The 288,358-nt window shown below is 46.7% G+C and overlaps 1 protein-coding gene across 2 annotated transcripts; it reads right to left on the bottom strand.

Moving 5' to 3' along the window:
* Positions 1-4,216: 4,216 nt before the first annotated feature.
* Positions 4,217-17,253, bottom strand: LOC119372233 (uncharacterized). 2 transcript variants are annotated; one of them, XM_049419615.1, is made up of 7 exons: positions 17,072-17,253; positions 16,008-16,099; positions 10,801-10,984; positions 9,809-9,916; positions 7,576-7,850; positions 4,973-5,198; positions 4,217-4,367 (listed from the first exon to the last, which is right to left on the bottom strand). In XM_049419615.1, the coding sequence occupies exons 1-7, from the start codon at positions 17,097-17,099 to the stop codon at positions 4,351-4,353; spliced, it is 930 nt and encodes a 309-aa protein (XP_049275572.1). In that variant the 5' UTR covers positions 17,100-17,253; the 3' UTR covers positions 4,217-4,350. The 2 variants fall into 2 exon arrangements, with proteins under 2 accessions (XP_049275572.1, XP_049275573.1); XM_049419616.1 differs by lacking the exon at positions 17,072-17,253 and adding an exon at positions 16,924-17,057.
* Positions 17,254-288,358: the final 271,105 nt, after the last annotated feature.

Below are 288,358 nucleotides of genomic sequence, written 5' to 3'. Positions count from 1 at the left end.
ATCCCGTGCGTATGATCGTGTGTACTATGTGTGTGCGTGGCTGTATCGCGTGTGCATGCATGTCCGTGTGTGTACGTATGTGCGTGTCTTTATCACGTGTGTATAAGCGTGTGTGTGTGCATGCATCGTGTGCGTTCGTGTCTGACAGCGGCATTGACACAAAAAGGCTTCGGGCTCACTCATTTGGCCCAATTTAAGTAAACCACCACATTCCTTCTTGGGTGCCATCTTTTAGCTCATCAAGACCACAATTATGAAAAAATTCTCGCCCATACTTTATGCTGGTTACATTATATGCGTTAATACACCGTGTTAAGGACAGCCGAGGCGGCGACGGGAAGGTAAACCGCTCAGCCGCCAGTTGATATACTCATTTTTTTTCGAAGCGCTTATTTGTATATACCGAAGCGTCTTTAAAAATATATTTGTCACTTTGTTCTATCGGAAGCCCACTTTCGTCATGACTATTGCTTAAGAAACAGGCTCTCATTTGACGCTTCAAGGGGCCGATCAAACAAGCGCGCGCAGTGTTTTTAATGCGGCTGCGGCGAGCCAGTGGAGGGTTCAGCGTGCCGTGCGCAGCGCGCCGGCCAGGGGAGGGGAGAAATCCGAGGAGAATTGAGGAGGAAAACGCGCGCGCGGAGGAGAGTGTCGCTACTTTCTAGATCAAGGGGCTTTAGGGAGCTCGGGGGTACGAGGCTGCTGCGTGCGCGCGCGCCGTTGCCACTCACCGAGTGGGCGGTGTGGACGTGTTCCTCAAACGATACCTGCCCTTCAGCGAAGATCTGCGACAGCCACGGCAGTCCTCGCTTCTCAAAGCCCCTTTGGCTGTACACTTTCGCGACCACAAGGCTGAGACTATGGCCCTCAGGTACAATGACAACACAAACATGTTCTGATGAATGTGTAAATAAGTGGTTACGGTACAAATCCTCGTCTCATCATTAATTTACGCCATTAAAGTTACTACGCCGTGTATTCTCGGCGCAAGAAATGCATTAGCACTTCCTCACGATTCCCTTCGGGGAGGTGGGGGCCTTTTTAAACCTCCTTGGAAGTAACGGCCAGGCTAGACTGAAGACGCGACGCGCGTGGCGCTCGTCTTCACATTTCACGACGCTTTGAAGGAGTGCATATCGAGCATTATTGTTTAGTATGCGCTTGTTGATGCTATCTTTGCGACGATTTCACCATATGCGGTGTCCGCGTATATGTTAACAACTTCAGCTACCACAAGGCTTGGATCATGATCATGGGTGTTTGTCATCGGTACGGAGACGTGCCACTAGGCGTCAACGTGAATGCGATGCGTCCATATACAGCGATGCCATATATCTGCCAAACAACAGAAGACATTCTACAAGCTCTCATACCAGTGCACTATAAACAATAAACTACTTCTGTGACGACACGTTTCACTTTCATGTTAAAACCGATTCCTATGCAGGAGGAATCAGCCATCTTTTTTTTTCGTACGAGCGATTGCGCGCAATTTGTCACTTTTGGTTAGATTGTCTTGTTCGAGGAAAAGAGTTAATTACCTTACCTTGGAAGAGCTTTATGCGGGTGTGTGTAAAGCTATTAGAGTACAATGGAAGCACGCATTTCAATGATTTAGAGCACCCTATCATATGAGACGCGTATGCAGCTGTACCTACACACATTTGTCAAGTAGACGCTAGCCTTTCAAACCATTTAGATATGTATGGGTGCTCTGCTATGGTAGACTGTAAATGGTTGACAATGTAACTCATATGAACTCTACTGAAAACAATCACTGCAAGGCTAGTACAGACGCTAGTATTTCAAACGATTTGGATGAGTACTCTTCTATGCTAGACAGTAAATGGTTGCCGATGTAAATTAATACGCACTTTACTGCAAACAATTCAAGGACGATCCATATCGCCGCTGGAGCCAGACTATGCATGGCATCTCCCACCTCTCAACCAACGCACCCGCAGTAATCGCTCTAACAAACCTTGCGAGTTTTACTCAAGTATTTCGTTAACGTCTGACATACAGAAATGCTGGGACAACAATATTATGTCACTATGCGTGAAACAGTTCTCTTTAAACTAATGTTTGTTAGGAATGCGTCTTGATAGAGCAACAACGTAATATTGTCGGTCGATTTTTGCTGGAAAGCGCTTTTGAACGTGTTATTTCCCTGCAGATTCCCCACCTTTTTAAGCATGCTAAGGACACAGGGTGGTATAATATTTAAAAAAAATCTAATCGCGCAGATCATGTCTGAGTACCACCAGCACTATCCGGATCCTGCACCACTGAGTTACGCCGAAGTTGTCGCAAGAACGCCCCCAGCAATCTCTACGGCTGCCACACACATTTACGCCGAAGCCGCCGCTCGACCTCCGTCCTTCGAAGCGGATGTGCCGGCAACCTACGCCCACGTCAGGCCTAGGCCAGGACTGCAGCCCACCATGCAGTCCTCAGTTGCCGCCCCGTCAATCAAGTCCTGCACCATGGGCGGGCCGTGCGCCAGCGAACCGATGGCGCACACCTTACAACCGCCCCATTGCTTCGCATGTGGTTACGCCCGCCACGTGGCGCGTTATTGGAATCGCGTGCAGCCACCTACAGTCGCGTCGCCTGCCACCAGCCAGTCGAACCGCCCTTATTACGACGCACCTACGCCTCTGTCACCGACGCATTGCCCAGCTCCCTCTACGAGCCGTTCGCCGTCACCACGGCGCCGCTCACTGTCACATATGTGGCCACGTCCGGTCCCACGCGAACAGGAAATCTAGTCCTCGCAGTCCACGAGGCAAGGGCTGCGACGCTATCGAACTGCGAAAGCCCTCAGCGAAGCCCATCGAACGTGGTAGCCGTGTTTGTGGATGGCGTTCGCGCATCTGCCCTTACCTACACTGAAGCCGCCGTATCCGTTATGGACGCAAAGCTTAGACGATTACTGCGAAAAGTGATGGCGCCACTTTTCGGGCTCTTTCTCCGTACAGCCAGCGCCCAAAGTATTCACCCTACATCGGTTTGCACAGCCCGCGTCATGATTCAGGTGCTCTGTACGCAGTCGAATTCATCATAATTCCTGCATGTTCTCACGACCTCATCCCAGGATGGGACTTTCCCGCCACGACGCCGTATTTCATTGCGCAACAGCCGATATAGAGCTCTCACCATTCTCTGATTTGACGCTGACAGACAGTCCATCGGCTGCGAGCAAGGTACCCGTCAAAGACGACACCAAAGTGCTTGCAAACTCGTCAACGGAGGTGTCAATCTACTGCGCCAGTCTCTCTGACACCGTTGCACACCTCTCGCCATCTGGCCATGTTTGCATGAGGAAAGCTTATCTGGTGCCTTTCACGACCGTGCAAGTGACTCACGGCAGCACCTCTATTGTTGTTATCAACCCATCCCCGTAGAGTACAACGTTGGTGCGAGGGGAATGAATGAGCAGCGTGGAATCCCTCGAAGACGCATAGGTATGGACGAACCCGAGTGAATGTCATCCTTTATTTTCTAAGAATGTAGTTCTTCGATAACAAAAATTCGAGCGTGCGCACCACCACGCGCATGGCTGCTGAATATTACAGTTTCAGTTGGCGATACGTACACAACCTTCATGTATTTACCGTATCCCATTAGCGACAGGCTCACAAGCTACACAGAATACATACGACACTACACAGAGAGGCAAGGCGCGTCTTCTCCGACCCCGCCCGTGTCTAGAGAGGAAATAAACGGCGGAACAGCGGCAGGTAACAACAAATCCCAGTCGAAAAATCCACGAGGCCGTGTCTGGTGTGTTTTTCCCGTTCCTACCAGAGCGGGAATTCAGACACGGTTTCTGGCGTATACGGCCGGTCTGGCGTATACGACCGGTTTGGCATATACGACCGGTCTGGCGTATATGACCGGTCTGGTGTATACGACCGGTTTTCCATTGTTACCCGCACTGGTGTGTTCCCGGTTAGTGGAAACCGGGCTGGCGTGTTTTGGCACGATGGGTATAAATGTGGTCCTAGCCGTAATTGCATGCGATTCAGCACTATAGTGCTTGAAGTTACGTCTAGACGCAACTTCTAAGTGCTACGTGATGCACGTTTAATGATGCAGAATGGAATAAAATAGGGTAGATGCTAGTAAAGGTAATGCAAGTATGTCACAATTATAGTATTAATTAAAACATGCAGTTTTAACATGGCTGGAAAAGAACAGAGGGCCGAAACAATTATTTTTGAAAGGAAAAGAATGCATTTATTTCCTAGATCCTCGCCTCAATTCGGATGTCTTTTGGGACAGCCACAGTCTGATATTTTTTTGGGCATTTTCCACCTCGTCTGGTGTCTTGCCTCTGGATATACCCTAGTGCCTGAAAAAGACTATAAGGACAATTCATTGTTATAGGGCTCTGTTTTGGCATGATGGGTACAATGTGGTCCTAGCCGTAATTTCACGAGATTCAACACTGCTGCTTGCAGTTACGTCTGTGATGACACTAATTTAATTAACTTCATTAATTAAATTCATTTACATGCCCTAAGAGCACAAGAACAGGCATGACAACAGTACTTACAACCAATGAAGGAGTTCATTAACAAATTAAATACATAAATAAGCAACGAATATAACAGTAGATGCCTCCACAAATTGGAATTGCAGCTCAGAATCATAACAATATAGTAGCAAAGCTCGAAACAGTTTAGAAAACAATAGATTACATGACGAACATAGTAAACACTGTCACTGTGTGTAAAAAAAGCAGACAGTGACAGCACTGTATACTACCAACTTCAAATTACCGCAGAAAGTGCCGCTGCAGTCGATCTTGACTGAAAGCACCATGTGGCTAAAACAAGAATAAATTGTGCCTGCACCCATTCTCTGCGTAGTGTGGGATGAGTGTCTCATGAACACACAACATTCCACATGTTTTTCTGCTAATTTGTTCCCACCCTTACAAAAATGCACAACCTCCCTCACTCACCTCTCAGTGCATCTACTTTGTGAGGCGTCAGTGGCTGTTGTGGGGCTTTCTGGCCACCTTCCGCCACAAACCGGTTCGTCAGGGTCCCGGTGAAGCTCCTTTGAGCGAGGACCTCTGACGACCAGATTGCGACGGCGGCCCTTTTAACAAAATGGGAGTCCTTCTGGACTCCCATCAGTTGGTCATAAGTGGCCCTCTGCAGCAAGACACCGTTGGCCAGATGAACCTGCAGGTGGATGTTGAAACATTTCTTTAGCACATAGCATCAATTAATCCATACCAATGAAAAAATGACCAGTAGAGTTTCGAAAACTACAAACTGTATGTGAACAGAGACATATACAGAGTACAAGCTGGAAAATAACACAAATACTACTCTATGTCACTATATAGTCATCATTGTCAGCAAAACTTAGCTACAGGACACTTCTCCCAACTACCTCTGTCCCATCTGTCATGTGCAAGTGTTATATGCAGACATTGTCAGAAACATGGGCAAAGAAGTTCAGAATTACAGTAGACTCCCTTTAAGACGAACTCGAAGGGACCACAATCATTTGTTCGTCTTATCAGGAGTTGGTCTTATCAGAAGTGCCCCTTAAAAACAAATGCTAACATGCCAAGTACGCCCAAATATGTTACTTGAAAACACTGAATGAAGTATAATTATAATGCGGAGAAAAGGAACAAGAAAAAGCATTTATTTGGCTCTGCTTGATAAAAACTATGCTTTCGAGTAGAGTATGTAGACTAATCTAACGAGTACTCGATTTCGCGAGTTCATAATAAATATGCTCATGAATAAATTGCTACCACATTTTAACAATAAAACTGTAGCACGACCCTATTTTGACGATTAGAAAAAGATAAAAAGGGAGAGACAAACACAAATTTATTCTTCTTGCTGTTCACCTTCAGAGAGGCTGTTTTACTGGTTTTGCTATCACTTTTCGACAAGCCTCCATTGCATACCGCTACCTTGACAAAACCAATATATGCCAAGTTCCCTATGAAGTCTGCAAGCTTTTCTTTGAGGTTCGGATATTTTCTTATTTTCAGCTCGCAGTAACTTTTCTTGAACGACGTGCAGCTGAACATCTTCGTTTACGCTACTCACGATCACAAGCCTCAGACACACAAAAAAAGGACACGACGCAGCTATACTTAGTGTGCAAAATGACCTTCCTTTGTCGTGCACTTTCATAATGAAAATGGCGCATCACAATTTGCTGCATTTCACTGGGAACAGATATGACATGCACAGGCCCTATGCAAAACAACGCAAACTGACCACAACATATGCTCAGGCGCCATTGTGTGACGGCGATGACGGTGCATCTGACTCCTCTGATGGGAGTGCTAGTGCCGCATATGTGGTTTCCGTTTCATGTGATTATAATGTGCAATCTTTGTTCCCGTTATCACTTTCATTTGGCTTTTTTTTGCCCCCCTTCCCTTGCATTTTCCCCTCTAGCCAAGCTCGTAATCTTCTGTTCTCTACTGTACTCCTGCTGGGGAACTGAAGAATGCAAGGAGAATATCAAAGGACGAACGCTTTTTGTTGCTTTCTTTGCTGATAAAGCTGGCCCTTTCTCCACCTAGAGGCTAGGGGTCAGGGAGGTACTAGCTTTATGCGCTGACCTTTCTTTTCCACTTATCTCGCTTTTTCCCTCTACGTCGCAATTTGCTTTCGATTTGCTTTTAGTCTTTGCACCAGGAAGTTTTTTTTTTCTTTTCATTTTGGTTTCTTTTGTTCGCCTGAATGCCCCCATCAAGACTCGTTCGTTGCACAGAATCCCAGTCTTTGTTGGTCGCTGCGAGAGTTCATCTTAACAGAAGAGGCCTGTTACGTGGTTCGTCTTAAGCAGATTTTTTTTTTCATCGAGTCTATGGGAAACCAAACAAACACTTCCGTGTTGTTCGTCTTAAGCAAGAATTCGTCTTAACAGAGTTCGTCTTCACAGGAGTTTACTGTAGATGATTCAAGGCAGTTGTGCTGCAGCTGCCATATGAAGGACAACACAATGCCCTAAAGAAATCAAGTGCTGAACAGTTAAGAGATTGAAACTACACTGTAGATTTCAAGCACACTAAAACCAAGCATCAACTATGACAAATTAGGATCACAGTGGAAGTGCAATCTAGCAGAAGTAAAAGATCACTGCACACCTGGTGAAGCCAGCACCTTACGTATGTCATAGTTGAAGGTGGAAGGTCTATGAAACGTTTAGTTGTTGAAAAGCTGGAGCACAGTTTGGCAAAGGCTGGGCACAGATTTGAGATAGTATTTTTTATAACTGTAGCAGGGTTTAAGTAATTGGCACGATTCCACATCGTTGGCAGCATGAATGTGCACTTATTTCCAGGAGCTACTTGCTCCTGAAAATAGCCCGGAAAGCCAGCTCCTACAGTACTTCCTACATACCTTACTTAATTAATTTTATTCGATGGTAGTACAACTTCCATTCTTACAACCAGAGTGCAATTCTCTTATACACAGGAATTGGCAATCAGCACTTGGACATTTATCAGGTTTGGTCATAAGCAAGCTGAAATTGTGCACAATGATAGGCTATGCAGGGGTACAACAATCCTTATCTCACCTGTCCATCGCTGATAAATGAACAGTTCGCCACAGCGGTGGCAGCAGTTTCAGCAGGCACGTCCTTGGAGGCAGTGGCTACAGAGGCAGGTGCTGCAGGAGCTGTTGGCACCGCAGGCACGTCCACGGAGTCAGTGGCCACAGAGGCCGGTGCTGCAGGAGCTGTTGGCACCGCAGGCACGTCCGCGGAGGCAGTGGCCACAGAGGCCGGTGCTGCAGGAGCTGTTGGCACTGCAGGCACTGCAGGCACTGCCACAGAATGTGATGAACCTGTTCCTGGCGCATAATCAACGGGTGCTTAACAATAGGACTAAGGTTCCACCTGTATAGTATACTACTACATTTATTATGACAGTATAAATGCAACAGAATTAGGAAAATATTAATATTTTGGAACATCTGCATCTGTTAGAAGTCAACCACAACCATTCCCATAACATGCTGATACTTCAGAGCAATAACATGCCATGGTTACTCAACGTTGTACCTATGGTCCTTTGTTCAGCTGAGCGACAGCTAAGGCAGCACTGCAGACTAAGCAGCTGTGCACGAAATGAAGTGTGCCGTCAAATGCAAGCATAGCATGTAAAAAAGTTTGTCACTGTCACAAACGTCAACAGCCCACAAAATTATGCAATATTTGTGTATTTTGCACAGAAAGGACCCAGAATAACTGTGAGCTGCCTGCATACAATGTGGGAGTGCGCCTAACTGGGCTGGCTGGTACATGATAAAGACGTGAAGAAACAGCTGGACACGGAACAGTGACAGAACGACAGACAAAGGCGCTAAACTAATGACTGGTTCACTGCGTCCACTTGACCATCCACTTGACCATTATATACTGTGTATATATTGCCTAGAGACGCTTCTCAGACCTGCTACGACAGCTACCTGGTGGTGGCACAAGCGGGTCAGAGACGCTTTTAGGCAGGAGACTGACGCTCATGCCACCACCAGGCAGCTTGGAGCACCAGCTCAACGGCTCAGCCATGCTGGCTTTCCGGCATTGCTGGTGCCTGTTTCAGAAATGCTATTGGCGAGCTTGGCAAGGGGAGGGGCAGCACGCAACAAAGAGGATGAAAGGAAAGTACCCATGCAAGTACAGCAGTTATGTTCAAGAGGCATCACACACACTTTGCTGGCAAGATTGGAGTAAGCGTTGTATTCAGTGCAAAAAAAAAAAACAAACTTGCAATGATGCGCCGCAAAGTTAACAAGGATGGCAAGAAAGATAGGTGCGAGAAAAAGCACAGAAAGAGCTAAGTCGAATGCAGAAATGCCCTGGTAAAGATTCCTTTTACGTGTGGACGTTGCTCCATTGGCCAAACCGGCCGATGATGGCCAGTTACGAGAACACGCATACTCGCTTAACTCTTTCCAGCACAGTGGTCACCCCAGGTTACCACCTTTTCTTCATTTTTTCCTCTTGAAACACGCGAGCCCCACGTGTCGAATTCTAAATGGCGCATATTTTAAAGCATTTGACACTCTGACAGAGATATGATGCTACTTCGTTTCGGCTTCAATGTGAAATGTTAAGCTTGCTTTCTTCCGGCTGCCGTCGTCCTCAAGGCACGCTAGACGGTGGGCCCGAGATAGTGTTATACAGTAGAATCTCGATGATACGGTTACGGTTTACGCGAATTTCGTGATGATACGACTTTTAAGGTTGCTTCGGATGGACTACATTATATAAAATACAGTCATTCGGTGTTATCAAATGGTTTCCCCAGCCACCGCGGATGATACGACCGCTGCACGCAAGCGGCACAACGCGGCTTGTCTGTGGGAGGAGGAAGGCCCGTTCACACTTGGCCTCGAAGGGAGCGAATGCGGCAAAACTCACCAGAATTACCCTCGCTTCGCCGCCGGAAAAGTGGCCGGAAAACCTTGCCGCGAGGCCGACATGAAAAAAATCGGTCAGAGAGCAATTTTGCCGCCACGCAATAGCGGATCGCCTTTGTGCTACGGCTTTGGCTACACTGGCTGCACTACTAGCATCAAACCACGTGATGTAAACAACCAGACATACAGTCAAGATGGCGCAGTTACTGATTTTTTTTGTTTTTGATCTTCTGTATGTATATATATATATATATATATATATATATATATATAAATTGCCTATCTAAGCAATAAACCAGTGGTTGTTAGTTCACAGTCTGATGTCCAGTGCTGTTTCTTCACATCTTATTACATACATTGTGCGCATGTAACCTGCTTCCACACACCTCCAAGATCCACTGGTGCATATGTGTCCTCCTGAAGACTTGAGCAGGGTGGGCTCCATGGATCTTGGTCGGCCACATCCGGTGGCGGGCTGCGAGTAGCCTGCATGCCTGTGAAGACGTGGCTTAGCTCATAAGCAAGTTTGCCTGACTTTTCCACATTTCTGTGTGGCACCTTCAAAACACATCATTTGTGGCATCAACTTTTTGTTTATAAATCCAGTTACAGTAACGATGCCATGTACAATAAAGTCGTCAAAAAGCAGCCTGTTTGAGGCAGCCTTTCTCAATTTTCCAAACCGAACCTTTCTATACTCGGTTACAACTTAAAAATAAGAAGAAACTCTAGCTCCACCTACAGAACTGCGACCTGCTGCCCAACATCTACAGCAAAAAATTACAGTAAAGCTTAGTGAAAAAAATACAGGCAGCAAAGCGCATTCCACAACTTAAGCATATGCAACAGGATAGAAAACAAAAAGCAGGAGGAGGAGGTCACAGATTCGGTTCCACAAGTAGCAAGTCGCGTTTTGTCAGATTCCCATTACACAAGTATGATATCATCTGTTGATAATGCAAACATTACTGAAATTTGCGCAGGGGTTGAAGCACTCCTAATACAAATATCTCAGATGGCCCCAAGCTGCAGTTTTCTCCTAAGAGCACACACCTTTCAAATGCAAACAACCAGCTCGAGTTGAAAACAGCTCTCTGCATGTCAGTGAAATTTCGATACAGATGGTGAAAAAAAAATCTTACACACGAGGGACCTATGTACAATGTCATCTGCCTTACTTTTGCTGCACTGTCACAAGGTTATTTGCACATAATTTTGCCAACTCTTTTATGACTGTACTTTTCCCAAAACATATAACTATGGCAAATACTGCATCCTCTACATGGTCGTTAAATGTGTGCCCAAGTATGCATGGTGGTTAAATGTGCGCCCAAGTGTGTATCAAAGTGTGACATTAAAAAATAAAATTTGACTCCACCTGCTTGCGAGAGCCTGTCCAGCAGCTGCTCCTGCAGCCTCATGTTAAGCGTCCGGGGCTTGCTATTTTCTGCCTGGAGCCTTTGCACATCCTCCTCCAGGTGCCGGCAGCTGTGGCACTGCTCCAGGTCTGCAGTGGCAGCCCTCTTTCCCGCCACCCTTAATTTTCTCACATTTAGCGAGACCTGAAATTGGAATAAGCATTGAATTGAAAGTATTAGTCTTCAATATAACAGAAATATCACCACAACATAACATATGCCTGCAAAAAATATTATAGAGCATGACAAGAAAACCTACACAGATGCATGAACTGCGGCACCCATTATATAACGTATACTATGTGGCTCGCCAACAGACAATGCAGTTTGACTATTTTGCATGCCGATTTCAGCATGCAGAGATCTCATTCAGTGGGTGGCCTTTCTTCAACTATTACTGAAAGCATTGTTTCACATCTTATTTAACTGTGCAGTACTAATGTGCAATTATGAACTCAGCATAGTTGGGAGCTTAGCCTAAATATGCTTATGGCCTTACACTTACATGATCCTAAGCTTTATGGTACACTGCATTTAAAGGAGTGGCATTACAATAATTTGAACATGATTTTACTGTTACGTTGCACTCATGGGAACATAGTATTGTGCAGATGGCATTGCTAAGCACAGATACAGCCTAAAACGTGTTTTAATTATCTTTGAAGTATGTGAAAGTTCCGTATCATAACTGAAAAAAGTGATGAGGTCATCGTGCACGCTCACGTCGCAAACAATGTACGAGTTCTGGTTTGGTTACAAAAGATGAGTACGAGATGGCAAACACTAGTAGCGACATGATGATGAAGCCTAACGTGATGAAGCAAAGCCTACCCGGAGGCCCACAAAAAGAGTCATACCCCGGTCACACCGGCAAATTTAGTGTCATTTTGAGCGAGTGCACTTACGCTCACAGAATGTCACTTTGGCGGCACGCTGCTACACGAGAAAGAGAAGTGTGCTTTGGAAATGATGGCACTGGCAATTGGTGGTTTAGTAGCGCAACATATATTTGTCATTTTGGCAATGCTCGCTGTTTAATAGCGTATCATAGGCAGGAACATAATTTACAATAAACTTTGCACGCAAATGAAGTAAATATTGCAACCGCATAACATCCTTGGTCATCGCGAGCCAAGACAAGACAGTGTCATATTAAAGATGAATAAAAACAAAAATGGTGGACTCCCGTGCAGAAGGGACGCGTAGTGGTGACGGGCGTTTGGAGCGTGTGTTGGCAGCACTCATTTGCTTCTCCCAAAGGCGTATGAGCGCCCGCGTCTCTGCGTCAGACCACGTTGTCTTCGTGGAAGTGGCACCCGTGGCACACGCCATCGCAAATGACTAAAGAATGACTGACCTACACATGTGCAAGGAAGTAAACAACGCGACGGACGCGGCCATTGCACGGCATGTGCTCCCGCATCCCCCTAGCGGACGTGACCGCAAACTGCCCGAGGGCGAGAGTAGCGAGGTTTTTTTGTTGTAGTATGAGTTGTTTGAATACATGGCAGTATTCCTAATAACGAGAACGATGGTTTAAAAATACCATGATCGCTGTGCTTTGCATTAGCGTATTTATTTGCAAGCCACTGCTACCGAGGCTAGACACTTCGTCGCAGCGAAGCGAGTTTGGCGAACGCACTTGCCGGCAAGTGTACTTTGCAGCGAGTGTCACTAAGCGTTCCTGTGTGACAGCGTGCAAATGACACTATCGGCGAAGTGCACTCCCTCTAAGTGCACTTAAGTTGCCCTGTGTGACAGGGGTATTACCTGCTTACCAACTGTAGAGACTTACGTGATTACTGGTTGTAGAGACTTACCTGTGTCCGTGCTTGCATGCCCTGTATCTAACATGAATCCCCACCAACAAGCTCAGTTTTCCATCATTCGAGACTGATACCCCTGTCACACGTGACAACTTAAGTGCACTTTGAGCAAGTACACTTCGCCGCGAGTGTCATTTGCGCGCTGTCACACGTGCTACGTGACGCCAACAGGCAAATAATGAGTGTACCACACTCGCCTCAATGGCAACAGGCGGCGCTGAATGACTCTTTCACGTTTAAATGCACATACATACCCCATAATGTGGACGGGGGGATAGCCGCCGTGGTAGCTCAGTTGGTAGAGCATCGGACGCGTTATTCAAAGGTCGCAGGTTCGGTCCCTGCCTACGGCAAGTTATCTTTTCGTCCACTTTTATTCTTCACAATTACATTACAATTACTTCTAATAACATCCCCTATACTTTCCTAGTCTGTCTGTCAGTTCTCATTAATATTATGTCTAACAAAGAAAACGAGCCCTTATATTTCCTTAACAAAGTTTAGTGTCACTCACTACAAAGCACACTTGCCGGCAAGTGTGTTCCCCCAACCTCATGTCGCTGCGACGGCTGCGACGAAGTGTGTAGCCTCAGTACCAGTGGCTTTTACAGAAATACGCTGTTGCCTAAAGCGGTGTTCATACTATTTTTAAACCATTGTTTTTGTTATAAGGAATACTGCTACGTATTAAAAGAAGTCCAAATACCACAAAAAACTCACTACTCTCACCCTCGGGGAGTTTGTGGCCATGTCTGCTAGGGGGATGCGGCAGCACATGCTGTGCAATGGCTGCGTCCGTCGCGTTGTTTATTTCCAGGCACACTTGCACATGTGTAGGCGAGTTGTTCTCTAGTCATTTACAACGGCGTGTGCTAGTGGTGCTTCTTGGTCCGATGATGAGACACGGGCGCAAAAATGACAAATATATGTTGCGCTACAAATCTGCCAATTGCCACTGGCATCATTTCCAAAGTACACTTTGCCTTCTCGTCTAGCAGTGAACCGCCAAAATGACACTTTGTGATCGTAAGTACACTCGCTCAAAGTGCACGTTGCCACGTGTGGCAGGGGCATTACGTGCTTGCCGATTGCAGAGACCTACCTGTTCAAGGTGCAGAGCGTGCAAACACGGACACAAGACCTAGAGATGTCAAGACACCACAAACTTTGACGAACAACTAAAGAAACACACGGCGAGAGAAGAGACAGAAGGCACGAAACCCTATCAGCGCTTGCCCATACAATAGGCGCACCCATCAATCTGGCACACATGGTGGTCTACGAGAGGGAGAGAGATATTTAGACACTTGTTTCTTCCTTATGCAAGTCAATCGATGGTTGACTCACATGTGCACTACCACTATTATTAATATGCCAGGCCTAAACCATTTAACGAGTTTCCTCATTCCTGTTACAATCTACATTGTAGAGATTGTAAGTGCACGCCCAAATTTGATGAACGCGCGATTTTGTACCATCACAGGAATGAAGGAACGAGTTTAATGGTTGAGTCCTGGCATAATGATAATAGTGGGAGCGCATGCCTGAGCCAACCATCGATTCACCTGCATAAAAAAGAAATCAAGTGTCTAAGCAGCTACCATAATGCACCACAAGTGCCAGACTGATAGGTGTGCTTACTCCATAGGCATGAAGCATGCACAGATAGGTTTCCGTGCCTCCTTTCAAGAACAGAGTGTTTATCAGTTGTTAGTCGACGTTTAGGGTTTCTTGACGTCCCTTGTGTCCGTGTTTGCATGCCCTGTATCTTTAACATGAATCCCCACCAAGCTCAGTTTTCCATCATTTGATACTTACCTCCTTGCTGATTGTGGAGACCTACCTGCCTGCCAACTGTGTACAGCACTGGCAGGAAACTATAACTCAGTGTTCTAGTTTCCTTTTTGTAAGCCAGACGCTCGTCAGGTTAAGGTTAAACCCTGAAGTTGAATTGATCTTGCAAGTGCTCGGACAGGGATGAAGAACACGGGATGCAGACAAGCATTGACGCCACCAATGCAACTGCAAACATGCACAAACTAGCCCGACAGCAAATGCTACTAAATCAACCACCCTGACTTTCCTCTTGCTTTCTCTCATTTTTTTTTTGACAAGAACAGTGATGCAGCTGACAAAACAAAAAAAATTATACACCTCAGGATTTCACTGGTACTATGATGTAAACAGACAAACTAAAAGCTCTAGTACCAAGATCGTACTGCGTAGTGGACAGATAACTGTCTCAGTGCTCCAACATGCATACATGGAATTCGTATGCCTTAAGAACATAGTGTTGACTGATCTAGACACCCATCAGTAAAGCGAACATAATGCAACTTGCATGTTGCATATACACACAGTTGCAGAGCACCAATGTTGTGATGTCACTGCTCCCTTTATTACTTCTGAGCCTGCCGCCTTACAAATTACACCAAGCAAAAATGTTTCAGCACAGCCAATACTGCAGCGCCTCCAAGCCTCACAGAGAAACAAAATCACAGCGATTGGAGAGATTCACGAAGTGAACTGAGCTTTCCCAACCACTTTTACACTCCTCCTGGCTCCATCGTGAATCGCCACACTAGATAAGTAACTTAGTTTGACAATCACGGAAACAAGCAACTCGTAGCACTCAACACAGCAGACGAAACAGCAGCACTGATATGGTAGACTGGCCAGTGATTTAGCTGGTATTCGCAGTCACTCGACAGTATTTTTTCACGAACAGGCACAGCACATTACGGCGCCCCCTTTCTTCTCCCCCCCCCTCCCAAATGCTCTTTGAAATAGAAACTGCCTCCAGTCGTAACATTCTAGCATATAATAAAACATTTAAAGGTAAACATTCAGCAGAAATATGGCTGGGCAAAATCATAAGAAAGAAAACTGTCCAGCCAAGTTTGGTTTATAGTTCTAAAACTGTCCTTACGTTTTGAGACCCATTCAGTCTCTTCTTCTGGAGGAGACTGTCCGGCCTGCTCCAAAGCTAGCACTTTTTCTTTACACATTGTCTCCCTCCCTTTGTGTTGCCTTTTTCATCGGCCTCGATTACCATGGACATACACGCTTGGCAGGGTCCCGGTGAATGGTTTACGTTTCCAGGTTTCATCTGAATATGCCAAGATTCCAAGGACTGCTTTCTGGTGCGCCTACTTTCCAATTCAATAACCCAGTGTACGACAACATACGACAAGCCGGGCCTCTAAAGTGTTCCGCAGTAAAGAATTATGCTACAAGGCAGATTAACACATTCTTAATTCATTTAAATTGCTGCAACCAGCAGCAAAACAGGAACCCGTATGTACCTAAAACACTTTCAAAACAAACAAAATTTTCCTTACCTCTTTGGTTGAACTCTGTGGGCCTTTTTTGGTTTTCTTGGTGTGACGCACACGCCGTGAACTCAAGTATATGTCCATTTCTTCCTTGGATTCTGAATATAGATTAAAGCACCTCACAATTATTAAGAAGTCACTTAACAATTAGACTTACTGCACTTGCACGAAACTACACAAACGTCTACTGAGAGGCATTGAGAATTATGCTGTTTTGGTAAGAATGGTAACAGAGACTTCAAGGAATTCAGTTTTTTTCTAGCGGCATATTTGTGCAGTTAAGGTTATTCAGACAGGCCAGACCGAAAATTTCGGTAAAGTGATTTCAGTAAAGGCAGCAACACTAGTGTTAGCCTTGTAAAAGTGCAAGACCGCACACAGTAAACAAGGTACACCAATAATACAATTGAGATATTCCAAGTGGTAAACTTACGGCTGCACATTTGTTCTATCCTTTTTATTTTATTAAGTATAATCACTACGCTCGCTTGTCAGATTCCATAGGTAGCCAATGCGTACAACGGAATGTCACAACGCACGTAGACATACCTGTACGATATCCAGTTTGAAAATTGATTAAGTACCGCTGCATAGAACACGGCTGCCCTGTAGCCGTGTTCGCCGTGAGGCTGTTTACCCGTGCATGCATTTGTTAGGCTTGCACAGAAATCTTTTTCGACGCGGGGATCCGATTTTTCTTTATGCATGTTCGTGCACCGGTTTGCATGCGCGCATACATACGCAAAATGCAACTTTTCAATAACGTTTACTAAATTCGAAATTTGAACAGTTGTATACACCAGCGTCCTCGGCATGCGGACGAGCAGCTGTCGAGGTCGGTCACGGACGCTATTCCGAGGAGCGACCGCAGCACGAGCAGCACACACGCTGTCGAAACAAATCTCTTCGCGTGATTCTTTACCTTATTGGGTCTACTCCATCGGCGACATCAGGTACTTTCCGGCCACGCACGAAGAAATATCACGTTCACTCCCTTCGTTTCTATGCTTCTTTCTTCAGGCATAACACCATACAGTAGATAGCAAGTCGTGCGTAGGTAGCTGACGCACCTGTGAAGCGGCTACAGCACAAGCGCATCGGCTCCCAAACGTCATTCTTCCTGTCCCCATTCTTACAATCTATTACCTTTGGTGTGATAAACAAGGGTGCGGCTGTGCGGCGTCCAAAAACTCAACCACAGAACTACGAAAGGTTACAACGCTAGCCACAATACGCTTACGTGCGCAGCGGCCATGTTGTTTAGTTGGTGAGTTGCAATAGAGGCGAGAGATGGCACTAGGTGCAGACTAGTTAATTTTTTTATTTACGTGTTTTTACTACTATCAGAGTTCATCAATACCTCTATTACTATGTTTTATTTTATAATGGTGCAGAAACGTTTTCTCACTAGAAATAAACAATCTCATCATCGTCATTGACGCGGAATGCAAAAGCAGACGACATCCGAGCGAACCAAGAATCGCCGTACTGCATGTTGACAGGGTAGCGCTTTAGCCAACGGCGCCGTGGCGTAAAACACACCTTGTTTAGAAGAACAGATACTTGGGCGAGTTTGTAGGGATTCATGATGGTATTGAGAAGCGTTAGTAAGCACCGTACCCTTTATCAAACTGCACGTAGCTGCAGGGTCAACCATGCCCGTCGACATTGAGCAGCCATGGGGAAAAACATAGGTGTGCGTATCCTGATCGGAGGAGCACAAATAAGCAAAGCATGCGGTTTATACAAGCATTGAAACTTACCAGTCATATGCAGGAAGTCAGCGTCGTAGTAGCCTCCTTTCGTAGAGTCGTCGCCGTCCCAGTACACTAAATAAGTGTCCCCAGGCGTGAAGTCGTTGACGTCTCTCGGTTTGAAGTTCTGTACATGATCTGACGTCGTCACTTTCTTCACGTTGTCCGTCATATATTTAACATACACGAAGTACTTCATTTTGATCGGCAATACCTCGACCTGAACACACCGATACAAGCGTGGAAAACAGTACCAAGTACAGCGGCCGTGTTATGTGTTGCGGTTTTATTTGGAGAAAAACGTCTTGAAGTGATGGAATGTTATTGAAGATCACCCATCACTATACAACTGGATGCATCACTCTATTCGGAAACATGAATCTCTTATTTGATCATTAACACAGCATTCGTACCTACAAAGTAAAAGCATTTCGTCTGTCAGCGGTATGAGCCCCTAATTGAAGTTGTTTACCCGTGTGTACATTTCTGTTAGGCTTATAGCCAGATATCTTTTTCGGCGCGGGCCGGGGGTCTGATTTTTCTTTATGCATGTTCGCATGCATGCACGGGTTTGCATGTGCGCATACATACACAAAATGTAACGATCGAGTTTCAGGCCGATGGCAAAAGTATCACCTCAAACTACCCCTAACTCTGAATGCGCTAATGGTCTGTGCACGTGGTAAATAATTTAGCTCAGAAATTCATCGAAGTCTACGAAATATCAAGAACACGTCATCGATATTCAGCGATCATGCGTCAATTTCATCATGTGTAGTATTGTCCTACAGTGTATACGCGTGCGTTATTTATTTACACAGAGAAAAAGCATCTGTAAGCGGCCGGGGCTAGTAACTTTGTTTTTGAAGTATACCTGGCAGTACAACTAGGGCATCATCAAAGCATCCACGTGTTTGCATGTGCGCGAGTACATACATACACAAAATGTAACGAGTTTCAAGCCGATGGCAAATGTATATATCACTTCAAACCACAATTCTGACTGCGCTACACGTGGCCAGAAATTCATCGAAGTCTTTACGACCTATCAAGAACACGTCATCGATATTCAGCGATCATGCGTCAATTTCATCATTTGTAGTATTGTATTTTATTAATAACCTATAGTGTATACGCCTGCATTATTGATTTACACAGAGAAAAAGCATGCATATCGTCAATCTGTATAAGCGGCCGGGGCTAGTAACTTTGTTTTTGAAGTATACCTGGCAGTACAACTAGAGCATCATCAAAGCATGCACGTGTTTGCGTGTGCGCGAGTACATGTAATGTATACATACACAAAATGTAACGAGTTTCAAGCCGATGGCAAATGTATATCACCTCAAACACCACACTTCTGACTGCGCTACACGTGGCCAGAAATTCATCGAAGCCTTTGCGAAATATCAAGAACACGTCATCGATATTCAGCGATCATGCGTCAATTTCATCATGTGTAGTATTGTATTTTATTAATAACCTATAGTGTATACGCGTGCGTTATTTATTTACACAGAGAAAAAGCATGCATATCGTCAATCTGTATAAGCGGCCGGGGCTAGTAACTTTGTTTTTGAAGTATACCTGGCAGTACAACTACAGCATCATCAAAACATGCACGTGTTTGCATGTGCGCGAGTACATGTAATGTATACATACACAAAATGTAACGAGATTCAAGCCGATGGCAAATGTATATCACCTCAAACACCACACTTCTGACTGCGCTACACGTGGCCAGAAATTCATCGAAGCCTTTACGAAATATCAAGAACACGTCATCGATATTCAGCGATCATGCGTCAATTTCATCATGTGTAGTATTGTATTTTATTAATAACCTATAGTGTATACGCGTGCGTTATTTATTTACACAGAGAAAAAGCATGCATATCGTCAATCTGTATAAGCGGCCGGGGCTAGTAACTTTGTTTTTGAAGTATACCTGGCAGTACAACTACAGCATCATCAAAACATGCACGTGTTTGCATGTGCGCGAGTACATGTAATGTATACATACACAAAATGTAACGAGATTCAAGCCGATGGCAAATGTATATCACCTCAAACACCACACTTCTGACTGCGCTACACGTGGCCAGAAATTCATCGAAGCCTTTACGAAATATCAAGAACACGTCATCGATATTCAGCGATCATGCGTCAATTTCATCATGTGTAGTATTGTATTTTATTAATAACCTATAGTGTATACGCGTGCGTTATTTATTTACACAGAGAAAAAGCATATGCATATATTGTCAATCTGTATAAGCGGCCAGGGCTAGTAACTCTGTTTTTGAGGTATACCTGGCAGTACAACTAGAGAATCATAAAGCGTGCACGTGTTTGCATGTGCGCGAGTACATACATACACAAAATGTAACGAGTTTGAAGCCGATGGCATAGGTATATCACCTCAAACCACACCTCTGACTGCGCTACACGTGGCACTTATTAGCTCAGAAATTCATCGAAGTCTTTACGAAATATCAAGAACACGTCATCGATATTCAACGATCATGCGTCAATTTTATCATGTGCAGTATCGTATTTTATTAATAACCTAGTCTATACGCGTGCATTATTTACACAGAGTGAAAGCATGTCATCTGCAGTGTAAGCATGTCATCTGCATGTAACCGCGCATGTAAAGGAATCTGCATCAAGAAAAGGCTAGAAAGTTGGTGGCGGAAAACTATAGGTATACATAGCTCATGAAAGAAACGGTGGATGTCTTCAGAATTAACTATTTATTGATATTTGTTGAAATAGCACACAAATGACACAATCACGCATATCTAAAACGACCCAAACACAAGCTCTAGACTGTATCTGCGGATATGTGTGTGTTATTGTGTCGTTTGTGCGCTACTTCATCAAATATCATGGCTCATCAACTAGTCAATTAGTACATATTAAACAATTTATTGGTTCATACATTTGTTAAAACTACAAAATGAAAAAAAAGGCAAGTTACGGCTAGGTGGCGGGCGCTGCCACCCAAACAGAGGGGTTAGTTTCACCTACATGTGTCCACTTCTGTTTACCTTCATATATCTATGTGTCAATATAAAATAAAACCAGAGTTTCTTCACACACCAGTTAGGAAACTGTGTTCTAAATCCAAAACCCATAGAGTTTCATTATTGTATGAAACTCCATGCCCAAACCCGTACCAACTTTGCGAAGGAAGTGGAGGAAGGGAACTACAAACTGTCGGGTCATTTAGAAGCAGCAATACACAACAAAATCTCTGCAGCATTACCCCTGGGTGCGTTCTTTGCAAGCTGCTCAACGCAATGCTAACATCGCTGCAAGCGTTTATTAGTTATGTTTTTCGCCGACAGATGACGCAAAAACTAGTTAACTCTAAATTTTGGCCAATAGCGAACACAAGTTCCTATACATAGGATCAACGGGGAGTTTCGCAACTAAAAACATTAATTAAAACAATGCAGAGAGGAGCCGGCATCTTGCGGTTCGTTGTACGATAAGAGTAGATTGCATGGCCGATTACGTGTACACAGCTCCGATTGTAAATGCAGTCACTAAAAAACTTGGTGGCTCAAGTTATTGCCTTATTGAAATGGGGGCTATCCTAACATGCAACCAGACATACTATAGGTTTTTTGTGGCCGTCACGTATATCGTTACGTGATTTCAGCAGCAGGCCTGTAGGATAGTATGTGAAGGCGCTTCGGATTTTCAGCTGTATACCGACGCCATGCCTCCGAAACGTCGTTATCGCTGCTACTTGGAACCGGGTTCGTCGTCGCACAAGGTACCCCGACAGACTGTGTGGAGCCAGCGAAAGCAACAACCGCCTGCTGCATCAACGGTGAGTTATGCTGCGTTTTCTAGCGTACGTAACACGGCACCACGGTGTTTCTCCGTGTAGTACCGTTATCTTCTGGGCCCGAACTACGCTGTTTTTTACCTTGTCTGTGCACGCTTTGTGTACTGTTATATTTGGCCCCTCTTCATGTCGTTATTGCTCTAACGTCTTCGCCGCTCATGAAACTTGCTGGACGGTAGCGGTTCCTCTAAACTGGCATGAAAGTTTCCTGGTTTATCACGGTAATTTGGGCGAGTTGGTAAGCTAATATATTTGGATGAACGTGCAGCGCAGACGAGACTGGACGTGGGATAAGTGTGCACCAATTTTTTAGTCCCTCGATCGCCTGTGCCGCGCTGTACGGCCAACCAGTCTCTAGGCTTGGAGGTGTGTACGCGTTTGGAGGGAGAGGGGGAGGGGGGGGTCTCCAGAAATTTCGACCATCTGGTGTTCTTTAACGTGCACTCACATCGCACAGTACACCGGCCTCTACCATTTTGCGTCCGCCGAAATGCGACCGGAATCGGACCCACGACCTTCGGGTCAGCAGCAGAGCACCGTAACCACTGATTCACCGCGGCGGGTCGTTAATCTTGTATTTGGTCATCGTTGATCACACAAAAATGTTTTTACAAAGAAAGAATAAACGAGCCACACAGGCGAACAGCACGAGCGACTCTTCTCATCTACGTGGTCTTGTTCTTCAAGTCAGGAGTGCCTATTCGTGGGCTAGTTAGAATAGCATACTGTAATTTTGGACGCGCACGAAAAAACTCTGAAAACCACAAACGAATGCGCTATTGATGAAACACTCATTTGTTAATTGTTTTCTTGACACTTTCGGTAATACGGCATTCGATTAGTTCAGACGGTTTCTCCGGTCCCATGAAATTCGAGCCAACAAGCTTTTGCTGTAGACACACGCACATACCAAGCATGTCACCACTGTTTTACATGTTTTTTATGCTGGGAGAGTTGTTGAATATTTCACGGCATTGTGATTGTAATGCTAAAAGAGACTGAATGCATGGTACGACAGAACTAGTGCTTGTCCTGTCAAATCTGTCAACATTCTTTGTATCAGATTCGCCACCTCATGGCCTGGTTATTTTGAGCATCTGCACATACCAGTTGTCATACTTGTAATTTGAGTGTCTTGTTTATAGGTCTTGACTGCTCCCATGCATGACTGAACCAAAATTCACTGTGCCAGACTATTGGCTCACTCCCGTTTTGTTTTTATCTTTTGTTTCCCTGCAGGCAACCTCCAGTGAGCCATCTGATGACAGTGTCGTGCTGGAAGATCTTGATGATGAGCTTCCCGAAGTTTCGGACGATGATATTGGTCTGGAAGACGGACTAAGTGCACAAGACAACAATCCAGAGATGGACAGGCAGTCTCCCGACAGCTCGCAGTGTGCCGAAGAAACTCCAGAAGATAGGCCAGACCCAGAAGACTGCGACGTCAACGATCCAGATGTTGATCTCTCCGAGTTCATTGCGGCAAATTCATCCGTACATCTTCCTGGCATTTCAACAACCAGGTTGCAAGCCATGCTGCTGGTACTGACTTTCGTTGTGGCAGCTGGACTACCATGGACCCAAGTAGACGGCTTGTTAAAGTTGCTCAATGCAATATTTGGCCAAGAGGTTTTTCCGCCCACTAAGTATGGCTTTCGAAAACTCTGGGAGTTGCAGAAATCTAAAATGGTTCAGGTCCACACGTATTGCTCAACGTGCAATTTTCTGACTGAAGAACATGGCCTCAATGAACAGCTCTGTCGCATTTGCTCCCAGGTGTTTCCACTTTCTGCACTGCTGAAGAAAGGGAGTTTTTTTATCCTGATGGACCTGAAGATACAGTTGCAGCAGCTTCTGAAAAGAACGGGAAACATTGTTGGCAACAACTTGCAAAAGCTCACTTCAACCTCCTCGGATGGATTCAAAGATATAACTGATGGTGCGCTGTACAAGAAGATGCGCCATGTGCTCAAGATGAGGTGGAGTGACTTGACTTTAACTCTGAATACTGATGGCTCGCCAGTCTTCAAATCCAGCAAAGGCTCAGTATGGCCGATCCAGGTCTCGCTGAATGAGTTGCCTGTGCCTCTTCGCTGGAAAAACATCCTGATTGCAGGTGTTTGGTTCAGCAAAGAACATCCACCTACGCACCTTTTCTTGAAGGCCTTTGTTGACAAGTTCCAAGGTCTGGGGAAGATAACATGGTCATTTGCGCAGCAAGTTGTCCACTCTGCCGTGAAAATTGCTTGCTGCTGTGTTGACTCGCCTGCACGAGCTGCTTTGCTGAATTCAAAACAGTTCAACGGGTACTACGGCTGTTCTTGGTGTCTGCAGAAAGGAACTCTTGCGGAAGGTAAAGAAGTTTTTACATTACTTAATATTGGCACGTAGCAGTCTTAATATTAACCTTTGCTTAGCCACTACCTTGGGAGCAAGAGGCAGAGAGTTTGCATGTAAATAGCAAAAAGAAAACTACGGCAGCTAGCATCGGGAGCTTCCGCTATCCACTGTACATGTGCACAAACTATATGTGATCAAATGATCTGTGGCATCTGCAGACGTCAGGTGTTTGGAGATAGCTATTTGTGACTCATTTAGCACAGTACGGCATGTAATCAGGGTGGTTTTCATGAATAGTGCATTCTCGGTTAACAAAAATCTATTAAACTGAACTGCTGCTTAACTGGAATTGACTGTGATATAATTGGTTTCATACTTTTATTTTGCACACTTGTTCATCTCTCAGTTAATAGAGCTCCTGTTAAATGGAAAATATAATTTCCAGGGGTTCTGTTTAATGAGTCTGCTGTATAAGCGCCAAAATGTCCACTGTCCTAATTGATGTCTCAAAGTGTCCAAGGAAGCCTTGGATACTTTGCGGCCTAAAAGCTAATATTGCGAGGTGTCTCTTATAAGCAGGGTACTAAGTTATGCATTATCTTATCAAAACCTATTTTCATGTAGCACACTGGTGTCTCGTATACCCAAGTGTTTGTTAAATCAACGTCTCTTATAAAAGGCTTCAAATGTAATTCAACTAAGTGGAACCGAACTAAGCGGTACTATTTATCCTTCAGGAGCTGTCAAGTACCCATACGAAGGAGCGGACATGGTAGAGAGGTGCCATGATGTGGTGCTGTCAACAATGTCTCTTGCTAAAAGGAGGAACTGCACAATTGATGGCATAAAGGGACCATCTCCTCTTGCCAAGCTGACATCGTTGGATTTAGTCTGGGGTTTACCTCCAGACTACATGCATTGTGTTCTTCAAGGAGTCACCCAGCAGATCACGGAACTTTGGCTGACCTCCACTGGCAAAGCCTTCTACATTGGGAACAGAATTGCGGAGCTCAATGAGCGCATCAAGAAGGTTTGCCCACCAATTTCTTTCACCAGGCTGCCAAGGCCACTTTCAGAAAGGGCCTTTTGGAAGGCAACTGAATGGAAATTCTGGCTTTTGTATTACAGTGTCCCATGTCTTGATGGCATTCTTCCACCGAGGTACATCAGGCATTTCATGTTGCTTTCTGAAAGTGTCTTCATGCTGCTGAAGGAAACTGTCGAGGAGTCCGAGACCTTTATTGCTCAGAGATTGTTGCAGGGGTTTGTTCAGGAGGTTTCCGTACTGTATGGTGCAGCCGCTCAGACTTTCAATGTCCATCAGCTTCTTCACTTGGCGAAATCTGTTAGGATGACTGGACCACTGTGGGCCACTTCGACATTTCCATTTGAAGGAGGCAATGGAGAGATCTTGAAGTTAGTGTCCGCAGCAAAAGGTGTGCCTAGGCAGATAACTGAACGTATAGTTATCCACGGGGTGATGCAGTCGCTTAAACGCCTTGTGACTCTGCCACCTTATTTGAAAAAGCAGCAGGCAATATTTTCTGGAAAGAGCACTGAGCAGAGCCAGACCTGTGTGTTAGGTGCTCCTCTGCCTCTGTGTGTTTTGGAGGAGAATGTCCAAGCACTAATAACAGAATCGGTTGGTGCAGGTGTAACCGTCGGAGAATATTTCAGGGCTCGTGTCAGAGGCATCGTATTGCACAGTGTGAAATACACGCGTGCGGAAAAAACATGTTCTAGTTATTTTGAAGACCACAGTGGGAATGTTTTTCAGGTTCAGGGTGTCTTTGCCGCAGGGACAACGATATTATTGTTATGCCAGGAAGTTATTCGTGAGCAGTATTTTTTGCCTTTCATGTACAGCATTGAGCATCCGCCAGTACATGTAGGGCAGTGTCTGTTGCGTGAAAGCAACGTGGCTTCGCCATGTGTTCTTGTCAATCGAGGGGGAAGATTTGTTTTAGCGAAAATTCCAAATGTTTTTGAAAGTGACTAAATGTTGTGTACCATTTCTTGTAATATGCAAGATGTTTTTGCCAGTTAAGATGGTGCACCTTACAACAGTGTATATGTTGAAGCCATGTACATATGCGTATCAATAGCTCCTTCTTTTTTTTCTTTTTAGTGGACAAAGTGTGTGGTCTAATCTTGGTTGCAGTAGTGGAGCACTGGTGCTGTAGTTCGTATGTTGACCACTATTGTCATACATACTATGTTAGTCCATAGTTTCGTTTGTAAATCTTCGCACGCAGAAGTGATATGCAAGAAAACTTTACATGCTAACGTGCAGTCGCGTGGATGAAATCGTTGGTCTGTGCATTTCGTAGCACTCACTGGCATTGTATCTCTCATGGCATAATAGCCATGATTGTGCAGAGTTTTCCTTTCTTTTCCTTCATGGTGAGCTTGTGGGCTGCATACACATGTCCTCTTTTACTCTGCACCTGTTTTAATCTCACTGTGTTGATGCAGTGCCGCGTACTTTGATGACGAGGGTCTTGTCATAGAGATTTCTGCAATATTTTCAGCCTTCCTTTTTTGTTTAACCTTGATGTTGCTTGCCTAACTACCATGTGCTATGGCACTATACATATTCTTCCACTAGGACACTATACGTAAAGTGAGCACAAAAACAAGGTACACTTTTAATCACTTGTAATGATCTCCTACCAAGAAACAGTGAAACGTGGTTTTGATGCGATTTGCTTGGTGCATCGTAGAAAATTATGTCCAGCTTTTTCCAGTCATGTCTGGCAGTGAATTAACTTTTCTTAGATATAACTGATGGTGAGCTGTACAAGATGCGCTGTGTGGTCAATATGAGGCGGAGTGACTTGGCTTTAACTCTGAACACTGATGACTCGCCAGTCTTCAAATCCAGCCAAGGTTCAGTATGGCCGATCCAAGTCTCACTGAATGAGTTGCCTGTGTCTCTTCGTTGAAGCAACATCCTGATTGGAGCAGTTTGGTTCAGCAATGAACGTCCACCTGTTAACATTTTCTGAAAGGTCTTTGTTGACAAATTCCAAGGTCTGGGGGAGATAACATGGTCATTTGGACAGCAAGTTGTTCACTCTGCTGTGGAAATTGTGTGGCGCTTTGTCGACTCGCGTGCACGAGTTGCTCTGCTGAATGCAAAACAGTTCAACGGATACTATGGCTGTTCTTGGCGTCTTTTCTGAAAGGAACTATTGTCGAAGGTAAAAAAGGTTTTGCAGGAGCGGCCGCCATGGTCGAGAGGTGCCACAATGTGGTGCTGTTGGCAACGTCTCTTCCCGCAAGGAGGAACTGCACAGTCGATGGCATAAAGGGGCCGTCGCCTCTTGCCAAGCTGACATCGTTTGGGTCTAGTCGGCGATATACCGCCAGACTACATGCATTGCGTTCTTGAAGGAGTCACCCAGCAGATCACGGAACTTTGGCTGACCTCCACTGGCAAAGCCTTCTACATTGGGAACAGGATGGCGGAGCTCAATGAGGGCATCAAGAAGGTTCGTCCATCAATTTCTTTCACCAGGCTGCCAAGGCCACTTTCAGAAAGGGCCTTTTGGAAGGCAACTGAATGGAAATTCTAGCTTTTGTATTACAGTGTCCCATGTCTCGATGGCATTCTTTCATCGTGGTAAATCGGGCATTTCATGATGCTTTCTAAAAGTGTCTTCGTGCTGCTGAAGGAAACTGTCGAGGAGTCCGAGACCTTTATTGCTCAGAGATTGTTGCAGGGGTTTGTTCAGGAGGTTTCCGTACTGTATGGTGCAGCTGCTCAGACTTTCAATGTCCATCAGCTTCTTCACTGGGCAAAATCTGTTAGGATGACTGGACCACTGTGGGCCACTTCGACGTTTCCATTTGAAGGAGGCAATGGAGAGATCTTGAAGTTAGTGTCCGCAGCAAAAGGTGTGCCTAGGCAGATAACTGAACGTATAGTTATGCACGGGGTGATGCAGTCGCTTAAACGCCTTGCGACTCTGCCACCTTATATGAAAAAGCAGCAGGCAATAATTTCAGGAAAGCGCACTGAGCAAAGCCAGACCTGTGTGTTAGGTGCTCCTCTGCCTCTTTGTGTTTTGTAGGAGAATGTCCAAGCACTAATAACGGAAGCTCTTGGCGCAGGTGTAACCGTCGGAGAATATTTCAGGGCTCGTGTCGGAGGCATCGTAGTGCTCGGTGCGAAATACACGCGTGCCGAAAAAACATGTTCTACTTATTTTGAAGACCACAGTGGGAATGTTTTTCAGGTTCAGGGTGTCTTTGCACCAGGGGCAACGATATTATTGTTATGCCAGGAAGTTATTCGTGAGCAGTATTTTTTACCTTTCATGTACAGCATCGAGCATCTGCCAGTACATATGTAGGGCAGTGATTACTGCCACACCTTCTTCATTAATAGAATATTCGACAGTGGAGCTCTAGTGCTGTAGTTGAGGTGTTGGCCAGTATTCTCCTGCATACTTTATCAGTAAGAAAACTTTACTCGTGAACAATCATAGGCCATCACCTTCATCCACGTTAGTGTATTTCATAGCACTCACTGGCATTGTATCTCATGGCATAATAGATTACAATGTGCAGAGTTTTCCTTTCTTTTCCTTCATGGTGAGCTTGTGGGCTGCAGACACATGTCCTCTTTTACTCTGCACCTGTTATAATCTCACTGTGTTGATGCAGTGCCGCCTACTTTGATGACGAGGGTCTTGTCATAGAGATTTCTGCAATATTTTCAGCCTTCCTTTTTTGTTTAACCTTGATTTTGCTTGCCTAACCACCATGTGCTATGGCACTATACATATTCTTTCACTATGACACTATACGTAAACTAAACAAAAAACAAGGTACAGTGTTAATCACTTGTAATGATCTCCTACCAAGAAACAGTGAAACATGGTTTTGATGCGATTTGCTTGGTGCATCGTAGAAAATTACGTGCAGCTTTTTCCATTCATGCCTGGCAGTGAATTAATTTTTCTGTGCTTGGTTGCCAAATAGAGAAGTGATATGTCTGGTGCTGGCAGCTCGTTTCTTGCGCCCTTCTTTGGTCTCTACTCTACTCAGCGGACAGAGACTGCTGAGTTCCAGTTCAAATGTGTTTTTAGTCTTCAAAGCTCCTGAGTGAGTATTGCATTATATAAAAATTTTGTAGCAGTCATAGTCAACCAGGTGTATAACACAATGTTCTGGATTGTTGAAGTTTTCCAACTTATAGCCCATATACATTAGTTCTCATTGTTGTTTCTTAATGACAACAGTTCATGTGTGTACTGTAATTAAAACAAAATCCAGCCAGCTCCTCTTCACAAACACCGCCGAAACTGCAAAGCTTATGTTGGTGTTTCCTCGGGCTATAGTATATTGTTTTGAAGTCTTCCTTTGTTAAGCGTGTAGCTTCGGCATCTCTGCATGAACGTTGCGGTTGACTCTGCGGACATGTCCATTTTAGCCGATGCTCACGTCGGGTGACTGTTTTGAGAAATGTTCACCGTTCTGAAAGTGGAAACTCCTGAACACTGACACTGGCATGGCATTTTAAACTCCACTTACCTCATCATCACCTCATCTTGGTGCTTTTTTCAAAGGTTCACCTGTGCTTGAAAGTTTACCACTAACTCTGTCTGCCCTGACATTTCGCAGCACAATGCAGTCCTCCCTTCTATACGAAGCCTCACTTTGGCCACACTGCGAGGCCCTGTGATCTGCTCTGTACTGACCCCGAAACTGAAAGCCACAGCTAAGAACAGCTTTGTTCTGTGCTGACGTGTTGAATAAGTGAAAATGTGGCAATGCGTCTTTTTTTCTTAAATGGGCCAACCTCCAGTAAGCGATCTGATGACAGCGTCGTGCAGAAAGATGAGCCAAGTTCTCAAGGTCAGGTAACAGATGACGAGATTCCCGAAATTTCGGACAATGATGATATTGGTCTGGAAGACGGGACAAATGCACAGGACAGCAATCCAGAAATGGACAGGCAGTTTCCCGACAGCTCAGTGTGCCGAAGAAATTCCAGAAGATAGGCCAGACCCAGAAGACTGTGACGTCAACGATCCAGATGTTGATCTCTCTGAGTTGATCGCGGCAAATTCATCTGTACATCTTCCTGGCATTTCCACAACTAGGTTGCAAGCCATGCTGCTGGTACTGACTTTCGTTGTGGCAGCTGGACTACCATGGACCCAAGTAGACGGCTTGTTGAAGTTGCTCAATGCAATATTTGGCCAAGAGGGTTTTCTGTCCACTAAGTATGGGTGTCGAAAACTTTGGGATTTACAAAAATCTAAAATGGTTCAGGCCCACACGTGCAATTTTTTGACTGAAACCCATGGCCTCAATGAACGGCTCTGTTGCATTTGCTCTCAGGTTTTCCCACTTTCTGCACTGCTGTAGAAAGGGAGTTTTTTTATCCTGATGGACCTGAAGATACAGTTGCAGCAGCTTCTGAAAAGAATGGGAAACATTGTTGGCAACAACTTACAAAACCTCGCTTCAACCTAAACGGATTAATTCAAGGATATAACAGATGGTGAGCTGTACAAGATGCGCCATGTGCTGAATATGAGGTGGAGTGACTTGACTTTAACTCTCAACGCTGACGGCTCGCCAGTCTTCAAATCCAGCAAAGGCTCAGTATGGCCAATCCAGGTCTCTCTGAATGAGTTGCCTGTGCCTCTTCTTTGAAGCAACATCCTGATTGGAGCAGTTTGTTTCAGCAATGAACGTCCACCTGTTAACGTTTCTTTGAATGCCTTTGTTGACAAGTTCCAAAGTCTGGGGTAGATAACATTGTTTTAGCTAGAAAAGAGCACCGAACAGAGCCAGACCGGTGTGTCTGTGTTCTTCTGCATGGGTACCCGAGATTTGTACCGTATCTTCCAGTGTACAAGGCTTGTTTTTTCCAAGGTCAAACTGTGCACTTGTCAATGCCTAGGTATGCGGCAGTATATTTCTGCTTTTTATTATTTGTATGCATCATGCACCGAGTAATTATTTATTATTTGGGAGAGAATATCTTTTGATATCTTGAATTTAGTTTTTTTTGCGTATTTTCTTGTACATATTTGTCCTGCAAAGTGCATGAATTGCAGTTGCAATCGCTTGCACCCATCTCCTAACTACAAACATTTGAAACACTCTTTTGATGCTATTTGCTTAGCACCACATAAAAAAATTGTGTTGGGCTGTTTTTGACTTGTGCCTGTCAGTGAATTTATTTTTCTGTTCTGGGTTGCCAGAAGTGATGTCTGGTACTTGCAGCTGGCTTGTTGTGCTCTTGTTGCTCTGCTCTTCAGCCTTATAACAGAGGCCATCCGAAATATCTCGTAATTTTTAATGGGTTCACTTCGGTTGGTTTTGGCTTTTCATTTGAAATGTGCTTTTCATTTCCAATGTTCCTATGTGTCGAGCACTTTTACGTTGCAGTGTTCTGGGTTTTTGAAGTTTTCAAACGCATGTCTCTGTTACTTTGATTATTTTGCATTCTATTTTATTGGATATTCATGTATGCCTACAACAGTTCACCATGTTTGTATTGCGCTTAGAAGTAAAAAAATTGTGCCATGCTGATGTGGTCAATAAATCCAAATGTGACTCTGCCTTCGTCTTTTTATTCTGATCAACTACTGTCTGCTTTCCAACGAATGTGTGTGCATGTACTAGATCTCCATATAGTTATCTCGTGCTATCTTGTGCCATGGATGGTACAGTACAAACACGTACATTTACATATATTTATTTATATTTAGATTGTATAATGGATACATCTACTACCAAAGAGATCATGGGGATCTACATCAAGGTACTCAAAACGCATCTGCCTAAGACTTACCAAATTTAATCTGTGCACCTGTTACGACATTGGAGATATCATAATTCTTTAGGTCGTCTGCATGACATACAATTAACTGCATACTTCATAGCACGAAAGTTTTTACTCCATCTAAATGCTTATTGATCAGAGGCGTAAGTTACGGAGATGGGTTGCTTTGACCTCAACCTACAATCTCTTTCGTGGGACATTACTGATGAAAATATCTTGTGTGAGTTGCCTTTCAATGTAAATGTGCTTACTGGATTGGCACTGATAACTCTTATTTGAAGGTGCGAGATCAGAAGGGACCACGGAGGGAACGGCCAGATTATGTTCAATATTGGCGTTGAAGGAGTACTACGAATTTCAGCAGTTTTTATAATGTTGCTTCTAATAAAAGGTCTGGTGTCAAGAACACTAGAATAATGTATGGTTCAGAGCGCATTTAATATACTTTAATACCGCTTCCCTAAAACATTTTTGGTTTCAATATTAATATCGTAGTGATATATGTAAACAGTGTGATGTACGTATCAAGTCGCGAGGGGATAGTAACACTTGATGTTCTTGCAGCACTCTCTAGGTTGCTGTAGGTTTTACGTGTTACATGTAAACAATGAAGGGTAAATCGACATGCAGCGAATGACTCCAACAGCAATGTTGGTTACATCCCAGACGCAGAGTTTGCAAATCTAGTGAGCTGTGCTATCTCGTCTTGATAAGATCTTTTATGGGGTTGTCTTGCAGAAGCTGGGCGACAAAAACTTTTAAACTAAAATATGTTGTACATGTTTCCTGGCTCCAGTGTGTGGAGGGTATACTAACACTAAATGCCAAAGAAGCTAAAGAGCATTGACACCGTGGTTGGAAAAGCTAATTATAAGTGAACGTACTGATGAGCTGACTCACTCAGACTGAGCCACGAGTGTGAGCGCGTCTGGCTCAGTGATATTTCGGTGAGTTTGAGTCCGAGTGAGTCTGGTTGAGGAAAATATGAGGGAGTGTGAGTCGGAGTGCATTTTATTGAAAAAGAAATTCTTAGTCGAAGTAAGCACAAAATATATTTCTTGAGCACACCAGAACACATTCCACCAGAACACATCTCACCAGAACACGTCCCACCAGAACACGTCCCACCAGAACACACCACACTGGGTCCGCGTTCCCACCAGGACACACCACACTGGGTCGATTTTCACACCAGAACACATCCCACCAGAACACGTCCCCACCAGAACACACCACGATGGGTCGGTTTTCCCACCAGAACACAGCACACCAGGCTGGTGTATCCACCAGAACACACCAGTGTGTTCTGGTGGTAACACCAGATCACACCAGAACACACCAAACACACTCTGGTGGGTTTTTCAACTGGGTACGGAAACACTCGCTTGCTTCACGTGAGCTATCGAACAAACATACCCGGACAACAAATGCAAACTAGGCAAAACAGATAGGGCTTCGTGAAAACATATGCTGTGGGGATGTCCCAACGTATCAACAAGTTCTCCTGAGGCCCTCCGGGAGCATCAGCTAAAGGAGATCGAAGACCGAAAATTGTTTAATTGTTTATCCAGCTGGCTAGGAGGGCTATGGGGAGACAATGTCTCCTGGCTGTCTGTACCTGTGCTCTCTGGCCTGGACCTCATAAAAGCGGGACCTTGAAATAAAGTTTATTTGCTCACGTTATTTATTTATTTATTTATTTATTTATTTATTTATTTATTTATTTTTGTATGCGCAGCCGTAATTCTGCGCTGTGGCATACGAATATATGCACTCAACTATGGAACCGTTTTTGTCGTTGGAGCGATTGCGCGCAATTAGTCACGAGTAACTATATAGTGTGGCTTGTGAAAAGAGTTAAATGATTTGGCTTACGTTTTACCTTACCATGGAAGAGCTGTATGCGGGTGTCAGTAAAGCTATCGTAGTTGAATGGAAGCACAACCAATTAGCACGACTATAGAATGATATTGAGCACCCTTCCATAGTACAGATGTATGCAGCCCTACGTAGACATAAATATCAGATAAACGAGTGTCTCAGAAACATGTTTACAACAAAATGTTAATGATTTTGACAACTACGTATACTGTACCACGGGAGACTGTGCATAGCAAAAATACTCCCGCGGTCGAACGTGGTGAAACCAAGTTTGTCGAGCGGTAGCTCGCTTTTTCTTGCTTATGAAAAACAACGGGACCATCGGTTTGCAGAGATTTAAGTTTATTGCATGCATTGCTGTTTAGGCAAAAATGTTTAGAGGTCTACGCAATTCGACTACATGCCGCGAGCAGGAAACCAGTTTCTTGAACCACAACAGAACACAACACACACACGCTGCTAGGCGCCGTTGGCGCTCTAGGCATGAGCGCCTAGGTAACATGGATCCAGTCACGGACTCCGGCGTTGGCGGCATGGAAGGCGCAATCTGAGCCGCTGTTCTCTTTTTGCGAATGCGCAGCAGTAGTGTTGCACTGAAGCTTTTTCGCCAGCATCGACCTTGGCTGAGCATGAAGGTCAGGTTCACGGAAAAAGGCGTTTTGTTGGTTCGTACCCGGGCAAGAGAACTGTCGGTTTCGATACGATTCTCAGTTTTGAGTAACAAATTTTTAGAAAAAGTTTGTGCTATCATAGAACGCTACGAGCACTTGGAAACAGTGTCTATACAACAACGACATTAACATACACAAATGACTAAGCACAATAAACATGAACCGTTTCAACAGAAATGTCTATGTCCACAGGGTGTTCTTAACACATGCTAGTAAGGACTAACATACACACACTTATCACAATATACACAGTGTAGATGGCACGGTATATACACAATATAAATGTATTAGTGAGCGTGCGAGCAAATATGTACAGCACATGTTATGGTACATGCAATTCACATAAATTTACAGTGTTAGCATGAAATGTCTGCATACAAGAACCCACAAGCCTGCGGGGACATCACACAGAAATATTCAATAGAAACATATGATATGCAATAATAAATTACTGACTAATAATGTTAAAGCTTGGAGCGTAACAGTACTACTCGAACAAAAGTGGGCATGTCTTGTCCTACCTCTCATCAAAAAGATCCGCGACAATCTGTCTAACAAACCTTGCGAGTTTTTCTCAAGTACTTCGTCACCGTCTGCTCAGCAAAGAAATGTCGGACAGCACTCTGACGTGTTTTTTTGTGAAAAACTTTCTTTTATTTTATTTTTACTCAACGGCGTCCTGAGAGCGCAACGGCGTACTATCATGGGTTAATTTTTGCTCTAACGTCATTTCACACATTTCATTTTCTTTACTTATTCATGCTATGCGCAGGCATTGAGTTTGCCTGCTTTATCACGACGTCAACAGAGGCCATTGTATGCGTTACGTGTTCCCTGTGTGTGTGTCCTTGGGTGCTATTCTGAATACTGTCAAATTCCGCCATCTTGCCAACTTTCGTAATTACGGCATTTTGAGCCAATCGGAGAGGCCGTAGTAGCCCTTCGGGCCAATCAGGCTTGACCAATGGCGGAATTCAACAACATGGCGGTCTCTGACCATGTCTAGATACGAAGCTTGACAATGAAAGGAAGAACATGCGTGTGAGAATGATAATGGCTGGAAAAAAATAGTTTCACCTCGCAATGAGCACATATGTTTGTCATAATTTATCGTTCTATCACCGAAGCTTGGTGGCTGAGTAGAACTGTACGGGCACTGTACGGGATACGTAACTCCTATAATTCTCACTTCTCTTTGTCACCTTCTTGCTATACTATACTATGCATGCCTATACTATGCTAGGAGCTGATTTACACATAGGTGTTTTCAGAGGCGCACATTCGCCTAGTTTTCTTTCTACGACACCGGCTTTGCTCCGAGCTTAAACACTTCAGCTGTTAAAAGAAGCACGGTAGGAGCCGAATCGAAGCCAGGCATTCTCGGTGGTCTCGAAATGTTTTCACAACAGGGACAGGCCAGTGCTTCAAACTGCTTGGGGAAAAGGCTCTATAGAGGTGGCATTTTCTCACTGAAGCTGTATACGGTTATAGTCGGTGTACAACCTAAAAGTAAACCTAAGCTCCAGAGAAATTTGCATATATGCCCCATCAAATTACAGTGTGTGATTTCCCTGACGTCAAGAAGCTTTGCGTAATTCAGGTGGGTGATCTCTCCACATGGTCTTCGTGTCCCTAGTTTTCCGTAGAAAACATTCGGCAGATCCCACCTAATTTGGGACTCGATGTCATGCGAAGCAGTAGTAGATTAGCCGGTTATGCCGATTTTTTTATCGCTTTGAGTCAAGCAGTGCGAGTTGGTCCGACTTCTTTGTGCATTTTGAATATTTATGAGTATATCGTGGGCAGGCCCGTAGGGAGGAATTATTTCGGGGCGGTGAGGGGGGGAGCACTTGCTGAAGGCCTTCACTACTTGAGGAAAACACCTATTTTGAGGAAAGTACCTATTTATTTAAGAAAACAACAACTTTTTTTTGGCGCGAAGGTGGGTTCTTCTTAGCCTAACCCCTCCCCTACGCCCCGCCTCCCTCCTTTCCGACTACGGTATTGATCATGCGCTTACCAGGCGCGCCGACTACGCTGATGCATAAAGGGTATCCTCTGGTCCGACGTGGGGTCGGTACTCACCACGGATGTCCGTTTTATCGAAATCAGCTGCATGCTACGGTGCGGTAGTGTGCACATCATAAAAACGGCTTTTGCCGTATTCCTCCAGATTCAGCGATGGTTAACCATAGTTTGGCGAGTCATGGGGGTTAATACGTAATCTTCATTACCTCGTTACAAACGCCGATAGCGAACACTGCAACGACAATTGACGTTGGTGTGATATGGCGCCCTTATATGGTATTTCTGGTAAGCAGTTTCAAGCGCTTGCGTAGCTCTGTGGACAAATACTATACTGCCACGCAGAATGCCTGGGTTCAATTTGGGCTTTAACCGTGATCTTCAATCTTTGCGCCCCTCCGATCTTTTTCTCCCCGAAAATGCTGCCGACGCCTGCCCCGCATATGCTGCGACGCAAGCTTTACAACGCGATCGCGTATAGATATTGGATGTCTCTTATCGCCATTTCTGGGTTGCTACAAACTGTGAATCACCTGTGGCTCATACCCACATTCTAGGGGCCGTGGTATACGGGTGTCTGCCACACGTGACTGGAGGAAAGGTTTTCATGACGTTCGCGATAAGTATCTCATTCTATTCATGTAAAGACCTGTTCATCGTGTTCCACATACGTTAATTCCCTTCCATGCAAATCTTGGTATGTGCAAAGCTAAGGAGACGACCATGAGAGCGCCCAGGCGTAGGTGGATAGATAGATAGATAGATAGATAGATAGATAGATAGATAGATAGATAGATAGATAGATAGATAGATAGATAGATAGATAGATAGATAGATAGATAGATGCAAAATGGAGAGTTGGGCTAGTTGGTTTGCGTTCGCAATAAAACAGCGCAAAAGACGTAGGCAAAAGCTACGTTCCAGGAAAGGTCGCATTATTGCGATTTTATTCCGTAAAAACATGATCTTGTGCGTCACCTGGGACACTGTAAATGGGGATTAAGCGTCGCTTTCGAAAAACTGGGAAGGCCTAAATCTATAAAAATTCTGCAGATCCCACGTACCGTGGGAATCGGTGTTATGCGAAGCATGCGCGGGATGGTGACTGTGGCGTAATTTTTCACATTGAGCGAAACGTTACGGAATGACGCTAGAGAAATGTTGAAGTGGTAGACGCACTCTCATATGTTGACGAGTTGCATGTTTTATATAACCAGTTGTTTACAGCTGCGTAACGATGCCAACAGCAACGTGGGTGTTAGCAACACCAGCCGCGGTAAGCTGATATGTAGTGCTTATATTCTTCAATACTGGATAACGCGAATCCGAACAAGAGCAAGAAGGAACACAGATGGACAGGCGTTACTCGCAACTAAGCTTCATTCAGGAAAGCTTCCCTAAATATACACAGCCGAGCGGTACGCGCAGGCGCAATGCACGTACGTTACAGTCACAGTTGCAGTTGTTACAGTTGTTATGCTTATACTTGTCGGTTATGACGGAGAACGCACGCACGCACGAACCCGTGTGCATGTGTGCAAGGGGTTGTTGACAGTTCTTGAACAAGGTCATCGTCACCGTGAACAGTAAGCCCCAGTACCTGGACAGCACTTGTTATTCAGATCCGTTCATGATCGCGGCTACGAGGGTTTTAAGTGCAGTGAAGTGCGAGGTATATAGTACAGCTGGTGGAAATCTTTGATGCCTAATACGATAAAATGATCAATGATGCCTCCTGTCCTGGACGTGGCAGCGAGGTCTTTTGATGCCCTGTCCACATTCAAGCCGTCTTTCACGCACTATAAGTAGCAGGCGTTGTTGGGTCTTGATAAATCAATGTTGAAGTCACCAGTAATGATGAGAGCCCTGGTTCTCTCGGCTGATTTGTTGTAGAAAGCATTGACGGTGGTTGTTGCGTAATCCATGTGGTCCACGTTGCGGACCATGTGGACGAGTGCATGGTAGTTGAGTGTATTCCAGGGCTGGTCTGTCTTCAGCATCCTCACAGCATCCTCACTTTCCTTCCGTCTGCCGCGGTGGTGCAGCGGTTACGGTGCTTGGCTGCTGATCCGAAGGTCGCGGGTTCGATCCCGGCCGCGGCAGTCAAATTTCAATGGAAGCAAAGTGCTAGATGCCCGTGTACTGTGCGATCTCGGTACACGTTAAAGAACACCAGATGGTCAAAATCTCCGGATCCCTTCGCTACGGCGTCTCTCATAGCCATATCGTGGTTTTGGGACATAAAACTCCAGTAATTATTATTATCACTTTCCTTGCGCGTCGATATGTGTGTGTTCGCGGTTACTGTGTTGGTTGCGACTCTGTATCACCTGTGGCACATACCCGCAAGACATGAACTATGCGGGTATCTGCCACACGTGACTGAGAGAAAGGGTTTCATGACGTACGCGACAGCTATTTTGCGTTATTGATGTCATGACCAGTGGATCGTGTTCGTGATACACTGATCCCCTGCTATGCCAATTTTGGTATATTACAAGTTATTGAGACGACTTGGATAGCGCCCAGACGTAGGCAGCTAGATAGATAGATAGACAGATAGATAGATAGATAGAAACGCCCAAAGTGCCTGAGGTTCGCTACGAAATGCTTCGCATTTATTACGAATAAGCCGCATGCGCCTTTCACTAGCGACGTTTTCCTAAAAGAAGGAGCATGAGTGTGTTTAGAATTATGCAACCGATTCGTAGTTCAACGAGCTCAATTAAGCGGCAGAGCGCTGCGCTGTCCCTTAAAAGCAGTAGGCGATTTAGAGAAGTTTATTTAACAAACAAAAAACTACAGCCACTTCCACGCCGCGAGAAACGCCGTACAGGCGGAACCGCATGGAGCGTTTTTCGCGAGCGAAAAACGCGACGCGCGGATAACGCCCGCGTTGCCACGGGAACGCGGGCGTTCATGGTTCATGGAAAGGAAATAGTGGCGTTTCCGTGCGGCGTTTGGCAGGCTGCTAGATTTTCGTAACACGGGAACGCCAGCATCAAAAGGTTCCGCCCTGATGCGTGGAAATCAGCGTCGTCTGGCGGCATTGGAAGGAACCAAACAAGCGGCTGCACTAGTGATGCAGACCTATCGATAGTACTATCGATACTATCGATAGTTTATAGTCAATATCGACCTATCGATCTTAAAAATACTATAGATAGCGCTATCGATAGTGAAAAATTCGATGGTACTATCGATAGTATAAAATCAACAGCACGAACTCATTGCAGAATCAACGTGGTTACCCGCTCGCGTGGTACATAGTGGAGATGGAGGACCAGGCTGAAGGGCAAAAACGTTGACATATTTGTATTGTTGTGGTGAGTAAGGGGGCACGACAGACGTGCCGAACGTGGGAATATGGCGATGGTGTCAGGGGCATGGAAAATTCCCCGATGATGTGCACGCCTGCCACGTCCGCGCACGCGATTGGCCGAGGAAGAGCTCGTGGGCGGGGTAAAAACCGTCGTAAACAACCAGAGGAAGAGAAGCGCAAAAATATTATGAACTAAGTCTGTAAATTGTAAGGTGTAAGAGGTTGCTTTTGGATGTGAATTTACTGATGAACATATTCCGCCATTTTCACTGCAGAAATAATTTATATCTCTCGTCAAAAATTCCTCATAAACTAAGTGAAGCTGACAGTAGGCTATTGCAAATATTTTGGCAATATTGCCGGCATCATTGTTCATCATTATTCACACCACTATCTAGGTTATTGTCACGTGGTTGTGAGGGTGAAGAATGCTGCAGCAAGCCTGGGAAATAAGGAGCTTTTTATTTGGGTGAACTTGCGCCCAGAAGATCAAAACTGAAAATACAAGCCTTACAGGCTGCGCACTGATAGCGGCGAGAACAGTCGTCGGCCGTTGAGTAATCTGATCGTCGGTGGAACGCGTCGTCTCTTCTACATTAGTCATCGAACCTTCCAGCATTGTCGCTGGTGCTCCCGTAAGCAATAGAATAAACTTGTCTATTCGATCGCGTCCGGAGCGTAATCTTAACAGAATGATCTTTGTTCACTGATCTCTGTTGTTAACAGAATGACCTCTGCACAGTAATCAGCATTGTTTCCTTCGTGTTCGTTCTTGTGAAACACAACTATTGGAATTGATGACTGATCTGCACGAAGCCATTCATGGCAGATTATAAATTGATAAATTGATTGATATTCCTTCATTTTCTAAAAGCATCTTTTTTAACAGCGAAGGTGTTCTCAGTCAAGGCTTTCATGTCCGTGGTCGGCGTAGAACTGATCACGTGGTTCGTGGCATTGCATTGTTGCGAGAGTCAGGCTCGCTAGGAAGGGGGGGGGGGTTGCGCCATGCTGCGAGAGGCGAGGGCATGCTGCGATACGCGAGGGCGTGCTGCGAGATGCGAGGGCAACGGCGGAGGATGTCGAGGGGTGAACCTTCGAGAAACGCGCCAAGATGGGGTGACGGTGAGGCGCAATGTAGCGTAAAATTGCGTGTCAGTGTCAGTGCTCAGGAATTTGCGCTTTCAGAATGGATAACGTTTCTCGTTCTCCCGATGAAGAAGCCACGCGACTTGAGCGTCACCGAGAGCTGACGCGAGAAAGATCATGTCGTCGCCGAGCCAACCGCGATGTTCGTGCAAGGGAGGCCGAAGCTAACTGCCATCGCAGGGGAGACTTGAAAAAGAGATAAGTACGATACAGCCTCATGAATAACGGGCACAAGCTTCGTTGTTTCGACAGTGTTCGCGAAGTGCAGCTGGCTGGATCTTTTTTTCTACTCCGAGTAGGAAGACGCAGAGGCGCGATTTTGCGACGGCATTCGTCAAATAAAGGCGCGCGTCCTCCCTCCGAACACGCGTCAATCGCGCCTGAAATCGCGCCATGCGGTTCCACCTTAGGGCGAATCTGTAGGCGCGCGAGTGTATGCGATTGAGCGAGGAAGATTATCATAATTTTTCCTATCAGTATCACCAGTTAGCTTCATCATCATTCCGATATTAATCATCACCATTTAGCATCGTCATCATTATTTCGAGCATTATCATTGTGTTTTATTTACTGATCTATTCGCCCCCCCCCCCCACTCTGGTCACGCGACCTACGGGACTCCTATTGCTGCTACTACTACGCTGACGACGACGACGGTACATGGTAGAATTAGACAGTTTAGCTCTAGAAATACATGTCAACAATACAACAAGAATGACACACACATCAAAAAGCCACATCAAAACCTACAAATAAAGCAAAAGCAGTCATAAGATGGCATGCCACCGTGGCAGGAGCTGAGGCCCATCTCCTGAAAGCCGTTGAAATAGCGAAGCTGATGCCCCTCTTCGTCAGGTTATTGTCTTTCTATGTTTTAAAGCTTTTTCTAAGCATTTATTTGTTTTGCAAGTTCTTTGAAAGCATTTCTATGTTCTGCAAGTCTTTTTCAAGTATTTGTATATTGTAATATTATTGAAACGCAGCACGCGATTCCAGCATTGAGATCCCGACATAGCTGCTCGAGGAAACGTAATACTTCAAGTAGAGATATGACGAACTTTCTATTAATAACCAGCCATAATGGCCTACTGATTATGGCGATTGACTGCTGACTAACCACCACAACAAGGATCTGACTAGTGCTGCTGGAGCCAAAGAATACATGGCATCTCCTACATCTGAAAAAAACACAGCCACAGTAATCGCTCTAGCAAACCTTGCCAGTTTTACACAAGTATATCGCTAACTTCTGATTTACAAAAACGCTGAGGTGACATTGTTAAGTAATTATCCGTGAAAAAGATCTCTTTAATCTAATGTTTGTTTCAAATGCGTCTTGAGATGGCAACAACGTAGTATTATGGGTTATATTTTGCGTTAAGGGCCTTTTGAAGATGTTATTCCAGTGCAGACTTCCGCCGTTCTTAAGCATGCTCAAACACTCATCGTAGGCGAAAATTAAAAATAAAATCGAAATATGTTTATTGTTTGCTCAAAATAACAGGACATTTCTTAACGATACTGCTTACACAACACATTCTCGCGAATTTCGATTGAGTGAACACTACCAGGCTCGCGACACCAATTGACGAGCAACGGCACGCCCTTTTCTCAGGCCGCGCACTTCCTGAGCTTTCTGCCCTAAGCGAAAGTCTTATGAATGAAATCTCCCCGCAAAAAAAATAAAAAAAAGATTGTGGAGGCGCCCCTAATCCTTGTCTAAGGTGTCTGGTAGTGGCACTCGCACTTCGGAATTCGTGCGCCTTAATTGGTGCATTAGAGTGGCCAGCTGTGTTTTCTTGGTACATGATGTTGAAAAGAATACAGCGCAAAACACACACATGCACACACAGAGACAGACAGAGACGCAGACGCAGAGACGCATATGCACCCACACGAAGACTTTTCAGAAGACATAGCTTCACACTGAAAGACTGCTCAACGCTGGGTATACCCAGCCCCTCCTCATTTCGATCGCAGAGAGTCTTCTCGAGAAAATGCGCAGTCACCCTCATTAAACGTGTGAAGCCAGCACACCGTTCAGGCAGAAGGTAGCTGTAGTAAGTTATTCTGGTTGACCTCCTTGCCTTTTTTTTCTCATTTTATTATCTATTTCACTCTCTCTCTTTCTATGTGTGTGCACAATCTTTCACGGAACCTGGAAATGGTGGGCCACCGGTATAACGCGAGTCATATGCAGGGCACTGCACAGGCTGTCTAATCTCTGCAGAATGGCTGACCTGGAGGCAAGGATGCAGCAGGTCGGCGGCATAAAGCACTGGCGGCCATTTGTTGGATGCGCAGATGGAGTGATATATCAAATTCCTTTAAGGTGCGGAAAAGTGTATGCTGGTCAAACTGAAAGATGCGTGAACGATAGTTTGACGGAGCATGCCAACAACGTGAAAAATGCTCGCAAGGCAAAAAATTTTCAGTTTCCTGGCTGGCCATTGTATATAAACTGCCAAGATTGGTCATCCCACCTAAAACACTATTGTGCTTACGAGCAAAAACCCGCATTACTCGAGGGATCGTAGAACGAGAACGTATTTCCTATCTCAGGGAGAGATGTGTAAGCCTGCCATCCATACACCTCTCAGATAAAGACACAGCGTACTTACGCCTTTGTAGTTGATGATGTCCGTTTCGGACAGCAAGTACGGATGTCTGTGTAATTTTTTACAATAAAAGTTGTTGCAAGTTCAGCCCAAGTTCTTGTCGTTTTCGTTGCGTCCGTGTGTTTCTTGCGCTGCAATGTCTCAGAACCCTGGTGTATTCCTTCGTTTTACATTCTGTTTCGCGCGCTGCCGAAACGGATCTCAGAGGCCAACTACAAAAAAGCAGCTGGTAGAGATCTCCTCTGTCAAGTGGTGCAATGATTCCGGCTGCTCACAATGTTTCAATGAACTCAATGAATTAATTCCCATTAACTATCCGGACAGTTGCTTGGCCGCAAGGAGGTTTAACCTCCTGGCTTGGCCCTCATAATGAGTTAAGTTTTGCCACCATATCAAATGTATCTAATATAACTCTTAACTATTCGGGATATTCATAAAAGAGGAAGGAAGGTGCTCGGCCGGATATGCTTGGCAGACGAACAAGAGTAGCGCTCTGTGTTGGTGCCACTGTGAAGGCCACAGGAAGCCGATTGCGCAGAGAGTACATTGTCTGGCGGAGCTTCAACCGGTTGACAGCACAGTGCTGCTAATAATATTGTTCATTTGTCTGTTTGTTTACTTAAATATTTGCATACGCCGCAGCCAGATTTGTGGACTGTTGTACATAAAAATATGTACTTAACTATGGAACTGCTTTTGTCAAGGGAGCGATTGAGATCACTGTCTAGAATGTGTGATTTGCTAGAAAAAGTGAAATGAGTTAGCTTAATTTGTGCCTTACTATGGAAGAGGTCTTTGCGGGTGTCTGTAAAGTTGTCGCAGTTTAATGCCGCTTTACCTATACACAATTATCAAAGAGGCACTTGACGTACATACGATTCAGAGAAATATGAGTACTCTACCATAGGACGCTGTAAATAATGGACGATTGAAAGTACGGTGTGCTGTAACAGCAGTAGCACTGAACACGGTATACTACTGCTGGAGCCGAAGACGTGCCATCTCTTACATCGCATCAAACGCACCCGCAGCAATCACTACAACAAACCATGCGAGTTTCACTGAAGTATTTTACGTCCGATCAACAAAAATGCGAGGACAGCATTATTAAGTCAATCTTCGTTAAAAAATCCCTTTATTTAATTTTGCCTAGAAGTGCGTCTTGAGAGGCATAGCCGTGCGCACATGGGGGTGGAGGGCAGGAGGCCGGCCGCGCCGCCCATGCCACCTAAGAGGGGGGTGCAAAATGTGCCCAATATATTGAGCCCCCAAGTTATCTAAGAGGGCGGAGGCGCAAAATCTGCCTCGTAGATTGACTTAGTAGGGGTGGGGGGCGTTGCGATGAACATTCATCCCCCCTGTAGGGGTACCCCGCGCACGCCTATATTTAAGGGCAACAACTTAATATCATGGGTCAAGTTTTGCTCTAAAGCACTTTCGAGCATTTTATTTCCGTGCCCATTTCAAACTTTTTAAAGCATGCTTATATACTCTTATGTTTTTTTTATGAAGCCTATAATATAGCGTTCATTGTTCTTTGCCATGACTTGCCTCGTTCCACCCGGATCACTTGTCGTTGTTGACTAAGTAGGCCTACATGAAAGAAAAAAAAAACCTGTAAATTTGCTCTATATTTCCGTTTTGCCAGCCCAGACACAACGATAGGTTAATATAACCGTTTAGAAAAACTTCATTTACACTATGTACAAAAACAAAACTTGATAACGCTATGGTAACCATGGGTGCACACACATCGGTACAGCTATGTGCCACGTCCAACATCACTATCTTGCAGCGAACACATCATTACTCTAATATACATGACTATGATGTGACATGGAGTACAAAAGAACTCAGCGGGATACCATGAAACAATGGATACGAAGATACAATAGATGCAATGAAACACAGTGGGTTACAGACGAAAGTGATCAATACGGATCGTGAGGGTTGGCAGACAAGAGCATCAAGAACGACTCCATGGGCGCAGTCTAGCACCACGTCGGCCGAAAAGTAAGTTGTACCCTTTCGTGTTCGACGTCGACAAAGGGGCACGACCAATGCTGCAGAAACTCGCACTCGCCTAGGAAGAAAAGCTGCTCGGAGAGGAACGCGCGGATCTCGTTTCTCATTCTGCCCAATATCGGCCACAAAGCACTTCGGCGGCAATTTCCAGCCGTGGCCTCGCATCTGTTTCGCCAAAGGCTGAACAGCCCCGCAACTATTAAAGCACTGAGAAGCGCACGCACCGAAATCGGCCGTCCGCCACGAATGGTCGCAGACCCTGTCCACGGAAACCTGCATGAACAGCGCGCATTCAGGCGTCGCATGACGGTTAGTTTCACCCGCAGTGCAGTTGCGGCACGTGGAGACGCGCACCACTTGCCAACGCTGCAACCGATGCCGAGCGGAAAATAGGCACCTGCCCAACCGCCAGACAAAGTCACGGAGGTGGCCTGGCAACGCAGCTACAGTTATTCGTTTCATGGGTGGTTCATTATAGATTGACGGTGCTGGGGAACCAAGGGCAGCAGAAGGGCCGCCATTGTGTCCACCACGTTAGCTTCGGTAGCCTCAATCTCTGGGCACGTAGACTCTAGACGTCGGTGAAATGTCAGAAGGGCTCGATCCAAAAACGGTAGTTGAGTTGACTGGGGATTGCGGTTTGTAAGGCTAGCCGGCATCAAGACACGTAGTAATGGCCCAAGGTGGTAACGCGCCAGGGTCTGTTCGGGCGTACCGTCGCTACATTGTATTCTCTATAAAGTGCGCAGACACAAGATAGAATCGGTGGAAGAAACATCGGGGAAAGCAAAGCCGCCACGGTCTCGCGGTCGAGCTAACGTCGGAGGAGATAATAATTATGTGCCACCAGACCAGAAAAACGAATTGATGCAACTTTGCACGTTCCTTGACACGTGAGATACTTTCCTTGAGATGCTTGAGAAGCGCGGTTTTACAGTATGGCAAAGCTACCAAAATTTTCCTAGATAAACTGATTGAGAAAAGTACCGGCGTTTCAAGAGGCGAAATCAGATTGTTTGGCAACTCTGACCTCAGTTTCGAGTGTTTGTAGAACGAATGACCAGGTGTTGTCATGTACACCGAATGCATTGAATGTGACGCCGAGGATCATAGCGGTAGGAGACCATTATGAAGGCGACGTCATACTGACACGACCGCTGGGATTGCCAATAATAGAAACTTGGCTGTTAAAAAAGTTGAACCTTGCACATGAGGTTATGCCGAAATGACGAAAAGTGTAAACTGCATCCTCCAGCGATTCGCAATTGTGGACATTGGGTTAATATCATCAGCATATGCAGTGACATTTACTCCGTATCACCAGGTAGCGGTAAACGTCGAATCAGTGGGTCACGTTCTGAGGCCCTTAAGAAGGGTTCTAATGCAAGGACAAAGAGAATTGACGGATAGAACACACCTGACGGATCCCTCGCGTTACTTGAAAGGGATGAATCTCACTGGAATCTAGGTAAAGGGTACTTTCTGATTTGGTATACATGGCGTGAATAAGGTGAATGAATTTGTCCGGGAAACCGAACGCATGTAAAAGATTTAGTAAATAGTAATGCTCAATGAAATCAAAAGCATTTTCCTGATCTAAGGAAACCAGCAGCCCTTGGGCACATCGGCCAGTGGTGTACTGGACGATGTCGGGCGTTAACCATGTATAGGTGTGAATTTCTCGCCCTGGAATGGAACAAAACTGGTGGGGAGCGATGATTGATGTAAGAGACGGAGTGATTGGGCACACCAGGATGTTGGCCAAGAGTTTGTAATCTACATTAGGAAGGGTAATAGAGCGCCAATTTTCCGGTCACGTGTACAATGGGTCTTTCTTGGGAACTAGTGTATTACGGCCTCTGTAGAAACAGTTCGGGAGATAAGATCATTAGAAACATTTACGAATGACGCGTGACATAAATAGGCCAGCGATAGGTCAGAACTGTACGTAAAACTAAACAGGAAGTCCGTCAGGCCCGGGGGCCGAACTCTTTTTCATTGCGTCTAACGCGTCCTTTATTTCGTCATCCAAAGGCGGCGATATGTGAACGTCGTATGCATTGCTGGAGACGTGTGGTAAATCTTTCAACAGCGGATACGCAGAAGCAGGTCCCGGATAACTGACACTAGAAAACGATTAAGCAATTGACTGACTGTATTGAGTGAGTGCCTGAAAGTCGCGTAAATCAGCAGCAGGTGGCGCGGTAAAGTTTGGTGAATGGGCAGGCGAGCCTGGCGGCTGTAGTAGAGCTCGGCGTGCATATCTGAGCACATCAGGGTGCACACATGGCCCACGCCTACAGCGCCAGTCCGAAGCCGAGAGCAAAGAAGCGCGCATGGTACGTTGATATTGTTCAACGAGGTGATCCACAGGTTGATAGCCTAGTGGAGATTGAGGGACCGTTCGGACTGTTCACAACGGAGGTTGCCGTGTCACAAAACGTGCCCAAGCATCATCCCTCACCGAATGAAACGGATGTGCTTTTGAGCAAGGGCCTTTGTTTTGGCGACCATGCGGTTGAAGCTCTGGCGCGTCCGACAGTTTGTAAGTCCGTTCCTGACATGACAGTTTGTAAGTCCGACAGTTTGTAAGTCCGTTCCTGACATGAAGAGCAGTGCGATTCAGGAAATGTAAAACGCTGCTGATCCTCAAGTTGACAGCCGCGCGGAGAGTCAAGGACCTGTCGGACTGCTCGCAAGGGACGCGGCCGTATCACAAAATCTTCCCAAGCATTACCCCCCTTATAACGACTCGGATATGCTTTTGAGAAAGAAGGGCTTTTGTTTTGGTGAGCATATGGTTGCAGCTTTGACGCGTCCGATGGCTTCAGAGTCCTCGTCTGAGATGAAGCGCTGCGCGATTCGAGAAGGGTTAAACGCGGCTGACCAGAAGTCGATAGCCGCGACGAATGCGCTGGCGACGAACTTTTCAAGTCACTCGGAAACACCCTAGCGAGGTAGCGAGGCTGAATCGAAAACGGGAGTCCAGCCTCGTGTTGCCTCCTTCAGAAAGGTTATGTGCTGTCAGCATGACGAACTGGAATGCATGTTTGCCGTCTACTCTGTTTTCCTTGCTTTCAGTGCCTTACGAGGTCGCATGGCCAGACATTGTCCTTACATTCGGCTCTAAGTACGCGTCGTTCTGCTTCCGAATTGTGGACCTTATTTTTGAGGGCAATCAAGGTTACGCACCTCCCTATCTACTAGGCACTGCTGTCTTTTCCTTTAGCTGGAAGGAGTGTTTGAGCTATCTCAGGGATGTTCCGGGGCAATTACGTGCCGCCGGCGAAATTCTGATGGGCAAAATTTGCCATGTCGCAAAAGCTGAGCTGTGCTGTTTGGACCACGATGTTGGGCAAGATAGCGGACACGCTGCTGCTCTCAGCCGTCCCTATCCACTTTAACACCAAAGTAACTTTACATACATTTTTTCGCGTTTTCTGTTCATAACATGCATCTAGCCTATTTTATGAATCACTTCCTTTCGTTTTTGTATTGCTCGTAGCACCTGCATGCCTGAGAAGATGTGGCTTTCTCTGGAAATAATACAAAAACGTTGGGCCATTGATTTTGTTCATGTTTAGTGGGTTTTTGTTGCTTATGGCTTTTGTTATTTGATCCGTGACTTTCCCGAGTGAGCGCGCAAGTTCAATTTTCGAGGAAGTTTTGAATAGAGAATGTAGCCTGGCATTTGTGAATATCAGTAGGGTGCTCTCCGTTTGCTGTGGCTTGAGTTTGGCTGGTTCATTTCCGGTACTTGCAAGTCGTTTCTCAGTCCCAAAGTTGGGGCTCAGCCCACGTGAGAATAAAAACAAGGGAGCAGGTCTGCGGCCTCTCCGGGGTGCTTTGGTGCTGCATACACTTCGTGACCTCCTGGAGCGGCGGACGGGCTGTTGGGATCGGATTTCACGGCTTGGCGCCGCTGGATCGTGGGAATGATTTGACGGCCTCTGCCCTGCTTTCTACATCGTCAACGTTCCCCGAAGAGCACCTGATACGGCGACAACACGGCAGTCATGTCCTGAACCCTTTGAAGCTGTCAGTTAGCCACGTCAATTGCCTTGGACACACCCGGCCGAGTTTGACGGTTTTATGGCCTGGAATTGAGCTGTTTGCCATCATGGCTGCTCTGAAAAGGCAGTCACTTGTGTACTACATTGTTCAGCATTCTGCGAGATGCACCGGACAATTAGCCAACCGCCTAATATTCGTAATCGGGAACATCTGTCACACTCCGCGTTGCCTTTATGGTTTAATGACCTGGCCAGGAGCTGCAGAGCCGCGCTGCTATCGAGGCAAGGAAAGATTGCACCTGACAAAACGGCCAGTTTTCAGGAATTAGCGCCGCCGCGATCCCTTCACTGTGTGTATGGTGCCCTATTGTGTCTTCGGTTCACTTCCCGGGCGTCGTCCGTCGAGCCGGGCGCGCCGCTTCTCTCTTTCCTTGGGTGGGAAGGGCGCGGTGCTTGACCTTTCCCCTTTGGAGGTGGAGATGAAGACAACTTTTTGATTGGACTGTCCTGAACTCAATGGTTTTCTCCAAGAGCGAACCTTGGGAAGACCGAGGCTTTATAGCGCGAGCGTCGAGACGCTCCGCAAACACGCAACCAAATAGTCATGTAAATAAATGTTCTTGCAAGCAGCTCCAGCTCCTGAGCTGTACTTCTCCCTAAGGCCTGGCTGGTCCCGATCCTATGGGCAACGCCCGACCACATCAACGGTTAGTTTTCATGTTTCGGTGGTAGCTTGTTGCACTGGTGGTCGCTTGCTGCAATGTCAACATCGTCGTCGTGTGAGGTATACCTTGTCTTTGCGAGGCAGCTATGTGAGGCGCTGTGGCTTTTAATAAACGTTCCATGACAGCCAGAGGAAACGCTGTCGCAGTGCGCCTCGTGGAATAACCCTAAGATAACGCAGCTTGCATAGTGTGACGTACTAGCGTACGCTTCCGGGCGCCTCCTAGAGTGCACAGCAAATACTACTGTCGCGGTTAAACAAAAGGCTGCGAAAAAATAAGGTCACTAAACGCGTTCATGGCTTCCTTATCTCACACAAGACAATAATAAATTTCGTATGTTGCCATTCATCTACTATGCAATTCTTTTTCGCAATGTAGCTGCGCGCACGCAGTAGTTTTCAACCGAGCAACCATGACACTTTGTCCCGAACATGTGGGTGCTCCAGTCGCGACGCGACAGCGCGACGGAGCCCGTTTGTCGCTGTCGCTCGTCGCCGTCTCTCAAAATTCGCGTGCATGCGGTTGGGTCTTCATGACTGCTTTGCGGCACATGTTTTCACGGACCACGAGCTAGATCTGTTCCCGATCGCCTGCGCGTGCAACTCCATGCAAGAGTAAGACTTGTTGCTGGGCGAGTTCTTTAGAATCGACGGGCACATTTTAGCTCAAACTATGGAAGAAAGGCACGAGTAAAAAGTAGGTGAAAGCCGACCTTACTGACCCAGACCTTTCTGCTTACTCCTACTTTTTACTAGTGTGTTTCTTTCATATTTTGCGCCAAAGTGCACCCCTTCAACACCAGGAATGCTCATTTCACTAGTACGCGAATGTTTCCTGCAGTAGATGCAGTCGTAGGAATCTACAAGCCTCACTTGGAAACGTTAAAATATTCGTAAGTTTGTGAGCGCTCTCATTCTCCAACGTTGTCATAACTATCCATGTTTCGCTTGAAGGGCAAGCCTTCAAATTTTTCAGAACCCTGCATATTTGTAGACGTTTGGACGCGCTATTTCAGCAATTATTTAACTGAAGTCATCGCATAATTCATGTGTACTGCCGCATTATACGATCGCATTCGATATATTTTCAACCGATAGTTTTCGGTATATCATTTTATGCACACAACCTCCAAACCAGCTAACTATATCTTGGTCGTAGCCAGTACAGCTTTCATTTTAAAAAATCACCCTTTATATGCATGTTCATGACTGAGTCCCTTGGAGCAAGGGAATCGTATATTTCATGCAGCAGCACCGACCAGGGTACTGCGGTTACCTTAAGGAAAAAAAAAAGATGGTCCTCGGCTGCCACAAGGAGAGTCAGCTAGACATGACTCCCTTTTTTGAAGAGTGTACTCGACCCTTCCTCGTTTCATGCTCATTCAAAATTTCGATGTTGCAACCACGCTTCTACCTTGTCGCAGTTGGATAAAACATAGCAGCATACGACTACAAAAGAACTGATGATCACAAGCAACCTGTAATGCGCTAGTGAGACTTTGATTTAGACAGATCTATCAAGAGATCCTTCCGAGAAATTATTTCAAACCTCTTCCGAGTACAGTAATTTCCGAGTAAAATAAGACCTGTGATTTCCATCACACAGCTGAATTCGTTGGCTTTCGCGCTGATACTGTTTTAAATCTCATATTTACTGTAACCTCCAATTTCATTGCGTTTCTTTACTGCAGCGTTTTGTTTCGCTTTTACTGTCACAGGGTTGTGCCAGCTCCGACCCGGGAACGTATTATGAATTGCTGGCGGAGCAGCGCACGAAAGAGAGAAAAAAGAGACAGCGAGAAGGGGGCTCGCGCCGGGAGCGCTGGCACGCTATTGGTTTTTGTTTTGACGTCACATGACTGGGATCGCGCGCGTGTTTTCGAACGCACGCACGACCCCGCCACGCCGCAGCTCCGCGCATACAGGGCGCGTGCGAGCCAGTTTCGATAGCGTGATAGTTTCGATGAGCAATTTGGTTCCGACTGTCTACGTGAAGTGCCTCCGCGCCCACTAGTGCACGTACGGCGACGCGCACGACTGGTTTGCCAGGAACATGTGAGACAAATAAAACGACATGGATCGCCGACAAGGAAACCCGAAATCCAAAAGCGCATCCAAAATATTTGCCATGTCAGCTTGATCAGTGGAATCACGTAGATTTGGGCATGTTGGATTTCCATTGCTGTTTCTAGCGCAAACACGAGACAAAAAGGACTAACACCAACGAATACAGGTGCTAACTTCCAACAGATTTATTTTCAAAGCGTCGCACTCATATATATGGGACTGGTGAAAAGCCCGTGCAACCACAGTTGTCACATTTCACGTCGAAAACGATGAACACGGCAAAGTGAAAGCCGGCTAAAAAAGAAAAGATTAAGAGGAGATATTTACTGGCCTTTTCGCCATGTCCTTCATGAATTGTGATTAAGATAATTGATTTCTTTTTTTGTTAGACCTGCTGATGTTGCACTTACGCAGATGTCCCCCATTTAGCGATATTCACATCTTGTATTACCTCACGTGTCATTTGCTTGGCGCTCCTTGCCACGACGAAGCATTGGCGATACTGCGGCATTGAACCCACAGTTTTTGCAGTGGAGGCTAAGATGGCCCACATCGCGCTATTGCGCACATTATTGGCGTGCTCGCGCAAGCTGTCGTTCATACATTGACCTGTCTGGCCCGTGTTTACTTCCTCCTGCACGTTAGCGGTAGCGCATTCACCACATTGGTGGTGCACTCAACATAGCTATGCCTGTTCTTTGTCGTACACCCAGCTTCCTTGGCTTTCTGGTAGCTGGCTGTGCACAGACTGGATAGTCTGTTTGGCGCTGTGAACACGACCTTGACGTTAGGGGTGATTCCAATCTTCTTAAGCCTGTGCGGCACACCGTGTGCATATGATATTACAGCGCACTTTTCTTTCTTCCCCCCCTCATTTTGTGGCACTTTTGTCAGCGGGTTCAGGCGGCCACGTTTGAAGGCTTTAAGACCTTTGGCCATTGAAGTGATCACTGGTTGTGGGTACCCAGCATTTTTCAAGCGCTCGGCCTGAGCGCGAAACTGCTCTGACACTTGTGATAGAAAGAGCGGCGAAGCGCGTTCCTTACAGTTAGTTTCGCTATACCCCTCATTCCGAGCTAAGAATGACGCGACGAAAATGGCAGAAATGGCTTATTGTCTCTACACCACGGTGTAAGAATACGTTAGGTGATGACTCTGCGCCGGCGGCGCGTCCGGATTGTGTTCACCGCCTTGGCTGTTTCTATTTGGCTGCGACAGGTGGCGCTAACAGATGGGGGCTCATTGGGGAAAGGCGCCGATCCGCGCGTAGTAGGTTATTTCTGCGGATACTCGCTGGTTTATTACGCTCGCTATACTTGTGTACATAGATGTGAATAAGTTAGTACACTGGGATTCTGCAGTAACTAAATTGATTTTCTAATTCTATGTGAAGAATATTTCCCAACCGCGTTCTTGTCATATAAATGTTCCGACGGCAGCAAACGTTGGTCTCGAGAGCGGTCGCATCTGAGCAAAAAAGCAGCGTTGGCCGTGAGTGAAAATTCGAGGTAGTTGCAATAAGGACAGCAGCTCGAAGGATAGCAGCTCGAGGGCGTTTGCGGTTTGCCCTACCTTGCGGCATTCTCCACCGAAGAGCTAAGGCACGCTAGCGATAAGGAAGGCGATAGCGTGCGTGCGTGTGCCCGCGCGTGTGTGAGGGTGTGTATGCGTGTATGTGTGTGCGTGTGTGAGTGCGCGCATGTGTGTGCATTTGCGTGCGTATGTGTGCGCGTCTGCGTGCATGTGCGTGTGTGCATTTGCGTACGTGCCTGTGTATGCCTTTGTGTTCGAACGCGTGCATCTGTGTGCGTGTGTGTGTATTGCGTGTGTGCGTGCGCGCGCGTGTGTGTCTGCGTGTGCGTGAGTGCATGCGTGCGTGTGTGTGTGTGTATGCATCTGTGCGCGTGCGCGTGCATGTGTGTGCATGTGTATTGCGTGCGTGCTGATGTGTGTGCGCGCGTGTGTATTGCGAGTGTGTGCTCGCGTGTGTGTGCGTGCGCGCATGTGTGCATGCGTGTGAGTGCATGTGTACGTGCTCGTGAGCGTACGTGTGGAAGCATGTGTGTGCGCGTGTGTGCATTTGTGAACGTGCACGCGTGTCTGTGCATTTGCGTGCGTGCGTATGTGTGCGCGCCTGTGTGCATGTGCGTGTGTGAATTTGTGTGCGTGCGCGTGCATGTGTGTGCGAGTGTGTGTATTGCCTGTGTGCGTGCGCACGCCTGTGTGTGAGCGTGTGTGTGAGTGCATGCGTGTGTGCGTTTGTGTGAGGGCATGTGCGTGCGTGTGTGCGTATCTGTGTGCATTTGTGTGCCTGCGTGTTTCTGTATGTGTGTGTGTGTGTGTGTGTGTGTGTGTGAGTGTCTGCGTGCGGATATCGCTGTTGCACTCTAGTTGCTTAGCAAACTGAACGAAAAAAAGCTTCGTCAGACGAGTTTCAACCAATGTATCACGAAACCGCCTGTTCACTGATTATTTTACACATTTATTGTTTCTAGGTTCTTGCAGGCATAGATGAGGCAACTCAGAAACTGGGATCTGAATTTCAAACAAGAAATTACCTTTCGGCATGATGACGACGTGAGGTGCACAGGCCACTCACACTATAATTGTTGTGTTCAGAAGCCTCCCGTTCTTCACGTGGAGGAGGCGCGTCGCTGCAGAAGTAGAAGCGCGGCCTCTTGCGTTGCGTGCCCGTTGATTCAGCATCGCCATGCCCTGGAGTCGCTGTCTCTACGTGCAATAGGTTTGCGTACATTCAGCGGTCGTGTAAGGCACTTCCGAAGCAGTTGAACCTTTCGGCCCCCGTCGTATCCGAGAAGTCGGCAGTAGAGCCTGCCGTTTTCGCGGTGGTTTCCTGGTTCTTTGCTGCACGGTCGTGGAAAATGCTAGGCACAGCATCCGAAGAGAGTGTAGGTTTCTTTCGGGCGTGCAACAGGCCGTTTTCCTTGTACTCTGCATGATATGTTGCAGAGATCGCTTCTTCCGGGAAATGCTTCGCGCACACATGGTCAGTCGGCTCCAAAACTCAGTCTTCTCTCGGAATCGCCCGTCGCCACTAATCTAAGCGCTCTGCTTCACGCGGAGCCTTGAAAAGCGACACACGCTCCGCACAAGTCTTGCAATTCGGGAGAAAACATTCTTGGCCCATTTCGAGGCGCAGCCACCGACAAGGCCGCTAAAGGGTACTCGGCAACATACACAGCACCGAGGTTATACGTGTACTCAATCACAATACACGAATCGGCAAAATAAATGCACTGACAGGGCTAAGAGGCCCATGGCAACGCGTTTATAAATCACAGAATGTCATGCATACAAAGCTTTCAGGTAGACCTTTCTTTGCGCGCGAATTTCAGAATGAGCGCCGCGCGAGCCCCTGAGACCCCATTGTGTGGCGCCATCTCAACGCGCCCCGCGAAAAAGCTTCCCAATGTTCTGTTTGCGCGGGCAAGATACAGACCGTTAAGAATGGCCGCAATGCATGCACCCATGCGATTTTCTTATTTTTGAAGAAAAATATTTCCGTGACATTCAGAAAATATGGCGTGAAAATAGAAACTCACGAAACCCTTGCAACAATACGCACACGGTATTTATCAATTTCAATTCATCATGAATGTCCATGCATTCTTGAACGCACGAAAGCAGCTCATTATGGGTTAAAGGCCAACACCGGCGATTTTTTGAAATCGATGGATCTCAATGAAATTCGCTGGGTACGTTCCTCTGCACGTTTCCGTCATTTATGCCAAATTACAGGCTTGAGACATGCGCAGATTGTTTGCAAATGAATTTTAAAGATTGTCTGCAAACGCCCTCCTGGCTTCCCACAATTATTGGCAACATTGCGTCTGTGACGTCAGTATTGGGAAGGCGGCGGAAGTGACGCAGCCGAGGGCACCGCTAACTTCGGCCACTACAGCGAGCGTCTGCTGTGCTGGCCGATACACTGTCAGTATCAGACGCCGCACTGTCAGTGACATTACAGCTGATGCGCGGCGTGCTCACCTCTCCACTATGCGCCTGCTCGTCCCGGCTGTCACAGTTTTCATACTCCGCGCCGGCGTGACCGGCATGCCTTGCGCGACTTCCGGTTCGTTCGTAACAACATCTACGTCATACGTAGACAGTACACTCGGTTGGGTTTCGGTTTCGGTGTTGCGATTTTTGCTTATTTAAAATAAGCTGCAACCCGGGAGTGCAGCTCGCGCTCTTGCATCGAGTCCTGCGGGCGGCCAAGGCCAGTGGAGCCCTGGACGTAGGACCCCAGGCATAGATGATCTAAGATCCCCTTGTCCTTTCAATAAAGTTTCATTCGCTTTCTTTCTGACTTTCACATGGTCTCTGTCAACGTTACTAGAACAAACTCAGTTTCAAAGTTCCGTATTTCCTCCAGCGGAGGAGGGTGGTCCGAACGGCGGTCGCGAGAACTAGCGGCGCTGCAGTCCCGTCTTGCGCCACTATCGTCGCGTCGTATGCCGCCACGGCATAACGCTGCGGTTCATCGCGCAGTTGCTCGCGGCAACTGCGTGCAGTCGCGTAGCCAGGGGTGGAGGGGGGGGGGGCACACCGGGCCCGTGCCCGCCTCCGAAATTCGTTTTTGCTATGGCATAGAGAGCCCAAAATGACACTTGACCACATCAGCCTACCCGGCCCCCACTTCAAATCAAAGAGGTGACCCCCCCCCCCCCCGAAAAAAATTTCTGCCTACGCCCCTGACTGCGCGGCAACTTTCTTATAGTACTAGTGGCAAACTCAACATTTATCATTCTTCCATTCGACGTTCGCGCATCTCATTTGCGGGCTACTTATAGATGGATATTTGTAAGTTCGCCTGTATGCATTGGCCCACGTGCGTTGTTCATTGATTGGCTAAGAATCGATGTTCGGTCTATATTTGAGCTGTCTACATTGCGCTTAACTTCCAATCACAGGAGTTTCTAAGCGAATCAGGGTTTTCAGCGTAAGTTTTATAACTACCACCACAATTTTAGCCGCTGCCGTCTTATCTAGACTAAGAACAACCCGACACGTTTGTAAACACCTTTATAGTGTAAAAAGAAGGGTACTTACTCGAGATACAAAAACGTTCTAGAAGAAGAGTACTCATGTTGTCTACAATTCATTTTAAACAAACTTTGTCGAATAACATCACCAATGTTTTGCAATGTTTACAAGACACGTGTTCGCGACAGTTAAAGGGACAGTGACCCAAAATCGGGAAATTTTGCGAGAACTCTGTAAATGAAATCTGAGTGTGCGATTACATCGAACAGATGTCGTCTCTGAGCAATTTCTTCAGCGGCCAGTTATATTTTCGGTGTCGCATCTTTCTACGTCGCATCTTTCTGCGGTACCTTGAACAATTCGAACAGATAGGCCGTGATGTGAGCACCGAGCGGTTATTCGCGCGTACTCTGTCGCTAGAAGAGTCGTCAGCATTGACTCCTTCGCTCAATTTCAGTTTTTCAACTTCACTGAGCATATGTTCCATGCCCGCAGCACTTCTTACACTGCACGACAGCCGCTTGCGTTGCGTGCTGCATGTAGCCGTTCACTACGCAGTTAAACTGCTCGCCAACTACAATTACCCTTTGCACATGTAAGTCTCTGTTCCCGAGCCGGCGAGTGTAAAATATTCCGCACATCTTGTTCGATACCTCGTCGTAAAATCTCTCGAAAATCCACTGCTTTGAAGGCATAGCGACAGTTGACAACTGATCGAATGTCAGTGTGATGCAACTCTCAGTCTCGGTGCCGCATAGGTAATAGCCTGCCTTTCGTTTTGCTGTACTATTTTTGGCGGCTCCTTCAAACTGGGCACTGGGCTTTCGCCCGATGCCGTGCGTTTTGGGAGGGGGGGATTTGCGCCTAGGTTCCAAACATTTTGACTTTGAAATGTGGGGTGAAAGTGCTGGGAACAAGCGCGGCACGGCACCGGGCGCGAGTTCCCACTTTCCACGTGGGATCAAAACTTCTCGACCCGCAACGACACGACGATAGTGCTTCAAAATGTCTTGACTCTCAAAATGAACGTCACAGACCTTGGATTTCGCAGTAAGCTTTCTATCATTGCGATGCAAAACTTGAATGGCGTAAGGTCTTTTGGAGGTCCGAAGAAGTGTCGTGAAGCGCAGTCGTCGTTGCGGTAGCCGCTCTTGCACCCCGGCGCAAAGCAAGTCGGCATACCGCACTGTGAATCTGTTCGTCCTCGTTATGCTTCATACATCATGCACGTGTCTTCGTACAAGACGCTAAGCCAGGACAAGAACAGTTGCAACCATATCCACGGAGTAAATCATCTGGCGGAGAAACATCTGGCGTCTTTCGTTAAGCAGCTGGCGTCTTTTCGTTTTGCTTTAGAAACATCTGGCGTCTTTTCGTTTTGCTTTTAGAAAACATCTGGCGTCTTGCGTTGGTTTATTTCAGCAATCAACGGCCTTTTGAACAAAATTTTTATTGTTTAATCACGCACACGAGAAATCTCACCAGGCACTACCTTGGCGGTAAACAATGGCTGCTAATGGGAATGAGAGACAGAAGAAGTCGGCGTAGTAGTAGTAGTAGTAGTATCCTCTACTGCATGGCTCGTACCCACTCTGGGGGATTGTCCAAGAAGTCGTCTTACGAAAAAAAATGTTTTTAGGGGCGAAGCTCCTTAAGGCGGCACCCGTTCGTCCCTCGTATTCGTAGTAGTGCGTAACCAGTCATAACGCTAGTACCAGATCTTGACCTCCAAGGTGGTGCCGGTGGGAGATTTTTCCTGTGCGTTGTTGAACAATAAAAAAGTCGCAGCGTGCGCGTTAACTAAAAGCCGAATTCTTCTGTCTCTCATTCCACATTAGCAGCCATTGGCATGTTCCAGTAGGAAACATTAGTAGAAGTGTATGTGTTTGCTAAAAGCCGACTTCTTCTGTCTCTCATTCCCATTAGCAGCCATTGTTTACCTCCAAGATAGTGCCTGGTGAGATTTCTCCTATGCGTGATTAAACAATAAAAATTTTGGTCAAAACGCCGTTGATTGATGAAATAAGCCAACGAAAGACACCAGATGTTTTCTAAAAGCAAAACGAAAGAACGCCAGATGTTTCTAAAGCAAATCGAAAAACGCCAGCTGCTTAACGAAAGACGCCAGATGTTTTCTAAAGCAATGGTTTTCTAAAGAATGAAAATTCACAGCGTACATGTAAAATTAAAGTGAGCTGCAAGTCGTCATAACTCATCGAACCTTTAGTATAAACGCGCCCGATCTCACGTCGGTGATGATGTACTGGGAAGAATTCACGGAAAATTCACGGTTTACCGATGAACCTCCGCAGCTTCGCCCACTCATCATCATTCGCTCCGTGGATATGCTGTGATTTTTTTTATTATTTTTTAGCTAACACTTACACTTCTACTTCTACTAACGTTTCCTACTGGAACATGCCAATGGCTGCTAATGGGGAATGAGAGACAGAAGAATTCGGCTTTTAGTTAACGCGCACGCTGCGAATTTTTTATTGTTCAACAACGCAGAGAAGAAATCTCCCACCGGCACCACTTTGGAGGTCAAGATCTGGTACTAGCGTTCAGACTGGTTACGCACTACGATGGGGACGAACGGGTGCCTCTTTAAGGAGCTTCGCCCCTAAAATGACGAGCGAACAAAGCGCATACGTCGCTGTAACCCAGTGCGCTCGTACATCGCCGGCGCCGATCACAACAAGCGCCAGCCGCGGGAGCTAGACGTGACTGCAGCGCCAGTAGTTCTCACGACCGCCACGCGGACGGCCTCGCCAGCGGAGCCCTTAAACTGAGTTTGTTCTAATAACGTTGGTCTCTGTTGGAGCTTGCGTCTGATCTATAGTTCACTATAGTCTGATCTTACACACCGTCCGTCACGAAAAACGTCCATCATTAGCAAGTCTTCTGTCTTATTTGTAAGGCTGTTCTTAACCTTTTAGGCATCGTTATTAGGCTAAAGAGAGACTTTAATATTTAATATTCTCATTCTTATTTTATAGTTCAGTGCTTCTTTCACTAATGTCTTCTCTTGACTTTCCAAAATGGTGTTGGTGTGAACCTTAGCCTCCTAGCTTGCAAACAATATATAGGGAAACATGTGCCACTCTTGTCAGTAAAACGAGTGACCTTACTTAAGAACCTTCCTACAGTTGGCTCGATTCGCGAAGTCCTGAACCACTGTGCCGCCCTACCGCCGGCAAGGCACTTTCCTTGAGCAGCCACCAGTAGGAAGGCCGCTTCACAATTCAGTGACAGCTTAGCACACTAACCAAGTGCAGCTCGTAATACTGTGAAAAATTTGACTCATTTGCGGTCACGGCAGCCGCACTTCTGATGCGGCGAAGTGCAATGAACACATGTATGCTTAGATATTGCGTGCACGTTACAGAAGCCTACTTGGTCACATATAATCCCGAGTCTACTACGATGACGAGCCTTATAATGATGCCGTAGTTTCGATTCCTCTTGAACCTCCAGCAACTGTTATTAGTGAACCGCTTACCTTTCCTGCGAAGCACAACCCGTAACGATTCCAATAAAAGACAAGCGTTTGGATGGTTTACGCTATCCCCTAGTATAGCGAATTGTACGCTGAATTCTCAACCATTTTAAGGGCAAAGCGCCTTAGGGTATTGGCTTGTCGGCCTCTCATCTCATTGACACGGCAAATCATGTTGTCAAACTATGGTCAAAAACCAGTGTATAATTAGTCAAAACCGGTTCAAAATAAACTAAAACGATTTAAACGAATTCAAAATAGTGGAATAATCAGGATTTATTTGCACTAATTAACAGGATTTTTTTTTTAATTCCGTCTCAAAATTGGTTTCATATGCGAAGTGTTCTGCTGTAAAGCATACTTCGTCGCATATTGCGGTGTCTAACACGAAGAAAACTAGCGGCAAGTGTGCCTCTCATCTAAAATATTAAAACCAGTTCAACGCAAGAGAGTGCCCCACCGCCTCAGCAAGAGCGCGATTGCTCCTCCCAACGGCACTTAACTGACGCCAAATCAGCACGCGCAAGTGGCGCGAGAGAGCGAACGGCGCGCGGTGGCTGCAGAAACGCCCTCTCTGCGATGGACGCTGAACTGTAAGCTCGGAAGGTGCGAGAGCGGGCGCTCGCCCGAGAAAGACTGCGCCGACGCCTGGGCAATCAAGCTGAAACACTGGCGCACACTGCATGCTTCGCCCGTCCCCAGGTTTCACGTAAGTGGAGCTCAAACATATACCAAGCTTCATCGCTTCAAAAGTTTTTCGACACTCCTAGCGGCGTATTCAAGAACTAACCTACGCTTAATTTAATAACCGTATTTATCATTTGGTTTTCTTGCTTGCATCGGCGTTTCCATTCTTGGATCGACAGTTTGAATTGTGTTTCCGTCCATTTATAGAATTGCAATTGCTTGTGCTTCCCATGCATGCAATGCCACCTATTACTTGAATTCGTTGGTGGTTTTCTGTCCACTGTAATGGCGTTGCAGTCGAAGAAATACGGGAACATTACACATATAAAGAAAGACTGCGTCGTTGTGAAACTGCAACATTCCTTCGCTCATTCTAAATCCGGCGATGTTTATGTAGACGCAGTGTCGATGCCACGCGCCCCTCAATACATTACTCCGCGTGTGTTAGAACATATCATGGCATTAGGTGTCTCCAGGGCAGGGTGTCGGAACGAAATGTTTTTCGTTTCGGTTTTAGTTTCCTTCCACCGCGAAAACTTCTGTTCCATTTCTGTTCCGGAACAAAGAAAATAATGTTCCGTAACGGTTCGTAACGGTTATTTTTTATGCAAATATTTGAAGGTAAGATCATCATAAAAAACATTAGATTTATGGGTAGTTCGTTGTCATCCTCTTTAAAAAGTGGTACAGGGTTAAAACACATTCTTGTCACGTTCTCTAGAGGAGCGGAAGTGACTGTACCACGAATCCCTACCAACTAGCACAAACCAGTACACCCTTTAATGTCATAATAATTATTTTCTCACATGTCAAATACGTTTTTTAGCGGGCTCAATGCTTTCTGTCAAGGTAGTGAGCACGATCTCAGAAGCAGAACGTCATTGAGTGTACTCTCCGATGTGCGAGACTGCTGATCTGATACGAAAAAATCGCGAGGCCTGGGCGGAACACGCAGCACAGTCACAGCGAAAGCTGGAAGAGCGGCCTGTCAGGATCCCGTTGTAGACTCTCTTGGGCAACTAATACAATCTCGTAAACTGTTGCGCGTGAAAGACGCAGACAGGGAACACAAAAAGACACACACGGTGCGCCCCGTGTGTGTCTTTTTGTGTTCCCTGTCTACGTCTTTCACGCGCAACAGTTTACGAGAATGACGAACCAACAAGCCCAAGTCGACACCAAACTAATACAAGTACACAAGCAAAGTACCCACCGGGCTATAACTTATCGTAATTTTTCGGATGTAGCGAAGCACCCACTATGCCATTTTTCGTAATTCTTCGGAGAATCGTGGCGTCCGCTACACATCTGTAAGGCATTACGTGCACTTTCTGCAGTGGCTGATGACGATGAAGAATTATAGCTGAGCCCTTTGTAACGGGTTGGAAGAATTCAACGATCGACTCGTTGCGCTATTCGCACTGTGTGACGCCAGGTTGTTATTTTACTCTTCTGCCATGCTATATTACGTATGTTAACACGATTCCTTGCCCGGCAGGCCGCCTTTATAGAGTATTTTTGCGAAGTAGTTAAAAGCAACAGCGTGGCATTGTGGTGAAATACTCGACTGCCATGATGAGAATGCGGGTTAAATTCCCATGCGATCCTAGAAATTTGTTTCTCATTTCATTTTTAACACTAACGTCTTTTATGCCGGTGTCCACCACGGCTCCACTGACGTATTTCCGTCATGTATATGACGTTGTTAAATGGTGGCAAAGAAAAAAAAATGGCAGATGGCAAAGAAAAAAAAACCTAGGAGGTAAATTTCCGTTGCCGGGAGTCGAACCTTCGACCCTTTGCTCCGCAGCGCGCGGCGCGAAACCACACGGCCACAGAGCGCACGTTCTTATACTTACTAACGGCAGCCAATTTATATACACCATTTACCCTCCGTAATATTCAGAGCTCGGTGGCGTCAGCGTGTTCTTGTTATCACTAGCCAGATGGCGCGAAGAGCCTGCAGGGCGCGCTTTAAAGGTCGACGTCACGCGCGTCGCGATGCGAGCGCGCTTCTACAGTGGGTGTCTCTTGTGTGCACGCGCTTACATCATGATGAGGGCGGCTCGTAACGTCTTGTCCTTTCACCGCAAGTTTCCTTTGACGATTCAGAGGGAACGAAGGTCACTTCGCTCGCTGCAGCGGCCGCGTTTCCGAAGAGAGTGCGCTGCTCACACGCAAAGAAGTCACAATTATGACAGTTGATAGTTCAGGCTCGTCCTGTATATGTTGTTTTCGTGCGTCCGTTCTGCTTTAGGGCGCGCTGCAAGTTTCGAGCTGTATGCCGTTATTCGCGTGACATTACAATTTGTTGCTATAGCATTCGTTCCTTCGCCCTTGTGGCGAAACAATGCACAATAGACGCTCAACTACCCCTGTGAAGACATGTTTCACTTTCGTGTTATAACGAGTCCTATGTGTTATACCGATACCGAAAGGGGGATCAGCCATGTTTTTTTCTTATCTCACGCGATAGCATTTACGCAAACCGGCGGCGGCAGAGAACTATGACCCCAAAATCGGCTGTTGTGATCTGAAACAGCTTTCGCTGTAACAAACTTCAGCGTCGACAATGTCCTCTCCACGTTGGCCAGCCCGAAAAGCACGCAACAGTCCACTTGCGTTAATATAAAAATCTCTTGTTGCCACTGTTTTCGATTTTCGCACAATTTCAGCATATCTTTGCTTTGGAATACCTGCCTGAGGTACGCGCTAATACTGTACCCTGTGAGATGCATAAGTGCTCACGTTGCATGACCTCAGTTGTTCCGGATTGCCAAATTTTCTCGTGAAACGAAAAACAATTTTAAAATTTCGGTTTCACTCCGAAACGAAATAATAGTTAAAGTTTCGGTTACGTTTTTGTTCCGGTCAAAAATATCGTTTTTCTTATCTATTTTTGGTTTTCGTTCCGTTCCGACACACTGCTCGAGGTGTTGACCGTTTGAGCGTAAACAATACGAAAGCCATACTTTTCTGTAATTTCGTAAACTTCGTCTCAGAAAAAAAGCGTTCGACGAGCTTCTCGAGTATTGTCAAAGACACGTTTTGTGCCAGCTTGCATCATCGCGCCATTTAGTCTTGGTACTTTTCGTGAACATTCAATTTATTCAAGGAAACGCTTATGCCACGGCGTTATGAAGTGCTTTCCTTCTGTAATTCAACTAAACAATTTTTTTTCTAGCAAAGTCCCCGAATCGTGCAGCAAATCCAACCTGAAAATGAAAGCGCGGTAAAGGCGTTTGAGGTCGGTTCTCTCCCCTATGAGGACCGCAAGGCTGTGCAGTACACCTCACATTCAGATTTTTCATACGATAGAAGCATGCCTCCTCCTTTTTGTGAATGTTTACTGCAGTGTGTTTTTATCTGCATTCACTCAGCTCTGGCTTCAGATTGTAAAGTGGTGTCCTTTCTGTTATTGGCCGCGAGATCGAGCAGAGTCGCCGCTTGGCGGCTACTGGCTGAAGCGCGCCTAGTGTGGATTGCTGCCTGCGTCGTCTGCTAGCCACGTCGTGTTTGCATGTGCGCGTACGTCCTGCACGTTCCCAAAGGGCGGTTTGTTCAGTTATGTTAGCGCGAGTTTAACTGCTCATGCGTATACCTAACATGGTGTACAGAAGCAAATGGGCTTGCTCGGCTGCATGCGCATTGTAATAAGATCAGTGAGTGCGACTTCCGAGAGGGCTGTGTATTGGTGTCGTACCCTTCGTTCGCCAGAATCATTTCAGTGTTGGTGCCGCTGTCTGGTTCAAGCACGTCGTAAAGTGCGCTTGGCATAGTCCCAAACATAAGGAGCATTAAATAGTGTGTGCATGCCGGGTTTTAGCGACTCGGTGGTAAACAAAAGCGAGGCTCATGCACTTTCGCGTTGTTGTTAGGTGTATAACTGCGGCACTCTAGTTCATGATGAGCTTTAGTTGTGCTTAAGATGTCCTTTTATTCTACGGTCGTGGTCCCACTACAGCGAAATATTTCTATCAAGTGAAGTCTGACACTTCGGTACTCATACTGTCCCTTAAAAAAAGACAATGGAGTGACACGGCAGTGATAAAACGGAGTTCCTGCGCGCAATTTTAACTTTGGGCGAAATTTATGCAGAAACACCCGTGTGCTTAGGTTTAGGTACGCTTTGAAGAATCCAGATGTTTAAAATTAATTCCGACGGCGCGCGTTACACTTTTATCGTATTATGTCACGCAAAACCTCACCCTTTTTTCACATTATCTTGAGCGTTTGTGTGCAGTTGTTATAAAAAGGTGGAAGGCAGCGGACATTAGTTTGAAAAAAAAAGAAAGGACACTTATTCCATAAAATAACCGGACCTTTGTCGCATCATTGTCGTGTACGTAATCAGTCGATGAAAGCTCTGTGCTAAACTGTTACCAGTGTATATATGCGTACTCGCGTGAACAGTGCTATTGAACTCATTGCACAGGAATATGGACTGGTATACAAATCAACAAGAAGTAAACACCTAAGTAGTTCAGTCGTATTAATGCAGTGCGTAGTGCACAAAACACAAGCTAAACACGTACAGAGAAAACAACAAAACACGTCGTGTAGTGCATAAGCGCAGACTGTTACCCAGGGCGAGCATCCCTTTCATCGGCAAATTGCGCTTCTCTCACTTGTAATAGAACGTTGGATGATCTTCGTGCATCGATTCAACAATGAAGAGCGTATATATTACCAGTAAGCTGCAATCAGCGCATTTTATTCGCCGACAGTCGGCTCAAACAGCTCACAACGAAGCGCCGCTGTGTGCATTTGTATACGCGCCGCCGACCGCCTATCCACACTAACGCAGCGACGGTACTGCCTCCTATAGGTCGATCTCGCGGCGAATAGCACCCAATATTCCTTGTGATTTCTTTTTTGCTCACCATAGCGAATATTCACGGCCATCTTTCTTTTCATTTTTCATATGCGATTCACCCTCTCTGTTTTTTTTTTTATTTTATGAAAACTACTCCGAACTTTCCATGACGCAGTAGTTAATCGTCAGTTTCCTTCATATTTTTCTCCATTCAGCAGTTATACTTTTTAAAATATATATTCCTAGCCACGTGTCTATTTTCGTCTACATTGCTAATATCCTTTCTTCAAGCCAGCGATCGCAGAACGATATACATTACCCAAACGCATAAATAGTAGTAACGAGTTGAATAAATTCGTAACTTTAATTTAGGACAACATGCCTACCACCCAGTTAAATCTGGCGTACTTGTCGTGTGCACTGATAAATTATTGTGTATACTTAGTAAACGTGGCGATCTTATGAAGTACATATGTGTTACCGCACTTAATATTGGCGCATTTCTGATGTATCAGTATAATTCTTGTGTATGTTGCTGCGCATGATCATTATGTACCGTTTATATTTGCCAAATGTTTTCATCATATTAATTATGCTCCATAAAACTCCAACAAATATCATATATGATCTGTGGTGACGTACTGACAATATGTTTGTGTATATAAATGAACTAAATAAAATAAGCAGAAAAAGACTACAACGTGCAGGAAGCCGCAAACAGTCCAAGTGTGGTCCAAGTGTGGGAAGCACACTCCTGCGACGCAGGACGTCGTCGAAAACAAAGAGCGTGCTATTGGGCTGTTCTTCGTTTCGTCCGTATTAACTAGCATGCCGCTCTCGCGACAGGGCTTTTGCGTTTCAAGATAGTTTTGATAGTGTCTCTTGCAATTATCGCAAAAGACATTATCACAATTCTTGTAAAACAGCAGCGTACGACGGCAAAAGAGCAAGTGATAGCGCCGAACGCTTGCTGATAATTTAGACAAGTTGCAGTGGAGATTCTCCGTGGACTTTTAGGAGCTGGCTCGGCAGGTTCTTAAGCTGGGGCAAAGTCCTGCGCCGTACGCGTAACCTTATGTCCAGAGGCGACCGCTACAGGCGTAGCTCGGGCGAACAAGAAGTCTTCTTTCTCTTGTTCTTCGTGCGCCTCGATGATGATATTAACGCAGGCAAAACCACATATAGGATAGCAAACTGTAGCATGCGCACGCTCGCGCGAAAGGGAAGTCTTCTTCATCTTGTTCTTCGTGAGCCTTGATGATAACGCAGGCAGGGCCATATATAACATAGCCAACTGTAGCTTGCGGCGCTCGCTCCACTCCGGCAGAGCGCTTGGATACTACTAACATGAACGAAGAAGACAAGGCGGCGGAGCAGAGGGCTCGCAAGGCAGCAGCAGTGCGGGCTCGCCGACAAGATCCTGCGGTGAGACCTTGCGAGGCCGCAGAGAGGTCAGCCTCGTGGGGATCCCGAGATACAAGCCCGCGAAGCCGAGCCAGCGCGGAAACGGCGGCAAGAAAAGCTCGAAGGGTTATACGGGCACAGGATGCAGCGACCAAGCTTCGAAAGCGGTCGCTACCTGAAGTTGGTGGCGCCGACGCGCGCTTCAAGAGCGATTTTCCTCGACAACACGTTCGGGCACATCTGCGAGGTCTGCGACAGCTTGTGGTTCGACAACAACCTGGCCACAATCGCTACTATAACAATGTGTGACGTCTTTATATTACAGTAGAAGACATGTACGGAGCATTCACGTGTACTTGATTATCTCCGAGCCAGCTCCTCCAGCATCATTCACTTCGTGGATATGGCGTGAATTTTTGTTTGAACCGCCTTGCAAACTACCGGCCTCGACAAGACCTCAGATTTCCTGCGCACCACTGTATTCGCAGGCGGTTAACCTCTATTCAATAATAGTTCCCAATTGGGAATTGATCCCTTATATTAAGTGTGACATCGAAGTTCTTTCATCTCTTACCGCAAAGCTCACTGTACTTTTATTCCCATAAGATGTTGGCGTATATTTGCATTGGCCTCCGCTCTTCGGTACCAAATGTTGCGAACAACTTGCAGCGTTCATAAAGCATTCGCGTATGACAACTCCAAGGTGTAATGATTATGAAACGGCGCAACGAAAAAAACATACAACACTGACGACGAGGAAGACACGAAGACCAGCGAGGAAATCTCTTGCCTTAATAGCTTGTCTTCGTGTCTTTCTCGTTGTGAATGTTGCGTGTTTTTTCGTTGCGCTGTTTCATAACCATGAAACCTTACCAACTCGTCCAACTATCAGTGCTACTGTTCAAAGTGTAAGCCATCCGGCGAGGCTATATTGCCGTCCTCTTTAGATTACGCGAACTCCACAAGGACGCCTGCACCCACGCTTCCGAAGAGCGCGGCTTTAATATTTTAGTCACAGGAATGTCGAACAGCAGGAGTGAAAGAGAATCTTGCGCGATGACGTGTTAATTGCGCCTTTTTAAGGCGAAAGGCTTAGATTCGTCATAAAAGGGTAAAGGGGACCGTCGGCATCGGCGTGACCACGAAGTGATACATAAAAAATAAGCATCCGGCTTATCGTGACGCCAGCAATCGCTGAACATTGTGATGTCGTTATGACGTCATCAGGGCATCGTTATAATGTGACATGACGTGACTTAAGATGATCGCGTGCCAACGTTGCTTCGTCAAAAGTCGGCCGATCCCGGAAGCGGGAGTAAACTACGTTAGCTGCAGAAATCATTCGGGGTAGGGAAGGGGGTAGTTACCACAGTCTACTGAGAAGAAAATAAAACTTAGAAGATAACTTTCATCTTCATCTATATGAGGTGGCCGACTCACTGGAACGGTCAGTGCGGCATGAAGGGACTGATCGTCCATCATTCAAATAGACATGAACACACGTGAACAGCAGTCGAGGGGTAAGCAGTCGCTCCTCGACGGCGTTCAGCTTAAGTAGACCTTAGGGCATCCGAGGTACACGTAACCGTTCGCTGTGCTGAAGCTAGGTAGCTTACCACAGACCAAAGTGTCCCTGCACTTGCCGCAAACTGGTATCCCAGCTGGATTGCCGAGACCCAGTTTGTACTCGCGAATCACGCCGAAAGCCTTGCTATGCTGATCGTCCGAGCGCCTGCACGAGAGCGAGGACACCTGATTGTCGAGCCAGAGTCGATCGCAAACCTCGCCTGTTATGTGCTGCGCGTATTCGTGGTTGAAGCTCCCACTGATGTTAACGATACAACTTCGAATGTAAACTGTGATGTTCTACGATGCATATGTAGTGCGACTTTTAGATGCGAAGCTCTTACGGCGGGGGCTTTGCCCATCCCTCCCGCGGCGTCCATAGCCCCACTGCGCATGCGCGTCCCCTCCCCCTCTCTCTCCTCTCCTACGCCCCCCCCCCTCTCGGGCGCCTCATTCTTTCTTGCGCAACGTCGCGATGAGCGTATCTGCGCGCACGCAATAGTTTTCAATAGAGCAACCGTGACACTTCGTCGCGAACATGTTGGTGCTCCCGTCGCGACGCGACAGCGTGACGGAGCCCGTGTGTCGCAGTCGCTCAAAAGTCACGTGCATGCTGTTGGGCCTTCATGACAGCATTGCGGCACATGTTTTCACGGTCATCAAGCTATATCTGTTCCCGATCGCCTGCGCGTGCAACACCATGTATGAGTAAAACATGTCGCTCGGAGAGTTCATTGAAATTGGCGGGGTACATTTTAGCGCAAACTATGAAAGAAAGGCAGGAGTAAAATGTAGGAGAAAGCAGACCTTTCTGCCCCCTACCTTTCTCCTTTCTTCTACTTCTTATTCATGCATTTCTTTCATAGTTTGCACTAAGATGTAACAATTCAACACCATGCATGCTCATTTCACTAGTAAGCGTATGTTTTCTGCAGTACATGTAGTCGTAGGAATCTACGAACCTCACTTGCAAACGTTTAGGGGTTCGTAAATTTGTCAGCGCTGTCATTGTCAAACGTTGTCATAACTGTCAATGTTTCGCTTGGAGGGAAATACTTTCATTTTTTCAGAACCCTGCGTATTTGTAGACGTACCGACGAGCTATTTCAGCAATAATCTAAGTAAAGTCATCGCATAATGCGTGCGTACTTCCGCATTTCACGATCGCATTCTATATATTCTCAACCAGTAGCTATCGGTATATCATATTATGCACTCGCCAAACCAGCGAACTGTATATTCGTCGCAGTCAATAAAGCTTTCTTTTTAGGGGCGAAGCTCCTTAAGGCGGCACCCGTTCGTCCCTCGTAGTAGTAGTCGTACTAGTAGTGCGTAACAAGTCTTATGCTTTGACCTCCAAGGTGGTGCCGGTGGGAGATTTTTCCTGTGCGTTGTTGAACAATAAAAAACTTGCAGCGTGCGCGTTAACTAAAGCCGAATTCTTCTGTCTCGCATTCCCCATTAGCAGCCATTGGCATGTTCCAGTAGGAAACGTAAGTAGAAGTGTAAGTGTTAGCTAAAAGCCGACTTCTTCTGTCTCTCATTCCCATTAGCAGCCAATGTTTACCTCCAAGGTAGTGCCTGGTGAGATTTCTCCTGTGCGTGATTAAACAATAAAAATTTTGTTCAAAACGCCGTTGATTGATGAAATAAACCTACGAAAGACGTAAGGTGTTTTGTAAAAGCAAAACGAAAGAACGCCAGATGCTTCTAAAGCAAAGCGAAAAGACGCCAGCTGCTTAACGAAAGACGCCACATGTTTTCTAAAGCAATGGTTTTCTAAACAATGAAAATTCACAGCGTACATGTAAAATTAAAGTGAGCTGCAAGTCGTCATAACTCATCGAACCTTTAGTATAAACGCGCCCGATCTCACGTCGGTGATGATGTACTGGGCAGAATTCACGGAAGATTCACGGTTTACCGATGAACCTCCGCAGCTTCGCCCACTCATCATCATTCACTCCGTGGATATGCTGTGATTTAAAAAAAAAAAAATCACCATGTATATGCATGTCCATGGCTGACTCCCTTGGAGCAAGGGAGTCACCTATTTCATGCAGGGGCGGCGACCAGAGTATTGTGATTATCATTAGGAAAAAAAAGGTAATCATCGGCTGCCACACAGAGAGTCAGGTAGACATGACTTTCTTATTTTAAGAGTGTACTGGACCCTTTGTCGTTTCATGCTGACTTAAAATTTTTGATGTTGCAACCGCGTTTCTTTTAGCAGCTGGCTAAAACATGGCAGCATGCGACGACAAAACAACTGGTGATCAGCAGCGAGCTGTAACGCGCTAGTGAGACTTTGATTTAGACTGATCTATCAATTGATACTGTTATTAAATCTCATATATACTGTAACCTTAAATTTCATTGTGTTTCTTTAATGCGGCGTTTTGTTTCGCTTTTACTGTCACAGGGTTGTGCGAGCTCGGGCCTGGGAACGTATTATGAATTGCTGGCGCAGCAGCGCACGCAAGAGAGAAAAAAGAGACAGCGAGGAGGGAGCCAGCGACACTAAGGGGCTCCCGCCGGGAGCGCTTGCGCGCTATTGGTTCTTTTTTGACGTCACGTGACTGGGCACGCGCGTGCGTTTTCGAACGCGCGCTCGCCCTGCGCCACGCCGCAGATGTGCGCGCCGAGAGCGCGTGAGAATAGGCTTCGATAGGGTGATAGTTTCGAAGAGCAATGTGGTTCCGACTGTCAACGTGCAGGGCCTCCGCGTCCACCTGTGCACGGACGGAGACGCGCACGAGTGGATCGCCAGAAACATGTGAGACAAATAATACGGCATACATCGCCGACAGGGAAAACCCGAAATCCTAAAGCGTTCAAAATCTATGCCACGTCAGCTTGATTATTAGTGGAATCACGTAGATTTCGTCATGTTCGTGTTCACTTGCTGTTTCTAGCACACACACGAGACAAACACAACACTGACGGATACAGGCGCTATCTTCCAACAGATTTATATCCAAAGCGTCGCGCTCATATATATGGACTGGTGAAAAGCCCGCACGATGGCATTTTTCACATTTCACGTCGGAAACGATGAAAACTGCAAAGTGAGAGCCGACTAAACAGGAAAAGATTAAGAGAAGATATTTACTGCCCTTTCCACAATGTCGTTCAGGAATTGTTATTAAGATAATTGATTTCTTCCTTTGTTAGACCTACCTGGTCTTGACTTACGCACGTGTCCGACATTTAGCGATATTCGCAGCTTGTGTTACCTCGCGTGTCATTTGCATGGCGCTCCTTGCCACGATGTAGCATTGCGAATACTTGGGCATTGCACCCACATTTTTCCAGTTGGGGCTAAGATGGCCCTCATCGCGCCATTGCGCACATTGTTGGCATGCCCCCGCAAGCTGTCGTTCATTCATTGACCTGTCTGGCCGGTGTTTACTTCCTCCTGCACGTTAGCGGTAGCGCATGCACGACATTGGTGGCGCACTCAACAAAGCTATGTCTGTTCTTTGTCGTACACCCAGATTCGTTGGCTTCCCGGAAGCTGGCTTTGCACAGATTGGATAGTCTGTGTGGCGCTGTCAACACGAAGTTGGCGTTAGCGGCGCTTCCATTCTTCATAAGCCAGTGTGATACACCGTGTACATATGATACCACAGCCTACTTTTCTTTCTTTCCCGCCTCCTTTTGTGGCACTTTTGTCAGCGGATTCAGCCGGCCACGTTTCAAGGTTTTAAGACCTTCGGCCACTGAAGTGCTCACCGGCTGTGGGTACCCAGCCTTTTTCAAGCACTCGACCTGAGCAAGAAACTCCTGTGACACTTGTGACAGAAGGAGCGGCGAAGCGCGTTCGTTATAGTTAGCTTCTCAATACTCCTCTTTACGAGCTTAGAATGACCCCACGAAAATGGCAGAAGTGGCTTATGGTCTCTACGCTCGTACGACCAACAGTCATGGTTTCCTGTTAAACGCATGCGTATGATATCTGAGGCTGTTGATTCCCAGTGTTTCTGGGGTGATAAGAAGCGTATGAAGGCACATTGTAAAAGCATCTCGTAGCTGAGACACGTCACTATCAAATCTGGTTGTATCCAGTAAAACAAGGCAATAGTCAACATACCGGTACACTTTCTTGACATTTGAACTGATAAGTTGCCTTCCGAATTTTCTGTTAACGCTGGCAAGATACAGACCGTTAAGAATGGGCGCAATGCATGAAAATCTAGGTTCTATTCGAAGTTGGGATCCCTTCTCCACGGTGTTGCTCGGGTCTTTCACCAATCCCACATATATGAATGTGACACTTTGAAAATACATCTGTTGGAAGTTAGGGCCTTTATTCGTCGGTGTTACTAGTTTTTGTCTCGAAGTTGAGAGTATGACGGAAACCCGTCTAGCCGGTATGAAATATACTAGTATAAGGGATCCGGTCTTCGGATGTTTAAATCATTTGGTCGGTATCTGGATCCCTTTAACTAGTTTGTTTTTGTGTCGTGTGTGCGCTAGAAACGGCAATAGAACGGCAACATGCCCAAACCTACGTGATTAAACTAATCATTAAGCTAACATGGCAAAGACTGTGGACGCGCTTTCGGGTTTCCGGTTTCCCTGTCGCCGATCCATGCCGTATTAATTGTCTCACGTGTTTCTCGTGCGCGTCGCCGTCCATGCACAGGTGGACGACGAGGCACTTCACATTGAGAGTCGGAACCACTTTGCTGATCGAAACTATAACCGTATTGAAAACCACTCACACGTGCCCTCGATGCGCGGATCTGCACCATGGAGGGCGGCGAGCGTGCGTTCGAAAACGCACGTGGGCTCAGTCACGTGACCTAAAAAGAATAATCAATAGCGAGCAAGAGCTCCCGGCGGCCACCATTGGCTTCCTCCGCGTGCTCTCTTTTTTTAGATGCGATCTTATGGCGGAGTTCAATCCGGTGGTGGTGGTGGTGGTGTGCGGCGTGACCAGCCTTAGAGCGCATGCGCATACCGTCTCCCCTCACCCTCTCCACTTCCCCTCTCCCATTTCCCCCTCCCCACATCGCCTCTCCACTTCCCCTCTCTCTTCCGCCTCTCCACTCTTCCTCTAAAACGTGGGCTAGACATGCCGAAATTCTCTCCTCCGCAACGCCGCGATGAGCACCAGCGCAGGCGCGTCCCCTCCCCCTCTCTCTCCTCTCCTACGCTGCCCCCTCTCGCATGCCTGGCGACCAGGTTCCCCGCTCGCCCTGTGAGAATGAACGGTCAGGCTAAAGGGAAGACAAGACGCGCGTAGCGTTCCTCTTCGCGTTCCACGACGCGAGGTCGGTAGCATATCCAAAGAACGCCAACGGAACGCAATCGTGCAAGTGCTCCGGCTTCGCATCGCCTCATGATCCCCTTTAGCGGTAAATGGTAAACTCGCGTGCGCTGCGGCGCCAGCAATTCATATACGCGACCCGGGAGTGCAGCTCGCGCTCTTGGATCAAGTCCTGCGGGCGGCCAAGGCCGTAGAACCCTGGACGTAGGACCCCAGGCATAGAGGATCTAAGATCCCCCTTTCCTTTGAATAAAGTTTCACTCGCTCTCTTTCTCACTCTCACAGGGTCTCTGTTGGAACCTGCGTCTGATCTGCCACACTCCGTCACGAAAAACGTCCATAATTAGCAAGCGTTCCGTCTTATTTGTAAGGCAGTTGTTAACCTTTAAGGCGTCGTTATTAGGCTAAATAGAGATATTAAGATTTTATATTCTAATTCCTATTTTATAGTTCAGTGCTTCTTTCACTGGTGTCTTCTTCTGACTTTCCAAAATGGTGTTGGTATGAACCTTAGTCTCCTAGTTTACAAACAAAGATAGGGAAACTTGTGCCACTCTTGTCAGTAAAACGAGTGAGCTTACTTGAGAACCTTCCTAGAGTTGGCTCCATTCCACGGTGCAAGACCAGTCATTTTTCTTACGCCGTGCTCCATTCGCAGTCGTGCTGCGCCATACGGCGGAATCTTTCGTTGAGCGCACGCAAGTGGGAAGGCCGCAACACAATTTAGTGACTGCTTAGCACACTAACGTAATTAGAGCGGTTAGAGTGCCCTAGAATAGGGGGAGTGTCCAAAGCGCCGGCTCCCGCGTGGGCCTTTTGCGGTGAACTCCCGCACCGCGTCGCTGCTGCACCGTACACGTGGGCCTTCCGCGCGTGTAAAGCGAGGGGCGTCTGCTACGCGCTGTAGTTTCTTGCGCTGAGTTTCCACACAGGGTACTTGAAGTCTACTTAATGTTTATAATGCGGTGCGGAATGGAGCTTATCCATCTTTAAGCGTTGTGTCAGTGCTGGGGCAACAACAGAACGCAAAACAATCACGTGTGAAACGGCATCAGCGTGCCTTAGATCCGGTGATGGAGTTCGAAAACGTTGGTGCGTGCTTAAAAATGCGCAAAACGAACAGGCACAAGAAAAGAATGAAAATCTTATTCTCACAGATAATCGAAAATAGCATCACGCATGCAAGAATGAAGAGTAATAAAAAAAAAGTAAATTGCGCGCGCAGTCAGCTGAAATACTTACGCGCAGTGACCGCTTCACACTACGAGCTTTTTACTCATGGTCGCCAGTGGTTTGCTAGCCATATGCACACCACTTTATTCGGCAATTTGTTAGCCTCCCCTAGCAGTTTATTATGGACAAAGCACACCGGGAAGACGTAAGGGAAGCAAAACAAAGAGCAGAGATGGCCATACGACCGCAGCGCTCTTGGCTAATTTTTGATTTTGAGGTAGTGTACAACAAGGCTCACCGTGCGCAAACACATGAAAGAAAAGCAATGCCAGGTAAACTAACGTTATTTCAGAACACTTTGTATAAAAGGCATAATATAGCAAATGCTTTACAAATATCTAGATATCATGAACTAAAGTTTCAAATAACCCCATTCTTGTTGTACAAGTTAAATAGCTGCCTGAACGAAAATACGGTAAGAAATTTACAAATATGAAAGTAATCTCTCAATCACTTCACAAAATTGTTCAAATACCGAGATTGTGTTCCTAGCATGAAACCATGCAATAGTATATATATATATATATATATATATATATATATATATATATATATATATATATATATATATATATATAAATCAAAATAAAGTTCTGAAGGTCTGGTGCACATGTAGTTGAATTTGAAGAAATGAAGGAGCACACTTACGAAACTTGCATATTTTAGGGGCGTAGCTCCTCTTAGTCTAACCTTGTCACGTCTCCGTTGTCCGGCGTATCTCCCGGCAGCCGGCAGTAAACGGCAGTATCCGCCCGGTGGTGCTGGTGGGGGTGGTGGTGTGCGGCGTGACGACCCTTACTGCGCATGCGCATACCCTCTCCACACACCTCCTCTCCACTCCCCCTCACCACTCACCATTCCCCATGTCCTCTACCCCTCTCGCCTTTCCCTGTCCACTCATCCTCTCCCCTTCCCCTCTCCCCTCCCCTCTCCCATACCCCTCTCCCCTTCCCCTTCCCCTCTCCCATAGCCTTCTCCACTTCTCCACATGCCAAAATTCTCTCCTGCGCAACGCCGCGATGAGCTCGAGCGCATGCGCTTCCCCTCCCCTTCTCTGTCCTCTCCTACGCTGCCCCCCTCTCGCCCGCCTGTCGACCGCGTTCCCCGCTCGCCCTGTGAGAATTAACGGCCAGGCTAGGTGGAAGATACGACGCGCGTAGCGTCCCTCTTCGCGTTCCACGATGCGAGGTCGGTAGCATGCCCAACGAACGCCAACGGAACGCGATCGTGCAAGTGCTCCGGCTTCGCATCGCCTCATGATCCCCTTTAGCGGGAGATGGTGTAACTTTTCTAGATGGTGCTCTACACAATCTGTGTAGTCATCACCATTTCTCGTCTCATTTCCTAGATGGCGTTGGTCTAATAGAATTGTATGCAATATGGCGCTTTTGTGAATCGACACTAGATGGCGCTAGAAGTGCCGCTGCTCTCCGATTGGCTGCTGCGCGGGCTTCGCGGGGATGCGCGGGGAGCGAACGCCTCTCTCATTCTCCTGGATCATCGCCGTGCGTGTTGGATCGTTGGTGGAGCATGAACGACGCGCAGCGGCGGGCGCTTGCTTGGCGGCAGCCAGCTGGATACCGAGACGGTGCGCGCCAAGGACGCCGCTGCGAAACGGGCTCAACGAGAAGCCGATCGCGCGACCATGATTGCTAAGGGAGCTTCGCCCAAGCTCTTCATGATTCACCCGTGGATATGCTGTAATTTTTTTACTCATTTACGTTTCGGCCGCGGCACGGCCCTCGTCAGAACTCATTCTGACGAAGGCCATGCCACGGCCGAAACGTAAATGAGTAAAAATATGCAATTTACGTAAGTGTGCTCCTTCGTTTCTTCAACTATATATATATATACATATACATATATATATATATATATATATGTGTATTTGTGTGTGTGTGTGTGTGTGTGTGTGTGTGTGTGTGTGTGTGTGTGTGTGTGTGTGTGTGTGTGTGTGTATGGATGTATAGCGTCCACCACGCTTTCGTGTTGAAGCTCCGGGGTACTTAAACAGCGTGTGTAGTCCTCTCTTTCATAAATATAAAATGACCAGACGAGCAAAGCAAGCCTCATTTGTCCCGCAGAAGCGTGTAATCAGCTGCTCTGTGCTGAGAATCACGTTTGTTTTCGGGCGATCGCTCGTAACATGAAGTGGGGCATACACGATGTTGCACTGTTATCGTTTCATTTACTTTGGTTTGTCTTGTTTTTCTTTTAGACGCAGAAGCCTTACATGCCTCATCAAACACGAAAATTGACCGTCGGCATCCCGCGTCGCCAACACGAGTGATGCACAAAATCACCACATGAGGACTTCACAGATCGACAAACTTTGTGGCACCACTGTGACTTCTTCGTGACGTCACGTTGAGTGACGTCATATAGTGACGCCATCACATCATACGGTCGCTTTGCATTGCCCCCGTGATCTGGAGCCGATTACGGAGGCAATGTAAAAGCATAGTCCCTCAATACTTTTTTACTGGTCACGAAACTTCGGGCCAAGTTTGGTATAGGGACAGCTCCTCCCGCCAGGGGGCATTACTGCAGTCAAGGGGGCTTTCATCGCGGCCGCTTAAACGGCGTTTTTGGTGCGTCGAGAGGTTTCCGTGGCGGAAACTCGCTCTGGTGGCTTCACGGACATATTTTCGTGTGTTTTTATATACTGATCACCCATCGCGTATAGGCAGCGTGCTCGTACCTGCGCGTAGCGGTCATCAATGTCTGTTCGGTTGCGGCAATGTCTATTCCTTTCGATCGCGGTGGAATCGGCGTGCAGCCTTGCCCTGCACGCTGATTTAGCAAAGGCTGTTTGGTCATGCCTTTTTGAAGGTTTTTATTTTCCTCGAGGCTGTAGCCGACGTCGGCGGAAGAACCGCGACCAACATTGCCAGTACACAGCCGTACGTACGACAGGCGTGAATCCCGCCTCTTCACCGAAAAACATATAGCCGGAGCGACAGCGCGGCACACAGCATGTCTTTGTCATCGTTCGTGAAGCTGCCGCTAACTGTTTGTCACATACGAAAATGGTCACAGGCACACACAGCACCACACACACGCGATAAAACGACGCAAACAAAGCGAACGCAGAGCGCGTCGCCGCGCTGAGCTCGACGAGTGCCTTGTTCGCCGGAGCGACCGTGCGGAACGCAGGACGTCTTCTACATCGTTCGTCACGGTGCCGCTAACTATTCGTCACGTATGAACACGATCAGACGCACAGAAAGCACCACACACACGCGATACAGCACGATGCACAAAAACAAACACACCACGCCGTCGCCTCGCTGACTACTTCGACGAGTGCCGCGGGTGCCCCCCTAACGCTGGTGGCGCCGCCCCGCGGTCAAAATTGACGACACACAAAGCTCTCCCATAGAGTGACGGGGAAGTTTCGTGACCAGAAAAAAGTATTGAGGGACTATGGTAAAAGCGAGGGAGGTGCAGAAAGCTTGCAATGCCTCCGATCCTGTGGGCAGTCCGAAACCAGGTTATGTGCAGAAAGCTTTCGGAGAGGAGCAAGGGATTATCAATGCATCGACTGGCGAAAAAGAAGAAGATGGCGTTCGTTTTCGAGTCGTGTCAGGCGAATCGCATAAGGGACCGTGTTGTTTATTGTGTATTTGTTCGCATACATTTTTCCTATGCGGTCAGTTCTTCAAAATGTATGGGTAAGTCTTACACGTTGACATCGATATTGCTGACCACCACGTTTTTATCACTTAACGGAGACAAATCGACAGACCACACATCGCCAGAATTATTTCTGGCCGACGAAAGCGGGTTTGCGCGCCACACGCCGTACTATTATTCTTAGTCGTTACGTAAATGGCAAGCATGTCAAGTGAGTGAAGCCGTGACCTATCGCTCATATTAGGCATACATGCGTGCCCCTACATGCCAATTTTCGTGTATACCAAGTGAACGAGACGCGAGTTACGCGAGTAATTTTTTACTTTTGCTACCGCGGCCACGCCGACGGATACATTCGCCTTCGCATGAAAAGGCTTGAAACAGCAGAGCACACGAGGCAGCCTTGTAAAACAAAGCGAACGCACGAAATAAAAGAAAGGATACGAAGGGTGCAAACGTGTTAGCATGAGCTAGACGTTTACTACGCGCATATCTGCCACGTTCTCCTCGTTATCTCCACTTCATTATTTCCTGCAGCAAGTCTACATTCGTTATTCCACACGAAAATAAATTAAGCGCCTTCTCTCAAGATGAAGAGCGCGCAGAATGCGTTCCTCAAACAGCTGCGTATGTGTAGACCATTGCGGTGACAAACCAGCTGAAAGGAAATATACAAAATCCCTGTTTCACAACGCACAAACGTGTTCTCTGTGCGATGCGTCGCTGCAGTATTATGTTTCGGTGACGCGGTATGAAACATTGGCCAAATTCGCGCAATTTTGGCTAGTAGCGGCTAAAATATCAGGCGCGTAGCAGACGCTCGCCGCAATTGCGCAGCTTCTGCCGCGGAGAAACTCCACTGGTCCGGCACGGCAGCGCCGCGGCGCCGGAGTTCACCGCAAAAGGCCCGCGCGGCTGCCATGTATTTGCGTGGCGCTTTGGACACTCCCCTTATTCTAGGTCACTCTAACGTAGGGCAGCTCGTAATACTTAAAACAATTTTACTTATTTGCGGTCACGGCGGCCGCACTTCTGATGCCGCGAAGTGCAACGAACGCATGTGTGCTTAGATATTGTAGATATTGCATGCACGTTACAGAAGCCTACTTGGTCAAATCTAATCCGGAGTCTACTACGATGACGACCCTCATAATAACCCCGTGGTTTCGATTCCTCTTCAACCCACAGCAACTCTTATTAGTGAACCGCTCACTTTTGTGCGAAGCACAACCCGTAACGCTTCCAATGAGACTCCAGTGTTTGGTTGGCTTGCGATCTCCCCTAGTATAGCGCATTGTACGCTGAATTGTCAACCATTTTAGGGGCGAAGCACCTCATAGTCTCGGCTTGCTGGCGTCTCATGTCGTTGACACGGTAAGTCAAGTTGTCAGACTATGGTCAAAGAGAAGTGTACAATACGTCAAAACCGGTTCAGAATAAACTAACCTGACTGACATTATTTATTATAGAGAAATAATCAGAATGGAATCACATTATTTAACAGAAAATTGTTAAATTCCCCCTCAAAATTGGTTTAAAATGCCAAGTGTTCTGCTGTAAACAATACTTCGTAGCGCATTGTGGTGTCTAACACGAAGACAACTTACGGCAGGTCAGCCTCTCATTTAAATCAATAAAACTGGTTCAACGCAACAGAGGGCGCCACCGCCTCAGCAAGGGCGCGATTGCTCTTCCCACTGGCACTTCACCGGCGCCAAATCAGCGCGCGCCGCGAGAGAGCGTATTGCACGCGTTGGCTCCGGAAACGCTTGTTCCGCGATGGACTCTGAACTGTAAGCTCGGAATGAGCGAGAACTGCATGCTTCGCCCGTCCCCAGCTCTCACGTAAGTGGAGCTGAAACATGTGCCACGCTTCATCGCTTCAAACGTTTTTCGAAACTTTTACCGGCGTATTCCAAAACTAACCTATGCTTAATTTGATAACCTTATTTATCATTTGGTTTTCTTGTTTGTATCGGCTTTTCCATTCTTGGAGTGACAGTTTGAGTGTGTCTCCGTCCATATATAGAATTGCAATTGCCTGTGCTGCCCATGCGTTCAATGCCACGTTTTGCTTGAATTCGTTGGTGGTTTTCTGTCCATTGTAATGGCGTTGCAGTCGAAGAAATCCGAGGATATCACTCATGTAAAGCGTCGTTGTAAAACTGCAACATTCCCTTCGCTAATTCTAAATCCGGCGATGTTTATGTAGACGCAGTGTCGATGCCACACGCTCCTCAATGCATTACTCCGCGTGTGTTACAACATAATTCAAGGCATTAGGCGTCTCCAGGTCAGGGTGTCAGTACGAAATGTTTTTCGTTTCGGTTTTAGTTTCGTTTCACCGCGCAAAGTCATGTTCCGTTTCTGTTCCGGAACAAAAAAAAAGAATGTTCCGTAATGGTTCGTAACGGTTCATTTTCTATGAAAAAATTTGATAGTAAAGTAATCACGAAACATCATTGCATTTGTCATTAGTTACTTGCCATCCTCTTTAAAAATAGTGACAGGGTTAAAACACGTTCTTGCCACGTTCTTCAGAGGGGCGGAAGTAACTGTACCATGAATTCCTACTAACTCGCACAAACCAGTACACCCTTCAATGTCATCGTATTTATTTTCTCAAAAGACATTATTGTTTTTTTAGTGGGCTAAATGCTTTTTGTCAAGGGAGTGATCCCGATCTCAGAAGCAGCACGTCATTGAGTGTACTCTCCGATGTGCGAGACCGCTGTTCTGATTCAAAAATATCGCCAGGCCTGGCGGAACACGCAGCACAGCCACAGCGACATCTGGGAGAGCGGCCTCTCTAGATCCCGTTGTAGACTCTCTTGGGGCACCTAGTACAAGTACACATGCAAAGTACCCGCTGCCCTATAAATTATCGCAAGTTTTCTGATGTAGCGAAGCACCCACTATGCCATTTTTCGTCATTCTTCGGAGAATCGTGGCACCCGCTACACATTTGTGAGGCATTATGTGCACTTTGTGATTTGGCTGATGACGATCAGCAATTACAGCTGAGCCATTTGTAACGGGTTGGAAGATTTCGACGACCGACACATTCCGCTATTCGCATTGTGTGGCGCCAGGTTATTTCACTCTTCTGCCATGCTATATGGCATATGTTAACACGATTCCTTGCCCGACATGACACCTGTATAGAATATTTTTGCGAAGGAGTTACAAGTGCCAGCGTGGCATTGTCGTGAAATACTCGACTGCCACGCAGAGGGCGCGGGTTAAAGTCCCATCCGATCCTAGAAATTTGTTTCTGATTTCATTTTTAACACGAAATAGTTTTATGCCGGTGTTCACCACGGCTGCACTGACGTATTTCCGTCACGGATATGACGTTGGTAAATATACACTAACAGATGGCAAAGAAAAAAAACTTGAAGAAAAAGTTGCGTTGCCGGGAGTCTAACCTATGACCCTTCGCTCCCCAGCGCACGGCGTGAAACCACACGGACACAGAGCGCACGTTCTTAAGCTTACTAACGGCATCCTATTTGTATACACCATTTACCGTTCGCGGTATTCAGCGCTCGGTGACTTCAGCGTGTTCTTGTTATTGCTAGCGAGATGGCGCGAAGAGCGTGCAGGGCGCGCTTTAAAGGTCAACCCCCCCCCCCCCCGCGTCGCGATGCGCTTCTAAGGGGGTGTCTATCGTGAGCACGCGCTTAGATCATCATGGGGGCGGCTCGTAACGTCTTGTCCTTTCACCGTAAGTTTCCGTTGACGATTCAGAGAGAACGAAGATCACTTCGCTCGCTGCAGTGGCCGCGTTTCCGAAAAGAGTGCGCTGCTCATACGCAAAGAAGTAACAATTCTGACGGTTAGTTCGAGCTCGCCTGTATATGTTGTTTTCGTACATCCTTTCTGCTTTAGAGCGCGCTGCATGTTTCGAGCTGCATGCCGTTATTCGCATGACATTACAATTTGTTGCTATAGCATTCACTCCTTCGCCCTTGTGGCGAAACAATGCATAATAAATGCTCAACTACCCTGTGAAGACATGTTTCACTTTCGTGTTGTACCGATTCCTATGAAAGGGGGATCAGCCATGTTTTTAACACGAAAGTGTTTTATGCAAGGGTCCACCAAGACTTCAGTGACGTATTTCCGTCACGGAAATGACGTCGAAAAAATGTACGCGATCCGATGGCAAAGAAAAATGCTCCGTCAACGGGCATCGAACCCACGACGCTCGGTCCACAACAACAGATGTCGGGCGCGCTATCCACTGCGCCACGGTCACAGTCCCCTAGAGGCTTTTCAAACGCGCCTTTTATATCTACCACTCTCCCGGTTGGCGGGGTGGTGTCGCGCTCTGGTAGCGGCAAAGTAAAGTAATTCATCATTACTGTGGCATCCGCGATTACTACCTGCAACGCGTTACACGTTAGTCCCATTCGGCGCGTTTTCAATAGAAGTGCAATTTTGTCAATGTCTTAACACACCGCGAGGTGGCGGCCTTAACGCAAGCGTCGTAAAAGCGTCGGCCTCGCTCATAGCACCACGCTAATCAAACCAAAAATAGCTCTGCGACGCGCGCCTGCCCCGCCTGGCTGTAACACGGCGTTCCCCGCCTACGCGCTCGCCCTGAGAAAAACTGCGGCCGGGCTACCGTGTCGGCACGGCGCGCTTTGCGTTTCACTCTATAGTGCAGTCGTGGTGTTCAATCACATTTTCACATGCCGCAGGATGGCGACCAAGTTCTGCGTCCTATATGCGACGCTCTTCTGGCTATCACAACTCGTTCTCTGATTACACTTCCACCGTTAACTACAACAGCTACCACAAGGGTTCTTTTAATCACTGAACGTGGACGTTAGTCGTCGGCATGGAGATGTACAACCAAGCATCAAAGTGCATCCACGTTCCATTGTTACCAAGCATCCACGTTAAACAGTGCTATAGCTGCCAGACATCAATATACATTGTGTAAACTATCTTATATCAACGTACCGTAAACATTCAGTTACTTCTATAAGGGCACGTTTTACTTTCGTGTTATTCCGATTCATATGACGTAGGGATCAACCATGTTTTTTTCCTATCTCACGCGACAGCGTTTACGCACACCGACGGCGGCGGACAGCTATGGCCCAAAAATCGGCTGTTGTGATCTCAAACAGCTTTCGCGGTAACAAACTTAAGCACCGACATTGTCCACTCCATGGTGGCCTGCGTGAAAAGCGCGCAAAAGTCCACTTGCGTTAATACAAAAATCTCTTGTTGCCACTGTTTTCGATTTTCGCACAATTTCAACATATATTTGTTTTTTAATACCTGCCTGAGGTACGCGCCAATACTGTACCCAGTGAGATGAATAAGTGCTCACGTTGCATTACCTCAGTTGTTCCGGATTGGCATGTTTTCTTGTGAAACGAGAAAAAATTAAAAAAAAATTCCGTTTAACTTCGAACGAAATAATACACAAAGTTTCGGTTACGTTTTTGTTCTAGTCAAAAATATCGTTTTTTTATCTTTTTTTGTTGTTCGTTCCGTTCCGACACACTGCTCGTGGTGTTGACCGTTTGAGCGTAAACAATACGAAAGCCATATTTTTCTGTTAATTCGTGAACTTCGTCTCAGAAAAAAAGCGTTCGACGAGCTTCTCGAGTATTGTCGAAGACACGTTTTCTGCCAGCTTGCACCATCGCGCCATTTAGTCTTGGTACTTTTCTTGAACATTCACTTTATTCAAGGAAACGCTACTGGCACGGCGTTATGAAGTGCTTTCCTTCTGTAATTCAACTAAACATTTTTTTTTTCTAGGAAAGTCACCGAATCGTGCAGCAAAGCCAACCTGAAAATGAAAGCGCGGTAAACGCGTTTGAGGTCGGCTCTTTCCCCTTTAAGGACCGCAATGCAGTGCAGTACATCGCATATTCAGATTTTTCTTACGATAGAAGCGTGCCTCCTCCTTTTTGTGAATGTTTACTGCAGTGTGTTTTTATCTGCGTTCATTCAGCTCTGGCTTCAGATTGTAAAGTGGTGTCCTTTTTGTTACATCACCCAATCTTCCTTGTGATTTGTTTTTTGCTCACCATAGCGAATATTCACGGCCATCGTTGTTTTCACATTTCATATGCGATTCACCCTCTCTATTTGTTTTTAATTTTATGAAAACTACTCCGAACTTTCAATAACGCAGTACTTTATCGTGAGTTTCCTTCATATTTTTCTCCATTCAGCAGCTATACTTTTAAAATATATATTCCTAGTCACCTATCTATTTTCATCTACATTGTTATATCCTATCTTCAAGCCAGCGACTGCGGAACGACATATTTTACGCGAACACATAACTAGTAGTAACGAGTCGAATAAATTTCTAACTTTACTTTAGGACAGCATGCCTACCACCCAGTTAAATCTGGCGTATTTATCATGTGTACTGATAAATTACTGTGTATACTTAGTAAATGTGGCGATCGTATGAAGTACATATGTGTTACCCGCACTTAATATTGGCGGATTTCTTATGTATCAGTATATTCTTGTGTATGTTGCCTGCGCTTGATCATTATGTACTGTTTATATTTGACAAATGTTTTCATCATATGAATTATGCTCCATAAAACTAAAAAAAAATATTATATATGATCTGTAGTGACCTACTGACAATAAGTTTTGTGTATATAAATAAACTAAATAAAATAAGGGAAAAAACTAAAACGTGCAGAAAAAACCGCAAACAGTCCAAGTGTGGGAAGCACACTCCTGCGACGCAGAACGTCGTCGAGAACAAAGAGCGCGCTATTGGGCTGTTCTTCGTTTCGTACATATTAACTAGCGTGCTCCTCTCGCGACAGCGCTTTTGCGTTTCAAGGTATTTTTGATTGTGTCTCTTGCAATTATCGCGAAAGATACTCCCGCAAGTCTTGGAAAACAGCAGCGTACGACGGGAAAAGAGCAAGTGATAGCACCGAACGCTTGCTGATAATTTAGACGAGTTGCAGTGGAGATTCTCCGTGGACATTTAGGAGCTGGCTTGCCAGATTCTTAAGCTGGGGCAAAGTCCCGCGCCGTACGCGTAACCTTAGTTCCAGAGGCGACTCCTACAGGCGCAGCTCGGGCGAACAAGAAGTCTTCTTCCTCTTGTTCTTAGAGTACCTTGATGATAATATTAACGCCGGCAAAACCACATATAGGATAGCCAACTGTAGTATGCGCACGCTCGCGCGAAATAGAAGTCTTCTTCTTCTTGTTCTTCGAGAGCATCGATGATGATAATAACACAGGCAGAACCACATATAGCATAGTCAACTGTAGCATGCGGCGCTCGTTCCAATCCGGCAAAGCGCTTGAATAATAAAAAATCACACCATCTTCCGCTAAAGGGGACCATGAGGCGATGCGAAGCAGTGTTTCGGCATGTAGAGCCCGCGTTTCAGAGGTGGTATGGTGAGGGGGAAAGTGGAGAGGGGAAGGGAGAGGTGACGTGGAGAGGGGGAGTAGAGAGGGGGAAAGGGGAGGGGAGAGGAAGAGTGGAGAGGGGAAGTGGAGAGGGGGTGGGCAAGGGAAATGAGAGGGGGGAAGGGAAGGGGAGAGGTGATGTGGTGAGGGAAAGGGGAGAGAGGGAGCGGAGAGGGAAAGTGGGGAAGGTGTGCGCATGCGAAGTAAGGGTGGTCACGCCGCACAACACCACCACCACCACCGGATTGAACTCCGCCATAAGATGCTTCACATCTAATAACATGAACGAAGAAGACAAGGCGGCGGAGCGGAGGGCTCGCAAGGCAGTAGCAGCGCGGGCTCGCCGACAAGACCCTGCGGTGAGATCTTGCGAGGCCGCAGAAAGACGTCAGCGTCCTGCGGATCCCGAGATACAAGCCCGCGAAGCCGAGGCCGCGAGGAAGCGGAAGCAAGAGAACGTGGAAGAGGTATACGGGCACGGGATTCAGCGACCAAGCTACGAAAGTGGTCGCTACCTGAAGTTGGTGGCACCGACGCGCGCTTCAAGTGCGATTTCCTCGACCACACGTTCGGACACATCTTCGAGGTCTGCGACCGCTTGTGGTTCGAGAACAACCTGACCACAATCGCTACTATAACAACGTGTGACGTCTTTATATGACAGTAGAAAACTTGTACGGAGCATTCACGCGTGCCCGATTATCTCCGAGCCAGCTCCTCTAGCATCATTCACTTCGTGGATATTGCATGGATTTTTTTCTGAACCGCCTTGCTAACAACCGGCCTCGACAAGACCTCCGATTTCCTGCGCACCACTGTATTCGCAGGTGGTCACGTTCTAATCAATAATAGTTTCCAAATGGAAATTGACCCTTTATATTAAGGGTGACATCGAAGTTCTTTCATCTCTTACCGCAAAGCTCACCGCACTTTTATTCTCACAATATGTTGGCGTATATTTGCATTGGCCTCCGCTCTTCGGCACCAAATGTTGTGAACAACTTGCAGCGTTCATAAAGAATTCGTGTACGACAACTCCGAGGTGTAACGATTATGAAACGGCGCAACGAAAAAAAAAACACACAACACTGACGACGAAGAAGACACGAAGACAAGCGGGGAAGACTCTTGCCCTCCTCGCTTGTCTTCGTGTCTTCCTCTTCGTCAATGTTGCTTGTTTTTTCGTTGCGCTGTTTCATAACCATGAACCCTTACCAACTCGTCCAACTATCAGTGCTACTGTCCAAGGTGTAAGCCGTCCGGCGAGGCTGTATTACCGTCCTCTTTAGTAGATCACGCAAACGCCACAAAGACTAAGTGAGCGCACGCCTGCACCCACACTTCCCAGGAGCGCGGCTTTATTATTTTAGTCGCACGAATGCCGAAAACCGGAGTGAAAGAGAAGCTTGCGCGATGACGTGGTAATTGCGCCTTTTTAAGGCGAGCGGCTTAGATTGGTCATAAAAGGGGGAAGGGGACCGTCGGCGCCGGCGTCACCACGAAGCGATACAAAAAATAAGCATCCGGCTTATCGTTACGCCAGCAATCGCTGAAATTTGTGAGGCCGTTACGACGTCATTAGGGCAACGTTATGATGTGACATGACGTGACTTATAATGATCGCATGCCAACCTTGCTTCTTCAAACGTCGGCCGATCCCGGAAGCAGGAATAAACTACGTCAGCTGGAGAAATCATTCGGGGTAAGGTAGGTGGTAGTTAACACAGTCTACTGAGAAGAAAAAGAAAACTTAGAAGATGGCTTTCATCTTCATCTGTATGAGGCGCCTGACTCACTGGAACGGTCAGTACGGCATGAAGGGACATGGCATCCGAGGTACACGTAACCCTTCGCTGCGCTGAAGCTAGGTAGCTTACCCCAGACCAAAGTGTCCTTGCACTTGCCGCAAACTGGTTTCCCAGCTGGATTGCCAAGACGCGGATGGTACTCGCGAATCACTCGGAAAGCCTTGCCGCGCTGATCGTCCGAGCGCCTGCACGACAGCAAGGACACCTGATTGTCGAGCCAGAGTCGATCCCAAACCTCGCCTGGGATGTGCTGCACACATTCGTGGTTGAAGCTCCCACTGATGTTAACGATACAACTGCGAATGTAAACTGTAATGTTCTACGATGCATATGTAGTGCGACTTTTAGATGCGAAGATCTTACGGCGGGGGCTTTGTCCCTCCTTCCCGCGGCTTCCATAGCCCCACTGCGCATGTGCGTCTCCTGCCCATCTTTCTCCTCTCCTACGCGCTTCCCTCTCGCGCGCCTCATTCTTTCATGCGCAACGCCGCGATGAGCGTATCTGCGCGCACGCAATAGTTTTCAATAGAGCAACTGTGACACTTCGTCGCGAACATGTTGGTGCTCCCGTCGCAATGCGACAGCGCGACGGAGCCCGTTTGTCGCTGTCGCTCGTCGCAGTCGCTCAAAAGTCGCGTGCATGCGGTTGGGTCTTCATGACAGCATTGCGGCCCGTGTACGAGTAAAAAGCAGGAGAAAGCAGACCTTTCTGCCCCCGACCTTTCTCCTTTCTCCTACTTCTTATTCATGCATTTCTTTCATAGTTTGCGCTAAGATGTAACCCTTCAACATCATGCATGCTCATTTCACTAGTAAGCGTATGTTTTCTGCAGTACATGCAGTCGTAGGAATCTATGAACCTCACTTGCAAACGTTTAGAGATTCCTAAATTTGTCAGCGCTGTCATTGCCAAACGTTGTCATAACTGCCAATGTTTCGCTTGGAGGACAAAACTGTAAATTTTTCAGAACCCTGCATATTTGTAGACGTTTCGACGTGCTATTTCATCAATATAGCATCTGAAGTCATCGCATAAAACGTGCGTACTTCCGCATTTTACGATCGCATTCTATATATTCTCAACCGGTAGCTTTCGGTACATCATTTTATGCACCCACCAAACCAGCGAACTGTATATTGGTCGCAGTCATTAAAGCTTTCTTTTTTTTTAACCAACCCTGTATATGCATGTCCATGGCTGACTGCCTTGGAGCAAGGAATTCATCTATTTCATGCAGGAGCGCCGACCAGAGTATTGTGATTATCTTTAAGAAAAAAAAGGTGACCATCGGGTGCCACATAGAGTGTCAGGTAGACATGACTCTCTTTTAATTGCGAAGCATTTCTTAGCGAACCTCTGGCACTTTGAGCGTTTCTATCTACGTATCTATCTATCTACACTCTAAGGCAAAATTACCCCGAACGAGGAGTAACGGAGCCCAATAGGCCCGCAGATGAACGGTTAGACCGTCGTAGGAGCAAGCGGAGAGGGATGCGTGCCGTGTGCAATTCAGTTAGTCTGCAAAGGGATGAACGGCGCGGGAGATGCAGGCCGTGTGCATGGATACGTTCCGTGTGCAAACCGTTGTCAAGGGAGCTAATCGTCCTCCTCGCTCGGGTCAGTCTTCCATCTTGTGTTTGAGCTGGCGTGGTGCCGGTTAAGTCGCGCTCGGAGTTCGCCGATCTAGGACCTACGGCTCGCTGCCTTTGATACAGACGTATGCGTGGATGAGTGTGTCGTGCTGCTTTTACGTTTCGCCACACCCACGAAGTCTGGAGCTGCTCTCGACACGTCGCGACGCCGCGCTGTATATCTCCGGCGCAGTCACGGCACTGCGTCGCCACCGGCAAGGAATGGCGGCCGAGAAGACTGTAGGCCTATCGGACTTCAATCTGACTCGGGGCACAAATCGGCGCTGGATTCTTTCACAAGTAAGTGATCGCTTTTTATTCTGCCGTACCTATCGCGTGCGATGCAGTAAACTGATTGCGTGCGCGAAACTGATCGCGATTATCGGTAACGGACTCGATCGTGTTGTATATCGCGCGCACGAAATGTACCGCGAAGGCCGGCTTGGGCGTGAGCTCGCCTGTGCTTTGTGACCGCCTGGATATTGGCCGCCGTTGTCGTCGCCTGGCCGGATGTTCGCTCACCGATGATTCACCGTGGTGATGAGCTGCAAGCTCGCGATATTAGCAATATTAGGCAGAGGCCTCGCCGCTGTTTTGCGACTCGTCCGAAACGCTGTGCGGTAGCAACGAGCGCGATTGTATGCCGCGCGCTTGAAATGCACCGGCATGGGTTGGCGGGTGCTTCAGCTAGCCGACATTAGCTGCGATTCGGAACTCTGCGGAAATCGGTCGCCGTGACCTTCGGCTTCCTCGACGCTCGCTCGTAAGCAGTCCGCCGCCGTTCGAGGCGTCGACCCCGCTTTCGCTCGCTGCACATTACTAGTGCGCGCTCGAAGAATTTGGTGGAAATTGGACGCCGTTATCGTCGGCGTCCCCTTCGCTCGCTCGCTAGCAGCCTGGCGCCTTTCGTGGCGTCGGCTTCGCGTTGCGGCTGACGGGCTTGCTCGAGTTGTACGACGCCGCTCGCAAAAAACTCGCCGGCTCGTTGGGGCACGGTGGTTGGCGGCGTCTCGGCGTGATGGCTGCGGCCGCCGCACTTGAAGTGTTTGTTGCGCTGTGTGGCTTGAAATGCGTCTTTGATGACGTATGACATCACGGTGAAATTATTTACATGCCATATTTTAGACGTGTGTTTTTATTAAGCATTCGACACTATCAACCACCACATTCTTTTTATGCAGCTTCAAGCAATAGGCGTAACTGGTCCTGCACTATTATTAATAAAAAACTACCTACTCAATAGAAGCCAAGTTGTCAGTCTGTTAGGTCATAAATCTGTACCTAAAGTAACAAATATAGGAGCACCTCAAGGTTCTATTCTCGGCCCACTTCTTTTCATTATTTACATAAATGATTTGCCATCTTGCCTTACCAGTTCAGAATGCTTACTGTATGCAAACGACACAACAATTGTTAACACTGATAAATGCCTCCAATCTCTGACACAGAAGCTAAATGATGACCTTTGAGGCTTGGCTGCTTGGTGTATCCATAATAAATCACAAATAAATCCCACTAAAACGAAATTCGTTGTTTTCCACTCTCACCAACGTGAACATAATTATATCCCGCCAATATTTCTAAATAAATTCGCAATTGAAGCAGACGATGAGGCGACCTTCTTGGGAATTAAACTGGACCGTCATTTGAAATTTCATTCGTATGTTGCATACCTGCGAAAAAAAAAATGGCTTACGGCATATGTGTTCTAATTAAATCCCGCGATATATTTTCCAAACCCACATTACTTTCATTGTACTACGCTTTTATTCATTCTCATATTAATTACTGTATCACATCTTGTGGCAATACCTACAGCAGTCATCTCGTCTCCCTTCAAACTATGCAAAATCACTCTATTAGAATACTTACCCACAGTCATTATCGCAGTGATGCTAAAGCACTCCTGCATGCCAACAACATCCTAACAATCGAGAACACTTTCAAATATAATCTAGGAATACTATTTTTCAAGCAAATAATAAATCAGCTTCCTTTGTTTATAATCCCTCCATCAAGTCTAGAGAATACAAACTTGACAAGGTTTGCACAAAATCACAATTTTATCTTACCTTAGTTAATACTAACTATGGCAAACAAACAGCCCACTTCACTGGAATCTATTTCTGTAATACTATACCTTCAGGAATAAAAACCTCGGAATCAATCGGCATATTCAAAAAAGATATGAAAACTTTCCTCTCATCCATTCCATAATCTGGATAGTTTTGGTCACTTCTATTACTCCCGCTCCCTTTCGTGCCTTCTCACAACCTAGTGTTAATGCAGCATCGCATCATCATCCTACATTGCTGATATCAGATGTCTCTATTTAGTTTTCTTTTTCGTAGTTTATTTTTTAACATTTTTCACCATGGTAATTATCTGAAAACTGTTTAGGAGAGTTGAATTACCTCTATTTTTTATGTTGTCTAATTTCAGTTTTTGTTGCTAGTTTCTGCTAATGATTTTCTTCAGTAGAACTCCTTTTTTCTTTTTTACCTGCGATGTATTTTATTACCTGTTTTCTGCACCACTGTTTGCTGCACCAATTGTTTCTATATTCACTACTGTAGGAGGTCCCGATTCAGTCTCTGACTATGGGACCTGCTTCTGTATACACAAATTTTGTAATTGATTCGATAACTAAATAAAACGATTTCTGATTCTGATTTCACCTTGCACATATTTGTCATGTACGTGCGTCTTCATCCCTTCTGTGACGTGTCGCAGAATATTTGCAATATTTTTGTGCTTCGCAGGGGTGAAATTATTTGCGTGCCATGTTTTAGACGTGTTTTTGTTCACATTGCACGTATTTGCACAGTTCGTGCGGCTTCACCCTCGCTGTCACGTGACTAAATATTTGCAATATTTTTGTGCTTTGCAGGATGCAGCCGTTGCCCACGACGAGCAGAATGCTGTGTGCCCTGGCGCGTACAACGCCTGCCATCTATCGCTTCCGTTGGAGCAGCTTCACAGAAAGGACTGTACGAGATATGACAACGCGGCTGAAAATGTATTGGACATTTTGTAAGAAATTCTATGGAAGAAAGCAGAAACTTCATATGTATAGAAAAAATAAAACGTTTCATTGTCTCACTTTTGTCTTTCGTTGTCGCATTGAATGCGAAAGCAGTGACATACGCATGACTAAATATTATTTTGCGTGTTCTTTTCCGCGGCATTTGTTGGTCACCGCGGAAAGAAACACGCGAAAAAAGTATTAAGTCTTGCGGAGTAGAAAATCATCCCTGGGATAAAAAGTTCATCCGAATGGAGCGTTTGAGTGGACCGACCGTTGGTCCTTGCGAGGTGCAACTGCGAGGACTAACGGTTGCCCGGTAAGGTGTAAATGTGAGGACCAAATGTTAGTTCATTGAGGTGATCTGTGGGGACTAACAGTTGTGCGGTAAGGTGTAAATGTGAGGACTAAATGTTAGTCTATTGTGGGGACTAACTGTTAGACCCGGTGCCGTTAGTCCTTAAAGGGATTAATGGTTGTGGCAGCCCCATTAGTCCCCAAAAGGACGAACCACACACCCTTTTAACACCCTTTTGCCTTAGAGTGTATCTATCTATCTATCTATCTAGCCGCCTACGTCTGGGTGCTCTCATGATCGCCTCCTTAACTTGGTGTAGACCAAAATTTGCATGGGAGGGTAAGAGGATTTGACGAATATCATTGCCTGGTCATGACATGAATAACATTACAATCCTGTCGCGTACGTCGTCAAACCCTTTCCACTCGACATCTGCAGCACATACCCGTTTACCACGGGCCGCGGTGTACGGGTATGCGCCACAGGTGATTGACAGTTTATATCTACCCAGGAACGGCGAGAACAGACATTGGTAGCTTAAATGCGAGAGCGTTAAGAAAAACCAACATCGGCAGCGTTGACTTGCCGAATGGAGAGATTGAAAATTAGGATCCCAGCAGGAATCGAACCCAAGCATTCTGCGTGGCAATCAGGTATTCTACCACTGAGCCACGCCAGGTCTATAAACTGGTTTAATATCGTAGGCCTAATATCGGTGCCACGTCAATTGTGGTTGTGGTGCTGGCTGTCTAATTTTACAAAAAAGAAATAAACACTACATGATGCTCCTACGATGTGTACTCCTATGATACAGGCGTCATATCAGAATAACGTCTGTAGTTACAGTCTTGGCTCCGCTTTTATAGCAGTCTAATTAATATTACGTTAGTATTCCGATGATTCAGCAAGCTATATTGAAGCATTGCTCGACCCTGGAGGAATACATTAACGAAAGTTACATATGATATCGACGTCACCACAATGTAAAGTGAACTTCGTCCACCAGAACGACGCAGTGTCCTCTTCATTTCTTACGAGGCTGCGCGATGGCCTCGTGCTGACCGAGGATTATGCCAGATTGATTGACAGCCGCTTTGTAGACTAGGCTACGTAGGCCACATACGCCCAGGTAGTCTACGAATACGACAAACACCATCCACTGATGTTGGTCTACGTAGCACTATCCTGGCCTACCAGCCTCGACGGCGTACACCTCACCAACGCGAAGGGTGGCTTCAGGTTCCGACATGTCGCCGGCTCGGTCGACAGACAATTTGTCGGCGAAATGACCGAGGCATCCACGAATTCCACCAGCTCTACTATACCACATACTGCACTACACATGGACCCCTCGTCACCACGACCACGACCGGATCCTATAACAAGTCGTGACCAGCTGCTGGTGCTCACTGATCACGGTGATGATGCCCTTGTTCAAGAACTGTGAAGAACTTCTCGCCCACATGCACACGGGTTCGTGAACGTGCGTGCGTTCTCGGGACACGTATGTGCACTACATATCAGCTTACCGCTTCTGGTGTTGGCGATACGCACGTTGCCATTGGCAGCGTTACCCAACCGTAAACAACTGGTTATATAACACATATGCTGCTCTTCAACATATATATGTGTGCGTTAAAAATTTATACAAATCTTTAGCGTCATTTTGTAACGTGTCGCTTAGTAAAAAAAAAGTTACGCCACAGTCACCTACCCGCCGCATGCTTCGCATAACATCGACTGCCACGGTACGTGGGATCTGCCGGAATTTTTTTAAGAGTGTACTCGACCCTTCGTCGTTTCATGCTGACTTAAAATTTCGTTGTTGCAACCGCGTTTCGTTTAGCAGTTGGCTATAACACGGCAGCATGCAACGACAAAACAACTGGTGATCAGCAGCAAGCTGTAACGCGCTAGTGAGACTTTGATTTAGACTGATCTATCAATTTATGTTTCGGGAAAATTATTTTAAACCTATTCGCTAATTTCCGAGTAAAATAAGACCTCCGATTTCCATCACACAGCTGGATTCGTTGGATTTGTGCGGACACTGTTTTAAATCTCATATTTACTGTAACCTTAAATTTCATTGTGTACCGTTACTGCAGCGTTTTGTTTCGCTTTTGCTGTCACAGGGTTGTGCCAGCTCGGACCCGGGAGCGTATTATGAATTGCTGGCGCAGCAGCGCACGCAAGAGGGCAAAAAGAGATAGCCAGGAGGGAGCCAGCGGATTTAAGCTGCACCCGCGGGAAGCGCTGCGCGCTATTGGCTCTTTATTTGGCGTCACGTGACTGGTGACGCGCGTGCGTTTTCGAACGCGCGCTCGCCCTGCGCCACGCCGCAGATGCGCGCGCCGAGAGCGCGTGAGAATAGGTTTCCATAGGGTGACAGTTTCGATGAGCAATATGGTTCCGACTGTCAACGTGAATGGCCTCCGCGTCCACATGTGCACCGACTGCGACGCGCACGAGTGGATCGCCAGTAACATGTGAGGCAATTAATGCGGCATGGATCGCCGACAGGGAAAACCCAAAATCCTAAAGCGCGTTCAAAATCTTTGCCATGTTAGCTTGATGATTTGTGGATTCACGTGTATTTCGGCATGTTGGGGTTCCATTGCTGTTTCTAGCGCACATACAAGACAAAAACAACACCGACGACTACAGGCACTAACTTCCATCAGATTTACTTTCAAAGCGTCGCACTCATATATATGCGACTGGTGAAAAGCTCGCACGACGACATTTTTCACATTTCACGTCGGAAACGATGAAAACTGCAAAGTGAAAGCCGGCTAAAAAAAGAAAAGATTAAGCGAAGATATTCACTGCCCTTTCCGCCATGTCGTTCATGAATTGTGATTAAGATAATTGATTTCTTTCTTTGTTATACCTACTGATGTTCGAGTTACGCAAGTTGTCGCCCGTGTCTGTCTGTTCGTGTCTTCGCTTCGTCCCCGTCTTTCTTGCGTCATTGTAGTTACTCCATGCATTCTTGAACGCATGAAAGCTGCTCAGTATGCGGTAAGGAATAATATAGATATTTGACATTGAGAGAGAAAGCATGCGAGTTATTGGAAGACTCAGTTTGAAGATAACTGACCACTTGCTAAGAATTCTTCGTCAAAAACAGATAATCTATGCTAGTAACTTGAACTTGTCTTGAATGTAAAGGCCAACAGACTTTTGCCATGTACCTGATTCTGGCACGATGATACGCAAGGACCATTCTGGCTTATGGGTCTTCACTTAAAAGAACCGGTAAAAAACAATGCTCTTTTACTTTCGATATCACGAGCGAGTTTGCTGCGGTTTAGCTTTTGACATAATCTTTTGCTTTGCTCCTAACTTTCTTGAGTGAAACGTCATTTTTACTAAAAATGCACATCCAATAGCTGCATTGGCCTTCAATTTTAAATTCTTGTGCGAAAGAACCACAAGCCCGCCTTCATTGTCTGCAGGAAGGACTGCTCGGCTATTATCCCGAAAAAAAATTTTGACTTTGGGAGCTTTGCCCGCGATACCGCATCAGCGCCTGCCAAGAACACCTTCGAACATCAGTGCCTTCAGCGCACATTCAAACATCTCTGACCAATGTTAACAATTCCGGAGCACAATCTAGGTTCAGTTGTAAGTTTGGGACCCTTCTCCAGAGTGTTGCTCGTGCTTTTCACCAATCCGATATATATGAGGCAGACGCTTTGATAATAAATCTTTTGGAAGTTAGCGCCTGTATTCGTCGGTGTTACTTGTTTTTGTCCCGTGTATGCGCTAGAAACAGCAGCGGAACAACGACATGCCCAAACCTACGTGATTCCACTAATCATCAAGCCAACATGGCAAAGAATTCAGGCGCGCTTTTGGGTTTCAGTTTTCCCTGTCGGTGATCGATGCCGTATTAATTGTCTCACGCGTTACTCGTGCGCGTCGCCGTCCGTGCACAGGTGGACGCGGAGGCTCTTGACGTTGACAGTCGGAACCACATTGCTGATCTAAACTATCACCCTATTGAAACCCACTCGCAGGCGCCATCGGCGCGCGGATCTGCGGCGTCGTGGGGGGCGAGCGTGCGTTCGAAAACGCGCGGGCCCAGTCACGTGACGTGAAAAGAAGAACCAATAGCGAGCAAGAGGTCCCGGCGACCACCGTTGGCTCCCTTCTCGCTCTCTCTTTTGTCTCTCTCACGTGCGCTGCGGCGCCAGCAATTCATAATACGCGAGCCACGAGTGCACCTTGCGCTCATGGATCAAGTCCTGCGGGCAGTCAACGCCAGTGGAACCCTGGACGTAGGACCCCAGGCATAGAGGACCCAAGATCACCCCTTGCTTTGAATAAAGTTCCACTCTCCCTCTCTCACTATCACAGGGTCTGTGTTAGAGCACGGCCGCTAAATAAAAAAGATGGTTGGTTGATACCCCCGTCATAGGAGTCGGTATAACACGAAAGTGAAACGTGTCGTCAAAGAAGTAGTTTGTTGTTTATAGTGCATTGGTATATGAGAGCTTGTACAATGTCGACTGTCGTTTGGCAGATATAGCACCGCTTGATGTGGACGCATCGCACTCACGTTGACGCCTACTGGCATATCTCCGTACCGACAACAAACGCCCACAATCATGATTTTACCCTGGCGTAAGCTGATGTTCTTAACATATACGTGGACTCCGCATACCGGTGAATCCTGCGCAAAGATGGCATCAACAAGCACATAATAAACACTAATGCTCGATATGTCCTCCATCAAAGCGTCGTAAAATGCGAAGAGAGACGCTACGCGCGTCGTGTCTTCCCTCAAGCCAGGCCGTTACTTCTCACAGGGCGAGCAGCGAACGCGGTGCGACAGCCAGGCAAGCGTCGGAGAGCTATTTGTCGATGTGGATGGATGCTATGAGCGAAGCTTACGCTAAAACCGTCACCTCACGGTGTAATAAAACGTTCACGAAATGAAACTTGTATTGGAAACGCGCCGAATGGGACAGTCGTTGCAACGGCGCCTGTTTTGTTTGTTTGTTTGTTTTCGAGCCTGGTGGCACAGATGTCACCGCCCTGTTATAAAGGGGACGCTCATAGCGTCTATCCATCCAAGGTCACTGTGAGAGGCTAGTGTGAAAGATAAAAGGCGCGTTCATGTCGCCTCCGTAATGTGTTTGGCGGTAGCTCAGTGGGCTAAACGCCCGCCAACCACGGTCGCGGACCGAGAGGTCATGGGTTCAATTCCCATGAACCGAACTTTTTCTTAGTTTTTTTCTTTGCCATCTGATGGCATTTATTTTGCTGACGTACTTCCGTGACGGAAATACGTCATGAAAGTCTTGGTGGACCCCGGCATAAAACACTTTCGTGTTAAAAGAGGTACGGCCTGCGGAACGCTCTTTTGCGCCGGTGACAGCGCTAGTTCTTGCTTCCGGCGCCGCAGCGCTGCACAACGGTAAAGAAAACCCGCTCGCACAGGCGGCCAGCCGGCTGCGTGCATTCGTTTTAGTGGTCATTACAGTCGCCTCACATTGACCTGTGATTGCATTTCGGCTATTTATGTGCAAGACACGCCAGATGACGTATCAATATGGTTTCCTTTGCGGTTATTGCTACTATACGCGAGAAAGGCATGCTCCCATGAAGACACACCTGTAAGCGTGCTGTACAGCGCCGCTGCCAAAAGATAGATGGATGAATGTAAAACTTTAATGAACAATCGTTCGTTTTTTTTTCTTCTACTGGGAACAAAAGTGGTCCAATGCTGTTCGTTGATGTCCTCAGTCGTTTGAATGTTCTAGCTTTTGTTATCTGTGTGGATGACTCCCTCATTGCGGGGGCTTTTTTAGAGATGCGTGATTACTTTCTGCTCTTCAAAATAAACTAGCGTGACATGGAATATTGCCCATGTATATACTTGCTAAATCTCGTGTATATCTGCTTCGCATTGCACTAATAGGTGCCATTTTTAAGTGACACCCGATTCAAACATGAGTTGTTATCATTGAACTACATTACTGAAACACAGTAAATGCAAACGTCTTGCCTACATATTGTACCCAAATGGCAAGTTGGGCGAGTTGGCGCGTACTCACGTCCTGAAGAAACAGCGCAGATGAAAAACGAAAACAAAAAATGGCGGAAAGACACAAAGCGCTGCACATCGAACGGAGGTTCATTCGGTTTTCACTCTCGCGTTTTAACGCGGCCTTCCACGGCAGGGCTGTGTAGGCTGCCGTCCAGTCCAGAGAATCCTTCCGAGTTCGACGTCATTCCACTCACCACGCTTTCGGTTTCAGCAACTTCTGCACGCAAGGGATTAGCAACTTCTTTTCTTGAGCTTTGGTGCTCGTCTAGTTATTATTGTTTGCTGTTCGCAGGGGCGTAGCCAGGGGGGGGGGGGGGTGGGGCGTTCAACACCCCCCCCCCCCTGGAATGTTTCACTTTTGCTTGCGTATATATACACGCGCACATAAAACGCACGCACAAACATACATAAAGTTTGGTGGAACCCCCCCCCCCCCCCGAAAAAAATTTCTGGCTACGCCCCTGGCTGTTCGATATGGAAGGACTAGGCAAAACACGAACAAGTGGTCTACCTTTCAATGAGGACGCGGCTAGCTTGTAAGCTGGACAAGATGAAAATATGGTCGGCACGGCTGTCGGTCGCAGCACCTTGCGCTCTACCTTGAAGTCGTACTGCTTGAAGTGAACGAAGTGAATGTGCGACTTCTTCGCAGTTACCGATCTCCGCCATGGCGACAGGTCTTGGGCATCACAGTTATGGTGAAATATCCAATCACATTAAGCACTCACTGATAGAGCCAACGGAACGAAAAATTGGCCGCGTATCTGCGTCCTTCGCTGCAAATGTCGTCGAAAGACGATAGAGGAGCGCTGCGTCAGAGTTACTGTATATGCTACTTTTGGGTAGTGGAGTTGCGCATAGGTCTGGCTAGCAACCATCGCTATGTCGCGAAGACTCGCTCCGTTTGTGCAAGCGACGTGCCTACCGGGTCACCGGTCGACATGTTTGGCGTGTCGAAGACCGGTGATAATGTGTATGACTAGTGTCAAGCCAGTTCGCTGCAGCGGCGCCATCGAGAAATACAAAACTTGACCACAGCGTCAGCTTCTCCGCAACGCATGGTTGCTAGCGGCGTTTTAAAGACAGATGCGCAACTCTGCTACCTAAAGGCTCGTTCACACCGGCGACTAGCAACGGTCGCGCGACTAAGTTAGTCGCAATGCGACTGGTCTCAAACGGTCGCAAATGGCCGTTTTGGTCGCAAAGCGACTGCTTTGGCTCAGTCGCTCGCTGCTCAATTTTGCAGTCGCGCGACTGCAGTCGCAAACCTCTGAACCAATCAGATGCGCAGAAACAGGACGTCAGCCTATTTTACGGGGCAACGGCAATGCAAGCTGTATACGAGCAGACGTGAATTCTATATGGCGACGGTTATAAGTCGCACGCAGGTGTGAACATCGGTCGCTTTGAGTCGCTTTTTGACTTCCAGTCGCAAACGGTCGCGCGACCATTCCTAGTCGCCGGTGTGAATGAGCCTTAAAGGTAGCGTATGCAGTAACTCTACGCTCTACGTCGGGAAACGAGCTTGTGCAGAGGGCACGGAGAGGAAGGTTCTTTCCTTCCTCCGTGGCAGAGGGCTTTCGTCGGCGCGTCGCGTGTTCAGCGCATCCACATTTTCAGCGCAGCTTAAGAAACTAGGGTTTTTAGAATTACGTATCTATGTGTTTTCTAATAAAGGAACACACCATCTAATACTTACCTAGTGATGTTGCGCCTCAGATATGCGTAATATTTAAGTTTTGATCAACAACGTTAACAAATATGAACACCCGTACCAGTTCAAGCTGGGTGGGCGGTAAGCAAGTGGTTCAACTTTGGCCGGGAGGCTGAATCGAGTGACGTGCCGACAAAAAGAAACACAGACAAACCAAAATTTCTTCGTTTAAGTATCCCAAGAAAGACTATCGTCTTTAAAACCCGCACCCCTTCTACCTCGTAAGCAAGCGTACGGCTGCTCATTTCCAGCAAGAGCGTTTGCTTGCGCTCACCCGAGCCAATGCCCCGAGCGTTCGCTTACTAGCGGCAGCTGTTTACCGATGTTCAGCGCCCCCGCGGTAGCGTCTCAAAACTGTGCATGTCAGGCGTTCCCCCATTGAAAACGCACCCATTCGGCAGGCCGCACCTCTGTTTTATTCAACGGCCGTGGTTAGAGCTTGCGTCTGATCTGCCGCACCGTCTGTCACGAAAAACGTCCATCATACGCAAGTCTTCTGTCTTATTTGTAAGGCAGTTACCCTTTTAGGCGCCGTAATTTGGCTAAAGAGACAATTTAATATTGAATATTCTAATTCCCATTTTATAGTTCAGTGCTTCTTTCACTGATGTATTCTCTTGACTTTCGAAAATGGTGCTGGTGTGAACCTTAGCCTCTTAGTTTACAAACAAAAAATAGGGAAATTTGCGCCACTTTCGTTAGTAAAACGAACGACCTTAGTTGAGAACCGCCGTCCAGTCGGCTTCATTCGCAGTGCCAGCTACAGTATGCCCAGGCCCCGGAAAGTCTCAAGTTCCAGCGATCGCCGCAGAGGGCGAAAAAATCAACCGCGGCGCGTTCCGGCTTCGAACACCGGGAGTGGATCTACTAACTTCTGTGTTAGGGTCGCATGGGCGCCGCCATTCGCTCTATTGCACTTTCTTGTAGGGGCGCCCTCGTCGGAGCCAATTATGAATTCAAAATATTCTTCAAATAACCGAAGGCTACATCTTTGTATAATGCTACACTTCAATAAAACAAATTGCTATTTATACCAAGTGGCCTTGCCTTGACAGGTACCGCGGCATCAATCTTTTGTAATAGTTTTTGCTCCAGCTGACTCGTAATTGTCAGCAGCCTATCGACATCATTATCTTCATTTCAAAATATACGGCGGCAGAGGAGGCGTAACGGTAGGTAACGGTTCACGGTGCATTCGGATGGGTCTCGCGCTCTTTCGTTTCGCTGTAAAAGTTTCCAGCCACTGCCGGCCGAGACACTCGCTTTCGTTCTGTTTGTTTTGACTCGTTGAAATGCTTTCGCGAAGCGCATTTAGCAGACTTCTGGAGAACGAAGGGACCGTTGAAACGTTCACCGGATGAACACTCGTTTCAAGCCCGAGAATATACGAACCGGTGAGTACAAAAACCCACTGCTTCAGCTTTTTACCAATGACTGTGTGGGTGTCACACGGAGGCGACGCACTGCAATATTAAAATTTTCAACGTGTCAAACGCTGTCGATGAGAAAACGTGCCAACCTTGCGGCGTGGCTTCAAGTGGGAGCAAGTTGCTGAGTTTATCGTTCGGTTCACATTAACCAGGCCGCTGCAATAAAGAAAGGCAACTGCATCACCAACGCCTCGCATGTATCTTCGTAACTAGCCCGCATATCAGTGCAAAAAAGATACGAGTTATATTTTGCCGCAGTCGCATTTGAGAAGCCAGGTTTAGAGGTCTCATTTCCCCTGTTGTCAGTTTAGGTTATTTTTACTACACATTTAGTGCAACGAAAGCTTGACATAATTATGAGTGCACTTTCACTTTATTGTGATAAAGAAACCGGCACTATAATCAGAAATTTTTTTTCTGCCATAGCCTCCTGGCCTGAGTAGGAAACAGCTGTGTGCAGTGAGCAAGGCACCTGTTACATGACACGCCTGTAAAGAAGCTAGCCCGAGTGAAACAACATGCATTATAAGGTACGTTTACATATATGTATAACAAACCGCTGTTTTTTTCGCTATGTTTATATGTTTACATTTGCAAAGTTTAACATTCATTGATTATGCTTATCAATATCTGGTGATGTCATTGTTTTTCCAGGATTGTCATGCAACGACAGGATGACTACCCCCGAATGTCCACTCTGCAAGTGCAGTGAAACATGTGAATCTCTGCTACAACAGGCCATCTTGAACCTCATGCTTGCAATGCTGTATTTGTGAATGGTTTACCAGGCATCTCATTGAGGGCTGCTTACAATCGTCCACAAGCATTAGCTGTTTACTGTGTCATGTGTCATGCAATCTACACCGCAATAGCGTTGAAATTGAACCCTATCTCCGTGCATTAGTTACATTACGTAGCACTGCTGAGCTCAACGAAGCAGGTTTTATACACAGCCACGGTGGTCCCATTTCATTGAGGGCGAAATGCAAGGACCCTCATGTGCTCAGATTTGCGTATGAAGTTCAGGGACAAACGAAAGCTTGAAGAGACGAAAAATTTGTGAGCAAGAGGTGTCGCTGGAGCAAATGTTTCGACAAGAGGTCTTGTCTCCTTCAAGGCTACAACTGCGTTTGTTGTAACTCCAGGCAGTTAGAATCAATCTAGAGTTGCCCACTACTGTATGACTCATAATCATATCATGGTTTGCATGTGAATCATCAGAAATTATAAATTTAAAGGTAAACATATTCGACAGAAGTCTGTCTGGCTGGGCAAGATTATAAGAATAAAAAGACTCTCCAGCCACGTTTAGTCATTAATCTTCTTAATTTAAAAAAACTAACAGCCCGAAAGGGCCTCGAAACGTAGGGTCAGTTATTTTAAATTATAAATCACGTTACAAAACGAACATCACGGCAGTGAGGGGAATTAACAGTCTTTCCAACATCTAATAATATCTGAGGCTTAACGTCCCAAAACCACGATATGATTATGAGGGACGCCGTAGTGGAGGGCTCAGGAAATTTCGACCACCTGGGATCTAAGTACACCGGCCTCAAACATTTTCGCCTTTATCGAAAATGCAGCCACCGCACAACATAAATGCAACGTTTAGTTGTGCCTTATGAGACAGTTTACAAACTACGCTCAAAACTGTTTTGCCTTAATTAACTGTGTTTAGATCATAGAAGTTTACAAAAAGATACGACGAAGCTTTACAAGGCTGTGCTCACTTACATTAGCCTTTGCACATATGTTCAATGCGCTCCTTCAAATTATTTACAGAAATGTGACGAGCACTTCTTCCAGCACAGCTTCACCGAACACATTTACGTTGTCGTGATGAGTGAGATTGTGTTTATTGAATATGGTAGTGTTTTTTTATAGCAGAGAAACGTTTTAAATTGGTTTGAGCTCACCTACTTCTGCTGTTTGATTAAATTAACATGTCACGAATATAGCACCTACCACTATGAAGTCTGTGAACTAAAGTCACGAAAAAAAACGTAGGAAATCGAAGACGTAATTTAAAACATACATGAACTTGACTTATCCACAGCCACACTACAAGATTTTAGATATTGTCACGGGGTCGTGATGTCGACGAAGGCAGCAGTCGGTGTGTCCAAGATGAAACTTTTCATTTGGCCGAACTTGTGGCCGGGAAACGAAATGTCAAACTACAGCAATACACACTGACAGCGGCGAACAGAGCGTTGGCCGTCAATAAACTGATCCGTGGCAAGATGCGTCGGCATTTATACCTGTGGCATCGAACATTCGAGCCTTATCGCTGGTGGCTGCGTTAGTTCGAGAATAAACTGAGCTGTTCGCGATTGCATGCTCCAGCCTAACAGAAGATCCTAAAATAATCTGGAATGTTCTCAGACATCCTGGCGCGGTTTGCGCAACGTGGTAACTACCTGTGCAATGGACCAATAACATAAAACATAGAAAGAAAGGAGCGCATGTGGCAGTATTTCAAGCCGGAGCTTCTAAAAGTAGCAGGGAGAATACATACTTGAGCTTCCAAGGACAAATATATTGAAAAAGTAAATAACACAATAACAAGGATGCAATATATATATGACTTTATTTATCCAGCATTGGCACAGGTTCACATCATGCCCCACAGTTTGATTTCGTGTGTGTTTGCTTGCAATAGAGTGCTAGTTCTATCGACATGTCTATGTGATACAGAGATTGTGCTTACGGCTGAGCAGTTGTTTAGTGTTCTGTGCGAACACCAACAAAGATGTACACTGCATGCCTAAAGGTTATTTTCTTAGAATTGTGCTTCTAGAATCCGTAAGCACTCGCCTTATATCTGTTTCTTTAGCATTCATCTACGCTGCATACTCAGTAATCCGATTACTACTAGCGCCAAAAATCAGCGCTTGTGTCGTCCTTTTTTCGTGTTTTGTGTATCTGTCTTAACCCGGTGTGCGCTGCCGTTTATCGTGAATATGACCAACCAACTAGCCCACAAGTACTTTTTAATCTAGCTGTAGAAACTGTGTAACTGAACTATAACGAGGAACAAAACGAGCCTGAAATATTTTCTTCCACCTATTACCTAAATACGTAATACCTATGGTATGGCTTCACGGCCGAGAATTTAGCCGAGAAATTCGTGCCTGCCCTGTAGACACAAGGCAATATTCCTTATTTGTAACGCATTCAAGGTGACATCGCAGAGCGAGAAAGATGCAGAACTGTACGCATCCGCGATTGTTTACGTAAAAGATTAATTAAAACTACATTGCTCTCACTGCGCCAACTATCTGTCGGCGGAGCGCACGTTTGGTTTCCGACTCCACACCATGCACTCAAAGATAAACACAACCTGGCAAGCGCCGCATAACTAACGGAAGGATAAGACCCTTGTCCTAAAGCTACGCTGTTAAACTCGGACGCCGCTACACAATGAGAGCAACGTTCTTTCGGCGATCTCGGTGTTCAGTTATATGCACATATTTCTCAGCTTTCAGAGTGATTACACACGTACGGGTTGAAAGCTTTCGACGTGTGTGAGTGACTTGTTTTGCTTGGACCTGACTGTATATATTGCTTGTACCACCTTGGGGACTCACAATAAACGATGCAAACCTTACTTGATTGACGCTGTTTTTGCCAGTCGAGGCCAGTTTGGTCACCTGGCGATAACTATTACACACGCGAGCCGCGATTTAGGAACGACAAAGAACAAAATGGCACAGGGAGCAGAAACCGCAGTAGCGCGACCAGGGCGAACCAGCCGCAAAAACGCGTTTGTGTAATGATGATGATAGTACTTGCAGCGCCATCTCGCCTCGCTCTATTGCAGTTCAGTACGCCGCCGCTACCCTTATTTCCGTACTACAGTCAAAGGTACAGTTTCCGTTCTCTAATGTGTATAGATGTTCTCTGGTATGCCTTCGAGTTCCGCCGGCAAGGCAGTTTTCTTGAGCGGCCGCATGCTGGAAGGCCGCTTCAGAATTCAGGGACAGCCTAACACTCTAACGTAGTGCAGCTCGTAATACTTTGTTCATTGCACTTCTGATGTGGCGAAGTGCAATGAACACATATGTGGTTAGATTTAGCATGCACGTTACAGATGCCTACTTGGTCAAGTTTAATCGGGAATCTACTACGATGAGGTGATATCGTTGTGATATTTTTTTCACGAGATGTGTGAAGCTTTCTCCTACGTTTTGCGACATTTTTTGAAAAGATCTGTGCACTAGAACACGTTTTATTGACTTCTGCAGAAGTCAATAAACATGTTCAATAAAACCACATGTGGTTCCGCGCCTACGAGAGCTTGGTGGGTCTCCGACGCCGTAGGCCTTGCACGCCTCGTGCGTCATGAGCCAGGTTGAGGTGGTAGAAGGGGAGGACCTTTCCCCAGAGGAGATGCTCAAATGGCGACAAACGCGCATCTATGACGCCGCAAACAAGACTCACTTCGTAAGGACGCCATCGCTGCCACTGCCAAAGCTGCTGTATGGCAACAAGTGATCTGCAAGAAAAACAAAGTGAGACCTCCCAAGCTACCTGAAGGTTCCTACAAGGCTATTTTTTGCATTCGCGGAGGTTTCAACGCCTCCCGCTTCAGTCACTTCCAACTCTCTAAGCTACTCTTTACGGCGGCCAGTCTTCCAGCCTCCATGGAGCTGCAGGGGCGTAGCCAGAAATTTTTTTCGGGGGGGGGGGGGTTCAACCATACTTTATATATGTTCGTGCGTGCCTTTGTATGTGTGCGTGTATATATAAGCAAGCAAAACTGAAAAATTTCGGGGGGGGTTCAACCCCCCCTTGGCTACGCCCCTGTGGAGCTGCGTCAGGACGTCGTTACGATCAACCCCACCACCAACACAGTTACCCTCAGTACGGAGAGCTATGACCGCCTGACGAAATATCTCGCCATAAAGTCGCTCATGGTCAACGACCAAGAGCACGAAGTCACCTCCTACAGCGTTCCAAACTCCGAGACGCCACTTCCACGCTATTTACAGCCACTTCCACGCCGCGAGAAACGCCGGACAGGCGGAACCGCATGGAGCGTTTTTCGCGAGCGAAAAACGCGACGCGCGGAGAACGCCCGCGTTGCCATGGTCGCAAGTGCACTTCCATGGAAAGAAAACAGTGCCGTTTTGCGCATTGTTTGCCAGGCTGCTATTTTCGTTAAAAGGAAACGCCAGCATCAAAAGGTTCCGCCGAGATGCGTGGAGATCAGCGTCGCCTGGCGGCATTGGAAAAAAACCAAACAAGCGTCTGCACTAGTGATGCAGAACTATCGATAGTACTATCGGTAGTATCGATAGCTTATAGTAACTATCGAACTATCGATGGTAAAAATACTATCGATAGCGCTATCGATAGTGAAAAATTCGATGGTAATGAATTTCGATAGCGATAGCAATAGTATAAAATCAACAGCACGAACTCATTGCAGAATAAACGTGGTTACCCGCTCGCGTGGTACATAGTGGAGGTGGAGGAGCAGGCTCAGTCGAGGTTTTCTCAGTCGACGTTCTCAGTCGAGGTTTTCTCAGTCGAGGCTTTCTAAGTCGAGGTGTTCTCAGTCGAGGCTTTCATGTCCGGGGTCGGCGTAGAGCTGACCACGCGGTCTGTGGCCTTGCATTGTGGCGAGAGTCAGGCTCGCTAGGAAGAGGAGGGCTGCGCCGTGCTGCGAGAGGTGAGGGCATGCTGAGATACGCGAGGGCGTGCTGCGAGATGCGAGGGCAACGGCCGAGGATGTCGAGGGGTGAACCTTAGAGAAACGCGACAAGATGGGGTGGCGGTGAGGCGCAATGTAGTGTAAAATTGCGTGTCAGTGTCAGTGATCAGGAATTCGCGCTTTCAGAAAAGCGAACATTTCTCGTTCTCCCGATGAAGAAGCCACCCGACTTGAGCGTCACCGACAGATGACGCGAGAAAGGGCATGTCGTCGCCGAGCCAACCGCGATGTTCGTGCAAGGGAGGCCGAAGCTAACCGGCGGCGCAGGGAAGACTTGAAAAACAGATAAGTACGATGCAGCCACATGAATGACGGGCACAGGCTTCGCTGTATCGACAGTGTTCGAGAAGTGGAGCTGGCTGGATTTTTTTTCTACTGCGAGTAGGAAGACGCAGAGGCGGATTTTGCGATGGCATTCGTCAAATAAACGCGTGCGTTCCTCCGACCACGTGTGAATCGCGCCTGAAATTGCGCCGTGAGGTTCCACCCTAGTGCGAAACTGTAAGCGCGCGAATGTATGTGATTGAGCGAGCAAGATTATCATCATTTTTCCTATCAGTATCATCAGTTAGCTTCATCATCATTCCGATAATAAAATTCACCATTTAGCATCGTCATCATTATTTCGAGCATTATCATTGCGTTTGATTCACTGCTCTATTCGCCCCCCCCCCCCACTCTGGTCACGCGACCTGTGGGACGCCTATTACTGCTACTACTACGCTGACGACGACGACAGTACGTGGTAGACATAGACAGTTCAGCTGTAGAAATACATGGCAACAATACAACGAGAATGACACATACATCAACAAGCCACATCAAAAGATAAAAGCAGTCATTAGGACGGCATACCCCTGTGGCAGGAGCTGATGCCCATCACATGTCAATAAGTTAAACAAATACCAGCCAGCTTCTGAAAATCGTCGAAATAGCGAAGCTGATGCCCATCTTGGTCAGGTTATTGCCTTTCGATGTTTTTAAAGCTTTTTGTAAGCATTTCTTTGTTTGGCAAGTTTTTTAAAAGGATTTCTATGTTCTGCAAGTGTTTTCAAAGTATTTGTATACTGTAAAATTATTGAAACGCGGCACGCGATTCCAGCATTACTTGCTAGTACCATAGATGGGCGCGTGTTCGCCGACAGAGATCGACATAGCTGCTCGAGGAAACGTAATACTTCAAGTGGCGATGACGAACTCGTTATTAATAACCAGCCACAATGGTCTACTGGTTATGGCGATTGACTGCTGACTAACCACCAGAACCGGGATCCTGGTACTGCTGCTCGAGCCAAAGAATACATGGCATCTCCTACCTCTGAAAAAACACAGCCACAGTAATCGCTCTAACAAACCTTGCGAGTTTTACACAAGTATATCGCTAACTTCTGATCTACAAAAATGCTGAGGCGACATTGTTAAGTCATTATCCGTGAAAAAGATCTCTTTAATCTAATGTTTGTTTCAAATGCGTCTTGAGAGGGCAACAACGTAGTGTTATGGGTTATATTTTGCGTGAAGGGCCTTTTGAAGATGTTGCTCCAGTGCAGACTTCCGCATTTCTTAAACATGCTCGAGGACTCACCGTAGGCGAAAATTAAAAATAAAATCGAAATATGTTTATTCTTTGCTCGAAATGACAGGACATTTCTTAACGATACTGCTTACACAACACATTTTCGCGAATTTCGACTGAGTGAACACTACCAGGTTCGTGACACCAACTGACGAGCAACGGCACCCCCTTTTCTCTGGCTGCGCACATCCTGAGCTTTCTAACTTAAGTGAATGTCTTATAAATGAAATCTCCCCGCGAAAAACAAAGATTGTGGAGGCGACCCTAATCCTTGTCTAAAGTGTGTGGTAGTGGCAGTCGCACGCCGGAATTCGTGTGCCTTAATTGGTGCATTAAAGTGGCCAGTTGTGTTTGCTTGGTACATAATGTTGACAAAATTACAGCGCAAAACACAAACACACTTGTACACACAGAGACACACAGAGACGCAGACGCAGAGACGCACGCCACGATTTTCCAGAAGTGATAGTTTCACACTGAAAGAATGGTCAACGCTGGGTATACCCAGCCCCTCCTCATTGCGATCTCAGAGAGTCTTCTCTAGAAAATGCGCAGTCACCCTTAAACGTGTGAAGCCAGCGCACCAGGTAGGCAGAAGGTAGCTGTGGTAACTTATTCTGGTTGAACTCCTTGCCTTTTTTTCTCATTTTATTACCGCTTTCACTCTCTCTCTTTCTATGTGTATGCACAATCTTTCACGAAACCTGGGAATGGTGCTCCACCGGTATAACGCGAGTCATACTCAGGGCACTGCACTGGCTGTCTAATCTCTGCAGAATTGTTGACCCGGAGGCAAGGATGCAGCAGGTCGGCGGCATAAAGCACTGGCGGCCATTTGTTGGATGCGCAGATGGAGTGATGTATCACATTCCTTTAAAGTGCGGAAAAGTGTATGCTGGCCAAACTGAAAGAAGCATGAACGTTAGTTTGAGGGAGCATGTCAACAACGTGAAAAATGCTCGCAAGGCAAAAAAGTTTGTTTCCTGGCTGGCCATTGTATATAAACTGCCAGGATTGGTCATCCCACCTAAAACAATCCTGTGCTTACGAGCAAAAACCCGCATTACTCGAGAAATCGTAGAAGCAGAACGTATTTCCTACGTCAGGGAAGGATGTGTAAGTCTGCAATCCATACACATCTCAGATAAACACACAGCGTACTTACGCCTTTGTAGTTGATGATGTCCGTTTCGGACAGCAAGTACGAATGTCTGTGTAATTTTTTACAATAAAATTTGTTGCAAGTTAAGCCCACGTCCTTGTCGTTTTCGTTGCGTCCGTGTGTTTTTTGCGCTGCAATTTCTCAGATCCCTGGTGCATTCCTTTGTTTAACATTGTGTTTCGCGCGCTGCCGAAACGGATCTCAGAGGCCAAGTACAAAAAAGCGGCTTGCAGAGATCTCCTCTGTCAAGTGGTGCAATAATTCCAGCTGCTCACAATGTTTCAATGAACGCATTGAATTTATTCCCATTAACTCTCCGGAAAGTTACTTCGCCCCAAGGAGGTTTAACCTCCTTGCTTGGCCCTCAAAAAGGGTTAAGTTTTGCCACCATATCAAATGTATCTAATATAACTCTTAACTCAAACCAGAACCGTCATTTCTTTTCAGAAGACATATTCGGGATATTCATAAAAGAGGAAGGAAGTGCTCGACCGGATATGCTTGGCAGAGGAACTACAGTGGCACACTGTGTTGGGGCCACTGTGAAGGCTACATGAAGCCGATTGCGCATAGAGTGCATTGTCGGGCGGAGCTTCAACCTGGCGAGAGCACAGTGCTGCTAATAATATTGTTCATTTGTTTGTTTGTTTGCTTAATTATTTGCATACGCCGCAGCCCGATTTATGGACTGCAGTACATTAAATTATGTACTTAAGTATGGAACTGCTTTTGTTAAGGGAGCGATTGAGATCAGTGTCTAGAACGTGTGGTTTGCTAGAAAAAGTGAAATGAGCTAGCTTAATTTGTGCCTTACTAAGGAAGAGCTGTATGTGGGTGTCTTTAAAGTTGTCGCAGTTGAATGCAGCTGTACCTGTACACAATTATCAAAGAGGCGCTTGACTTACATACGATTCAGAGAAATATGGGTACTCTACCATAGGACACTGTAAATAATGGACGATTGAAAGTACGGTGTGCTGTAACAGCAGTAGCACTGAACTCGACATGCTACTGCTGGAGCCAAAGACGTGCCACTCCTACATCGCATCAAACGCACCCGCAGCAATCACTACAACAAACCATGCCAGTTCCACTGAAGCATTTTACGACTGATCAACAAAAATGCCAGGACAGCATTATTAAGTTAATGTTCGTTAAAAAAATCCCTTCATTTAATTTTGCCTAGAAGTGCGTCTTGAGAGGCATAGCCGTCCGCACAGTGGGTTGGGGCAGGGGGGCGACCGCCGCCCTAGTCATCTAAGAGGGGGGTGCAAAATGTGCCCCATATATTGAGCCCCCAAGTTATATAAGAGGGGGGCGGCGCAAAATCTGCCTCGTAGATTGACTTAGTAGGGATGGGGGGCGTTGCGATGAACCTTCACCCCCCCTGATGGGGAACCCCGGGCACGCCTATATTTAAAGGGCAACAACTTAATATCATGGATCAAGTTTCGCTCTAAAGCACTTTCGAGCATTTTATTTCCGTGCCCATTCCAAACTTTCTAAAGCATGCATATATACTCTTATGTTTTCTTATGAAGCCTATAATATAGCGTTCATTCTTTGCCATGACTTGCCTGGTTCCACCCGGATCACTTGTCGTTGTTGACTAAGTAGGCCTACATGAAAGAAAACAAAACGTGTGGATTTGCTCTATAATTCTGTTTTGCCAGCCCAGATACAACGATAGGTTAATATACTTGTTTAGAAAAAGTTTATTTACACTATGTACATAAACAAAAACTTGATAACGCTATGGTAATCAGGGGTCCATACACATCGGTATAGCTATGTACCACGTCAAACATCACTACCTTGTAGGGAACACATCATTACACTAATATGCATGAGTAAGATGTGACATGAATTACAAAACAACTCAGTGGAATACCATGAAACAATGGATACGATGATACAATAGATGCAATGAAACACAGTGGGTTACAGACGAAAGTGATCAACACGGAACGTGATGGTAGGCAAACAAGAGCAACAACAACGACTCCATGGGCGCCGTCTAGCACCACGTCGGTCGAAAAGTACGTTGTGCAATTTCGTGTTCGACGTCGAGAAAGGGGCACGACCAATGCCGCAGAAACTCGCACTGCCCTAGCAAGAACACCTCCTCAGAGAGGAACGCAAGGATCTCCTGTCTCATTCGCCTCAATATCGACGACAAAGCATGCCGGCGGCAATTACCAGCCGTGGCCTCGCATCTGTTTCGCCAAAAGCTGAACAGCCCCGCATCTATTAAAAGCGCTGAGAAGCGCCCGCACGGAAATCGGCCGTCCGCCACGAGTGGTCGCACACCCTTTCCACGGAAACCTGCATGAACAGCGCACATTCAAGGGTCGCATGACGGTTAGTTTCACCCGCAGTGCAGTTGCGGCACGTGGAGACGCGCACCATTTGTCAACGCTGCAACCGATGTCGAGCGGGGAGTAGGCCCCTGCCCAACCGCCAAACAAAGTCACGGAGATGGCCTGGTAGCGCAACTACAGTTATCCGTTCCATGGGCTGTTCATTGTAGATTGACGGTGCTGTGTGTGTGTGTGAAAAACTTTTATTTTTTCACACACACACACAGCACCGTCAATCTACAATGAACAGCCCATGGAACGGATAACTGTAGCTGCGCTACCAGGCCATCTCCGTGACTTTGTTTGGCGGTTGGGCAGGGGCCTACTCCCCGCTCGACATCGGTTGCAGCGTTGACAAATGGTGCGCGTCTCCACGTGCCGCAACTGCACTGCGGGTGAAACTAACCGTCATGCGACCCTTGAATGCGCGCTGTTCATGCAGGTTTCCGTGGAAAGGGTATGCGACCACTCGTGGCGGACGGCCGATTTTCGTGCGGGCGCTTCTCAGCGCTAGATCCAAGGGCAGCAGAAGGGCAGCCATTGTGTCCACCGCATGAACTTAGGTGACCTCTGTGTCTGGTCACGTAGCCTCTATACGTCGGTGAAACGCCACAAGGGCTCGATACATAAACGGTAGATGAGTTTACCGGAGATTGCGGTTTATGAGGTTAGCCGGCATCAAGACACGCAGTAATGGCCCAATGTGGTAATGAGCCAGGGTTTGTGCGAGCGTACCGTCACTACTTAGTATTCTCAATAAAGTGCGCAGGCACAAGATAGAATCGGTGGAATAAACATCGGGAAACGCAAAGCCGCCACGGTTTCGCGGTTGAGCTAACGTCGGACGAGATAATAATTATGTGCCTCCAGACCAGAAAAACAAATTGATGCAACTTTGTACGTTCTTTGAGACGCGGAGAGGGGGTTTTACAGTATGGCAAAGGTACCAAAATTTTCCTCGATAAACCGATTGAGATAAGTACCGGCGTTCAAAGAGGAGAAATCACATTGTTTGGCAACTCTGACCTCAGTTTCGAGTGTTTGTAGAACGAATGACCAGGTGTTGTCATGTACACCGAATGCATTGAATGTGACGCCGAGGATCGTAGTGGTAGGATACTATTCTGAAGGCGACGTGATACTGACATGACCGTTGGGATTACCAATTAAGAAATCATGGCTTTTAAAAAAAGTTTAACCTTGCACCTGGGATTATGCCGAAATGATGAAAAGTATAAAGGGCATCCTCCAGCGACTGTTCATTATGGCCATATAGAGTATTATCATCAGCATATGCAGTGACTTTTACTTGCGTATCACCAGGTATGCGTAAGCGTGGAATCCGTGGGTAACGTTCTAAGGCCCCTAACAAGGCTTCGAATGCAAGGACAAATAGAACTGACGGATAGAACACGCCTCATGGACTCCTCACGTGACTTGAAAAGGTTGACTCTCATGGGAATCTAGGTAAAGGGTACTTTCTGAATTGGTATACATGGCATAAATGAGGTGAAAGAATTTGTCCGGGAAACCGAACGCATGTAAAACATTTTGTAAATAGTCATCCTCAATGAAAGCAAAAACCTTTTCCTGATCTAAGGAAACCAGCAGCGATTGGGCACATCGACCAGTGGTGTACTGGACGATGTCGCGCGTTAACCATGTATGGGTGTCAATTTCTCGCCCTGGAATGGAACAAAATTGGTGGGCAGCGATTACTCATGGAAGAGACGGACTGATTCGGAGCAGCAGGATGTTGGCCAAGTGTTTGTAATGTACATTACAAAGTCTTGTTTTTAATGGGAGCTGAACCTTTTTTCATTGGGTCTAACGCGTCCTTTATTTCGTCGTCCAATGGCGGCGATAGGTGAACGTCGCAAGCATTGCTGGTGTCGTGTGGTAAAATTTCAACAGGGGATGTGCAGAAGGAGCTCCCGGATAACTGACATTAGCAAAATATTAAGCCACTGACTGAAAGTGTTAAGTGAACGCCTGAAAGTCGCGTAAACCAGCCGCAGGTGGTGCGGTAGGGTCTGCTGAATGGACAGGCGAGCCTGGCGGACGTAGTAGAGCTCGGCGTGCATATCTGAGCACCTCAGGGTGCACACACAGCCCACGCCTACAGCTCCAGGCCGCAGCCGAGATCAAAGAAGGGCGCATGGTACGTTGGTATTGTTCAACGAGCTGATCCGCAGGGTGATTGCCGTGTGGAGATTGAGGGACCGTTCGGACTGTTCGCCACGGGGGTTGCCATGTCACAAAACCTGCCCAAGCATAATCCCTCTTCGAATGACTCGAATATGCCTTTGAGCAGAAGGGCCTTTCTTTTGGTGACCATACGATTGCAGCTTTGACGCGTCCGATGGTTGAGAGTCCTCGCCTGAGATGAAGCGCTGCGCGATTCAGGAAGGGTTAAACGCTGCTGACCCGCAAGTCGATAGCCGCGACGAATGCGTTGGCGACGAAATTTTCGTCACTAGGAACCCCCCTAGCGAGGCCCAAGGAAAAACGGGATTCCGGCCTAGTGTTGCCTTATTCAGAAGGGTTATGTGCTGTGAGCCTGACAGACTGGAACGCCTGTTTGCCGGCTACTCTCTTTTCCTTGCTTTCAGTGCCTTACGGGGCCATAGGGCCGGATCTTGTCCTTACATTCGGCTCGAATTACGCATCGTTATGCTTCCGAATTATGGATCTTCTTTTTGAGGGCAATCAAGGTTACGCACCTCCCTATCTACTAGGCACTGCTGTCTTTTCCTTCAACTGGAAGGAGTGTTTGAGCTATCTCAGGGATGTTCCGGGGCAATTGCGTGCCGCCGGCTAAACTCTGATGGGCAAAATTTGCCATGTCGCAAAAGCTGAGCTGTGCTGTTTGGACCACGATGTTGGGCAAGATAGCGGACACGCTGCTGCTCTCAGCCGTGCCTATCCACTTTAACACCAAAGTAACTTTACATACCTTTTTTTGCGTTTTGTGATCATAAAATGCATTTAGCCTATTTTATAAATCACTTCCTCTCATTTTTGTATTACCCGTAGCACCTGCGTGCCTTAGAGGATGTGGCTTTCTCTGGAAATAATACAAAAATGTTAGGGTGTTGATTTCATTCATGTTTAGTGTGTCTGTGTTGCTTATAACATTTGTTAATTGATCCATGACTTTCACGAGCGAGAACGTAAGTGTAATTTTCGAACATGTTTTGATTAGGGATTGTGGCCTGGCATTTGTCAATGTCAGTTGGGTGCTCTCTGTTTGTTGTGGCTTGAGTTTGGCTGGCTCATTGCCGGCACTTGCAAGCCGTTTCTCAGTTCCAAAGCCGGGGCTCAGCCTACGTAAGAATAAAAACAAGGAAGCAGGTCTGCGGCCTCTCCGGGGTGCTTTGGCGCTTGGTTCCCTTCGAGACCTCCTGGAGCGGCGGACGGGCTGTTATGATCGGATTGCACGTTTTGGCGGCGCTAGAAAGTGGGAATGAGTTGACAGCATCTGCCCTGTTTTCTGCATCGTCAACGTTCCCCGAGGAGTACCTGATATGGCGACAACACGGCAGTCGTGTCCTGAACCCTTTGAAGCTGTCAGTTCCCCACGTTAATTGCCACGGACACACAGGGCCGTGTTTTACAGTTTTATGGCCTGAAAGTAAGCTGTTTGCCGCCATGGCTGCTCAGAAAAAGCAGTCATTTGTGTAATACTTTGTTCAGCCTACAGCGAGATGCACCGGACAATTAGCCGAGCGCCTGAGATTCCCCATCGGGAATATTTTTCGCACTCCGCGGTGCCTTTATGATTTGGTGGCCCGGGCAGGAGCTGGCTGTCGGCAGAGCCCGCGCCGCTATTGAGACAAGGAAGGACTGCACCTGGACACACGGCCAGTTATCAGGAGTTAGCGCCAACGCTATCCCTTCACTGTGTGTATGGCTCCCTATTATGTCGTCTGTTCACCTCCCGGGCACCGTTCGTCGAGCCGGGCGCGCCGTTTCTCTCTTTCCTGGGGTGGGAAGGAGGCGGTGCTTGACCTTTCCCCTTTGGGGGCGGAGATGAAGACAACTTGTTGATTGGACTGTCCTTAACGGTTTTCTCCAACAGAGAACCTCGGGTAGACCAAGGCTTTAGAAGGCGAGCATCGAGACGCTCCAAAAACGCGCTACCGAATAGTCATGTAAGTAAACGTTCTTGCAATCAGCTCCAGCTCCTGAGCTCTACTTCTCCTTAACGGTTAGTTAGCGCTTAGTTTTCATCTTTTGCTAGTAGCTTGTTGCACTGGTTGTCGCTTGCTGCAACGTCCACATCGACGTCGTGTGAGGTAGCCTTTCTTCTTCCGAGGCAGCGATGTGAGGCACTGCGGCTTTTCTTAAACGCTAAATGACAGCAAGAGGAAACGTTATCCAGAAGCGCCTCGTGGACTAACCCTCACATAACGCAGCTTGCAAAGTGCGACGTAGTAGCCTACGCCTCCGGGCTCCTCCTCTAGAGCACAGCAAATACTGCTGTCGCGGTCGAACAAAAGATTGCGAAAAAAGAAAGTCACGAAACGCTTTTATGGCTTCCTTATCTTACGCAAGATAATAATAAATTTCGCATGTTGCCATTCATCTACTATGTAATTCTTTTTCCCAATTTATCTGCGCGCACGCAATAGTTTTCAAACGAGCAACCGTGACACTTCGTCGAGAACATGTGGGTGCTCCCGTCGCGACGGGACAGCGCGACGGAGCCCGTTTGTCGCTGTAACTCGTCGCCGTCGCCCAAAGGTCGCGTGCATGCGGATGGGCCTTCACGACAGCTTTCCGGCACATGTTTTCACGGTCATCGAGCTAAATCTGTTCCCGATCGCCTGCGCGTGCAACAACATGCATGAGTAAGATTTGTTGCTGGCGAGTAGGTTGAAACCGACGGGGTACATTTTATCGCCAACTATGCAAGAAAGGCACGAGTAAAAAGTACGAGAAAGCAGACATTTCTGCGCCGTACTTTTCTGCTTTCTACTACTTTTGCACGCATGCTATTACTTTAACACCATGCATGCTCACTTCTCTAGTAAGCGTATGTTTCCTGCAGTACATGCAGTCGTATGAATCTACCAATCTCACTTGCAAACGTTTAAATATTCGTAAATTTGTCAGCGCTGTCTTTGTCAAACGCTGTCATGACTGTCAATGTTTCGCTTGAAGGGCAAGACTTTAAATTTTTCAGAACCCTGCGTTTTTATAGGCGTTTCGACGCGCTATTTCAGCAATATCGTAACTGAAGTCATCACATAATGCGCGCGTACTTCCGCATTTTACGATTGCAATCTATATATTCTCAACCGGTAGCTTCCGGTATATCATTTTATGCACGCGCAAAACCAGCGCACTGTATTTTGGTCACAGACAGTAAGGCTTTCATTTAAAAAAAAAATCACCCTGCATATGCATGTGCATGACTGACTCCCCTGTAGCAAGGGAGTCATCTATTTCATGCAGGAGCGCCTACCAGAGTATTACAATTACCTTTAGGAAAAAAAGGTGATCATCGGCTGCCACAAAGAGTCAGGTAGACGTGAGTCTCTTTTGACTCTTTTTTTAAGAGTGTACTGGACCCTTCGTCGTTTCATGCTGACTTAAAATTTCGTTATTGCAACCTCGCTTCTATCTTTCCACAGTTGCCTAAAACATAGCAGCATGCGACGAGAAAAGAACTGGTGATCAGTACCAATCTGTAACGCGCCAGTGAGACTGATTTACACGGATCTATGCAGAGATCTTTCCGGGAAATTATTTAAATCCTCTTCGCTAATTTCCGAGTACAATAAGACCTCTGATTTGAATCACACAACAGAATTCGGGGACTTTCGCGCTAATAGAATTATTAAATCTCATATTTACTTCAACCCTAAATTTTATTGTCTTTCTTTACTGCTGGGTTTGTTGCGGTTTTACTCTCGCAGGCTTGTGCCAGCTAAGACCCGGGCTCCTGGAGCAAATCCAGGAGCGCGAGCCCGGATGCAGCTCGCGCTCCTGGAGCAAATCCTGCGGGCGGCCGTGGCCAGCGGAACCCTAGACGTAGGACCCCAGCCATAATGCGTCTAAGATTCCCCTTTCCTTTGAATAAAGTTCCTCTTGCTCTCTCTCTCACAGGGTCTCTCTTGGAGCTTGCGTCTGATCTCCCGCACCGTCTGTCAAGAAAAACGTCCATCATTAGCGTGTCTTCTCTCTTATTTGTGAGGCAGTTCTTACCCTTTTAGGCGTCATCATTCGGGTATAGAGAGACTTTAAAGTGTAATATTTTAATGCTTATTTTATAGTTCAGTGCTTATGTCACTGATGCCTTCTCAGGACTTTTGAAAATGATGTTGGTATGAACCTTAGCCTCCTAGTTTACCAACAAATGATAAGGGAACCGGTGCCACTCTTGTCGGTAAAACGAATAACCTGACTTGATAACCTTGGTAGAGTTGGCTCCATTTGCGCAGTGGCGGCATGCCGTCTTCAGCTCTTAGTTTCCTTGAGCGCCCGCAAGCGGGAAGGCCGCTTCACACTTCATTGACAGCTTACCACTCTAAAGGCTCTGTTACACTCCGACTTCCGACGCGAGCGCGCGCGAGGACGTTGCGTTTCGTCACGTCGAGCGGGCGACGCTACACCAGGCGCAAATCGGTCTCAGCTACAGTCGAGCCGGCTCCAACGCGCCGGTGCGATGGCATCTAGAGGAGCGCATGCGCAGTAAAGCGAAGAACGCGCCGCGCCACCTGTCGGGAACCGACCCGCGAAGCAGGTTCCTGTACATGCGAGTCCGGCGCGAAATGCAGCAGGATCTATTCAGAGCCGAGCGACGCGCGAGCGCGCCAGCAGCCGTCGGCTGCGTCGGCGGTCAGCCGACGTTGGACTGTAGAGGGCTGTTTTTTGCTGACGTAACGTCGCCGTGACGCGGGCACGCGCGCGTCGACGTTACGCTGGAGTACATCAGAGCCTTAACGCAGTGCAGCTCGTAATACTTTGAATCATTGTCCTTATTTGCTGCGACGGCGGCCGCATTTCTGATACGGCAAAGTACAATGAACACATGTGTGCTTAGATTTTGTATACACGTTACAGAATCCCACTTGGTCGAAACTAGTCCGGAGTCCACTACGATGACGAGCCGCATAATCATGCCGTGGTTTCCCCTTGAACCCCCAGTAACTGTTATCAATGAACCGCTCACCTTTTTTGCGAAACACAACCCGCAACGCTTCCAATGAAAGACTCCAGTATTTGGATGGCTTGTGCTCTCCCCTCGTATAGCGTATTGTACGCTGAATTGTCAACCATTGTTGGGGTGGAGCACCTTAAGGTATCGGCTTGTCGGTGTCTCATGTCGTTGACATCGTACATCAAGTTCTCAAACTACGGTCTAAAACGCACGTATATTTTTTGTCAAAACCGGTTCAGAATAAACTAACACGATTTAAACGAATGGAAAATAAAGGAATAACCAGAATTTAGTCGCATTATTTACCAAAAATGTGTTAAATTCCATTCCAAAATTGGTTTCAAATGCCAGGTGTTCTGCTGTAAAGCATATTTCGTCACATATTGCGGGGTCTAAGACGAATACACCTTACGGCAAGTCTGCCTCGCATTTAAATTGTTAAAACTGGTTCAACGCAAGAGAGGGCGCCACCACCTCAGCAAGGGCGCGATTGCTCCTCCTACCGGCGCTTCACCGGCGCCAAATCAGCGCGCGTCAAGAGGCGCGAGAGAGCGAACGGCGCGCGCTGGCCCCGGAGAAGCTCTCTCTGCGATGGACACTAAACTCTAAGCAAGGAAAGAGCGAGAACGCGCGCTCACGCGCACTAGGACACGTACGGATGAGCCTAGGTGGTAACGCGCGAGTGTCTGCGCAGGCGCACCGTCATTATTTAAAACGCGCAATAAAGTGAGGAGGGACAGGATGGAAGCCGTAACGGCCACGTCGGGGAACGCGAAGCCTCCTCGGCTGCCAAAAACCACCTGACCAAAAGAACAAGGGTGTTCAAAAGCTGACCTTTCTGGGAAACGCGGAGCGGGGGTTTGACGGTGTCACATAAGTACCATAATTTGCCGAGGTAGACCAACTGCGACAAGTACCGGCGTTCTTAAGGGGAAAATCGAAGTGCTTAGCAGCGTCTATGTTTTGTCTTAAAGCTTCTATAACAGATGTCCAGATATTTTCTTGTATACCGAAAGCATTGTATTTGACACCTAGTATCTCCATGGTTGGAGCCATTGCAAAGGCAACGTGATGTTAATATGTCCGGCAGGGCTTCCATTGAAGAAATACTGACATTTTGACAAGTTCAAACGAGCTCCGGAAATCACATCAAAATGGAAAAAGGCATTCAGGACGCGCTGCTGTGAGTGTTCGTTGTCTATGTACAGAGTAGTATCATGGGCATAGGCAGTTACTTTAACTTCAGTGCGGCCAGGGAGGGGTAAGCCACTAATATGTGGATCCCGTTCGATAGCCCTTAAAAAGTCTTCTAAGGAAAGGGCGAATAAGACGGGGGAGAGAGGACAACCCTGACGGACTCCTCGTCTAACCTGGAATGGGCGGCTCTCGCGCGAATCTAGGAAAAGGGTACTCTCGGAGTTAGCGTACATAGCACGGATGAGGCGGATGAACTTGGCAGGAAAACCGAATGCTTGTAAGACGTTGAATGGATAGGTATGTTCAACGAAGTCAAACGATTTTGCCTGATCTAAGGAAACCACTAACTCCTAGGCGCATCGTCCAGTGGTGTGCTAGATTATGTCACGCGTGAGCCAGGTATGACTATCAATGTCACGGCCTTGAATGAAACACACTTGATGGGGGGCTATTAGCGATGGAAGAGACGGACTGATGCGGCGTACCAGAATATTAGTGAGAAGTTTGTAATTTACCATTGAGGAAGGTAATGGGGCGCAAATCTATGGGTCACGTGGATTGGGAGTCTTTCTTGGGTATCCGTGTGATACGGTCGCGACGGAAAGAGTGCGGGAGGGAAAGACCGTGGAAACAGCGCCTGATCACACGCGACAGAAATGGGCCAATAATGGGCCAAATTCGGATGTTGAACTTGACGGGGAGGCTATAGGGCCCAGGGGCCGAACCCTTTTTCAATGCATCTAAGGCGTCATTGATTTTAGAATCCGATGGTGGCGATAGGAGAGTGTCAGAATCTGCCTTGGAGTAACGGGGTAAATCCTGTAGGAGGGGGTGCAAACAACCCCCTGCGGTAGAACTTACGCTAGTAGCTGACAGCCATAAATTCAAAGTGGCGCATGAAAGCCTGGAAGTCGCGTGAGCCAGTAGCGGCAGGAGCTGAAGGGTGCCGCGTGTGTGCAGGCGAGCCGCACGGAGGGATGAGCGCCCGGCGTGCATACCGGACGACCTCAGAGTGTGCAATGGCCGCTGAGAGTGAAGAGGCGCGCATGATACGCTGGTACCTGTCTACAAGCTCTGCTTGCCATGCACGCAGGACGGGAGAAGGGCAAGTGTCTCGGTGGGCAATGCGGATTTTCTGCATTAAAACATTAGCGTCCTGCGCTACACGAGCGCGAGTGCCCTACTCGACGAACTACAATGATGACGCCATTGTCCTTTCAGATGATCCCAGTCAGTGAGATTTGCGCCAATAAGTCATGTGGGCCGTCTGAAAGTCTTGAAGGACGCGGCAATCCAGGCGCCAAAGCCTCTGAACCGCCGCGTCCCCGCACGCAGGTGTAGGTTCAGCGCAACCGGGCGGTGGTCACTTATATACACGGGCGTAGGTGGTAGTGACAGCACATCGACCTTGCGTACAAAGGCCATGAGGCCCGGGTATACATATGCTCGATCAAGCCGACTGCTCGACGTCGCGCAACACCAAGTATAAACATACATCCCACCATACGTACGGTCATGTACATAAGTCAGTGAGAACTGTTGTACGAGACGCTCTAGTTCTCTAGCATTCCAGTTAAACCGGCCTCGACCTGGACCTCGGACCTAAGTGTGGGAATCTAAGACACAGCTGAAATCATCTACAAGTACCCAATGTCGAGAATGTAAAAGGTAAGTATCGAGGGAGCGAAAAAAATCACAGCATATCCACGGAGTGAATGATGATGAGTGGGCGAAGCAGCGGAGGTTCATCGGTAAACCGTGAATCTTCCGTGAATTCTGCCCAGTACATCATCACCGACGTGAGATCGGGCGCGTTTATACTAAAGGTTCGATGAGTTATGACGACTTGCAACTCACTTTAATTTTACATGTACGCTGTGAATTTTCATTGTTTAGAAAACCATTGCTTTAGAAAACATCTGGCGTCTTTCGTTAAGCAGCTGGCGTCTTTTCGTTTTGCTTTAGAAACATCTGGCGTTCTTTCGTTTTGCTTTGAGAAAACATCTGGCGTCTTTCGTTGGTTTATTTCATCAATCAACGGCATTTTGAACAAAATTTTTATTGTTTAATCACGCACAGGAGAAATCTCACAAGGCACTACCTTGGAGGTAAACAATGGCTGCTAATGGGAATGAGAGACAGAAGAAGTCGGCTTTTAGCTAACACTTACACTTCTACTAACGTTGCGTACTGGAACATGCCAATGGCTTCTAATGGGGAATGAGAGACTGAAGAATTCGGCTTTTAGTTAACGCGCACGCTGCAAATTTTTTATTGTTCAACAACGCACAGGAAAAATCTCCCACCGGCACCACCTTGGAGGTCAAGATCTGGTACTAGCGTTACGACTGGTTACGCACTACTACGACTACGAGGGACGAACGGGTGCCGCCTTAAGGAGCTTCGCCCCTAAAAATGTGGCAGAGTTTGCGGACACCGTCGGCCCATAGACGCCAACAAATCGGATGCGCGGTGAAAAGAAAGTGCAGCCGAACGCTAGCACGCCTCCGAAGGTGACATTGTGGTCACGCAGAATGCTGGAGTTAAAAACCATAACTCCGACGCCTGTCGAACGGATGCTAGCAAAAGAAAAGTAACAATCAATGTTAAATGCGCGTTTGAACTTCAGAACATCTGAGAGCTTGAAAAAGTTAGTTTCCTGCAGGAAAAGTACGTCACAAGATAGTGAACGCGCAAAATTTACAACTTCAGCCTGTTTTTGAGGGTTGCGGAAACCATGAACGCTGAATGTAAGGATATTACAGCGAGAACTAGCGCACGCACGTGCCGACTGCTGCTGGAGCCAAAGCATGCATGGAATCTCCTACCTTTCAAAAAACACAGCCACAGTAATCGCTCTAACAAACCTTGCTAGGTTTACAGAAGTATATCGCTATCTTCTGATCTCAAAAAAAATGCTCACGCGACATTGTTAAGTCATAGTTCATGAAAAAGTTCTCTTTAATCTAATGTTTCTTTGAAATGCATTTTTAGAGGGCAACAACGTAGTATTATGGGTTCTATTTTGCCATAAGGGCCTTTTGAAGATGTTATTGCAGTGCAGATTTCCGAGTTTTCTAAGTATGCTGAAGGACTCACGGTAGGCGAAAGTTACAAATAAAATCAAAATACGCTTTTTTATTGTTTGCTGAGAATGACAGGACATTCCTTAACAGTACTGCCTACCCGACACATTTTCGCGCATTTCGGTTGAGTGAACACTACCAGGTTCGCGACACCAATTGACGAGCAACGGCACCCCCTTTCCTCAGGCCGTGTACAACCTGACCTTTCTGCCTTAAGTGAATGTCTTATAAATGATATCTCGTCACGAAAAAGAAAGAACGCAGAGGCGACCCTAATCCTTGCGTAAGGTGCCTGGTATGACCCTTGCACGTCGGCATTCGTGTGTCTTGGTGCATTACAGTGGCGAGTTGGGTTTCTTTGGTACACAATATTGAAAAAATTGCAGCGCAAAACACGCACACACATGCACACACAGAGACAGAGAGAGACGCAGAGACAGACACGCACACGCACGTACACGAAGACTTTTCAGCAGTCGTAGTTTCACCCTGAAACACTGCTCAACGTTGGGTATCTCAGCCCCTCCTCATTTCGGTCGCAGAGAGCCTTCTCGGGAAGATGCGCAGTCATCCGTAAACGTGTGAGGCCAGCGCACCGGGCAGGCAGAAAGTAGCTGTGGTAAGTTATTCTGGTTGGCCTCCTTGCCTTTTGTCTCATTTTATTAACACGAAATTGTTGCATGCCGGAGTCCACCACGGCTCCACTGATGTATTTCCGTCACGGATATGACGTTCTAAACTATACGCTAACAGATGGCACAGAAAACATCTATAAGAAAAAGTTTCGTTGCCGAGAGTCGAAGTTACGGCCCCTAGCTCCGCAGCGCGTGGTGCGAAACTACTCGGCCACGGAGCGTACGTTCTTCGGCATACTAATAGCGAGCTATTTATATACACCATTTACCGTTCGCGGTACTCAGAGCTCGGTGGATTCCGCGTGTTTTTGTTACCACTAACGAGATGGCGTGAGGAGCGCGGAGGGCGCGGTTTAATGGTCATCGACCCACTCGTTGCGATGAGCGCTCGTCTCAACAGGGTGTGGTCGCCCGCGCTTATCTCGTGATGGCGGTGGTTTGCACGTCTTGTGCTATCACCGCAACTTTCCGTTGACGTTAGAGAGAGCACGAAGGTCACTTCGCTCGCTGCAGCGGCCGCGTTTCCGAAAGAAGCGCGCTGCTCACACTCAAAGAAGTAACAATTGTAACAGTTGTAAGTTCGCGCTCCTCTTGATGGTGTATGTTGTTTTCGTGCGTCCTTTCTCCTCTAGAGCGCGTTGCAAGATTCGAGCTGCTTGCCGTTCTTCGCGTGACATTGCAATTTGTTGTTATAGCATTCACTCCTTCGCCCTTATGGCGAAACAATGCACAATAAACGCTCAGCGACGTCTGTGAAGCCACGTTTCACTTTTGTGTTATACCGATACCTATAAATGGGGGCTCAGCCATGTTTTATCTCTTCCTCTTTCTATGTGTGTGCGCAACCTAGAAATGGTGGCCCACCGGCATGAGGTGAATCGTATTCAGTGCACTGCACAGGCTGTCCAATCTCTGCAGAATGGCTGACCCGGAGGCAAGGATGCAGCAGGTATGCGGCATAAAGCACCGGTGCATTTGTTGGATGCGCAGAAGCGGTGGTGTGCAAAATTCCTTTAAATAGCGGAAAAGTGCATGCTGGCGAAACTGAGAGATGCGTGAACGTAGCTTGAGGGAATATGCCAACAACGTGAAAAATGCGCGCAAAGCAAAAGATTTTGAAGGTTCCTCGCTGGCCATTGAATATAACCTACAAGGATTGGTCATCCCTCCAAAACACTCCTGCCCTTAAGAAGAGCAAAAATGATCATTACTCGAGAAATCCCAACAAGCAGAACGTATTTCCTCTCTCAGGGAGGGATGTGTAAGCCTGTCATCCATACAAGTCTCAGGTAAAGCCACGGCATACTTACGCATATGTAGTTGATGGTGCCTGTGTCGTATAGCAAGTATATTGTCACGTCCGAGCTGAAACTGTTTATTTGGCCGAACTTGTCGCAGCGAAACTGAAAGTCAAACTACAGCAATACACTGATAGCGGCGAACAGAGCGTCGACCGTCGATCAATTGACAAGCGGTCAAGCGCGTCGGCTCTTATGCAGGCGCTATCGAACTTTCCAGCAATATCGCTGGTGGCGGCGTTATCTCTAGACAAAGCTGGAAAATTCGCGTGCGGGGCGCAATCTTAACATATCGATCTGCTACCATCGCGAAGCTTCTCAAACACTGGTTCGTGGACAGCGTCGAGCGTTGATAACCGTCCCTGCCGGTCAAACTCGAATACATCAAAACAAGACAAGAAGTGGGCGTGGCATTGCCTCCTTCTGAAAAAGCATCGTCCTGATGCTTGTGAAAGAACATAGAAGAGAAAAAAACAAGTGCATACACAAAACTATTACAATAACAAAGGAAGAAACTAGAGTCCCCAGGTTCGCTAACGCGCAAAAAAGGGCTTAAGGCGCACGACATGGACGACTTCAGGTCATGCGCGGCGTCGCTGGGAGTTCGTAATGCCGTACGGGATGACCTCGTGGTCAAGAGCGCCGAGGCGTCTAAGAACCTTGCACGGCCCGAAGTATCGCCGAAGGAGTTTTTCGCTGAGCCCACGTCGGCGTATCGGCGTCCAGACCCAAACACGGTCGCCGGGCTGGTATTCCACGAAGCGTCGTCGAAGATTGTAGCGACGGCTGTCGGTGTGCTGCTGGGTCTTGATGCGCAGGCGGGCGAGCTGTCGAGCTTCTTCGGCACGTTTTAAGTAAGCGGCGGCATCGAGATTTTCTTCGCCGGTGACGTTGGGTAGCATGGCGTCGAGCGTCGTCGCCGGGCTCCTTCCGTAGACCAACTTGTACGGCGTCATCTGCGTCGTTTCTTGGACGGCCGTGTTGTATACCAAGGTCACATACGGAAGGATGGCATCCCACGTCTTGTGTTCGACGTCGACATACATGGCCAACATGTCGGCGATGGTCTTGTTTAGCCGCTCGGTGAGGTCATTTGTCTGTGGGTGGTACGCTGTGGTCCGGCGGTGGCTTGTATGGCTGTATCTCAGTATTGCCTGAGTTAGGTCAGCAGTAAACGCCGTACCTCTGTCGGTGATGAGGGCCTCTGAGGCGCCATGACGCAGGACGATGTTCTCAACGAAAAACTTCGCTACCTCGGCGGCACTGCCTCTGGGCAGATGATGGCACAGATGATCGCTAGGCACTCCTATTCTGTTGTGGAATAGTTCGTTTCTGCCTTTGATAGCGACCAGCTAGCATAACTGATGACCCTTTCCTGCCCGTCAGTCTTCTGCACAAGGACGGCGCCGAGTCCTACGCTGCTTGCGTCGGTGTGGATTTCCGTATCGGCCTATTCGTCGAAATGCGCTAGTATCGGAGGCATCTGAAGGCGTCGTTTCAGTTCTTCAATTGCTTCGATTTCCGCCGTTTCCCACATTGAATGGCACGTCGGTCTTCGTGAGGTGAGTTAGCGGTTCGGCGATTCGTGAAAAGTCCTTGACGAAGCGCCTGTAGTAGGCGCACAAGCCGAGAAAACGGCGCACGGCTTTCGTTTCGGTGGGTGAAGGAAGGCAGCGATGGCAGCTGTTTTCCGCGGGTCTGGGCGAACACCACCCTTGCTGATCGCGTGACCCAAAAACAGTAGCTCCTCGTATGCAAAGCCGCACTTTCAGGCTTCAAGGGGAGGCGAGAGGTCTTGATTGCTTGTAGTACAGCGTCAAGGCGCCGGGGGTGTTCGTCGAAGCTTGATGCAAACACAATGACGTCGTCGAAGTACACAAGGCAAGTCTGCCACTTCGACCCAGCCAGCACGGTGTCCATAACGCGCTGGAACGTCGCAGGTGCCGAGCAAAGACCAAATGTCATGACCTTGAACTCCAAGAGGCCGTCTGGTGTTATAAAGGAAGTCTTCTCTCGGTCTCTCTCGTCGACATCGATTTGCCAATAGCCGGTCTTGAGGTCCATCGACGAAAAGTACCTCGCGTTGTAGAGTCGATCCAGGGTGTCGTCTATCCGTGGGAGAGGGTACACGTCCTTCTTCGTGATTTTGTTCAGGCGGCGATAATCGACGCAGAGGCGTTGGGATCCGTCCTTCGTCTTGACTAACACCACCGGTGATGCCCATGGACTTTTCGACGGCTGGATGATGTCGTCGCGCAGCATTTCGTCGACTTGTTTCTTTATGGATTCGCGTTCTCGCGTCGAAACTCTGTACAGGCTATGCCGCCGTGGCCTGGCATTTTCCCCTGTTATGATGCGATGTTTTGCGACTGGGGTCTGGTGGATTCTTGACGATGACGAAAAGCAGTCCCTGTATTTCAAGAGCAGGGTTTTGAGCTGTTGTTGTTTATGCTTCGGAAGGCTAGGGTTGACGTCGAAAGCTGGTTGAGGAGCTTGGTTCGTCGGTGTGGGCTCGGAAGAATCGGCGATGGCGAAAGCACTGGTGGCTGCCACAATTTCTTCTATGTAGGCGACTGTCGTGCCTTTGTTCATGTGCTTATACTCGTTGCTAAAATTTGTGAGCATCACTGTTGCTTTCCCTCCCCGCAACTCTGCTATTCCTCTTGCGACGCAAATCTCGCGGTTAATCAACTGGTGCTGGTCGCCTTCAACGATGCCTTCCAGGTCTGCTACTTTCTGAGCGCCGACGGAAATGATGACGCTGGCGCGAGGGGGAATGGTGACCTGGTCTTCCAGCATATTCAAGGAATATGCTTCCCTGGCGGCGTGTACCGCGGTAATGCTTTATCTGTGGATAGTGTTATCGACTTGGATCTGAGGTCGATGACTGCACCATGAAGGCCTAAGAAGTCCATACCAAGGTGGCCGCGAAACTGAAAGTCAAACTACAGCAATACACTGATAGCGGCGAACAGAGCGTCGACTGTCGATCAACTGAAAAGCGGTCAAGCGCGTCGGCTTTTATACCGGCGCTATCGAACTTTCCAGAAATATCGCTGGTGGCGGCGTTATCTCTAGACAAAGCTGGAACATCCACATGAAGGGCGCAATCTTAATAAAACGATTTACTACCATCGCGAAGCTTCTCGAACACTGCTTCGCGGACAGCGTCGAGCGTTGATAACCGTCCCTGCCGGTCAAACCCGAATACATCAAAACAAGACAAGAAGTGGGCGTGGCAATATATGTGTTTGTAATTTTTTACAATAAAAATTTTGGGCTGGAGTACATAAAAGTATGTACTCAAGTATGGCACTGCTTTTGCCTTGGGAGCGATTGAGATCAGTGTCTAGAATGTGTGATTGGTAAAAAGTGAAATGAGCTAGCATAATTTGTGCCTTACTATGGAAGAGCTGTATGCGGGTGTCTATAAAGCTATCGCAGTTGAATGCAAGCAAAATCATTTTAGCAGGAGAAGTGAATCAGTTAGAGAACCTTACCGGAGGAGAAACGTATGCAGCTGTACCTATACACAATTATAAAAGAGGCGCTTGACTTACAGATGATTCAGAGAAATATAGGTACTCTACCATTGGACACTGTAAATAATGGACGATTCAAAGTACGGTGTGCTGTACTAGCAGAAGCAGTGAACACGGCATACTACTGCTGCAGCCAAAGACGTGCCATCTCCTACATCGCATCAAACGCTCCCGCAGTAGTCACTACAACAACCCTTGCGAGTTTCACTCAAGTATTTTTACGTCTGATCAACAAAAATGCCGGGGTGAGCATTATTAAGTCATTCTACGTTAAAAAGATTTCTTTAATTTAGTTTGGTTAGAAGTGCGCCTTGAGTGGGCAACAACTTAATATCATGGGTCAAGTTGTGCTCTCAAATACTTTTGAACATTTTATTTCCGTGCCCATTTCAAACCTTTAAAAGCATGCTTATATACTTTTATGTTTTTTTATGAAGCCTATAATGTAGCGTTCAGTGTTCTTTGCCATGACTTGCATCGTTCGACCCGGATCACTTGTTGTTGACTAAGTAGGCCTACATGAAAGAAAAAAAGACATGTAGCTATGTACTTTATTTCTGTTTTGCCAGACCAGATACAACGATAAGTTCTTGTAGCTGTTTAGAAAAAGATTATTTACACAATGTACAAAGACAAAAAAATTGATAACATTTCGGCAATTAGGGGTACATACACATCGGCGCAGCTATGTGCTACGTCAAACAGTCAGTGTCTTGTGGTGAACATATCATTACTCTAATATACATGACTAAGATGTGACATGGAGTACAAAAGAACTCAGTGGGATATCATGAAACAATGGATACAGAGCTACAATAGGTGCAATGAAACACAATGGGTTACGGACGAAAGTGATAAACACAGATTGGGAGGGTAGGCAGATAACAGCATCAACAACGACTCCATGGGCGCTGTCAAGCACCACGTCGGTGGAAAAGTAAGTCGTACCCTTTCGTGTCGGACGTCGACAAAGCGGCACGACCAGTGCCGCAGAAACTCGCGCCCGCCTAAGAAGAAGAGCTCCTCAGAGAGGAACGCGAGGATCTCGTGTCTCATTCATTCGCCCCAATATCGGCCACAAAGCACGAGGGTGGAAATTTCCAGCCACGGCCTCGCATCTGATTCGCCAAAGGCTGAATAGCCTCGCAACTATTAAAAGCGCTGAAATCAGCCGTCAGCCACGAATGGTCGTACACCCTGTCCACGGAAGCCTGTATGAACAGTGCGCCAGAAGACGCGTGCTACCGCGCATTGAATGATCGCATGACGGTTAGTTTCACCCGCAGTGCAGTTGGGGCACCTGGAGACGCGCACCACTTGCCAACGCTGCAACCGATCTCGACTGGGGAGTAGGCCCCAGCCGAACCGCCAAACAATGTCACGGAGATGGCCTCGCAACGCAGCTACAGTTATTCGTTTGCATGGGCGGTTCAGTATAAAAATTACACCATCACTGCTAAAGGGAACCACGGGGCGATGCGAAGCAGCGTTTCGGCATGTCGAGCCCGCGTTTCAGAGGTGAGAGGGGCGAGTGGAGTGGAGAGGAGAAGTGGAGAGGAATATTAGAGAGGAGAGTGGAGAAGGGGAGTGGAGATGGACAGTAGAGGGAGGAAAGGGGTAGTGGAGTGCGGAAAGGGAGAGGAGGAGTGTGGATGGGGAAAGGGGAAGAGGAAGTGGAGGGGGAATTGGAGAGGGGAAGGGTGAGAGGAGGTGTGGGGAGAGGGTATGCGCATGCGCAGTAAGGGTGGTCACGCCGCACACCACCACCACCACCACCGGATTGAACTCCTGCCATAAGATGCTTCGCATCTAGAATTGACGGTGCTGGGAAACCAAGGGCAGCAGAAGGGCGGCCATTGTGTCCACCACATTACCTTCGGTGACCTTTATCTCTGGGCACGTAGCCTCTAGATGTCAGAGAAATGCCCGAAGGATTCGAACGAAAACGATAGTTGAGTTGACTGGGGATAGCGATTTATAAGGTTAGCCAGCATCCAGCAAGGTGATAACGAGCCAGTAAGGTGGTAACGCAAGGTGGCAGCCAGCAAGGTGGTAACGAGCCGTAGCGTCACTACTTAGTATTCTCAGTAAAGTGCGCAGGCACAAGATAGAAGCGGTTGAAGAAACACTGGGGAACGCAAAGCCGCCACGGTCTCGCGGTTGAGCTAACGTCGGACGAGATAATAATTCTGTGCCACCAACCAGAAAAAATGACAGCGAATCCACGTGGTGAATGATGATCAGTGGGGCGAAGCTCCGGAGAGGATCATCGGTAAACCGTGAATGTTCTGTGTAACGCCCCATCAATCATCATATGAAGAGTGAGAAACACTGTGTGTACATTACAAACATGAAACTTTTATTTTTCTTAATTAGATGATGCTTGGCTTGCGTTGTCTCTTCATTATCACGGCTTTATGGTCCATGAAGTGAAGGGACAGTGGTTCTTGCACGGGTTGCAACTGTAAATTAGAAAACACCAGGTCTATACACGTCCCTTGAATGGTCTTCTCGCCGCAGCCGTGCAGCTTCGGCCTCGGGGGCTCTCACCTCAGGATTCTGTCTGCGAGCGCGCGCTGCCGGCGCGTTCCCTGCCCTCCGTTCCGCAGCCTTGTCTTCCATCTGGCGACTCCGAGCTAAAGAGAAAGCTTGCCAAGAGGGAGCCGTATGGTGCGTTGCTTCTGAAATGTTGTCTTCGGGTGTCGTTGAAAAAACGAGACGTAGTATAGAAGAAAATCACAGCATATCCACGGAGTGAATGATGATGAGTGGGCGAAGCTGCGGAGGTTCATCAGTAAACCGTGAATCTTCCGTGAATTCTGCCCAGTACATCATCACCGACGTGAGATCGGGCGCGTTTATACTAAAGGTTCGATGAGAGTTATGACGACTTGCAGCTCAGTTTAATTTTACATGTACGCTGTGAATTTTCATTGTTTAATCACGCACTGGAGAAATCGCACACACGCACGCTGTGAATATTCATTGTTTAATCACGCACAGGAGAAAGCGCACACACGCACTGCCTTGGAGGTCAAAATCCAGTGCCTATATATACGGGGTGGTCAGTGAACGGTTGTGCAGCGCGAGCGGTCGGTTTTTTCAATCATGACGCTGCCGCGACGCTGCCTGCGTCGGCGCCGCTGCGCCGCGAGGCAAGATAGGGGGGGGGGGGACCGTAGGAGAGGTGAAAGAGGGGGAAGCGTAGGAGAGGAGCGGGCGATACATATCACGTACTGTCGCAGCGCATTGTCTTTAGGGAGCCTTCATGTGTGCACGCCCCCTCCGTTTTTAAGACTGGTTACACACTACTACGGGACTATAAGGATAAGGAGCTTGGCCCCTAAAACGACTTGATACAACTTTGTACTCTCCTTGAGACGCGGAGGGGGGGTTGTACAGTATGGCAAAGGTACCAAAATTTTCCTAGACAAGCCGATTGAGATAAGTACCGGCGTTCCAAGAGGGGAAAATGACATTGTTTGACATTTTCGAGAGCATTTTCGAGAACATTTCGAGAACATTTTCGAGAACATTTTCGAAAATGACATTTTCGAGAGCTTTTAGAACAAATGACCAGGTGTTGTAATGTACACCGAATGCATTGAAAGTTGCACCGAGGATCGTGATGGTAGGAGACCATACTGAAGGCGACGTTGGGATTGCCAATAAAGAAATATTGGCTTTTAATAAGTTTAACCTTGCGCCTGGGATCATGCCGAAATGATGAAAAGTATAAAGGTCATGCTCCAAGGACTGTTCATTATGGACATATAGGGTAATATCATCAGCATATGCAGTGACCTTTACTTGCATATCACCAGGTAGGGGTAAGCGTCGAATCAGTGGGTCACTCTCTAAGGCCATTGAGAAGGGTTCTAATGCAAGGACAAATAGAACTGATGGATAGAACACGCCTGATGGACCCCTAGCGTGACTTGAAAGGGTTAATCTCACGGCAATCTAGCCCTTTCAGTCACGGTGTGTACAATTGTACACATCAAATTCGAAGTCGCATCACGCACCGCCTGTTTCTTCAAATGACCTGAAACTTAGTGTTCACATTCGTGCAGGCTTCCTGACTAGACAACTAGCGCTTATATAACTTTATTATGCTGTATATTGCTGCAGATGATCACTTTGATAGATGCACTACCGTGTTCGACGATCTTTCGACGTGGGACGTTCTAGGACCAACGTCAAGAGTATTTTTTCTTCGCTCGAAAAGCATACAACCTAAAAACAAACTGTGTATGCATTTTGGGCCTAATAGTTAATTCTTTTTATGCAACGATTGAAGCTTACTAATTGCAGAATAATTAGATATTCAATTACACGCTTATTAGCATTAATTACTGTAACTCACACAAAACTACACATTCCTTCATTTTATTTCTTGGAATGTAATACTGAGTGCCTTGAAATCATGCCATGGAAATTTGATGCGTTTGCAGACAGTGCATCATAATTCGTGACTGAAAGGGCTAGGTAAAGGGTATTTTCTGAATATGTATACATGGCCTGAATCAGGCGAATAAATTTGTCCGGGAAACCGAATGCATGTAAAACATTTAGTAAGTAGCCATGCTCAATGAAATCGAAAGCCTTTTCCTGACCTAAGGAAACCAGCAGCCTTGGGAACGTCGGCCAGTGGTGTACTGGATGATGTCGCGCGTTGACCATGTATGGGTGTGAATTTCTCGCCCCGGAATGAAACGAACCTGTTGGGGAGCGATTAATGATGCAAGAGACGGACTGATTCGGCGCACCGGGATGTTGGCCAAGGGTTTGTAATCTACATTGAGAAGGGTAATAGGGTGCCAATCTTCCGGTCGTGGTGGACAATGGGTCTTTCTTGGGAACTAGTGTAATACGGCTTCCGTAGAAAGAGTTCGGGCGGTAAGATCTTGGAAATATTACGAATGACGCGTGACATAAATTGTGCCAACGATAGGCCAGACCTGTACGTAAAACTTAGCAGGAAGCCCGTTAGGCCCGGGAGCCGAGCCCTTTTTCACTGCGTCTAGCGCGTCCTTATTTGATCATCCAATGGCGGCGATAGGTGAACGTCGTATGCATTGCTGTAGTCTTGTGGTAAGTCTTTCAACAGGAGATGCGCAAAAGTAGGTCCCGGGTAACTGACACTAGCAAAACATTGAGCCATTGAGTGAAAGTGTTTAGTGAACGCCTGAAAGCCGTGTAAACCAGCAGCAGGTGGTGCGGTAGGGTTTGGTGAATGGGCAGGCGAGGCTGGCGGACGTAGTAGAGCTCGGCGTGCATGCCTGAGCACCTCAGGGTGCGCACACGGCGCACACCTACAGCTCCGAGCCTCAGCCGAGAGCAAAAAAGCGCACATGGTACGTTGGTATTACACAACGAGCCCCTCTTGCCATGCACGAATAACGCCGTACGGGTTCGGACGGGTTCGTTACGGGTTCGTAACGCCGTACGGTTTTTTTAAAAACTAAGACCCAAGCGTCCTTGGATACACAGGAGCGAAGCGTCCTACCTGACGCAATGCAATTGTGACGCTATTGCTCTTTGAGGCGGTTCCAATGAGTTATAACTGCGCCGACGAGTCACGCGCGTAGCGCTCGGGACAATGTTTGCGCAGAATGAAAGTCCTGGAGGACGCCGCAATCTTTTCGCCCCGATCTCTGAATTGTCGGTGTCCTTGCGGGGAGGGGCAGAGTTAGCCTAAGCGGCCGATGGTCATTAAGTACGCTGGCGTAGGCGGCAACGACATTATTCCAGTGTGGCGGCCTCACGGTCGCACAGCAGCAGCCGGACGCCATTTCTCATCTTTGACTGTGGGTAAAGTCTTATCGCGTTGTGTGCCGGAAAGGGAACAGGTGCGAGGGTGCGCAACCGAGCCGTAGAGCTGTACGATCACGGAAATAAAGTTAGTTGTTGCTTGTTATTCAGAGATGCACTACTCGCTTCTGCCTGCTGATTTCCAGCTGCGTTCGCGTCCCGCACTCACCAGCTTCGCGGACAAAGTCCATGAGGCCGGGGCAGGCGTATGCCCAATCATTTCTACTGCTCGACGCTCCTCGCTGCCAAGTATAGTCATGAATACTAGCATTGAGACTTTGAGTTGCATTCGGTTAATGGTAACATTAAAGCACCACGCCGTTTCGAATGAATATTTCACGTAGCGATTCTGCAAAGCTGTGCATTACACGCCCTCACATCCAGCACGTAGCGCACGCACGCACGCACGCACACACACACACACACACACACACACACACACACGCACGCACGCACGCACGCACGCACGCACGCACGCACACACACACACACACACACACACACACACACACACACACACACACACACACACACACACACACACACACACAATGGCACCAAATGAACGCTAGCTTGAGCTTGATGCAGGTCCAGCGTGATATCGAAGCACGTTATCCTAGCGTTACAGTACTCACTGTAGCTGAACGTTTAAAGCAGGCCATTGTGTCAAGTCCGAACGTGGTTGCAGAAAGCATTAGAGCAAGCTTGTCGTAGGCATGCCCAAGAATTGGGGACAGTGACGTAGTTGAGCAAGCTGCCACCAGATGGCACTGCAGCGAGCGGGATGCCCGCACCAGTGGCGAGGCGGACTCATTGAGGCGTTGAAGCACCCTCTTTTCCTTCCGCGCACTCTCTCGCTTTGTATCGAAAAACTTTTTCAGCACCAGGAGATGTTCCAGCACACCCCGATGCAATGTAGGAGCAGATGTGGGATTTGAAAACAACAAGAATAGGGCCGACAAAAAAGATAGAGGAAGTTAGATGGTTTGAGCTATGCAACAAAGTATCATATAAATTGAATGAGCGCTTCTCAGATAATATAAAAGCAGAAGCCGTTTTTTGAAACATTATCTCTGAGCTTTAAAATTGAAGTCGAAAGAGGGAAAGTGGGTCCAAAATGACACAGCTAGGCCGTGCGGTAAAATCTTCATATGGCCTGGGATGGTAGGTGTTTTGTGACGTTATTAGAATTGCTCCTAAAATGTTCTAGTGGTTCCCTAGTATCTGAAACCGAGAGTCGTTTTCATAATCACATTGTGCTCGTGGCACATGATTTTTTCTCTTCCTATTCAGTTACGATGGCGCGCCCGATCAGCGCCGAGAGATGGCGAGGCATGTACATGTCCCGAAATCCTGGGAATGTATACATTATATCCATTGCCTATCGCACAGACTTAGGAATATGGAAAATTGGTACGGTATTAATGTTCTTTTACGGCTGCCGATAGGCTAGGAAAGAAATGCGCTGTCATGTAGGTAAACAATGAGCGAGTAATACACGAGAGGCGCACAGACATTTTTGTCGTAATTCACGCAAAAATATTTACTCCTTGCCAGGCATATCTTGCGCCGCAATGCGCCTCCTCAGTTGATAGTGTGCGTTTGTGTTCCCTTCATCGCCTCTGTCCGTGTCTGCACGCCTACCTTATTTTACTTTCATACGTGTATATCAAGACGATATTACGTAACACGTATGGGCGCGGCTACCTTGGGTTGTTAAACGAAGGTTTTCTTATTTTTTTTATCTGGTCATGTGTATTGAGAACGTCAGGGAACGTCGAATGCACCAACCCGATTGTTTTCAAATGTATCCGTCCACCGTAGCAATCTTCGTTGAGTTGTTCAATCTAGCAAAGGAATTGCGGGAAGTTTGCACTAAGTTGCCCGAATCTTGGCGCAGCGCAGCCGATCGACCCTCAAGTCTTCTGGCTAAGGTCGGTTAATGCCTGGCCGCGTTAGTTGGGGTCCGATCGCCGTTCATGGTTACGTTCTCAGTCCGCATCACGCCGAGCTTCGAGGTAAGCGGCCCCTTCTCCTGCAGTGCGCACCTTCCTCGGCCGAACCAAGGCTTCCAGTTGCGTAGGCACAGCCGAGCATGCCTCTATTTATGTGAGCTATGAAGTACACGCAGTTGCTAAGCGAAGAAATTGCTGACGTCACACCAGCTGCGCGGACTGTCTTCGTCGGTGGGCGTTACTTGGCGGTAGCTTTACGGTGGCTGCTCCTAATGGCGGTTGCTATGGTAACGAAGCGGAGGTGGCTTTTTTGGCCATCTGTTATACCTCGAGCTTTAACATCTTCGCTGTTAAATAGTTAAAACCAGCGCCATGCCTGTGCAGTCTGTATAAACAGCGGAGCTGGCGAAAGCAGTTCTAGCTCCTTCTTCATCATCTTCTTTCTCTTGTGTTTCTTTTATTCTGTATCTCTATGTTGCCCTCTCTCCTGCTTTTCTTCCTACTAACCCTCACGCCACTCCTCCTCACACTCGCTTCTCGTTCCCGCTTTTAAAGACGATAGTCTTTCTTGGGGAACTTAAACGCAGAAATTTTGGTCTGTCTTTCTGTCTGTCCTTCTGTCTGTGTTTCTGTCTGTCTTTCTGTTTGTCGGCACGTCCCTCGATTCCGCCACTGGGCCAAAGTTGAACCACTTGCCCAAGGGCCAGCCATCGTGAACGGCTGACGAGGTTCATACTTGTGTACATTGTTGATCAAAAAGCAAACATTACGCATATCTGAGGCGCAACATCACTAGGTAAGTATTAGGCGGTGTGTTCCTTTAACAGAAAATACATAGATACGCAATTTTAAAGACCTTGATGGTATGCGTTTAACGTTGAGACAGTAACGCGTTTATTAAAAGATTGCCACAGCTGAAGCGATCAGCGGTCCAAGCCGAGCAAGCGCGAGCGCCAACAACAACCGTCTTCGTCGTCTTCTTTCGCAGGCGTTCTTGTCTCCGCCCTACCATGTTACAAATCACTCCCCCGCGGAAAAGGAGCCATCCTGGCGACTTAAGGAACAGGTACAACTGGTGGGTCATAATGCGGCTTCAGTCGATCGACGTGAACAGTCTCGCGGCCGCGACGACAGCGGTCCGTAGATGATTGAACAGGCTCAATCATATAGTTAACTGGGCATGCTTGACGTAGGACGCGGTAGGGGCCTTCGTACTTAGGCAGTAGCTTTGTGGAAAGGCCAGGAGCGGAGGAGGGAACGCGAAGCCACACCAACGTTCCAGGCGAATACGACTGAGGAGGCAGGTTTTCGTCCTGACGGTCCTTCTGGCCCTACTCGCCCTACAATGTTACAACCCTAGTTTCTTAAGGTGCGCTCAAAATGCGACTGCGCTGAAACTTGTCTTCCTCCGTGCCCTCTGCACAAGCTCATGTTGTGTTTCGGTTTCGGTTCAGTATTGCATTGTACGAATGACAGGGGGCGCCGCTCTGGCATTCCTGTTTTACCCAGGCGACGTGTAAGTAAGAGAGTTTGTGGAGAGTACTCGTTGAGTGCGGACGTTTCTTCTCCTTCGGCGCATCGCGCCAAACAGCGTGTTCAGGCTGGCCGGCGTCCCCACCGGTCGCGTTGGTCACCGCCGGTCTTCGCCTGCCGCTGCGCCGGGACTACCAGCCGGCAACACAGCACTCGTGTTTCCCGACGTATTGCCAGATGGCGTCCATATCTCACGCAGCGCCTCTTCTATCGTCTTTAGACGACATTTGCAGCGAAGCACGCAGATACGCGGCCAATTTTTTTACTACGCTATACTTCACATGGCTATGTTATGCCTTACCCGCTCACCTCCTCCTCGCCCTCACTTCCCTTTCCCATCCCCTTCGTACGCTATACTAGGTATTTCTTCCTCTCTCTTTATTTCTCTTTCTGTCTCGTTTTCGCGCTATACATTTGAAAAAATGCGTAATCAAATCCAACTTTCCAATATGCCAATTCTTTTGCTATGCTATCACAGGATATTCCATGACTTACCCTCTCCCCACCTCATTTTATTCCTTCTCATCCTCGGGTCACTGCTTCTCAACCACACTTCCGCTTCCGGCCGCTTTGCTGTAATATACAATGTATTTCTATCTATTTCTTTCTCTCTTTCTCTTTCTGTCTTGCTCTCCGCTTTTTTCCATCTTTTTTTGTTTCTTTCTTTCTCTCTTTCTCTCTCGGTCTATTCCATTCTCAAGTTTCCATCTTTTTTTTCTCTTCCCTTTCTGTCTCTCAATTTCGCGCTTTCTTTTTCCTTCTGTCTTTATTTCTCTCTCTCTCTCTGTGTGCTTGTCCTCTCGCACATCCGAGTTATTGCATGTCACGCCGGACAAATCGGCGCAGCGGCAAAACGCGCCCTGGGCGCACGTGTTCGAGGAGCGAGGCAGAAGATGAAGCGAAGGACGAAGAGAGCGCGCCTGCGGAGTTATGGCGTTGCATGCGCTAGGCGCGCAATGCGTTTGATAGCAGAGGCCATTCATCGTAACGTTACTTTCTCGTCGATGCGGCACAGAGTTTCGCCAAGCTTAAGAGCCTAGCTGTTAAAATTTGCAAGGTCGACAGCCCAATATTGCGGCACGAAAACCCCTCCGTGAAACAATCTATCCAAACACACATAAAAATATCCGCAAAAACATACGTATACGAAAGTCGGACTTCTACTCCACACCCCGAATCCAATTTCTTACCATAAATAAGACATTTCTATATTGCCACGCGCGCTCCTTTTTTATGTAAACGGCCCACTACAGTCTAAGTTGTGCCTCGCTCAAACCGCGCCCGAATGACTTGGAGCCCTTCAGCTTATTTGAGAGCCTTCCATTAAGATTAGGAGCACAACGTGAACATCACAGTTTATTCTAGAACTTATGCGGCCACCAGCGATAGCGCTGAAATCTTCGATAGGACATATAAAAGCTGACGCACTTTACCACTTGGCAGGTTCCTTGACGGCCCACGACTGTTCCCGCCGCGGTCAGTGCACAGCGTGCATCTCTTGTACTTCGAGTTTTCATTTTCAGGGCACAAGTTGAGCGAGATAAAGAGTTCCGTATTTCACAGTATGGGCGCAGCCTTCTTCACCGTCACAACCACGTGGCAATATATTTATGCCAGTGGTATGGGCTAGCCATTGCTTATATGGAAATAGCGCGCATCACCTCACGCCTATTTTAGCATTTAAGTTGTGTCCGTTTCATTGCTGCTGCGTTTCATCTTGCGTATGTTCTCGCAATATGTTTTATGATGCTTCCATTAGAGTCCACTGTCGCGCACCATCTGTTGCCAATGACTTGCAACCGCAGCAAGTCTTGCATCTTATTTGGAGGGCAGTTCATATTCTTTTGTACAATGTAAATGTTACACGCGTCAAGCTTTTAGGCATCATTCGGATTACATCAGACTTTGCCGTCATAGTCAAATTTCTATGTTATAGTTGAGTTCTCGCTTATTCAAACAGGGTCAAGGCGTCATAAAATTATGTATGTGAGAAGGTTAGAATATACTATTCCAAAACCAAGTGTTGCAGAAAACTTCTACCACCACTATTACTAAAACGAAAGAGCTTAATGTTGAAATCGTTGTGTGTTGATCCCATCCCCGCATTCCTTTTCGTTTTCACTGAAATCTTGCATCGCCATATAGTCAATAGATTCGCGGCCGCTGGATAAAAATAAAGGTGCGGCTTGTCGCATCGCGCTGAGACACATGGGTGCAAGTGGGAACGCTTTGCTGACAGCTTCGCCCGCGATGGCGCTAGTAGATACAGCCACGTGTCTTTAGAACAAAAGAGAAACAAGAAAACGAGGGTTGTGGCGTACAGGAGACGCTGTATCCCGCCATACATGAGCACGCCGTGGAGTCACTGTGTGTGTGGTGTCTTCAAACGAGAAGAATGAATGTCAGCGTCGGCGAACATTAATTATGGTATGACACTGAATCGCGTTAAAAGTCCAAATGACACAATAACAGATCTTTGTTTCCGGAGGATATAATGCACTTAGAGGAGTGTCAATGGCCCGGTCTTATAACGCTTTACAAGAGCTCTAGACTCCTCAAGAAAAACCGCAACACAAGGACACTCCTGCTTTTTTAACCAATCTGTGGCGCCACAGCGGCAACTGGCCGCAATTTTTTTTTATGGAGCGGTCGTGATAGATTACACCGGAGATGCGCACATCACTCCAGATCGCTTACACATTAGAGACACGCATCCAGCTCTTCCATTGTAGCGTAGACAGTAGTCTGAGTATCTCACCAGTTTTTTTCACACATATTAGCATCTTTTGTTGACGATATTTCAGCCTAGTACTGTAATTTCGGAAGTATTCGAGGCCTTTGTTAGTGACAGCTAGCATTTTGTCAATTAAAACATTTCAATTAATCGATTCAGAGACAACGGCAGGGTGATGCGAAAACATGTAAGTTGTATTAGAATGACCATGATGCCCCACTAAGAGCACGGTGGGCGAATCGGAGCGGTTCTCTTGTATCGACTGTTTTCTGAAATTGCAGATGACTTCCGCAGCCGTCAAAGTCAAGCGCTTATACCCCATCTTCCCCCATACTGCCCATGCATTACGTCACGCAGTAGCCTTGGCAAGCAAACTCTTCGCTGTTAGATACGAACTGCGCACCATTGCAGCATCCAGCTTTTCAGCGGATAAGTGCGGCATTCTCACGGAGGCATAGGAGTGTGAGTCATCCCCAGAGCGACGCCTTGCCGTCAGAGCCGAGGTGGTTCGTGTTCCACGTACATCGACCCTGGGACGATGGCCTCGCCGTGATGCAACATGATGCACGGATGCATTGCATCCCCAGGCGCGCGCTCTTACCCGCAAGGAGTGCAGTCCCCCGGCAACACGGCTCTGGGTCCCCCATTGGCAGAAAGTGACGCCACATGTTTGGGAATGCTGATTGGACGGACCTGACATCATCTCGCCCCAGTTCTTGATTGGCTGGAAGTGACGTGTGGGAAAGCTTTATAAGAAGCACAACCATCGAAAGCCGGGTCGTGTTCTCCTGGCCGTGGTCCGCAGCGTACGATATGCTGCCGGCCGAAACTATGTTTATCTGCAGTCTTGTCACCCTATTTTACTAATGCTCCTATTGTAAATAAATCTAAGTTCTTCATCGCACTTCCGCGTCAATCAAGGCCAACTCCCGCACCTCAGCGGCGGGATGCAATATCGCGAAGGCGTTTTCTGCGTATTTTCCATGGATGTATCGACCCCAGTATTAGTAAAAATGTTTGGCTTTGGGTAGTTTGCAATCGACGTACACTTGTTCGTCTATGATGCGGTAACTTCTCCAGAGCGGCTGCGCTAAAAGATATCGCTCGCTTTGGCGCGGAGATGCTATGTTGGGCCGACACTACGGCGTTTCCGATCTTGTAGCACAGTGCTCTCTCCATCCGAAGAATACTTGGACGTAATTGCACTGGTATACTGGTCAAGAGTTGGGAAGTCATAGGTGCCTTTGCATTTTCAGGCGCTCTACAACAACTTGGTCGTTGAATATCGCGTCCTCAACCCCAACCCACTAGAGACTATCCGAGTTCGAATAGTTTCTTTTACATAGCGACGTGGGTGTGGGCGCAGGTCCCCCAATGGACGACCGACTGCTCACTATGTTGGGACCAATAATCACTGCAGTTTCAGTGCTATTAAAACGGAAGCTGCAGCTAACGCTTCGCTTAGTCGATATCTAACGCAGCCGTACAGATAGTAAAATAATTTCTCGCAAACTGGCCTGCTTGAGGTGTGGTTCGTGCGTGTTATTTTCCTTCTGCATAATTAAGAAACAATAGAGTGTGAATTGTGTAATGTTTAGGTTTTCACGACTCAGACGCAAGGAAGAGGTGAAAGAGGAAATGTGGGAATGGTTAACCACTTTATAATAACGGGAATGCTACCATACACTGGGGAGAAAGGTGGGGGAGATGAAAGTTTCACGTGTGAGAAAAGGGAGCGTACGAGAGCGAAAGAGAGAGAGAGAGAGAGAGAAGCACTCACACAAAAAATGTCACAGTCGGTCAGTCTTGTGTGGCATACGGCATCACTATTAGTCTGTGAAAGTGTGTTACCTTAAAAATTTTCTCTTTTTTATGGTGTAGATTAGGAAAACCTGAATTCTAATGCCAAAGATTTGGGGGGTTCTCGCGAAGTGAATAATGCAAGTACGCAATGCGAAAACATTGCGTACTTGCATTCTTCATGTAGGTTCCACCTGCCAAGCAAATAAGTTGGGTCCTGCATGCACTCTAAACCATGTTTTAGCCTGTTTGATAGCGCCCGCCAAAAATATGGATTAATCTACGAAAAACCTTCATCAAAAACGATTAATCTAACAATGGTCAAACCGGTGAACGATTAATATTTATTTGATTAAAAAGATTAATCGAACATCCCTATTATCGCCCTCACACGGTAATCCAATGTACTATACAAGATAAATGAGCAGGCCTGGATGCCCCAAGCAGGCTTGCCACGTTTTGATCGGTGTGTCAAGGGTGCCATCTGATCCTTCGCGCGCTTGTTTTAAAGCGGGTGAGTAATTGACATCATGTCTTTTGGTGCCGCTGTCCGTACATGTCATCTGTAGCACAAGAAACTTAAATACAGCTAAGCGAGGCCGTTTCCTGCCTCAGAGCATCGTAGTACGAAGCTCAAAGTCACGTAGGTGAAGAGCGATCTTAGCTTTAGTTGAGCGTCCGCAGAGCTGCTGCGGACACGCGAACTAAAAGTGACTATTGCTGCGTTGTGCGGAAAAGCAACAGATATAAAAGCTTCCAATGCACATACAAGCCGAAGTATATTTGTAAGGCGGACAAGTTGGTTATTAATGAGATTCCAACCAATACGAGCCGATGCCTGGGAACCGAGAGTCTTACGCACTGGGATAATCTCCCCAGCTTCTTGAAGGCGTACACTCTAAAAACTGAAACTCCTGCAGTGAGAGTTAAAGATCTGTGTTACTCCCGCTGATCTCATTATACTCTCTGTACAGAGAGGCGGTTTACTCTCTTTTGCCACGAGGAGTGAAAATGCCTTTTACTCCTCCTGGTGAAACAGAGTAAAGTGCATTTCCACTCCTGCATCCCACGAGGGTATGAAAGGTTGTTTTATTCTCTTGCCATTATAACAGTTTCTTTTAGTCTTGTACCTCTCCAATATAAGGAGCTGTAAAGAAAAGTTCGTGTAGTCTAATATCTTTGGCAGTAGCTCAATCGATGAAGTGACGGCGATACATTCCTCGTCAACTTATCGCGACGAAAACCGGTGTCATGCACAAAGAATCCCCCATCATAAATGCACGAGATTATGCTCACACGTACGCACACTCTGAGTCAGGTACTAGTTATGAACTGACTAGAGGCGGCGCGCCGCAGCGTACGCAATAAAAAGATGTTGACAGAATGCCCGACAAAAAAAATCAAGCCATATCCACGATGTGAATGATTATGAGTGGGCGAAGCTAATCTGGTAAACCGTCAATTACCGTAAATTTTGCCCACTCGATCATCATACAAAGACCTGACACACAAACGCCGGGGTCCTCATATATGACATTTAGCTCAGGGGAACGTTTGTTGTCGGCGTTGCTGTTTTGCCTTTCGAGGGCGAGAGCGCGTTCACGATCGTTTTCATCCATGGCAGAAAGAGAATGTGTGGTCTATAGTGTACTAGAATAATTTCCTAGTGACGCGTCTGAGAAGGAGCGCGCGTGCCCGTTTGTGTAGACGCCACCAGGCGCCGCCACTGCGCCTTTTTCTAGTAGACTGGTCGCTTTCTCCCCCGCTGCGTCTAACGCTCTCCTTCTCCGCGTTTGTAGGCGTTCCTTAGGCACCGGACTCTTTGATTGCTGCGCAAAAAGACTGCATTTACTATAGTATAGTGTAAAGAAATTTTGTGAAAACCACAGCAACATACTAGCATCGACAACGTCGTCTGCTAGCGTAAATGCCGCAGACCGGCGGATTCATTGCAGTTCGGGACATCACCTGCAGCAGTATGTATTCGCATTTTTTAAGTGCGAAGCATTTCTTAGCGAACTTCTGCGACTTTGAGCGTATCTATCTATCTATCTATCTATCTATCTATCTATCTATCTATCTATCTATCTATCTATCTATCTATCTATCTATCTATCTATCTATCTATCTATCTATCTATCTATCTATCTTGCCGCCTACGACTTTGTGCTCTCCCGGCCGTTTCGTTAATCGGATGTATACCAAAATTGGTGTGTCATAACATGGCCTTATTATGAACATAAATGACAGGTCATATCATGAAAAACATGACACGCATGTCATGAACAGCATGATAGAGAGAATAAGGATGAAAGAAAGGCAGAGAGGTTAACCAGGGCTGAGCCCGGTAGGCTACCCTGCACTGGGGAAAGGGGGGAGGGGGAAAAAGTTGGAGAGAGGAGGAGAGAAAAGTCACTGTTGGCGTCGACGTAACGGCAGTTCTGCGCTTGACATCACAGGCGGTGTGTCAATCCTGTTGCTGAAACTAGAGCAGCGCATTCGTTGCTTTATGCAACTTGTATGCGCGGTCCCATGCAACCAAAATCTCGGTGACGGTGAAGCCATGGTGGTGCTGCTAGTTTTCTCATGCAACAGACTTCTGAAGGCTTGCGAGAACTGGAGTGATGGTGTCCAGCAAATGCGACACGCTTCGAGCTATCGGTGTCTGCATCTTGCTCAGCAGCACACGAATAGCACTCACTAGGGTGTTGACCATGCCGACAACTTGTCTTTCTTCGTCCGTCAGTTCATGAGGTACCGATGAAGTGTCCCTTTCTGTCGAAGTCTGATGTCGCTCATCAGGTGCATGCAGCTTTGGGAGTTCAGGCCAAGTGTCAGCTGCATTGCTGGTAGAAGCGTCATTGTCCATAGACACGGCTGCGTTTGGCCTGGGTGGTAGAAACGAAGCGCCAGCTCCATTGCTAGCAGAAGTGTCTTTGTCCTTAGACACGACAGTGCTTGGCCTGAGTGGAAGAGCTGGAGGTGGTTTTGAACGTGGTTCGTGTGGCAAGGCTTTGGAGGCTTTGGTGCACCGCCGACGACGGGACCGTCGTCGCGTAATAGATGCAGCCGCTTCTCGGTGTGACAAGTCATCCTTAACCCTTTTCTTCAGAATTGCAATCTCCCTTCGAATAACAGGGCAATCCTTCGAACATGCATCATGGGACCCGTTGCAATTTGAGCATTTGAGTATCGTGGCCTCGCATTTGTCCGTGGTGTGGTGCTCAGTGCATCGGGAACAAACGGTAGTGTTCCTGCACACACTACTCACGTGACCTAACTTCATGCACTTCCAGCACTGAAGTGGTCTCGGTACAAAAGGGCGAACTGCGTGTCGGAAGTGGCCCACTTTTACGTGTGATGGGAGTGATTCGCCCTTAAATATAATCCTTACGCATCGTGACGTCCCGATACGACATACACTTGCTATAATGGTGTCTTCTGACGCAGGCTTGATCAGGACTGGTAGGTCGGTGTTGGTAATGGCTTCGTGAACATCATAAATTACCCCAGTGTTCATTTCTTTGCCCAATGGTATATGAGAGCGGACTTCCATTTCATTAAGTTATGTGACTTCGCGCAATGTGTCTAGCGCAGTCACGTGATTGACGTCAATCGCTAGAATGTTGCTGTTCACTCTGACCTCCTTTATTTCATTTGGCGCCAGTGCCTCTAGCTGTACAGACACGGCTTGCCGGTTCAGACATGTCATGTTGTCACAGGCGAGAACTGGCGCGAAGAGGATGGTTAATACCTCGGTATTCCGCGAAGATTCCATGGACACACTCGAGTTGGCTGACGTGCTCAGGAATCGTATCTTTGCCTTGCGGCTCCTCGCCAGCTCGAAGGTGTCGTCGCCAGATTCCTCACTGCTGACATAGTAGTGCACGGTGTCATCGCTGTCAGTGTCGCTCTCGGCGCTGTTGCGCTTCCTGGAAGCAACACCCGCGGGCACTCCGGTGTCCGATGGTCGCGCGGGGGGCTCCACCTCCATCGCACGCCAGCAGGAAACCGCACTTGACTGGTGAAATGCAAATTATTCACGAAAAAGCGTGGAACTCAAACACTCGCCGTTCTGCCATATTGACACTTCGTCTTCCTCCTCCTGAACAGCAGCATGATTTACATTCCACGGCCTTTGGGCTCCCTGGCCGTTCCGTTACTCGGATGTATACCAATATTGGCGTGTGATAACATGGCCTTATCACGAACATAAATGACAGGTCATATCATGAAAATCATGACACGCATGTCATGAACAGCATGATTTGCATTCCACGGCCCTTGGGCTCCCTGGCCGTTCCGTTAATCGGATGTATACCAAAATTGGTGTGTCATAACATGGCCTTATCACGAACATAAATGACAGGTCATATCATGAAAATCATGACACGCATGTCATGAACAGCATGATTTACATTCCACGGCCTTTGGGCTCTTGCGGCCGTTCCGTTAATTGCATATATACCAAAAATGGTACGGCGTGACAAGAGTTCATGACGAACATAATGACAGGTCCTAACATGCAAATCATGACGCGCATGTCATGTGCAGCATGATTTACATGACATGGTCTCGGGGTGCTCGCGGCCGTTTAAATGAAGGGATACATACGAAAACTGGTATGACGAGACATTTCTGTATGACGAACATAACTGACACGTGGTAACATGAAAATCATGATATGCATGTCATGTATGACATGATTTACATGCCACGCTCATGGCGCACTTGCGGCCGTTTCGCTAGATTGATATACACCAAAATTGGTATTGTGTGATGTGACTTTATGAAGAACATGAATAACAGGTGGTAGCACGAAAACCATGACATCCATGACATGTATGTCATGATTTACATGCCACGCTCATGGTGCATTCGCGTCCGTTTCGCTTGCGTGATATACACCAAAATTGGTGTTACGCGACACGACTGTATGACGAACGTGAGACGTGGCAACATGAAAATCATGACACGCAAGTCATGTACGACCTGATTTACATGCCACGCTCATGATGCGCTAGCGGCAGTTTCAGTAGATTGATATACACCAAAATTGGTATTGCGCGATGTGACTGTATGAAGAATATGAATGACAGTTGTTAGGATGAAAACTATGACATGCATGTCATGTATGTCATGATTTACATGCCACGCTCATGGTGCATTCGCGTCCGTTTCGCTTGCGTGATATACACCAAAATTGGTGTTACGCGACACGACTGTATGACGAACGTAAGTGAGACGTGGTAACATAAAAATCATGACATGCAAGTCATGTGCGACCTGATTTACATGCCACGCTCATGATGCGCTAGGTGCAGTTTCAGCAGATTGATATACACCAAAATTGGTATTGCGCGATGTGACTCTATGAAGAACATGAATGACAGTTGGTCAGATGAAAACCATGACATGCATGTCATGTATGTCATGATTTAATTGCCACGCTCATGATGCATTCGCGGCCGCTTCGCTAGCTCGATGTACACCAAAATTGCTATTGTGCGAAGCGACTGTACGACGACGGTGAATGAGGCGTGGTAACATGACATGCATGACATGCACGACATGATTTACATGTCATGCTCATGACGCACTCGTGCCGTTTCGCTTGCTTGACACACCAAAAGTGGTATTGCGCGACGCGACTGCATGACGAACGTAAATGAGAGGTGGTAACATGGAAGTCATGACATGCAGGTTATGTATGTCATGATTTACATGCCGCGCTCATTGTGCATTCCCGGCCGTTTCGCTACCTTGGTATACACCAAAATTGATATTGCGCGACGCCACTGTATGACGAACGTAAATGAAAGGTGGTAACATGATAACCATGACATGCATGAAATATGAAATATACGTCATGATTTGCATGCCATGCTCATGGCGCACTCGTGGCCGTTTCGCTAGATTGATATGCACCAAAATTGGTATTGCGCGATGTGACTGTATGAAGAACATGAATAACAGGTGGTAACATGAAAACTATGACATGTATGTCATGACTTACATGCCACGCTCATGGTGCATTCGCGGCCGTTTCGATAGCTTGATATACACCAAAACTGGTATTGCGCGATGTGACTGTATGATGAACATTAGTGACAGGTGGTAACATGAAAAACCATAATATTCATGTCATGTATGGCACGATTTACATGCTCTATTCATGGTGCGCTCGCGGCCATTTTGCTCCTTTGATATACACCAAAATTGGTATTGCGCGATGTGACTGTATGACGAACATAAATGAGAGGTCTTAACATGCGAATCATGTTATGCATGTCATGTACGGTATGATTTACATGCCACTGTCATGGCGCTTCCGGCCGTTTTGTTAGCGTGATATATACCAAAATTGGTATGGCATGACACGAGTGCGTGATGAACATAAACGACAGGTCATGCATTTATATACCAGAATATGCGTTTCATTGGCATGGTGTATACTAGATTGTGCATGCACGCGTGCATGGCAACCATGCGATATATGGTGGACTAGATGCCATGGCATGAATGATTTCATTTGGCTCAAAGACAAACAAGGCGATGTATGCAGCTCCTTGCTGGCGGCTTCGCATTACATCGATTCCCACAGTGCGTGGGATCTGCCGAATTTTTTTATCATCCATTTGCACAAACCCATCATATGAGTACCTCTGCATGTTTTGCTTCTATTGCGCAATATCTAGCACAACATTTAAATCGCATGCTCATCGCAAACTACACAAAAGTGCTCAGCAACGTCTACGCTGCGTTGCTATGCCAGAAGGCGTACGATGAAATAACGGCCTCGACGGACGCATATTGATGGTGGCAAACTTTTCGTGATTTATTCTCGGTTACAGAAACGCAGCTAAACAAGATTATTCCGGCGTTTCCTCACCTCATTTTACGGCGTGCAATGAGACGTACTACATGGAAGCATCCCACATGTAAGCGTCCGGAGAAAAAAAAGTCATCCACCATTTTTTTTTCACAAGAACTACGATGTTCAACGTAGCGTCGCAGGGGACGCGCACGAGGCAAGCAGCTGCAAAACGCGTCTGAACCGGCCGAGACCGGCGCGAACTGGCTCCGCGACTAGAAAAAAGCGCAGCAACGCCACCAGTGGCGTGTACTGGCGTTTGCTTCAACCGGCCTATTGTCCCTGCCTCATGGACGCGTCACTACGAAATTCTAGTACACTATAGTGTGGTCTGGAACGCGCTTATACTTCATGGTCGTCAGCGTCATCGTCATCGTTATCACCTGTAGTGGGTACATTCCACTATACTGGAACGCGCTTATTATTCATGGTCATCAGTCGCCATCGTCATGGAACGCGCTTATACTTCATGGTCATCAACGTCATCGTCATCATTATCACGTGTAGTGCGTACATTCCATTATATTGGAACCCGCTTATTCTTCATGGTCATCAGTCGTGATCGTCATCTTTATCACATGGAGTGGACACATCCCACTATGCGTGGCTACCTACTACTACATACTACAAAGGAGGGACAGGCCCACACCCTGAGGAGCTTCGCCCCTAAAAAGGGGGGGACTCTTACGTTTCGCCATTAAAACGCGACAGTGATATTTGTACGCGCACACACACACACACACACACACACACACGCACACACACACACACACACACACACACACACACACACACACACACACACACACACACGCACACACACACACACACACACACAGAGACTATCGCCTTCTCAGTCGCTAGCTTGCCTTCGCTTCTCGATGAAGACGTATACACAGTGCCGCAAGAAAACCCAAAGTGCAAACGCGCTCTTTGCATCTACCTCGAATTTTGCTCGCGACCAACGCTGCTTTTTCGCTCAGAACCAATGACACCGGAATTTCTGCGAAACGAGGTCTTTGACGCTGTCACGTAAAGCAAAAATATAAACGCCACTTTCTTCAAGCGGCCGGCAAACGTGAGGGCTGTTACAAGAACGATAACACGATAACGCAACCTTAGGACGTATGCGCGAGCGAGGAAAGACAAAAAAAAAAGAAAAACCGACACATACACGCTCACACGCGCGCGCGCACACTAGGAGAGGAGAAGCGTGCGTGCTAAAGTCGAAGTCTCGCCGTCGCCCTTCGCGTCGCTGCCTTCGCCATTTTCTCCCGTTGCCCGGTCATCGAAGTTTCCTAATTGCTCAGCTGTGTCGGCAGTGCGTGCCCGTGTCTCGTATGTGCGCGAATGTGATCTCGACGCTGGACGTCAACGGCATTTAGCGACGGCAGCGCAACATACCGTACTGCAAGCGTGTTCGTGTTGGTTTCATGATGTTCTGGAAACTCAAGCGAGCTTGCACCTTTGTGCATGCGTGTTCTGCCAGCATCTGGTTCGGCACATACGGAAATGCGAACGGTAAGTGGTGCTTCTGTGTTCTCACTTTCGCGGCGCTTACGTGTGTAGAGCTCCACAGTGTGTCGCGCGGAAAGAATAAAAAGCATAATAGAAAAGCATTGCGCGCACGTACGTGTGATGCCTGATGCGCGTTTGTAAAGCTTTTGTCATGGCGCAGGCTTCCTACGGCCAGTCTATCGAAGAGAGATTACGCCTCAATAAAGACAGTTCGGGCTATATAATTTCTTTGAGTGCCATAAAGCATGAATGCGGCAGCGTGCTTTCAGAAAATACACGCCCAGGGGCGGCGGTTATCACTCCGTCCCGTGTGCATTAAGTCTATTTTTTTGTTTTCATTTCATTCAGTTGTAGTTGTTAGCCTCGGTGGTACCGCCTACTCGCCTACCGAAACGAAAGTCACGGCTTCGATCTCAGGCGCGGCGGTAGCATTCCGATGGAGGCGAAACGCTAAATGCCTGTGCACTTGCCATGTCAGTGCACGTTAAAGAAAAACAGATGGGCGAAACTTCCGGAGCCCTCCGCTGCGGCCTTCACGTTTTTAGAAAAACGCCTATTTTCATAATTCATTTTCGGTAAAACACCCGCCTCCATAAGAATTCTGCCCCCCTCCTCCCCCCTCCCCCTGTGGCTACGGGCCTTGTGTACGCTCTTCCAAAACTCCCTAATATAAGTAACTGGGAATATTTTCGAAAACAATTTTGCATTGCGCACTTTGTTCGTCTCCAAGACAAAAAAAAAAAAAGAACAGCATATCACAGGGTAATTACGTCATTAGGTTGGACTAGAGCGAATAAATTATGCTGCAGAAATATCATGGTCATATTATGTGACAGTAGTCTGCACATTGACAGCGTGTATGGTGAAGCACATGCATTTTACGATATTGTCACTTAACTAGTGACAATTTTGTGACATCTTGAACTTTCCTGGATTTCATGTGAATATTCTCATCCAGTTGAAGATGTGCGAGCTGTGCCAGGCTTATTCAGTCACATCAGTGCAAGTCAGCTCAATGCAATCCTGATGGCAGAGGGACAATCATTAAAAAAAAAAGAATGTGACTCGCATATGACTACTATGAAGCTTTGAAGCAAGGCTAAGCAGCCAATAAACATTATCACAGTTAATAAAATAAAAACTAATGTTCAGCGAGAACAGGACACCTTTTGTCATTTCTTATTGTTTACTTCTGTAAGTCACGTGTAAGCTTCCTACCTTCATGCTTCTTGATGAATGTAAATATTGAGTTTCGTGCAGCACCAGAAGCAGTAGACAATGGCACGTAGGTCACCATATGACTCTATTGCCAATTGTCAAAGGATGTGCTGTCGTGCACCCACTCCATGCTGTACCATGCTTTCTTTTGAGCTCTTTCATTAGCATGTACACGGCAAACAACTTCATTTATCAGAAACTGAAATGCAGTGTTTTTGAGGAAATGGTAGGTGTGGAGTGAGCTTGAAACTGCAAGTATTTGCTTTCTGGTCTCACACAGGTAGTGCAATTTTGGTTGGCTGTAGTGTGAAGGTTGTTGGCGTGCTCCCGCATGCTGCCGTTCATACATTGACCTGTCTGGCCGGTGTTTACTTCCTCCCGCACGTTAGCGGTGGCGCATGCACCACATTGGTGGTGCACTCAACAAAGCTATGTCTGTTCTTTGTCGTACACCCAGCTTCCTTGGCTTTCCGGTAGCTGGCTTTGCACAGACTGAATAGTCTCTTTGGCGCTGTGAACACGACCTTGACGTTAGGGGTGCTTCTAATCTTCTTAAGCCTGTGTGATACACCGTGTACATATTATACCACAGCGTACTTTTCTAAGATACCACAGCGTACTAATGCCAATTCTTTGTTTTTGAAGAAAAATATTTCCGTCACATTCAGAAAATATGGCGCGCAAATAGAAAGAAAGAAATTCACGAAACCCTTGTAACGATACGCAGACGGTATTTATCAATTTGAATTCCTCGTAAGCCTCCATGCATTCTTGAACGCACGAAAGCAGCTCATTATGGGGTTAGGAATAATACAGATCTTTGACGTCGATAGAGAAAGCACGCAAGTTATTGCAAGGCTCGGACTGACGGTAACTGATCACTTGCTAAGAATTCTTCGTCAAAAACAGATCATCTATGCTCAGTAACTTCAACTTGTCTTGAATGTAAAGGCCAACAGACTTTTGCCATGTACCTGATTCTGACACGATGATGCGCAAGGACCATTCTGGCTTGTGGGTCTTCACTTAAAAGAACCGTTAAAAAACAATGCTCTTTTACTTCCGATATCACGAGCGAGTTTGCTGCGGTTTAGCTTTTGACATAATCGTTTGCTTCGCTCTTTACTTTCTTCAGTGAAACATCATTTTTACTAAAGAATGCACATTCAATAGCTGCATTGACAACCCCAGGGGGCTGAAATTTTCGGAGCCCTCCTCTACGGCGTCTCTCATAATCATATCATGGTTTTGGGACGTTAAACAGCGGACATCATTATTATAACAGTCTCTTGTGAAACTAAAACTCTGGTCATGCTGTAATAATTTAAACATAAACACCAAGCTAAACAAAGGCAATACTATTTCCACCAAAAAATAAGCCTGTGAACGAAAACCCTGCATTTTAGGTATGGCGATACTCATATTGAGCTAGTAAACCGTATAAAAATTCTTGGAGTTACATTTTCTAGCAGTATGCTTTGGAACGAACATATTGACAATGTGGTGGGTCAGTTATCGCGGGTAGTGGGTATGGGGTACAGTGGCAAAACGGTGCTACCATACAGGGTAACGCTCTTACTTTATAAATCACATTTCTATTCGCATCTTACCTATTGTTTTTTGGCATGGGGAACTGCAATTAACACGAACTTGCAAAAACTGACCCTGATGCAAAAGACATATATTAGAATCATTTTTAACTTACCGTATCATGCTCACACTAGCGAATTGTTTCGACAGGCTCGGATACTACCCGACCATCACCTCTACGATTTTAAGTTAGCATTGGCAATCAGGCGTGAAGCGAAAGAATGTGGACATTTTTAAAGACGATAGTCTTTCTTGGGGAACTTAAACGCAGAAATTTTGGTCTGTCTTTCTGTCTGTCCTTCTGTCTGTGTTTCTGTCTGTCTTTCTGTTTGTCGGCACGTCCCTCGATTCCGCCACTGGGCCAAAGTTGAACCACTTGCCCAAGGGCCAGCCATCGTGAACGGCTGACGAGGTTCATACTTGTGTACATTGTTGATCAAAAAGCAAACATTACGCATATCTGAGGCGCAACATCACTAGGTAAGTATTAGGCGGTGTGTTCCTTTAACAGAAAATACATAGATACGCAATTTTAAAGACCTTGATGGTATGCGTTTAACGTTGAGACAGTAACGCGTTTATTAAAAGATTGCCACAGCTGAAGCGATCAGCGGTCCAAGCCGAGCAAGCGCGAGCGCCAACAACAACCGTCTTCGTCGTCTTCTTTCGCAGGCGTTCTTGTCTCCGCCCTACCATGTTACAAATCACTCCCCCGCGGAAAAGGAGCCATCCTGGCGACTTAAGGAACAGGTACAACTGGTGGGTCATAATGCGGCTTCAGTCGATCGACGTGAACAGTCTCGCGGCCGCGACGACAGCGGTCCGTAGATGATTGAACAGGCTCAATCATATAGTTAACTGGGCATGCTTGACGTAGGACGCGGTAGGGGCCTTCGTACTTAGGCAGTAGCTTTGTGGAAAGGCCAGGAGCGGAGGAGGGGAACGCGAAGCCACACCAACGTTCCAGGCGAATACGACTGAGGAGGCAGGTTTTCGTCCTGACGGTCCTTCTGGCCCTACTCGCCCTACAATGTTACAACCCTAGTTTCTTAAGGTGCGCTGAAAATGCGACTGCGCTGAAACTTGTCTTCCTCCGTGCCCTCTGCACAAGCTCATGTTGTGTTTCGGTTTCGGTTCAGTATTGCATTGTACGAATGACAGGGGGCGCCGCTCTGGCATTCCTGTTTTACCCAGGCGACGTGTAAGTAAGAGAGTTTGTGGAGAGTACTCGTTGAGTGCGGACGTTTCTTCTCCTTCGGCGCATCGCGCCAAACAGCGTGTTCAGGCTGGCCGGCGTCCCCACCGGTCGCGTTGGTCACCGCCGGTCTTCGCCTGCCGCTGCGCCGGGACTACCAGCCGGCAACACAGCACTCGTGTTTCCCGACGTATTGCCAGATGGCGTCCATATCTCACGCAGCGCCTCTTCTATCGTCTTTAGACGACATTTGCAGCGAAGCACGCAGATACGCGGCCAATTTTTTGCATGACCTCTCAAAACTACAGCCAAATTCTACATTGTTTGATACACGAAATAAGGAAACATGGAAAATAAAAGCTTCCTAAACAAACTACTCCAAAGATAAGTTATCCTTCATAGTTCCTACGTTAGTTAATAAATATTTGAAAGCTGGCATAGATTTCCTACACTGCACACAGACTAAATTGCGAGAAATACACATATTCAGTTTTTGATCATTCTATGCTGTTGCTATATTGTTATTAGGGTTGTTATCTTTCTTTCTTGGAATTTGGGCTTTGTTTGTTTTGTTGCATGTTATTTGAGTTTGTACTGCTGACTGATGCAACTGCTGTCGAGTTCAAAGGTGGCTGTGGGCCCTTGTCAAGCTGCCTCTTTCCGAGAGCAGCTTTTACCTGCAGCTGTCCTTCATAAAATGTATTGATGAGAAATAAACATTATTATTATTATTATTATTATTATTATTATTATTATTATTATTATTATTATTATTATTATTATTATTATTATTATTATTATTATTATTATTATTATTATCAATAGCTGCATTGGCATTCACATATAAATTCTCATGCGGAACCACAAACCCGCCCTCATTGTCTGCAGGAAGGACTGCTTGGCTATTATGCCGAAGAAAATATTTGACTTCGGGAGCTTTGCCCGCGATAGCGCATCAACGTCTGCCGAAAACACCTTCAAACATCACTGCCTTCAGCACACATTGAAGCATCTCTGACTAATCTTGAGAATTCTGGCGCGGAAAATTTGGTTCTATTGCAAGTCTGGGTCCCTTCTCCAGGGTGTTCCTCGTGCCTTTCTCCAATCCCACATATATGAGTGAGGCGCTTTGAAAATAAATCTGTTGGAAGTTGGCACATCTATTCTTCGCTATTACTTGTTTTTGTCTTGTGTTTGCGCTAGAAACAGGAATGTAACACTAACATGCCCAACCCTACGTGATTGCACCAATCATCAAGATAACATGGCAAAGATTTTGGACGCGCTTTTGGCTTTCGGGTTTCCCTGTCGGCGATCCATCCCGTATTATTTGTCTCACGTGTTACTCGTGCGCGTCGCCATCCGTGCACAGGTGGACGCGGAGTCACTTGGCGTTGACAATCGGAACCACATTGCTGATCAAAACTATCACCCTATGGAAACGTACTCACACGCGCCCTCGCCGTGCGGATCGGCGACGTGGCGGGGGGCGAGAAGAAGCAATAGCGAGCAAGAGCTCCCGGCGGCCGCCGTTGGCTCCCTTCTCGCTCTCTCTTTTTTCTCTCTCGCGTGTGCTGCGGCGCCAGCAATTCATAATACGCGACCCAGGAGTGCAGCTCGCGCTCTCGGATCATGTCCTGCGGGCGGCCAAGGCCAGTGCAAGCCTGGACGTAGGATCCCAGGCATTGAGGACCTAAGATCCCCCTTTGCTCTGAATAAAGTTCCACGCGCTCTCTCTCTCACTATCACACGGTCTCTGTTGGAGCTTGCGTCTGATCTCCCGGACCGTCTGTCACGAAAATGTCTATCATTAGCAAGTCTTGTCTCTTATTTGTAAGGCAATTGATAACCTTTTAGGCGTCGTCATTAGGCTAAAGAGAGACCTTAAGATTTAATATTCTAATTCCTATTTTATAGTTCTGCGCTTCTTTCACTGATGTCTCCTCTTGTCTTTCGAAAATGGTTTTGATTGAAGTTTAGCCTCCTAGTTTACAAACAAAAATAAGAAAACTTGTGCCACTCTTGTCAGTAAAACGAACGACCTTCCTTGAGAACCGCCGTAGAGTTGGCTCCGTTGGCAGTGCTGGTCGGGTGGTATACCTCAGCAGCTGCAGGTTGGAAGCCCGCTTCGCAATTCAGTGGCAGCCTAACACTGACGTAGTGGAGCTCGTAATACTTCAAATAATTTTCCTTATTTGCGGTCACGGCGGCTGCACTTCTGATGCGGCGAAGTGCAATGAACACATGTCTGCTTAGATTTTGCATGCACTTACAGAAGCCTACTTGGTCGAATCTATTCCGGAGTCTACTACGATGACATAATGATGCCGTGGTTTCGATTCCTCTTGAACCCCCAGCAACTGTTTATAGTGAACGGCTCACCTTTCCTGCGAAGCAGAACCCGTAACGATTCCAATGAAGGACTCCAGCGTTTGGATGGTTATCCGAAAAAATCCCATAAGCATTCGCCGGTAAAATTTTTGACATTTCGGATTTATCCGATAAACTCCGATTTCAAGGGCCAATATGACGTGGTTCCGCTCTTTATCGAAATGCAAATTCTATCTATCTTCTGGTTCGCCCGGTTAAAATTTACCGCGCGTAGCTGTATTGTGCTCCTACTCAGCTTCCTACATTGGTGTTGTGCTATGTGACTGTATGAAGAACATGAATAACAGGTGCTGGCATGAAAACCATGACATATATGACATGTATGTCATGATTTACATGCCTCGCTCATGGTGCACTTGCGGCCGTTTCACTGGCATAATATGCACCAAAATTGGTATTGCGTGACACGGCCGTATGACGAACGTAAGTGAGAGGTGGTAACATGAAAATCATGACATGTGTCACAAACGATCGCGTTATAAAGCGCGCGCGAGGCCGCTTTCAAACTGCTACGAGACAGAACGGCGCGAATCGCGCGCCCAAGAAGCGCGAAAGACGAAAAAACAAGCATCAAAAGACGCCGGCGCGCCGCATCCTCCTCACCCACTCGAGCCAGACGCCGTAAACACGATCGAACGCCTGGCAAGGCCTGGATCTTTCTAGAAGGAGAGGGTGACGCGTCCGCGAGCGATGCCGTCGCGATTCGAACATACGAGAAAGCTCTCGCCCTTTCCCCAGGCTTAGCTGTACTGCACGCAAAAGAAACATCCCGACGCTTCTAGAAACCGGGGAAGAAGGGATAAAAGCGTGCAAACGACGAGGCCAGTCAGTCAGTGCAGGCAGTGCAGTGAGTGAAGGGAGTCGGCAAGTCAGTGAGCGAGTCAGTCGGCCCGGTGATGGTGAAGTTACGCTAAGTGTGGCTCCGTTAGCCAAAGAAGACGTGTTTATGATGGTGTGCGGTCAATCGCTCGTGGATCGGGAAGAATCCGATGACGACGCCGTGTGAGTCGTGACAAGTCACGACGACGGTTGAGCTACGACGATCAACGCTGGAGCTGGCGTGAGTGTTTCCTTGAAGAGAAGCATTCGTTTACCGTCCAAGTATTGTGGACTGGATACGCCACTATCTATTCAGGACTTTAACGGTCATCGAATAGTTTAATGCATGTGATTGCATTGGTTGCGTGTGATCTGTTTGTTTAGCTCCCGTTGTGTAAACACCATCTGAGTTATATTGTGAAGTTGGAACTGGTACCAGCCGAGTGTGCACGTGTTTGTGTTATTTGTATTGCCTTAACGGAGAATATATTTCGTTTTCGTTTGTGTTATCGACTCTCGGCTCTGACTCGGTCTTTGGACCACAACCGGCGTTCGCTGGCGCGCCAAAGGACCAACTCTAAATTGTCCGCGCTTTCGTGGTGCGTTTTCGGAGGGCCTTGACGCCAGCCCTTAGAATCCGCCCGGCGATTGCCGTCCCGGTTAACGGGACAAGTGACAATTATTCTGGCGTCCGCGACACAGGACCTTTTTGGTGCAAAAGTGTGTCCAAAGTAGGGAGAAAGAGCCTTGAGACGTTGATAGTGCTTGCGAACGATTTTTGAGTGTTGCACCGCGTTCTCGCTAACCTGTGTGCAGAGAGTCTTTTGGTATTCGAAGTTAGGCAGAGGTTTTGTGCACGCGGCTAGGTTATCGTTGACGGGCATCATGGATCTTGAGAAGTTAGTTGCCCTTGGTGAGAAGATGGGTTTGTCTGGGGCCGAACTACGGAAGTGGGTCAGCCAAAAGGAAAAAGAAGAAAAAGAAAGAATTAAGGAAGAAAAAGCAGCAGAGCTTGAAAGAGAGAAGTTGGCGGTTGAGAGGGCCAACAAGGAGAGAGAAGCAGAACTTGAAAAAGAGAGGTTGGCAGCTGAGAGGGTCAAGGAAGAGAGAGCAGCAGAGCTGGAGAGAGTGAGGCTAGCAGCTGAGAGGGAGAAAGACGAGCGAGAGGCGAAGGAGCGACAGTTGAAGGAAGAAAGAGAGGCGCAAGAGAGACAGATGCAAGCTGAGATGGCTGAGAGAGAAAGACAACGGCAGCACGAATTGGAAATCGAACGGCTCCGTTTGCAGCAGCGCACAGAGACTCCCGTGCAAGCTAGAGTGGAGAGCAGCGAAAGGGAAGATCATAGCTTCCGTTTGAACCCAAGCAAACTGCTTGTGGCGTTTGACGAGAGGAAAGATGACCTTGATGCATACCTGCACAGGTTTGAGACGATAGCTAGAAGCCAAAATTGGCCGGAGCAGCAATGGGCAACAGCTTTGAGCACTTGCTTGAGTGGCGAAGCGCTCAGTGTGTACGGTAGGCTGACACCTTCCGATGCAGCTAATTACGGAAGAGTAAAAGCTGCTTTGCTGAAGCGATTTCGATTCACCGTGGAAGGCTTCCGAGATCGGTTCCGTACGGGAAAGCCAGCTGATGGCGAGACGGCAACGCAGTATGCAGCGCGGCTCAGCCATTATTTTGACAGGTGGATCGAACTTTCAGAGACGGCACAGGAGTACGGTGAGCTTCGAGAGCTTCTAATCAGAGAGCAATTTCTCACCAGTTGCCACCCGAGCCTGTCGCTGTATCTGAAAGAGAGGAAAGCTAAATCGCTTGACGACATGCTTGAGTTGGCCGACCAATTCTTGGAAGCGCAAGGTGGCACGAATCTAGCCAAAGAAAAAAAAAGAAGTTCACGAGGAGTCAAAGAGATCGGCACCTGAAGAAACCAAGCGTGCACCAGAGAGTGTTCCGCGATGCTTTCTGTGTAACCGCGTGGGTCATCGCGCTAACAGTTGTCGGACCAACTTCTCACGCCCCAGTGTGATGAAGTGTTTTAAATGTGGACAGACTGGCCACAAAGCAGACGCATGTCGAATCGATGTGAGCAAAGCCCACCAAGCAGCTTGTGCGTATGCCCCGCCAAACGAGGAAACAGAAGCGATCAAAGATGGATTGGCCGATGTGAAAAGCGGGAAGAAGATGGATTTCATTGGTGCTGCGGTGACAACAGACACAAAGAAAGAAATGCCGACAGTTAAGGGGAAAGTTGGTGGAAAGGAAGTCACGGTATTAAGAGATAGTGGGTGCACCACTATTATCGTACGAAAGAAATTGGTTCGAGAAAGTGACTTCACAGGCAATAACCAACCGGTTTGCCTGCTTGATAGTTCCATTCAAATGCTTCCCGAAGCCAAGATTGAGGTTGAGACCCCTTACTTCAGCGGGAGAGTTACTGCCCTGTGCATGGATAACCCCCTGTTTGACCTAATCGTGGGAAACATCGAAGGAGCTCGAGGGCCATACGATCCTGAACGTTTGGGAGAAGCCCCGAAGATGGAGCCCTCGTCAGTTCGGGAACCGCGACGTAAAGAAACCGCGGAAGAGAATCTCAGGAAAGATGTCACCCGAGCTCATACTGAAGCCGAGGCGTCAGAGAATGGCAACAATGGAGCTCCAACGGTCACTGTACCGCCGGTGACGACACGCAGAGCAGGTGACATTACAACTAAGCGGCCACCATCATCTGCGGCTCAAAAGATGACGAAGGTGGTCGTTCAAGCAAAACACCACGACGCGCAGAAGTTGGCGAAGCACCGCGAACGTTCTAACGAACGCGACCACGCCTTGCTAGCGTCAAATGTGTCGACGGCAGCAGAGACGCCCCCTCCGGCACCGTCAAATGGAACGGCTCGCAAGAAAAGGAAGAGGAACAAAAAGAGAGCGAGCGAGCACCGAAAGAAGGGGCGCAAGCGCGAGTCTGTTTGAACAGGACAGGGTGTTGGAATTGAATTTGTTTGAAGTGTTTTGAGTTTGAAAGTGTTTGAAGTGTTATTATTCCCTGTGTCATGTGTGTATGGCTAGTGAGCCCGAGTGTCGTTTACTTAACATTATGTGTACAATGCTATCGATATAATTGTATATGCATTATAATTGAAGAGCTTTGTTTTGAGCGTTCGCACTGTTTATATGAAATGTATGATGGCGTTTTGTACTTATGTACTTGTGTTTATATTTCGACATTGAAATGCCCTGTGAATTGTATTCAGAGTTCTATTATGAATGTGACGCGCATTGTGTGTGGACTGAGTTATGGACTCTGTATGTGGGACATTTTTGGATGTGTATGTGCGCGCTCGTTTGTGTTGTTTGAATATTATGTGATAATATTCTTGAAGTGGGGGGCAGTGTCACAAACGATCGCGTTATAAAGCGCGCGCGAGGCCGCTTTCAAACTGCTACGAGACAGAACGGCGCGAATCGCGCGCCCAAGAAGCGCGAAAGACGAAAAAACAAGCATCAAAAGACGCCGGCGCGCCGCATCCTCCTCACCCACTCGAGCCAGACGCCGTAAACACGATCGAACGCCTGGCAAGGCCTGGATCTTTCTAGAAGGAGAGGGTGACGCGTCCGCGAGCGATGCCGTCGCGATTCGAACATACGAGAAAGCTCTCGCCCTTTCCCCAGGCTTAGCTGTACTGCACGCAAAAGAAACATCCCGACGCTTCTAGAAACCGGGGAAGAAGGGATAAAAGCGTGCAAACGACGAGGCCAGTCAGTCAGTGCAGGCAGTGCAGTGAGTGAAGGGAGTCGGCAAGTCAGTGAGCGAGTCAGTCGGCCCGGTGATGGTGAAGTTACGCTAAGTGTGGCTCCGTTAGCCAAAGAAGACGTGTTTATGATGGTGTGCGGTCAATCGCTCGTGGATCTGGAAGAATCCGATGACGACGCCGTGTGAGTCGTGACAAGTCACGACGACGGTTGAGCTACGACGATCAACGCTGGAGCTGGCGTGAGTGTTTCCTTGAAGAGAAGCATTCGTTTACCGTCCAAGTATTGTGGACTGGATACGCCACTATCTATTCAGGACTTTAACGGTCATCGAATAGTTTAATGCATGTGATTGCATTGGTTGCGTGTGATCTGTTTGTTTAGCTCCCGTTGTGTAAACACCATCTGAGTTATATTGTGAAGTTGTAACTGGTACCAGCCGAGTGTGCACGTGTTTGTGTTATTTGTATTGCCTTAACGGAGAATATATTTCGTTTTCGTTTGTGTTATCGACTCTCGGCTCTGACTCGGTCTTTGGACCACAACCGGCGTTCGCTGGCGCGCCAAAGGACCAACTCTAAATTGTCCGCGCTTTCGTGGTGCGTTTTCGGAGGGCCTTGACGCCAGCCCTTAGAATCCGCCCGGCGATTGCCGTCCCGGTTAACGGGACAAGTGACAACATGCAAGCAATGTACAACCTGATTTACATGCCACGCTCCTGGTGCGCTAGCGGCCGTTTCAGTAGATTGATATACACCAAAATTGGTATTGCGCGAAGTGACTGTATGAAGAACATGAATAACAGTTGGTAAGTTGAAAACCATGACATGCATGTCATGTATGTCATGATTTACATGCCACGCTCATGATGCATTCGCGGCCGCTTCGCTAGCTTGATGTACACCAAAATTGATATTGCGCGCAGCGACTGTATGACGAACGTAAATGAGACGTGGTAACATGAAAATCATGACATGCATGTCATGTGTGGCATGATTTACATGCTATACTCATGGTGCACTCGCGGCCATTTCGATCGCTTGATATACACCAAAATTGATATTGCGCGATGTGACTGTATGACGAACACAAATGAGAGGTCTTAACATGCGAATCATGTTATGCATGTCATGTACGGTACGATTTACATGCCACTGTCATGGTGTGCTTCCGGCCGTTTTGTTAACTGGATATATATCGAAATTGGTATGGCACGACTCGAGTGCGTGATGAACATAAGCGACAGGTCATGCATTGTATGTACCAGAATATGCGTTTCATTGGCATGGTGTATACTAGATTGTGCATGCACGCGTGCATGGCAACCATGCGATATATGGTGGACTACATGCCATGGCATGAATGATTTCATTTGGCTCAAAGACAAAGAAGGCGATGTATGAAGCTCTTTGCTGGCTGCTTCGCATTACATCGATTCCCACAGTGCGTGGGATCTGCCGAATTTTTTTAAATAGACGTTTTCTCTCACCGTTCCTGAGACCATGCTGCTGTACAGCAACAACGTTGTGCGACCGTGACACCGTACTTTCGAAGCTCCTAGACAAATGCGCAGAAGCCAGTTTTCTTACCCCATGAGCTTAACACCGACGGTTTCCGAACGTGTGAACCTCATGAACATGTTGTACCGGTGCAACTAAAACATGGAGTTGGTCAGAGCAAAGCATTGCAGGAAGACGCTGACGAGCCCAAAATGTAGGGGAAAGATGACGTAACTGTACAACCAGGCAACGACGCTCCCGGGAACGCAGCAACGCATTGCAAGCGTGGGGAGTACAAACATATGGCATAGGACGTCGTCGGGAACAAGCAGCGCACCGCCTATCCGTCGTTCTACGCTAATCCAATATGCTGCTGTCGCGACAGCATTCCTGAGTTTGACGGCTGATTTTTCAGTGCCTCTAGCATCATACCAAATGACCACAAAACAGCGGGAGTTTAGTTAAAAACGCCTAAGCATCATTTAGAGGAATTTCGCAGGATATTTTGCGCAGCGTTTCATCAAAGCTCTTTGCTGACATCCGAGCGAGAGAAGACCCGCGATTTTCTGCACAAAACTGCAATCGCGAGCGCTTACGCTGATACATTTAGGAATTTCCAAATCCAACGCACAACCTCATATTTATTGCAACTCGTTGTTCTTTGTGTTTAATTACTGTCGCGATGATTGATCTTTTAGTGTCACATTATTTTTGTTGATGCTTGAATTGGCGTCCACTCTGCTGCACCATCTGAGGCAACAAACATCCAACCGCCAAGTTATTCAGTGTTATTTCGAGAGAAGTTCATAAGCTTTCTTGAAGAGGTAAAGTTACATGTTGTAAGCTTCATGGCGTCACCATTAGACTTATGGAGACCTAAAGCGTTATATTTATTTTCTCATTATGCAGTCCAGTGTTTGTATTACGGAGATCATATAGTCATTTCGTAAAATAGCGTCTATGTGAGGTTTAGACAGTTATTTATTAAAAATTAGCAGTCGAGAAACCTGTTACACATATGCTGGTGGAACGAAAGGCCTTGCCCTGAGAATGCTCATATAACTGGCTCCAAACGCGCCACATTCTTCACTCGAATGCGGCTTTCGGAATAGAGGGATACATTTGTATTTCCAGGGAGCGCTATCCGCGCTCCCATAGAGTAACATAGTAGGCATAAAGAGTGGTCAACGGCCGCTTTCCGCGGCCCAGACACGTAGGGTTCATGTCGACTCTTAGGTGGTGCTACCACATAAACCGCACTAGAAGCAATCGATCACCATGCTGCTATTAAATACCTTCTGCACGAAAAGTAATACTTTAAAATGCTTAGTGAGTGGAATATTTCTTCGTACTTTCAAGCGGCGGTTGCCATAGCTACAGCGCATCCGAACGCATCATTGTTAGGCCTGGCCATAGCTGGATCACCTGCATTACAGTGAAGCCATTGTTGTTACTCTCGGGCTTCAGCGGTACCCACGTTTACGCACTTTCCAAGAAAAGGTAGGCAAATCGGATTAATTTACATTGCAATAAGCTTTTACAACCTGTCCCTAGGCCACAGATACGTAATGAAACGCGTATTTTCAAACGCTATACCATGCGGTTGAGGCAGTTGAGCACAAGCGTTCTAGCGCGTATGAAAGCGTCCCTGTCACACATCGGCCAATCCAAACAATCGACATACTTCAAACCAAGGAAGCAGGTTTTATTGTGCAATAACACATAAAGCATACCGAAAACAAATTTTTCGGAAATAAATACTGGTTAAAACCGTCATGTGCTAACGGCAAATAATATTGTCACATTAACTTGAACGCGTTTCCAATGAAGTCATGCCTAATGACTAGCCCAGCATGATATTGTGCTAGTAATTAAACAGTGCCTTTTCGTACAGGAGATAAGCTTACCTTCAATTAATCAATGTTGCCCGACCTCCTCTCATGAGCCTGTTGTGCACAATGGCTACGCATAACTTACCAAGTCGTATGTGTAAACACGGAAGAGAGCATGAATGGCATTCCACTTACGGAAAACTATGTCAGCATTGGCTAGCACGCTTGAGTTCTCCATTGTGAAATCCACCGGGATTAGACATAGGATTCTATCTCTAGATCACAATGTAATCGTTTGTGAAGTTGAAGTGTGCTTTCGTTTAGGTGGACACGACTCCCGCTTTCGCAACTGCAACTCATTGAAAACTAGTAGTGCACGACGGGTACAGTTCCGTGCAGTGGCCTCAAGCCAGCGAATAAAATTAGTGCACAGAAATGCAATCAGAGCGATTATTACATTCGCAACAGCTTGCTCATCACGGTGAATACCGAATAGCTTCGTGCGCCTCGAATAATCCCAAGGAAAGTCGGAATGGTCCTACCGATATCTTTACGCGCATAACCTCATACACCACGATGTTAAGAAAGCTTACTAGCGGGATTGTAATGTCGTAATAAAGAACCCTTAATCAGACCACCATTCACAACCATTCCAGCACAGAATTCCCGACGCGACGACTTCTTTAGACTGTGCAAGAGAGCACGAAGCTGGGAAAACTAACACAAGCAGATTGAAAGCAAGCCTAGTGAAGAATGAAAGTCGCCACGAGAATAAACGAGCAGTTTTGAGATGTTGCACGAATAAGAGTAGAGCTAACAATGCGATGACAAATCCCCCCCCCCCTATTACCCAACTTACACAATGTCTTGCACAATGTAAAATGGCACCCTTCTTCTCTTCCTCAATTTTGCGTAGACGAAAGTAACGGCGGCGTGGGTAGCCCGGTTGTTCCTCGACACCATCTCCCCTCCCTTCCCCCGCCGCCGTGAAGTTCCACAAAGTAGCGGAAAGCATCCGCAAGCCTTTCGGACAGCAAATATTAGACAACCACAGCGCCAGGTCTAATTTTTACCAAGACATGCATTATATACTACTTGGGCGAACGGGGCAAATTTAGAAAACTTAGGAAATTTTGATCCCTAAATCAACCAGACCTTATCTACCTCACCCTCTTAAAGCACAGTTCGCCTTTCACAAACACCCCGTCCCAACCTCTTCTTTAAAAAAATGGGGAACAGTACGCTTCTAGCACGGGATATGATGTGCCCCGAACATTTCCCCGGCCTAACGCCCGCAACAGTAGGAGCGAAAAGAAAAAGAAAACACGCACCGTGATCGAAAAGCCCATCGAATTTCGCGGCACCTCCCTCTTTGTTTTTTTTTTCACCACAACGCTAGTCTCAATAATCCCCTGTTGGTGCGTTCAAATTGGAATACTCACAAGTTGCCCTCCGCGCTTGAATAATCCGCGGCACAGCACACGCATTCAAAAACCAGAAGGCACGTAATATCCCGATTTCCGCGCCCGTCTTGTTTGATTCATTTCACTGATAGACGATATAAATTCAAAGGAGGGCCCATAATTCCCTGTAATATAACCACTGCAGGCACCTCAATCTGTAGCCAATACAAACATACGAAGGCCGGAACATTCAGCATGAACATCACTGCAGCTTCTGCACCATAACCTACATACAGTTGCAAAAACGCCTTGCACATGGGAAAAGCGGACGCGGGCATTTCAAGAAGCCACAGTGCATTCCACGTGGTTCTCTCGCGAAAGCAGCACAGGGAAGAAGGCGATACACGGTTCAGAAGTAGCCACTGTGTCAGTCATTTTCTTTTCGCAGGCCCGCGACTACATGAGACGCAAAGGACAATGGCGCGCACCACGCATACTAAACGCTCACAGAACAAAGGCGGGCTTGCCATCATTTGAACGAGTTCAAGCCCAGCAGCTCCCAACGGTCCCGGCGTATCTTGTCATCGGCTGCAGCAGCGTGCGACGGCATGGCGTGATGCGTAATAGCAAACAGGGTGACATCAAGACCTGCTTCTCTTAATTACTCATCTGTGCTGTGTAGGCAAACAAACAGGGTGATGGGGAAGGGGGACCGACCTCACAGGCCTTTTAAAATACGTCTAAATATTGTGGGAATCTTGCCCAAAGCCAGGCTGGCTTGACACGTGCTGCGCACCAGTGATGCGCGTGGCCCACTCTAGGGCTTTAAAAGCGGCAGCCGTGGCGCGGGCCGGAGAGTCGGTGACAGAACGCTGTGCACGCGGGAGGGGTGTGCCCACGTTATTGTATCCTGTAACTTTCGATAAGTTTTCCTAAAGCTATTAAACGTTTATTTTTGAGTTCGACCGGCCAGCGGCACTTCCTTGGCAGCACGACGGCGCGAACCCTTCATCTGGCGCCCAACGGGGATTTAGCCGTCGGCTACCAGCAAGATGGAGACTGCGATGCAACAGTTTCGCGAGGCGTTCCAACGGCTGGACAAGATGACCGCGGCCTACTTCGAGGCAAAAGGAGTTCGGGTCCCGACAGTGGCCGAGGGACGATGGGCGGCGCTTGTGGCTCGACAGACGGTCACGCCGGCACAGGTTCAAGGAGAGGCCGAGGTTTTCGGCGAACGCAAAGATGAAGACGGCGGTGGTCAGACCGGTGAGGCCTTGGTCGTGGAGCCCGCAAAGAACGAGAGCGCCTCGGACCTTTTGGCCGTCCCCAGCGCAGAATGCGGGCTGACGCTGGGTCCCGACGATGAAACAGATCCGTCCCCTTCGGTGGTGTTTGTTTCCGGGGCCACGCCGGAATGCGTTAGCGGAAAGCCAAGCGACCGGGACGACAGGGATCAAGATTCTGCGCCGCGGGAACGCAAGAGGCTGCAGCTCAAGCTTCGCCCGGTGCCCGTGGAAGCCAACACAGAGGCCGCTGCCATGTCCAAGGTTCCCGAGCTTGCACCTAAAGGCTCATCGTCCATTTTCAACGGAGCGCGACCCGTTGACACGGCTGCCCGAGAGCGTGAGATCTGAGCACGGTTGGGTCGGCAGCGTAAAGAAAAGCGCCGACAGATCAGGCACCGGGAACCTTTTCAGGACAGCCGCAAGGAAGACCAGGTGAGGCGCTCTTGTGTCGCCTCGGCGTCAGGGCGATCACGGCGTTCCTTCGTGCATGTGTGCAATGCGAACCGGGAGACTCGGCAAAGCGACCGCCGGCTGACCACATCCAACGACCGGACTCCGGTGGCAGCGGGCCAACAGAGAGCCCGAAGAGCACGACCTTTGCACAACTACCACAAACCCTTTCGTCACAGGGGGGAATGTGTGGGAATCTTGCCCAAAGCCAGGCTGGCTTGACACGTGCTGCGCACCAGTGATGCGCGTGGCCCACTCTCGGGCTTTAAAAGCGGCAGCCGTGGCGCGGGCCGGACAGTCGGTGACGGAACGCTGTGCACGCGGGAGGGGTGTGACCCGCCGGGGCCAAGGTTAGGGGCGAGTGCGTGTGCCCACGTTATTGTATCCTGTAACTTTCGATAAGTTTTCCTAAAGCTATTAAACGTTTATTTTTGAGTTCGACCGGCCAGCGGCACTTCCTTGGCAGCACGATGGCGCGAACCCTTCAATATTTACAAGTAGCGACGGTGGCGATACTCCGGCTCCCCTTCTAATCCTGGGGAATACAAACCGAACGTGTAATCAGCGTGTATTATCTCTCTGCTCGATTCTCCTTCCGCAGCGGCTGCGCGTGCTGAGCATGGTAGGCTCTTTCTCTTTGGCTTCCGCAGACTGGCGATAGCCGCCTTTGGTGACGCGTTATTAAAGACGATAGTCTTTCTTGGGGAACTTAAACGCAGAAATTTTGGTCTGTCTTTCTGTCTGTCTGTCTTTCTGTTTGTCGGCACGTCCCTCGATTCAGCCACTCGGCCAAAGTTGAACCACTTGCCCAAGGGCCAGCCGTCTTGAACTGGTAGGGCTGTTCATACTTGTGAACGTTGTCGATCAAAAAGTAAATATCATGCATATCTGAGGTGCAACATCACTAGGTAAGTATTAGATGGCGTGTTCCTTTAATAGAAAATGCATACATACGTAATTTTAAGGACCCTAGTTTCTTAAGCTGCGCTGAAAATGCATAAGAATGGAAGCTTGAGCGAGTTGGTATGCGTTCATCTTTGTTGAAACAGCGCTCACTAGACGACGACGAAGTAAAAGAAGGCACAGGACATGCAGCGCCTGTCCTGTGCCTTCTTTTACTTCGTCGTCGTCTAGTGAGCGCTCTTTCAACAAAGCTGAAAATGCGACTGCGCTGAAATTTGCCTTCCTCTGTGCCCTTGGCACGAGCTCATTGTTGTGTTTCGGTTTCGGTTCTGTATTGCACTGTACGAATGCCATGGGTTGGTGTCGAAAAACTTTAGTTTTGAGAAGGCCAAGAAGGTGAAAAAAATATTTAAAAAATGAAAAAACCGCGTTGTGGGCGGCCTTCAAGCTGCCGGTTGTGGGCGCTGCTCTGGCGTTCCTGTTTTACCCAGGCGACGTGTAAATAAAAGAGTGAGTGGAGAGTACTCGTTGAGTGCGGACGTTTCTCTGCTTCAGCGCTTCGCGCCAAACCGCGTTTTCGGGCTGGCTGGCGTCCCCGCCGGTCGCGTTGGTCACCGCCGGTCTTCGCCTGCTGCTGCGCCGGGACTACCAGCACGCAACACAGCACTCATGTTTCCCGACGTATTGCCAGATGGCGTCCATATCTCACACAGCGCCTCTTCTATCGTCTTTACACGACATTTGCAGCGAAGCACGCAGATACGCGGCCAATTTTTTTTCTAGCTCTTCTTGGTCAGCTGTGCTCCCTAGTGGTGTTGAAAACATTGAACAATGCTAATAATAGCACCCAGAATGCTGAAGGTAATCTTCCTAGGCAGTCTGATTCCGTCTTAAAGCCGTACGAATGCAGAATACTTATGTAAATTAACTGAGGCGCATTTACCATCAAATTACCGCAGGGTCGCCACCACTGAAGCTCGCCGTCGCATCATGGGACAACTCCACTACGCTCCAGCGTTCAACGAGAACAAGCAACGTCAACTTCCTAGGAATGTGCATCATCCAACCCCGACCGAAAAAAATGCAGCCTCATTTTCACGTAAAACGCCGGAAACATCGAGTGTAGGAGATGCAGCGCAGCTACGGCCAAATAGCAGGAGTGCATTATGTGGAGGCCCACCGCCTACACCATTAAACATTGCTACCCGCTAGCTGTTGTGGACAATCAGGGCAACATTGTTCTTGAGAAAAATACTCATGGAGTTTCTGTTGTTGGTGTCGATTTCTTTCCGACTTGTTTCATTGTTCACGTTCATAGTTACGTCAAGAGTATTTTTGTTGCGATAAATTTTGTTTATTGTACATTGATGTTTACTCATGGGTTGAAATTTTCGTGTTGACAATGACTCCGACATCTCACTATTGTGGTACATGATACTTGCTTCTGTTTTCTGTCACCTGGTTAATTTATGTGCTTGCGGATATTGCGTACCTTTTTACACCATGCACAATGCGAGGGTGTTATTATTGTTTTGTATATAGCAATGATATTTTCCAAGAAAATCATTAACTTTCAATTTGTATGTATATGTACCGTTATGTTTGAATCCTGAAATTGCCTATATGAGGTCATGGTTTAGACGAAGACATCTGTTTAAATGTACTCTGGCATTTTTTAGGCAGTATAATGTGAATAAGCGCGATACACTTATAAAATGTGCGTGTTTTTTTTTTAAGCAAGAACATTCAAAGCCTGTCAACTGACGCCTATTTGCGATAGGCATGTCTGCGGCCTATATCGCCTCTAAAAAACGGCTAACGAATGCAATCGCGCGGATCAAAAAGAAGAAAACACCCGAAATTTACGCAAACAGCGTTGAAACCGAAACTGAAACCGCCATTGCACGATCGCACGGGCGGAAAATGAAGTTCATGGACGATTAATGTCGGCCCTACGATCCCTGGCAGTCGTGTGGGTTGCATGGTTCATTGAGAGTGCCCGCACTTTACGCTTACTATGTTACCCCATGTGCGGGCTACCAACAGTGTCGCGTCACTGCGACGCTACTCTATGCGCTGGCTTTGAGATGTGCCACACGAGCGCTGTGACGCGGCTTCAGCATTACTGCGAGTAACAAAGGAAGAAGTTCGAAGGAACAAATGTGACAGACGTATGATATAGGATATTCCTACTGTTTAGATGGCGTCGCACCACGACCACTCCCTGAAATAAGATGGAACCAAGGCTCCTATTGAGGAGCGAGCGTTTGCACTGGCATTGGAAAAAATAGAGAAGGCGTTGGCTGGTAGAGGGGACGCTTTGTGTGGAACGCTCCAGAGGAATCTGATACCTTCCATCTAACTTTCCCCTACACAAGTTCGTCCACGATAAACAATTTTTACAGTGCAGCTCTTACGTAGCCGTTGCTGCTTTGGGTGGCGTCGGCGTCTTCGTAACCGGCAGAATGTACGAGGATGAAAGAGAGCTAACGTGGAGTGCAGCGGAGGATGTAAGACGGCGATACCGAGGACAGCGCGAGGAGGAGGGAACGACAGTGGCGAGATGACAAAATCTGCGGCGGTCACCCGTGGCGCCACAGTAGTGCACACCATCGCGCGGTCGCCGATAACGTCATCACTAAGGTATTTATTTATTTATTTATTTATTATTTATTTATTTATTTATTTATTTACAGGTTCTGCATGCCTATACTTAGGCCCAAGCAGGAGGGGCAACAACAATAAAAAAGTACAATGTCACAGCACTTAATTAGACAACTCATAGTGCACTTGCACAACAGTGTTACGGCACATAAACAGTGATCAGAACACTCATGCGCAGCAGAAGTCAACTAACTACATTACTCGGGCACTGCGAATACACACCATATGGATACATCATTAAGAACTAAACAAAAAAAGTTTCAAGCTGTTTTTCAATATCTTCGGACTGAAAAGCACTTATTGGCAAAGAGTTCCAGTCAGCAATAGTCCTAGGGAAAAAACTATTCTTAAAAGCAGTGGTACTGGCAAAAACTGGCGCCAATGAATATTTATGCTTATGTCTTGTTTTTCTAGAAGATAGAGGTTTCACACAGTTGGGCAGACTTGTTGTAACTTTACCGGAAAGAAATTTGTGTAGGAACGTTAACCGATTAATTTTCCTGCGAGTTTCCAGTGTTTGGATGTCGTTCAGTTGCATAAGTTGTGTTGGCGAATCATATCTTTTATATTTGCTAAATATAAATCTGACAGCCTTCCGTGGAACTTTTTCAATCAAGGCAATATCTTTTTTACATTGAGGGTCCCAAACAACCGAGGCATATTCAAGTTTTGATCGAATGCAGGTGTTATATGCCAATAATCTGGTCTCCTTCGTGGAGGATTTAAGTTTCCTCTTAAGAAACCACAGTTTCCTAAGTGCAGCCGTGCATGTGCTTGTAATGTGGTCTGACCACGTAAGTGACTTTGTCAAAGTGACTCCTAGATATTTGTATTTTTCTACGTCTTTGAGTGGGTTATTGCGGAGAAAATAAGTATAAAGGCTGGGAGTTCGTTTTCTTGTTATTCTCAAGAGAACTGTTTTGTCACTATTACGTTCCATGCCCCAGTTTTGACACCACTCGTCCATACTTGTAAGAGACTGTTGAAGTAATATGTGGTCATTTACACAACATATTTCTTTAAAAACAACACAATCATCCGCGAATAATCGAACGGATATGTCCTTATGTACGACATCAACTAAATCATTAACAAAAATTAAGAATAACAAGGGGCCTAACACACTACCTTGTGGCACACCGGAAGAAACATTTAGCGAAGAAGAAGAACAACCCCTGACCTCAACAAATTGAGTTCTGTTGTTTAAGTACATATGAATCCATTTAACGATACCCGAAGGTAGCCCAATATTTTCCAGTTTAAACAAAAGTTTTCCATGAGGCACCTTATCAAAGGCTTTGCTAAAATCTAAAAAGAACACATCAGTCTGCCCAGATATATCTAGAACCCGTGCGAATTCATGCACTGTAGACACAAGCTGTGTTACCGTAGACATATTTTTTCGGAAACCATGTTTATTAGGCGACAAAATATTATTTTCTGATAAAAATGTGTTAATGTAATTTGCAACAACATGCTCTAACATTTTACAGCAGCTACTAGTGATAGAAACAGGACGGTAGTTTGTCAAGGAATAGCGGTCACCCTTTTTAAAGATCGGCACAACACGAGCTTTACGCCAATCGGCTGGTATCTGACCATATTTGAGTGATACATTGAAAAGGGCAGTAAGGAAGTCAGTGATTTGTTCAGCATAGCGTCGTAGGAATGAATTACCAATGCCGTCAGGGCCTGACGATTTCTTAGGATTAACCTTAAGTAACATTTGTAAAACACCTTCACGAGTTATCAGAACATCATCCGTGATTATGGGCATCGGGTCTCGCAGTTCCTAACCCAGGCAGCACACAGCGTCGGGCCGATATTGGTTTTAGGGCGGCTGTGCGCGGCCCCACCTCGGGCCAGCATTGCCAGCCTGGCGCCGATATCGGCGGAGCCGCTGACTTTCGCCGGCAAAATTGGACCGATTTCGCCGCCTTTCAGCCGATTTTGGGCTTTCACCGGCAACATTGGGCCGAGTTATCCGGCCTTCTGCTGTCCTCCCGCCGATATCGGCTTAACCGATTTCTTTCACCGGCAACATTGGGCCGAGTTTGCCGGCGTTTTGCTGTTCTTCCGCCAATATCGGCTTAGCCGATGGCCTTCACCGGCAACATTGGGCCGAGTTAGCCGCCGTTTTGCCGTACCTTCGCCGACATCGGCCGAGCCGATGGTTTTCACCGGCAACATTGGGCCGAGCATGCCGTCATTCTGCCGTGCTTCAGCTGACATCGGCGGAGCCGATGGCTTATCGATTATGTTGGAACTTTCTTGTCTCCCTTCAGACAGTTATACATGCCCTGTTGAGAACGTCCTCCTGCGTCGCGGCGCTCCAAAATTCCTCGTCACCGACAGAGGTACGGCTTTTACGGCAGAGCTAACGCAAACTATCTTGAAATAGAGCCACACAAGTCACCGACGGACATCACCCGCAGGCGAATGGCCTCACCGAGCGGCTAAATGAAACCCTCGCCGACATGCTGGCAATGTACTGTACGTCGAACACATGACATCGGACGCCATAATATCTTCCGCACATAACCTGAAGTTAACACGGTGTAAGAAACGGCGCACTATGACACCGTTCAAACTAGTTCACGGAAGACCCTCAACGACGCTGGACGCCGTGTTGCCGGCCGTCAGTGACGAGAATAACCTGGACGTTGCGCTCTACCTTTAGCGCGCCGAAGAAGCCCGGCAGCTCGCCCGCCTAGGATACAATCGTAATGCAATAGAGCATTAGGCGCTTGAATATTTGTAGCTTAAGCTGTAGAATACTGCCACATTGATTGCTGTACTAGCACAAATAACAAAGTTCAAATATTGTACCGTGCTAATGCCGCACGTACGAGTCGGGGCGCGAAGTATCGCCGACTGAATAGCTTGCATTCTCTTATTCGTTTCTGCTATGACAATGACTAATAACTATCACTAGCACAGTCACTTTTCTACCAAAAAAAGGTGGTCTTTAGAAGAATAACTGACTGAAATTAGATGGCCACTTCGTTGACCAGTTGTTCAACGCTATCAAAAATGTTGAAACGTTACAACGCATACCATTAACTTCATGGGCCAAATTCGAAGTACTTCCTTTTCGTAAATGTTTTTGCCACTGGTCGGCCGACTTCGCTAATGTATCCAGCATCAAAATTCACCCAAACATTCCCGCACGAATGCTTTTAGCGGAAGAAGTTTTATGTGAATACTAATTCTGTGCATAAATCGAGCCTGTCATCATATTTATAGCGCTATATCCTTTCAGCCGCTGAATGTGTGGCGCCAGCGCTCATATACTACACGGACAGTTTCCGATCTCTGTGTACACACATTTGCTCACGCGCGTCTTTGGGTGAAGTGTAACAAGCGCATTTGCTTCAGTGATGTCACATAATTTTACTTTATGAAAATAGTAAAAGCTCAGCAAGGCGTGTTGCTGAGCTAGTTGGTTCATTACTTGAGAAAAATAGGTATGATGCAAAAAAGACCAGGCGAAGTGAAGACACGTTTTCTCGTTTGAATGTATACAAATCAACTAGCCCGCTGACCATCTTTAACGAACTGACAAACACGTGTTTGCCACGTGTTTGTCAGTTCGCATTTGCATTTCGTTGCCGTCCATTTTGCGACATACATATCTTTTTCAAGTAAAAATCTCGCTCAACGATTGCTTCCCACGTGCTTTCAGAAACAGTCGCATAAAATTATTATTATGGCACGTGAAATACGATGAAAAATACGGCTCCAACGTGGTGTACGCAAAGTTTTCATGCAGCGACATGTGGCAACAAGTGATGCATTGAAAATTCGACGAACGCCTTTCTCAAACGGCATGCCCATAGACATGCTGGGGGGATCGCACACCATTGTGGTAGGCTGAGCCGTGCTTTCAAGAAGGGAGAATTCGCATTTTTTTCGTCTTCTTCAACCTCTACCCCCCCCCCCCCTCTCTCCCTTCCCCTCGTTCAGCGTCATTGTCGCGAAACTCGCTTGACCAGGCAGGGTAGGGTAGCCGTCCAGACGGAGGGACAATCGTAGCTGCGGGGGCAGGTTTTTTTCACTCCGACCAGCAGAATTCTTCAAGAAGTGCGGTGTGTGGACATGTGTGGTGGAAAGTCAAAATCGTGCACGAGACGGATACGCGGCAGGATTCCGGCATTGTTTTCAGCAGAGATCAGCGCAGCGAGAAACCAGTGGCCCCCTGCTTCCATGTTGAACTCGCTCACCTCATATAAGGCCGCGTGTTCACTGCTGTTACGTGTCATCAGATTTTTGTTCTCTTCTTATCGCGTAGTCTCTATTGACCATCGTGTGTTGTGTATTGTGATATGGTGCGCTTGTATTTTTTATTCACTCGTGTTTTTAGCGATCCAACGGGCACACGTGAGTGGTTTTATGCACGATTCCTTTCTGTTACAATCTTACCTTTAGATTAGGAATGTGTGCGTGTCTATCTTGTTTAGATGTAGAGTTCATGGGATCTTGTGGTACCGCTCGCAATCTTACTCGCGTCTCGTGCAGCAGTTTATCCATCTTTTTGGCCCTTAAGATATCACTGAAAAAATTGCAATTCCCGCTTAAAGGATAACGCTAATTTAATTGCCAGTCATGTGTTGCGAATGCCTACCGTTCCTTGGTGAACTTAAACGTGGGGGGGGGGGGGGTGCTCCTGTGCTCGTAATTAGCTTACGCGTATACACAATCTACTAGTCTAGTTGCCACTCTTAATCTCGCTTTTTCGGGCAAGCCGCCTAACATTATCATTTCTTCGGGTCTGTCTTTAATCCTACTTTAATGCTGCCTTCGTTTACATCTCCAGAATTTTTTTCGTGATTCGGCACCATTGTTACTGAAAAGCGCGATATCGTCCGCAAAACGCAAGTAGCTAAGATATTCTTCGTTATTCCTTATTCCTATTTTTGCCCGTTCTAGTTCTTTCAATATTTATAGTGAATGTGCCGCGCATAACGTTGAAGAGATTGTAACTCTTCGCATAGGCGTGCGCACAGTGGGGCAGGGGGGCGGCCGGCCCCCGTAGTCACCTAAGAAGAGGTGGGCGCAAGGTCTGCCAAACACATTGACTTCATAGGGAAAGGGGGGCGCCGCGATGAACCTTCGCCCCCCCCCCCACATCCTCTGAAGGGGAACCCTGCTCACGCCTATGATTTTGCGCCTGATCCCATTCTCGATTAGGATTGTCCTGCTTTTTTTGAGGAATACGGTTGCTGTGGGGTTGTTTTAGATTTTGGCTACGGTATCTATAGATGTTTAGATATTTCTTGATGGCATAATTATTCCGGAACTGCTGGCGTGTGCTCATACCTGTGAATAAATTTGTGTTTATCACCTTGCAACTGTGTTGCTCCTTAATTTCTCAGCCGCATGCGTAGTTGGTGCAGCAGGCCTTTCATCAATTTAGTTGTGTTAGAGACAATATTGACTTTCGTTCTCGGCCTTGCGCGGTTCGACAGAATTGTGGGTCTTAATCGCACACTAAGACATCAGTGGAGCAGTTGTTCTGATTAGGAAGCAGTTGTCGAATATGGCACAAATGGCAGTCGATGAATGTCGTTGGGCCGCGAATAGTCTATTTTAGCGCTGCTGACTTACACTACAATAACCACAGTAATACCGAACTGCCGTGGTCGGCACGCAGCCATTTTACTTTATAACACATGTATCAGCCTGCATGATCAGGTTACTTTACGCATCGAGCAACTACCGCTGGTGTCTCCATATAAACTAGCTACGTGCCGACCACGACGGTACAGTACTACCGTACTTAACGCACGGTAAGCCACCACTGCTAAAACATATTAACGGATGTAAACGGTCACGCCGGCGGCTACCCGACGTCGGCGGGGCCGACACCGCGCCAGCATCGGCTAGCATACATAGGCCCAATGACGGCTTGCCATCATCGGCTGAATAACGGCAGGCCCGTCTCGGACCGATGCTGGCTAGCCCACGTCGGCCCGAAGCCGGCAAGCCCGCATCGGCCCAAAGGCGGTTAGCCGACGTCGGGCCGATGCGGGTGAAAGTAGCGCGAGTGTGATTTGCCGAAGTGGGGCCAATATTGCTGCCGTCATTTGCCGACGTTGGGCCGAGATCGGTCCAATGGCGGCGTGCTGCCTGGGAATACTGTGGTTCGGAAAAGACGCTCTGAAAGTATTTATTAAAATGATCAGCAATTAGTGCCGGATCTGTTATGGTGACCTCATCAACTTGTATTTCAGAAACGCCTTCTTTAGTTTGCTTTAGATAGCGCCAAAATTTATCAGGATCTGTCTTGATGCATTCAGGTAGTGTGTCGTTAAAAAATTGATGCCTAGCCTTACTAACACTCTCTAATAATTTTTCTTTGAGATCGGAAAAATGTTGCGTACTAGTCTTGTGTTTTTTTCGTAACCTTTTTATCTTTCTCTTGATCTGTATAATCTCACGGTTTATCCATGGGTTATGTGAACGCCTGCGTATTCTCCTAAGCGCTACACAGTTCTCTGTACAGAAGTCCACAATACCACGGAAGCGTTGCCAGGCTCTATCAACATCACTTACAGATGTGGGGAGATGTGTTTCTAAATAATCAATTACTGCAACATCATCCGCTCGATTGAAATCTCTTACAACACTTTCCACTGGCGTTTTCACTGATTTACAACGTCCATGCCTGTCCCAAACAAATTATATTAATCTATGGTCAGAAATACCGGTTTCAACTGTGACAGTCGCTTCGGTAAAGAGTTCCGTTGTAAATAGCAGATCAAGTATCGAACTCCCCCTTGTGGGGTGTCCTACCATTTGCTCAAGGCCTAGAGAAAACATTATGTCTAAGAGTGTGTCAGCTTCAAGGGCGTCCATCGATACCATATATAGAAATAAAGCGCCCGATGGACGAAGGCCTCTTTGCGGCGGCTGTTGTGGAAAGCACCCACACGCTGATTTCCGCGGTCTCCCGGTTAGCGACGTAGTCGTGCCTCAACACATTGTAAAATCAAAACACTTAAACATCTGCGCTCAGAATTCGCATTAGGCAGTATCGTAATCATCGGTGAATTTTTTTACAGCGAAGCTGTATGTGACTAGGTTTTGGCCATAACTGCTTGCGTCGACAGGGTGCGTAAGAAAGTAGCGTCGAGAAAATTAAATCCGGGTACGCCGGTGGGAGTGCTATGCGAGCACTCTACTGGTCACGTGTTTAGGACGTAACTCCAATTTCCCAGCGGACCACGCGCATCTGCGGAGATAATTCTCGCTCCAACGTTGTCCGGTCATTTAGCGACCGTAGTTTGCATCCGAAGCCCAATAGACGTCTCTATGAATTATGAGCCCAGTGAACCTGTGGCTCCTGCTGGGATCAGGTTAGTTGTCCGTTTATTGATATACCGTAAGAAGCCAATGCCTCCTTAGTGAATGCCACGACAGGCACGCTTTCCTCGGGAGATATCAAGTCCTTGTTTACGAAGATAGCGTGATCTCATTGCGGCTGCCTTCTGAAGCCTAAGCTTGAAGCCATGACACATCTGACGTTCTATATGAAGATGTCATCAGAACTTAGAAACTCGTGTGCTGCTTCTCCGGTTATAGACTACACCACGTGGGTCAGGTTGAAAGGGCTCGGGCTTAGCAAAATAAATTTTTTAAACTAAGAAAGAAGCTAAGCTCTAAGCGAAATTCCGCGGCAGTACTTTGTGCAACAATGAAGGTTTCCATGTGCAGTCGTCCAGCGCGTTACATCTTCAACTACAGAATATGGGCTAGCTTTGGTACAAGTTTAAGAGCAATTGTAAATCATACTATACAACTTGATTTGTACATGCTTAGTTTGCATACACCAAATTCTATTTTTGAACGCCTCAGCATTGATATGAAGGTTCAACGAGTAAAGTGTGTGTCTGTCCATATGCATCGCTACACAGATTGTTTAAGAAAACAAATTTATAAAGCGAAATATAATTTCTTGAAGGGGCTGGTATCGGGGCCTTGGGCCCCACTCACAGAATGCTGATTTATTACCCACTGGCGTAAACACCTGCGCTTGCAGAAAGGGAATGCAGCTGGTCCATTTTATGCTTTACTCTGACGACGCTTGAAGTGTATCAGAAGAGCGCTTTCTGTGAATTATTTGCTGGGATGTTTGGTTATAGGTGGAGCAAATGCCATTTCTAGGTTAAAACTGAGCACCTACATGGAGGATTGTACACACCAGGGATATTTTGACTGAGGAAATAGAGTGCCAAGCACGAGCTTCGATATTCACGGTAATAGCCTTTCGTTGGGCCTTTCCAAACAGCGATAGTTTCTGGGCACAAGAAAAGAGACGCCGTGTCGACGCCACGAGGAAGCAACGTTCCAGGGAAGGTCGCAATCATAGACTTTCATCAGGTAAAACCGTGGGCTCATGCATCACCTACGCAGCTGCAAATTGAGACTTCGCGTCAATTTCGAAACACTGGGAATACTTAATACTATATTACAGGTAAGACTTATGCACCTGTTCCGTCGCTAACCGATTACTGGCTACGTTTTAGATGCGAAGCAGCTTTTGCTCGGGGCTGTGTCCGTAGTTCCATTGGCGACCCTCCGTTTGTACCACCTAGCATAGCCATCTGAGCGCGCGCTCGCGCCAAAGAGAAGTCTTCATCCTCTTGTTCTTCGACAGCCTTGATGATGATACGTGTAGAGCACTTGAGGGGCTCTCCTAGCGTATGCTGTCCTAGCGTGGCGTAACGCAGACGAAACAATGTGTGCTGACACGCGCTAGCGCGCTCGGGCCTGTGTAAGGGGCTGGGTAAGACGCTGTGGCCTCTCCCCCTTACAGTCTCTCAGCAATCATGTGATGGCGTCGGGTAACGAGATTCTGCTCGATGAAAACCTCTCGAGAACGCTGGCCACGATCCTCTGCCGCATTCAAACTAACTCATTTGCTAATTTTCATCGGCTGGCGCTAATTACATGCGGATCGGTTAACCCTATCTGCCAAAATGGCAGCGCGCAAGAATCGGCCACACAAAATCACATAATATGGGGGGCCTTGACGGCTTTCCTCCCCCCAGAACGCTCCTGCCAGCTCGCTCACGGTCAAAGTGGGATGAGCTTATTAAAACTCCAATTAAAGAAATGCAGCCATAGTCGGTGACAGCCTAAGAATAAATACTAGCTCCGCTCAGGAGGCCGCATTGCTCATATTTTGCATGCCTCCGCGCTACAAAGGAAGAAGTGCCTAAACAATAGCAATAATTACCACGCATACAAACATTATCTTGCAATACTGCATCGATATTGAAATAAAGAAAACAAAGCTAGATAAAACAATGTGAAGGCACGGACTTCAGCGTCAGCTTACCAATATATCTGTTCTTTAAACCGCACCTCCCGCCGCGGTTACCTCGGAGTCTACGAAGATGTAATGTACATCTCGAAGGCGATATTTCTGCGAATTAGCTATTTAGGTATTAAAACAAAGAATGCCAGATTTAGCGTCAAATTTAAAATAAAGGAATCTTTTTTAACCATTTCATAAAACAAAACAGCGACATTAATGACATTTAATGAGGTCGTTTGTAAATTTTGTTACGAACCTTTCGCCGCCAGTTTCCTTACCGTCTGCTGTAACTATGGCAACTGTGACTCAAAGCGAAGCATGGCGAGGTGGTCTGAGATTGCCTCCGTGAATTTCGACTCTCGCGTTGCCGTAAATACCGCATTTGCGTCTCTAGTCGCCACGCTTGTTCTCGTGTTTGAGGTAAACGGCTTCATTTCACGTCTTGTTTCAACGAAATAAAAGAGTGAAGCGCACATGCTGTTTAACTGTAGGGGTCATTGCGTGTGTTGCCGTTACGTTCACGCCAAGGAGATGTACCCGTATAAAGTGGCGTTGACTAAAGGCGTTACGTGGGATTGTTTCTCGCTTCGACCACTTGCACTAGCGCTCCCACGATCCCTTAAAGGGACACGAACCGGCTGCAATTTCTTTGTCGCTAAATAGAGCTCTATATATGACCCACATCTTTTATTGACAGCGCAGCGCTCTCATGCCTAGTGTTGTCCATTGAACTACGAATCGTCCGCTATTTCTAAAGCCGCGCATGCTCCTTCTTTAAGAAAAAAGTAGGTAGCGACTGGTCAACGTTTGGATAGGTGTATACAGCTTACGCACGTTATAGTATTAAGTCTTCGCAGTTTTTCAAGTCGACGCGTAATCTCCATTAAAAGGTGCCTAGGTGACGCAAAGCGCATGGTTTTGCCGAATGAAAGTCTATGATAGTGACCTTCTCAGAAACGCTGTTTTCTCGTGGCGTCGACAAGGCGTCTCTTTTCTAATTTCAAAAACCGTCGCCGTTCGGAACGGCCCGAGGAAAGGCCACAGAATCATACGAGGGGCGTTAAATAAAGATTTCCCCTGACCCACTTCCAAGGGCCGGAGAGCAACGAAACTTTGCATATTTCTTAGTGCTTCTCTACATAGGTGCCACCCAGGGAGACACACTTCTACCATCTTTTTATGCAACTGTAAACGCCTCGCTTGTAGAAGTCGATAGGTTGCTGCAAGAGCCATGTTGTAACCTCAGAAATCAGAGCCTCATCATCTGGAAAATGCTTGCCCTTCAAATATGACTTCATTGTTGGAAAGAGGTGCAAGTCCGATGGTGCGAGGTCGAGTGAATAAGGGGAATTCGGTACAATTTCAAAGCCGCAGGAGCGTGCTTCCGTCTGGGCAACATGTGACTTGTGAACTAGGGCGCTGTCTTGCAGAAGGCGGACACCTTTGGTGAACATGCCACGTCTCCTGTTTTTGATGGCCTCCCGCAATTTCCGCAGCAGTGAAGCATAGTATGCCCCAGTAATCGTCGCACCCTTTGCTAGGAAATACATCACGACTACTCCGTGCTGGTCCCGAATGAGTGTGAGCTTGACCTTGCCCGCTGAGGGCTAGGTGCGTGCCTTCTTTGGAGGCGGTGAGTCCAAGTGCTTCCATTGCATCGACTGGACTTTAGTCTATGGATCATAGTGATGGACCCAGCATTCATCCTGCGTAATCAGTCTGTTGAAAAAGTCCTGCTGGTTTCCATGGCACATGGTCAAAAGGTTCTGAGAGCATTCGACTCGTTCCTCCTTTTGGAAAAGTGTGAGCAGTCGGGGAACCCAGCAAGCGGATACCTTACGCATATGAAGATCGTCCTGAATGATTTTTTTCTTGGACCCCTCACTAATCTTGACATGTTGGGCTAGGTCTTGAACGATAACGCGGCGATTTTTCAAAATGGCAGCCTCCACTTGCTGGATGGTGTGTTCATCGGCAGCGGAGTGGGGTCGCCCTGCAATCGGAGCCGCTTCCACCGAAATCAGACCGTATTTGAATTGACGATGCCAGTTCTTCACTACATCATATGATGGGGAATCTTCCCCATAAACCTCTTTTATCTCATCGAACGTCTCCCTTGGAGTGTGGCCTTTCAAGTACAGGAACTTGACTGCTGCTCTGTATTCCACTGCATCCATTATCACACCTCACAACACTTCAGGACGTATAAAAGAAAGACCGTTATTAGTTTAGAGTTGCACATTGGCACGTGACCTACAGTTACTTATGTCATTACACATGCGCAGTTTCAGCATCCTGCAATAAATAGAAGTTAGTCAGAGGAAATCTTTATTGAACGCCCCTCGTAGAAGCGCGTGCTTCGCGTTACGTTTCTGCAGTGTCGGAATTGCCTTGGGTTGTACAGTCCTAAATGTCGGCATAATGTTTTCTCCTAGAGATGGCATATATTCCACCAATCACGAGACATCGCTACAAAACCTTCACAGAAAGCTTTCTCCTGTTAATTTCTTTCCTTCTTGTTTTTCGTGTAAGCAGAACCAGGCATAAAAGCTCGCAGGGTTCCCTATGCATTCGCCTAAGAGGACCTGAAGGCGAACGCTATGTTGATTTCCTTCTTAGTCGATGTGTTGATCCCCCTCTCATCTCCCCTTCTCTCAAAGCTTGTTGCACGTCACCTGGTTTTGCAGTGCCGGAGGATCGGAGGCATTGCAAGAATTCTGCACATGACCTGGTCTTTCATTGCCTCCTTGATGGGCCTGTCCGTGACCAAGCAACGGCTCCTAGCGTCTCCTAAACACTGGCTTCTATCGCCAATATCGATAACGGCCAGCGTGAAGAGCATGCTAGCAACGAGTTCGCCAACATTTCTCGCAAAATGGTCAGTTTGTTCTTAGCCAAAAAGGGACTTCAATTGCATCTTTAATTTCGGTATTATGTTCTATACCTTCCTCGTCTTTAAGTTTTATTTAAATTTATGAAACCACTCAACTCGTGGTCAACCTCAAACAGTGAGTTTGCGTCCAAATGAGTAAGCGGGCAAGAACAAGAACTTCGTCAATACGTCTTGGAGCGCGCACTGCACATTGCATTGGATCACCTCAGTGACCCCCACACTGCTGGCCGGGGGACGACACCTGCATGCATCTTCTGACAAGTCAGAAAAGCTTAGAAACAAAGGGTAGTCGGTAGTCTTGCTTGGTATTTTATCTGAAAATTACAAGAAAAATGGCTACTAAATGCGCAAAATAGAAGTTCAATGTAGCCAGACAGTACCAATGGCTCCAACCTGAAATTGTCGTCGCCAGACGGGGTCGTATATAGCCAATTAGGCGTAAAGTAGCCGCAAATGGTCACCCTAACCGATGTTATGTTCGATGGTTTTGTCGCTCCCGCAGTTGTCACAGGCAGCAGTGTGTGCTATTGCTATGTGGCATGCAAATAGTTATATTGAATATCTACGATATGGTCACATGAGTTAAGGTCAGGGTGAATTAAATGTTAGGATAGCTAATGAAACTCAAATGATTATGTTCATTGAAAGATTGTGAGAACCTGAGATTGCTGTGACACCTAGCGGAGGACATCTCTACCACGCGCTTCTTTCTACGTGGCCTCTGAGATTCGTTTCGGCGCGCACAAAACACGAAGGTAGCCCAAAGAATACACAAGGGCACAGGAACTGGACGTGCGAGCGCCAGTACTCTGCACAAAAATTTAGGTTTAGGGTCACCGCCAGATTTTTGCCTCAATGCCTCAATGCGCTCGCTTTTGTGATCGGTGAATGCATGGCGTTTGCTTGCTGATGAAAACACAGTCCAAAGCGACTGAACCACTAAGCTTCGATCGAGGTATCGTAAAATATTGAAAAGACGTGTACGTACCTCTAACTAAAACTGTAATTTTTACCGCCCATGCGCGAGGTGGTGCGCACGCTCGAATTTTCCTTCTCGAAGAACTACGCTGTGAATATGTGCAGCATACTATAGTCGGTTACATCCTAAGAATGAATACATGCTGCGCCCCAACAACTGCGTGCGCCCGCCATTCATTTGTGCAAGATGGTCGTGCTATATTTCCTTTGAAACCATAAATACTTTTCCTCTGCATATGGAAATATTACACATAATAAACACGGACTTCGTCCATGTTTAGAGTATTACGTTTCCCCGAGCAGCGAGGTTGGAATCCTTGCTGAAATTAGTGAGGACGTTGAAGTTTTTCTACCGAGAACCAGGGGCATGAGCATGTATCTGTAATGAAAAATCTCCTACAGAAAATACTCTAAAGATGCTTGACGTGATGAAAATAACCTAATGCAATTGGATAGGGCGTATACAGAAACAGGCAACTAAATTTTTGAAATTACATTACTGCAGAACGTGACACGTCATACTGCGTTATCACTACCCGAAGGTGCCATTCTGGTAAATAAAAAAATGAGCATTTGGTTCATGGCGGAAAGACACGAATGAACTGTTGTGGTAGTTTCTGTTGACGCAAACGTAACAAAGATCACGAGAATAACTGGTCAGTTTTGCTACAGCCATTCCTGTGCGTGTGGCAAATGTCAAGGAGTCTTTGGTAATTTGGCTCCAGCAAGGCCATTGCGCCACCGTCATTACAATTACAGCCAATTTGTCCGCATACTGCTTTTCAGGACAGCGGAGCGTTCTCCCGCATGCAGTGTAATCCATTGATAACAATACTGTGGAAACCGGAAAATTTGGTCGTTGTAGCTGCCAATCGTTACATGTGAAGCGGCAAAACAGCAATAAATAACAAACCCACATGTTTTGTAGTGCATGTAGGCCTACTTAGTCACCAACGATGAGTGAACATGGTCGAATAATGCAAGTCATGGTAAGGAACACTGAGCACTGTACTGAAGGTTTCTTAAGTTATGATACATTATGTAAAGGGTCCGTACAGAACGTCTTAAAATACAAAGAACGAGCGCGTTACTCTCTCCTGGCGTTTCCCGTCTTTCGGCGTAATTCATGACGCCAGCAGTGTGTTCACGGGAGTTCATGAGGAAGGAAGCCCTCTATTTGTCCATATACGAGTGATAGCAGTTGGGAATGGTCTCCTGACCTGCTTTGTCATTCTGTCGCACTCCCATTCTGTCTTGTCTTGTGTGATATTGTCACGTGGTCGTGACGTCGACGAAGGCAGCAGTCAGCACGTCCGGGATGAAACTTTATTTGGCCGAACACGTGGCCGGGAAACAAAGTAAACTACAGCAATACACTGACAGCGGCGAACAGTGCGTCGACCGTCGATCAACTGACAAGTGGTCAAGCGCGTCAGCTTTTATATAGGCGCTATCAAACTTTCTAGCGATATCGCTTGTTGTTGCGCAATCTCTAGAATAAGCTCGAGTGTTCGCGTCTTGCGCGCAATCTGAACAAAATGATCTACAATAATCGCGAAGCTTCTCGAACAATGAGGCGCGGTTTGCGCTGAGCGTTGCTGACAGCCTTTGTGGGCGAAAACCGAATACAGCAAAAGTGATAATAAGAAACGCACATGGCAATATGACAGCCGTGCGCGATTAAGTGATTTCACGTTTTGTGCGTTTTAGAGTGCGCAGGCCGAGACCACAGCGTGCAGCTAAAAAACGGATAATCCTGATAGCCTCAGCGCTTAGTGCTGACATTTTCAACATGTTTTTTTTTTTGAGGAAATAAGCAATGAGGAGCAGATAGCACCTGTAGAAAGGGTAGTGCACGCGAGAAAGAAATTGAATTGAGCACAAGGAAACCACTCTCTCGTCTTTGAACTCGGAGTTTTTGAGTTTTTAAGTATCCCTTTAGCACGCTTAGAAAAGTAGAAAATATGCACGGATATATAACGCTTTAAAGTGGTTTAGGCAAAATATGACCAATAAATTTACACTGTTGACCTCTGAAAATGCATTTCTAAGAAACAATAACTTAAAGAGAAACATTTTCAACAGAGAGCGACATAATAATCATATCCCGGCATTTTTATTGGTCGGAAGTTAACGAAGTGCATGAGTAAATCTCGCAAGGTTTCTTTGAGCGGCTATTGCGCGTCACTTTGATGAAAAGTCGGGGATGCATGCATAGTTTGGCTCCAGCAGCAGCGGATTTGTCGAGGACTTCTGCCTAGTGCTGGAAATCGTGAAAGCTATCTTTCTAAACTCCGCCTGCAAGGCAAGTAGGATCGCCAACCGTATCCTATGGTATGGTTCAACAGTTCTCGGAATCGTTAGCAGTGATACCAATCCTCGAAATTTATTCCTAAATCAACGGATGTCATACATCTTTGAGGAATTTGGCGTCTTTTTAACACGAAAGTGTTTTGTGCCGGGGTCCACCAAGATTTCAGTGACGTATTTCCGTCACGGAAATGACGTCGAAACAATATACACAATCAGATGGCAAAGAAAAAAAGGTCCGCAACCACAGATGCCGGGCACGCTATCCACTGCGCCACGGTCACAGCCTCTGGAGGCTTTCCGAACGCGCCTTTTATATCTACCCCTCTCCCGGTGGGCTGGGTGGTGTTGACCTCTGGGAGTGGTAAGGTAAAGTAATTCGTCATTGCCGTGGCCTCCGCGACTAGCAGCTGCAACGCGTTACGCGCCCGTCCCATTCGGCGCGTTTGCAATAGAAGTTGAATTTTGTCAATGCCTTCACACACCGCGAGGAGGCTTCCTTTGCCCAAGCGTCGTAAAAGCGTCGGCCTTGCTCAGCATCACGCTAATACAAACGAAAAATAGCTCTGCGACGCGCGCCTACCTCACCTGGCTGTAACACCGCGTTCCATGCTCATGCGCTCGCCCCGAGAAAAATGGTTAAGCTTGCACTAAGCCGCGTAAGGCTTAAAACAGCGAAACTGGACAATACCTCAGGTGTTGTTTCTTTTGTTTTGTTTATATTGAGCGCGCTGCATGTATTTAATGCCCGGCTTAGTCTTGTTTGCGTAGGTACGGATGTGTGTGCTATAGTGGTTCACGTGGCCATGGTTTAACAAAGATTCTTTTAATCTATAAGCATTCTGTTTAATTACAATAGTGTACAAAAATTGGGGGACCCTTAAGCTTCGCATTTAAGAGTTGAACGCGATAGCGAAATCCGGCCCCTAGTGCGCACTTCAACCACTAAGTGCATACTTATTGATGTGTATTGTTACACACAAACGCGCGCGCGAATGGTATAGGTTTTTGATCTAAAGCAAGAGTCGCATGGCCTCCAAGATATACGCCGCGCACTTGCCATCTCGGAGGCCATGAAGAGTCTCACAATGCCTCACAGATGGCAGCACATTATCTAGAGCATAGAGTTTCCTACAATACTTACTAGAGGGAACTCTGGCGCTAGTGTCTATGGGAGCTGCAATGCATCGCGCTTCAGCCAGCATGGGAATCATGGGTAGTACACGGATTTGTCTAAACTTCGTTCTTTCGGCTCCGTTTGGCTCCGCGTCGCCTGCATCCGCTTTGTCGCAAAACGAAGTTCAGCAAAAATCAGCAGTTTCACTTCACCACTTTAACTTCTTTAGGCTCACCGATTCAAATCTGGTCACGAAGTTCACAACGATCCAGTCTTTTATCCGAAATAAAACCAAAACATAGCAATAAACAAAGCCACAAGTGCGTTCGAAGCCCACAAGCACGAAGACTAGGCAAATCCGTGTACTACCCATCATTCCCATGGTGGCTGAACGATCGCAGCGCCAGAGTTCCCTCTAGGTCATTTTAGGAAACTCTATGATCTAGAGTTCGCTGTTTCCTAAGCCGGCGTTGGCTTGATATGTTTTCCGCTAGATGGACATAGTTGTCCATTTTTGTTTTAAAGTTCGTGTGTGTTTTTTGCGGCGATGGCTGCACTATCCCGGCCTTTTTCGACGTAGTTTGATTGCCTCCCAAATGCGCCTACAAATCGCCGAATGGGCTCGCTTTCGTCGTGACACCTGCCGAACACAATGCGTTAAAGAGACTCCTTCCACTACATGGCATTTATGTAGTGTTTTTTTCCGAAGCAGCGTGCAAGTGACATCGTGGCTTTGTGGTAGGACACCTGCTTCGCACGCGAACGGCCCGGGTTCGATCCTCAATAAGGACCGAAGCTTTTATTTTATCTGCTTCCTTCTCGATTTTTCGCTCACGGACGATTTTTCGCTCACAACCAACGGTACCGACGCCGACGACGGAATTTCTGCGACACGAGCTCTCTAACGCTATCGCGTTAAAAATCGCGGCCGGGCTACCGGGGCAGCACGACGCGCTTTGCGTTTCCCTCTGCTCCGGCCGTGGTGTTTAATCACATTTTAACATGCCGCGGGATGGCGACCAAGTTCTGCGTCCAATATGCGACGCTCTTCTGGCTATCACACCTCGTTCTCTGATTACGCTTTCACCGTTAACTACTATAGCTGCCACAAGGGTTTGTTTAATCTTTAACATGGACGTTAGTCGTCGGGATGGATGTGTACCACCGATCATCAAAGCGGGTGCATACACGTTAAACGGCGCCATTAGCTGCCAGACATCAATACACATTGTGCAAACTCTTTATATATCAATGTACAGTAAGCATTCACTTACTTCTGTAAGGGCACGCTTTACTTTCGTGTTATTCCGATTCCTATGACGGAGGGATCAACCGTGTTTTTTAATGAATCTAGGGGTTTGTCAAAGGCTGTGTAAACGTTATATTACGCTGCCCAAAGACAGACGTTACTGAGTAGTCACGCTTTTTCAACTAGAAAAGCTGTGAAAAACTATAATTTTCGCTATTTGGGGTTTTTCATGCAAGAGAGCTTTGGCGTTCTTCTCCGCCGAGTGAAGGCGAAATTATTACATGCTGAAAACGGGTGAAAATGAAATTTTGTCATCGTAAGTGTTTAGCATGCACTCACGTGAGTGATATTGCTGCTCTGTGAAACAGAGAGAAATTTCACCTTGTAAAGCGCAAGAAAACCTGCCAACTTCGCAATCGCCGTGTGCCTTCACCGTGGAAAGTCTCGATGTCTAATAACTTCTAGACCAGCATACTTTCAGAGAAAGAGAGCGAAAGTAGGACTGACAGTTGGGCGAACTGGTACGAAAACGTTGAGAGGGAAAGAAAGAAAAGTCTGTTCGTGTGTTCGCCTTTCCGTCGCTCCGTTTTCATAAGAGCGAGAATAGTGACAAATGTGAGTAAGACTTGTTGCTGGGCGAGTTGGTTGAAATCTGTGGGGTTCATTTTAGCGCAAACTATGAAAGAAAGCACGGCGAACAGAGTAGGAGAAAGCAGAAAGGTCGAGCGCTAAACTTAAACTGTTTATTCGAAAGGTGAATATAAGAACAAATAACCATGTGCGCATGCGTGCGTCAGTAAGGGAAGTCATACTTTCATATCAATGATTTGCATCTCATTTCGGAACAGACAAACAGACGTATCACTGATACAACTCGTGCCTCTCTTCTTAATGTGGAACGCCTCCAATAACTCTGGCGCTAATGTGTCACTGCTCCTGCCTATTATCTGGATCTTACGAAGCATGGTCAAATGTGAAGCTTATCGAAAGTAAACAGGATGGCTATCAAGCAGTAAAAAGGGGACCCTGCACATCAACTGCCAATCATGCAACGCTGATTGCAAATTTGGAAAATTACAAATTCACCGCCACCTTGCAGGCCGCAAGCGCAAGAAATGCGCTACAAGCTTGGAAGTGACCCGAACGATCACATCTCTGTCGCTTCAATGAGTGGGCAAAGCGAATTTGACAAATGTGTTTTCCTCTGTAGCAACTGGCGCCATCTGCAAGCACTTTATGTGCGATTACTCGAATGAAAAGTAGAAAAAAGATCTTGAGTGGCTGAAAACATGGTGCAATGTACATCCAATCAGATTAAGAAAAATTGGCCAGAGAGCGAATAATCTTTATACTTTCTTAAAGGTGAATGAAGCTGAATAAGGAAATTAAAAATCAATCTAGGGATTTCTCTGCAATCGAGGGTATTTTGGAGGGTCAATCAAGGGATAAAACATTGACTTTGGTTGGCATCATGGATCGTTAGTAACACTGCATTTTCCTTTATAATGGTGTATAGGTAATAGCAGGGCTGCATACGTATCTCCTCTCGTAAGGTGATATAAACCGTTAAATTTTCGTGATCAATAGATGATGCTTTCCTTCAACTGCGATATCTTCCCAGACACCCGCACAGATATTCCATGGTAAGTTATCAATAAGCTAAATCATTAAACTCTTTTCCTCAAACCACACATAGTCCCCACTTGTGACTAACTGCGCTCCATCGCTCCTACGACAAAAGCAGTTCCATAGTCGGTACATACATTCTACAGTCCACAATTAGGGCTGTACTATATGAAAATAGATAAATAAACAAATAAATAATATAGTACCATGGGAGTGCTAGCAACTAGTTGCAGCCTCGTCATGAGTCCAGCCGGCATTGCACTGTCCATCAAATTGGCCCACTCACGGACTCTTTCTTAGTGGCACGAGCACTCTTGTCTCTCTTCCAAGCATATGCGGTCGAGCACTTCCGTTTTGCGAACATTTATAAAAAGCCTTCGAAACAAACAAAAGCCGATGGTTCTCTTTCAAGTTAAGAGCTATATTGGATATATAATACCGGAAAATACATTTACATATGATAAGAGGCAATTCACTGTCTGCATAATACATGGAAATTCATTTATTGCGTTCACTGATATATTGCGAGCAGCTGGGGTGCGGGCAGCGTTGCGGCACCTGGCGCAACAGATGTCAACCAAGCGCTTCTTTTTACATGGCCTTTGAGGTTCGCATAGGCAGTGTGACGAAACACAAAGTGAATGCAAGGAATACACTGTGGCAGACGAACGCCGACATGCGCTTGCCACTACGAGACACCTAAGTCAATAATTAGGGTTCTGGCCAAATTTTTCATGCTGCTAGATTTCTTAGCCGTCTGGAATGGCCCAACGAAACTCCAATCTCGCGATCATCGAAACGCCTGTTTGGCTTTAAGTCTCCTCAAAGTCAAAATTTTCCTGGTGTGTCTTGCACCGTGTAAGCTCTATGCTTTATCTGAGAGAGTGCATTTATAGCGCCAGTCAAGAAACACCCCTAGAAAGCCTTCAGAGAATGTTTTCTGCTGTGACATTTTCTTGCGTCGCCAGTACTACGCATAAACATGGATCAGGTACAGTCACTTCCTGAAAGCGCGGATGTTTATTAGAATGGGTAATCAATTATCCTTATGACAGTAATGCTCTAGGCCCAATACTAGCACTGCCAAGAAAATTTACTATGTGATATACATTTTGTTTTCCTTTAAACGATTCGCCTTACGCAACAGTGGGATAGATAGAAAGTTGTCTCTTTGAGCCTTCATATCAATGCTTACACAATAAAAATTCGGTTTTGGTCGGCTCGAACTAAGCATGCCCAAAGCAATATTTCTATTAAATGCGAAGCATTTCTTATTGAGCCTTAGGTACTCTGAGCTTATCTATCTATCTATCTATCTATCTATCTATCTATCTATCTATCTATCTATCTATCTATCTATCTATCTATCTATCTATCTATCTATCTATCTATCTATCTATCTATCTATCTATCTAGCCGCCCACGTCTTGGTGCTCTCGTCATCGCCTCCCCAAATTGGTGAGACCAAAATTGACATGGGAAGGTAACACGATTTGACGAATAGGGCTGTCGGGTCACGACATGCATAATGCGAAACTCCTGTCACGTACATCGTCAAACGCTTTCCTCCAAACGCGCGTGGCACTTACGCTTTCGCCACAAGCCGCGGTGTAGCAGAATGCTCCACCGGTGAGTTATAGTTTGTATGTACCCAGGAGCAGCGAGAACAGACATTGGTAATTTACATGCGAGAGCGTTAAGAAAAACCGACATCGGCAGCGTTGATTTGACAACGGCGACATCGGCAAAGATAAGAACTAGGATTCCAGCGAAAATCGAACCCAAGCATTCTGCGTGGCAGCCAGGTATTCTAGCATATATATATATATATATATATATATATATATATATATATATATATATATATATATATATATATATATATATATATGCCAGTTCTTAAAACTGCTTTGTGAAAAGGCCCCGTGAAAAAGTTTCGTATAAACTTAAAGGCGCTTCATTGTCTATTGCAGAACATTTTTCGCAGTGTGTCCGTGAGCAGCAAAGGATGCTTTGGAAAACTGCTCAGGACAAAAAGGAAAAAGGGGCCAAGGTTATGTTTATCTCTGATAAACATAACCTTGATAAACCTTGATAAAACCTGATAAACCTTGATAAACATAACCTCTGATAAACATGTATATGGCGTTATTTACGGCTGGGACAATGACAAGAAATGCCGCTTTAAGTTGAAAAGTAATAGACGGGTTTGGAAAATGCGAAATGATGATCGATTCTTGATACCTTTTAACGCCAATTGTACGAGCGTAGTCAATAAAAGCACAGAGCTTGAGGGGCTAAATATTGCTAACCATCCTGATGTTGTCATATTGACTTAGACATGGCTCATTGACGAAATCTACGTTAGTGAATTCGTTCCATCAGGACACCGAGTTTACAGGAAGGACCGTGGCGGTAGGGGTGGTGGAGTTTGTATAATCTACAAAAGTGCGCTTAACGTATCCTTGATGCCTGATCTTGCCAACAATGAGTGTTTATTCTGTAAAGCCTATAGTTGCGGCCTCAGGTATATTGTTGGTTCCATGTACAGACCCCTTAACACTGATGCTTCTACCATAGATGTGTTGAGGAGCATTTATGTGATCACATCAAACCTGATGATCGGATAATCCTCTCTGTTGATTTCAATTTGCCTGATGTTGACTGGCTAACAATATCCCCTAAACTCCGTAATGACAAGATAGGAGATGTAATGCTTAATATTGCTTTTGCCTTTGACCTTACTCAAGTTGTTGAAGGCTTCACAGGAATTCAGGCTAGCAGTAAGTCTCTACACGAACTTTTCGTCATAAGCGACAGCCTTTTCGAGAATGCCACATCTCAAATCATTCCAGGAATTTCCGATCGTCAAGCGGTCTATCTTAGCCTCACAAATGTTAAACTCGATATAGCTAACGAACCTTCGCATTTTCGAACTTTTCCAGAGACGATGACGTAGCTATAATAGATGTGCTTCTGTTTCATCTAGATAACTTCTCTTGCAGTGATGCGAATATTCACAATTTTCGGGCTTCTTTTACGAAACTTCTACATGAATCCATTGAGCAATTTGTGCCATTGATACGCAAGAAAAACAAACATGTGAATGCTTGGGCAAGTCGTTCTACTATACATGTGTAGAGAAAATAAAGAGGTTAAAGAAAAAAACGTCGTTCTGTAGGCGACTGCGTGAGACTAGAGCCTATTACTTCAGATTTGTTTCACAAAGTTAAAACACAAGTATCAGCTGACAAAGACAAATATTTTCCAGTTTTTTTACCTAGTATAATTACTTGTTCGCCGCAGAAGTTGTGGCAAGCAATTTTCCCATGCTCAACTGATGTGGACGCTTTTACCATTAATGGTGTCCAAAATTACTGATGCCACAAAAGTTGCTAATGCATTCAATAGGCAGTTTCAGTTCTGCCTTACTGATGATGTTGGGAAATTGCGCAATTTTGTGTCAACCTTACCGCCGATGGCTTGCCTTGCCGTAAGCGAAGAGGAAATTTTCAATATGCTCATGAAACTTGATATAAAAAAAATGTGGTGGTGCTGACGAAGTATCCATTGTCTTTCTCAAAAGGTACGCTGGATGGGCGGCCAAATATTTGCGCATTCTTTTTACAAAATCGTTGAAAACGTTCAGGTGCCAATCGATTGGAGGAGAGCCAAAGTGAAACAACATCACAACAAGGGGATGAAAGATGAAATTAGTTATTATAGCCCAATATCACAACTCTCATCGGTTTGTAAGTTGCTCGAGCATATAGTTCATAATCCTATTTCAGAATTTCTAACTGCTCATAATGCCCTATCCGAGTAACAACATGCATTCACGAAAGGCTATTCTACTGGTACCCAATTAGTTCAGACCGTTTACGATTTTGCATTGGCCATTAATAAAGGTGTGCACATTGACGCAATTTTCATGGATTTTTCAAAGGCATTTGTTAAGTTTTCTCACGAACAATTGGTTTTCAAAATAGACAACATGCTCAAACCTTACCTTCGTTACCGACCGCAAATGGTTTTATTTAAAGATGAATGCTCCGAGAGGGTTTCTGTGGAATCTGGTATCCCCCAGGGATCGGTACTTCGGCCGCTTCTTTTTCTTTTATATATCAATCACATTTTGAGTGACATACTTGTTAACATAAAACTCTATGCAGATGACTGCGTTATTTACTCCAAGGTAGAAAACTCTAATGACCAAATAAAGTTAAATGCCGCATTTCAAAAAGTTAAATCCTCGTGCGACTAAAGTTAAATCTTGGTGCGACAATTGTCAGATTGCCATAAGCTTTGAAAAAGGCGTATTTATGCGCATTTCACACAAGAAAGAGCCCGCCATGTTCAATATTGCTGCAACAATATATTCTTTGCTGAGTGCAGTACTACAAGTATCCAGGGGTTGACATTACCAACAACCTGGCGCGGAATAAGTATATCTATTATGTTGCAGCTTGTGCTAACACAAGACTTTCATTTCTTAGGAGAGCTCTCAAGTTCTCCACTCCCACTGTGCGCTTGCTGGCGTACAAATCAACAGTTCTACCCAATCTAGATTATGCAGTCGTTATATGGGATCCTTTTACGTTGACTAATACAAACAAGTTTGAAAAAAAATACAAACGAAGGCATCCCGTGTTAAATACAATAGTTATGGTAGCCCATCTGTTAGTAAACTGCTGGTGAGAGCTAATATTTCACCGATAACTGAAAGAAACCGAATTTCTCGTCTCATTTTTTATAAGCTAATTAAAAAGCACTTTAAGATAGACACTAGCAAATTGTTGTCTTTTTCCTCTGGGTATCCGACAAGGCATCGCCGTAATCTCTCTATTACGCCGTTTCAAACACGTAATAAACAACAAACAGAAAAGGTTATTTCGTTTAGCCAAACGCTCAAATAGTGTCTCTTCCTGGGAAAAATATAAAATAGCAGAAAAAGAGTTTAATTCATTGGCCGCAAGTGCTAAACGATCGTTTTATTCGGAAACACTGCCTTCCATGTTAAGAAATAACCCGAAGCAATTTTGGAAATACATTAACCCAAAGCCACACAAACCATTATCACTAGTTGATGACGATAGTAAGCCTATTCCAGACCACAACGTAGCTCATGTACTCAACACTGTTTTTTCGAGCGTGTTCACTTCTGAGCCTTGTACTAATCTTCCTGAATGTCCCTACCTAGACCACCCACCAATGTCCGATATAACATTCGAAGTAAATGGCATCACCAAATTAATTGAGACGCTTCAGTTTACGTCTTCAGCTGGCGTTGACGGGATCAACTCTAAATTGCTAAAGAATACTAAACACGTCACCAGTACCTTCCTATGTCACATCTTTCAGCAATCTCTGTCATCTGGAGTGGTGCCGCAAGACTGGAAGGTGCGCAAAATAATTCCAGTACCAAAAAAAGTTCATCATCTTCATGCAATAACTATCGTCCAATTTCCCTGACCATTGTTTGTTCGAAACTAATGGAACATCTAATCTATTCTCACGTGGTAAAGTTTCTAGCATCATGTCATTACTTCAATCCTAACCAGCATGGCTTTCAGAAGTCTTGCGAAACACAACTCGTCCTCTTCATCAATGACATATCCTCATACCTCGACCAAAACATACCCGTTGACACCCTCTTCCTAGACTTTCAAAAGGCATTTGACAAGGTTCCTCATAAACGGCTCTTTCTAAAACTCTCACGATTAAATCTCAACCCTCCTGTTTACGAATCGCTCTGCGACTTTCTGTCTAACCGTCAGCAATTTGTTTACACTAACCAACATTCCTCTCCTTTATCACCTGTTGTCTCCGGCGTGCCACAGGGCACTGTTCTGGGCCCGTTGCTTTTTTTAATATACATTAACGACTTACCCAAGGGTTGTGCTTCTAAAACCCGGCTGTTTGCTGATGACTGTGTAATTTACCGTCCCATACTTAACTATACTGACATCCTCACCCTGCAGTCTGACCTTTCTCTCATAGAATCTTGGTGTAACAAATGGCTAATGTCTCTAAACGTGAGCAAAACATCACTTCTAACTTTTCATCGTCGTCAATCGTTCGTTTCCGCTAAATACATGATAGCTGGCTCGGAAATATGCGCAGTTACATCTTATAAATGCCTTGGTCTTAACTTATGCAATAACCTTACTTGGTCACTTCTCATTTCTAACATCAGCAATGCAGCTAATTGCGCGCTTGGCTATTTGCGTCGTAGCCTACGCCCTGTTCCTTCCCAGGTGAAACTACTAGCATACTTAACACTCGTTCGACCAAAACTCGAATATGCATGCTCAGTGTGGGACCCGCATCAAACTAACCTCTCAACCGCTCTGGAATCCATACAAAATCGTGCAGCTAGGTTTATTTGTTCAGACTACTCTTATCACACCAGCGTCACCGAGCTTAAGTCATCTCTTCATCTTCAAACCCTCGAGCAGCGCCGCAGGACTGCAAGATTGTGTCTTTTTCATAAGTTCTATCACCTCTTACCTCACCAGGCTGACATCGAACCCTTGCATCGTACTTCATCCCGTCATGGCCACCCAAATGCAGTCTATCCTCCGGCAGCCCGCACTACCGCTCACATGAAATCATTCTTCGTTCACACGGCAAAGGACTGGAATCGTCTTCCTGCCGACGTTGTACACCACTCCAGCCATGCATCTTTCAAGGCATCCATCGAAACTATCATCGACTAGTTATGCCCACCCCTCATGTAATACCCCTGACGGGGCATTTGAGGTACAAATAAATAAATAAATAAATTGTTTCAAGTATTCATTTTTCACGAGCCCTTAAAAAGTAATCTAATTTCCTATATATATATATATATATATATTGAAATATTGTAGAATTAACGCCCGTGTTTTTTCATTGCCTGCGTATGTGAATCTCTTTCTGGTATATTCATTATCCTGTTCATTTCGAATTGTATTTTGTCGCCATGGTTGATCATGTATTCGTGGACATTGCATATGACTTTTTTCCCGTTCTTGCAATTCTGAGAACTGTACTTTGCTTCCGTATTTTCGTTCTTGTTTACCTAGAAATACTTATGATTGTAATTCCCACCCTGCTATATTCCCTCACCTGGGATTGCAGTATCTACAAATAAAACAAAATAAAATACAAGTATTTCTCCATATCGTGGCAGTTCCTGTTTATTAGTCGTTAACGAAGTTCACGGGCAGAACTCGTCAGTTTTGCTACACGGTTGCTGGGGGTGTGTCAAATGTCTGCGCGGCTTTGGCATGCGTAAATTGGCTGGAGCGAGGCTATTGCGGGACGGTCAACTCAATTACGGTAAATTTGTCCGCATAGAGTTTTTACGGACGGCGGAGCACTCTCCCGTGTACAGTGTAATCCATTGATAACGATACTGTGAAAACCGAAAACTTCGGTCGTTATAACTGACTACCCTTACATCTGGACCGGCAAAACAGAAATAAATAACGTGCCCACATGCTCTCGAGTGAATGTAGGCCTACTTAGTCAATAAGTATTAGTGAATCTGGTCGAAAAATGACAGGTATGGCAAAGAACACCGAAGTCTGCATTATAGGCCCTTCAAATAACAATGCAATTAGTTAAAGCGCTCCTAAGGAACATATAAACATTAAAAAAACGAGCGCGTTAATCTCTGCTGGCGTTTTCCGTCTTTCGGCGTAATTCGTGACGCCAACAGTCAGTTCAATTGACGTCATAAGGAAAGGAGCTCTCTATTAGTCTGTATACCAGGGATATCAGTTCATCCTGCACAGCTTTATTATTCTGTCGCACTCCTGTTCTGCCTTGTGTCGTACGACATGACAGCCATGCGTGATCAAGTGATTTCACTTCGCTTTGTGCGTTTTCTAATGCGCAAGCGGAGAGTACAGCGTGCAGCCGAAAAGCGCGAAATCGTGATAGGCTCAACACTTTGTGCTGTCAATGCCCACGTATTTTAGGGGCGAAGCTCCTTAAGGCGGCACCCGTTCGTCCCTCGTAGTCGTCGTGATCGTAGTAGTGAGTAAGAAGTCTTACGCTTTGACCTCCAAGGTGGTGCCGGTGGGAGATTTCTCCTGTGCGTTGTTGAACAATAAAAAATTCGCAGCGTGCGCGTTAACTAAAAGCCGAATTCTTCTGTCTCTCATTCCCCATTAGCAGCCATTGGCATGTTCCAGTAGGAAACGTTAGTAGAAGTAGAAGTGTAAGTGTTAGCTAAAAGCGACTTCTTCTGTCTCTCATTGCCATTAGCAGCCATTGTTTACCTCCAAGGTAGTGCCTGGTGAGATTTCTCCTGTGCGTGATTAAACAATAAAAATTTTGTCCAAAACGCCGTTGATTGATGAAATAAACCAACGAAAGACGCCAGATGTTTTGTAAAAGCAGAACGAAAGAACGCCAGATGTTTTTCTTAAAGTGTAGTAGTAGTAGTTGTATTTAGCCACCTCGCCCGATCGTCAACGGGCGAGGTGGACCGGCAACGGCGCGAGGACCCTGCCGTACGATAGTTAAATCACACTAAAAGACATACTTTGCGGGCGATACACTCTAGTGAGCTTTCAACTTTTCGTCTTAATGTACATGATAAAGAAATTATTTCTACGAAAAACGCAAGGCACACCTTGAGCAATATGTTTGGTTTTGGGACGCTAAATGGAACCATGAGGCGATGCGAAGCCGGAGCACTTGCACGATCGCGTTCCGTTGGCTTTCGTTGGGCATGCTACCGACCTCGCGTCGTGGAACGCGCGTCCTGTCTTCCCTCTAGCCTTGCCTTTAATTCGCACAGGGCGAGCGGGGAATGCGGTCGCTCTTGGCGCTCTTTCGCTCGGGAGCGGACTTCTTCCTTGCATTTCACCGATCACAAGTGATAATGAAGGGACCACGTAAACCAACAGTACAATAAAAGTTTGATGTTTAATATACACACGATGTTTCACACTCTTTATATTATGTACTAGGCGCATTTCACGGAAGAGTTTCACGGTTTACAGATGATTCCCTCCGTAGCTTCGCCCCACTCATCATTCACCCCGTGGATATGCTGTGATTTTTTTGTTTTGTTTTTAAAGAAATTAAGCGGTGAGGACGAGATAGCAAACATAGGAGAGGTAGTGAAGGCGAGAAAGAAACCACTCTCGTCTGAAATCTACACGGAAATATAATGTTCAAATTGCGTTAAAGCAAAATATGGCCCATTTTATTAGATTTTTGGGTTCTCCAGACGCATTTCTAATAAACATTAAATTAAAGGGAAAGGGTTTCGACGGAGTCTGACTCAATAATGATATCCAAGCATTTTTATCGATCGGAAGTTAACAAATTGATTTATTAAAACTCACAGGGTTTGCTTGAGTGATTACTGCGGGTGAGTTTGATGAGAGTTAGGAACTGGCTCGCACAGATTGGTTCCAGCAGCTGTATTGCTTTGAAACCACTTTTTTAGAATTTTTTTTAAATTTTGGCCCTAAACTCATTGCTTTGTGTCTGCGTAGTCCGCAACGTGGACCACGTGGATAAAAAAAACCAGGGTCAATGCTTCCCTACAAAAGATCTGCCGAGAGAACCAGGCCTCTCATCATTACCGGTGACTTCAGCATTGATTTATCAAAACCCAACAACGCCTGGTTCTTAGATGACATGAAAGACGGCTTGGATGTGGACAAGTCATCAAAAGACCTCGCTGCCACGTCCACGACAGGAGGCATCATAGATCATTTCATCGTAAAAGGCATCCACGATTTTCACCATCTCCACTATACCTCGCACTTCACTGCACTCAGACCCCTCGTAGGCGCGATCACGAACGGATGCAAGCACAAGTACGGTACAGCTGCTGGTGCTCACTGATCACGGTGATGATGACCTTGTTTGAGAACTGTCAAGAACCCCTTCTACACATACAGCTTCGTGAAACGTGCCAGCGTTATCCTTCAGAACGGAGAAGTATAAGCATAACAACTGTAACGCAACTGTAACAACTGCAACTGTGACTAACGTACGTGAAGTGCGCCTGCGCGAGCGACTCGGCAGCGTACCATATATCTAGGGAAACTTTCCTGAATGAAACTTAGTTGCCAGTAACGCCTGTCCTGTCCATCTTTGTTCCTTCTTTGTCCTGTTCGGATTCGCGCTGTCCAGTATTGAACAATATAAGCACTACATATCAGCTTACCGCGTCTGGTGTTGGTAACACCCATTGCTGTTGTCATCGTTACGCAACTGTAAACAACCGGTTACATAATGCATGTGCGACTCTTCAACATATGAATGCGCGTATACCACTTCCACATTTCTCTAGCGTCATTCCGTAACGTTTCGCTCAATGTCAAAAAATACGCCACAGTCACCATCCCGCGCATGCTTCGCATAGCGTCGATTCCCACGGTACGTGGCATCTGTCGAACTTTTCAGTAAGATCTCTTTAGAAAAACTTTATTCCATCATAGGACGCTACGAACACTTGGAAACAGTGTCTACACAACAACGACATAAACATACACAAATGACGAAGCACAATATACATAAAACATTTTACCAGAAATGTCCAAGTCCACAGGGTGTCCCCAACACATGCTACTAAGGACTAACATACACACACTTATCACAATATACTTAATGTACATGGCGCTATATATACACATTATACATGACTTAGTGAACATGCCAGAAAATATGTGCATCACATGTTATGGAATATCTAATTTACATAAATGCACAGTGTTAGCATGAAATGTGTATATACAAGACCCACACGCCTACGGGGACATGCACACAGAAATATTCAGTAAAAACACATTATATGCATAAATAAATCACTCTCTGATAACGACAAAGGTCGGAGCCTGGCAGTACTTTTGGCGGAATTCAACATGGTGGACGTTTACAATGTCCAGAATAAGGGGGTTTTACAACCAAAGGAAGAACGTGCGTATGAGAATGATTATGACTGGAAACAATAGTTCGCAATGAGCATATATGTTTCTAATAATTTATGGTCCTATTACCGAAGCTTGGTGGCTGAGTATAATTGTACGGAACTGACATATGCGAACATCTATAAGCATGGAAATGGATGCTGCGCATAAGTAACCATCAAAGCCCTAATAAGTCTCATGCCGATTGACAAATACGTCGTCTTTAATCTAATATTCTGTAAAATATTCGTAATTCTTACAAAATACAATTGCAAAAACTCAAACTTTGTTAAACGAAATAAGCCACGCCAAAGAGTGAAAATTTGACTACAAATTTAAATACATCAATTATTATTTCTTCTAAATCAACATGCCACGATCTAAACAAGGAAGTAATTCATGCACACTTAGCAGCAGTAAACAATCATTGCTTATCATGACCTTTACGAGCGTAATTCTGTTATGAGCTCACAACAATACAGACGTTTTCTGGCGCCTTAGTTATCGCTGTCTGAGTAAACAAATCTTGGTAAACAGCGGAGACGCCAAGCAAGCGCCACCACTTGGCGAACGCAGACTAAGATCTTTATCATCTTTATTATTCTTCTTTTCTCTTCTTTCAGCTTTTTTTCTTTATTTCTTTCTACATCTTCTACTTCCTTTTATCTTCCTTTCTTCCTTTATCTATTTCTATACAGCTCTCTCTCTCTCCTGCGTTCCCTTCTCCTAACACTCACATTACTCATCCTCAAATTCACTTCTCCTTCCAACTCTTTGCTGTGCTGTACAGTACATAATTATGGTATGGATTAATCTCTCTCCTCATGTCCCTCCTACTCACCCTAACATCACTTCTCCTCACTTTCACTTCTCCTTCATATCCCCTTGCTGAACTATACTATACAAGGATATACCATACTTTACCCTCTCTCATCTTCCTTACCTTTCTGTTCACCCTTTCCCATCCCCTCGGTCAGGTATAATATAGAAGGCTATGCCATCCCTTACCCTCCTCGTTTCCTTCCTCCCTACTTACACATAACTCCTAGTTACCCTCACTTCCCTTTCCCACCAGCTTGTTACGCTATACTTCAAAAGGTTGTGCTATGCTAGGATCTGCCTGGCACACAACCAGTCTGTGGCGCATATGCTATACTATACAAGGGTATGTCATGCTTTGATCTCTCCTCCTTTCCTTCGTCATCACCTCTATGTAACTCCTATAATTTTCACTTCCCTTTCTCGCCCTCTTGCTATACTACACTATGCATGCCTATGCTATGCTAGGCGCTGATTGACACATAGATGCTTTCAGAGGCGCACATTCGCCGAGTTTTCTGTCTGCGACACCGGCCTTACTCCGAGCTTTAACAGTTCTGCTGTTAACAGAAGAACGGTAGGAGCCGAATCGAATCCAGACATTATCTGTGGTCTCCTAATGTTTCACGACAGGGACAGTCCAGTGCTTCAAACTGCTTGGAAAAAAGGCCCTACAAAGGTGGCAATTTTACAGCGAAGGTGTATGTAGCTATAGTCAGTTGCAACCTAAAAATGTAAGCTCCAGAGAAATTTGCACGTATGCCCCATCCAATTACAGTGTGTCATTTCACTGACGTCAAGAAGGTTTGCATAATTCAGGTGGGTGATCTTTCCATGGAGACATGTCTTTGTGTCCCTAGCTTTCGGTAGAAAAATATTCGGTAGATCCCATTCATTTTGGGACTCGATATCATGCGAACCAGTAGTCGATTAGGAGCTTATACCGATTTTTTTATCGCTTTGGGTCAAGCGTGGCGCGTTGGACCAACTTCTTTGTGCATTTTGAATATTTGTGGGTATATCGTGGGCAGACCCGTCGGGAGTAATTTTTTTCGGGGCGGTGGGGCGGGGGCACTAGCTGAAGGCCTTGACTATTTGAGGAAAGTGCCTATTTGTTTAAGGAAACAACAATTTTTTCGGGGGGCTATTCCTAGCCTACCTCCCCCCCCCCTCCTTTCCGACTATGGTATTGATCATGGGCTTACCAGCACGTCGACTACACTGACGCATAAAAGGTATGCTCTAGTCCGACGTGGGGTCGGTACTCACCACGGATGTCCGTTTTATGAAAATCGACAGCACGCTACGGTGCGGTCATGTGCGCATCATAAAAGCGGCTTTTGCAGTATTCCTCCACATTCAGCATTGGTTAACGATAGTTTGGCGAGTCATAGGAGTTAATACGTAATCTTCATTACCTCGTTACAGACACCGATAGCGAACACTGCAACGTTGCCGTGATATGACGCTCTTATATGGTCGTTATGAAAATCAGTTTCAAGGACTTGCGGAGCTCTGTGGAGGAATACTCTACTGCAACGCAGAATGCATGGGTTCTACAGGGGCTGTAACCGTGATTTTCAATCTTCGCGACCCTCCGATATTTCTTTCCCCGAAAACGCTGCCCACGGCTGCCCCGCACTTGCTGCGACGCAAGCTTCATAACGCAATCGCGTAAATATTTTGGAAGTCTGTAATCACCACGGCTGGGTTGCTACAAACTGTGAATCACCTGTGTCTCATACCCGCATTCTATGGGCCGTGGAGTATGGGTATGTGCCACACGCGACTAGAGGAAATAGTTTCATGACCTGCGCGATAAATATCTCACGCTGATCATGTTCCTGTTCATCGTGTTCGACATACATTATATTCTTCCATGCAAATCTTGGTATGTGTAATGTTAAGGAGACGACCATGAGAGCGCCCAGGCGCAGGCGGCTAGATAGATAGATAGATAGATAGATAGATAGATAGATAGATAGATAGATAGATAGATAGATAGATAGATAGATAGATAGATAGATAGATAGATAGATAGATAGATAGATAGATAGATAGATAGGGCTGGCGAAGCGAATCTCAGAGGCCGCGTAAAAAAAGCGCGTGGTAGAGATCGCCTCGACTGGGTGGCGCAATGATCCCGAGCCTCAGAATCTTTCAATGAACTCAATCACCTAATTCTAAGTAATTATCTTAATAGCTAATTGCCTCTTCTATTTAGTTAGGGTATGCTACCATGCCATATGTATCCAATATTACTCTTAACTTGAACTTCAACCAGCGATTGGTATTTTTTAGAAGACATTTTCTCCACATTCGATCGGGTTTGCTCGATCGAATATGCTTGCAACTGAAAACACCATCCCTGCAATACACGCAGCACAGTCCCAGCGAAACCTGGAAGAGAAGCCTTTCTAGAGGTCCTCGTAGACTCTCTTTCGGCAGCTAATACAAGTGGACATGCAAGAAGAGAGAGAGAGAGATAATAATCTTTAATGAAGATCCCGGAGAGATTAGCCTGGTTTTTCCAGTGGCGCCTGGATTGCTACTCCGGTTGTCGGGTGATGACTATGGTACATGCAAGGTACTCACTGCGCAGTAAATTATCATAATTTTGGAGAAGAAGGGAAGCACCCACTATGCCATTACTGACCATTCTACGGAGAAGCGAGGTACCCGCTACACATCTGTAAGGCATTATGAAGCCTTGCTAATTCTGTGGCTGACGACGATGAAGAATCATGGCTGAGCCCTTTGTAATGGGAGCGAAACTTTAAATCACCCACCCGTTACGCAATTCGCATGTTTGACGCCTGCTGGTTCTACCCCGCTATATCCCATCTGTTAATGTTATTCGTTGCCCGACATGACACCTGTATAATGTCTTTTGGCGAAGGACTTTCAAGCACCGGTGTAGCGCTGTGGTAGAATACTCGAGTGCCACGCAGAGGGCCTGGGTTCAAATCCCGCTCGATCTTGGATATTTCTTTCTCATTCCGCGAGATAGCGGTTACGGACTCCGGCGGCTGCTACCAAATGCGCTTGCTGTTGTGATCTCATCACAGCTGTTGCTGTAAAACCAGAGTGTCCCTTTGTGCTCATGCCACTGATATTGAAGGCGATTTTGGGCCAATTTCTAGAACAGTGCAATGCCGCGAGGTCCTATTCAAATCAATTGATTTATTTTCATACAATGCAGCCCTAATAGTGTGCTGTTGTTTGTGAAAGTATGTACTCAACTCTGAGGCTCCCTGCTTTCGTAAAAGTGATTGAGCGCAATCAGTCACGGCTGGCTATATTGTGTGATTTGAGGAAAATAGTTCAATTATTTACGTTACGTTGTACCTTACCATGTAAGTGCTCCATGCGGGTGTGTGTCAGGCTATCACCGTACAATAGAAGCATGGTAATTCATTGATTTAGAGCATCCTACCGTAGGAGAGGCGCATGCAGCTGTTACTACACAGAATTGAGAAGGAGACTCACGCCTTTCAAACGATTTCGAGAAGTGCGGGTACTCTGCTATGGTCGACGATGCAAATTATTATATACTATTTGAAAAGTTATTATGTCAAAGGCGATTATCAGTCAACTCATTAAAAGGTTAAAGCCGCCAATAGAGTCTACTATTACAGATGATGGTATGCGTTTAACGTTGAGGCAGTAACGCGTTTATTAGAAGATTGCAGCAGCTGAAGCGATCAGCGGTCCAAGCCGAGCAAGCGCGAGCACCAACAACAACCGTCTTCGTCTTCTTCTTTCGCTGGCGTTCTTGTCTGCGCCCTACCATGTTACAAATCACTCCCCCGCGGAAAAGGAGCCATCCTGGCGACCTAAGGAACAGGTACAACTGGTGGGTCATAGTGCGGCTTCAGTCGATCGACGTGAACAGTCTCGCGGCCGCGACGACGGCGGTCCGTAGATGATTGAACAGGCTCAATAATATAGTTGACTGGGGATGTTTGACGTAGGACGCGGTAGGGGCCTTCGTACTTAGGCAGTAGCTTTGTGGAAAGGCCAGGAGCAGAGGAGGGAACGCGAAGCCACACCAACGTTCCAGGCGAATATGACGGAGTAGGCAGGTTTACGTCGTGACGGTCCTTCTGGCGCGCTTGGTCTTGGGCGGTTAAAGAACGCGCGAGTTGTCTGCATTCCTCGGCATAATTGGCGACTTCAGATAAAGTCGTGGATACTGAAGCATCCGGGCGGTACAGAAGAATGGTATCCATAAACGAGGAAGGTTCACGGCCGTAACGAAGGAAGAATGGAGAGAATCCTGTCGTAGACTGAGTGGCGCTATTGTAGGCGTACGTAACAAAGGGTAGTATGCGGTCCCAGTTGGTGTGGTCAGTGGACACGTACATGGACAGCATGTCGCCCAGTGTGCGGTTAAAGCGCTCAGTCATTCCGTTGGTTTGGGGATGGTACGCGCTGGTTGTCCGATGCACAACGTTGCATTCACGAAGGAGGGCTTGCACGGCTTCAGAAAGGAACGTACGTCCGCGGTCGCTGAGTAGCTCGCGAGGTGCGCCGTGGCGAAGAACGAGTTTTTGAAGAATGAATAAGCCGACTTCACGTGATGTGGCCTCTGGCAGCGCTGCAGTTTCAGCATAGCGTGTCAGGTGATCAATAGCGACAATCACCCAGCGGTTCCCGTCAGGTGTGTAAGGAAGGGGGCCATACAGGTCTATGCCGATGCGATCAAAGGGCCGGGAGGGACAAGGCAACGGCTGTAGTGGTCCAGTGACTGTGTGCGCTGGGCTCTTCCGGCGTTGACACTTGGAGCACGAGCGTACGTACTGTCGGACAAAGCGGTACATTCCACGCCAGTAGTACCGCAGCCGGAGGCGTGCATACGTTTTTATTACGCCGGCGTGGCCGCACTGGGGATCCGCGTGAAAGGAGGCGCAGATATCGGCCCGTAGCTGGCGAGGAATCACCAGCAGCCATTTGCGGCCCTCAGATAGGTAGTTGCGGCGGTACAGGAGCCCGTCGCGTACGGTGAAATGTCGAGCTGTGCGTCGCAGCGAACGAGTGGCGGTAGGTGGTGATGGCCGAGACAGGAACTCCATGATAGAGACTATCCAAGGGTCCTGGCGCTGCTCAGATGGCATGTCAGCGTATGTAAGTGACGCAGAATCGTAGCTGGAAACAGACGCAGTTCCGTATTCATGGGGAAGAGGAGAACGGGAAAGAGCGTCGGCATCTGAATGTCGGCGGCCTGACCTGTAGACGACACGGATGTCGTAGTCTTGGAGACGTAACGCCCAACGAGCTAGACGACCAGATGGGTCTTTGAGTGACGATAACCAGCAGAGGGCGTGGTGATCAGTCACAACATCAAATGGGCGGCCATATACGTAAGGTCGAAATTTCGTGATTGCCCACACGATGGCTAGACATTCCTTTTCTGTGACCGAATAATTCTCTTCAGCTCTGGTGAGAGTGCGGCTGGCGTAAGAAACGACGTACTCGTCGAAGCCAGACTTGCGTTGAGCAAGAATAGCGCCAAGGCCGACTCCACTGGCATCCGTGTGGACTTCGGTAGGGGCATCTGGGTCAAAGTGACGAAGAATCGGTGGTGATGTCAGTAGATGACGTAATTTCGCGAATGCGTCGTCGCAAGCGGAAGACCATGCTGTGACACCTTGGCTGTCAGCAAGTAGGCGTGTTAAAGGAGCCATTATGGAGGCGAAATTACGGACGAATCACCGAAAATACGAGCATAGGCCTATGAAGCTCCGGAGTTCTTTCAGTGTTGACGGCTTGGGAAACTCGGCGACGGCGCGGAGTTTCGCGGGGTCGGGTAGAACACCGTCCTTGCTGACAACATGCCCCAAGATGGTGAGCTTCCGGGCGGCAAAATGGCACTTTTTCAAATTCAGTTGGAGCCCAGCATGTGTGAGGCATTCTAGGACACTTGCGAGGCGCAGAATATGGGTATCGAAGTCCTTTGAAAAAACGACGACGTCGTCCAGATAGCAAAGGCACGTCTGCCACTTGAGACCTCGAAGTGTGCTGTCCATAAGACGCTCGAAAGTGGCAGGTGCGTTGCAAAGGCCGAACGGCATCACGTTAAACTCGTACAAGCCGTCGGGAGTCACGAACGCAGTTTTGGGGCGATCAGCTTCATCCATAGGTACCTGCCAGTAACCCGATCGAAGATCCAGTGATGAAAAGAACTCTGCCCCTTGCAAACAGTCGAGAGCGTCGTCGATTCTGGGGAGCGGATAGACATCTTTGCGCGTGATCTTGTTAAGGCGCCTATAATCAACACAGAATCGGATGCTACCGTCCTTCTTTTTAACGAGCACCACAGGGGAGGCCCAAGGGCTGTGGGACGGCTGTATGACGCCACGATTAAGCATATCGGTCACCTGGTCGTCAATAACTCGGCGTTCAGCGTGAGAGACCCGGTATGGACGCTGGCGCAGGGGTGCATGGGTGCCGGTGTCAATATGATGAACGATTTCAGATGTTCGGCCCAAAGTGGGTTGCTTGTAGTCGAAAGACGTCCGAAAGCGGTCGAGAAGCTTCAAAAGTTGGGTCCGTTGAGCAACAGGAAGTTCCGAATCAATTGATGGAAGGAAGACGTCCAGGGAGGATGCGTCGGACGTGGTAACGGAATTGACACTGTCGACCTGGAGGCTTGTCGTGCGATCGGGCATTTGACTGGCGCAAACAAAACCAATGTCCTCAAGTCGGCCTATACATTCTCCGCGAAATAATGTGGCGGGGACCGAAAGCAGGTTCGTCACATAAATGGTTGCGCAAGAGTCGACGATCGTGAGAAGAGCAAAGGGAAGAATGAAGTTCTTGCGAGAGGCAAAGTCTGCTGACGGCGTGAACATGGCGCTAGAGAAGGGAGCATAGTCGCAGGAGATCGGCACAAGAACAGAAGACAAAGGTGGGATGTCCGTGTCCGCGGCGACGAGGACACGAGAAAAAGAAGACTTGCAAGAATCGACTTCGGCGATCGCTGATAATTCTAGCTCGGCATGGGCACAGTCAACAACGGCATGATGTGTGGAAAGGAAGTCCCAGCCTAATATGACGTCGTGCGCGCACTGCGAAAAGACAACGAATTCGACCACATAGAGAACGTCCTGAATGAGTAGCCGAGCCGTGCACGTCATAGAAGGCTTTACGTGATCCGCGGTTGCCGTGCGCAGGGAGACGCCAGAAAGCGGAATAGTAATTTTTTTTAACTTGCGGCACATTGCTTCACTCAATACAGATACAGCAGCTCCAGTATCGACTAATGCTTGCACGGCAACACCATCAACGCACACAGAAATTTCGTTGGCAGGTAGAGAACGAGGCCTTGTAGAGTTCGACAGCGGCGCAGTTCTTGCCTCCGGAACTGCGATGGTCAGTTTTCCGTTTGGGCGGGTGGTGGTCGACGAACCATAGGTGAAAGCGAACGTCGCCGCGGGGAGGGCGATCGACGTGGGTTGAAGGCGCGGCGGTTCGATGAAAAGGTGTCTGAAGTAGCGTGTGGAGGCATTGACTGTGGTGGCTCTGGGCGGACGTAGCTGTAGCTGTCCTCGATGGTACCTGGACGAGGGACGCGCCGGCGACAGAACCGTTCAACATGGCCGGGTAGACAACAGTAGTAGCAGATTGGCCGGTTATCCGATGTGCGCCAAGGGTTATTGGAAGTCGTTGTAGGACGGCGATAAAGAGGAACGTGCGGGCCTGCCGGCGCCCGCGTTGCGTAAAATGCGTTTGTTTGGGGAGCAGTGTCCGCGATGGGCGGCAGCGCATGTGGCTGCCTTCTCGCGACGTCAGCGTAGGTGAGGGGCGCGGATACAGGTGGTGGCTGGTACGTGGGTGGTAGTGCCTCGGAGACTTGCTCTTCGATGGTTTGTCGCAGCGATGAAGTGAGCCCATGAGTATTGCCTGGGAGAAAGGGCGCAAGAGACAATTGGCGAGCCACTTCCTCTCGGATAAACTGCTGAATCTGCTGTGTCAGGACCGCCGGGTCCGAAGATATTGCGCCAACGGTCGCTGCTGACGTGCTGGTCATGTCCGAACTAGGACGTCGCGTGGAAATGCGCTGCTTTCGCAACTCATCGTAGCTCTGGCAGTGCTGAATGACGTCTGCGACTGTTTCAGGGTTTTTCGCCACAAGCATGTGGAACGCATCGTCCTCAATGCCCTTCAAGATGTGCTTGACTTTATCGGCTTCGGACATGACAGGGTTGAAGCGGCGGCAGAGGCCTACGACGTCCTCAATATACGAAGTGAAGCACTCGCCAGCCAGTTGGGCGCGATCACGCAAGCGCTGTTCTGCGCTGAGCTTGCGCACGGTTGGTCGGCCGAATACGTCCGCGAAGGTCGTTTTGAAAGAGGCACAGTTGGAAATCTCAGCCTCGTGGTTGTTCAACCAGAGTTCCGCTACTCCTCTCAGGTAGAAATGGACGCGGCCAAGTTTGTCGTTGTCATCCCACCTGTTGTTGACACTCACTCGTTCATAAGAAGAGAGCCAGTCCTCGACATCTTGCTCGTCAGTACCGCTGAAAATGACGGGGTCCCGCTCTCTTGGAACACCGGGACAGCGGGCAGCTTGGGGTGTGGTAGCATCGTTCGGCATTGTTGAAGGGGAAAGTAGAGTCCGGCTGCGGAGTTCCAGGATGGAGAACAGAACCAGCACTCTCCACCACTTGATGGTATGCGTTTAACGTTGAGGCAGTAACGCGTTTATTAGAAGATTGCAGCAGCTGAAGCGATCAGCGGTCCAAGCCGAGCAAGCGCGAGCACCAACAACAACCGTCTTCGTCTTCTTCTTTCGCTGGCGTTCTTGTCTGCGCCCTACAATGTTACACAGAGAACGAACCAGAAACTGCTGAAGCAGTCAAAGCGTGCATGACTTCTCATACCTCTCAAAAAACGCACCCGCAGTAATCCCACTAACAAACCGTGAGAGCTTTTCGGAAATATATCGCTAACGTCTGAGCTATAAAAATGCTGATTAGACATGATTATGTCATTATCCGTGAAAAAGTTCTCTTTAATCTAATGCTTATCATAAATGCGTCTTCCGAGGGCAACAATGTATTATTATGAATTAATTTTTGCCTTAATGGCCTTTTGAAAATGTTATTGCCGTGCAGATTTCCGTCTTGTTTTAGCATGCTTAGGGACTCACGGCAGGCTAAAATTAAAACAAGGAAATCGAAAGATGTTTCCGTCTTGTTCGGAATGACAAGGCCTACCTTAACAATATACCCACACATTTTTGCGCAGTTCGATTGAGTGGACACGCCCAGGTTCGCGAGACGAGTAAGCGAGCAGCCGCGGCCCCTTTTGTCAGGCCCTGAACAACCTGAGCTTTCTGCCTTAAGTGAATTTCTTATGAACGAAATCTCACACAAAAAAAAAGAATGTGGAGGCGACCCTAATCCTTGTCTAAGGTGCCTGGTAGTGGAACTTGCACGTCGGAATTTGTCTGCCTTAGTGCACTTAGGTGGCGAGTTGGGTTTCTTGGTACATAATTTTGGAAACATTGCAGCGCCACACACACACACACACACACACACACACACACACACACACACACACACACACACACACACACACACACACACACACACACACACACACAGCGTGAGAGGCGCAGGCACCGAGACGCACACGCACGCACGCGAAGACATTTGAGAAGTCCTAGTTTCACGCTGAAAGACTGCTCAACGCTGGGTATACCCAGCCGCTCCTCATTTCGGTCGCAGAGAGCCTGCTCGAGAAAATCCGCAGTCATCCTTGAACGTGTGAAGCCAGCGCGTCGTTCAGGCAGATGGGAGCTGTGGTAACTTATTCTGGTTGGTGTCCTTCCCTTTTTCTCGTTTCATTATGTTTTCTCTCTCTCTATGCGTGTGCACAAGAGTTCACACAACCTGGAAATGTTCACCCACTGGTATGAGGCGTGTTGTATTCAGCTCACTGCACAGGCTGTCAAAGCTCTGCAGAATGGCTGACCCGGAGGCAAGGATGCGGCAGGTCTGCGGCATAAAACACACGCGGCCATTCGTTGGATACGCAGAAGGGGTGATGTACGAAATTCCTTTAAAGTGCGGAAAAAGTGAATGCTGACCAAACTGAAAGATGCGTGAACGATAGTGTGATGGAGCCTGTCAAGAACGTGACAAGTCTACGCAAACGAAAAGGCTTTGAAGGTTCCCTGGCTGACCATTGTATATAACCTGCCAGGATTGGTCATCCCACCTTAAACACTCCTGTCCTTAAGAAGCACAAGAACACTCATTACTCGAGAAATCGTAGAAGAAGAACGCATTTCCTATCTCAGGGAGGGATGTATATAGCTGCCATCCTTACAACTCTCAGATTAGGACACGGCGTACTTACGCATGTGTATTTGATGATGTCTTTGTTGTACGGCAAATATATATGTGTGTGTGATTTTTTGCAATAAAATTCGTTGCATGTTCAGCCCTCGTCCTTGTCGTTTTCGTTGCGTCCGTGTGTTTTTTGAGCTGCAATTTCTCAGAGCCCTTGCGTACTCCTTCGGTTTACATTGTGTTTGGCGCGCTGCCGAAACAGACCTCAGAGCCCACTTAAAAAGAAGCGGCTGGTAGAGATCTCCGCCAGGCGCTGAAACAATCCCAGCTGCTCAGAATGTTGCAATGAACTCAATCAATTAATTGCCAAAAACTCTCCTGACAGTTACTTGGCCCTCATATTGAGTAAAGGTATGCCACAATGTAAAATGTATCCAATATAACTCCTAACTTATACCAGAACCGTCATTTCTTTTAAAAGACATGCTCGGAATATTCATAAAACAGGAAGGAAGTGCTCGACCGGATATGCTAGGAAGAGGAAGAAGAGGGGCGTTCTGTGTTCGTGTCACTTTAAAGGCCATAGGAAGCCGATTTCGCAGACAGTGCTTGTCGCGCGGAGCTTCAACTGGGTGACAGCACAATGCTGCTATTAACGATACTTTTTATTTGTTTGTTTTTGTTTAATTGTTTATTTTCATACGCCATAGCCCTATTTGTGGGCTGCAGTACATAAAAATATCTACTCAGTTATGGAACTGCTTTTGTCTTGAGAGCGATAAAAAAGACCCAGGCCTGCGCTGAAACCGCAGCACAGTCACAGCGAAAGCTGGAAGAACGGCGTTTCTAGAGCCCGTTGTAAGCTCTCTTGGGGCTACAATACAGGTACACTAGAAAGGTACTCACTACGCCATAAATCACAATTTTTGTGAGGTTGGGAAGCACCTACTAAGCTATTATTCGTCATTCTGCGGAGAAGCGAGACACCGGCTACACGTCTGTAAGGCGTTATGTGCACTTTGTTGACGTGACCACTGATGACGATGAAGAATTATGGCTCAGCCCTCCGTAATGGGTTGGAAGCTTTAAACGGCCCACCAGTTATGTAATTTGCATTGGGTGACGCCCGGTCGCTATTTCCCTTTCCCGTCATGCTGTATAACATACGTTAACGTGGGAGAAAGACGGGGGGGGGGAGGCGGGGCGAAGAACTTTACTGAGACCCCGAGGAAATGGATCATGCGCTTATGGGCTTCCCTGGCAACCAATACAAGAGCACTTGCGAGGAACCCACTACGCTATGAAGCATTGTAATTTTACTGAGACCCCGAGGAAATGGATCATACGCTTATGGGCTTCCTTGGCAACCAATACAAGTGCACTTGCGAGGAACCCACTACGCTATAAATCATTGTAATCTTTGAGAAGTAGGGCAGCAGGCACTGTGCCATTTTTCGACATTCTACGGAGAGCCGTGGTACCTGCTTAACGCATGTAAGGCATTATGCGCACTTTGTTGATGCTGTGCCTGATGACGACGAAGAATTATGGCAGATCCCTTTGTAATGGGTTAGAAGCATTCAAAAAGCTACTCGTTGCGGAATTCGCATTATGTGACACCTGGTTACAGAATTCGCGTTGTGCGACGCTTGGTACTTATTTTACTCTTCTATCGCGCTATATTGCATATGCTAATGTAGTTCCTTCCCGAGATGAAGCCTGTATAGGACCTTTTTGCAAAGCAGTTTCGAGCACCGGCATGGCTCAGAGGTTGAATCCTGGGCTCCCACGCAGAGGACCCAGGTTCGAACCTCGTTCCATCTTGGAATTTTTTCTTATTTCGTTTTTTTTTCTTATTTCGAGCGATACTGGTTACGGACACCGGCGGCGGCGGCGGCGGCGGCGGACAACTACGGCGCCAAAAACGGCCGGTGAAATGATCTCATAACAGCTTTCGCTGTAAAACGAAATAAGAAAAATATTCCAGGATGGCACGAGGTTCGAACCTGGGTCCTCTGCGTGGGAGCCCAGGATTCAACCTCTGAGCCATGCCGGTGCTTGAAACTGCTTTGCAAAAAGGTCCTATACAGGCTTCATCTCGGGAAGGAACTACATTAGCATATGCAACATAGCGTGGTAGAAGAGTAAAATAAGCACCAAGCGTCGCACAACGCGAATTCTGTAACCAGGTGTCACATATTGCGAATTGCGCAACGAGTAGCTTTTTGAATGCTTCCAACCCATTACAAAGGGATCTGCCATAATTCTTCGTCGTCATCAGGCACAGCATCAACAAAGTGCGCATAATGCCTTACATGCGTTAAGCAGGTACCACGGCTCTCCGTAGAATGTCGAAAAATGGCACAGTGCCTGCTACCCTACTTCTAAAAAATTACAATGCTTTATAGCGTAGTGGGTTCCTCGCAAGTGCTCTTGTACTGGTTGCCAAGCAAGCCCATAAGCGCATGATCCATTTCCTCGGGGTCTCAGTAAAGTTCTTCGCCCCGCCCCCCCGTCTCTCTCCCACGTCAACGTATGTTATGCAGCATGACGGGAGAGGGAAATAGCGACCGGGCGTCACCCAATGCAAATTACATAACTGGTGTGCCGTTTCAAGCTTCCAACCCATTACAAAGGGCTGAGCCATAATTCTTCATCGTCATCAGTGGTCACGTCAACAAAGTGCACATAATGCCTTACAGACGTGTAGCTGGTGCCTCGCTTCTCCGCAGAATGACGAATAACGGCTTAGTAGGTGCTTCTCAACTTCAGAAAAATTGTGATTTATGGCGTAGTGGGTACCTTTCTAGTGTACTTGTATTGTAGCCCCAAGAGAGCTTACAACGGGCTCTAGAAACGCCGCGCTTCCAGCTTTCGCTGTGACTGTGCTGCGGTTTCAGCGCAGGCCTGGGGTTATTTTTTTCTTATTTCGAGCGATACTGGTTACGGACACCGGCGGCGGCGGCGGCGGCGGCGGCGGACAACTACGGCGCCAAAAACGGCCGGTGAAATGATCTCATAACAGCTTTCACTGTAAAATCAGTGTCTAGAATGTGTGGTTTGGGAAAAGAGTAAAATGAGCTAGGGTTCACTCCACGCCAACTGTCTCAGCCTTGGCGCTCGACCATCTGCGATTTGAATGAAAAAAATCGAGGACTATATATCCAACGGCAGAAGCCTCCCGCCAAAATAATTTTGGCAAACAAAAATTCAGTGCCGCAAACCCTATGTGAATTTTTTCGAAACTATGGCTCGGAAAATGCGTTTTCAAAAAATCTCTTTTTCATAAATTAGGCTAGGAGAAATTTTTCCCTACATAACGATCGTAGGCTTCTCACTTAAAATAAGTTTCACGAATGTTTACGCTTTCGTGGGTTTTCATGCGCCCTTAAATATTGACAATATGACCCATACTGGGGATTTTTTCATAGAAAGGCGACATTCAGTGAAATGTAATATTTTAATTTAACTGATTTCCAGGAAGTTTTACTGTACCCCAAATATAGCTTGAGACGTATACGGCGTGAAATGGTGTTTAGAGCTGCCGACAAATTTGCAAGAAAGTTCATTTTCGCACATGTTTAGTCGTAAAATTAACGTTGAGGTGCTCCTAGTAAAATTATGCTAAATAGCGCATTTGCTAGCAACATTAGTTGTCTACTGACTGAGAAAGTTTTATCAAATAACTTTTTGTTTTAAGGAAGAACAAATTTTTGAAGTTGTGTTCTGCTGATGTCTAATTTTGCTCGTGTTTTCTCTTCCCAGAAACGCGTCTAGCGGTTAGTACAACCTACATGGGCGCGAGGTTCGCCACGGAACAGCTAGACAACATAATAATATCTGCCCGTGCTTATTTGAATACTTTACTAGTGAGTATTGGCCTGAATAAAAGAAAAATACAAACTCCGCTAGAGTGAATTGAACCACATGCAGCTGTCCATTGAAGGCCGTCATAGTGTGCTTACGCAGCAGCGGAAAGTGACACCGATGAGTGCAACAACCCGTTGCCTGCGCACAAATATAAAAGTGGGAAGAACACAACGATTAAGGAAAAATTCAATTTCTGTAATTTTTATGAGAAATGCGTCTTGAGATGGCAACAACCTAATATTATGTGTCAGGGTTTACTGTAATGTAGTTTCGAACATTTTATTTCCCTGTGGATTTGCGTCTTTTCTAAGCATGCTCAAATACGTTTATCACTATTTATAAAGCCTAAAATAAATATTGTGTTCAGTGTTCTTTACCATGACTTGCATTGCTTGGCCTGTTCCACATATAGTATGGGAATATGTAGGCCTGTGTGCACAAGACAACATGCGGTTATGCTATTTATCTAGGCAAAAGCATTACATACCTCATGAAACGCGAAATTTGACCGTCGGCGTCTCGCGTCCTGCGGCGACGGCGACGGGTGATGCAAAAAATTATCATCACGCAATGACGTCACCGTATGACGTCATCATGTCATCACAGATAGCAAAACTGTGTGACGTCATCATGACGGTGTAAATTTTGACGTGCCGTTATGTGACTTAACGCCACATGACGCCATTGTAGCGCCCTGATTTCGGTGACGAACAAAACTGGAGAGCGCGCGACCTCAAGAGAAGTAAATAAAGGCGGCACTTGGCAGTGGCACGTGAAGCCACGGCTCGTGTTCCCCGATGGCGTCGATCTTTCGCTCCTGAGGCATTTGTTCCTTCGCTCCTGTGGCAGAAGCCTACACCGTCATCGCATGACATCGTTGCCGGGTGAAAGATGGGCTGATCACGGAGGCAGTGCATAATAAGGTGAGGTGCCTCCGATTCATGACGAAGTGCGAAACCACACTAAGTGCAGAAAGCTTTTGGAGGGTGCCGGGGCAGCATCAATACATCTAGGGAGTCTGCATGACCGGCCGGTCATGTCGGCTTGCTAATACATTGACTGAGAATAAAAAGAAGATGACTTTCGCCTTCGAGTCGTCTTAGGTGAATGCGCAAGGGACCCTGTTGGATTTAGGAGCTGGCTCCTTACGCTCGGGGCTTGTCCATCGCCGTAGTAGCCAGGCGTAACATAGGTAGATGTAGATGTGTATGTAGATGTAGATGCTGTACTGCTTGCTCGCACCCACTCAGCGAGATTGGCCAAGAATATGGTAGCATAGAAAAATATTTAAAGTATAACCATGTCAGCGCACGCTCGCACGAAAGAGAAGTCTTCTTTTCCTCATGTTCTTCGAGCGTCTTGACGATGATATTAACGCAGGCCAAACCACATATAGCTCAGCCAACTGTAGCATGCGACGCTCTCTCCACTCCGGCGCGTGCTCTATTTTGATAGGAGGCCGCTAGAGGACACAACTGTGCGCTTTCTTTCTCTTTCGACAGTCGTCAGTCAGTGCGCTGCGATACTAATAACATGAACGAAGAAGACAAGGCGGCGGAGCGGAGGGCTCGCAAGGCAGCCGGCGGGCTCGCCGCCAAGACGCTGCGGTGAGAGCTCGCGAAGCCGAAGAGAGACGTCAGCGTGGTGCGGACCGCGATATACAAGCCCGCGAAGCCGAAGCAGCGCGGAAGTGGCGGCAAGAGAACCTCGAAGAGGTAGGGGCGCGGGATGCCGCGGTCAAGCGCCGAAAGCGGTCGCTACCTGAAGTTGGTGGCGCCGACGCGCGCTTCTAACGCGATTTCCTCAACCACACGTTCCGTCATCAGCTGCAAGGTCTGCGACCGCTTGTGGTTCGACAACAAGCTGACCACTATCGCTACCATAACATAGTGTCACGTCTTTATATGACAGTAGAGGAATTGTACAGTGCATTCACGGTTTACCCGATTGTCTCCGAGCTAGCTCCACTAACATCATTCATTTCGTGAATATGGTACTTTTTTCTTTTTTTTTCTTTTTTTGCCAGTGCGGGCATAACGGCCATCTTTTACAACCGTCTTTTACAAACAATCGAGGAAAGGAAATACTGTACCTGACAACACGGCCAGTTTTCAGGCATTAGCGCCGCCGCGATCCCTTCGCTGTGTGTATGGTGCCCTATTGTGTCTTCGGTTCACTTCCCGGTCGTCGTCCGTCGAGCCGGGCGCGCCGCTTCTCTCTTTCCTTGGGTGGGTAGGAGGCGGTGCTTGATCTTTCCCCTTTGGGGGCGGAGATGAAGACAACTTTTTGATTGGACTGTCCTGAACTAAAAGGTTTTCTCCAAAAGGGAACCTTGGGAAGACCGAGGCTTTATAGCGCGAGCGTCGAGACGCTCCGCAAACACGCAACCAAATAGTCATGTAAATAAACGTTCTTGCAATCAGCTCCAGCTCCTGAGCTCTACTTCTCCCTAACGCCTGGCTGGTCCCGGTCCGATGGGCAACGCCCGACCACATCAACGGTTAGTTTTCATTAGGGATGGTAAAATCGATGAATGATTAATCGATTAATCGATTAAAGGTCCACAATTAATCGATTAATCATAATCGATTTGTGCCTTTCGATTAATCGAATTAATCGATTAAAACTATTCGATTGATCGATTACAGCATCCCCCATTCCCGCCCCCAACCTCGCCCCTTGGCCGGAGCGCATGACTGCGAGGCGCGCTACCCTGAGACGCAGACCCTGAACGCTATCCTCAGACGGAGGAAGTTGCAAAGCCGAATACAACTACTTTTTCTGGTTCTATTTGGGATGCCGTCGATCGCGCACTTCTACGCAATTGCGTTGCACTGGAGTACGATCCGATGAACTAAATGCCTTCTCAGTTCAAGTGATACTATAGTAACCCTGTAGTCGATCGCCGCACCAATCCGACCCCACTTGAGACTTTCCACAGCATGCGAACTGGTCTAGATCATGTGTTTGACGTTGCAATGGAGTATTTGCCAATTCCTGCAACGTCAGTAGCATCCGAGCGTCTTTTTTCGCATGCTGGATGTGTGGCGACCCAAAGGAGGTGTCGGTTGTCGCCCGAGCATCTCGGGCAGCTGACATTTCTTCGTTCAGTAGAAAAAAAACATGGGGTTCGGAGCAGCAACCCCATGAAACAAAACAAAATGGGACTGTTGAGAAAGTAAGCAGCATGTGGATTCGCCAACTTTCAAAAGAGAAGTTTATTCTTTTCTGTAAATTTCATACGTGCCAGCGCATCGTCTTGTAGCTTATTTTGTTCGTGTTTGTTTTTTGCCGCGCTGTTTCATCGTGTTGCCGCATAAACGCATGTCTGCTTACATTTGGTAAACGAGTAGTTTTCGTCACCTGTAGTGTCAATCGCAACTTTCTTTATATTTTATTCAACCCTCAGATTTTACTTGTTTCTTGTGTAAGTGCGGCATTGTAATATGCGCTGCTTATTTACTCACTGGTTCTTAGTGCCGTTCTGTTTTACTCTTTAGCAAATAAAATATTGTTTACCAATGAAACAGAGAGAGAAAATGTATTATAAGGCATAGAGGGTGGCCTGAGCTAGTACGCCCCTGCCTGCTACTCTGCACCGGGGAAAACGCAACGGGGCAAAAAGAGTGATGAAGTACCATGATGGGGAGATGATTAGGTAATCCGTATATACATAACAAGACACGTTTGCTAGCGTAAAGAGGAGAAGGACGCTGGTAACCATCCTTTATTATGCTGTATACCAACTAGCCCAACTGTGCGTCTTATAGGGTATATATATCATTTTCACAATTGTTGAGCTAACTTTCCTACGATGCAGTTAGTACAATTAATGGCAGCTAGTCACTTCTTCAAACAGAGTGTTCAAGCGTGGTTTGCTTGCGCTGGGACGCGGAAAGTGTAAACTCGGCTCTCTTGACACGAACACGCATAATAGACAAACGCCAGCACGTGCAACTACGACCTTGTCTTCTCTTGAAGCACGAAAGTTGCTGCCATTAGTTGAGAGAAAATGTAGTCCAGGAATGCGCACTCGCGAATTGTGAAAAGGGCCTTATAGACCCTTTATGTAATCCGCAACTTTACGCGTCGGTTTACCGAACGTCTAGCATCCAGTGCATTAATATTGAAGAAGTGACCTTGTAGCACTTAGTAATACTGTATGGTCGCATATTTAGGGAGAAATACAGCTTTCAGCTAGAGGCCCCCGTCTTCTGCTGTGACAAGAAAGGACAGTCGCGCAATTTATGTTGTAATGTCTGGTACACTAGATAGCGCTCACAGTTCAGGATGTACGCACAATTGAAAAGGTGTGAGCGGCGCCGTGTTACGGCAAAGATCAGCTGAAACCTGCGGAGTATACTGGCGCAGCTGCTGTTTCTTCTAGCCGGGAGGCAGAAACTCATGTCACTCTATTTCCCGCAATATTAATTAGAACTAACAGACAATAATGCCAAGGAAAGTATAGAGGATGTTATTTGTAATAATTGGGATATCAATGTGAAGAAAGTAAAGTGGACTAAATGGTAACTTGCCGCCGGCAGGGACTGAACTTGCGACCTTCCAATAACGCGTCCGATGCTCTACCACTGAGCTACGGCGGCGGTCATACCCCGTCCACTTCATAGCGTACACAGGTGCATTTAAACCTAGGAGTGTTAGCGCCGATCGCAGCCGTGGCGGCGAGTGTTGAACACTCTTTTTCTGCCTTTTGGCGTCACGTAGCAAGTGACCTTTTTTTACGAGCTGGCAGCTGACCAATAATCCCTCGCATACTACCTGAAGGCACCAAGTCTGCCAGGACGAGACCCTCGCTATGAATGAGGGAAAGAAGGTGACTTTTAAGGGCTCGTTTTTTTTTGTCATACACCCTTAACCTCCCCTATACTTTCCTTCGCATTATTGTCTGTTAGTTCTAATTAATATTGTGTCTAACAAAGAAAAACGAGCCCCTAAAAGTAATTTGAAGGTCGCAGGTTCGGTCCCTTCCGGCGACAAGTTATCTTTCCGTCCACTTCACTTTCTTCAGATTTATATCCCAATTATTACAAATAACACCCCTTATACTTTTTCTTGGCAATATTGTCTCTTAGTTCTAATTAATATTGTGTCTAACAAAGAAAAACGAGCCCCTAAATGTCATATTCTTTCTTTCTATTTCCCGCAGTTGCCTGTACGGATGGTCTGTTTGAGGCCAGTATATTTCTGTGTAATCTCTGCATAGGTGACCTCAAGAAAAAGATCGCGTCAGTTCGCAATTATTGTATTATGTAGGGCTTCCACAATATCTAACCGACAAACCGAGAAAAGATGACTTGCTTACTAGAGCGAGCGTCTTATTTAATTTCTCCTCGTCTCTCTTTTATCTTTCTCGGGATTTCCTCACCCTCCGCCACACTGCATGTTTCAACTGCGACTTTCCAACCAGTGTGGTCCCCGAACGCGCCTCCGGTTTCGATGAGCTCGAGTAGGCAGACTTCGAGAAAATGCGACCTGCTGCCGAATAGTCCAGGGATGATAGCCACAGAAGCTTGAATCCGCGACATCAACCAACGACGACGCTCCCCTTGTGTCCAGTGTGCGAAAGTGTGAATTTCCGCACACTGCACACAAGGGGCGCGTCGTCAACACTTTCGAAAGTGGGAATTTTGGATCGTCAGCGCGTCTAATGAAAAGATTTGGGCCCATATTAAACACGAACGATGCCTCTCAAACAAAGAGATATCGGTTTTAAAGCACCCATTGAAAATGTCGATTAATCGATTAATAGATTAAAAGATTCCACCGAAAGCAATTAATCGATTAAAGGCTAAATCGATTAACGATTAACGATTAATCGATTAAAAATTTTAATCGACCATCCCTAGTTTTCATGTTTCGGTGGTAGCATGTTGCACTGGTGGTCGCTTGCTGCAGTGTCAATATCGTCGTCGTGCGAGGTATACCTTGTCTTTGCGAGGCAGCTATGTGAGGCGCTGCGGCTTTTCATAAACGTACCATGACAGCAAGAGGAAACGTTGTGGTAGTGCGCCTCGTGGACTAACCCTAAGATGACGCAGCTTGAATAGTGCGACGTAGTAGCGTAGGCTTCCGGGTGCCCCCTCGAGTGCACAGCAAATACTACTGTCGCGGTTAAACAAAAGGCTGCGAAAAAAAGAAGGTCACTAAACGCTTTCATGGCTTCCTTATCTCACACAAGACAATAATAAATTTCGCATGTGGCCATTCATCTACTATGCAATTTTTTTTCGCAATTTACCTGCGCACACGCAGTAGGTTTCAACCGAGCGACCCTGACACTTTGTCGCGAACATGTGGGTGCTCCCGTCGCGACGCGACAGCGCGACGGAGCCCGTTTGTCGCTGTCGCTCGTCGCCGTCGCTCAAAAGTCGCGTGCATGCGGTTGGGCCTTCATGACAGCTTTGCGGCACATGTTTTCATGGACATCGAGCTAGATGTGTTCCCGATCGCCTGCGCCTGCAACACCACGCACGAGTAAGACTAGTTGCTGGGCGGGTTGGTTGAAATCGAAAAGAGAGGCACCAGTAAGAAGTAGGACAAAGCAGACATTTCTGCCCCCGACCTTTCTGCTTTCTTCTACTGCTTATTCACGCATTTCTTTCATAGTATGCGCTAAGACGTAACCCTTCAACACCATGCATGCTCATTTCACTAGTAAGCGTATGTTTCCTGCAGTACATGCAGTCGTAGGAATTTTCGAACCTCACTTGCAAACGTTAAAATATTTGTAATATTGTCAGTGCTCTCATTGTCAAACGTTGTCATAACTATCAATGTTTCGCTTGAAGGGCAAGATTTCAAATTTTTCAGAACCCTGCATATTTGTAGACGTTTCAATGCGCTATTTCAGCAATAATTTAACTGAAGTCATCGCATAATTCGTGTGTACTTCCGCATTATACGATCGCATTCTATATATTTTCAACCGATAGTTTTCGGTATATCATTTTATGCACACACCCTCCAAACCAGCGAACTGTATCTTGGTCGTAGCCAGTACATATTTCTTTTTAAAAATCACGCTTTATATGCATGTTCATTACTGACTCCCTTGGAGCAAGGGAGTCATATATTTCATGCAGGAGCACCGACCAGAGTATTGTGGTTACCTTTAGGAAAAAAAAGATGATCCTCGGCTGCCACAAGGAGCTTCAGGTAGACATGACTCCCTTTTTTGAAGAGTGTACTCGACCCTTCGTCGTTTCATGCTCATTCAAAATTTCGATGTTGCAACCACGCTTCTACCTTGTCGCAGTTGCCTAAACCATAGCAGCATGCGACGACTAAAGAACTGGTGATCACAAGCAACCTGTAATGCGCTAGTGACAGTTTGATTTAGACTGATCTATCAAGAGATCCTTCGGAGAAATTATTTCAAACCTCTTCGCTAATTTCCGAGTACAATAAGACCTCTGATTTCCATCGCACAGCTGAATTCGTTGGCTTTCGCGCCAATACTGTTATTAATATCATATTTACTCTAACCTTCAATTTCATTGTGTTTCTTTACTGCAGCGTTTTGTTTCGCTTTTACGGTCACAGGGTTGTGCCAGCTCGGACCCGAGAACGTTTTATGAATTGCTGGCGCAGCAGCGCACGCAAGAGAGAAAAAAGAGACAGCGAGGAGGGAGCCAGCGGCACTAAGCGGCTCCCGCCGGGAGCGCTTGCGCGTTATTGGTTTTTCTTTTGGCGTCACGTGACTGGGCTCGCGCACGCGTTTTCGAACGCACGCTCGCCCACCGCCACGCCGCATATCCGCAAGTACAGGGCGTGTGCGAGTGGGTTTCGACAGCGTGATAGTTTCGATGAGCAATTTGGTTCCGACTGTTAACGTGAAGTGCCAGCGCGCCCGCTAGTGCGCGTACGGCGACGCGCACGAGTGGTTCGCCAGGAACATGTGAGAGAAATACTGCGGCATGGATCGCCGTCAGGGAAACACGAAATCCAAAAGCGCGTCCAAAATCTTTGCCATGTTAGCTTGATGATTAGTGGAATCACGTAGATTTGGGCATGTTCGTGTTCCATTGCTGTTTCTAGCGAACACACGAGACAACAACAACTAACACCAAGGAATACAGGAGCTAACTTCCAACAGATTTATTTTGAAAGCTTCGCACTCATAGATATGGGACTGGTGAAAAGCCCGCACGACTGCATTTGTCACATTTCACGTCGGAAACGATGAACGCTGCAAAGTGAAAGCCGGCTTTAAAGGAAAAAGTTAAGAGAAGATATTTACTGCCCTTTCCGTTATGTCGTTCATGGATTGTCATTAAGACAACTGATTTCTTTTTTTGTTAGACCAACTGATGTTGGGCTCACGAACGTGTCCCCCATTTAGCGATATTCACATCTTGTATTACCCCACGTGTCATTTGCTTGGCGCTCCCTGCCACGACGTAGCATTGGCAATACTGGGGCATTGCGCCCACAGTTTTTGCTGTGGAGGCTAAGATGGCCCGCATCGCGCCATTGCGCGCATTGTTGGCGTGCTCCCGCAAGCTGTCGTTGATTCTTTGACCAGCCTGGCCGGTGTATACTTCCTCCCGCACGTTAGTGGTAGAGCATGCACCACATTGGTGGTGCACTCAACGAAGCGATGTCCGTCCTTTGTCGTACACCCAGCTTGCTTGGCTTTCCGGTAGCTGGCTTTGCACAGACTGGATAGTCTGTTTGGCGCTGTGAACACGACCTTGACGTTACCGGTGATTCCAATCTTCTTATGCCTTAGTGATACACCGTGTACATAAGATACCACAGCTTACTTTTCTTTTTTTTCCCCACCTTTTGTGGCACTTTTGTCAGCGGGTTCCGGCGGCCACGTTTGAAGGTTTTAAGGCCTTCGGCCACTGTAGTGATCATTGGCTGTGGGTACCCAGCATTTTTCAAGTGCTCGGCCTGAGCGCGAAACTGCTGTGACACTTAGATAGAAGGAGCGGCGAAGCGCGTTGGTTAAAGTTAGCTTCCCTATACCCGTCATTAGGAGCTTAGAATGACGCGACGAAAATGGCAGAAATGGCTTATTGTCTCAACACTTATACGACCAACACACATGGTTATCCGTTAAACACATCCGTATGCCCCGATATCTGACGCTGTTGATTCCCTGTGTTTCATGGGTGATAAGGAGCGTACGAAGGCACTTTGTAAAAGCATCTAGTAGCTGAGACACATCATTATAAAATCTGTTTGTATCCAGGAAAACAATCGTCAACGTACCGGTACACATCCTTGGAATTTGAACTGATAAGTTGGCTTCCAAGTTTTCTGTTTAGATGGGCAAGATACAGACCTCTAAGGATGGGCGCAATGCATGAACCAATGCGGATTCCTTATTTTTGAAGAAAAATATTTCAGTCACACTCAGAAATAAAAGACATGGCTGATCCCACCGTCATGGGAATCTGTATAACACGAAAGTGAAAAGTATCTACACAGAGGTAGTGCTTGTTCTGTAATGATATATGAGAGCTTGTACAATGTTTATTGGTGTTTGGCAGCTATAGCACCGATTGGCATGGATGCACCCAGGTTGACGCCTAGTTCGTAGAGGTTCTTAGCCTGAGCCGCAAACATGTGCGTCCTGCGGGCCTCTGCTTCGCTCCACCAAGGCACGACATTCGCCCGTCGAAATCGTGTCCTTTCTGCAACACGTATTGCAGCAGTTTTGTTAGTCGGTGCTCTCGCAGTCGATGTAGTCGGCGGTGGAGAAATCCGGTTGGTGCATGTGGAAGCTCCACTACTCCGATGAGCCGGCGCACGCTCACGCGAATCGAAAGGCAAAGAACCTAACTGTGTCTTGGATGCCTCGGCGAGGCCAGCGCAGCCAGTGTCCCTCGCTGGTATCGAGACGCCTTAACCATTGCCTCCGATATCGCACGCAATCTCGAAGCAAGCGCTAGTGAGTGTCGATCGTGACGCATTACTTCTTTTCACCTCTCACAGACGGCGGAACCCGCTCCGCCCCGCCTATCTACACCGCCAACAGAGAGATCTGTGCGAGAGAAAATGTGTGAAAGATATTAGGCGCGTTCGTGGGGTGACCAGCATCTGTCAAGCTAGCTTAGTTGGTTTAGCGTCTGGCGCTTACCGCCACGGCAGCAGCGTCGTGGGTTCGATTCTCAGCGGTATATCATTTCCTTCGTTTTTTTCTTTCTCACCCGCTGGCGTCTATTTCATGAACGTCATATCCGGTAACGGAAGTAGTTGGTGGACGCCGGGATAAAACACTTTCGTGTTAATATGGCATGGAAATAGAAAGAAACTCACGAAACCCTTGCAACGATACGCAGAGGGTATTTATCAAATTCAGTTCATCATGAACGTCCATGCATTCTTGAACGCACGAAAGCAGCTCATTATGGGTTAAGGAATGATACAGATCTTTGACGTCGATCAAGAAAGCATGCAAGTTATTGCAAGACTCAGTTTGACGATAACTGATCACTTGCTAAGAATTCTTCGTCAGAAACAGATCATCTTTGCTCAATAACTTGTACTAATCTTGAGTGTAGAGGCCAACAGACTTTTGCCATGTACCTGATTCTGACACAATGATACGCAACGGCCATTGACTTCTGGGTCTTCACTTAAAAGGACAGTTAAAACCAATGGTCTTTTACTGCCGATATGGCGCGCGAGTTTGTTGTAGTTTAGCTTTTGACATAATCTTTTCCTTCGCTCTTTTCTTTCTCCAGTGAAACATCATTTTTACTTAAGAATGCACATCTTATAGCTGCACTGGCAACCGCAGGTGGCCAAAATTTCCGGAACGCTCCACTTCGGCGTCTCTCATAATCATATCATCATCATCATCATCATCATCATCATTTATTGACCCCGAAAGGCCCTTTTCAGGGTATTACATAAGGGGGGGGGGACAAAAGCATCAATAACAGCATGGTCATTATTATGCAAAGCTAGAAACAAAAAAAATATCAAAAAATGTCTGCAAAATATAGAATACATGATTTCAATTTCAAAAGCGAGGCAAAGACAGTGCAATAGGTAGACAATGTGGTATAAGTGCCATTAAAAAAAGAATAGTACAGCAAATAACACTGTAATGGTGGCAGATTACGGTGATCGTGGTTTTGGGACGTTAAACCGCAGACAGACAGACAGACAGACAGACAGACAACGAAACTTATTGTATCCTGAGGAGTTACTGACCCCCTGATAGGAAGTTGTTGTAACCGCTGGCTGCGCCCACGTGGACAGAACGCCGTGACGCTCCACCCTTTGTTGGGCTGTCGGGATAGCCTGGATTTGCTTTCGGAGTGCCGTGCTTCTGATGGCCTCCTCCCATTTGGCTTCGCTGGAGAGAAGGTTTTTAGGCAACGCGGGACATCGCCAGAGCATGTGAGCCATGGAACTAAAGGTTTCACTGCAGTCGGGGCAACCAGGGTCAATGTCCGAGTACATCCTACTGAGGATGCCTCGCGACCGGAAAGACCCCGTCTGCAACATTCTCAGAGTAGCTGACTGAGCTCTGCTCAGCTTCGGGTGAGGAAGAGGATAGACTCTGATATATTTTAAATGCGAAGCATTTCTTAGCGAACCTTAGGCACTTTGGCCGTTTCTATCTACGTATCTATCTATCTATCTATCTATCTATCTAGCCGCCTACGTCTGGGCGCTCTCCTGGTCGTCTCCATAACTTCTAATATACCAAAATTGGCATAGCAGGGGATCGGAGTATGACGAACACGATTCACTGGTCGTTACATGAATAACGCAAAATACCTGTCTCGTACGTCATGAAACCCTTTCTCTCAGTCACGTGTGGCACATACCCGTAAACCCGAGTTAATGTTATGCGATTATGTGCCGCAGGTGATACAGAGTCACAACCAACGCAGTAACCGAGAACACACACATTGATACGGAAGCAAAGTGACAATAATAATAATAATAATTGTTGGGGTTTTATGTCCGAAATCCATCGGGTATTCTTCAACGTGTACCGACATCGCACAGAACACGGGCATATAGCATTTTGCCTCCATCGAATTGCGACCGCCGCGGCCGGGATCGAACCCGCGACCTTTGGTTCAGCAGCCGAGCGCCTTAACCGCTTCACCACCGCGGCGGACGCAAGAAAAGTGAAGAAACTGAAGACAGAACACCCCTGGAAGACGCTCAACTATCATCGACTCGTCCACGTGGTCCGCAACGTGGACCACGTGGATTACGCAAAAACCGGCGTCAGTGCTTCCTACAGTAAATCTCCTGAGAGAATCAGGCCCCTCATCATTACCGGTGACTTCAACACTGATTTATCAAGACCCAACAATGCTTGGCCTTTGATGTAGATCATTTCATCGTGAGGCATCCAGGATTTCCACAAGCTGCACTATACCTCGCACTTCACTACACTTACAATCCTCATAACCGCGATCACGAACGGGTCCGATTCACAAGTCCGGTCCAGCTGCTGGTCCTCAGTGATCACGGTGATGATGACCTTGTTCAAGAACTGTCAAGAACCCTTTATACACATACACACGGATACGTGAAACGTGCGCGCGTTCTCCGACATAACGGACACGTGTAAGCATAACAACTGTAATTGTGACTGTGACGTACGTGCAGTGCGCCTGCGCGTGCCACTGGGCTGTGTATATATGTAGGGAAACTCCTGAATGAAGCTTAGTTGCGATAAGGCCTGTCCTGTGCATCTGCGTTCTTTCTTTGTCCTGTTCGGATTCGCGCTATAGAGCATTGAAGAATATAAGCACTACATATCAGCTCACCGCGTCTGGTGTTGGTAACACCCATGTTGCTGTTGCCATCGTTACGCAACTGTAAACAACTGGTTATATAATAGATATGCGACTATTCAACATGTGAGTGTGCGTATTACGCCACAGTCGCCATCCCGCGCATGCTTCGCATAACATCAATTCCCACGGTACGTGAAATCTGCCGATTTTTTAGATGCGAAGTATCTTAAAGCGGAGCTCAATCCGGTGGTGGTGGTGGTGGTGTGCGGCGTGACCACCCTTACTGCGCATGCGCATACCCTCTCCACACACCTCCTCTCCACTCACACTCTCCCCTTCCCCTTTCCACATTCCCTCTTCCCTTCCCCTCTCCACTTTCCCTCTCCACCTTCCCTCTCCCCCTCTCCCATACCTCTCCCCCTTCCTCCCCTCTCTACTTTCCCTCTCCCCTCCCCCTCTCCACTCTTCCTCTGAAACGAGGGCTAGACATGCCGAAATTCTCTCCTGCGCAACGCCGCGATGAGCTCGAGCGCATGCGCGTCCCCGCCCCTTCCCCCTCTCCTATGCTGCCCCCCTCTCGCCCGCCTGTCGAAACGACTAGGCTAGATGGAAGATACAACGCGCGTAGCGTCCCTCTTCGCGTTCCACGACGCGAGGTCGGTAGCATGCCCAACGAACGCGAACGGAACGCGATCGTGCAAGTGCTCCGGCTTCGCATCGCCTCATGGTCCCCTTTAGCGGGAGATGGTGTAATTTTATTAATAGCTGCATTGGCCTTCACTTTTCAATTCTCATGCGGACGAACCACACACCAGCCTTCATTCTCTGCAGGAAGGACTGCTAGGCTATTATCCCGAAGAAAATTTTTCACTTTTGGAGCTTTGCCCGCAATACCGCATCAACGCCTGCCGGAAACACCTTTAAACATCACTGCCTTCAGCACATACTGAAACATCTCTGACTAATGTTAACAATGCTGGACCAGAAAATCTAGGTTCTATTGCAAGTTCGGGTCCCTTCTCCAGGGTGTTGCTCGGGTCTTTCACCTATCCCATATATATGAGTGAGACGCTTTGAAAATAAAGCTGTTGGAAGTTAGCGCCTGTATTCATCGGTGTTACTTGTTTTGGTCCCGTGTATGCGCTAGAAACAGCAATAGAACAACAACATGCCCAAACATACCGGATTCCACTAATCATCGAGCTAACATGGCAAGGATTTTGGACGCGCTTTCGGGTTTCCGGCTTTCCTGTTGCCGATCCATTCCGTAATAATTGTCTCACGTGTTACTCGTGCGCGTCGCCGTCCGTGCACAGGTGGACGCGGAGGAACTTCACGTTGAGAGTCGGAAACACATTTCTTATCGAAACTATCACCCTGTTGAAACCCACTCACACGCGCCCTAAATGCGCGGATCTGCGGCGTGGCGGGGGCGAGCGTGCGTTCGAAAACGCGCGTGGGCTCAGTCACGTGACCTAAAAAGAAGAACCAATAGCGAACAAGAGCTCCCGGCGGCCGCCATTAGCTCCCTCCTCGCTCTCTCTTTTTTCTCTCTCACGTGTGCTGCGGCGCCAGTAATTCATAATACGCGACCCGGGAGTGCAGCTCGCGCTCTTGGATCAAGTCCTGCGGGCGGCCATGGCCAGTGCAGACCTGGGCGTAAGACTCCGGTCATAGAGGATCTAAGATCCCTCTTTCCTTTGAATAAAGTTTCACTCGCTCTCTTTCTCACTCTCACAGGGTCTCTGTTGGAGCTTGCGTCTGATCTTCCACACCGTCCGTCACGAAAAACGTCCATCAGTAGCAAGTCTTCTGCCTTATTTGTAAGGCAGTTGTTAACCTTTTAGGCGTCGTCATTACGCTAAATAGAAACTTTAAAATTTAATATTCGAATTCCTATTTAATAGTTCAGTGCTTCTTTCACTGATGTCTTCTCTTGACTTTCCAAAATGGTGTTGGTATGAACCTTAGCCTCCTAGTTTACAAACAAAAGGTAGGGAAACTTGTGCCACTCTTGTCAGTAAGACGAGTGACCTTACTTGAGAACCTTCGTAGAGTTGGCTCCATTCGCAGTGCTGCCGGTGAGGCTTATCGCACCCGCCGACAAGGCACTTTCCTCGAGCGGCCACAAGTAGGAAGGCCGCTTCACAATTCAGTGACGGCTTAGCACACTAACCTAGTGCAGCTCGTAATACTTGGAATAATTTTACTTATTTGAGGTCACGGCGGCCGCACTTCAGATGCGGCGAAGTGCAAAGAAAACATGTGTGCACGTTACAGAAGCCTACTTGGTCAAATCTAATCCGGAGTCTACTAGGATGAGGAGCCTGATAATCATGCCGTGGTTTCGATTCCGCTTGAACCCCCAGGAACTGTTATTAGTGAACCGCTCACCTTTCCTGCGAAGCACAACCCGTAACGATTCCAATAAAAGACTCTAGCGTTTGGATGGTTGGCGCTGTCTCCTAGTATAGCGCAGTGTACGCTGAATTGTCAACCATTTTAGGGGCGAAGCGCCTTAGGGTCTCGGCTTGTCGGGGTCTCATCTCGTTGACACGGTAAATCAAGTTGTCAAACTATGGTCAAAAACAAGTGTATAATTAGTCAAAACCGGTTCAGAATAAACTCAAACGATTTAAACGAATTTAAAATAGTGAAATAATCAGGATTTAATCGCACTTATTAACAGCATTTTTTTAACACGAAAGTGTTTTATGCCGGGGTCCACCAAGACTTCAGTGACGTGTTTCCATCACGGAAATGACGTCTAGAAAATATACACGATCAGATGACAAAGAAAAAAATTTCTGTCAATCGGGCATCGAACCCACGACCGCTCGGTCCGCGACAGGAGATGCCGGACACGCTATCCACTACGCCACGGTCACAGCCCCTACACACTTTACAAACGCGCCTTTTATATCCACCACTCTCCCGGTCGGCGGCGTGGTGTTGCCCTCTGGGAGCGGTAACTTAAAGTAATTCGTCATTACTGGGGTCTCCGCGATTAGCACCTGACGCTCGTTACACGACCCTCCTATTCGGCGCGTTTTCAATAGAACTTCCATTTTGTCAATGCCTTAACACACCGCGAGGTGGCGACCTTAGGCAAGCGTTGTAAAAGCGTTGGCCTCGCTCATACCTCTGCGACGCGCGCCTGCCTCACGTAGCTGTAACACCGCGTTCCCCGCTCACGCGCTCGCCCTAGAAAAATCGCGACCGGGCATAACCGGGCTACCGGGGCGGCACAACGCGCTTTGCGTTTCCCTCTAGTCCGGCCGCGTTGTTCAATCACATTTTAACATGCCACGGGAAGGCGACCAAGTTCTGCATCCAGTATATGCGACGCTCTTCAGGCTATCGCACCTAGTTCTCTGATTACGCTTTCACCGTTAACTACTACAGCTACCACAAGGGTTTGTTTAATCATTTAGCAGGGACGTTAGTCGTCGGGATGGAGATGTACCACCAATCATCAAAGTGGGCACATCCACGTTAAACGGTACTACAGCTGCTAGACATCAATATAAATTGTGCAAGCTCTCTTATATCAATGTACAGCCACGGCCGGACTTGAAAAGCGCGCGAAAGGCAATCGAGTTCAACGAACGCCTAACACAATGGTAGCGTTTCTCCTCTGTTAGCGCCACTGTTCAACGCGAGGGGCACAGAGACCCTGCCGTAGGTATAGGCGTTCTTGCTTGCTGCTTGTCGAGAACATAGAAGAAAAGAAAAAAACACGAGCGCACGCTCGCGTCTACTTTTGCGTGGACCGCAGTCGCGAACGCAACGGCAGGGTAGCAGCGAAAACACGGTTCCGCGGCGGGAGGTGGAAACAGACGCATTGCGAAGGCCGTAAGTCGGAACGGTCGCGCGCCTTTCCAGTCCGGCCGTGGTACAGTAAACATTCAGCTACTTCTGTAAAGGCACGCTTTACTTTCGTGTTATTCCGATTCCTACGACGGAGGGATCAACCATGTTTTTTTAATTCTGTCTCAAAATTGGTTTCACATGCTAAGTGTTCTGCTGTAAAGCATACTTCGTCGCATATTGCACTCTCTAACACGAAGACAACGTACGGCAAGTCTGCCTGTCATATAAATTATTAAAAACAGTTTAACGCAAGAGAGGGCGCCACCGCCTCAGCAAGAGCGCCATTGCTCCTCCGAGCGGCACTTAGCTGGCGCCAAATCAGCGCGCTCAAGTGGCGGGAGAGAGCGAACGGCAGGCCTTGGCTCCGGAAACGCCCTCTGCGATGGACGCTGAACTGTAAGCTCGGAAGGTGCTAGAACGGGCGCTCGCCGGAGAAAGACTGCGCTGACGCCTGACCAATAGAGCTGAAGCACTGGCGCACACTGCATGCTTCGCCCGTCCCCAGGTTTCACGTAAGTGGAGCTGAAACATATGCCAAGCTTCATCGCTTCAAAAGTTTTTCGAAACTTACCGGCGTATTCAAGAACTAACCCATGCTTAACTTAATAACCTCATTTATCATTTCGTTTTCTTGCTTGTATCGGCGTTTCCATTCTTGGAGCGACATTTTGAAGTTTGTTTCCGTCCCTACATAGAATTGTAATTGTCTGTACTTCCCATGCGCTCAAGGCCACCTTTTGCTTGAATTCGTTGGTGGTTTTCTGTCCACTGTAATGACGTTGCAGTCTAAGAAATCCGGGGATATCACTCATGTAAAGCGTCGCTGTGAAACTGCAACATTCTCTTCGCTCATTCTAAATCCGGAGATGTTTAGGTAGACGCAGTGTCGATGGCACGCGCTCCTCAATACATTACTCCGCGTGTGTTTCAACATAATTCATGGCATTAGGTATCTCCAGGTCTGAGTGTCGGGACGAAATGTTTTTCTTTTCGGTTTTCGTTTCGTTACACCGCGAAAAGTTATGTTTTGTTTCTGTTCCGGAACAAAAAAAAAGAATGTTCCGTAACGGTTCGTAACGGTTATTTTTTTATGCAAAAATTTGAAGGTAAGGTAACCATAAAAAACATTTCATTTGTCATTAGTTACTTGCCATCCTCTTAAAAAAGTGCGACAGGGTTAAAACACGTTCTTGCCACGTTCTTCAGAGGAGCGGTAGTAACTGTACAACGATTCCCTGGCAACTAGCACATACCAGTACACCCTTCAATGTCATACTATTTACTTTCTCAAAAGTCAATTACGTTTTTTTAGTGGGCTCAGTGCTTTTCGTCACGCAGCACAGTCACAGCGAAAGCTAGAAGAGCGACCTGTCTGGATCCCGTTGTAGACTCTTGGGGCAACTAATACAAGTACACATGCGATGTACCCACTGCCTATAAATTATCGTATATTTTTTGATGTAGCGAAGCACACACTACGCCATTTTCGTCATTTTTCGGAGAATCGTAGCACCCGCTACACATCTGTAAGGCATTATGATGAAGAATTAAAGCTGAGCCCTTTGTAACGGGTTGGAAGAATTCGACGACCGACTCGTTGCGCTATTAGCATTGTGTGACGCCGGGTTGTTATTTTACTCTTCTGCCATGCTATATTACATATGTTAACACGATTCCTTGCCCGACATATATAGAGTATTTTTGCGAAGGAGTTACAAGTACCAGCATGGCATTGTGGTGAAATACTCGACTGCCACGCAGAGGGCGTGGGTTAAAGTCCCATCAGATCCTAGAAGTTTATTTCTGATTCCATTTTTAACACGAAAGTGTTTTTTATTCGGAGTTCACGACGGCTCCAATGACGTATTTGCGTCACAGATATGACGTTGTAAAATATATACTAACAGATGGCAAAGAAAAAAACCTAGAAGAAAAAGTTGCGTTGCCGGGAGTCGAACCTACGACCCTTCGCTCTGCAGCGCGCGGCGTGGAACCACACGGCCACAGAGCGCACGTTCTTAAGCTTACTAACGGCATCCTATTTATATACACAATTAACCGTTCGAGCTATAGGTGGATAGCAAAATGACGTCTTCCGGTTCGATGCCTAGCACTTCGCTGTTTCAAGGTGTGTGCCGTTCAGTGTAATCGGGGAGAAAACACGTACTTTCTGCGACGCAGTTGTTGCCAGTTACCTTGCCTCCTCCCCGAATACATTGAACCGCACACAACTTGAAGCTGCGAAGAGCTGAGCCTTGAAGGTTCCGTGAACCGGAAGTGCTTTAGCAGACGACGCGCCGTTTTGCTATCCACCTATTCAGAGCTCGGTGCCTTCAGCGTGTTCCTGTTATCACTAGCGAGATGGCGCGAATAGCGTGCAGGGCGCGCTTTGAAGGTCGACGCCCCGCGCGTCGCGATGCGAGTGTGCTTCTATAGGGGGTGTCTCTCGTGTGCACGCGCTTACATCATGATGGGGGCGGCTCGTAACGTCTTGTCCTTTCACCGGAAGTTTCCGTTGATGATTCAGAGAGGACGAAGGTCACTTCGCTCGCTACAGCGGCCGCGTTTCCGAAAAGAGTGCGCTGCTCACACGCAAAGAAGTAACAATTCTGACAGTTGTTAGTTAGGGCTCGTCCTGTATATGTTGTTTCCGTGCGTCCTTTCTGCTTTACAGCGCGCTGCAAGTTTCGAGCTGCATGCCGTTATTCGCGTGACATTACAATTTGTTGCTATACCATTCATTCCTTCGCCCTTGTGGCGAAACAATGCAAAATAAACGCTCAACTACCCCTCTGAAAATATGTTTCACTTTCGTGTTATACCGATTCCTATGAAAGGGGGATCAGCCATGTTTTTTTTCTTATCTCACGCGATAGCGGTTACGCCCACCGGCGGCGGCGGACAACTATATGGCCCCAAAATCGGCTGTTGTTATCTCTAACAGCTTTCGCTGTAACAAACTTCAGCGCCGACAAGGTCCTCTCCACACTGGCCTGCGTGAAAAGCACGCAAAAGTCCACTTGAGTTAATATAAAGATCTCTTGTGTCCACTGTTTTTGATTTTCGCACAATTTCAACATAGCTTTGCTTTGGAATACCTGCCTGAGGTACGCGCTACTACTGTACCCTGTGAGATGCACGAGTGCTCATGTTGCGGAGCCTCAGTTTTTCAGGATTGCCAAGTTTACTCGTGAAACGAAAAACAATTTTAAAAATTTTCGGTTTCACTCCGGAACGAAAGAATAAAGTTTCGGTTACGTTTTTGTTCTGGCCAAAAATATGTTTTTTTTATTTTTTTTTACGGTTTTCGTTCCGTTCCGACACACTGCTCGATGTGATGAAAGTTTCAGCGTAAACAATACGAAAGCCATACTTTTCTGTCATCTCGCAAACTTCGTCTTAGAAAAAAAGCGTTCGACGAGCTTCTCGAGTAATTGAACGACACGTTTTGTGCCAGCTCGCATCATCGCGCCATTTAGTGTTGGCACGTTTGGCGAACATTCACTTTATTCAAGGAAACGCTAATGGCACGGTGTTATGAAGTGCTTTCTTTCTGTCATTCAAGCAAACAGTTTTTTCTAGGAAAGTCACAGAATCGTGCAGCAAAGGAAACCTGAAGAAGAAAGCGCGGTAAATGCGTTTGACGTCCACTCTTTTCCCTATGAGGACTGCAAGGCAGTGCAGTACATCTCATATTCGGATATTTCTTACGATAGACGCATGCCGCCTCTCTTTTGCGAATGTTTTCTGCAGTGTGTTTTTATCTGTGTTCATTCAGCTCTGGCTCCAAATTGTAAAGCGGGGCCATTTCTGTTGTCGCTGCCAATTTTCCTTGTGTTTTCTTTTTTCCTCTCCTTAGTCAATATTCACGGCCATCTTTGTTTCCGCTTTTCATATGCGGTTCACCCTCTCTGCTTTTGTTTATATTTTATGAAAACTCCTCGAAACTTTCAATGACGCAGTACTTAATCGTGAATTTCCCGCATAATTCCCTCCATTCAGCAGCTATGCTTTTTAAAATATATATGCGTAGCCACCTATTTATATTCACCTACATGGTTAATATCCTTTCTTCCAGCCCGCGATTGCGAAACGAAATAGATCACCCGAATGCATAACTAGCAGTAACGAGTTTAATAAATTTATAACTTTATGACAACATGCCTACCACCCAGTTAAATCTGGCGTATTTATCGTGTGTACTGATAAATTATTTTGTATACTGAGTAAATGTGGCAATCGCATATTGTATGTGAGTGTTACCCACACTTAATATTGGCACATTTCTTATGTATCAGTATAATTCGTTTGTCTGTTGCTACGTATGGCCGTATATTTGTGCCTAATGATTTAGTCGCATGACTTACGCTTCATACAACTCCTAGAAATATCATATATGATCTCTAGTGACGTACTGGTAGTTTGTTTTGTGCATATAAATATACTAAATAAATAAGAGAAAAACAAGAACATTCGAGAAAAAGCCGCCCAAGTATGGGAAGCACATCCCTGCGAAAAGAAAGAGCACGCTATTGGGCTGATCTTCGTTTCTTGCATATTAATTAGCGTGCTGCTCTCGCGACGGCACTTTTGCGTTTCATGATATTTTTTGTAGTGTCTCTTGCAATTATCACAAAAGACACTCTCGCAGTTCTCGGAAAGCAGCAGCATATGACGACAAAACAGCAAGTGATAGCACCAAAAGGTTGCGGATAATTTAGACCAGTTGCGGTGGAGATTCTGCGTGGGATTTTTCTAAACCATCTTGCTAACTACCGACCTCCACAAAACCTCCGATTTCCTGCGCACCACTGTATTCGCAAGCGGTTACGCTCGTATCAATAATAGTTTCCGAATGCGAATTGACCCCTTATATTTAATGTGGCGTCGAATTTCTTTCTACCTATTACCGCAAAGGTCGCTGCACTTTTATTCTCACAATATGGTGGCGTATATTTGCTTTTGGCATTCGCTCTTCCGCACCAAATGTTGCGAAAAAAAGATCACAGCATATCCACGGAGTGAATGATGATGAGTGGGCGAAGCTGCGGAGGTTCATCGGTAAACCGTGAATCTTCCGTGAATTCTGCCCAGTACATCATCACCGACGTGAGATCGGGCGCGTTTATACTAAAGGTTCGATGAGTTATGACGACTTGCAGCGCACTTTAATTTTACATGTACGCTGTGAATTTTCATTGTTTAGAAAACCATTGCTTAGAAAACATCTGGCGTCTTTCGTTAAGCAGCTGGCGTCTTTTCGTTTTGCTTTAGAAACATCTGGCGTTCTTTCGTTTTGCTTTTACAAAACATCTGGCGTCTTTTGTTGGTTTATTTCATCAATCAACGGCGTTTTGAACAAAATTTTTATTGTTTAATCGCGCACAGGAGAAATCTCACCAGGCACTACCTTGGAGGTAAAGAATGGCTGCTAATGGGAATGAGAGACAGAATAAGTCGGCTTTTAGCTAACGCTGCGAATTTTTTATTGTTCAACAACGCACAGGAAAAATCTCCCACCGGAACCACCTTGCAGGTCAAAGCGTAAGACTGGTTACATACTACGCTACGAGGGACGAACGGGTGCCGCTATAAGGAGCTTCGCCCCTAAAACTTGCAGCGTTCCTAATGCATTCGCGTATGACGACTCCAAGGTGCAATGATTATGAAATGGCGCAACGAAAAACAAAAACCCCGCAACACTGACGACGAGGAAGACACCAAGGCAAGCGAGGAAGGCTCTTGTCTTCATCGCTGTAAATTTTGCGTGTTTTTTCGTTGCGCTGTTTCATAACCATGAAACCTTAACAACTCGCCCAACTATCAGTGCTACTGTCCGAAGCATAAGCCATCCGGCGAGGCTACATCACCGTCCTCTTTCGTAGATTACGCCAACGCCACAAAGACTAAGTGAACGAACGCCTGCACCCACGCTTCCGAGGAGTGTGGCTTTGTTATTTTAGTCGCAGGAATGCCGAACAAGAGGACTGAAAGAGAAGCTTGCGTGATGACGTGGTAATTGCGCTTTTTTATGGCGAAATGCTTAGATGCGTCTTAAAAGGGGAAAAGGGACCGTCGGCGTCGGCGTCACCACGAAGTGATACAAAAAATAAGCATGCTGCTTATCGTGACGCCAGCGATCGCTGAAATTTGTGAGGGCGTTGTGACGAAATCAGGGCGTCGTTATGATGTGACATGACGTGACTTTAGATGATCACGTGTCAACGTTGCTTCGTCAAATGTCGGCCAATCCTGGCAGCAGGGCTAAACTACGTTAGTTGCAGAGAGCATTCGGGGTTGGGAAGGGGGTAGTTAGCACAGTCTACTGAGAAGAAAAAGAAAGCTCAGAAGATGGCTTTCATCTTCACCTGTTTTAGCCCATCCCCCTTTGTGGTTGAGCGCCATCACGAAAGGTTGTACTCATCATCATCATCATCTGCATCAGGCGCCTCACTCAGAGGAGCGGTCAGTACGGCATCAAGGGACAGATCGTCCATCATTCAAACACACATGAACACACATGAACAGCAGTCGAGGCGTAAGCAGTCGCTCCTCCACGGCGTTCAGCTTGAGTAGGCCTTTGTGCATAGGAAGTACACGTAACCATTCGCGGTGTTGAAGCTAGGTAGCTTCCCACAGACTGAAGCCTCCTTGCACGTGCCGCATACTGGTATCCCAGCTGGATTGCCGAGACCCGGATAGTACTCGCGAATCACGTCGAACGCCTTGCCACGCTGATAGTCCGAGCGCATGCACGACAGCGAGGACACCTGATTGTCGAACCAGAGTCGATCGCAAACCTCGCCCGCTATGTGCTGCACGTATTCGTATAGAGTTCGTCGTTCAAGCTGCCATTGATGTTAACGGTACAATGTACAATTGTTAATGCAAACTGTATACGATGCATATATATTACGACTTTATTCCATTCTATGCCTAGATACAATGATTGTTCCAATCTTTAAGTTGGCTTTCCTCCAGTGAGTGTTCGACGCGCACGGGCGAATCAGTGAGACACAGAAAGCTTTCTGTTAAGACAGGAAATGCGCCCTGGCAATATCGCCCGACAACGGCGTTCCAGCAAACAACGCAACGCAGAACATGCGCTGGAACTACAAGAGCGTGATGCAGGACGTCTTCGAGAGCAAATAGTGCACCGCCTATCTGTCGTTTCATGCTCACCTAAAATACTGCCGTCGCGACGGCGCTGCTGCATTTCGCGTTTGGTTTGCCAGTGTTCCTCGCAATTAGGACAAACGTGCAACAACCATCAGCTGATTAGTAGCAAACGCCTTCGCAGTATATAGAGGAACTCCAGAGGAGGTTCTGCGTGGAATTATTTCGCACCTCCTTGATAACATTCAAAACAAGCAAGACCTCCGGTTTTCTGCATAGAACTGAAGACGCGAGCGTTCGCGCTGATACCATTATGAGTTTGCAAATCCGGACCATCACATTACACTTATTGCGGCTTTACATTCCTTGTGTTGCTTTACTGCAAATTTCATTGTGAATTAATTATCACAGTATCTGCTGATGCGCTTATAGGTCTCCGGTCTCCGGTACAACCCGTCCTGAACAATGTCCGTTAGCAAGCATACCGCATGGCCTCCGAGATCTGCTCCAGCAGCGTGCCGTCGCGCTGCCGGCGATAATCTCGAATGCTAGACATGCCGCGTCGTTTCCGTGGCAGTGCATGAGTTGTTTATGACAAAAAAAATTATGTGTCATGCTTCTAAGCGTCATCGTTAGGCTAAAACAGATTTAATGCTTTGTATTAAAATACTTTTTATAAAGTTTTGTGGTTTTATTACATATGTTTTCGCAACCTTTCCGACAATGTTGTATATGTAAAGCTGAGGTCTCTAGTTAAAAAAATTCGACAGATCCCACGCACCGTGGAAGTCGATGTTATGCGAAGCATGCGGTGGGAAGGTGACTGTCGCGTATTTTTTTTTTTTTTTTACTGAGCGAAACGTTACAAAGTGACGCTATGGATTTGTATAAATTTTATACACACTGTACATACTCCCCTTTTTCACTTACCGTCGTCATCCATCACTCTTTTTTCTCCCATATCCCTACCCCCGGTGTAGAGCAGCAGGCTAGAGCATAGTATCGCTCAGGCCGACCTCTCTGCTTTTCTATAAATAAATCTCTCTCTCTCTCTCTCCTATACACACACGTGCATTTTGAAGAGCCGCATATGTGTTATATAACCAGTTGTTTACAGTTGGCTAACGCTGCCAACGGCAACGTGACTATTACCAACACCAGAAGCGGTAAGCTGATATTTAGTGCTTATACCTGACCCTTAAGATAGAGAACGGCCACACGTTTCATGAACCCGTGTGCATGTGTGGAAGAGGTTCTTGACAGTTCTTCAACAAGGTCATCATCACCGTGATCAGTGAGCACCAGCAGCTGGTCATGGCTTGTTATTGTAACCGGTAGTGATCGCGGTGACGAGGGGTCCATGTGTAGTGAAGTACGAGGTATAGTACAGCTGTCGGAAATCTTGGATGTCTCGGTCATTTCGTCGACAAATTATCTGGTGACAGAGCCGGCGACATGTCGGAACCTTAAGTCACCCTTCGCACTGGTGAGGTATAGGCCGCCGAGGCTGGTAGGCCTGTATAGTGCTACGTAGACCAACATCAGTGGATGGCGCTTATCGTATTCGTAGTCTACCTGGGCTTATGTGGCCTGCGTAGCCTAATCTACAAAGCGGCTGTCAGTCAATCTGGTATAATTCTCGGTCAGCATGAGGCCATCACCCAGCCTCGTAAGAAGTGAAGAGGACGCTTCGTCCTTCTGGCAGACTACGTGCACATTACGGTGTAATGATGTGAATATCATACGTAACTTTCGTTAATGTATTTCTCCGGGATCGAACAATGCTTCAATATAGCCTGCTGAATCATAGGAACACAAATTTATTCTTTATTAGGCTGCTATAAAAGCGGAGCCAACACTGGAACCACAGACGTTAATCTGAAATGACGCCTGCAACGTAGGAATACACATCGTAGTAGTATGATGTAGTGTTTATTGGTTTCTTGCAAAATTAGGTAGCCAGCACCATAATCACAACTGACGTTGCACCGACATTACGCCTGCCTAGGCTGTTTTTCCAAACCAGTTTATAGACCAGGCGTGGCTCCGCGTTAGAATACCTGATTGCCACGCAGAATGCTTAGGTTCGATTCCTGCTGGAATCCCAATTTCCATTCCTTCCATTCTTCGGGCCAACGCTGCCGATCTCGGTTTTATTAACGCTCTCACATTTAAGTTACCAATGTCTGTTCTCGCCGTTCCTGAGTAGATATAAACTGTCAATCACCTGTGGCGCATACCGGTACACGGCGGCCCGTAATAAACGGGCATGTGCCACACGTGTCTGGAGGAAAGGGTTTGACGACGTACGCGACAGGATTTTCGCGTTATTCATGTCGTGACCCGATAGTCATATTCGTCGAATCCCCTTACCCTCCCATGCCAATTTTGGTCTCCACCAAGTTAAGGAGGTGATCATGAGAGCACCCGCACGTAGGCGGATAGATAGATAGATAGATAGATAGATAGATAGATAGATAGATAGATAGATAGATAGATAGATAGATAGATAGATAGATAGAAACGCTCAAAGTGCCAAAGGTTCTCTAAGAAATGCTTCGCATTTAAAACAAATAGTACAACAACCGGTGTTACTAATATTGGTGAAACGAAACAGGTTTCTGTAAGAATTCTCGCACTATGGGCTCCATTTGCAGCGCAGTTTGTCCTCTGATCCGCTCTTTATATTCGAGACTGCTTAGCGCACTTTCATCATCATCATCAGCTCGTCTACGCCCACTGCGGGGCAAAGGCATCTCCCATGTTCCGCCAATCAACCCGGTCCTGTGCTTTCTGCTGCCACGTTATACCTACAAACTTCTTAATCTCATCTACCCACCTAATTTTCTGTCTCCCCCACACGCGTTCGCCATCTCTTGGAGTCCAGTCAGTTACCCTTAGTGACCACCGGTTATCCTGCCGACGTGCTCCGTGCCCGGCCCATATCCATTTCTTCTTCTTGATTTCAACTATGATATCCTTAACCCCCGTTTGTCCCCTGACCCACTCTGCTCTCTTCCTGTCTCTTAAGGTTACACCTATCATTTTCCTTCCCATCGCTCGCTGCGTCGTCCTCAATTTAAGTTGAACCCTCTTTGTAAGTCTCCAGGTTTCTGCTCCGTAGGTAAGTACCGGTAAGATGCAGCTGTTATATACCTTCCTCTTGAGGGATATACCTTCCTCTGTGATCATACTCTAAATCGTCAATGTATTTTATAAACGCTTTCCACGTTACGGCTCAGTTCATATCTCTCCCACAGCAGAGTTGCCATTACTCTAAATTGTGATTGTTTTGTCTAACCAGAAACACATTAAGAGAAACATGTGTTAAGGTTAGCTACAACATAATAATGAGCTACTACCAGAAAACTGCGGTTGGCCCGCCTTACACATATAGAAGAGAATAGTACCAGCTGTTTTTCGTTCGAAGGTCACCCAAGTGCTTTCTGTTTAATAAAGTAAATATTTTTCCTCGTTTCTGAATAAAATATTAGTTCTGTCAGACTACTGTCCTAAGGATATCTAAAAATTGTCGGGACGTTCGACTTACTAGCATCTGAGAAGGCGATGCGCACGGGGCCCGATTACGCTATCGCGCTCTGCTCTTCAAGGCAAAACTCAAGAGTCCTCAAGTTTTTTTTTGTTTATTTATGCGCATTTATTCCGATTTCTTGCTAACGGAGAAAGCCGATTGTGCGCTCGCAGCCGACGCCGCCGACACCGACGCAGACGCCATTTTTTTTTGCTAAACGAGCTCTATAACATCATCGCGTTAATGCAGTCTCTGCCCGAAAAATGCGCTTCGCCTGGCCTTCGCCTCGACATGTGTGTAGTACTTGTTTGGTTCCGTTCGAAGCACGAGAACTTTACTAAGGTGCGTATTTGGGCCGGTTGGTACATGTTCAGCGCTTGGTTCGTCTCTGTCACTGTCCCGTGTGTCGCGCTGTTTCTCGTATCGTTGAACGAGAACTTTCTCTTGGCGGAACAATCAATCAACCAGTTTTCAGGCGAAAGCCTTATGTGCCTCATCAAAAGCGAGAATTGAGCGTCGTCCCGCGCCGTCGGCGTCAACACGTGTGATAACGTCACCATACGATGCCACGGCTAGCCATTCTTGACGTCACCATGTTACGTCATCACAGAACGTTGTCGCTCGGTCAAAGGGGGCAATTAGAGAGGCAGTGCAAAGCCTGGTGAGGTACAGAAAGCGTCCAATGCCTCCGCTGCTGAACCCAGTCCAAAACCACATAAGGTGCAGATTGCCTTGTGAGCGGTGCGGGGTAGGGTGAGTGCATCGACGGGGAAGAAAAAAAAATGATGGTTTTTGCTACTTGCGCGAATGCATAAGCGACCCTGTGAGCTCATTAGTGTGTATGGTCGCGAAAATAGTTTTCGTCCACTGAATAATTAATGCTTAGCCCCGATACCAGTACATCGGAAGAATATTGTCCTTCCGTTGAAGTTTTCTAAGACCGGCGACACAAACATGTATCCCTATAGAAAAATTACACTATCCCAAACTGAAGGGCGTTGTTTTAGATCAGGCAAACGAGCAAACGTTAATAGATAGAGTATCTCTGTAAATTGTTTCTGCGTGGGAGGCTGATCGCTATGGCCGTTGTTGATATTCGTCCTTAGGTTGTGACCAACTATAGGTAGATATTTTTTCCATGAAACAGAGCTGACTGCTCAGCGTTTTCGTACAGTAGAGCGCAGTTAATTACTCTCAATCATTTCCCATTTTATTGAACGCGGCACATTTACTGTCGGTGACGAGTGCACACGGCATGTGCAACAACTTTTACACTGAATGGATTTATTTGTCACTGATGGTAAGCATTTTGGCAAGTACTTGAACAAGCACAACATTGCACATCAAGGTTATTCATCCCGTCGCAATGACCATTAACCACCCGAGAGGTTGTGACGGCACGGCACGTGATCCGCTGTGGAGAGGCGTGGCGTATGCGCTCGCTCGGATCCTCACCGCTGCGGAGCCACGTGACTAGGCGAAGGTTTAACAACTGCTTCGCCGGCGCTTGGTCACCCTGTCTCGGCATGTATAGCGCGTCGGGAAGGCCGTCTAAGTGTGCGGTTGAGCGCAAGCGACAGGCTGTATCAAGTCATCCGGTAGGTTAGCAAGACGGCGGGCTGCAAAGCCTCGAGCGAAGGCAAAGTTGCCTGCTGAAACACGGGACCTATGGTAGCCAAGATTTGCTTATAATAGAGAAATTGACCAAGCCCGTAAATGTGCCAATATCGGAGCTACTTCAACCGCCGTCTGTGCTCGTAGCCTTTGCCAAAGTAAGCGATACATATCTTTCCCTCTTATAACTAAGCTTGGAAGAGTTAAACCTCAGCGAATTTTCGCATACGATAGAACAGGCAACCACGAAGACTAAAGTTAAACTGTGCGTAAAAGCTTCGAGCAGTTGCGCCGCCCTTGCTGAGTAACTTAGAATCTGCTGTGTCGGCAAAGCAGAGGTGCTTATCGCAATAAGCAGACCAATCAGTGATGAGGTCGCTTCGAACGAAAACGTTCGTAAGCACATGGTGTGATCCCGTGCTACGTCAAGAGGTTGGTGATAATAAAGCAAGAACTTATGATATCGAATCACGTACCTTTTCTTCGGAGTCGGTAATCATAGTTTGACCCCTCCTGAATTCGAAAACCGATATGAGAGTTCTCAGAATTGAAAGCAAAAAGCATTTTCGCTTTCGGAAAAGAAACAGCGGCTGCTGCCGCAGGGCTTCCTGAGATGCTGGGCGAGCGCGGCACGTCATCTTCTGTAAGGCGCGTCATCTGCAACAACAGCACTGCAAGGCGTGGCATCTGTGATTAGCCCCGGCCACGGCGCGCAGATGGAGGTAGTCACGGAGGCCACTATTTCAGATGCAAGACACGTGTTCACATTGTGCTCGGCTGTTCGTCGTTATGGCACATATTGTAATCCAGCTACAGAAATTTGAGCGTCTCTATGCCTACTTGAGCCTCGGATAGGCACATAGCGCTCTCGCAATTCGGATCAGTGAGCGACGTGAACCTTCCCTAGGAGCCCAGCGCGGCTCCGGCAAAGGTACCGAAGCTGACGTAGTTCATAATAATATCTGGGGTTTAACGTCCCAAAACCACGATATGATTATGAGAGACGCCGTAGTGGAGGGCTCCGGAAATTTCGACCACCTGGGGTTCTTTAACGTGCACCTAAATCTAAGTACACGGGCCTCAGACATTTTCGCCTCCATGACGTAGTTCGTTTCCACGACCAAACTGTTGGTGCACTGGCGTGGGCGGACGAAGGCAAACTTTTCTTTCGCGTACATTAAAGTACATGCTGCAACAACCGCGAAAAAATCATGGCAGCGTCGATAATAATGTCGGTGCTTGTTAATTACTGAATTATAAAACCACTTCAGCTTCCGTTTAAGACGCCCTAGATGTTAGGCGGATGCCATTTTAGTTGGGCGACTGCAGTCGATGCAGCGGCGCCTCGTTTTGCGGCACCGCGGCTTCTTGCTGTCTGCTTCCTGTTTCCTAGATAAAACGTGGATTTATCACCGCAACGACGACAGCGAATTCGCGGTTATCAGAAACTAGAGATGCGTAGAAGAGCCTGTGTGACCTAAATTTTGTGTCTTACCTCACCTAGAACAGCTGTCTTCTGCGGGTATACCTTGGCGGCGAAAGTGAGAAACCACCGCGACGTGTCATATCAAAAAAAAAGGCGGCAGATCCCACGCAATGTTGGAATCGATGTAATTCGAAGCAGCTAGAAAAGAGCTGCATATATCGTCTTGTTTGTCATTGAGACAAACGAAGTCATTTATGTAGTGACATCTAGTTCACTATATATCGCAAGTTTGCCACGAATCCATGAATGTACAATCTCGTATATGCCATGCTAATGAAACGTGCATTCTGGTATATATATATATATATATATATATATATATATATATATATATATATATATATATATATATATATATATATATATATATATATATATATACAGGGTGTCCCAGCTATCTTGAGCCAAGGGTTAAAAAATACAATATTAGAGCCAGGCGAGTGAAATGACTTGCAAATTGCTGACAGCCATCTTGCGCACTACAGACAATTTTTTGTTTTGTAATTAACTAATTTGTTAATTAGGACGATTTAACTAATTTGCTAAATATTGACTTTAGGCAAGAAATCCTGCTTGCAAAGTTTGAGAGCGTCCTCAGAAACCCCAATCTGCATTCATTTGTGATAAAGAAAGTCTCACGTATACCATTTTTTCCAAGCTGCAAAGAAAGCCCGCGAAATATAAAAAGAACCACGTGACTAGCGCGCTCGCGCGTCGCGAAGAATGCTGCCCTCAGCCGAGGTTTGAGCGAACGAAATCAGCCTGCGGCCGGGACTCGCCGGCTCCATTGCAGCGGTAGGCCGATAAGTGGAAGGTGGTTTCTTGGCTCGCCTCGCTACAACTTGCACCGTCACGCGCGCAGCTGGCTGGCAACGGGCCAAGAAACCACCGCCCACTTATAGGCCTGCCGCTGCAACGGAGCCGGCGAGTCCCGGCCGCAGGTGGTGTTCGTTCGTTCAAACCTCGGCTGAGGGCAGCATTCTCGCGACGCGCGAGCGCGCTAGTCACGTGGTTCTTTTTATATTTCGCGGGCTTTCTTTGCAGCTTGGAAAAAATGGTATACGTGAGACTTTCTTTATCACAAATAATGCAGTTGGGGTTTCTGAGGACGCTCTCAAACTTTGCAAGCAGGATTTCTTGCCTAAAGTCAATATTTAGCAAATTAGTTAAATCGTCCTAATTAACAAATTAGTTAATTACAAAACAAAAAATTGTCTGTAGCGCGCAAGGTGGCTGTCAGCAATTTGCAACTGATTTCACTCACCTGCCTCTAATATTGTATTTTTTAACCCTTGGCTAAAGATAGCTGGGACACCCGGTATATATATATATATATACGATTCGTGATCTGCTAATTATATCCGACGGGCACTCAGGTCATGGCATACTGATTTTGGTTTATATCCAGCTAACAAAACGGCCGCGAACGCACCATTAGCGTGGCGTCTAAAGCATGCCCTACAGGACATGCGCGTCATGGTTGTCATATTAAATCCTGTTCTTTATGCTCGTCAGACAGTCACGTTGCGCAATACCAATTTTGGTGTATATCAAGTGAGCGAAACGTCCTCCAGCGCACCTATGAGCGTGGCACGTAATTCATGTTATACGTAACATGCGTGTCATGATTTTTATATTACCTCTTGCTATTTATGTTTGTCACACATTGACGTCACGCAATACCTATTTTGGTGTATATCAAGCTAGCGAAACGTTCGTCAGCGCACCATGAGCGTGGCACGTAAGTCATGCTGCACATGACACGTGTGTCATGATTTTCATGGTAACTCCTATTATTTACGTTCATCACACAGTCACATCACGCAATACCAATTTTGGTGTATATCAATCTAGCGAAACGGCCGCCAGTGCACCATGAGCGTGGCACGTAAGTCATGCTGTCCTTGACGTATCTGCCATGATTTTCACGTTAATTTCTATTATTTATGTTCGTCACACAGTCATGTTGCGCAATACCAATTTTGGTGTATATCAAGCTAGCGAAACGGCCGCCAGCGCACCATGAGCGTGGCACGTAAGTCATAATATACATGACACGTGTCATGATTTTCACATTAACTCCCGTTATTTATGTTCGCCACACAGTCATGTCGCGCGATACCAATTTTGGTATATATCAATTTTGGTGTATATCAAGCTAGCAAACGTCCGTAAGCGCACCATGAGCGTGGCACGTAAGTCCTGCTTTACATGACATGCGTGTCATGATTTTCATATAAACTCCTGTGTTTTATGTTCGCCATACACTCTTGTCAAGCCATACCAATTTTGGTATGTATCAAATTAACGAAACGGCCGCAAGATCACCAAGACTGTGGCATGCAAATCATGCTTTAGATGACCATGTCATGATTATCATGTTATGACCAGTCATTTATGTTCCTCACACAGTCATGTGTGATGTTCGTCACACATTCGTCACACCACTTTTGGTATACAACCCATGAACGAAACGGCCAGGAGAGCACAAAGTCGTAGGTGGCTAGATAGATAGATAGATAGATAGATAGACAGATAGATAGATAGATAGATAGATAGATAGATAGATAGATAGATAGATAGATAGATAGATAGATAGATAGATAGATAGATAGATAGATAGATAGATAGATAGATACGCTCAAAGTCGTAGAAGTTCGCTAAGAAATGCTGCGCATTTAAAAGCATAAGTTCAAGATGTTGAAAAAATCGAAGTTTTTAAGAGGCAGGGGCCAACGTTTAGGTCCCTCTAATCTAACAATTTGCAGCAGATGAAAACAGCACGCTTTCTCAGCAAGGTTTTTGTGCTCATTTTAATTAAAAGTTAATAAATACTATCGTGCTGGCATTCGCTCAAACTTTGCTGGTGAGATGCTGCGGGAATTTCCACTCCACCAACTTTAATTTCGTAGGCATTTCTACGCTTATAGCACGGACCAACGGGAGGGAGGACTTGACCCGCGTGTTGTGACTCCCCTCTAGTCTGACCATAGCCTACCCAGCAAGAATACCTCTCCGACATTAGCGTAAGAGGAATTGCTCTTTATAAAGTAAGGCTTCTTACTGGTACAGTCACCACAGTACCGTTTGCACTACCGTTTTACAATTCTGTGTTTGGGAGCTACGATCAGAATGCATTTTATATCCGCGAGTTGCTCGATGCGCACGGTAACCTGGTGAGATGGCGAGATTAGATAGGTCTTGCAGAATAAGGTATGTACCGAGCAAAGACGACGTTAGGTATTGCCGCACTTACCATGCCGTAAACCATAACTACAAGAAAAAAATCCCACTGCATATATTTCAGGAAAAAGATCGTAAACAAAATTTGTAGGTGATCCTAATCATTCACTGATATGTCTGTTGTTGGCACTCGCCTTTCGCATGTCCTGGTATACACCTTAGTGGCCATGGAGACATCGGCGGCGAAAGGTATTTGATGCCAGTGAACCCACTGCTCCTCTTCTAGTTCACTGTACCGCGACGCACATAGTAGAGCAACTGGTGACGTGAGCATGCGAACCGACCATGTCGGAGCAGTAGAATCGGCACGTGTACGGACGTGCTTTCTGAGGATACATGAAAATACATTTGTATTTTGCACCAGAGTCAAGTGTGCCTCAGCTACTGCTCAATATTTGCTGAGTGCGGTGGCGGCCCGCGCAAACTATCTTGCAGATGTAGTTTAGCTGTGGCGGGCAGAAATCATGCGTGCGCGCGCTATAATTCCTGCAGTGCTGTCGCTGTTTAGGAGAGGCGTTAAAGTGACGGGTAACGCATCGCTTTGATAAGCTGTCAGCGCTGTTTTCAAGGCCCAACCGCATGCAGGCGACTTTCGAGCAAAGGCTCCGAGTGACAGGATTTTCTGTCGTGGAGGGCCATTTATCGCCGTCGCTTGTCGCGTCGCAGGTTATGGAAAGCCAGAAAAAATCGCTTGTGCCCGAAAGTGAGCATGGCGATTTCCGGCAACATGGCAGCATCCCGGCTCCATGCTTCGGTTGCAATTTGCTCTTGATGCTTCTAATCGGCGCGTACTTCAAGGAATGCAAGTTATGGATTATCTTGTTTACAGCCACATCTCACGCGGAGAGCGAGGCAGCGGCCATATTTTATCGTTTATCTTGTTATCGACGGTTATTTTTGATGTTTCGGTGGTAGCTTGTTGCGCTGGTGGTAGCTTGCTACAATGTGAACATCGCCGTCGCGTGAGGTAGCCCGTCTCCTTCCGAGGCAGCGATGTGAGGCGATGCGGCTTTTCTTAAGCCATGACAGCAAGAGGAAACGTCCCAGAAGCGCCTCGTGGGGAAACCCTAACATAATGCAGCTTGCAATGTGCGACGTAGTAGCGTACAGAGTTACTGTATATGCCACCTTTAAGTAGCAGAGTTGCGCATCTGTCTTCCAAACGCCGCTAGCAACCACGCATTGCGGAGAAGCTGACGCTCGGGCCATTTTTTTTGTATTTCTCGATGGCGCCGCAACAGCGAACTGGATTGACACTAGTCATTCAGAGTAAAGTTAATCACCGGTCTTCGACACGCCAAACATACCGATCGGTGAGCCGGTAGGGATGTCACCTGCAAAAACGGAGTGCGTCTTCGCCGCTTAGCAGTGCTTGCTAGCCAGACTCAATGCGCAACTCTGCTACGTAAAGGTAGCATATACAGCAACTCTAGTAGCGCGCGCTCCTCGGCGACCCCTCGATATCACGGCAGATACAACTGCCGCGGATAAAGAAAAGATTGCGAAAAAAGAAAGTCACGGAACGCTTTGATGACTTCCTTATCTCACACAAGAATGTAATACATTTGGCATGTTGTTAATCATCTACTTTGTAATTCTTTTTCGCAATATACCTCCGTGGACGCAATTGTTTTCAATCGACAACCGTGACACTTCGTCGCGAACATGTGGGTGCTCCTATTGCGACGCGACAGCGCGACGGAGTCCGTTCGTCTCGTGCATGCGGCTGGGCCTTCATGCCAGCTTTGCGGCACATGTTCTCACGGTCATCGAGCTAGATCTGTTCCCGAACGCCTGCGCGTGTAACACCATGCATGAGTAAGACTTGGTTCTGGGCGAGTTGGTTGAAATCGACGGGTTACAATTTAGCGCTAAATATGAAAGGAAGGCACGAGCAAAAAGTGGGAGAAAGCAGACATTTCTGCTTTCTCCTACTTCTCACTCGTGTCCTTCTTTCATAGTTTGTGCTAAAATGTAACCCTTCACCACCGTGCACGCTCATTTCACTAGTAACCGTATCTTTTCTGCAGTACATGCAGTTGTAGGACTCTAGGAACCTCACTTGCAAATGTTTTAAGTTTCGTAAATTTGTCATCGCTGTCAATATCAAACGTTGCCACAACTGTCAATGTTTTGCTTGGAGGGGAAGACTTAAAATTTTTCAGAACCCTGCGTATTTGTAGACGCTTCGACGCGCTGTTTCAGCAATATTCTAACTCTTCTTTTCACGTAATAGGTGCGTATTTCCGCATTTAACGATCGCATTCTATATATTCTGAACCGGTGGCTTTCAGTAAATCATTTCATGCACACGCCGAACCAGCGAACTGTATCTTGGTCGCAGCCAATAAATCTTTCTTTTTTAAAAAAATCATGCTGTATACGCGTGTCTATTATTGACTGCCTTAAAGCAAGGGAGTCATCTATTTCATGCAGGAGCACCGACCACAGTACTGTAATTAGCTTTAGGAAAAAAGGTGATCATCGGCTGCCATAAAGAGAGTCAGGTAGATGTGATTCTCTTTGACTCTCATTTTTTTAAGAGTATGCTCGACCCTTCGTGGTTTCATGCTGAATTAAAATTGCGTTGTTGCAACCGCGCTTCTATCTTTTCGCAGTTGCCTAAAACATAGCAGCATGCGACGACAAAAGAACTGGTGATCAGTAGCAATCTGTAACGCGCTAGTGAGACTTTGATTTACACGGATCTATGAAGACATCTTTCGGGGAAATTATTTAAAGCCTCTTCGCTAATTTTCCAGTAAAATAAGACCAACGATTTCAATCACACAACTGAATTGCGGACTTTCGCGCTGATACTATTATTACATCTCATATTTACTGTAACCTTAAATTTCACTGTGTTGCTTTACTGCCGCGTTTTGTATCGCTTTTACATCACAAGGTTGTGCCAGCTGGGACCCGAGAGTGCAGCATGCGCTCTTCGATCAAGTACTGCGGGCGGCCAAGGCCAGTGGAAGCCTGGCCGTAGGACCCCAGGCATAGAATATCTAAGATCCCACTTTTCTTTGAGTAGAGTTCCACTCGCTCTCTCTTTCACTCTCACATGATCCCTGTTGGATCTTGTGTCTGATCTCCCGCACCGTCTGTCACGAAAAACGTCCATCATTAGCATGTCGCCTCTGTTATTTGTAAGGCAGTTGGTGCCCTTTAGGCGTCGTCATTAGGCTATAGAGAGACTTTAGGAGGTAATATTCTAATGCGTATTTTATAATTCAGTGCTTCTGCGACTGATGTCTTCTCATGACTTTCGAAAATGGTGTGGGTATGAATCTTAGCCTCCTAGTTTATAAACAAGAGATAGGGAAACTTGTTAGTAAAACGAATCACCTTGCTGGAGAACCTTCGTGGAGTTGGCTCCGTTCGCAGTGCTTGAGCGCGGTCACACGAGCTTTTTGTCGGCAAGGCAGTTTTCTTGAGCGGCCGCAAGTGGGAAGGCCGCTTCACAATTCTGTGACAGCTTACCACTTTAACGTAGTGCAGCTTTATAATACTTTGAGTCATTTTCCGTATTTGCGGTCACAGTGGCCGCATTTCTGATACGGCGAAGTGCAATAAACTCATGTGTGCTTAGATTTTGCATACACGTTACGGAATCTCACTTGGTCTAAACTAATCCGGAGTCTACTTTGATGACGAGCCTCACAATCATGCCGTGGTTTCGATTCCTCTTCAACCCGCAGCAACTGTTATTAGTGAACAGCTCACCTTTTCTGCGAAGTACAACCCGTTACGCTTCCAATGATACTCCAGTGTTTGGATGGCTTGCGCTTTCCCCTAGTATAGCGCATTGTAGACTGAATTGTCAACCATTTTAGGAGCGAAGCACCTTAGAGTCTCGTCTTCTTGGCGTCTCAGTCTGCACACGGTTAATCAAGTTGTCAAACTATGGTTATAAACAAGTGTATAAAAAGTTAAAACCGGTTCAGGATAAACTAACACGATATAAACTAATTTATTTTTATAGAGGAATAATCAGGATTATATTGCAGTAATTAACAGAAATGTGTTAAATACCGCCTCAAAATTGGTTTCAAATGCCAAGTGTTTTGCTGGAAAGCATTCTTCGTAGCACATTGTGGTGACTAACACGAAGACAACTTACATCAAGTCAGCCTCTCATTTATGTGAATGAAACCGGTTCAACGCTAGAGAGGGCGCCACCGCCTCAGCAAGCGCTCGATTGCTCCTCCCACCGGCGATTGCTCCTCCCACCGGCACTCCTCCAACGTGCACCGTTCGCAATCAGCGAACGGTGCACGTTGGCTCCGGAAATGCTCTTTTCCGCGATGGACGCTGAACTGTAAGCTCGGAAGGAGCGAGAACGCGCGCTCGCCCGCAAAAGACAATGCCGACGCAGGGCCGATGAAGCTTAAACACTGGCGCACACTGCATACTTCGTCCGTCCCCAGGTTTCACGTTAGTGGAGCTGAAACATATGCCAAGCTTCACCGCATCAAAAGTTTTTGAAACTCTTACCGGCGTATTCAAGAACTAACCTATGCTTCATTTATTACCCTTATCTATCATTTCCTTTTCTTGCTTGTATCGGCTTCTCCTTTCTTTAAGCGACAGTTTGAAGTGTGTCTCCGTCCATATTTAGAATTGCAATTGCCTGTGGTTCCCATACGGCCAATGCCACCTTTTGCTTGAATTTGGTGGGGTGGGGGGTGTTCTGTGCACTGTAATGGCGTTGCAGTCGAAGAAATCCGGGAAAAATGAGTCATGCTGAGCGTCGTTGTAAAACTGCAACATTCCCTTCGCTCATTCTAAATTTGGCGATATTTATGTAGTCGCAGTGTTGATGACACGCGCTCCTGACCACCATTACTCCGTGTGTGTCACACATAATTCATGGCATTAGGTGTCTCTAGATCACGGTGTCGGAACGAAATGTTTTTCGTTTCGGTTTTAGTTTCGTTCCACCGCAAGAAGATCCATTCCGTTTCGGTTCCGGAACGAAAATTAGAATGTTCCGTAACGGTTGCTAACGGTTTATTTGTTTTTGTATGCAAAATTTCAAGTTATGGTAATCATAAAAAAACACTGGATTTGTCATTAGCTACTTGCCATCCTCTTAAAAAGTGGGACAGGGTTAAAACACGTTCTTGCCGCGTTCTTCCAAGGAGCGCAAATAACAGTACCATGAATTCCTACCTACTAGCACAAACCAGTACACCCTTCAATGTCACAGTATTTATTTTCTCAAAAGTTCATTACAATTTTTTAGCGGTCTCAATGCTTTTTGTCAAGGAAGTGAGCACGATCTCAGAAGCAGCACGTCATTGAGTGTACTCGTTGATGTGCGAGACCATTGTTCTGATAAACAAAAATCGCCAGGCCTGCGCAGAACACGCAGCACAGTCTGGGCGAAAAGTTGAAGAGCTGCCTTTCTAGATCCCGTTGTAGACTCTCTTGGGGCAACTAATACAAGTACACATGCAATGTACCCACTGCGCCATAAATCATTGTAATTTTTCTCAGGTAGTGAAGCACCCACTATGCCATTTTTCGTCATTCTTCGGAGAATCGTGCACCCGCTACACATTTGTAAGACATTATGTGCACTTTGTGCAGTGGCTGATGACGATGAGGAAATACAGCTGAGCCCTTTGTAACGGGTTGGAAGAATTCAACGACCGACTCGTTGCGCAATTCGCAATGTGAAACGCCAAGTTGCTATTTTACTTTCCCGCCATGCTATTGTAGCGTAGTGTTCTGGTCGCTACTTGGTCGCCGCCGGAGTGATGACACGTACACAGAACAGATCCATAGACTTTCTCCTAATTTGATTTATATGCCTAAAGCTTTCCTAACTATACGTTGTACACACTTGTCCTCTACACAACTCTGACAACTCTGAGCAGCACTCGCTGCAACCTGCTATCGTGGCGTCTCCGGTGCGACTCTCTCTCGGCTCCTCTGGAAGCGTCCCGAGGCCACCCCAGAGACCAAAGAAAAAAGGACCACTCAGAAGTCCCCGTTGACCACACCCAATTGGGTGTCACGAATTCAAGGAGGTTCACTCAATCGCGGGCGGTCTCCACCGAGTTCGAACTCGATGACCGCCGTCCGCCTAAAGAATAATGATCTAAACTAAAATAAAAACCCACAGGAAGCTGCCGCGACATCCTTTAGGCTTCCACCGTACAGCTCACCCCGCACCCCCTCAGGCGCCGCGGATGTAGAGCCGCCTGCGGTCCCTTAAATGAGAAACAGCCCCTCGTAGGAAGGAAGGTAAGACTCAAACAACAAAGCTGGTGAGCCACTCAAGGACGCCACCGCAAACCCTGCTCTTGGGAAGACCCGCGACATTGGAACGAGCCAAAGGTTAAAAGAAAATAGCTACGTCAACGTTTACGCGACACTATATTACATATGTTAACACGATTCCTTGCCCGACATGACGCCCGTATAGAGTATTTTTGCGAAGGCGTTACAAGCACCAGCGTGACATTATGGTGGAATACTCGACTGCCACGCAGAGGAGGAGGGTTAAAGTCTCATCGGATCCCAGAAATTTGTTTCTCATTTCATTTTTTCTTATCTCACGCGATAGCGGTTACGGACACCGGCTGCGGCGGACAACTATGGCGCCTAAATGGGCTGTTGCGATATCATTACAGTTTTCGCTGTAACAAACTTCAGCGCCGACAATGTCCTCTCCATGCTGGCCTGCGTGAAAAGCGCGCGAAAGTCCACTTTCGTTAATATAAATATCTGTGGTTGCCACTCTTTTCGATTCGCGCATAATTTAAACATATCTTTGCTTTGGAATTCCTGAATGAAGTATGCGCAAATACTGTATTCTGAGATATGCATAATTGCTCGCGTGGCATGACCTCAGTTGTTCCGGATTGCGCAGTTTTCTCGTGAAACGAAAAACAATTTCAGTTTCACTCCAGAACTAAATAATAGATAAGGTTTGGGTTACTTTTTGTTCCGGTCAAAACTATCGTTTTTAGTTTTTGATCTTAGTTCCGTTCCTTTACACTGCTCCAGGTGTTGAAAGTTTTAGCGTAAACGATACGAAAGGCATACATTTCTGTAATCTCGTAAACGTCGTGTCAGAAACAAAAGCGTTCGACGAGCTTCTCGAGTATGGTCAACGAGACGTCTTGTGCCAACTCGTATCATCGCGCCATTTAGTGCTGGCACTTTTCGCGAACATTCAATTTATTCAAGAAAACGTTATTGACACGGCGTTATGAAATGCTTTCCTTCTGTAATTCAACTAACCATTTTTTTCTAGCAAAGTTATCGAATCGTGCTGCAAAGGGAAGCTGAAAAAGAAAGCGCAGTAAATGTTTTTGAGGTCGACTCTTTCACATAGTAGGACTGCAGGGCAGTACAGTACGCCTCATATTCGGATTTTTCTTACGATAGAAGCATTCCTCCTCCCTTTTGTGAATGTTTACTGCAGTGTGTTTTTACCGGCGTTCATTCAGCTCTCGCTTCAGATTGTAAAGTAGTGCCCTTTCTGTTATAGCACCCAATATTCCTTGTGAATTCTTTTTTGCCCTCCTTAGTAAATAGTCACGGCAATCTTAGTTTTCACTTTTCATATGTGGCTCGCCCTCTCTGCTTTTCTTTATATTATATGAAAATTCTCCAACTTTCAATGACGCAGTACTTGATCGTGAATTTCGCTCATAATTTTCTCCGTTCAGCAGCTATGCTTTTTAAAATGTATATTCGTAACCCCTTATTTATATTCGTCCACATTGTTAATATCATTTCGTCCAGCTCGCGATTGCAGAACGAAATAGATTACCCGAATGCATAACTAGTAGTAACTGTTGAATAAATTTCTAACTTTACGACAACATGCCTACCACGCAGTTAAATCTGGCGTATTTGCCGTGTGTACTGATAAATTATTGTGTATACTTCGCAAATGTGGCGATCGTGTGATCTACATATGTGTTACCCACACTTATTATTGGCGCATTTCTTATGTATCAGTATAATTCTTGTGTATGTTGCTGCGCGTGATCATTATGTACCGTTTATATTTGCCAAATGTTTTCATCATATGAATTATGCTCCATAAAACTCCAACAAATATGATGTATGATCTGTGCTGACGTACTGACAATATGCTTTGTGTATATAAACAAACTAAATAAAATCAGCAGCAAAAGACTACAACCTGCAGACAAAGCCGCAAACAGTCCAAGTGTGGGAAGCACACTCCTGCGATGCAGGACGTCGTCGAGAACAAAGGGCGCGCTATTGGGCTCTTCTTCGTTTTGTACATATTAACTAGCGTGCCGCTCTCTCGACAGCACTTGTGCGTTTCAAGATATTTTTCATAGTGTGTCTTGCAATTATCGGAAAAGATATGCTCGCAATTCTTGGAAAACAGCAGCGTACGACGGCAAAAGAGCAAGTGATAGCACCGAACGCTTGCTGATAAGTTAGACGAGATGCAGGGGAGATTTTCCGTGGACATTTAGGAGCTGGCTTGCCAGGTTCTTAAGCTGGGGCAAAGTCCCGCGCCGTACGCGTAACCTTAGTTCCAGAGGCGACTTCTACAGGCGCTGCTCGGGCGAACAAGAAGTATTCTTCTTCTTGTTCTTCGAGCGCCTTGATGATGATATTAACGCAGGCAAAACCACATATAGGATAGCCAACTGTAGCATGCGCACTCTCGCGCGAAAGAGTAGTCTTCTTCCTCTTGCTCTTCGAGCGCCTTGATGATGACGTAAACGCAGGCGAAACCTCATATAGCATAGCCAACTGTAGTATACGCACGCTCGCCCAAAGTAGAAGTATTCGTCCTCTTGTTCTTCGAGCGCCTTGATGATGATATTAACGCAGGCAAAACCACATATAGGATAGCCAACTGTAGCATGCGCACTCTCGCGCGAAAGGGGTCTTCTTCCTGTTGCTCTTCGAGCGCCTTGATGATGACATAAACGCAGGCAAAACCACATATAGCATAGTCAACTGTAGCATGCGGCGCTCGTTGCACTCCGGCAGAGCGCTTCGATACTACTAACACGAACGAAGAAGACAAGGCGGCGGAGCGGAGGGCTCGCGAGGCAGCAGCAGTGCGGGCTCGCAGACAAGACCCTGCGGTGAGACCTTGCGAGGCCGCAGAGAGACGTCAGCCTCGTGCGGATCCCGAGATACAGGCCCGCGAAGACGACGCAGCGCGGAAGCGGCGGCAAGAGAAGCTCTAAGACGTATACGGGCACGGGATGCAGCGACCAAGCTTCGAAAGCGGTCGCAACCTGAAGTTGGTGGCGCCGACGCGCGCTTCAAGTGCGATTTCCTCGACCATACGTTCGGATACATATGCGAGGTCTTCGACCGCTTGTGGTTCGAGAACAACCTGACCACAATCGCTACTATTACAACGTGTGACGTCTTTATATGGCACTAGAGGACTTGTACGGAGTATTCACGTTTACCCGATTATCTCCGAGCCAGCTCCTCCAGCATCGTTCACTTCGTGGATATGGCGTGAATTTTTTCTGAACCGCCTTGCTAACTACCGGCCTCGACAAGACCTCCGATTTCCTGCGCACCACTGTATTCGCAGGCGGTTACGCTCGTAACAATAATAGTTTCCAAATGGGAATTGACCCCTTATATTAAGTGTGACATCGAATTTTTTTCATCTCTTACCGCAAAGCTCACTGTACTTTTATTCTCACAATATGTTGGCGTATACTTGCATTGGCCTCCGCTCTTTTGCACCAAATGTTGCGAAGAACTTGCAGCGTTCATAAAGCATTCGCGTATGACAACTCCAAGGTGTAATGATTATGAAACGGCGCAACGAAAAAAAACACGACACAGTGATGACGAGGAAGACACGAAGACCAGCGCAGAGCAGGAAGACACGAAGGCAAGCGAGCAAGTCTCTTTTCTTCCTCGCTTGTCTTCGTGTCTTCCTCGTTGTGAATGTTGCGTGTTTTTTCGTTGCGCTGTTTCATAACCATGAAACCTTACCAACTCGTCCAACTATCAGTGCTACTGTCCAAAGAGTAAGCCATCCGGCGAGGCTACATTACCGTCCTCTTTAGTAGATCACGCGAACGCCACAAAGACTAAGTGAACGCACGCCTGCACCCACGCTTCCGAGGAACGCGGCTTTATTATTTTAGTCGCAGGAATGCCGAACAGGAGGAGTGAAAGAGAAGCTTGTGCGATGACGTGGTAATTACGCCTTTTTAAGGCGAAAGGCTTACATTCGTCATAAGTATTAAGCTAGCTTCCGGCTTATCGTGACACCAGCAATCGCTGAAACTTGTGAGGTCGTTGTGACGTCATCAGGGCGTCGTTATGATGTGACATGACGTGACCTAAGATGATCGCATGCCAACCTTGCTTCGTCAAAAGTCGGCCGATCCCGGAAGCAGGAGTAAACTACGTTAGCTGCAGAAATCATTCGGGGTAAGGTAGGGGGTAGTCTACTGAGAAGAAAAAGAAAACTTATAAGATGGCTTTCATCTTCATCTGTATGAGGCGCCTGACTCACTGGAACGGTCAGTACGGCATGAAGGGACAGATCGTTCATCATTCAAATACACATGAACACACATGAACGGCAGTCGAGGCGTAAGCAGTCGCTCCTCCACGGCGTTCAGCTTCAGTAGACCTTAGGGCATCCGAGGTACACGTAACCGTTCGCTGTGCTGAAGCTAGGTAGCTTACCAGAGACCAAAGTGTCCTTGCACTTGCCGCAAACTGGTATCCCAGCTGGATTGCCGAGACGCGGATGGTACTCGCGAATCACGCCGAAAGCCTTGCTGCGCTGATCATCCGAGCGCCTGCACGACAGCGCGGACACCTGATTGTCGAGCGAGAGTCGATCGCAAACCTCGCCTGTTACGTGCTGCACACATTCGTGGTTGAAGCTCCCACTGATGTTAACGATACAACTGCGAATGTAAACTGTAATGTTCTACCATGCATATGTAGTGCGACTTTTAGATGCGAAGCTCTTACGGCGGGGGCTTTGTCGCTCCCTCCCGCGGCGTCCATAGGCCCACTGTGCATGCGCGTCCCCTCCCCCTCTCTCTCCTCTCCTACGCGCCCCCCCTCTCGCGCGCCTCATTCTTTCTTGCGCAACGCCGCGATGAGCGTATCTGCGCGCACGCAATAGTTTTCAATAGAGCAACCGTGACACTTCGTCGCGAACATGTTGGTGCTCCCGTCGCGACGCGACAGCGCGACGGAGCCCGTTTTTCGCTGTCGCTCGTCGCAGTCGCTCAAAATTCGTGTGCACGCGGTTGGGCCTTCATGACAGCATTGCGGCACATGTTTTCACGGTCATCAAGCTCGATCTGTTCCCGATCGCCTGCGCGTGCAACACCATGTTTGAGTAAAACATGTCGCTGGGCGAGTTCGTTGAAATTGGCGGGGTACATTTTAGCGCAAACTATGAAAGCAAGGCACGAGTAAAATGTAGGAGAAAGCAGACCTTTCTGCCCCCTACCTTTCTCCTTTCTTCCTTTCTTCTACTTCTTATTCATGCATTTCTTTCATAGTTTGCACTAAGATGTAACAATTCAACACCATGCATGCTCATATATCTAGTAAGCGTATGTTTTCTGCAGTACATGCAGTCGTAGGAATCTACGAACCTCACATGCAAACGTTTAGAGGTTCGTAAATTTGTCAGCGCTGTCATTGTCAAACGTTGTCATAACTGTCAATGTTGCGCTTGGAGGGAAAGACTTTAAATTTTTCAGAACCCTGCATATTTGTAGACGTTCCGACGAGCTATTTCAGCAATAATGTAAGTGAAGTCATCGCATAATGCGTGCGTACTTCCGCATTTCACGATCGCATTCTATATATTCTCAACCAGTAGCTATCGGTATATCATATTATGCTCTATCCAAACCAGCGAATTGTATATTGGTCGCTGTCAATAAAGCTTTCTTTTTTAAAAAAAAAACCACCCTGCATATGCATGTCCATGGCTGACTCCCTTGGAGCAAGGGAGTCATCTATTTCATGCAGGAGCCCCGACCAGAGTATTGTGATTATCATTAGGAAAAAAAAGGCGATCATCGGCTGCCACAAAGAGAGTCAGGTAGACATGGCTCTCTTTTTAAGAGTGTACTCGACCCTTCGTCGTTTCATGCTGACTTAAAATTTCGTTGTTGCAACCCCATTTCTTTCCGCAGCTGGCTAAAACATGGTAGCATGCGACGACAAAACAACTGGTGATCAGCAGCGAGCTGTAACGCGCTAGTGAGACTTTGATTTAGACTGATCTATCGATTGATGTTTCGGGGAAATTATTTTGAACCTATTCGCTAATTTCCAAGTAAAATAAGACCTCCGATTTCCATCACACAGCTGTATTCGTTGGCTTTTGCGCAGATACTGTTATTAAATCTCATATTTACTGTAACCTTAAATTTCATTGTGTATCTTTACTGCAGCGTTTTGTTTCGCTTTTACTGTCAAAGGGCTGTGCAAGCTCGGACCTGGGAACGTATTATGAATTGCTGGCGCAGCAGCGCACACAAGAGGGCAAAAAGAGATAGCGAGGAGGGAGCGAGTAGAGTCACTGGAAAATTTTAGAGTACCGCAAAGGTAGGCTGCACGCGGGCAACATTGGGCGGCGGCGGCCATTTCCCTTCCAGACCGTCCGGCGCGTTGGTAGCCTGTGACCGATCTATTCGTCTCGATGCCATGTTACGCTCGGCGTAACTGCAATATGTGTGTGTGTTTCTTCAACAGGATATCAGAAGTGATTTCGAGTCATCGACAGTTATGAATCGACTGCGCGGTAAGCGGTGTAACTAATGAAACGTGCAGCGAATGTTGTCGCTGCTCGCCAGCTCTCTTCGTGGCTTCCGGTGTCTTTTAGGGGCGTAGCTCCTCTTAGTCTAACCTTGTCCCATGTCAGGCGTAACTGCGGCAGTATCTCCCGAACAGTATAATAGATGGCGCTGTCCCATAGAGATAGAAAAAAATGAAATAAAAATAAAAATAAAAAGTAAATAAATATAAAATAAAAAGTAAAAAATAAAAATAAAGAATATAAAAAATAAAAATAAAAATGAAAAATAGATAAAAAATATAAAGAACATAAACAATAGAAAAATAGAAAAAAAAAGAAGGAAAACCGGAAAAAGGAAAAATAATCAAAGCGGCGTATCGCTTTGATTACTGCTGGGCGAAACCACTGAACATTTCACGGTATACATATGATTGCTTCAGGAGCTTCGCCCAAGCTCTTCATCATTCACCCGTGGATATGCTGTAATTTTTTTGTGTCACGGCCGGGTGTGATCGCTAGGTCCGGAGCTGTAAAGATAGTTGCATTAGCATAATGACTTCGCGCGAGATGTCGCTGACTTCGACACTTGGTGTTTTGACTGTTAGCGCTAGCTTTGCAGTCGGTGTTCAGGTTCAATTCATAGCGCACTCGAGAAATTATCGAACAACATCGAGAACCGTTTCAACATTGCGTCCTTCGACTGATCGCTGACGCATACCTTGCTTGCGCACCATGCTTGCTGTTCATCTGGGTGTTATGTGTAATAGAAGTGGTGTGTGCACGGTAAGTGGAAGTTGTGCGTGAAGTATTGATGTCTCGGTTCGGAACGCCAGCAGCCGAACGCACGGTTGAATCGGCGTGCGGTAGGTAAGGTGCACCTTATTTTGCGAATACGTTGTCATTTCCTAACATATACGTAGAAAATAGGCCATCAAAAATGATTGACATCACTACTTAATTCTTTCACTTCCTATTTTCTGTCTCCTTGATATTGTCAACGTTGCAGTGCATTTGCAAATATTTTGTTGTGTTCCGACAAACTGTTTTTTTTCGTTGCCAGCGCGTAAACAGCAGGGGTTCAATTTCTGCACTGCTTTTAATTTCAACTTTTTTTCATAATGCATTCTTATTAAAATTTCCTCGGCACAGTGCTTTATGTTATTTTGATCAGAAATAGCACACCCCGAAAATTTTTAACGAGCATGCTACTGCAACGCAGTATGCGAGCCTAGGGCTCGCATGAAATCGATTCCCTAAATGCGTGAGATAAGCCGTGTTTCTTTTTTTTTTTTGCTGTGATCATTTCTCACCCACTAAACAGTATTGTAAAGGTACGCTCGGCGCCATGCAGCATTAGCAACATTTTTTTTGCAAAAAATAAAATAATACGCTTAATAACATTGCCTTATACCAAGTTTATCGACAGAGTTCTACGCTTCTGTTTTGCGCAATGACAAATGATCATGCCACAATTGCCTTCAAAGTATACAATGAACAATTATTTCAACAAATCTTCGATTTCGCTCTCGCGCGTGACACGCTTAAAGCTCGAACCGCGTGCACAATCTGTTCGACAAATCGAGATGTAAACAACCGAGCACACAGAAAGGTATTTATATAGTGTGTAGTTTTCAATATCGCTGAACATAGCGAACCGAAAAGGTGAAGTATGAGAGCTTTCCAGCAAAGTTTGTGTAGTTCACTGCAGAAAGGAGCGTTCTTCGAGGGGGGCGAATTCATTCCGCGGCCAACTATGCAGCCACGTACAACGACGCTCTTTGACGTTAATGTTTCCCACGCTGAATGCAAAAATATACGAGATTCCCGGAGTAGCTCACCAGCAACGTTCGGTTGCCGGTGAGCTACTCTCTGGCATCTGCATGACGCGTTTAAAAAAGCGACGAAGTACTTCTAGGGACCGTGGTACTGCTAAATGTCCGGCCGCGCACAGCATTCAAGGCGCCTGCACCCAAAGCGCTTGGAAGGTATTATGGCGGCGAGAGGTCACGTGATGCGAGTAAGCCAATCGCGTAGGCGGCGGCGCGCGGAAAACAGATGCGATACTCTGAAATTTTTCTAGTGACTCTAGGAGCGAGCGGCGCTATGCGGCGCCCGGCGGGAGCGCTTGCGCGCTATTGGTTCTTTTTTTGACGTCACGTGGCTGGGCACGCGCGCGCGTTTTCAAACGCGCGCTCGCCCTGTGCCACGCCGCAGATGCGCGTGAAACATGTGAGACAAATATTACGGCATACATTGCGACAGGGAAAACCCGAAATCCTAAAGCGCGTTCAAAATCTTTGCCACGTCAGCTTGATGATTAGTGGAATCACGTAGATTTCGTCATGTTCATGTTCACTTGCTGTTTCTAGCACACACACACGAGACAAAAACAACACCGACGAATACAGGCGCTAACTTCCAACAGATTTATTTTCAAAGCGTCGCGCTCATATATATGGGACTGGTGAAAAGCCCGCACGACGGCATTTTCACATTTCACGTCGGAAACGATGAAAACTGCAAAGTGAAAGCCGACTAAACAGGAAAAGATTAAGAGAAGATATTTACTGCCCTTTCCGCCATGTCGTTCATGAATTGTGATTAATATAATTCATTTCTTCCTTTGTTAGACCTACTGATGTTAGACTTACGCACGTGTCCGCCATTTAGCGATATTCGCAGCTTGTGTTACCTCGCGTGTCATTTGCTTCGCGCTCTTTGCCACGATGTAGCATTGCGAATACTTGGGCATTGCACCCACATTTTTCCAGTGGAGGATACGATGACCCTCACCGCGCCATTTCGCACATTGTTGGCATGCTCCCGCAAGCTGTCGTTCATACATTGACCAGTCTGGCCGGTGTTTGCTTCCACCCGAACGTTAGCGGTGGCGCATGCACCACATTGGTGGCGCACTCAACAAAGCTATGTTTGTTCTTTGCCGTACACCCAGCTTCCTTGGCTTCCCGGTAGCTGGCTTTGCACAGACTGGATAGTCTGTCTGGCGCTGTCAACACGAAGTTGGCGTTAGCGGTGCTTCCATTCTTCATAAGCCTGTGTGATACACCGTGTACATATGATACCACAGCCTACTTTCTTTCTTTCCCCCTCCTTTTGTGGCACTTTGGTCAGCGGATTCAAGCGGCCACGTTTGAAGGTTTTAAGACCTTCGGCCACTGAAGTGCTAACCGGCTGTGGGTACGCAGCATTTTCAAGCGCTCGGCCTGAGCAAGAAACTTCTCTGACACTTGTGACAGAAGAAGCGGCGAAGCGCGTTCGTTATAGTTAGCTTCTCAATACTCCTCTTTACCAGCTTAGAATGACCCCACGAAAATGTCAGAAATGGCTTATTGTCTCTATGCTCATACGACCAATACTCATGGTTACCTGTTAAACGCATGCGTATGATATCTGAGGCTGTTGATTCCCGGTGTTTCTGGGCTGATAACAAGCGTATGAAGGCACTTTGTAAAAGCATCTAGTAGCTGAGACACGTCACTAGCAAATCCGGTTGTATCCAGTAAAACAAGGAAATAGTCAACGTACCGATACACTTTCTTGACATTTGAACTGATAAGTTGCGTTCCGAATTTTCTGTTTACGCGGGCAAGATACAGACCGCTAAGAATGGGCGCAATGCATGAACCAATGCGAATTCCTTATTTTTGAGGAAAAAATATTTCCGTCACATTCAGAAATATGGCGCGGAAATAGAAAGAAAGAAACTCACGAAACCCTTGCAACAATACGCAGACGGTATTTATCATTTCAATTCATCATGAACGTCCATGCATTCTTGAACGCACGAAAGCAGCTCATTATGGGTTGAGGAATAATACAGATCTTTGACGTCGATCATGAAAGCACGCAAGTTATTGCAAGACTCACTTTGACGATAACTGATGACTTGCTAAGAATTATTCGTCAAAAACAGATCATCTATGCTCAGTAACTTCAACTTGTCTTGAATGTAAAGGCCAACAGACTTTTCTCATGTACCTGATTCTGACACGATGATACGCAACGGCCATTCTGACTTATGGGTCTTCACCTAAAAGAACAGTTTAAAAACCAATGCTCTTTTACTGACGATTTCACGAGCGAGTTTGCTGTGGTTTAGCTTTTGACATAATGTTTTGCTTCGCTCTTTACTTTCTTCAGTGAAACGTCATATTTACTTAAGAATGCACATCCAATAGCTGCACTGGCAACCACAGGTGGTCAACATTTCCGAAATGCTCCACTACGGCGTCTCTCATATCATATCATCATGAACATTTATTGACCCTTAAAAGCTATTTTCAGACTATTACATAAGGGGTACAAAAGCATCAATAACAGCATGGTCATTATTATGCAATGCACTAAAAAAAGAAAAAAAATGCTTGCAAATTACGAAATACATGATTTCAGTTTCAAAAGCGAAGAAGACAGTGCAATAGGTAGAACAAGTGGTATAAAGGCCGTTCCAAAAAGAATAGTACATGAAATAACACTGTAATGGCAGCAGAGTATGGTGATCGTGGTCTTGGGACGTTAAACCACAGATGTTAATATATTGATAGCTGCATTGGCCTTCACATTTAAATTCTCATGCGGACGAAACACAAACCTGCCTTCATTGTCTGCAGGAAGGACTGCTAGGCTATTATCCCGAAGAAAATTTTTCACTTGGGGAGCCTTTGCCCGCGATACCGCATCAACGCCTGCTGAGAACACCTTCAAACATCACTGCCTTCCGCACACATTGAAACATCTCTGACTAATGTTCAATGCTCGAGCAAAAAAAATCTAGGTTCTATTCCAAGTTTGGGTCCACTTCCTCCAGGGTGTTGCTCGGGTCTTTCACCAATCCCACATATGCGAGTGTGACGCTTTGAAAATAAATCTGTTGGAAGTTAGCGCCTGTATTCGTCGTGTTACTGGTTTTTGTCTCCTGTATGCGCTAGAAACGCAGTGGAACAGCAACGTGCCCAAACCTACGTCATTAAACTAATCATTAAACTAACATGGCAAGACTTGGACGCGCTTTCGGGTTTCCCGCTTTCCCTGTCGCCAATCCATGTCGTATTAATTGTCTCACGTGTTACTCGTGCGTGTCGCCGTCCGTGCACAGGTGGACGAGGAGGCACTTCACGTTGACAGTCGGAACCACTTTGCTCATCGAAACTGTCCACCCTATTGAAAACCACTCACACGCGCCCTCGATGCGCGGATCTGCGGCATGGAGGGGGGCGAGCGTGCGTTCGAAAACGCACGTGGGCTCAGTCACGTGACCTAAAAAGAAGAAACAATAGCGAGCAAGAGCTCCCGGCGGCGACCGTTGGCTTCCTCCTCGTTCTCTCTTTTTTTCTTACTCGCGTGCGCTGCGGCGCCAGCAATTCATATACGCGACCCGGGAGTGCAGCTCGCGCTCTTGGATGAAGTCCTGCGCGCGGCCAAGGCCAGTGGAACACTGGACGTAGGACCCCAGGCATAAGGATCTAAGGTCCCCCTTTCCTTTGAATAAAGTTTCACTCGCTCTCTTTCTCACTCTCACAGGGTCTCTATTGGAACCTGCGTCTGATCTTCCACACTCCGTCCCGAAAAACGTCCATAATTAGCAAGCCTTCCGACTTATTTGTAAGGCAGTTGTTAACCTATAAGGCGTCGTTATTAGGCTAAACGGAGACTTTAAGATTTAATATTCTAATTCCTATTTTATAGTTCAGTGCTTCTTTCACTGATGTCTTCTCCTGACTTTCCAAATTGGTGTTGATGTGAACCTTAGTCTCCTAGTTTAGAAAACAAAAGATAGGGAAACTTGTGCCACTCTTGTCAGTAAAACGAGTGACCTTACTTGAGAACCTTCCCAGAGTTGGCTCCATTCGCAGTACCTGCGACCGATTCGTCCAGTCCTCTCCTTGAGCGGCCACAAGTGGGAAGGCCGCTACACAATTCAGTGACAGCTATAGTGATGAAGAACCAACTTCCTAGAGGCGCGAACGGGAGGATTCAGGCGTTCCTCTTGGCGAAGAAAAATCCAGGTGGCGCCTGTGCAACTTTTTGTAGTCGCACCGCGCCTTCTGCTGTAGGCGCTTGCGCGCGTTTTAGGGGCGAAGCTCCTTAGGGCGGCACCCGTTCGTCCCTCGTAGTCGTAGTAGTGCGTAACCAGTCGTAACGCTAGTACCAGATCTTGACCTCCAAGGTGGTGCCGGTGGGAGACTTTTCCTGTGCGTTGTTGAACATAAAAATTCGCAGCGTGCGCGTTAACTAAAGCCGAATTCTTCTGTCTCTCATTCCCCATTAGCAGCCATTGGCATGTTCCAGTAGGAAACGTTTAGTAGAAGTAGAAGTGTAAGTGTTAGCTAAACGCCCGACTTCTTCTGTCTCTCATTCCCATTAGCAGCCATTTTTACCTCCAAGGTAGTGCCTGTGAGATTTCTCCTGTGCCGTGATAACAATAAAATTTTGTTCAAAACGCCGTTGATTGATGAAATAAACCAACGAAAGACGCCAGATGTTTTCTAAAAGCATAACGAAAGAACGCCAGACGAAGAACGCCAGATGTTTCTAAAGCAAAACGAAAGACGCCAGCTGCTTAACGAAAGACGCCAGATGTTTCTAAAGCAATGGCTTTCTAAACAATGAAAATTCACAGCGTACATGTAAAATTAAAGTGAGCTGCAAGTCGTCATAACTCTCATCGAACATTTAGGATAAACGCGCCCGATCTCACGTCGGTGATGATGTACTGGGCAGAATTCATGGAAGATTCACGGTATCCATGAACCTCCGCAGCTTCGCCCACTCATCATCATTCACTCCGTGGATATGCTGTGATTTTCATGCGTCACGCGTTCTCCGCACTGAGCTTGCGTGAAAATCTTGTCACTTCCACCGAAGGACGCCAAGAAGTCGCAGGGTGCATCATTCGTTCGCCTAAGACGACACGAAGGCGAAAGACATCCGGTGAACGCCGCCACATTTTTAAAGACGATAGTCCTTCTTGCGATACTTAAACGGCGAAATTTTGGTCTGTCTGTATTTCTGTTTGTCGGCACGTCACTCGATTCAGCCACTCGGCCAAAGTTGAACCACTTGTCGAAGGGCCAGCCATCTTGAACGGCCGACTAGGTTCACACTTGTGTGCATTGTCGATCAAAAAGCAAACATTACGCATATCTGAGGCGCAACATCACTAGGTAAATATTAGGTGGTGTGTTTCTTTAATAGAAAATGCATACATACGTAATTCTGAAGACCCTAGTTTCTTAAGCTGCGCTGAAAATGAGACTGCGCTGAAACGTGCCTTCCTCCGTGCTCTCTGCACGAGCTCATTGTTGTGTTTCGGTTTCGGTCTGTATTGCGCTGTGCGAATGCCATGGGTGCCGTTCTGGCATTCCTGTTTTACCTGGGTGACGTGGTAATAAAAGTGTGGAGAGTACTCGTTGAGTGCGGACGTTTCCTCTGCTTCAGCGCTTCGCGCCAACGCGTGTCGGGGGCTGGCATCCCCGCGGTCGCGTTGGTCACCGCCGGTCTTCGCCTGCCTGCGCCGGGACTACCAGCCGGCAACACAACACTCGTGTTTCCGACGTATTGCAGATGGCGTCCATATCTCACGCAGCGCTTTTCTATCGCTTTAGACGACATTTGCAGCGAAGCACGGAGATACGCGGCCAATTTTGTGTGCATTTCTCCACGTTGCGCGTCGTTGTAGCGGTGCCGTGCAAATAGACTGTTTTAGTTGAGCGCACGCTACATATATGTGGTCGCAGCCTGTCATTGGAATGGCTGGCAGGCAAAGCTGTGTAACGCGTTTAACAGAGAACGTGTATGCCGCTCGCTTCGACTAACTTCCAAGGAATATCGTACTCGCCTGTTTCAGGAGGTTGAAACAACTTACACACGTAACTGTACGCGCGATTGAGAATGATTTCATTCTAATTTTAAGCAACTTGCACGCAGCGAGTGCGTGAGATCGAACGGTGGACCATACGCTGGGGATGATAATTTTCGTCCTTATTATTTGCAGGTGAACACATTAGAAGAAGAAAAAATATCCACGGGGTGAATGATGATGAGTGGGGCGAAGCTACGGAGGGAACATCTGTAAACCGTGAAACTCTTCGTGAAATGCGCCCAGTACATAATAAAAGAGTGTAAACATCGTGTATATATTAAACATCAACTTTTATTGTACTGTTGTTACGTGGTCCCTCATTATCACTTGTGATCGGTGAAATGCAAGGAAGAAGTCCGCTCCCGCGAAAGAGCGCCAAGAGCGACCGCATTCCCCGCTCGCCTGTGCGAATTAAAGGCAAGGCTAGAGGGAAGACAGGACGCGCGTTCCACGACGCGAGGTCGGTAGCATGCCCAACGAAAGCCAACGGAACGCGATCGTGCAAGTGCTCCGGCTTCGCAACGCCTCATGGTTCCATTTAGCGTCCCAAAACCAAATATATGCTCAAGGTGTGCCTTGCGTTTTTCGTAGAATATTTTCTTTATCATGTACATTAAGAGAACAGTTGAAAGCTCACTAGAGTGTATCGCCCGCAAAGTATGTCTTTTAGGTGATTTAACTCTCGTACGACAGGGTCCTCGCGCCGTTGCCGGTCCACCTCGCCCGTTGACGATCGGGCGAGGTGGCTACATACAACTACTACTACACACTTTAAGAAAAACATCTGGCGTTCTTTCGTTCTGCTTTTACAAAACATCTGGCGTCTTTCGTTGGTTTATTTCATCAAATCAACGGCGTTTTGAACAAAATTTTATGTTTAATCACGCACAGGAGAAATCTCACCAGGCACTACCTTGGAGGTAAACAATGGCTGCTAATGGGAATGAGAGAAGAAGAGGTCGGCTTTTAGCTAACACTTACACTTCTACTTCTACTAACGTTTCCTACTGGAACATGCCAATGGCTGCTAATGGGGAATGAGAGACAGAAGAATTCGGCTTTTAGTTAACGCGCACGCTGCGAATTTTTTATTGTTCAACAACGCACAGCAGAAATCTCCCACCGGCACCACTTGGAGGTCAAAGCGTAGACTTGTTACGGATTACTACGATGACGACGACTACGAGGGACGAACGGGGTGCCGCCTTAAGGAGCTTCGCCCCTAAAATTAAAGCGCTTTCGGGTGAGGACGTACCAAGGAGGTTAAAAAAAAATTGCTGGAGCGGCGATTATTGCGCAATAGTGAAGCCATGCCCACCAAAAGATGGCGGCTGCGCCCGCCATCTATAGGGGCACGATAAACCATCGGCGTTTGGCGAAGGAAAGCGAGCGTTTTCCACGCACGCCAGAGAAGTTTAATATGGCAACTTTTACGGTCAGATACTGCTGCAAGTGTGTATTTGTTTACTAGTTTCGTAAGTAAGCCTCAAAGTCATGGCAAATTTTATTGGACATAAATTGTCAATACTCCTCTCGACGGGTTACTTTTTGTCGGCAACAACGATATTTTATTTTGTAATTAACGTAGCATTTACACTAACAGATCAAAGCCATTTGACCTCTAAGTAGGCACGACCAGAAAAGAGCATGTTTCCGAGCTCTTTGGGGGCAAAAGCTGGCTTCACTTTCTGGCAAGGCGTTTCGAGAGCTTCCACTCCAGAATTTTTAGGGGCGAAGCTCCTTAAGGCGGCCCGTCGTCCCTCGTAGTCGTCGTAGTAGTCCGTAACAAGTCTTACGCTTTGACCTCCAAGGTGGTGCCGGTGGGAGATTTTTCCTGTGCGTGTTGAACAATAAAAAATTCGCAGCGTGCGCGTTAACTTAAAGCCGAATTCTTCTGTCTCTCATTCCCCATTAGCAGCCATTTGCATGTCCAGTAGGAATCGTTAGTAGAAGTATAAGTGTAAGTGTTAGCTAAAAGCCGACTTCTGTCTCTCATTCCCATTAGCAGCCATTGTTTACGTTTACCTCCAGGTAGTGCCTGGTGAGATTTCTCCTGTGCGTGATTAAACAATAAAAATTTTGTTCAAAACGCCGTTGATTGATGAAATAAACCAACGAAAGACGCCAGATGTTTGTAAAAGCAAAACGAAAGAACGCCAGATGTTTCTAAAGCCAAAACGAAGAGACGCCAGCTGCTAACGAAAGACGCCAGATTTTCTAAAGCAATGGTTTCTAAACAATGAAAATTCACAGCGTACATGTAAAAATTAAAGTGAGCTGCAAGTCGTCAAACTCATCGAACCTTTAGTATAAAACGCCCCCGATTTCGCGTCGGTGGTGATGTACTGGGCAGAATTCGAAGATTCACGGTTTACCGATGAACCTCCGCAGCTTCGCCCACTCATCATCATTCACTCCGTGGATATGCTTGATTCTTTTTTAACCCTTGGGAGTACAACTGCGGTCGGTGTCTAAGCGGGTCTGTAGTGAAACTGGAATCGTTATAATTTGTTATTATACTCTTATATTTTGCTGTTTCACTACAGCTGCTTCGACTAAGGCGCAGCTACCATATTCAGAGACGTGATACCAGCTCACGGCGTCTCACCGTTCTTCAACGGGGCGCCAAGCAGTGCTGTCAGCACTAGACGCTTGTCAAAAAAAAACAACATAACGGGGTGGGTGGCAACAAAAAAAGCAATGCATAGTGAGTTCACTATAGGCGAACGCACGGAGCGCTAGAAAAAAGTGCAGCCGCGATCCTCTTGCGGCGAGGAGATGCGTTCGGTTTCAGCCGCTGCATTGCCAGGCTCCTCCGTTCGCACCACTAGGATACATATTCTAGTCACTATAGTGACAGCTTAGCACACAAACGTTGTTAGAGCGGTTAGAGTGCCCTAGAATAGGGGGAGTGTCCAAAGAGCGGCTCCCGCGTCGGCCTTTGCGGTGAGCTCGCACCGCGCGCTGCTGCGCCGGACACGTGGGCTTCCGCGCTCTTGGAAGCGCGCGTAAAGCGTGGGTTGCTACGCGCTGTAGTTTCTTGCGCTGAGGTTTCCCACACAGGGCACTTGAAGTCTACTTAATGTTTATAATGCGGTGCGGAATGGAGCTATCCATCTTTAAGCGTTGTGTTAGTGCTGGGGCAACAACAGAACGCAAAAACAATCACGTGTGAAACGGCATCAGCGTGGCTTAGATCGGTGATGGAGTTCGAGAACGTTGGTGCGTGCTTAAAAACGCGCAAAACGAACACGCCAAGGAAGAACGAAAATCTATTCCACAGGTAATCGAAATAGCATCACGCGTGCAAGAATAAGAGTAATAAAAAAAGTAAGTGCGCGCGCAGTCAGCTGAAATACTTACAGCAGTGACCGCAACTAGAGCTTTTTACTCATGGTCGCCAGTGTTTGTAGCAATATGCACACTACTTATTCGACAATTTGTTAGCCCCTAGCTTATTATGGACAAAGCACATGGGAAGACTAAGGGAAGCAAAACAAGAGAGAGACGGCCATACGACGCACGCTCTTGGCTAATTTTTCCTTTTGAGGTAGTTACACAAGGCTCACCGTGCGCAAAACACAACGAAAAGCAATGCAGGTAAACTAAACTTATTCCACAAGTTTTTGTATAAAAGGCGTATATATATAATATATACTATACATAATTATATATATTATATATAATATATATATATATAGAATAGATGTTTTCACGGTTCTCGGAGTGTAGAGTTCGCGCGGGTTCTCAGGAACTACAAAAGGATTAGTAAAGTGGTTAGCTAAAATACGATGTGTTCAAGGCAATGAGGTCGCGTCAAAGAGCACCCGACCGCAATTCCCACTTTCTGATGGTTCAATTTAGCGTCCACCACGCTTTGTGTTGAAGCTCTGGGGTACAAACAGGTTAGTCTTCTTTATCAAGTATAAAAAGATGACAGGCGGGCAAAGCAAGCCTCTTTTGTCCCACAGAAGCGTGTAATGAGCTGCTCTGACCTGAGAATCACGTTTGTTTTCGGGCGATCGCTCATAACTGAAGTGAGGCATACACGATGCTGCACTGTTATCGTTTCATTTACTTTCGTTTGTCTTGTTTTTTTTAAACGCAGAAGCCTTAGATCCCTCATCAAACACGAAAATTGACCGTCGGCGTCCCGCGTCGCCAACATAGGTGATGCACAAACTCATCACGTGATGACGTCACAGCTCGGTAAAATTTGTAACGCCACTAAGACGTCTTGAGACGTCACGTTGAGTGACGTCACATAATGACGCCATCACATCATACGGTCGCTTTGCATTGCCTCCGTGATCTGCGGCCGATTACGGAGGCAATGTAAAGGCAAGTGAGGTGCAGAAATCTTGCAATGCCTTCGATCCTGTGGGCAGTCCGAAACCACGGTATGTGCAGAAAGCTTTCGGAGAGGGGCATGGAATTATCAATGCATCGACTGACGAAAAAGAAGAAATGGCTTTAGTTTTCGAGTTGTCTCAGGCGAATTGCATAAGGGAGCGTGTTTTTTGTGTACTTTTTTGCATACATTTTACCTATGCGATCAGTCCTTCAAAATTTATTGGTAAGTCTTACACGTTGACATCGATATTGGTGACCACCACGTTTTTGTCACCTGACGGAGAGAAATCGTCAGACCACACATCGTCAGAATTATTTCTGGCCGACGAAAGCGGGTTTGCGCGCCACACGCCGTATTATTATAGTTAGTCGTTACGTAAATGGCAAGCATGTCAAGTCAGTGATGCCGTGACCTATAGCTCATATTAGGCATACATGCGTGCCCCTGCATGCCAATTTTCGTGTATACCAAGTGACGAGACGCGAGTTACGCGAGGAATTTTTTTACTTTTGCTACCGCGGCCACGCCTACGGACACATTCGGCTTCGCATGAAAAGGCTTGAAATAGCAGAGCACACGAGGCAGCCTTGTAAAACAAAGCGAACGCACAAAATAAAAGAAAGGATACGAAGGGTGCAAACGTGTTAGCATGAGCTAGACGTTTACTACGCGCATATATTCTACGTTCTCCTCGTTATCTCCACTTCATTATTTCCTGCAGCAAGTCTACGTTCGGTATTCCACACGAAAGTAAATTAAGCGCCTTCTGTCAAGATGAAGAGGGCGCAGAATGCGTTTCCTCAAACAGATGCGTATGTGTAGACCATTGCGGTGACAAACCAGCTGAAAGGAAATATACAAACCTCTGTTTCACAACGCACAAACGTGTTCTCTGTGCGATGAGTCGCTGCAGTATTATGTTTCAGTGACCACTATGAAACATTTGCCAAATTATCGCAATTTTGTCTAGTAGCGGCTAAAATATCAGGCGCGTAGCAGACGCTCGCCGCATTGGCGCAGCTTCTGCCGCGGAAAGTCCACGGGTCCTTCACGGCACCGCCGCGGCGCTGGAGTTCACAACAAAGGCCCGCGCCGCTCCCATGTATTCGCGTGCGCTTTGGACACTCCCCCTATTCCAGGTCACCTTAACGTAGTGCAGCTCCTAATACTTTGAACAATTTTAGTTATTTGCGGTCACGGCGGCCGCACTTGTGGTGCCACGAAGTGCAATGAACACATGTGTGCTTAGATATTGCATGCACGTTACAGAAGCCTACTTGCTCAAATCTAATCCGGAGTATACTACGATTACGACCCTCATGATCACGCCGTGGTTTCGATTCCTCTTCAACCCCCAGCAACTGTTATTAATCGGCTCACTTTTGTGCGAAGCACAACCCGTTTACGCTTCCAATGAGACTCCATTGTTTGGTTGGCTTGCGCTCTGCCCTAGTATAGCGCATTGTAGGCTGAATTGTCAACCATTTTAGGAGCGAAGCACCTCAGAGTCTCGGCTTGCTGGCGTCTCATGTCGTTGACACGTAAGTCATGTTGTCAGACTATGGTGAAAAAGAAGTGTATATTACGTCAAAACCTGTTCAGAATAAACTAACCTGACTGACACTAATTTATTATAGAGAAATAATCAGAATGTAATCGCATTATTTAACAGAAATTTGTTAAATTCCCCATCAAAATTGGTTTAAAGTGCCAAGTGTTCTGCTGTAAACAATATTTCGTAGCACATTGTGGTGTCTAACACGAAGACAACTTACAGCAGGTCAGCCTCTCATTTAAATGAATAAAACCGGTTCAACGCAAGAGAAGGCGCCACCACCTCAGCAAGGGCGCGATTGCTCTTCCCACTGGCACTTCACCGGCGCCAAATGAGCGCGCGCCAAATCGCGCGAGAGAGCGTATTGCACGCGTTGGCTCCGGAAACGCTTGTTCCGCGATGGACGCTGAACTGTAAGTTCGGAAGGAGCGAGAACTGCATGCTTCGCCCGTCCACAGGTCTCACGTAAGTGGAGCTGAAACATATGCCACGCTTCGTCGCGTCAAAAGTTTTTCGAAACTTTTACCGGCGTATTCCAAAACTAACCTATGTTTAATTTGATAACCTTATTTATCATTTGGTTTTCTTGTTTGTATCGGTTTTTCCATTCTCGGATTGACAGTTTCAAGTGTGTTTCCCGTCCATACGATATAGAATTGCCATCGCCTGTGCTTCCCATGCGTTCAATGCCACCTTTTGCTTGAATTCGTTGGCGGTTTTCTGTCCATTGTAATGGCGTTGCAGTTGAAGAAATCCGGGAATATCACTCATGTAAAGCGTCGTTGTAAAACTGCAACATTCCCTTCGCTCATTCTAAATCCGGTGATGTTTATGTAGACGCAGTGTCGATGCCACACGCTCCTCAATACATTACCGCGTCTGTTACAACATAATTCAAGGTATTAGGCGTCTCCAGGTCAGGGTTTCGGTACGAAATGTTTTTCGTTTCGGTTTTAGTTTCGTTCCACCGCGAAAAGTTATGTTCCGTTTCTTTTCCGGAACAAAAAAAGAATGTTCCGTAATGGTTCGTAACGGTTTTTTTTATGCAAAAATTTGATAGTAAAGTAATCATAAAAAATCATTGCATTTGTCATTAGTTACTTGCCATCCTCTTTAAAACGAGTGACATGTTCTTGCCACGTTCTACAGAGGAGCGGAAGTAACTGTGCCATGAATTCCTACTAACTAGCACAAACCAGTACATCCTTTAATGTCATCGTATTTATTTTCTCAAAAGTCATTTACGTTTTATAAGTGGGCTCAATGCTTTTTGTCAAGGGAGGGATCCCGATCTCAGAAGCAGCACGACATTGAGTGTACTCTCCGATATGCGAGATCGCTGTTCTGATTCAAAAATATCGTCAGGCCTTGGCGGAACACGCAGCACAGCCACAGCGAAATTTGGGAGAGCGGCCTGTCTAGATCCCGTTGTAGACTCTCTTGGCGTACCTAGTACAAGTACACATGGAAAGTACCCGCTGCGCTATAAATTATCGTAAGTTTTCTGATGTAGCGAAGCACACACTATGCCATTTTTTCGTCATTCTTCGGAGAATCGTGGCACCCGCTACACATCGGTAAGGCATTATGTGCACTTTGTGCTTTGGCTGATCACGATCAAGAATTACAGTTGAGCCATTTGTAACGGGTTGGAAGATTTCGACGACCGACTCATTTCGCTATTCGCATTGTGTGACGCCAGGTTGTTATTTTACTCTTCTACCATGCTATATGGCATATGTTAACACGATTCCTTGCCCGACATGACACCTGTATAGGGTATTTTTTCGAAGGAGTTACAAGTGCCAGCGTGGCATTGTGGTGAAATACTCGACTGCCACGCAGAGGGCGCGGGTTAAAGTCCCATCCGATCCTAGAAATGTGTTTGATTTCATTTTTGTCACGAAAGTGTTTTATGCCGGTGTTCACCACGGCTCCACTGACGTATTTCCGTCACGGATATGACGTTGTTAAATATATACTAACAGATGGCAAAGAAAAAAAACTAGAAGAAAAAGTTGCGTTGCCGGGAGTCGAACCTACGACCCTTCGCTCCGCAACGCACGGCGTGAAACCACACGGCCACAAAGCGCACGTTCTGAAGCTTACTAACGGCATCCTATTTATTACACCATTTACCGTTCGCGGTATTCAGCGCTCGGTGCCTTCAACGCGTTCTTGTTATCGCTAGCAGATGGCGCGAAGAGTGTGCAGGGCGCGCTTTAAAGGTCAACCCCCTCCGCGTCGCGATGCGAGCGCGCTTCTACAGGGGGTGTCTCTCGTGAGCACGCGCTTAGATCATGATGGGTGCGGCTTGTAACGTCTTGTCCTTTCACCGCAAGTTTCCGTCGGCGATTCAGAGAGAACGAAGGTCACTTCGCTCACTACAGTGGCCGCGTTTCCGGAAAGAGTGCGATGCTCACACGCAAAGAAGTAACAATTCTGACGGTTAGTGCGCGCTCGTCTTGTATATGTTGTTTTCGTGCATCCTTTCTGCTTTAGAGCGCGCTGCATGTTTCGAGTTGCATGCCGGTATTCGCATGACATTACAATTTGTTGTTATAGCATTCATTCCTTCGCCCTTGCGGCGAAACAATGCACAATAAACGCTCAACTACCCCTGTTGAGTGTTTCTCCTCTCCCTAGGCGAGGAGAAACATCTGGCGTCTTTCGTTAAGCAGCTGGCGTCTTTTCGTTTTGCTTAAGAAACATCTGGCGTCTTTTCGTTTTGCTTTAGAAACATCTGGCGTCTTTTCGTTTTGCTTTTAGAAAACATCTGGCGTCTTTAGTTGGTTTATTTCATCAATCAACGGAGTTTTGAACAAAATTTTTATTGTTTAATCACGCACAGAGAGAAAAACAGTGCTATAGCTGCCAGACATCAATATACATTGTGTAAACTATGTTATATCTACGTACAGTAAACATTCACTTCTATAAGGGCACGTTTTACTTTCGTGTTATTCCGATTCATATAACGTAGGGATCAACCATGTTTTTTTTGTTATCTCACGCGACAGCGTTTACGCACACCGGCGGCGGCGGACAACTATGGCCCAAAAATCGGCTGTTGTGATCTCAAACAGCTTTCGCGGTAACAAACTTAAGCGCCGACAATGTCCACTCCATGCTGGCCTGCGTGAAAAGCGCGCAAAAGTCCACTTGCGTTATTATAAAAATCTCTCGTTCCCACTGTTTTCGATTTTCGCACAGTTTCAACATATCTTTGTTTTTTAATACCTGCCTGAGCTACGCGCCAATACTGTACCCAGTGAGATGCATAAGTGCTCACGTTGCATTACCTCAGTTGTTCCGCATTGCCAAGTTTTCTTGTGAAACGAAAAAAAATTGAAAAATTTTCGGTTTCAATCCGAACGAAATAATACGCAATGTTTCGGTGACGTTTTTGTTCCGGTCAAAAATGTCGTTTTTTTATCTGTTTTTGTTTTTTCGTTCCATTCCTACACACTGCTCGAGGTGTTGATAGTTTGAGCGTAAACAATACGAAAGCCATATTTTTCTGTTAATTCGTGAACTTCGTCTCAGAAAAAAAGCGTTCGACGAGCTTCTCGAGTATTGTCAAAGACACGTTGTGTGCCAGCTTGCACCATCGCGCCATTTGTCTTGGTACATTTCGTGAACATTCACTTTATTCAAGGAAACGCTACTGGCACGGCGTTATGAAGTGCTTCCTTCTGTGATACAACTAAACATTTTTTTTCTAGGAAAGTCACCGAATCGTGCCGCAAAGCCAAACTGAAAATGAAAGCGCGGTTAACGCGTTTGAGGTCGGCTCTTTCCCCTTTAAGGACCGCAAGGCAGTGCAGTACACCTCACATTCAGATATTTCTCACGATAGAAGCATGCCTCCTCCTTTTTGTGAATATTTACTGCAGTGTGTTTTATCTGCCTTCATTCAGCTCTGGCTTCAGATTGTAAAGTGGTGTCCTTTCTGTTATAGCACCCAATATTCCTTGTGATTTCTTTTTCGCTCACCATAGCGAATATTCACGGCCATCTTTGTTTTCACTTTTCATATGCGATTCACCCTCTCTGTTTTCTTTGTATTTTATGAAAACTCCTCCAAACTTTCAATGACGCAGTACTTCATCGTGAGTTTCCTTCATATTTTTCTCCATTGAGCAGTTATGATTTTTAAAATATATTCCTAGCCAGCTATCTATTTTGTCTACATTGCTAACATCCTTTCTTCAAGCCAGCGATTGCAGAACGACATAGATTACCCGAAAGCATATACAGTAGTAATGAGCTGAATAAATTTCTAACTTTACTTTAGGACAGGGCTGGGCAGTATCGCGATACAAGAGTATCGCGATAGTACTTGAGAGATACTTTTGTGTATCTGTATTTCTGTATCGAGATACATTTGAAAAATGTATCAGTACCTCAGTAGTGAAATACTTTTACGATGTATCGCTTGTATCGCAATACAATGTAGGACACGTGTATCTCGTTACACTTTCTTTTTTCAGAAATGAGTCTACGCGTGTTTCCAAGAGGGTATGACGTTTTTTTTTATTTGATTTTGTGCCAAAACAAGCGAAGGCGCGCTGCTGGTCTCCGACAGAAAGGGCGGCGATGGTTTCCCCTGAAGCACAGAAGGGCCCATGTGGTAAAGCGCGCGACGCCGCAGACGGCAGAATCGCGGAGGCAGTGTTGTCGGCCTCTGCCGACGAAAGTCGATGTCTCTCAAGGCCAGTGCAGCTCGCCTAGCTTTTCTTCGGGCGGAAAGCCATTACTTAGTGACCCCCCGCGCGGATACCGCCTTGGAACAGAGGCTTTGCAATGCTTCGCGTGCGTTCAGTTCTCAAAGCGGCGGCACTTCTAAAAGCAGTTCCCATAGTCGCGGTGGAAGTGACTAGAAGATGACTATCTTTGTCGCGCTTCCAGTCACCTCTCCAGCGTGTCAAGGTGCGTTCCTAATTGATCACAAGCGTGAAACGGTCTTTTGTGGTACCAGGCTCCCCCCCGACGGAGGCGACTTCGCCTGTTGCGGCTTGCTGAAATGGGTGCTGGCAGCGTCGGTGGTGGTGACGCCTTTATTGAAGAGTGACCATTCGGCCTAGGCGAATAGTGCTGCCGTAGTTTCTGATGGGACGCTCTGAGCAGATGCCGCTGTTTCCACGTCTGTTTAGAGAGCTTGCAGGATCGACTTGGGAGGGCTACACCCTCTGACCCCCAAAGAACGTGATTTTAAGAAGCCAATTTTGGATTGTGAAGTTTCGACATATTGGGCTCCATTGCGCGTATGTAATTAAGACCGGCCTATATGGGCAGCGGAATCCTCAGCCGTCTGACCCGGCGCCGACCGGGCCAGACGACTGAGGATTCTGAAGATGGGACCGACTTGGGCTTCTGAGCGGTCAGAACAACCCACGTGAGGGAGGAAGTGTTTCGGTATCTAGATGACCCGAGAAGAGATGTCGCCGTGCTCCAGGGCTATCCGGCTATGAAGGCGGTATTTATTCACTCTAACACGAATTTGTGCCGTCTGCAGCGCTAGATAAACTTTTTTCTTGCGCGAGTCTTGTGCTGAGGCCGAATCGACGCTGTCTAGAAGAAAAGCGTGCTTGAGAAGCTCACACAGCAACCTACTCAGCAAAGCAGATCTTATGCGCAAAGTAAAGCATGCTTTTTCACTGGTGTTCATTAGTGATTCGTGATTTGCTTAAACTATGCTATTTCTAGCATAGCTCATTTAGTTATCACCAAGCATGTCGATTTCGGTGCCAAATGCTTGTTACTGTTGCTGTGAAATAGTCAGGGCTGGGCAGAGATACTCAGAAAAGTATTCCGGAATACAGATATCGAAATACACGGACTGGAAGCCTAAAAACAGATACTGAGATACATCTCCCTTTAAAGTAACGGGATATTTCGGAGATACTTTTGCAATAAGACGAAAAAAGTATTCCCGAATACAGTTACAGCGATACAGATACTGGAATACTTTTTTTTATTTCAAGGATGCTCATACTACGCGAAGACTCTTATTAGTGCAGCATAATGTTGTAATTAAAGTTACAGCGTATCGAAACGTTCAGTTCAGTTATTTATTTATTGCAGTATTTATTTGTTACAGTATTTATTTATTACTGTTCCAAGGCGGTATCCGCGCGGGGGGTCGCGAAGTATGGATTGCCACCCTAAAAAAATTAGGCGCGCTGCACTGACCTTGCGACACAACGACTTTCGTCGGCAGAGGCCGACAATACTGCCCCCGCGATTCTGCCGTCTGCGGCGTCGCGCGCTTTACACATGGACCATTCTGTGCTTGAGGGGAAACCATCGCTGGCCTATCTGTCGGCGACCAGCGGTGCGCATTTGCTTGTCTTGGCACAAAAAAGAAAAAAAGCATGTCATTCCCCCCCCATTGGAAACACGCCTCAACTCATTTACGACGGACACAAAAAAACAATGTAACGAGATACCTGTGTCTGCATGGTATCGCGATACAGGCGATACATCGTAAATGTATTTCACTACTGAGATACAATACATTTTTCAAATGTCTCTCGATACAGAAATACAGATACTCAAAAGTATCTCTGAATACTTATCGCGATACTCTTCTATCGCGATACTGCCCAGCCCTGGAAATAGTGTACTTTTTTATTGCGATTGATATGTGTACTTATGGTCATTATTACTAATTATGTACTGGTAAGCCGCCCCCCCCCCCCCTCTGTGATGTGCTAATGGCGCTGAGGGTACTGCAATAAATAAATGAAACTGAAGTTTAAATGCCCTGCAACATTATTTACACCATTATTGCACTTATAATAAATCATTGCGGAGTGCGAGCATCCTTGAAATAAAAAATAATTATTCTTTATCTGTATTGCTGTACTTGTATTCCGGAATACTTTTTTTTTTTCGTCAATTGGCAAATATCCCGAAATATCCCGTTACGCTAAAGGCAAGTACTCTCAGTATCTGTATTAGGCTCTGGTCCACGTATTTCGATATCTGTATTCTGGAATACTTTTCCGAGTATCCTTGCCCAGCCCTGCAGGACAACCTCTACCACCAGTTAAATCTGGCGTTTGTCGTGTGTACTGATAAATTATTGTGTATACTTAGTAAATGTTTCCGATCGTATGAAGTACCTATGTGTTACCCGCACTTAATATTGGCGCTTTTCTTATGTATCAGTAATTCTTGTGTATGTTGCCTGCGCATGATCATTATGGTTGTTTATATTTGACAAATGTTTTCATCATATGATTATGCTCCATAAACTCCAAAAAACATTATATATGATCTGTATGACCGCTACAATATGTTTTGTGTTATAAATAAACTAAATAAAATAAGGAAAAAAACTACAAAACGTGCAGAAAAAGCCGCAAACCGTCCAAGTGGGAAGCACACTTTGCGCGCAGGACGCGTCGAGAACCAAGAGCGTGCTATGGGCTGTTCTTCGTTTCGTACATATTAACTAGCGTTCCACTTTCGCGACAGCGCTTTTGCGTTTCAAATATTTTTTGATTGTGTCTCTTGCAATTATCGCAAAAGATACCTCCCGCAATTCTCGGAAACAGCAGCGTACGAGGCCAAAAGAGCAAGTGATAGCACCGAACGCTTGCTGATAATTTAGACGAGTTGCAAGATACTCCCGCAATTCTCGGAAAACAGCAGCGTACGAGGCCAAAAGAGCAAGTGATAGCACCGAACGCTTGCTGATAATTTAGACGAGTTGCAGTGGAGATTCTCCGTGGACTTTTAGGAGCTGGCTCGCCAGGTTTCTTAAGCTGGGGCAAAGTCCCGCGCCGTACGCGGAACCTTAGTTTCAGAGGCGACTGCTACAGACACCTCGGGCGAACAAGGTCTTCTTCCTCTTGTTCTTCGAGCGCCTCGATGATGATATTAACGCAGGCAAAACCACATATAGGATAGCCAACTGTAGCATGCGCACGCTCGCGCGAAAGGGAAGTCTTTATCCTCTTGTTCTTCGAGCGCCTTGATGATGACATAAACGTAGGCGAAACCTCATATAGCATAGCCAACTGTGCATGCGGCGCTCGCTCCACTCCGGCAAAGCGCTTCGATACAAGTAACATGAACGAAGAAGACAAGGCGGCGTAGCGGAGGGCTCGCAAGACAGCACCAGTGCGGGATCGCCGACAAAACCCTGCGGTGAGATCTTGCGAGGCCGCAGAGAGATGTCAGCCTTGTGCGGATCCCGAGATACAAGCCCGCGAAGCCGAGGCAGCGCGGATACGGCGGCAAGAAGCTCGAAGAGGTCTACGGGAACGGGATGCAACGACCAAGCTTCGAAAGCGGTCGCTACCTAAAGTTGGTGGCGCCGACCCGCGCTTCAAGTGCGATTTCCTCGACCACACGTTCGGACACATTTTCGAGGTCTGCGACCGCTTGTGGTTCGACAACAACCTGACCACAATCGCTACTATAACAACGTGTGACGTCTTTATATGACAGTAGGGATTTGTACGGAGTATTCACGTTTACCCGATTATCTCCGAGCCAGCTCTTCCAGCATCATTCACTTCGTGGATATGGCGTGAATATTTTCTGAACCGCCTTGCTAACTACCGGCCTCAACAAGAGCTCCGATTTCCTGAGCACCACTGTATTCGCAGGCGGTTATGCTCCTAACAATAATAGTTTTCAAATGCTAATTGACCCCTTATATTTATTGTGACTTCGAAGTTCTTTCTATCTCTTACCGCAAAGCTCACTGTACCTTTTACTCTCACAATATATTGGCGTATATTTGCATTGGCCTTCGCTCTTCGGCACCAAATGTTGCGAAGAACTTGCAGCGTTCATAAAGCATTCGCGTATGACAACTCCAAGGTGTAGGCCTAATGATTATCAAACGGCGCAACGAAAAAACACACAACAGTGACGACGAGGAAGACACGAAGACAGGCGAGGAAGGCTCTTGTATTTCTCGCTTGTCTTCGCGTCTTCCTCGTTGTCAATGTTGCGTGTTTTTTCGTTGCGCTGCTTCATAACCGTGAACCCTTACGAGCTC

The sequence above is a fragment of the Rhipicephalus sanguineus genome, chromosome 10 (genome assembly GCF_013339695.2).
Source record: "Rhipicephalus sanguineus isolate Rsan-2018 chromosome 10, BIME_Rsan_1.4, whole genome shotgun sequence".
In the NCBI taxonomy this organism is placed as follows: Eukaryota; Metazoa; Arthropoda; class Arachnida; order Ixodida; family Ixodidae; genus Rhipicephalus; species Rhipicephalus sanguineus.
This window is presented reverse-complemented; position numbering and strand designations above follow the sequence as displayed.

Bases quoted from the DNA above. Each gene is read 5' to 3' on its own strand.
- LOC119372233 (XM_049419615.1), bottom strand. From the start codon at position 17,099: ATGCGCTTGTGCTGTAGCCGCTTCACAG. The intron at 16,100-17,071 runs GTGCGTCAGCTA...ATCTATATTCAG, and splicing joins GTGCTGTAGCCGCTTCACAG to AATCCAAGGAAGAAATGGAC. The intron at 10,985-16,007 runs GTAAGGAAAATT...TTCCAATTTCAG, and splicing joins CACAGAGTTCAACCAAAGAG to GTCTCGCTAAATGTGAGAAA.